We start from the raw sequence: 243,793 nt of genomic DNA on the forward strand, positions 1-243,793 counted from the left end.
ATAAGCTGACCCCCTGCCTCCGCTCTGGCTTGTTACGTTGTTTCAGTAGAACATTACGTGGGATAATGTTCATGGGATAATGTTTTTGTTTTTTTTTGTGATTTTTTTGTCTGGCCTATGGTAACGCAGGGCTCTCAAGTCTCACACACTGAGCGTGAGACATGCGTTTCAGTCCGTTCACATGCCCCCACACCACACCTTGTATTTCTCACGCAGAGAAATTTCCAGGGTAACGCCCACAAAGTTGTGCTGTATTTTTTTTTAACAGAGCAGGTAGAAAATCCCTCCCCTAAAGTTCAGAAGGCCCTCCCTACCCCACACCAGCTAATCAAATAAAATATAGCTACTGAACAGCCAATCAGAAAATACTATTGCTGTATCTGCCCAAGACTGCCCAAAAAATCATCAGCACCCCTCTCACATCCCTGGATCATATCTACTCCGCCTGGTTGGAAAACAGAGCTGAAAAACCAGGTCTGACTGGATATACCCTATACTTGAGAGCCCTGGACAAAGGCAATGTGAGTCCCAAGCCATTATGATGTGATGTGATTTGATTAACATTAGTTCATAAGCTGACAAGAGTTGGTCATTTCTGCTAATAGGTGATCATTTTTCTGCTGTTTGGTGGCCAGAAACAACACATTATCTTATTTTCAAATTGAACATTATTCATAAAAGTTGGTCTTGTAGCATGGCTGCTCTGTTGAAAACCATGCACTTGCTATTATATCTGTGTTTCACTATCATAATAAGCATACAAGATTGTGACAGTGAGGAAATATGTGCTGCAGGAACCATCTTGATTAAGACCAGACTTGCTGATGTCCAAAAATGTATTAGAATAACAGAGTTGGATCTGAAAGAGTTTTTAATACCAGGTAAGAAATTGACATCAAAATCAAGCACTGCACTGGAAGCTTTCAGGTGCAAATGGTAACTGTAATAGTAACTTTTACAAATATTACCTGCTTTAACCACATTGAGTAACATTTGAGCACATTTCATTGTGCAGAAATGTTCCATGACAATTAAGAAATCTTAAACCTTTCTTAAAAAGTAGTAATACTCTGAGTAGTTTTATTTCACTCATTAATTAATTGACATTTGTTCAAAAGAAAGGTTCCAAATTCATTGTATATTTGTGAGTACGAGACCAACATGAACTCAGTCTGAAGTCTGATTTACACAAGCATTTGTCTTTACCCTGTTGCATTTGAAAAGTTTAGTGTGCCATGAAGCAGGCATAGCACTACTTCATTTAAGTCAGCACTGTTCTATTGTGCAGCTATCATTGTATGATGCCTAGCTTGCAGTTTGGAAGTTGACTAAAGCCTGTTTCAGACTGCACCAAAATGCGGACCACTAAGCAACCCGAGTGTTTATGGGCTCGCCTCGGCTCTGCTCAGCTCACCTGCAGTGTGAAAAAGGCAACCTGTGTTGTCCCAGGTTTCCCGCGATATGACCTGTTGATGTAGATCTACCTTCCTGTCGCATTCTGATTTTGCCACTGTGCCGCCTGTCAGGCTGTCATTGTGGAAGCTCCGGAAAAGAAAGAGCTGCTCACTCATCTCTCAATAAAGTTTTGGCCTCTGCCATAAGATCAGTCTTCTTGTTCATGTCCCCAAGACTCTATTTCACTCATTTTTTTCAAACCATTTACATTTGTATGATCTCACGTTAATTAATCTACGTCATGCTTGGGAACTCCCACCAATCGGGAAACGTAACGTGAACTGCGCAAGTGCAACCTTGTTTATAAACAACTTGTATAGCGATCTTGCACTTCTTTTTTATCGATCATGGCAGCGCACTAGCAAGATCGTGAAGTCCGCGAGCTGCTCGCCATCCGCAGTGAAGAGGAGATCTGGCAGCAGATTTCTGGAACCATATGGGACACAGTGATTTATGGGAACATCACCAGCATTTTGCTTTGCTGCATTAGCACTCTGACATTTTCCAATCTGCGCCTAGTTCGTATGCTTTGCAAAAGAGACAACATTGCAATGCATGCAACGACAACACTAACGTTCGACTTGGCAACAACCATGTTGTCGTTTGTTTACATGTCAGTGTTCCTGTGCATGTTTATGTGAAATGATAACAGGCATGCAGCCCTCATAGCAGGAGTTCAGACCCAGGTCCTCTGGAAGCTTGAATGCGCCCTAATGCCAAGCAAACGTGGGTCCAAAAAACCTGCGTTGACACGCATTTGTCAGTGTGAAAAGGGTACTAGTTTTACAGACTGTGTTTTTGAGAATTTCTGATATTCTTGGAGAATTTCTTTATTTAGCTTTTGATACCATTGACCACCATAGCCTTCTACGGAGACTGGAACATGTCATTGTCATTAAAGGAACTGCACTAAACTGGTTTAGGCCATATTCATTAGGTCAATCTCAGTTTGTATTCACCAATGATAATCCCTCTGGAACCACTACAGTCAATTATGGTGTTCCACAAGTGTCTGTGCTTGGACCAGTCCTCTTCATCCTATACCTGTTTCCTCTAGGTCATATTATTAGGAAACACTTATTCAATTTTAACTGTTATGCAGACGATACGCAGCTGTACTTATCAATGCACCCACATGAAACAAATCAGCTGAGTAAACTGGAGGCCTGTCTAAAGGAAATAAAAACATGGATGACCCATGATTTCCTTTTATTAAACTCTGACAAAATTGAAGTTCTTGTGCTGGGCCCAAAAGACCTTAGAACACCTTATCTAATGAGATAAGTACGCTGGATAGCATCACCCCAGCACAACTGTAAGGAAACTAGGGGTTGTCCTTTATCAGGATTTGTCCTTTAACTCCTACACTAAGCAAAACTCAAGGACTGCTTTCTTTCATTTACGTAACATTGCTAAGATCAGAAACATCCTGTCTCATAGTCCCCTATTATCCAGCTAAAAGTACAGGAAAGTTCATCTACGATACAATATAGAATGGCTGGATCATAAGAAATTTTGTACAGCTCTCTTTGTTGACCTTACTAAGCCCTTCAATACAGTCGATCATTCTATTCTGAAGCAATGACTGCTTGACATAGGTTTATCTGAGCAGGCCGTTGGTTGGTTTGATGAAAAAGACTGAAACAGGGATTCTTTTTCTGTCACAGATCCTCTTTCTTTTTCTACCAGGAAAAAGCTGGTTGCTGCCACTTTCCTCCCTGTACTTGATTATGGCGACCTCTTATTTATGTATGCCCCTGCAAATTGTCTGCGTTCTCTGGACGCCATGTATCATGGTGCCTTCAGGTTTGTCACTGGATATAAAGACCTCATTAACCACTGCACTTTATAGGCTCGAGTTGAGTGGCCATCTCTGGCAGCACGCCACCTTATACATTGGCATATTTTTATTTATAAAGCTATCCTGGTGCTGCTCCCCCACTATTTATGTAATTATTTCTCTAAATCCCAAAGCAATTACCGCTTACATTCTATTGATTTTTATGTATTAAACATGCCCGAAGTTAATTCTGAATTTGGTAAGCACTGCTTTAAGTATGTTGCGCCTGCTGCTTGGAATGCACTGCAGAAAACTCTAAAGTTAAAGGAGCTCATCAACCTTTGATCTTTGAAAACTCATGTGAGAGAAGTTCGAGCAGCTTCATACCGCATTTGTTCTTGTTTTAAAGTGAACCCGGAGCCTTAGTCCTGTTGCTTCTATTTTGTAATGTATTTTATCTCTGTTGCTGTGTGATTTCTGTGTGTTTTGTAATTGTTGCAACTTTTCTACGCTGCTGTCTTGGCCATGCTTCCCTTGAAAAAGAGATCATTGTGTCTCAACGGGACTGACCTGGTTAAATAAAGGCAATAATAGTTGGGTCTGACTTAGGCTAACCCTTAGGTATGCTGCTACATGCTCAGACTGCCAGGGGATATCCCTTGGTGCACTGGGTTTCTCTCTCCTCCTCTATTTCCTCTCTGTCCTCCTGTATGTTGTATACATAAATCATGCTCATATGTGTTACGAACTCATCTTCTTCTCTGGAGTCTTTGGGCTCCCCTCATCCCAGATGTGGAGGAGGCGACAGACCTGAAGAGGCTCAAGCTGCCACCCCTAGCGCCACCTGCTCATGCCCCTGTCTGTCCATCAGTCTGTTCCTTTTCTCTCCTTCTTGATCCCCATCCCTCTCTTTCCTTCTGCATATCTGTCTTCCTCCATTATCTGTCTTTGTCTCTGCCCCACTCTCCTGCTCTCTTTCCCCCCAACTGGCCAAAGCAAAAGGCTGTCCCCATTGAGCCTGGATCTGCTTGATGTTCCTGCCTGTTAAAAGGAAGGTTTTCGTTGCTGCTGTTGCAGGACGTGCTTGCTCATGGAGAATTGTTGGGTGTAAATTCACTGAAAGAGTGTGGAACTAGACCTGCTCCACTTGTATAGTGTCATGATATATCTTTTGTTGAGATTTGGTGCTGAACAAATAAAATTGACTTGACCTGACTTGTACTCAAGTAAAACCACCAGGGCCTTAAGAGCAAGACTTCTAGAGCATATGAGGGCAATTAGAAGATCTAATAGGATGTCATCTGTTGCCCTACATTTTCAGTCCACAGGGCACTCTGTAACTGACCTGAGATTTCTGTGTGTGGAAAGAGTCTTGCCTAAAAGGAGAGGTGGGGACTTTAATAAAACACCGCTTCAGAGAGAATGTTTCTGGATCTCTGGACTTGGAAGCCTTTGTCCAAAAGGGATGAATGAAGACTTTAATCAATGATATTTTCTGTAAAGATTTATGTTATCTATTTTAGAAAATCAATGTCTATAAAATTTTGTAAAAATCAATTGTATTTCTACTTGTTGTCTGGGTCTGGCCTAAAGCCCCTCCAATCACACCTTTCTCTTGATTGCTCTGAACCCACTGGGTCCTTGTTAATTTCTTGTCTGTAGTTGATTCACTGCAAGCACTGAGGATAGCTGGACAGCTGAAACATCTGCTCTTGCTCTTGAAATTAAAAAGCACCTCCTTTTTTGAAGACCTTGTTTAAGTCATTTTTTTCAGTGTGAAAACACTCCTCTCCCTCTCTAACTTCTGGTTCAAACTAGGGATGGTAATTGATAAGGAATTATCGATGTCGATGCCATTATCGATTCTATACATACATACCATGTATGTATGTATGTATGTATATATATATATACACACACACACACACACACACACACACACACAGAAAAAAACAAACACTGATAATTCTTGGTTTATAAAAATGCTCCCATTTATTGCACATCTGCTGCTTCCCTAACATCCAGCAAAACTGGGATCCAGACATTAGAACAATCTTATTTTCTCCCCCATGCTGTCCTTTACTACAGCCGACATCCTGTTGTACCATGTAAGGGGTGATCAACAGTTCTTTTTCTGGAAAAAAAATACATAAATACATAATAAAAAAAATCAGGCGATCCATTCCAGACATTAGAACAGTCTTATTTTCTCCCCTATGCTGTCTGTCACTACAGCTGACATCCTGTCACACCACGTAAGGGGTGTTCAACAGTTCTTTTTGTAGAAAAATTAACATGTCTGCTTTCTCTGGATCGCGTCTGCTCCTCTCCTCACTAATGGTATCACCAGCGGTCGAAAAGACACGTTCACTTGGTGTGGAACTGGCTTGGACACAGAGATATGTTTCGGCAAGATCAGACAGAACGGGCAGAGTGTCTTTCTTTGCATACCACCACATGGCAGTGTTGGTTTGCATGTTGGCGCGAGGAAGACCTTTGTAGATCTGGATTTCCTGGTCGACTCGCTCTGCGATGCTCCTCTGTGGCATGGGCTACTCTTCAGCTTGTTCTTCCTCGGGAAACAGGTTGTCCAAGCAGGCAGTCCTCTTCCTCCTCTTCACAGCTGCTGCACTCTGAAATTCAATGGTCCAGTGTGTGAGATCATTATGAGCCAAGTGCAATATCAGATTTCAAGTGTAATTAATGATTAGTGTTCCTCCATGATCTGATGTATCAAGAGCTGAACTCACCTCCTCTACTTTATCCTCCTCCAGGACGATCTCCCGCTGTGTCTCTTTCAGTGGCTGCTTGGGAAAAAAAGTTATTTTAGGCTGAAATAGTCCTACAGTAAAAGTGAACACAAGTCTCACAATAAAATATTGCAATATTTTATAGTCAATAAATCGTTTCAAACAATACCGCTGCTACTCCTTCCACTGTGTTTGCTGCCACAGCTCTTCTCCTCAGCCTATCCCAGATGAGGTCCTCGTCAAGTCTGTAACGAAACCTTCTTGGGTCCATCAGCGTAGACTCCTCAAGAAAGACCGCACATCTCTGTCCTGGAAGAAAATGACACACCATAGAGAGGGAAGATCAGCTGAAGACTAGTGTCTATCATTAAGTCTAATTTATGAAATGATTTATGGTAGGCATTAAACAGACTGTACCTGGTAGCGTTTGGAGAGATCGCCCCATATGGCCTGCTTGACAGCCATTACAAAGGCTGAGTCCCCCTGGCTGACAGTAAAGTGCGCCTCCAACTTCTGTAGAATAGGAATGATCTGGCCACAGATTGGGTATTTGTCACAGACACAGAGGGTGGATGTGTAGCGCACCTCCATCAGTGCTAGAAACTCCTCTGCCTTCTTGAAATCCGCATTGTCAAAGTTGTTGACCCTGCAAAGAAGATAATTATCATTATTTATTCCAGATGGATGTTGTTATTATTATCATCATCATCATCATCATCATTATTATTATACTGCAGACTACCCAAGGGGGGCCCGAGAGAGAAAAAGTTTTGGAACCTATGTTATAGTATGAAAAGTTAAATACCGGCCTTTCTCTGCCTGCTTCCTGATCTGTTTGTCCATCAGAGCAGCCTGGATGGCAGGGAACTGTTCGAAAAATCGCTCAACCATGAGATAAAGCGAATTCCATCTTGTCCTTACATCCAGGATCAGCCTATGGCAGGGAAGACCTGGAAAATATAAGCACAGATATCAATCCAAGGGCCAGTACTGTTCAAATCAACGACGTATTCCTAAAAATTAGTCACCCATTTACACAATTTTCTAGCATACTAATGAGTAACAAATTATAAAGCATGCTTTAAAGAATATTAAATTAACATTACACATATCATTCACATTAAACTTATGAAATGTGTCCTTACTGAGCAGCTGCTGCTTGTCCTTTAAGACAACTTTGGCCATGTTACACCTCTTCATCCACACCACGACTGCACGAATCCTCGCCGCCCAGTTGGAGACGATGAGGAGGGTATAGATCTTCTGTGCTGCCACATTTAGGGTGTGGACGAAGCACCCGAACATGAGCAGCTGGAGCTTCTTCGCGGTGACAGTCATATTTGCTGCGTTGTCGACTGTGGCGGCTACAACTTTTGACTGTATTTGGAACTCCTCCAGGATCTCATTAATCTCCTCAGCCATAGCGTTCCCTGTCTGTGCATATATATACAGCCCTGGCCTTGAGTACTCTTTCCATTAACTTGCCCTCACACAGGAAGTTATCAGTAACGGTCAGGTAGTGATCCTGTGTGACAGCGGTCCAGCCGTCAGGTGTGATGGCTACCTTGCTAGCCTGCTCTAGTTGAGAGATGAAATTGGCCTTTTCTACCTCATACCAGGCAGGGATCAGCATGTCAGACAGTTTGTGTCTGTCAAAGGGCTTGTACTTCGGGATCAACGCCTCTAGAGCCTCCCTACAGCACACTGTAGTAGGAAAGAAGCAGAACTATGAAGATACACACTGACTGTGATGATACAAGGTCTACACACACCATTTAACCAAAATAACCTTAAGTTCACACACCCTGACAATGCCCATTTTAGTGGTCCCTTGCACCAAGCATCAGGGTGGCACGTTTGCTTTTGCTATGCTTTACGTTTTGCCCAGTACATGTCAGCAAAATACAATGTAACCTACTTGTACTCCTTGAAGTTTACCAAGTTGAGGGGAGGAGACTTTTCACCATCATCCTTGTCAGCTTGCGAGTTATATTGTTGCTCTCCTTCTCACTCAATCTGCTGCGCTCTGCGTTTAACTTCGCAATTGTAAAGGGAGTAACGACAGAGGCAGAGCTAGTAGTACCACTGCCCTTGTCAATGCTGCTGGCACTGCACGCCTTGCTCACCCTGTTGTCATCATCATCTGAAACAGTATACCAAAGTTCTTAATTCATAAAACACTAATGTTAGCCAATTTAGCTAGCCAAGGCATCACTAACGTTAGCCAGTTGAACTAACGTTAGTCGTTTAATTGCTAACGTTACCTGTTCACTTGCTTAGCTAATGTCTCCGTAGCTAGCTAACGTTATGTCAACCAGGACTGCTGAGCTAGCTAGCTAGCGAGTTAAAGCATTGCTAACGTTAGCTTGTTGAACTAAACTAACGTAACGTTATGATAGTTTAGTTCAACTAATGTTAGTGATGCTTCATAACTAACGTTAGTTCAGATAGCTAGCTCAGCAGTCATGCTGGCTGACATAGCTAGCTAGCTAAGGTTACGTTAGCTATTAAACATTATAGAAAATTAATCACAAACTTTGGCTAGGTGGACTAACTAAACACAAACCTGAGATGCAGTCTGATCCTACACTCCTACTTGCGGCATTACTGCTAGAAGTGGACGCCACAGAGAAGGGCAGAGACTCCGTGTCTCTTGTCTCGGTCCAGCTAGCACTAGCACTCTGCTTCCATGGTTCGAACAAACTGCATGCACTTCTCACTTTGAGGTTGTGGATTGCTTCTGTATGTTTGAGCATGTTGGAAGTGTTGCCCCCCTTGCAACTCAGCTCCATGTCACAATAATTACACACGGCTATATCATTACTTTTCTTTGAAAAGTGGAGCCACGCTTTGGACCTCTTCTTCCTCTCCATTTTAGCCATGTTACCAGAGATTTGAATAAACGAACACGTGATCAAGAGATTTGAATAATGAACCGAATCTTAGCGTTATTGGCATCTTTAAGGGGAACCGCTTCTCAAAAAGGGATTTGATGTCGATGGATTGATTCATTTCTTATCGATGGACCTGGTTCTTTCGGTTCCTATTACCAAGCCTAGTTCAAACGCACTTGGCCAAATGCTGTCATTTGAGCACAACAAGAGTCCTCTGCATCCTTTACTAGTGTGGACAGATAACCGGAACCTGGAGTACCTTTGCTCTTCCAAGCAACATAGGAAGAATTAGGGGAAGTATCTTTGGGTAGCTTTGGGTTGTTGAGTGACAGGCCTGAAGGCAGCAAATATCTTGTAAACCCCAGTCATTCACCCTGTTCTTCGCCAGATCGTGAGTTATCTCATTTGTCTTGCACTCCTAAAACCTGCATTTCAGAGTCCTGCCTGACCTGCCAGTCCTGCTCTGCCAAACTCCCTGCCTGCTTGCTCCCTCCCCGCCTGCAGGCCTGCCCTGTCTGCCTTCATCCTGGCCCCGCGTGATCCCTTTCCCATCAGCCTGGTGTTCCTACCCCTATGTCTTTCAATTTCTTGGTACCAACCTACAACTGAACCTTGGCCACATTTCCCTCTGCCCCCTGTGTTTGGGTCCTTCTTCACAGTTCTCATCCTGGGCATTGCCATTGTTTCATATAAGACACCAATGAGACAATAATGAAAAAAACTATTAATTGAAAGTAAAAGCAAACAGATTGGGCTTGGTTATTCTGTTAACTGTTGAATAAAAATGCTGTTACATGTGCTCTTATTCTGAAGGAGACAACAGGAAATGGATGTTTGCGGTGTTCGTTCAGGTACGCTAATAGGGTAGTCTCAATTCTGTTCAGTCAAGACCAAGTGTGTATATTTTCCTCCGATATAAAACTTATCATCCGGAATTCCAATCCTTTATAATGACAATGCCAACATATTGGCATTTGTTTTTGAGAATATCCATCCATCGTCATCTTCCGCTTATTCCTTTCTATTAAGGGTCGCGGGGGGGCTGGAGCCTATCCCAGCATCTACGGGCGAGAGGCGGGGTTCACCCTGGACAGGTCGCCAGTCCATCGCAGGGCCAACATACAGAGGCAAACAACCATTCACACTCACATTCATACCTACGGTCAATTTAGAGAATCCAATCAGCCTAGTCCCCAAATTGCATGTCTTTGGACGGTGAGGGGAAGCCGGAGTACCCAGAGAGAACCCACACTGGCACAGGGAGAACATGCAAACTCCACACAGAAAGATCCCACGCCCGAGCCGGGGACTCAAACCCACAATCTTCTTGCTGTGAGGCCACAGCGCTAAGCACTGCACCACTGTGCAGCCCTTTTTGAGAATATGCAACAGCAAAATCACTGAACATGTTGCTGCAGCTGTGACTGAACTTCAGTCACAGCTGCCCCAATGTGCCACATTATTTACATTCTAAACTGCAGATGATCAGAATTTATTTTTTAATTTTTGTTTTTTTTTTCATTTTATTTCATTACCATTACTTAAATACTAAAGAAATAAAATGACAAAAACATATAAAATATTAAATGCTTGCACTCTCGAACATGGATTTCCTCCACAGCGCCTGCTTATTCGAAATTAAAAATTCATCCTCCTTTCTTTCTCAAGAAGACTTCAATGGTTCTGTTGTAAAGTTTTTCTTTGTGTTGCATTTGCATCAATAAGTCGTTTTCTATGGGTATGGAGGCTAATGCTGAAATCCAGCATGGGGTTTGCCTACATCTTTTCACAAATCCAACTTTTCATGAAAGGTCCGTCTTGAAAATGGCATGGCAAGTATATTTGCAAATACATCCCTCTTCCTCCAGCCATAATTGTTTAAAAATACAGTGATGGCTATTGGTAGCTAGTTCAGATATTTTGCAAAGTGCCACCTTTCAGGCTCTCACCAATGCTTATCCAATCACAGGATGCATACATGTCAAGTTCAGCATAAGACTCTTTAGCTGGCCTTGGTATCACAGACTCAAGCTCTTATTTGCTATCGCAACTGACTGTATCCATTCACTTACAGTGCACAGGAGCCTGCTCTGTTGACTCTGAAGGCCTCAGGCAGATTTCACAGAACCTGACAACACAAGCCAGCTGATATTTGATCAGATAAAAACTCTACCTTAATACACAACACTGCAAGCAGCGCAACCAAGGGATCTATTCTGACATGACAGACTATGGAGAAAAAATTTATTTACAAAACAAATTTACAAAAAAAAAAAAACTTTTCTGAGTATGTTTAGCCCAGCAGAGAAGACCTTGCTGGCCCTGATGGCCCATCAATAAAAAGAAATAGTCTCCCTCTCACCCTATCGGGGTGGTTCTCTGTCATCCTGTAGCTTTTGTCCTCTACCTGAGGCTTGGGAGCTTGAGTGTTCTAATCAGTATCTTGGCTATTCCTAGGACTGCACTCTTCTGAGTTTTCAGGTGTTGTACCTGGAATCTGCTGGAGCCACTCTCCCAGTTTGGGGGACACCGCGCCGAGTACTCTGACTACCACAGGGACCACGTCAGCCTTTCCCTTCCATGTCTTGTGACAGTTTTCGGGGACTGGGTTGTTCTGGGGTGCCAGCCAGGCATAAAGCCTGACAATAAATGATACATGATAATTTGTCTTAGTCTTTTTTTTTTTTTTTCAGGCTGCACGGTGGTGCAGTGGTTAGCACTGTTGCCTCACAGTCCCGGCTTGCCTTCGGGTCCCGGCTTGGGCACGGGATCTTTATGTGTGGAGTTTGCATGTTCTCCCGGTGCCTGTGTGGGTTCTCTCCGGGTACTCCGGCTTCTTCCCACGGTCCAAAGACATGCAATTGGGGACTAGGCTGATTGATACTCTAAATTGACCGTAGGTATGAATGTGAGTGTGAATGGTTGTTTGTCTCTGTATGTTGGCCCTGTGATGGACTGCAAACTGTCCAGGGTGAACCCTACCTCTCCCCTGTTGACGCTGGGATAGGCTCCAGCCCCCCGCGACCCTTAAGGTATCAGTAAGTGGAAGACAATGGATGGATAGTCTCTTTTTCTGTCACGTTTTAGTACCCCTCACACACGCACACAAGGGAGCATCAACGATAAACTTTGATGACCACAAAATAAAATCAACCCTGAATGTAAGCAGCAAATAATGAAAACTTCCCCTCACCAATTTGCAAGTACCCCCACCCACAACAACAGAAATAGTCAAACAACAACTCAGATCCGTTTTCAACACAATTATATTTCTCTTTTTTTTCCCAGTTTAGCTCAGGGTCAGTTCAGGAGTTCATTTGACAGTTTGAATTAACACAAAAGAGAAGAAGGGGGGGGGGAGGATTCTAAAAAAAATCTCAGTCAATATTAATCATCCCCCCCCCCCCCAAAAAAAAGGTATTCAATCTAATCCAACAACAAAAAAAGAAGGTAATCCAGAGGGAGGAGAAAAAATTAGTTCAGTTCACTCAAGGAAAAAGTTAATCTAGTCCAAAAAACCCACACACTCTCATTCAAAAAAAAACTGAGGAGGGAGAGTGAGAGATCATCAAGTAGCCAACACAACAATATCACAAGCGCTCACCTGGCAGAGACGCGTTAAGTGTCTGTTGGTTTATGGCAGCAACCAGTTCGCTTTTAGCCTACCGGGGAAAACGATGAGTTAGCGTGGCAGGCGATCGGAGATCGTCGTCGATTATCCAACCGGCGGCGGTCGCTTGGTGACAACAATGGACGAAGCCGATCCCAATCCAACGGCGATCCAACGAGGGACTCAGTACACTGATTTAGCGAACCTAGCCGCGGGATGCAACGCTAACGCGTCCAGTACGGTGCACACCACCCAGCTGATCGGGGCACCGTGTTTAAAACAGCGCCCACTCATGGGAACGGGGCATGGATTGGCCATCCTGCCAGCAAATCAGGGGGCTCGTTATACCCGCCAGCCAATCCGGGGTGACGTTACAATCTGTTCTGTCAAACCCTTCTTCTCAACCTTCTCGTGTTCCTTCTTCCTGATGTTGTCGTCAGCTGGTATCGCCACATCTATCACCGTGTAGCTGCCCCTTGGGTGCGTTTATTGTTGGTGGTAGATTTTTCCAGTTTCGCAGCTAGCTCTGCTTCTGCATCTGCTTGTTAGCTGGTGGTGCTGTTTAAGCTGGACTGACTGCTCAAGCTCTCTGATGACTTTGATGAGGATACAGTTTTGCTTTCTGTTTGACCAAAGATGGAACGATATTTGTGTTTGTTTAACACAACTCTGACCCTTTCTTTCTCAAGCTTGTTATCCATCCATCTATCCATCCATCCATCCATTCTTTTCCCCCGCTTATTCTGGTTAAGGGTCACGGGGGGGGGGGGGGTGCTGGAGCCTATTCCAGCGGCTATGGGCGAGAGGCGAGGTACACCCTGGACAGGTCCCCAGTCCATCGCATGGCCGACGTATAAAGACATATACCCACGCAGGCACGGGGAGAACATGCAAACTCCACTTAGATTGTCCTATGCTTGATTCTACAGTTATAAACTATAGTTATCTATCATGACAGAGTAACATTTATGTCAAGCTTTAACAGATTATGGACGCTCAAAGGAATCTTAAAACAGTCACCATAAATGTCATAAATGAGCACTGTATACTCATACAGCTTTTGAATTTATTCTAATCAACTACACTCCACTCAGGAAAACAGTGGTTTCCAGATGTTTATCTGATCAGGCTGTAGCTAGATTTAAGGAAGCGATTCCAGTGGCGCTTAATTCAGTGTCGTGTCCCATTGTTACTGAGGAAAATGCTGTCAACCTTAGTCCCTCCCAAACTGATCATTTTATCGATAGTGCAACAGGCACCTGAAGAACAACTTTGGACTCATTTGCCCCACTTAAAACTAAATCTATAAATCCAAGGAAACAAGCAACTTGGTACAATTCAGAAACCAGACTGCTTAAACAAAAAACCCAGAAGTTAGAGAGAATATGGCGCGCCTCCAAACTGGAGGAGTCTCCTAATAAGGCAAGACAGCCTTAAAAGTTATAAGAAAGCCCTTCGTATAGCGAGAGCAGCCTACTACTCAGCACTAATAGAGGAACACAAAAACAACCCCAGGTTCCTCTTCAGTACTGTAGCCAGACTGACAGAGAGCCACAGCTCTACTGAACCAAGCATTCCTGTTTCCCTGGGCAGCAAAGATTTCATGGACTTCCTTAATGACAAAATTGTCATATAAATTGTCATTAGAGAGAAAATTCCCCTCCTCCTGCCATCAGCTGACAACATGGCACCTATAGCCTCAGAAGCCTTAGAGGCTGCTGGAGGACCAGACGTACACTTTGACAGTTTTTCTACCGTTAGCCTTGATGAGCTCAGTTCAATAATTTCCTCCTCTAAACCATCCACCGTCTTCTAGACCCCATCCCAACCAAGCTACTTAAGGACTCTCTACCCCTCGTTAGCACCTCCCTCTTAGATATGATCAATGTGTCGCTGTTATCTGGTTAAGTCCCACAGTCCTTTAAAGTGGGAGTAATTAGACCCCTTCTCAAAAAAAAACCCAACCTGGATCCAGAAGTTTTGCCAACTACAGACCAATATCAAATATATCTTCCTTTTCTCTCCAAAATTCTGGAGAAAGCAGTTGCTAAACAGCCCTGTGACTTTCTCCACAGCAACAGCTTATTAGAGGATTTCCAGTCAGGGTTCAGGATTCATCATAGCACAGAAACAGCACTAGTCAAAGTTACCAATGACCTCCTACTAGCATCAGATGAGGGACTGGTCTCTGTGCTGGTCTTATTAGATCTTAGTGCAGCTTTTGATACCATTGATCACCATATCCTTCTACGGAGACTGGGACATGTCATTGGCATTAAAGGAACTGCACTAAACTGGTTCAGGTCATATTTACTAGGTCGATCTCAGTTCGTACTAACTAATGATAAACCCTCGGAAACCACTGTAGTCACGTATGGTGTTCCACAAGGCTCTGTGCTTGGACCAATCCTCTTCACCCTTTATCTGCTTCCTCTCGGTCACATTATTAGGAAACACTCAATTAATTTTCACTGTTATGCTGATGACACACAGCTGTACTTATCAATGCATCCACATGAAATAAATCAGCTGACTAAACTAGAGGCCTGTCTAAAGGAGATAAAAACTTGGATGACAATTAATTTCCTTTTATTAAACTCCAATAAAACTGAAGTCATTGTCCTGGGCCCAAAACATCTTAGAGATACCCTATCTAATGAGATAGGTACCCTGGAAGGAATTACCTTGGCCCCCAGCACGACCGTGAGGAACCTAGGAGTTCTCTTTGATCAGGATTTGTCCTTTCATGCCCACATTAAGCAAATTTCTAGGACTGCTTTCTTTCATTTACGAAACATTGCTAGGATCAGACACATCCTGTCTCAAAAGGATGCAGAAAAACTAGTCAATGCCTTTGTCACTTCCAGGCTGGATTACTGCAATTCCCTCCTATCTGGCAGCACCAGTAGGTCCCTAAAGACTCTCCAGCTGGTCCAAAATGCTGCTGCCCGCGTGTTGACGAGAACTAGTAGAAGAGACCATGTCTCTCCAGTACTGGCCTCTCTGCATTGGCTCCCTGTCAAATTTAGAATAGAATTCAAAATTCTCCTTCTAACATACAAAGTCCTCAACCATCAGGCACCTTCATATTTGACAGAGCTCATAGTCCCCTATTATCCAGCTAGAACCCTTCGCTCCCAGGATGCAGGGTTACTGGTGGTTCCTAGAGTTTCTAAAAGTAGACTGGGAGCCAGAGCCTTCAGCTATCACGCTCCGCTCCTGTGGAACCGTCTCCCAGTTTCGGTCCGGGATGCAGGCACCCTCTTGACCTTTAAGGGTAGACTTAAGACCTTCCTTTTTGATCAGGCTTATAGTTGGGCTGCTTAGGCTGGCCCTTAGATATGCTGCTATAGGCTTGGGCTGCTGGGGGATCTCCCATGGTGCACTGGGCTTCTCTCGATTCCTCTCTGTCCTCCTATATTTGTCATACATAAATCATACTCATACATATAACACATCTTCTTCTCTGTAGCCTTCAGGCTCCCCTCATCCCAGATCCCGGGTACTGCTGGAGGAGGCTGCAGACCTGAAGAGGCTCAAGCTGCCACCCGTAGCTCCACCTGCTCACGTCCCCGTCTGTCCATCAGTCTCTTCCTTTTCTCTCTCTCTTTATCTCTGTCCCACTCTTTCCGTCTGCATATCTGTCTTCCTTCATTATCTGTCTTTGTCTCTGCCCCACTCTCTTGCTCTCTTTCCCCCCAACTGGTCAAAACAGAAGGCCGTACCTATTGAGCCTGGATCTGCTCGACGTTCCTGCCTTTTAAAAGGAAGGTTTTCGTTGCCGCTGTTGCAGGATGTGTTTGCTCATGGAGAATTGTTGGGTGTAAATTCATTGAAGGAGCGTGGTACTAGACCTGCTCACCTGTAAAGTGTCATGAGATAACTTCTGTTGTGATTTGGCGCTATACAAATAAAATTGACTTTACTTGACTTGACTAAAGTGTTTCACTCTTTAAACCGTTTCTGAGACAGATATCAATTATCATAATGTGCAAGTGATTTTAAATGTTCAACAATTTCCAATCGTTAAGCATTCTGTCCATTTTAATCTTGCCTGGTTACAGGAGATAATGCGAGTGTAGTCGCTGGCTGTTAGCAGGTAGGTAGCTGCACGTTGGATGTGATGATATCAGCTTCTTTGTGGGAATGGTAGGACCGTTTCAGTGACAAGTTTTCACTATAGCTGTCCCTTGGGTTATATACGCCAGACGATGAGTTTCTTTACAGGTGCGTTTATTGTTGGTGGATCTGTGAGTGCACCGTGAAAACTACAAATAAACAAACAAAATATGTGAACATTTACTGTAAATTCACAACTAGGTCATCAAATATAAATCACATGAATTTGACAAAATAAATAAAATCAATTTTAACTGTCACACATACAAAGTCAATTACAAGCACTTCCTTTACATTCATTTATGTACGGCATTTACACCCGTACAAACACACACATGTACCTTGTATTGCCTTCCAAGGCCGCTAACTTAAATGCGAGGTGTCTTCATTAACCTCCTTCTTGACCAACATCCTTTTGCTTCTACACTCTGAACATTACTGACATATGGCCGAACCTATAGCCGTGCACGTGGCCACACCTCGCGGTGAAAGGAACTTTGTGATTAAAACATATGAAGAAGAAAAGTCCTTTCAAATAAAAGTCATATTACTATACACAGTGGCAGGATCATGCTGTTTTAAAATAAAAGCACAGCTAAAAATGAATCTGAATGAACAAATAGAAGCACCTCAGAAACACAAATAAACATAATTTGTCTGCCATTTATACACTGCTGCCCCCTTTCTGCTGTTTGTCCACCACTATTATGTCTGTCTGGTTGGTTCACCAGTTGCTGTTTGTTAGTCTGGAAGCTGCAATCCAATAGCACCTTAGCCCTGCTGTTCACGGCCACTTTTATTGGTATGTCCCTTTGGGATTTGGTACTTCTAGTCCATACTGGGTACGCATGTTTCTGTACACTATCCCCACCATTTGGTTGTGCCTCTCAATGTACGCTTTTGCAGCGACCATCTTACACCCACAACTATGTGTTTGACTGTCTCAGGGCAATCCTTACACAGCCCTCACATTGGGTCTGATCTGGTGTGGTAGACCTTGGCCTCTATGACTCGTGCTTAGGGCCTGCTCTTGTGCTGCCATGATGAGTTCCTCTGTGCCGTCTTTCAGTCCAGCATGTTCCAGCCATTGATAGGTTTTCTTGACATCAGCCACTTCCTCAATCTTGCAGTTGAACATGGCATGTAGTGGCTTGTCCGTCACTTAATTTGTGAGAATTTGACAGCTGGATCATTTATTTTTATTCGCGTCATTCATGCAAACTCCTTCCCCCGTGAGGAGAATTTATTTCCACCATTTCTTTCCATCATCTACCATGGCTGACGTTATAGCCGTTGCTGGCTTGTTCCTGTTGTGGAAGTCCCAGATACAGTGGAAAACCAAACTCGGTCGTACCTGGATCCATGGCATAATCTGGAGGAGCACACAGCTGGGTGAATTTCACCGCTCTCTCCAGGAAATGTGCCTGGACAACGGCCATTTCCAGCGGTACTTCAGGCTGACGAGGGCCCAGTTCAATGACATGTTGGCGAGGATCGGAGCCAGGATATCACGGATGGACGAAACTACAGGTGCCAGGACCATTGACGTCAGTGACGTCACTGACACCAGGGGAATCTCAACACTGGTAGGTTCTCTCAACACAACACAGCGAATATTTTCAACTTGCATGTTGACGCGAATATGCAAAATTTGTGTCGCAAAATTTGCGCCATTTGCATTGCGTTATTCGCATCATTCGCTCCACCCAGCAAGTATACACACAATTTGTGTTTATCCACCTCTCTACATAGACTTCACACGTCATCTTAACGCGCAAAAAACATTTGCGTTGAGGTTGGTGAGTACACGTCTTGTGGCATTCACTGAGCAGCTCATCCTGACAGGCCATCTTCTTGATGTCCTCTTGGCTTTTTGATATTTCATCCTGGACAGTGGCTCTGATGCTCACTCGTCCTCGTCCTCCCTCTTTCCAATTAGTGTACAGCCTCAGGATGCTGGAGTTAGGGTGAAACCCTCCGTGCATGGTAAGGAGCTTTCTGGTCTTGATGTCTGTGGCTTCTATCTTCTCCTTTGGCCATTTTATGATCCCAGCAGGTTATCTGATAACCGGCAGTGTGTACATGTTTATGGCTTGGACCTTTTTCTTACCGTTTAGCTGACTTCTCAGTACTTGTCTTACTCTGTAGGGGTATTTGGTAATGGTTGACTTCCTTGCTGCTGTTATAAAAATTCTTTTCAAATGCCACTATGGGGGTTTTTGGTTTGTCCTGCAGTTTACATAGATATCAACAACAGTTAAGATTAACAGCATTGCATAGGTTAATGGGGGTCATAAAGGGTCAAGAGATGGGTCTGGAAGATCTTGAGCTGGCCATTATTGTTCTTTAACAAGGTGGAAAAGTTGACGATAATCATAGGGACTCTTACATCTGTCCAGAACTGCTGGATTATGGTTATCTTCAGAATATTTTCCTTACGGATATTTTTTTCTCCATACATTTTATTATATACAATAATTCTCTTTTCACAATCATTTAACGTCCATTCTTTTCAACCACAAACAGGGTTATCTCTCATGATACTAAGGCAGTCACTGACTAGCTGTTTCTTTTTAACACTATATATTTTCCTTTTTGCCAAAATCTACTCCTGTATATAGGTTTGTGGTCTGCAAGGTCACAACAAGCACACTTCCTCAACTCTGCATTTAATTGATATGCACATATCCCTGGGTATGGACATGTAGAGATAAAAAAAACAAAACAAAACATGGAAATTATATTACTGTTGTCCGTGTTCTTTATCAAGATTTCTACCAGGAGCACCTCTATTCATTTCACTGATATGCATTTGGTTGAGTGTGTGTATTGACTATTACATTGGGGAGTACAAGGTTAGTGTTAATGTCAAATTTCTCAATATTTTATACAGCATTTTCAAGAAATGTGTCTTGTTAACATAGAAAAGCACAAACAAACAAAAAACAGCTGGCACATTACAAGACCCCAGTCTTTATTTTTATTACACCATTCTGCATTGCTTTACTTTTCTATGTTTGCTTTACTCCTACCCTTCTTGGTTTGCATGACATAGTGTGAGTGGTTGGTTAGCCAAGTTCGTTGCATTGTTCAGGGAGGTGGAAGGTCATTTTGCACTGACCCCTCTCTATTTTCATGATTGTAATGTATTAAATTCTTTTTGACAGTCTGTTAAGACTGAACATATTTACAACAGCTATACTGTTATCCTGCATTGCACTGAGTATCATGATGCAGTTGATTCCAAATCAAAAATTTGAAATGGATCACCATTCAGGGACAGTAAAGAGAATATTTTGTCTTAACTTTCATCCAACAGATACATCAACATCACATGTCCTGATAACAGGATTTTTTCCCCCTAACCACCTGACCACCTGAATGCTTCTGTTAATTTTTTGTTGATTTCACTAGGTTTTAAATCACTCAACTCTGCACTATGATCAACCTTTCTGCCCCTGCACACACATTCCATTCAAACAATCATCCTTTGATCCTATTCCTTAATACTACATTCTCTAATCCTAGCTTTTAGTCACACTCAAGCCTGGTCCCAAATCTAATTTTACCCTGGCCTTTTTTAAGGGGCCACATCTGTTGAACCTGACTTCGGTTTCACAAGTAATCTCTGTTGTATTGACTTGATGGGGTCTGCCTCTGTACTAGAGGTAATTTAGGGCTGTGAAGAATTATATCCTTAATTGGGGCCTTCCAATGTTAATGTAACATTTTAACAGCAATTTGGAGAATTGTTCACCTATTCTTCAATCCTGGAACTCTGTTGTCACCTCCTCCCAAAACCCCTGGAGTAGCACTCAAACATTCCTGCGGGACCACAGATTTACAAGATTCTCTTCCTGTGTATGTATGTGTGAGCATCGAGTGGTTTATGTATTGCTGAGAGGTGTTGGGTTTTGTTCATCAGGGAGGATTTACGCTGCAATAAAGCTTTGGCTCTTTATAAGTCTCTCTCTCTCTCTCTCTGTCTATCTCTATATCTCTTTCTCTTGCTCTGTTTCTCTTTTCAGTAGGGACAGGGAAGTAATTTACTGCTTCTTAAATGCCCTTGATGGATTTTGCTTTCAGAAAAGAAAGGTGAAAGGGGCAGTTTGATGAAAGAAATATTCATCCTTTAAAGCTCAGTACTTATATTCATTAAGTATAATTTTGTCCTGGCATGTTTTTTAGGACAACTCAGGAAAAATCCCTAATTTGTGATGTAACATTATTCACATGCACAAGAAGCTGCGAATGCATTATGATAACTTCTTTGCTATCATACAGTACCTGCTACTGTTGCTTACATGACAATTTTAACTCCCTCTGATTTCCCACAACATTCTGCCTTCTTAAACAGACATATATTAACAAACATACATATGTACATGCTATGCTGATTATATTTTACACTGTATAACTTCTGACTTCCTACAATCTGACCTCAAAAAAATTCCTTATGTTAATGACTCGCTATATGTATGTATCAACTTCCTGTTGGAAGTAAATTAAGTCTTAATTATTGTCTGCCACATTTTTACAAGCACCTTTCCCTCCACCAATCAAACACTGGTCCCCTGATGGAAATAGCAATACTTTCTGCCAATTGGCTGAGCCAGGAAATTTTCTGTTGGTGGAATAGTTAAGCAATCATTTTGGGGTGGCAATGTCTCACTGGAAAATATAGGGGTATTTAGGGCACCTAAACTATACATCACCACAATATTTGGAATGCAGGTAATGGTGGAAAAGATCAAATCATATTCAGTGTATCTAACTTTTCCTTATTCCTGCAAGTAAAGTAACAAAGATGCTTACGCTATACAAATGTAGCACAATATACAGACAACTGTACCGCTTACCGTGTTGAGAGGACTCGGGTCGGGAGATGTTCAGCTCAACTGGTAGTGATCACTATGAGCTCATTCTCTTCACAGTTGATTTTATTATAGTTTTATATTAGTTTTATATCATTAGGATGACTTCAATGCATAAAGAAGTTAGACAACGCTTATACTTCTTGCTATCTTTTCTTGTTAGCGAGCTTGTTTGCGTCGAAACACAAATCTCTCCGCTGATAGCCATCCCACATCTCCGCCATTGTTTCTGCCAAGATGCTTCAGGTTCCTCTCTAGTACCCATGTTTAAACAAGTGTCAGGTGTGTCAGGGCTGCCAGATCACATGTCCTGCATCCTTCACCATCAAACCAGACAGTGGACATGGTGCTGCTGGCAGAGAGAACACAGTCCACCCAGATAGCATCCATTTCCCTTCTTGGGCTTGTCCACTATTCCAGAGACAAGCAGGAGGCTAATGTATATATTAATACATTAATGCATATATTCCCTACTCACTCCTATCACTTTGCATATTGAAGACAATCTACAGGGAACCAATACACACAGAGACACACGCATGCACAAATACATACTCACACACACACTCACACACACACACACAGGTTTGTGCCACTATCCTTATTAGAATTTGAAATAGCTGACCCCGCGCCGTATACAGGCTTTTTGAATTTTTAGATGGCCCAGGAGACTGCCCACAAAGTTGTCTAGCTTGATATGAGAAAATAAAACTAAGGAGCATGTCTGCCATTGTGTGCAGCATCTTGCAGGGCCTTTCAGTTTAAGTCCTCAATCAGATGACTGAATGATTATGTATTGATGGTACATTATATTACACACCTGTGTTCAGTTGAAAATCGATGGGACTCTCAAGTTCTCCTCAGTCACCTTCCCCTGGCACAACAGCAGCAGGTCAAACAGCTTCTAAGGGAGGAATATGGCGCTTTTGCAAAGGATGAACATGACATTGGCACCATTCCCTCACGACAGCTCAAGATTCGCCTCAGTGTCCCCACATCTGTAAAGCAGTCATACATATCAGTACCTAAGCCACATCACAAAGAGGTTAAAAAAAGTACTTGGAGGACTAGTTAAACAGATGTGATGAACAGTGTAACTCAGGCTGTGACTTTCAATTCGCAAGATTGCCCCCTGGCATTGTCCCATGACCATTTCTACTGCTTTAGCTGAGGATAACAGTGAGGGTTGTAAACCTCATTAGAGACCACTTTTACTGGCTGCACATGCAAAAGGATATTGAGCATTATATCACATCTGAAAAACAAGTGTCCGAACAAACCATCCGGGGCTCCACTAACAAACATCATCACCACACATCCTTTCAAGCTGTTTTCCACAGATTTCTTGCAACTGGAAAATTTTAAGGGGGGATATGAATATATTCTGGCTGCAGCCACAAACAGAATATTCAGAGATTTTGTGCTAAGGTTTGGTTTTCCAATAAGACTGCATAATGACCAGGGTAAGGAATTTGAAAAGAAGCAATTTGTTAATCTAGAGGAAAACAGTGGAGTTACAGGGTCCAGGACTACAGTTTACCACCCACAGGGGAATGGCCAGGTGGAAAGATTTAACAGGAACCTTTTGGCTATGCTCAGAAACCTGAAGAATGCAAAAGGCAGATTGGAAAAGCCTCAAGAACAAAAATGGTCCATGTTTATAACTATAAACTGTCTTCTTAGAGGCTTACTTAGAGGATGGTTGAATAAGGGAAGTTACGCCTGGTTGAAAGTATGTTAATGTACAAGGAGAAATGATGGGGGAGAATTAATTGAAGGAGTGAAGTGCAAGACCCACTCTACTTGTAAAATGTCGCAAGATAATTTGGTTGTGGAGGTGCTACACCCATAAAAAAGTAATATTACATTTCTAATGATTTAACAGGTTCCATTCTTGTTTATTTGGATTCATAGATTTTACCTTTAACATCTATGGATGTGAACCTGTTATAAGCACTTCATGTTTGCTTGTTTCAGAGCCTGTAAACCTGTTAATCTGGTGGATGCTGTTTTATCGACTCATCTAGCTGTATGATTGTGTAGTGCAGTTATGGACATGAAACTGCTTCTGCTTGCAAATTATTAAAGGTTACTTAGTCTGATGGACACTGTTTCATTATGGGCATATATATACACACACACAGTCCCTGACAAAAGTTTTCACATCCATTTTGAAGGTACAAAAGCTTATAATCTGACTTTTAATGAATCCATTGGTTTTAAAAATGGCTCATATGAAAGCGAAAACCCTCCCAAATGATGTTTAATATACAAAAATAACTTTGCTTCACTGAAGAAAGATTGATCATTTAATGAACACTGAAAGGTCAGATTTTGGCAAGACAAAAGTTTTGTCACCTAGAGAGTCATGTGAAAATTGAAAAAATAATTTACTTCAAATACAAAAATATGTTGAATAACATCAGTGAATTTAAGTAGTGGTGCTGTGAGATCCATATTTCATATGTTGTTTGACTTCCATGTGTTTGAAGGACTTCATCCATGCGGTTCGACAATGATTCATACAATTTATTGATGAAGTCATCAGGAATAGCAAAGAAAGCAGTCTTACATGCCTTCCAGAGTTCTTCAAGATTCTTTGGTTTCATGCTTCCTCTTTCATTCTACCCCAGACATGCTCAATGATGTTCATGTCTGATGACTGGTCGTAGAGATGGAAGTATGTGATGGAGCACCATCCTGCTGCAAAATTTGACCCCTTTTATGGTTGGGAATGTAAGAGGTAGCTAATACTTCTTGATATTTTAGGCTATTGATATTCCCTTCCACCCTGTAAATCTCTCACACACACCCATACTGGATGTAACCCCAGACCATGATTTTTCTGCCACCAAACTTAACTGTTTTCTGGATCTTGGATCCATGCAGGCTCCAGTAGGTCTCCTGCAATATTTGCGTCGGCTGTGATGTAATTCAAGACTCATCTGAGAAATCCACCTTCTGACACTTTTCCAGCATCCATCCTTTTAGCAGGCTGCGGGCCTTGGCAAATGCAACACGTTTTTTTTTAATTGCCTTTTGTTAAGTGCTGGTTTCTGGGCACTGATTCGACCATGGAGGCCATGTCGAGACAGAATTCTACAAACTGTCCTGGTTGACATGGGGACTTGAGGTAACCAGGGGCCTCTTATATCAACACTGTTTACGCAAGAAAAACTTGTGTCCGCCAGGATCCGTGCTCACGTTCAGATGTATCAACGTGAAAAGTTCATCGATGCTTGAGCAGTTTCACGCAAACTCAGGAGGTGCCATAGAAATTGGCGGAAAGCCGATTCTTGTGTTGACTGCACTTTGGTCCGTTGGCGATACCCTGTGGCGGTGTTTGGTAACTGACATTATTTGACAACCGCACATGCATCAGGCACAAAAAAGCCATCAACACAAACACAAACACCTGTTGGCATTACTTAAGCAGCTATAACAGAGCCTTCACAATTGTGCTGAATGTGCAACCTTCAACAATGGCAGCACTTGCGTTGTAGGAGAACGTGGCAAACGTTAAAAAAAGTGCAATAAGAGGAGTGACATATCAGGGAGCGGGAAGACTTGCTCCACAATTCTGACAAGTGGCTGATGAGCCGGTTCCGGCTACCACGGGCAATCCTCCTGCAAATTTGTGAGGAGCTACGACCGGCGCTCCAGCGCAGAACCGCCAAGAGCCGAGCTGTGCCAGTGCCGACAATGGTGCTGAGCACGCTTGGCTTCTTGGCCACTGGCTCCTTCCAGCGGGAGATGGCGGACCGTTCCGGGGTGAGCCAGTCGACCCTCAGCCGGGCCATGCCCTGGTGGTGGACCTGATCATCCGCCTCTACCACAGGAACATTAAATTCCCTTACAGCGCGGTTGAACAGGCCAATATTAAAGCACAATTTGCAGCAATAGCCGGATTCTCTATGTAATCGGAGCCACTGACTCATGTTGCCATAAGAGCACCGTCCCATGAGGAACACGCTTACGTTCATCGTAAGGGTTTCCACTCCATCAATGTGCAGATCATCGATGCGCAGAGGCCGGAGGGATGGACGCTGATCCCGGCGCGGCCGTCCTCCCACGCCAGAATTTTATTTCCACAATGTGAAAGGGTAAGAAGCGACTACACGATTCATGAAGCCAGATTAATTTATTTTGCCCACGAAACGTTCCAGAACATTTATCAGGCGGTCGAACCGCTCATTGATCCCCGTTATGTCCTCCTGCGACTGTAGGACCGCCTGTGTGAGGACGGGCTGGCCCGAATGCCGCTGGTCCTGGCGGATGACTGGACGGACTGGCTCGGGAGCCGGCGGGGGTGCTGCACGTCGGCGGCATGGTTGACGGATCAATTTCTATTAAACGTATTGGTTTATTTAAATGTCTGATTCTGTGTATTTGTTGCCTTTACATCTGTGACAAAGCAGGTGGAAATGTTGCTTAAGAAATGGAGTTGCCACTTACCCTCCAGGCTCTTGGAGTCAGCATGGGTGGTGGCGACAATCCCCCCCTACGGAGGTGCTGCTCATGACTGCCGCCACCCGCTGCTTAAATTCCATCAGTGCCCCTCTCCCTGACCCACAACTGTCTGGCCCGCACTCCTCCTTTGGTTGGCTTCGGCCTGATTATTGGTTTAGGTTGCTCCATCCAACACTTTACACTTACTATTTTCCACTCATTCATCTACAGACACACTGATACTGATTTACACACCTCATACCTTAAGATAGTTATGTTGCAATTTCTTTATTAAATAAATTGATATCCTATTTTTGATCCACTACTGTATATCGCCATCGTTTGTCATGGCTTATGAGCCGGGTCTTGACACCTCCATCACTTCTTTGTGACTTCAGAAGATGATGGATGCAATTATTGATCATGGATGATAGTCGTCAACACTGAGCCCTGCCTCATTGTAACATCATGATGTTAAAGTTGTCCTTATTTGAGGAATTGTGTTCTCTCAGAGTTGCCACAAGGCAGGAGTTTGTTCTGCTTTTGACTTGTGAGAGGAGGAAACAGAAGTTCCAGCTACTGGTCATTGCGTTAACATGTCTGGAACCCACACTGCTTGGTCACATCAGCAGCTATCTCTCTTTGCTAGGGGTTGCTGTTATTGTGCATCTCTTACAAAAGTAAGCTTTGGTAAGAGATGGGGCTACCTGTTTTAAGTTTGAAAAAACTTAAGTTTCCAAAATGTTTACGGTCACAATTATCAGTTTAAACCCAGAAATGGAATGTATGACTGACATTGATCTGGCAGGGATGTGAGTATCTTAATTTGCTTGAAAATTTTCTGGCTTGAAACAGTTGCAAGTTGCTGTCAGAGCAGGTGAGAAGTGGAAGAGACTACAGTGGTGAGCTAATGATACCATGTCTCACTACAACAGAGATCCCTTATTCTGAGTGTAGCCATTTTGAGATTGATCACATCGATAATACTGCAGGTTCACTACGAAAAAATCGACACACTATTGCACCTTTTTAAAAAAGATAATTTAACAATAGCGAACAGCTCTGAATATGGCGCTTCACTGAGCACAATGAATCACGTTTAGCTTGGCAGAACTGTCTTGAAATGTAGGTCCTCAGTAATGCCAGAGCCGCATTCATCCCTAATAGAGGAAAATAAAAACAGTCCCAGGTTTCTTTTCAGCACCCTTGCTAAACTGACAGTCATAACTCTGTAGACCCCTGTATTCCTTCAGCTCTCAGTGGTGACCAGTTTTTTGAATGACAAAATATTAACTATTAGGGGTAAAATTAATCAGCTCCTTCCCTCAATAGAATCTAATTTACCTGTAAACCCAGTACACAGTTGGCACAGTGGTGCAGTGGTTATCACTGTCATCTCACAGCAAGGAGGTTCTGGGTTTGAGCCTCGTCTCGGGTACAGGCGTTTTCTGTGTGGAGTTTGCATGTTCTCCCCGTGCCTGCATCTCCGGGTACTCTGGCTTCCTCCCACAGTCCACAGACATGCAAATGGGGACTAGGCAAATTGAATGTTCTAAATTGACTGTAGGCATGGTTATGAGTGTGATTGTTGTCTGTCTATATGTGTTGGCCCTGTGATGGACTGGTGACCCATCCAGGGTGAACCCCGCCTCACACTCAAAGGCTATAGGCTATACTATAGGCTATAGTGCCAATATACTATATAGGCTATATATATATATAGGCAATATAATATATAGGCTATATACAATATAGCCTATATACTATAGGCTATAGGCTATACTCAAAGGGATAGGCTCCAGGCCCCCACGACCCTTAACAGGATAAGCGGTAGAAAATGGATGGATGGATGGATGGACTCAGTACTAGCACAGAAACTGCTGTTAAACCACATATTTATTTAGACCACTTTTATCAAATTAACATTACAGAACTTAATACAATGATTACCTCATCAAAACTTTCAACCTGTCTCTTAGATTCAATTCTACTAGGGTTCTTAAGGAAGTCTTTCCCTCAGCTCACACCTCTAGTCTTTAGAAACAGATTATGTAACAAAGTCCTTAAAGTTTGTTGGAATTCAACCACTGCTTAAAAAGCCGACTGTAGACCCTGCGGTTTTGTTTTTTTTGCCAACCATAGACCATATCCAACCTCCCCTTTCTCTTTAAAATCTTGGAGAAAGCAGTTGCTAATCAGCTGTGTGACTTCCTTCATAACAATAGTTTATTTGAGGATTTTCATTCTGGTTTTAGAGCCCATCACAGAGACAGCACTGGTAAAAATAACTCACAACCTTTTAATTTCAGCAGATAATAGCTTTGTGTCTGTACTTGTCCTGTCCTTAGTGCTGCCTTTGACACAATTGACCATATAATCCTTCTGCAGAGATTTGAGCATTCAATTGGCATTAAGGGATTGGCACTAAACTGGTTTAAATAGTATTTATTTGGTCGATTTCAGTTTGTACATGTTAATGATAAATCTTCTTTGCAAACAAAGTTAAACATGGTGTTCCCCAAGGTTCAGAGCTTGGGCCGATAATATTCTCTTTTATATATGCTTCCTTTAGGTCATATTATTCTGAAACACTCCATAAATTTCAGTTGTTACGCAGAAGATACTCAATTTTATTTATCAATAAAGGTAGATGAAGGCCAACAGTTGTCTAAACTACAAGCATGCTTTAAGGACATAAAGGCCTAGATGACTTATAATTTTTTTCTGTTAAACACTGATAACACAGAAGTTATTGTGCCATGGTCCCAAACACCTTAGAGACACTTTATCAAGTGATATTACTGCTCTGGATGGCATTTCTATGGTTTCCAGCAGCACTGTTAAGAACCTCAGAGTTATATTTGATCTGGATTTGTCCTTCAATTCCTACATTTAACAAAGTTCAAGAACTGCATTTTTTTCCATCCACGAACTATCTCAAAAATGAGAAACATTCTGTGTCAAGGTGATGCAGAAAATCTAGTCCATGCATTTGTTACTTCTAGGCTGGACTACTGCAATTCTTTATCATCAGGCTGCACTAACAATTTATTAAAGATTCAGCAGCTTCTCCAGAATGCAGCTGCCTGCGTATTGACAGGAACTAGGAAGAGAGACTGTATCCTGTCTTAGCTTCGCTGCACTGGCTTCCAGTAAAATCCAGAATAGAGTTGAAAGTCCTTTTTCCTCACTTTTAAAGCTCTTAATGATCAGGCTCTTAAAGAGTTCCTCATGAACCGACCAGAGCTCTAAACTCCCTGCATGCAGATCTGCTTGTGGTTCCGAGTGTCTCTGTAGGTAGAATGGGAGGCAGAGCCTTCATTTATCAGGCTCCACTACTGTGGAATCATCTTCCAGTTTCTGTCTGGGGGCAGATACCCTGTCTACATTTAAGAGTAGGTCTAAAACCTTCCTTTTTGATTTAGCTTATAGTTAGGGCCAGTTATGCTTATCCTGGGCCAGCTCCTAGTTTATGCTGCTATAGACTTAGACTACTGGGGGACTCCCATGATGCACTGATTTTTCTCCTCTTTGTTTCTGTCCATCTTTATCCATAACATTCACATGTATCATTGCATCCATTAACCTAAACTTCTTCCCTGGAGTTGTCTGTGCTCTCTCGCCCTGCAGGTCACTTGCTGTACACATTGGGTTCATTGCTTCAAATTTACCTCCTCAACTGGTAATCTCAAATAAATGTTCTCAAAATAGAGGCAATAACGCTTTCTTAGAGCATATTTATTGATCTGGTGTGGTGTAAAAGCCTTGGTAAAGCTTTTAAACTATGTTGAGAGGTGTGTGTGTGTGTGTGTGTGTGTGTGTGTGTGTGCGCGTGTGTGTGTGTGCGTGTGTTTGTGTGTGTGTGTGTGTGTGTGTGTATGAGTGTTGAAAGGCGGGCCACAGATCCAGCCTGCCTTCAATTGCTCCCCTTATCCTTTCCCAGAGTGATGCTGAAAAACTGGTGCATGCATTTATCACTTCTCGGCTGGACTACTGCAACTCTCTCCTGTCAGGATGTCCTAAATACTCTCTAAAGAGTCTCCAGCTGGTCCAGAACGCTGCAGCGAGGGTTTTGACGGGAGTTAAGAAGAGAGAACACATCTCTCCCACTTTAGCTTCTCTCCACTGGCTTCCTGTAGGATCTAGAATCGACTTCAAAGTCCTTCTGCTAACTTATAAGGCTCTCAATGATAAAGCTCCATCCTATTTGAAAGAGCTCATTAGTCCCTACTGTCCGACCAGAGCACTCCGCTCCCAGAATGCAGGTCTTTTAGTGATTCCCAGTATCAATAAAAACAGACTGGGAGGTAGAGCCTTTAGTTACCGGGCTCCTTTACTGTGGAACCAGCTCTCTCCATGTGTCAGAGAGGCAGACACTTTAACTACGTTTAAGTCCAGGCTTAAGACCTTCCTCTATGACAGAGCCTTCAGTTAGGACTGGTTCAGGTAGCTCTGAACCATTGATAGCTATGCTGCTACAGGCTTAGACTGCTGGGGGACACATCAGGTTACATGGAGCCCTTCTCTCCTCTCCCCCTCTCTCCTCCTCTCCTCCCTGCACATTTTTGGAACTGTCATTACCATTACTTGTTGCACTTTGTAGTTTGGCCTTGGTGTCTCGCAGTCTCTCTGTGTTTCCACAGATCCACCAGAGCCCCAACCGCCGCCTGCATCGCCCCCCCCCCCCCCTCTTATTCCCTACTGTTACACCGGCCTGCGCTCCCCTTCCATGAACCAGTCTGCCATCTAGTCCCCCATCAAGCTGGCTTGCTCTCCCTGCCTCCCCTACCAGAAGCTTCCTTCTTCAGCTGTTATTAACATTTCCGTGTTTCCCACATTTTGTATTGTAAACTGTTTTCTTGTCTGTAACAACATCTACTGCACGTCTGTCCGTCCTGGGTGAGGGATCCCTCCTCTGTTGCTCACCCTGAGGTTTCTCAGATTTTTCCCTGTTAAAAGGGTTTTCTATGGAGTTTTTCCTCAGTCGATGTGAGGGTCTAAGGGCAGAGGATGTTGTTATGATGCCATGTGAAGCCCTTTGAGACAAACTGTTTGTGAAAACGGGCTATACAAATAAAATTGCCTTGCCTTGCCTTGCCTTGCCTAAAGTAAAGCTGATGATTTTGGAGGCACCAACAACAACCAGCTTGGAATTTCTTCAGTACATGCTGAGTGTATGGCAGATCTAGAGTTGCTGCACGCACTGCCCAGAGCTGGTGGGTATATTTGTCATCAGTGTGGACTATAAACTCATTGAAAAGCCAACGTGTAAACAACAGGCATCACTGAACACAGCACAGCACTGCAGGGTCACCTTTGGGTGCAGAATATGACTCATGTTGGAAACCTGGGTTGTATGAAAGGCAATGTATAGAGTGTGTGTTATGAGTGTACTGTGTGCTTTGTTGTATTTTCAATGTACAATATATACTGTTTTCATTTTTTAGTGTCAAAGTGCTTTATCAGCAAAGTGTAACTATTTAATACTCGAGGTGAAAATAGCATGTTGAAATTCAGATTGTGACAATGTTAAACAATGCTAAAAGTGAATGCTAAAACATTAAAATGTTCTTATACACAGGCACACTCTAAAATATGTATTTTTCTAATGAAAACCACAAATAAAATCAGTTGCACTCATTGATAATAATCATGTTGAATGCTATCTTTCTCAGTGGTTGTCAAAGTAAGCAATCATTTTTCCCTCGGAAGTTCTTCAAGAGTGTATCGTGTCCATAATTCTGCAGTTCAAGTTTGTGTGCCCAAGTTAGACATTATCCTTACAAAAACAGTGTCCTTAATTGTCAGATTAAAATAGAGCAGTTTTAAGACCTGCCTTTTTGGTAAAGCTTTTAGTTAGGTCTGGCTTAGGCTAGCCCTTAGATATGCTTAGATGGTTGGGGATGTACCATGGTGCACTGGGTTTCTCTCTCCTCCTGTCTTTCCCCTCTGTCCTCCTGTATGTGTTATACATATATCATGCTCATGTGCTACTAACTTATCTCCTTCTCTGGAGTCTTAGCTACAAACCTGAAGAGGCTCAAATTACCACCCATAGCTCCACGTCCCCATCTGTCCATCAGTCTCTTCCCTTTCTCTCACTCTTTATCTCTGTCCCTCTCTTTCCTCCTGCATATCTGTCTTTCTCCATTATCTGTCTTTGTCTCTGCCCCGCCCTCCTGCTCTCTTTCCCTCCAACCGGTCAAAGCAGATGGCTGTTCCCATTGAGCCTGGATCTGCTTGACATTCCTGCCTGTTAAAAGGAAAGTTTTCATCGCCACTGTTGCAGGATGTGCTTGCTGATGGAGAATCATTGGGTGTAAATTCATTGAAGGAGTGTGGTACTATACCTCTCTACTTGTAAAGTGTCATGAGATAACTTTTGTTGTGATTTGGGGCTATACAAATAAAATTGACTTGACTTGACTTGGGGCATGTCTCTATCAAATGAGTTCAGTCAGTGTGCACTTGGCAACAAGTTGCACACTATCATTATAGTTAGGTTTTGGGTGTAACATATCCTCAGCACATTGTTGTTTGGAAGAATTTAAAAATGAAGAATTCATTGAATTAAGGTAAACCCCATTAATGTCAGCAGAAAACACAGTGTCATTGGCCTAAGACCTGTTTTTCCTTTGCACTACATCAAGATAAAACCAGACAATCAGACCACTCCCCTCTTTACACCAGTGCACCCATGATAGTCAGATGGGTTCTATCATCCATCCATTTTCTTCTGCTTATCCTGATTAATGGTTGCGAGGGGGCTGGATCCTATCTCAGTGGCTTTCGGGCGAGAGGCGGGGTACACCCTGGACGGGTCGCCAGTCCATTGCAGGGCCAACATATATAGACAGACAACGATTCCCACACACAGTCATACCGATGGTCAACTTAGAGTATCCAATCAGCCTTGTCTCCATTTGCATGTCTTTGGACTGTGGGAGGAAGCCCGAGTACCCGAAGAGAACCCACACAGGCACAGGGAGAACATGGAGACTCCACACAGAAAGATCCAGTGTCCGAGACGGGACTCAAACCCGGAACCTTCTTGCTGTGAGGCGACAGTGCTAACTACACTTCGTGCCATATTTTGCATCACTTTGAGTCAGAAACAAGGGCCCACCAAGTTGAAACAGTAATGCTAACCAGAAGGGTTATGTAATTTATTTTGAGCGTGCACATTTCATTTTTATTCCATGCTACTTAAAATTGCACCTTGTCAAGTTATTTTGGGTTTAATATCAGTTCCTGCCTAAACTTGAACAAATGGCTTGAGGGCGGACACAGAGGACGCTTCGGGCAGCTCAGCTTTTCTTGGTTTTATTTCGTAAGGGTTCTCAGTGACAGATTAGTTCTCTAGTAGGAGAATAACAATTGTAGTGTGATGTAGTAGTAGTAGTACTGCAGTACCAGTGCAGCAGGTTGATAAACCAATTGCGTCTCAAAGGCGTCTCAGAGCATACACACATATACATCAATACATATACTGTACACATACAAGCAGAGGCAGACACGCACAAAAAAGTCAGTATGTGCCTTATGTAAACAATGCACTTAATATACAGTGCCCCCCCTCCACACACACACAAACAAGTCAAAGCAGCCATACACTTTCAAGGTTCTTGCCATAATTCACTTTGCTAAACTCTTCTTTGCCCACCTTCAGGTACATTACAGGAATTGTTTAAGGAGCAAACGGGTGTCAATCTGTTTGGACAGCAGCATGAGGATGGACTGGACATTGTTTTCCTCCCTCTCTTCCTCACTGACACAATTAGCTATGTCGTCAATTAATTTTCTCATCTCTAATTTGCATCAACCATAATTACCTGCTCCTTAACTGTTCCATTTTTCTTTAATTCTATTGGCAAGCTCTATCTCTCAGTCCCATTGTTTACCTCTGTCTGATTTAATTTGTTTCCCTTGTCTCTCGACTTGCTTGTCTGCATTCCGTGGGTATCAAACCCTCTCTGCTGAGTGTACGTGTGTGTGTGTGTGTGTGGGGGGGGGGGGGGGCTGGGGGCTGGGGGCTTGAAGATAAAGAAATTAAATTGTCTGCAACTGAGTAATTCCCGCTGACATCCACTACAGCCAGGCTAGTTTCAACTGTCCAATCTTGGAGGACATGGAGATAAAGTGGGTGAGGAATAAGCCAAGGCACAGGGCTGAATATAGTGTATATGTGTGTGTCTACGCAAGGGAAAGTGTATATGTAGGGGGCAGTTGGCTGGAGGCAGTTTTTTGACTCTGTGTGCCTCTTGCCCTGGATAAAGCAGAAGCTCAGACCTCATCTCAAAATGAATTCCTAACACACACACACACACACAGCTATACTTCCTATTAATAGTCATTCTGGATCAGCTAACTAAGAAGCACTCCTGCATCCTTCTCTTGCAGTAAAATTATACAAAGCCTTCTGAATAACAATGCTAAACAGCAAGTGCTAGTAAATTCAGCAGATGACTTTTTTAAAAAAAATTCTAATTCTTAATATGTCAGTATTTACTAATGCAGTCAGTAGCTTACATTTGCAGATGGTTATTTGTGACTATAAACTTTATATGATATTTCCAGTTTGCATATGTCGCCTTCTTATAATAATCGCCTAAGTAATTTTTTTCTGTTGTTTTCAGAAAACACAAAAAACTGGAGACAAAACATCATAAGGAGTTCCATCCATCCATCCATCCACTTTCTATACCACTTATCCATGAAGGCTCACCAATCCATCACTGGGCCATCAGGAACAATTAGGGGTATCTTGCTCAAAGATACTTCAACATGATCACCAGGGAAGTGAGGATTGAACCAGCAACCCTTCGGTTGCTAGACGACCACTATATCCCTGAGCCATGTCACCCCCTTCATAAGGAGTTGATTTTGCCAAAAAACATTTTTTTTCAAAAAAATGGCTGTGGCAGTTTTTTAAGATATCCTAAAAAGAAAGCGTAACTGTTATCTATTAAGTCATATATTTGCTGCTCTTTCTTCATCATTGATACTGAGCAAAGAGAAAAAGAAAATCAGCTGACATATTTTTGAAAAATAATTACATGTTATCTGCAGATAATTATAGTGTGCCAATATTATCGTCCATCCCTCATAAATACAAATACTTTTGGACATACACTAAGCAACCCACCAGTCTGGTCATTATTGATGGTTCACTGTGAGCAAATGACATCATTATCAGGGGGTATTGATTGTCCTGTGCTGGCTGGGTGACAGCAGGTCCATTTATAGATGGTTATTATTTCTACATTTATAGACTTCAGAGAGCTTTAGACTAATATGACAGCATTTCAGTGTGGATGAACAGGAGACTTTATGTTTGATAATTCCATGGAAACTTTGTTTAGAACCATCTCTGCACACCTTACTGTGCTTATTACAAGTCTCTATTCCTGCAATTATCATATCCAGTCATCCATTCAGGTCTACAAACACATGGACATGTAAATCCTCACACAGAGGCCAACATGGCCAACTTGACCATAAAACACATTGCACTTATCATCTGACATCTCTGGCACTTTCAATTACAGGCATCTCACAAAGAAGATCCGTATGTCTCTCTTCCTATCCAGGTTGCTAATTTGAAAAGTATTCCTATATGTCACCCTAGATCAACTATAGCAATTGTGAAAGGATCAAAGTGTGTCTGCATTTGAAAACTAGTGTCAACTATATAGACCTACAAAAACAGCTCTTAAACGAAGGCCTGTGAGACTATAAGGCTAAACTGTTGTATTTTGTCATGTTCACATGTTACCTCAGTTATTTGAGAATGTATATTTCATTGTTCCAAGTTAGACCAATAAGTACTGTACACACGCTGACTGAGACAGTGAAGTTATTGAAATAAATCTAAAACTCTAAAACTAAAATTGAGTTTATTATTTATTAAATTAACCTGGCTATGGGGGGGGGAGGGTGGGGGTTAGGCATTTTTTTAAAAAATGTTTGCTACCTCAGCATCCAACAGTATTTTTTTTTGGGGGGGGGGTAATGTATGCACAAAGCTGTTTACGATAAGAGAGAGAGCAGGCTCTAAGCTTGAGGTCTATTTTTGTAGAAACATGTCAATAAAATACACCCTATAAATACAGCTCCTAGCATGTTGATCATAATTCATCAGATACTGTTAAATTGTGTGTGTGTGTGTGTGTGTGTGTGTGTGTGTGTGTGACAAGATTGCTCTGAGAGACTCACACATGTCTGTAGCTACTACAGTGAAGTGGCTCTTTCACACTGTGCAGGGTCATCAGAGGGTCAGTACTCAGCAAGAGAACAAAAAAAGATTTCTTTTTTCAGTTAGCCATCCCCAACTCCATTTTAGGGGTTTTCCTAGGCCCACGCTTCGTCCTTCCAACAAGTTTGGTGAAAATCAGCTACATCGTTGTTAATGTAATCCTGCTGGTAGATAACACCAAAAATATTTCCTCCTGGGCGGAGGTAATGAATATTATGCCATTAAAGGCTTATTAGACATTACATAATGCAGCACTGGGATGAACGGGAAGACGTGATGCTTTACTTGCTGTATAAGGATTTATAATGCTGTGCACAGATACTCTATGTTAATTAAATTTGCAGTCCAATGAATAAAAGACGGCGGCACGGTGGTGCAGTGGTCAGCACTGTCGCCTCACAGCAAGAAGGTTTGGGGTTCGAGTCCCAGCTCGGGCACAGGATCTTTCTGTGTGGAGTTTGCATGTTCTCCCCGTGACTGCAAGGGTTCTCTCCGGGTACTCCGGCTTCCTCCCACCATCCAAAAACATGCAACTTGGGACTAGGCTGATTGAATTCTCTAAACTGACCGTAGGTATGAATGTGAGCGTGAATGGTTGTTTGTCTCCATATGTTGGCCCTGCGATGGACTGGTGACCTGTCCAGGGTGTATCCCGCCTCTCGCCCGTAGCCGCTGGGATAGGCTCCAGCACCCCGTGACCCTTAACAGGAATAAGTGGAAGACAATGGATGGATGGATGGATGATTAAAAGAGTTTGGTTGATGTGAGGCATTCAAGTGTGCTTGGTTTTAAGGCTTTCCCAGTTGTACTCATAACCAGGAGGTTGGAATGCACAGATTTATTGGCCATATATTAGTTGGTCGAGGTTCACATTTTGGCAGCCGTGGTGTTTGTGATTTGTTGATTTGAAAGAAGGCTATCTGGTAGATTTTATGAGGAAGACAGTTTTTTTTATATGAAAGATTTTGTCAAGATCCTTGTCTCGTGTTCCTGGTTTATTTTGTAGTTAGTGTCCTGTCTTCCTGTGCTCCCTTCCGTGATTACCTTATGTGTTTCACCTTTGATTATTGCACCACCTGTGTCTTTTTTCCCCTGTGTATTTAACCTCTGTGTTTCCAATGTCTCTTTTCAGTTCATTGGTTTTGTCATCATCTTTGTCCTGCTATCACGTCATGTTCCCAGCTCTTCAATGTTTCTTGTTAGTTTCGTTTCCAGTTTTTCAATTGGTTTTGTTGTACTTTTTTACCTGTCCAGGACTTAGGCCTTTTTGATACTTTGTTTTCTTATATTGAAATTTGTATGCCTTGTCTGGTTACTTTGTCTTTTGATGATTTAATACCTTTTGTTGCATTGTGTGTGTTTGGGTCCTGTTTCCCCTCTAACCCTGACAGAATGAACTGACCAAAGGTCCTGGTGGGCGTCACTCCTGTTCCAGCACTGAGGGTTCTGGTGGGAATTACTCCGGTCCTGGCTGGTGCAACTCCTGTTATGGTGCCGAGGTTCCTGGCAGGTGTTGCTTCTGTCCTGGTGGCTGCCAATCCTAAACCACCACAGGGGGTCCTGGCTAGCAGCCCCCCTGCCCAGCTGCAGCCACCTTCGGATGCCACTCTTGTTCAGCCATCAAGGCTATTGGTGGGCTCAACTCCTGTTCCGGCACCGAGGGTCCTGATTCCAGCATCCAGCTTGTGGACCTCTGTTCCGGAAATCCAGTCCCGTGAATGGCAGGGACCCTCAGACACTCCGTGCATCCCCGCCTGGCCTCTGGGCTGTCCCACAGACTCTCCATGCTCTTCAGCCAGGCCCTGGCCCTGTACGCGGTCACAGGCCACCCTAGTTTTGGTGCTGGCAATGACAATCAGCACAGCTGTTCCAGATCATTAACTTCACCTGCTGGGTATAAGGAGAGGCTTAGAGGGGGTGTCCATTGCTAATTCCAGCGTCTCCCTGCTCCATCCACATTTTCCAAGCCCCTTGTCCTCTGCACCCACCTACCCTCAACCCTCACCTCTTGTGAGATACCCTCTACCCTCAGCCGGTCCCAACCCCACATAACATTGTTCTAATAAAGTTGAGAACTTTGAAGCTCTGTGTCTTTGTCACTGGGGTGCCTAGCACATTTGGCTACTGTAACTTTTGAGCATAAGCTCATGACAATGCTGTGGCTTGAAACTGATACGACAGTTTAAGTCACATCAAGTAGAGAGGAATTTGACTGTGAAAAAACATTAATGACTGTAGTATGAGAGCCAGCCCCCCCCCCCCCCCCCCCCTGCCCCACACACTCAAACATTTAGGTTTTGGTAAATAACAAGCCTGCTTCTCTAAAAATTAACTTCAATTGGCCATTTTTTTTCCTCCCAACAGTTTTGCTGCTAAAACATTTTCTCTTAATCCCAAAAGCTCAACCTAGTTAAAATTTCAGAAAATGAGCGAGAGTGGAGGGGAGGAGATTAAAGCATGTTAATCCAGCCTTTAAGTGCGGTGTGTCTGAAAAAAGGAGTGCAAGAAATCAGGGTTTAGGAGCAAATAAAAAATCGTTTTTCTTCTTGAACCTCCACCTTTCTCTTGTTCTCCTGTGTCTATAACCTGCCAAGATCTGCCCATGTCAATGTCTTTAATGTGTTCTGACAACACACAAATCACTAGAATGGTTTCCCAGCAACAGGGGGGGGGTTGAGACGTTGGACCCCGAGGGAGCCAAAAACATCTTCTAGCAGAGAAAATTGATTTGGTGTGATTTAAAAAAATCTCTGATCCAGTCAGTAATAACCATCACATAAAAGCAGTGTATAGGGAGGAGGGGATGTGTGATTGTGGAGCATTGATTAGCTTTGTTTTCTGCTGTCCAACATGCATATGCAATAAAATCAAGACCCAAAGGAACAGCCTGACAGTTGGACGAAACTCTGTGAATTGGGCTGGTGGTTCGGTCAGATTGTCCCCTCTCATATCTCCTGTTATTCTTGCCCTTAGTAAGGAACCATGTTTTCTTCTCTCAACAGCTCCCTCTTCCTGATATTCTCTTCTCTCCGCTGCCTCCCTGTGGCAGATAATGTTCACAGCAAAGCTCTTGAGAGTAAACTGGGTCTAATTGGTACACATGAACTGCATTTGAAATGATTAAAAAAGTTTCCTGCATTATGTAAAACAAAAATGCAAATTAAAATGTATAAATACAGGTGTATCTGTTAATGATAGATTAATGATAATATAATGTATAAATAATGATTTGTTGGGTTGCCTGACTTATGTGGCAAATAACATCATGCTCTCGATGTATAATGACTACTGAAGCAACTTTATATTCTGCAAATCATCAGCAAAGTATTTAATTTACTTTTAGATATCTTTGACAATTTAATAATCTGTCATCCCTTTACTATCCTTTTTGTCAAACTATGGTCCTGTAAATGTATTATTGATAACATTATAGGTCTACATTTAAAAATGTAGCTTCATAAGGCCATTGGTTTAAGGAATATTAACTTTTCTTCAAGTAAATCAGTTTATTTATCTATTTGCTAATGTTTTCCTTATTGCTTTGGTGAAGGCTGTGAGGCCAGTGACAAAGAACTTAAAAAAAAAAAAACAACAACAATGTTTCAATGAACATTTATTTTGGTCCCTTGTGTGAATGTCTGAACCGCTGGACTATTAATTGTCACAACTAAAGAAGTTGAGGGCACATGGGATAAAGTGGGAAAACCAAAAGCGAAACGTGTACATGTACACTATAGACTGACAAAGATCCATCCATTTTCTACCACTTATCCTGTTAAGGGTCATGGTGGGGCTGGAGTCTATCACAGCTACCTTCAGGCGAGAGGAGGGGCAAACCCTGGAAAGGTCACCAGTCCGTCACATGTAGACAGACAACCATTCACACACACAACCACATCTAATGGCAATTGAGAGTACCCAATTTACCTAGTCCCCTGTTGCTTGTCTTTGGATTGTGGGAGGAAACCAGAGTACTCAAAGAGAACCCATGCAGGCACAGGGAGAACATGCGAACTCCACACAGAAAGACTCCATGCTCGAGCCGGGGCTTGAACAAGGAACCTTCTTGCTGTGAGGTGACAGTGCTAACCACTGCGCTAACTCCTCTTCTTCTCTGGAGCCTTTGTGCTTCCCCACTTCCAAGATCCCTGACTGATGCTTCTGCTGGAGGAGGCTACAGACCTGAAGAGGCTCAAGCTGCCACCCTTAGCATCACCAGTTCATGTCCCTGTCTGTCCCTTATTCTCTTCCTGATAACAGAGGACTCTGGCTCCCATTCTACTTTTAGAGACAGAAAGAACCACAAGGGAAACTGGGAGTATAGGATGAGGGCTGGATAACAGGGAACTATAATCCCTGTCAGATAAGATATTTTAGAAGAAGAATTGTGAATCATATTTTGAATTTGATAGGGAGCCAGTGCAGGAGAGATATTATCTCTTCTCTTTGTCAGTATAACAGTGGCGATTTGGACCAGTTGGATTGTTTTAAACACTTACTCATGTTTGGTGTTTACAAAGATATTTAATTCTGCCAAACAAAAATATAGTAAGCTAGTGTTAACCACTGACATATTTTCATGCATTTCCTCAAAACCCTGTACAGACTTAGCGACAAGCAATGCTAACTTACTTGCATGTTCAAAAGGTGCTTGTGCCACTCTACTGTATTCCAAATTTCAACCATACATTTGGGCAAAAAATTATTTAGTCAGCCACCAATTGTGAAAGTTCTCTCATTTAAAAAGATGAGAAAGGCCTGTAATTTTCAACATAGGGACCAAAGTAACAAAGGCTACCATCAGTAACACACTACGCCGCCAGGGACTCAAATCCTGCAGTGCCAGACGTGTCCCCCTGCTTAAGCCAGTACATGTCCAGGCCCATCTGAAGTTTGCTAGTGAGCATTTGGATGATCCAGAAGAGGACTGGGAGAATGTCATATGGTCAGATGAAACAAAAATAGAACTTTTTGGTAAAAACTCAACTTGTCGTGTTTAGAGGAGAAAGAATTTCGAGTTGCATACAAAGAACACCATACCTATTGTGAAGCATGGGGATGGAAACATCATGCTTTGGGGCTTTTTTTCTGCAAAGAGACCAGGACGACTGATCTGTGAAAAGGTAAGAATGAACGGGGCCATGTATCGTGAGATTTTGAGTGAAAATCTCCTTCCATCAGCAAGGGCATTGAAGATGAAATATGGCTGGGTCTTTCAGCATGACAATAACCCCAAACACACCGCCTGGGCAACGAAGGAGTGGCTTCATAAGAAGCATTTCAAGGTCCTGGAGTGGCCTAGCCAGTCTCCAGATCTCAACCCCATATAAAATCTTTGGAGGGAGTTTAAAGTACGTGTTGCCCAGCAACAGGCCCAAAACATACTGCCCTAGAGGAGATCTGCATGGAGGAATAGGTCAAAATGCCAGCAACAGTGTGAGAAAACCTTGTGAAACTTACAAAAAACATTTGACCTCTGTCATTGCCAACAAAGGGTATGTAACAAAGTATTGAGATGAAATTTTGTTTTGACCAAATACTTATTTTCCATTATAATTTGCAAATAAATTCTTTAAAAATCAGACAATATGATTTTCTGGATTTGTTTTCTCTCATAGTTGAGGTATACCTATGATGAAAATTACAGGCCTCTCATCTTTTTAAGTGGGAGAACTTGCACAATTGGTCGCTGACTAAATACTTTTTTGCCCCACTATATAATTTTTGAGGTGCCTCTTGAGTTATTAATGAATACCAAAACGACTGACCTTTTTAAAATCAATCTTTTATTTTCCAGGAGGCAGTTGCATTTACACAGTAGTTATGAGCAAAGTTATCATTCATTTAGAGTTGTGTTTCTGTCTGGGAACAGATGTCTAATATTCAATCTGTTCACTCAATTTCTACTCTCCAACCACTTCTGAGGGAGATGACCTCCTCTGCTCAATGCTACAGTATCTCCATCAGCCTATCCCAGACAGGATGCTGCAACATGGCCAGAGGAGGTTCTGCTACCACTTCACAATTCTGGGTTGCACCAGTAATGGTTTCACTTTATAAAAGAAAGGTGTTTGTGCATCCAAACACATAGTAAGTGTAGAAAATGAAAATCCTGACATGGACTTCCGGTTGCTTCTCCTGGAACTGTCACCTTATCGTGGTGGAGGAGTTTGAGTGCCCTAGTGACCCAAGCAGCTATGCTGTCGGGGGCATTTTGCCCCTGGTAGGGTCACCCAAGGCAGAATGGTCCTAGGTGAAGGGCCAGACAAAGAATGGTTCAACAGACCCCTCATGGAGAAAAGAAAAAGACCAAAGAGTTTGTGTACCCAGCCCGGAGGGGCACCGGGTCCCTGCCCTGGAGCCAGGCCCAGGGTAGGGGCTCGATGGCGAGCGCCTGGTGGCCGGGCCTTGCCCGTAAAGGACAAATGAACTTGTCCTCCCTTGGATCCACCACCCATAGGAGGAACTGGAAGGGTCTGCTGCATTATGGCTTGAGTGGCAGTCCAAGGAAGGGGCCTCAGCTGTCTGACCCCCAGGCATGGAAGCTGGCTTTTGGGACATGGAACGTTACCTCTCTGGCGGGGAAGGAGCCGGAGCTGGTGGAAGAGGTTGAGCATTACCGGCTAGATATAGTTGGCCTCACCTCGACACATAGCTCCGGGTCCGGGACCCAAATCCTTGAGAGGAGTTGGACTCTCTCTTTCGCTGGAGTTGCTCCGGGTGAGAGGCAGAGAGCTGGGGTGGGCTTTTTGGTCGCCCCTAGACTCTCTGCCTGTACGTTGGGATTTGCCTAGGTGGACAAAAGAGTTGCTTCCTTGCGCCTTCAGGTCTGGAAACGGGTCCTGACGGTGGTCTGTGCTTATGCGCCGAACACCACCTCAGAGTACCCACCCTTTTTGGAGTCCTTGGGAAGGGTACTGGATGGTTCCCCGACTGGGGACTCCATTGTCCTACTGGGAGACTTCAATGCTCATGTGGGCAATGACAGCGTGACCTGGAAGCGCGTGATTGGGAGGAATGCCAGGCTCGACCTGAACCCAAGTGGTGTGCAGTTATTGGACTACTGTGCAAGCCGCAGTTTGTCCATGACTAACACCATGTTCGTACATAAGGATGCCCACCAGAGCATGTGGCACCAGGACATCCTAGGTTGCAGGTCTATGATGGATTTTATAGTCATATCATTTGACCTGCGACCCCATGTTCTGGACACTCGGGTGAAGAGAGGAGCTGAGCTGTCAACTGATCACCATCTGGTGGTGAGTTGAATCAGGTGGCAGGGGAAGACGCCGCGCAGACCCAGCAGGCCCAAATTAGTAGTGAGGGTTTGGTGGGAACGCCTGGCGGAAGAACCAATCAGAATGATCTTCAAAAAAAGTTTCTGGCAAACTGTCGGTCGCCTCGGGGGGGGGCGCGGCAACTTGATCACACTGTTTACAGTGGGGACGGGAGGCTGCTGACATCAACTGGGGAGATAATTGGGCGGTGGAAGGAATACTTTGAGGATCTCCTCAATCCCACCAACATGTACTCCATGGAGGAGACAGAGTTTGGGGCATGCTTGTGGGGGGGGGGGGGGGGTAGTCCAATCTCCGAGGCAGAAGTCTCTGAGGCAGTTTAACAACTCTGCGGTGGCAGAGCTCCAGGGGTGGATGACATCCGCCCTGGGTATCTCGAGGCTCTGGATGTTTTGGGGCTGTCTTGGTTGACACGTCTCTGCAACATTGCGTGGACATCGTGGGTGGTGCCTTTGGAATGGCAGACTGGGGTGGTGGTCCCCATCTTTAAGAAGCCTCCCTGGTAAGGTCTACGCCAGGGTACTGGAGAAGAGGGTCAGGGTTATAGTCGAACCTCAGATTGAGGAGGAGCAGTGTGGTTTTCGTGCCGGCCGTGGAACCATGGATCAGCTCGTCACCCTCGCGAGGGTGCTGGAGGGGGAATGGAAGTTTGCCCAACCTGTCCACATGTGTTTTGTGGATCTTGAGAAGGCTTATGACCGTGTTCCCAGGAGCACCCTGTGGGGGGCACTCCGGGAGTATGGGGTGGATGGCCCCTTACAAAGGGCCATTTGGTCTTTCTAGGGTGAGAAGCTCAGTCATTCGGGAGGGGCTCAGAGTAGAGCCACTGCTCCTCCATGTCGAGAGGAGGTGTTTCGGGCATCTGGTGAGGATGCTTCCTGGACGCCTCCCTCGGGAGATGTTCCAGGCATGCCCAACTGGGACGAGGCCTCGAGGCAGACCAAGGACACGCTGGAGGGATTATATCTCTCGGCTGGCCTGGGAACGCTTCGGTATTCCCCCAGAAGAGCTGGTGGAAGTGGCTGGGGAGAGGACAACCGCAACCTGGACCCACAGGATAAAGCAGAGGACGACGACGATGACGATGATGACGGACTTCCGGTTGGCCATGAGAGAGTGAAGACGCGTGTGTCAGCGGCTCCTACAGCTAATTTGTTAAAATTAGATATTTATCAAAGTGAGACACTCTTCCCTCAAAGCAATCATAATTAGGCTACGATAGGTTGTCTGGAGCATGGTGTTGGTCTAAAATGCACCAAAAAAGGCGAATGTAACGTATATCGATGGAGCCTCGGGGGAAAATGATGATGCTAATCTCCATGGTAGCATGAGTCCTGCTACCGAGGGGTCCACTCAGGGCAACCAATGAGTGCTGACCGCGATTGCTTCTTTGGACGCCAAACTAACCCAGATGAAGGCGGACATCTGTGACACTTTGCAAGGTGAAATTGCTGCTTGAGGGCCGAAAACGATGTGGCACTCTCCGCACTGAAAAGGGAGATAGAAAGTCACAATGACCAACTTAAAGACATAGCAGATTCAGCCACTAGCACATCAAATTCCGTGGTGAAGTTAAAGAAAAAAGTTGCACAACTTTTGGGCCAGGTGGAAAAACTAACTGAAAAATATATAAACTTGGAAGGACGCTTGAAGAGGAAGAACATAAGGATAGTTGGGATGCCAGAAGGTAAAGAAAATGGACAGCGTGTCAATGATTTTGTGGCACAACTGTTAAAAGATGCATTGGACCTGGATGAAGCACCGCTGCTGGACCGAGCCCACAGAGCCCTGCGAATGCACCCGGGAGATGACGCCCTTCCACGACACCTGATTGCGAGGATTCACTCCTGTCACACCATGGAGGAAATACTACAAAATGTTTTGAACAAAAAGAACTTAAAACTTGGTGATGACCGCATCCAGATTTTTCGGGATTTTACCCCAGCTAGGAACCTGTTGTGAGATCAACCCAGAGTTAAATTTGAACTTCTGCATCCTGCTAAACTTAGGGTAACACACAAGGGCACGGATCTAATGTTCACAGACCCCCACGAAGCCCACCGCTATGCACAAGAACAATTTGGTCTTAAAATGGGACAGATCTACAGCAGATATTTGTCGATGGACACCTAGACTTGAGTTTGGGACATTTTTGTTCAATACAGACTGCTCAGACCTGGCTAAGGTATAGTAAACACAAACATAAACATTCTGGGCTGAATGTTTTGTCTTGTCTTTATTTATGTTGAGATCTGTCCATTGTTTCTGGACCAGCGAGTCTTACTTTGATGTAAACGGTGATAATTAGCTATGGAACTACATTTGAATAAAGGAAGTTCGAGATAAAGTATTTAGGTAACCTTAGGTTATATGCTGGTGTGGCAGTGGTGAGGATTGTTGTAACAAAGCCACCTGGGGGCTGCTAGGCCCCAGGATATTCCTAATGGTTCAAGGTCACACAGTGTCGAACAAAGCCCACAGGACAAGAGACATGTAAAATTAATCAATTTTTTTATTAACCATATATTTAAAAATAGATTTAAAAATAGCACTGGCCAGAAAGGCAAAAAAAGGTAGGGAGAACAGGGCTGGTGCTCACCGGATGGCAGAGGGGCAAACCAACAAAAGGGGATGGTCCAAACGATATCACCCGTGGCACCGCACTCACACCGCTAAGAAAACGTGGAAAGAAGAACCACCACCAGGGAAGAAACTGCCACTGAAACCTCCAGCACCTGTACAAAATAAACAAATGTTAACAACAACCCACAATATCAGAACAGTATAATTGAAAGAACTAAAGAAAACACATAATCGAGGTTCTGGAAATACGTTTACCCAAACAATAAAGAAACTGATTGTTGAACATAACCCAGAAAAGGATAAATGTTCGGGATAACTCAACATAATTACCAAAAAAATAAGTGCCAACAAGGAATTAACAAAAGAAATAACTACAGAAAAATGTAAAATAATAGAAAGAATATCTAAGAAAATAACCACCAAGACAACTAAGAAAAGTAACTAGCGAAAGATATAGAAATTAACCAAGAAAAGAAACAATCAAAATGACTGGCCGTGTAAACTGTTGGGAGACCCCGGATTACAACAGCAGCTATAGTGGCAGGCTGCACGCTGGGCTTTATCGAGTACGCCGAGGATGCATGGCGTTGACGCAGCGGGAGCAGTGCAGGCACAGATGAGCCAACAAACCAACAAGCAAAAAAACAAACAAAACCAAAGCACCAAAGCAGCAGTGTTCTGCTGGATCCACGGTGGCGGCACTTTTCTATGGACAAAAGAAAGATAATCAAATCAAGGAATAAATTGCTTGCACAAAAATACAGAAATATAAACCTTTACGCACGGCTTTACAGGTCCACAGGTCCACAGTTTGAGTCGGGGGTGGGGGTGGGGGGGTGTCCCGTCAGCCTCTAGCCCCCTCAACACCCAAGCTGTTCCAACATACAGACCGGGTAAGCATGGAGGAGAGGGGAACACGGCTGTTGCAAGGCACACGCCAGGACTCATCTGGAAGAGGAGACAAGCAGACACCCCAGAAACACCAGACAGCGCACAAAGCCACCCCAGCAGCCTGCTGTGCTGGGTAGCGAAAAACCCACTGGACCAGCGGACACAACACCAACGTTGAGGGGTGAGCTCCGACGCGATCCAAGCTGCCTGCAATCCCACAACACGTGGAGGCATCACACCACAAATGACAACCCCAGACTCTCAAAGTCAGCAGCGCGTTACCTCAGGGAGAAATCGAAGGCCCAACCAGCCACGCCAGGCCGAGCACCGCCACCATGGACAGCGTGGGGGGGTTAAGAATACAGAGAGTACGAGAACTATACTGCCATAAATTAGGTCAATGCAAGACAATGCAAATGTGAATGAGAAGAAGGTAGATCTGACCTTTTGTACATGGAATGTTAAAGGTGTAAATGAGCCTGTCAAAGAGGTAAGGTACTATCGCATATAAAATCACTCAAAGCGGACGTCATCTTTTTACAAGAGACCCACTTGAAAAATGATGCTCATAATAAACTTAGATGTAGATGAGTTAATCAAGTATACCACTCAACATTTTCTGCTAAAGCCAGAGGGGCGGCTATACTTATTAAAAAGGTGTGCCCTTCAGACAAACATCCACTATAGCTGATGAAAATGGGAGACACATTCTAGTTACTGGGGAGATGCATTCCACTCCAGTTACCTTGTTGAATATTTATGGGCCTAATTACGACGATTCAGAATTCTTTAGAAAGATTTTTAGCTTGATTCCTGACACAACTAATGCCAAATTAATAACCGGAGGCGACTTCAACTTAGTGTTGGACCCATACTTAGACAAGTCACTCAGTCAGAAAATTACACTGTTTAAGGGTAGCAGCTTTATTAAAACATATATGGAAAATACGAACCTCTGTGATGTGTGGCGAACCCTAGACCCATCAGGAAGATTACTCTTTTCATTCTTCTGTGCATAATGTTCACTCTAGGATCGATTATTTTTTGGTAGATGGAAGAATGCTGCCTTATGTACGTAATGCTACTTACCATAACATCATCATCTCCGACCACTGTCCTGTCACCTGCTCCTTCACACTGTGCAACCTTGCCAGCACACAAAGGAGTTGGAGGTTTGACCCACAGTTACTGAATAATCTAAAATTTCAACCTAAATTTTTACCGCTCAGACCTCATTATTCGTTGACACAATGACAACACTGAAACTACATCTGCTTTATTGTGGGAAACATACAAAGCCTATATCAGGGGGCGCACAATATCATTTCAGGTCTCACAGAATAAAAAAATAAAGCAGAGCAGATAAAATTAGAAAAGCAGATACATGATCTGGAGGCTGACAATGCAAGGTCTTTACATAAATACAGTACAATATGTGCATTAAAAAAAACAAGCTCAATCAGATATTATCCAGCAACATCAATAGAGCATTCACCTACAGTATGTAAGACAAAGAACCTACTACAAGACTGTGTGTAGGAGCTTCAGGTTCAGTATACCAGAAATGGTGGTGTAAGCTGTGAGGAGTTCAGCTCAGAGTCGTTCAGGAAGAAAAAGGGTAAGATTTATTGGATTATAATGTTTGTTGGTAAATGTAACTTGTCATGGTTGCCTTGGGACTTGTGTTCTGGCTCTGTTTTGCTTTGTGTTTGAGGTTGGCTGGGACATGGGTGGAGCTGGATTTGCATCGTCCAGATCATTCCACACCAGCAGTCTATCAGCTCATCAGGCCATCTTCACTCACTGCCTATATAACCTTGGTTCAGGTCTCCTGTCTCTGCCAGATTGTCTTGTTGTCTTCGTCAGATATCCAACATTACTTCTTGTTTGAACTCCTGTGTATCGACCACCCAGTATTACTCAGACTTTTGAGATTAACCTTGTGGTTTTTTGTATCTTTGCCCTGGGTTACTGATTCCCTTGCCTAGCGGTTTTTGTACCTCTGCCCTGTGAATTGGATTTCCCGGTTTTTGGACCTTGGACTTTACTAAACAACTACGAACTGCTCATCCCTGTCTGTGTCCCATTGAGCTACCTACACCTCAGTGCCTCCCCATGACAGTGACGATTATTCAAGTCTTGTCTTTATACACAGTGCATTGTGTAGTACTGATTATCTTCATTGATTTGCTTTCCAGCTGCTGGAAGTGAGAGGGAGTGTGTTAGCAGATGATGAGGTGGAGCTTTGGAAGTGTGTGACAGTGGACTTCATGTCAGATGAGTAAGATGGCATTGTTGGTAGTGTGCCAGGATGGATTGTGCAACCTCCATCTTCTCGGAGCAAGGAACTATCCCACCTCTGTTCAAAGCTGCAGTCCTGATTGGAAGCGAACCCGAAATACAAAGCAACGCACTGCAGATGACTGAATGGAGACATTTGAGGCTGCAAGCAAATGGTTTACAATTGTAGGTTTCTCCTGCAGAAGTTTGTGTGGGTTTCTTTGTAAATAGTTACATGTTAGTAAATAGTAGTGATGGGCATTCAGACTCTTCTCAGAGATTCGGCTCCTTTGGCTCGGCTCTCTTACAAGAGCCGGCTCTTACGGCTCCCAAATGGCTCTTCAGTTTTCATTCCATATCACAAGCAATTTTTGATTCAGTGTTTTCATAAACACTTTATTTTTATGTATGAAACTTTTAAAACTGAACACAACCACAGCAATCAAACAAATCAAACATACAAATCAAATGAACAAAGTGTGAACAAAGTATGAACAGAGTGTCTAGTGGAGATTGGCATTCGGGAAAGCCAGATGCCTCAGTTTGGATGGGCTGATCCGATTTCTCCTCTCTGTTACAATTTGTCCTGTCTTTGAGAAGACTCTCTCTGAGGTACAGTGGCCCTGAAGTGCAAAACACAACAGCAAATAGAATAACACAATAACAAATAGAAAAACACAATAGCAAATTGAAAAACACAATAGCAAAGAGAAAAACACAATAGCAAAATGAAAAACACAACAGCAAATAGAAAAACACAACAGCAAATTGAAAAACACAATAGCAAATTGAAAAACACAACAGCAAATTGAAAAACACAATAGCAAATTCCAAACGGAAAGGGTAGGTACTCTCGGGCGACAGGAGTCATTGCTGATTGGACGGCTGCTCCGTCCTTTGAATCGGAAGAACAACACCGGCAGAAACACAGAACGAAGCAGTCTAAACCAACGCCGCGATGTACTGCCAAAACTGTGGAAAAGGGTTCGCGGAAAAACCAAACTTCTGCAGCAATTGTGGGAAAAGGTTGCAAGAAGACGCGCGACCTTCAAGTAAGTTTAGGGATTTAATGTTGATATAATACAGTGTACCCTCGCTATAGCGCGGCTCATCTTTCGTGGCTTTTTGCCCAGGAGAAAAAAAGCGCCATCTTGTGTCTCTAACTATCATAGTTATTTGTAAGAAAACGGTTATATTTTTCATTTCTTAAACAAATGCCTGGGCCTGAAAACAGGTTTTGATCTTTGGTTTCATTCTACAGTACAGTATTTTATTGTATAATAATTGCTAACTACTTCACGGATTTTGCCTATCGCTGGTTCTTTTTGAACATAACCCCGCGATAAACGAGGGTTACTTGTACTTTGGATGGTGTAACTTTACCTTACCAGAGCAAGTTAACTAGGTTACGTCAGTTTACAGACTTAATCGTCAATTTCTTTATGAAAGGTACAGGATACATACAAATAAAAATTTAATACATTTACATATTGGTCAACTTGTTCAAAGAACGATCTGTGTGCATGCCTGTAAATTAAAGATATGATAAGACGCACTTGTTATCGTCTACGGATGAGGGGGCAACATGTTTCATGAATGTTACTGTATGGAGTGAAAGATGTGTTGATGTTACTTCTCGCCAGTGTATTTTTTGGTGGTAAGTAAAGATAGTGTGCACTTTATATGCAGTGAAACTGAACACAGGCATCTTCAGGCTTTAGTTTATAAATTTGCAGTTGTTTTTAGATTTAACTTTCATGCTTCAGTTTGTATATCCAAAACTGCACCCCTGTTTTGCAAAAGACAGTGTTGTTGTAATTTATTTATTGTATGATATAAAACATTGGGCCACATCTGTTTTAATCCATCTTAATATTTTTTGCTTCCCTGTAGCTTCACAGACTGTTCAAACCCCTACACTAGGGCCCTTTCTTGAGTACAGAAAGAGAAAGGCAGAGGAGAGGCAACATTTTTCTTGTGGGAAAACGGAGGTAAAAAAAAGACTAAAGCCCAGGTAAGTTGGTTATGGCTCACAGTGAAAATGAACAACTGTTAACTAGCTTCTGACATTCTTCCATAATCTCAGTCCTAAAAAATTATGCCTGATGGTGGGGTTAGTGTTATGGTGACTAACATATTTTTTGCCTTAAGTAATGGGCTTCTGTGCCATGACCATATTAGTCAGATAATGACACTGTCCTGTTTTCACATTGGTACATATTTGCTAGTTTCTGACGCGACTGTGACACGATAAATAAAATTTATTATATCAAAAAGTACTCTTTACAACTGTTTTTTACTGGGTTTAAGACAGGGTCCAAACTGTTCTGCAAAGGGCCAGTGTGGTTCCAGGTTTTCATTCCAATCAAGCAGGAACTAGCCCATGCTAGTGACGTCACGCTCCACAATTGCAGCTGACTCCTAGTCTGGCAAGGTGCCCTATTTAGTGGATTCGGATCTCCCGAAAATTCGGGAACTCCACCCTATTTTAGTGAGCCAATCAACGTTGGGTAGAGGCGCGTTCAAGTAAGTGACACAGTGGAACAGCGACCGGAACTCCAGGATTGTAAACGGAATCGCTGCATTCATTGCTAATTGCTATTATTGAGCAGCGGAAAGCGATTAACACAGTAGTAGATGCTGTTAAAAGATTTAAACCAGACATTTACATTAAAAACAGAACAGAGAGCAGCCCTGGAGGCATTCATAGAAAGGAAAGATGTCTTTGCCTTGCTCCCGACCGGCTTTGGTCAGAGTTTAATCTGCTATTTAGCCCCGCTGGTATCACATACGTCAGAGGAAAGTGCGCTGTGATTGGTTGAAGCCTATTCTGACTTCAACCAATAGCAGACTGAGGAATTTGAGGGAGGCAGTCAACCAAGTTTGAAGGATGCGCTTTGAGAAATGCATCCTCTTAATGTCCTGGCCAGATCCAATGTGAGTATCAACATTGGAATGTCGTGACAACCAGGCTAAGCAGGAACACCTGATCCAACAAATCAGCTGTGTGAAGACAATTCAGCGGATTGATTTAGTCTAATCGGGTGTGTTTCTGCTTGGTTGGAATAAAAACCTGCAGTCACACTGGCCCTTTATTACACTGCTGGTTTAAGACATGCATGATTGGCACTTAAGGTAAGATTTGCCCATCGAGGCATTGTGCTCAGTTGCAGCATCTTAGGACTAATCTTCCATTCTAATCTCATTGTACAATTTATTGTATAATGACAATAAAGAGTACTTGAAATTATAACTTAAAAGTTTGGGTCACTCTGCTTTGAGTGATAATTTTGATGTAATAATTGTCCATTTACTATCCAACTGTTGCATGTAACATAGCATTAATGATAATTTTAAGTGAACATTGATCTGTAAACATTACTTATTAACAGTCCACTTTTCTTTCTTTCTTTTCAGAAAAGACCTGGCTGCAGACCTCCACTATGAGGCAGGTCTTCCTGCAGGCAGCACTGTCAGGCACCTCCACTGTCAGTACAGGAAAAGCATGGGATACATTTCAAAATAAAATTGCGAAATCCGATGGAATTGCTTTTCTCACTAATGCATTCATTAGTACACTACAGTATACCATGAAATTTAAATTACTCGTCCATAGTATATATCTTTTATTACTACACTTAAAATATAATTTTTTCCAGTGAAAACTGCTAGTTGTAAGAACAGGCAAGAGTGAAACACGAACATACATTGGAAAAATGACCAATTGCCCCCCACTTTGGTAACATTACAAGTCCATCTTTATAGCCCAGCTATTTCCTTCAGAGTAATGTATAGTTCTGAGGCCGTCTTCCAGTCCTGTGGCTGTTGTAGTCCGTTTTGTTCCACTGCCTGCTGTAGGTATTCCTCCATGTCTGGATCACCGCATAAATTAGTCACTTGCCTTGCTTCAGGAAACGCATCTAGTTCCCTGTCTTCCACAGCGAATCCACAGTCCCTTGAACCAAATCTTCTAATGTAGATGATACAGTTATATTAAGGACAAGGATTGAAGTAGTCATTGTTAGATTTGTTTGCTTGTTGATATACAGAAATTTATAAACAATGGTACAGACAGATAGCTTCTAAATTCGAGAATGGATTATACCAAAATGTACAATTATGTCCAAATATATCACAGTTTAGGCTATACCACAACACCTTGCTTTTTTTATATAAATATATAAATATGATCATTGTTACCTGTGAGGTAAGAGATATAGTTCATTTGGAATCCCTCCTGGACATGATGCAAGTCTGCTTGGTCGAATCCGGTGCTTGTTCCATAGATCGATGCATTCATTCAGGTCTTGCTGCAGAAGATTAATGAAGCTGAATCTCAGTAAGCACTGGTGTTCATGGCTGCCATTGAATAGTCCAGAGTCTCTAAGGTCTCCAAACAAGTCCATCCAAAATTGAGACCTATGGATATATTACATGCAAAGTGGCTTATTTCACGAGAAGAAAAATATAAAAACGTACAAGTTACGTTTCCCAATACATCTTAACAAAAGCAGCTTCATTTTTTACTAAATTGATTTATTAGCTTTTAATAATTTTGATACACCGCGGAGACCCTGTGAAGTGTTCTGCTTTATAGTTAAACAGTTAAGATAACAATAATAATTAAAGCTGCAAGCAGCGTTGTTAGGGCCTGAGCCCCCACCGGCCCGAATCCAACGGTGTAATCGGCAAATCCCTAGGCCTTGTAGTTTAGGAGATACGAGCCTCAGTTCGCTGCACAGTGTGACTGCAGAGCTGAGAGCCGGCCCTTTAAGAGCCCCCCCCTTCTCTGCTCTCTCTCTGCCATCTCTGTCAGAGCTGAGAGCAGAGCTGAGAGCCGGCCATTTAAGAGCCCCTCCCTTCTCTGCTCGCTCTCTGCCATCTGTGTCAGAGTGGAGAGCAGAGGAGGATTTGACAGTTTTACTGTGAAAACCAGTCATAACTCAGCATATGTGGGTCAAAAGTGGAATGTAAAGACATCAGTGCGTAGAGTTTTTTTGTCAGGAATTCAATGGTGTGCTTATCGAAGGTGTGAGTGTTTTAGTTTAGAAGCTACAAGTGTTTGTTTGAGAGTATGTACATGAGGGCAGAGACCCTCCAATTGTGGTTTCCATGACTACAGTAAACAAATCTCTGCTATCTGTGCCTGAGTGGAGAGCAGCTAAAAAGTGTACATTTTTAGTGTGTGAAAAGTAAATAACTCTGCATTTGTTGCTTGGAAGTGGAATATAATTCCATATTTTTGTAGAGATTTTTCTGAGGAATCCAGTGGTGTGTTTTGTTAAGCTGTGAGAGTTTCAGTGTAGACGTGACAAGCATTTGTTCGAGAGTATGTACAATGAGAGGACACGCTCTCCCCATAGACTTCCATTATAACGTGAATTTTTGTCGTAACTTTGACGGCTTATAAAATCCAAACCGAGCGCGTAGTATATTATTCTGACTGAACTTTTAATCAGCACAGTCGGGAGAGTAATGTGTGAAAGTTTGGAAGCGATACCATTTACGGTTTAGGAGGAGATAGATTTTGTTCGGAGGGTGCGATGGTGAAAAATTGGACGTTTGTGTCCAAATTGTGGACATCCTGTTGAAGTTAGGTCAGGGGTCAGAGTGTACGAATTTTTCGTCTTGATGAGACGAATCCACCGGTGTTGGTCCCATGTCTGTGGGACATTCCTCGGGGAAGTTATTGACGTAAACGTGTTTTTGGCTTGCTAGGTGGCGCTGTTGAGTTTTGCGTGTAAATTTTTTTTAGAATATCAAATTTTTCGCCGGACCGGACGTGTCTGCAAAAATTCAGCGAATTTCATGCATGTTCAGGGGGTCAAATTAAGCGTTAAAGAGTTCGCGGAATAAAGAAAGAATAATAAAACGGAGCAATTTCAGATATAATTTTGCCACCATTGGTTTCAATGGGGGACCTCACCCCCCTGTCCCCCCCCCCGGACCCCTCTGTGATGTTTTTAGAGGCCTGTGATGCTCCTAAGTGTGTGTTTTTACTGCTTTTAGCGCTGACTTCGTGTCTCTCTGACTTCGAAACATAATAGGGTCTTCGCCCAGAAGTACCTTCTGGCTCAGGCCCTAATAATAATCGCAATGACAAACAAAGAGGGGGGTTTACTTATTAGCATTGATTAGATTAACAGACAGGTGTGATCACTATACAACTTCCACTGTACTTTTCATCCATCAAACACAGATATGCACACTATACATATTATTATTATTTACATATTACATACATATTATTGTACAGTTTTATTTATTTATTCTCATTTCATATTTTATTTTTAGTCACAACATTCACTGCGGACAGCAAAATAAGAATTTCACTGTTCAGGGAAATACGTTTCCAGACTGTTCATGTGACAATAAACACTTTAAATCTTTGAATCTTGAATCTTTGAATATGCTTACCTTCCTCTTCTGTAGAAAGACCACCATGACTCGATGCGTTGATTTCCTGTTGATGAGCCGTAACTGTGGCTAGAAGTGCCAGCGTAGTAGTCCGTATGACCATGGCGGAGGGTACATTGTATTGCTGCCATAGTCCCATTTTCTGTTCCAAGGTCAGTTCTTAACCTCATTGGAATGACTCCAACACTCTTGGCACAGTAGATATAATTGTGAGCGATGACAGATGGATTATTGTTTGTTGGTCCACAAACAAGCCACATCATTCTTCTTGAAAAGCCGTCTATACATCCTGAGATGGCCAGCCCAAATGGTTTTAGTTTATCATACCCATCGACATGCCATATGTAGTTTGGGCCCATGGAGTGATATGTATGTTTGGTAAACCTCCTGCGTGTTCTCAAAGCTGTCCCTCGTGGATTAAGTCGCTTCAGTAACCTCATTACTACATCATGTCTAACACGTATCCCGTGTTTTTGTTGGAGGGCTAGCCACATTGTCCGATAACCGAAGAGTTGCCCTGGTCCTTCCAGCTCAATCAGCATTGCACACCTCACTTCTGCGAGTGGGGAATAGTTCGATCTTCTGGTCAGCCCGGCTTCTTTTAAACGTGTCTTCAGCGTACGCATGCTCATATTTATGTTATGAACTGTCGACAGCAAATCACGTATCACGTCATATGTATGCCCTGCATCAAAATATTCCTTAATAGCAGCACGTACGTCGTCACTAATAGCGCTCATTTTTCGAAATACATGGAAATCGCGGTGTGTTTCTGCCGGTGTTGTTCTTCCGGTTCAAAGGACGGAGCAGCCGTCCAATCAGCAACGACTCCTGTCGCCTGATAGTACCTACCCTTTCCGTTTGGAATTTGCTATTGTGTTTTTGTGTTTGCTGTTATGTTTTTCTATTTGCTGTTGTGTTTTTCTATTTGCTATTGTGTTTTTCTATTTGCTATTGTGTTTTTCAATTTGCTATTGTGTTTTTCAATTTGCTATTGTGTTATTCTATTTGCTGTTGTGTTTTGCACTTCAGGGCCACCGTACTGAGGGGACCGATGTTGCAACAATGCAGTGTCTTCCTACCATTACCTTAACCAGGCGTGGATAGCATGAAGCCTTGGCCTCCCACCATTTCAGTGGGTCTTCAGCTCTCTGGATGAGGGGCTCCTGAAGGTACGACCTCACCTCCAGTACAGCATCAGCTGTGGAATTTCTCTCTGCCGTGTGTGTACCTGGCCTGTACCACTACATTCACGGTCTTTGGAGCGTCTGTCCCCCTTCCTTCTTTCACATAATGGTATGATCCTGGTCTGTCCTCGCATGTGATTAGCCGCATGATGTGCCCATCAAAATAAACTCCCGCCCCCGCCTGCATGGATTCTCCGCGGAACGTTGCCATGAACAGACCGCTGCTAAGCAGGCGGCTGAAGATTCGGCTCCCTCCGACGGGCATCGGCTCTTCTCGTTCACTACAAAGCATCGGCTCTTAGAGCCGGCTCGCGAACGACACATCACTAGTAAATAGTTGTGTGTTTGTAAACAGATGTGAGCATTTGTGCCAATAAACCTCTTTCTTTGCATAAACATGTCCTTGTTCATTGTTCCTTTTCCTCAATAAACTCCTTTGTGGTAATATTGTATTCCTTAGGATATCAATTCATCCATATACAACATAATAGCATATCAAGAATAAGAATGAATATTATTATTAATATTTTATTACTGCGGGAGGGGGGGGGGGGTTTACATTTGTAATGACTACAGGGTTGCCAATAGGGACAGATCTCTCAACCAATCATGGGTGGCTTTTCTTTTTTAAAATTAGTGGTTTCACCCAATTGTGAGTGAGGAAATTCAAGTCAGTCTTGACATCATTCTCTGGCTAGCAGTGTTTTTATTCATATGCATATGCAAATTAGACCCCCACGAGCTCTCATGGTTTGTTTCCGACAAACACAACACACAGCAAACACAACGTTTGTAACCTGTTAATTGCCATAAACTGCCAGAAAATTGCGGGATCCGCGGGCATATACAGGGAAGCAAATCCCACTTTTCATTTAGTGTATTATACCAACAGAAAAAGCTCTTTAAGATGTTAAACTTCCTGTAATTTTTCTAAATTCCTTTTTAGTGTTGCAAGAATTTTCCAAATGTGGCTTTCACCACAGGTCAGGCTCCACCCAAACAATCTTCTTCTGCTCCTCCCAGATGATGGTGCGCATGCTGGTAAGCAGTGAGGCTTGATCACACCAGGAGTCTGGCGCAACTCTGTGATACAGACATGGCAGCTTGTCAAGCAGCGGCTCCTCACTCGTCGAACACACTAGAAGCTGTTCCTCAAACTGGCTGTGCCGGTGCAGCTTCGACCTGGATGAGAGAATTGAACAACTCAAATAAGATTTTTCTATCTTTGTTTGTTTGTTGCTTTTTTGTCTTGTGGTATGTGGCCTTCCATCATAAATGTGTCATTTTACAATATATTCTACTGCTACAATTGAGTATGGCAACACAGCACAATGGAGCATTGACCAGCAGGTTTAAAAACACAGAAAACTTCCCTCTTGTTGTGGTTAAACCCTTAGAAGCCAACACATTTATTTTATTTACTTGATCGTCATTTAAAGAGATAAAATTAATTGAGAAGAATTCTCATTTACAATAATGGCATGGCCAAGAAGTGTCAGCACGGATGCAATATGATATGACCTTGATGTGCAGACGGCAAAAGGATAGATAAACAGTAAGTACAACATACAAGGGATAATTGAATATTATTTTGAAATGATATAACAGCGCCATGGTGATGCAGTGGTTTGCACTGTCGCCTCACAGCAAGATGGTTCCGGGTTCGAGCCCCAGCTCGGGCACAGGGTCTTTCAGTGTGGAGTCTGCATGTTCTCCCTGTGCCTGAATGGGTTCTCTCTGGGTACTCTGGCTTCCTCCCACAATCCAAAGACTGGCGACATGCCCAGGGTGTACCCTGCTTCATGCCCTTAGGCTATTGGGATAGGCTCCAGGAGACAACAGGTCTCTCCTCCTATAGCTGGAAAAAGCAACCTTACCTTTCTATCTATGGCTTCAATCTCCCAGTAAAATAAGAGCATCTAGATAATATTAATTATTAATATTGTGACATTGGCTGAGGAGGTATTGTGTGGTGATACGTGCTTTCGAAAGAGCATATTATCACAGCAGGTATCCCATCTCATCGCTGCAAACTTGCATCCTGATGCATAGAACCATTCAGCAACAGGGTCAAACTTGCATTCACGTGGTAAATTATAGCCACCAATTCCGCTTGTTTCAGTATTTCAGCTTGTAGGGTCCAGCAGCTGTACTGTAAATCTAAACAAAAACAAATGTGTAAAATGTGAGTGAGCTACTCTTCATCTTCCATGCTGCATTGTCCTCGAGAAAAAAGGATCCCTGGTTGAGAATGTATGAACTTTAATAGGAATTCAGAGTACCTGCCCATACAAGACACTCTGAGAAGCCAAGCGAACACAGCCATGAAGTGGCAGCATTTCATTGGTCAAACTATATCAGGCTCTATTGATCAGTGGATTATAACAGGGTTGTTTTCCTAACCATCCAAGAGTGCAGGAAAAATTCCAAGAGAAGCCTCACGAGTGATCTGAAGTGCGAGGGCAAGATTTGAAGTGTGAGCACAAGAAATAGGTTCACACAACAATATAGTTGAGTGGCAGGCTTAGAGTTTGAAGATAAACAGAACAAATCTAAGTGCAAGCATAGGTTATTTTAGTGTAAGGGCAGGGTTTTGAGGGACACTATTGCAAAATCTGAAATGAAATATATAAATCATGCTCCTATACTGCTATACCATACTCTTGAATAAGAGAGAAAGCTCCATTCTCCTAAAAGTATCCATTCACTTCATGTCCAAGCATTCACCTGGACAACAACTTCAGCTGGAAGGTCCATTTTGAGGTCTTTGTTCTCATTTACAACAGACTAAATTTTTAAACAGACCTTTTGAGTGTATGGTGTGGACCAGAGGACCATATTTATATATTATCAGGCAGAATTAGAGGGCTTACTCAGATAGGGGATGTCAGCATGGTACAACAACCTCGCTGTACAACTAAAAGGTTTGCTTTTTGTCTGTTAAACACTGTCAAGAAGGTAACGAGTAAGGAAGAAATAATGACCAACCCATCACATATCATTTGCAGAGAACACTGGCTGTCGTTGACTGGTAGACAGTACAGTGTTCCCAGTGTAAACCCAACTATTTAAAAAAAAAAAATTCCTACCTCAATCAAGCTGGATTATGTAATGATTTCCATTGTGTTTTACCACTGGGTGAGTGCAATATATGTCATGAGCAACATGTATTATGTGCATTTTATACACATATACATATTTGTTCTTATACATTATAGGATTTTTTCAGTCCTGAATTAAATCTTAAAGGCAGGAAGTGAAGCCTGATGGCTATCTGTAACTTCTTGCTCCTGACTGGAGCAAAAGCCTAGGTGACTGATAGTTACAAGAGGTACACAAAAACTGTCAGGAGCAAGGAATTACAAATTGGACATAAGAGAGACTGCACAATAATTACACTTTAATAACTGATATATTTTATTTATCGATAAATAAAAATGGATTTACAAACTGAATTTCAGCCCCATGTTCATTTCTAATGATAAAAAAACCTATAAAGACATAATGATGGCAAAGCTGCTGTTTTGGATGGTAGCTGCTGAGTTCTTGTTGCTTTTTTTTTGCTCAAGTCAGGTGCAACACATGTATATGCAATTTTAATCATCAACTCGCCCAAATATGTACAATTGCAACATGAAAAAAAGTTTAAAATCTTAACTTAGACTGTATTTGAGCAATATCAATGTTCTATCTACCCATTGTTTCTCAAACTTTTCTTTTTTTTATCAAAGTACTGCCTAAGAAATAAGTCAAACTTTAGAACTGCCTCCACTATGACCAAAGTTAAAAATACGGAAGTGTTGCCAATTCGTTTCAGCTACAACAGAAGTGGGAAACATTTTTTTTCTCAGAGGGCCACACTGGCTTAAGTTAAATGAAGGACAACATATTTGACAATCAGAAGGAAACATGAAACACATAGTGCTGGAATATGTTCAGAAATTTGAACTTGTTTTCAACGATACTCTAGAATCTGTTACAATGAAAAGATCCTTTTTTTTTTTTTTACAAGTGTTGATATAAATTGACACATTAATTAGTGATTTATATTATAAATATGTGAATATATAAAAATAACTAACTTAGCAGTTTCTTCTATATCAGGGCTCTCATCCATCTTAATAGTGAAATATGTGAAACCAGAAGGCCAGTAGACAGCTGAAACCTCTGTTGGAATCAGATTAATAGTAGTACCCACTCAGAACATGCCTCTATACAAAGGGCAAAGTGGATGCTGCAATTACTGCAGGGTCCAGCATGGTGCTGACCAACCACTGCTGAAACACACACCATTGCTATGCAACTGATATGCGCAACAGAAAGTTTAAGAATATGCATTAGAGCATCAGAACATATCTTACCATTAATCAGTGGACAGCCCAGGGTCTTATCCTCTGTGGAGTTGAGCAGCAAAAGTAATGCATGTGTTTGTCCATCTACAGGACAACACAGGAATTGAGTTTTGGCTCATCTGGGGGCTACGGTTTGTGACCATAGTTTCTAGGATTATTTCACATTGAACACTGCCAGGATAAGCATTTCCACGATCACCTGCTATTTGGATACTGGAAGAGAAAAAAATCCAGTGTTTGTTTTACAGCCTTGGGTGCTTAGTTACAAGGTGCTGTCTGAGGTGTGCTGGTGTCATGGATTCCTTCCTGAGAACTTCATAACATGCCATGTTAGTAAGTATGGTTAGCACTGTCGCCTCACAGCAAGAAGCCTCCGGGTTTGAGTCCAAACTCGGTTGCGGGATCTTTCTGTGTTGCGTTTGCATGTTCTCCCTGTGCCTGCGTGGGTTTTCTCCTGGTACTCCAGGTTCCTCCCACAGTCCAAAGAAAAAGAAAAAAGATAAAGATTTAAGAGTGTTTACCTCAGTTTTCTTGCACTACGAGCAGTTTGACTAATGAAGATGATGATGGGGAATATCTTGGCCCTGTGCAGACGTCGAATGCAGTCCAGCCCCAGAGGCAGCACACAATGGATACCCTAAAAGATCATGAGAGAAAACATAAGCTACTTTGTTATGGCTCCTATGCTAAAGGAGCTAACATAGGAACCATAAGATACTTCACTGTGCAGTTTGGAGAATTAGAACAGTTCTTATTATAGCAGCCACAGAAATACATTTGGGTCATGACAATAATTTGAGATTCTTCCAGTGTAACATAATTATTCAAAGGCACCCCATGACTCCAGAAGCATCAGCTTCAGACCACCACATGCCAAGAAACAGTTTCTACACATACAGTAAAGTAACTCCCATGTAGTCTCACTATTTTAAGATTTAGATACAATGAATAGATGATAGAGAAATCAGTTTTTTCTCTCAATGAAACCAACTTGAATGCATGTTTTGAGTGCGGTCAATGGAATATTAGCCATTAGATTTTACTGTTTTAGTCTTTTCTACGCTCAGAATGTATTCTTTTAGTCCCTAATGATCAAGATGTCTTAATGCAAGGTTTGAGGGTTGTTGTATTTTTTTTCACCTGCCCTGACCTTTTTCATGATTTTCTCCACATTCTGCAGGGTGTAGCAGCAGTTGCTTCCCTGCTCACACTCTTCCAGGATCTCAGACTTCTGTAGCTGTGCTGCATGGTCACTGGGGCTCAGGGTCTCTGGAGGATGGTGAGGGATGGGAATGGAGCAGGCAGTGATACAAAGAACAGATTGTATGCGATAATGATATCACAGATGAGAGGAATAATGTAACCTGTCATTACTTTTAAATCCTTCATGATTTAAGTAAGAAGTTAACTAAAGCAGCTAAACATACTTCCATTATAACATGAAAGTGTAAATATAGGAGTACTGTTTCAAGAGTGTTCCAAGAGGGAAACTTTGACTTCAGTGGTGTACGTTTGGTTGGAGACAGATATGGAGCTTTTCTTACCAGGCTCACAGAGTTGAAAGCCCTGCCAGCTTGCCAGCTTCTTGTCCAGCATGCGTCCGAGGAGAGTCGGCAGCAGCAGGATGGGCCTGCAGATGGGTGGGAAGTGGGGGGTGACCAGAGAGTAAGGCATGAGAGTCACACAACTTCTGGCTGCTGATGTATCACCTGAATAAAGAGTAAAGAACACAGTTTACAAAAGAAAAAAATATACTTTGCCTGTCAAATATATCCAAGCAATAAACTTAAGTATGACCTGACTCCATGGTCATGGTATTTTCATCCTCCACGCTGACCCACAGTGGGTTTCTGCCCTGGCGCCCCATGCTGACAATGCGCACTACTTCCTGTTTGCTCTGGGTCACAACACCCCCAGCCTGGTGAAGGACAGGAATATTACCCAGTGTGATTTAGCATGGTAAGTGTTTGTGTAGAGTCACTGGGTGGCAATAATCACATTTTTCTTACCTTCTGGGACATCTTTGTTTGAAAATTAATATCTTCAATTGCTCTAATCAGAAGCCGCTGTGCCCTGCAACATCAGCAAATGAAAAAGAGTGGCAATGTCATTTCAGCAAGTATTCTGTCACCTCCCTACCTACACTGACTGGCAAAAAAAATGCCTACCGGTAGTAGTTGGGAACAGTTCCACTCTGAAGGTCCACAAGCTGGCAGGGGTGAACTTCGCTGGCATACCATAGGTCCTTTCCTCCATTTGGTTGTGTGTTGGTCACATGCAGAATGTCATTGCAGGACACAGCCAGCGTTCCATTGGTGCCAGCAGGATGGGACATGTTGACACGCACATAGAAAGAATCTCCTGATGACGTCACACTCTTCTGAAATTGCTTGAGTAGTGCCTCATAGTCTGAGCAGCAGGCAGAGAATACTTCAATAAGAGGAACTGTATTCATGGCTTGTACATGACTTGCATATAATGACATCCATAATCTAGTAGGAATAGTTGCAAATTTGGATTCTGCACCAGAGATGTTTCTGTTTTGGAAAAAAATTAAAAACATGCAAGAAATATTTCACTATTATTCTGTGGTACATACCATCTTGCCTAGGCCGGAGGGAAAGGTGGCAGATGCCTGTGACCTGGCCAAGGGCCCACATAGCTTCTTCTAAAGTAGAATCCTCCAACACCATCCGTAGCGCTTTCTGGTTCTGTTGGTACTTCACCTGCAGAAGACTAGTGTTTTCAGAAACACCTTCACAGAAGTTAAATAGAAGTATCTGATCGACAAACATACTTATATTTACCTCCACTATTTGGCCTCCAGGGCTGATGCCAACAGAATGGGCAGCACTCCCCTCTGTCACCTGATGCACAAACACTCCACTCTTATTGCCTCCCACCACTTTCAGCTGGCTAAGCAGTGCCTCCCCCTGAAAGGAAATGGAAAGTACGCGGCCATTGATCCTCATGGCTTTGGGACGAGAGCGCACAAGAAAGGGAGGGACTGAAGTTCTAGTCATCCTGGTGACAGATGAGATGAGATAGAGAGGACATATTGGACATACTGTATCAAGCACAGTCATCATCAAAATGATACTAGTTCATGGTTTGAAAAGAAAAAATGAAGGCTAAGTTTTAAAATAGGGGTTGTATTACTAGCTGCTTGCTTGTTTGTTTCCCCTTCTTTACTAAATTTCAACTTAAGGGCCCCAAGGATATTTTGGGATGTATATAATTGCTGTCCTTGAATCAGACTCATCCGGCCTTGGAAGGATGGCAAATAAGTTTATGTCTCAAAAAATTGTCATGTTAAAATAATCCTATGAACAGGCATCAATTAACATTTCACTACAAAAACTCAATATTTTTTTATGCAGTTACAATCTTTTTGTGATATCAATGTCAAAATAAGGCAGCAAAAATGTAACTAATTATTATTAAACTCCAGTATTACTAATTCTCTCTATTACATGTATGAATCACTGGAGGTGTGTGTAGCTTCCAATTTACAGGTTATTGCACATCTCACCTGTCATCAATACTGGTGCCAGGGGCGGAAAGTTTCAGTGTCTGTTTGTCTTCAGTGCCAACTGAACAAAAGAGAGGTTCTTTAATGATTAAGCATCAAGGTCGTATCCCTGGAAATAATGTGCTAGAGTGCTAATGTGTTACTTTACAGTAGTGATACATTGTATAAAAGCTGATGAAGTCTTTGCTAAACAACAGCAAATTTCCCAACCCTCCCCAAGCACACATACACTTTAACAAAGGGAGCTCAGATGTTATCTATACGCACCACTGGGGAGGAACACAAAGTCATCCAAGAAAGAATCTGTATCCACTTTTTCCAGGCTACAAGAGAGACAAGACAACACCAACATGAGCGTCTGTTTATGATTTCTCAGTCCCTCATTTCTCCAAATAAACACTGTTCATGCTGGGCTAAGAACTTACTATCTATTCAATCTAACAATTAGACTATTCAACTATCTGCCATGCTGTGACTCAGACTGGCTGAATCTTTTGTCAACAAAATCCCAGATTATAAAATGTAGGGTGAGTAGGTATAAGATAACACAAGTAATGGAGGGTGTTCTTTTTTTTTACTCTTGAAAATACACAGTCAGATTTTCTTGGAATGATTGTCCCAGATTAAACAAAGTTAATCTTGTAAATTAGTAATCCACCTGAAAGTTCGATGCTGTACTGTTACAACAACAGAAAGGAATGCTGTCCTTCTAGGTGTGGTGCATGCTCTATGTAAAACTCAGCCAAGAGTCTTTAAACTATTTGTATATTTTCAAGTAAAAGCATGAACACACACCCAGTGACGGATAATACATATCAATGCAGTAACACAAACGCACCTGTCATCTGCATATAGAGCGTCATCTCTTCTGCGGAGAGACTCTGGACTTGGGGGCTCTACATTTCGGGATCGGACACTACTTGCCAATGTATCTTCACACTTAATACATAGATACAGATACATATTATATTAACTGTATCATTAATAACATTTGAAAGCAAAACTTTTTAATGCTGGTAATATGAATGATTATAACACATTACACTCATATAAAGTCCAGGGCTGAAATCCCACCCAATCTATATTTTTCAGAGGCTTTCTTACAATACCTTTGTTATGAAGTTTGTAATCGAGATTTGATAAATTAATGTGCCTGATCCCACTCCTACATACCTCTGAAATGGAGGAACTCAGTGACATGGGATTAATTGCATCACTGCGACACAGTCTGCGTCTATTTGGGATTGAAGATCCTTCACAGCTGGATCTTGGGATCTCCCAACCAACCTGTTCCTCCTTTAATACAAACACAAAGCATCAAATGACATGTTTGTGTCTTTACAGTAAGTCTGTGTACTTATTTGTTCTAGAGTAACAAAGTACGGTACATGAGAGCTCTGTAGTTCTTTTCTTGGGTTGCCTTTGACTTGCAGACTGAAGACCTTATTCTGGAGCTCCACTAGCTGACACCTCAGTGTGTCCTTCTCAGCCAAGGAGCAGGCAATCAGGGACTGAGCCTCATCTCTCGAGAGGTATGCCTAGAATAGAAGGAGCTACTAAATCCAGTTTAGTTCTCAAAACAGTTAAAGTCATTATTGTAGTTTATTTCAATATTCATGTGGATGTTGATAATGACAGTCTGGGGACTGCATTTATTTCTCTTTTTGACTGTGTATTATTGTTGTCTGGGTCAGATTCCGGGTCAAAGACATATATATCGCTGAAGTCTTTCATTTTGTTTTGTTTCATTTTGTTTTCTGTCATTTCGTTGACCCCTGCTTATCCAGGTCCGAGTCGCGGGGGAGCAGCCTCAACAAGGAAACCCAGACTCTCCCCAGCCACTTCCACCAGCTCTTCTTGGAGAATCCCAAGGTGTTTCCAGGCCATCTGAGAGACATAATCCCTCCAGAGTATCCTGGGTTGGCCCCTAAGCCTCCTCCTGGTTGGACATGACTAGAAAACCTCCTGAGGGAGGCATCCAGGAGGCATCCTCACCAGATGCCCGAATCACCTAAACTGACTCTGGCGCCATCCAGCACCCTTCCTAGGGACTCCAAAAAGGCTGGGTAATCTGAACTGCTGTCAGAATAGAGGAGTACACAGATTACAATATGCGATAATTATGAAAGTTTCTTCACTGATCGAATCTTTCAATAGTGCCCCGCTGGGGCCCAACACCATATTATAAGCCCCTAAAATAATCATAATAGGGTTTCTTTAATATGGTTAAAGAATGCCTTTTTTTTAACAGAGTTTGGCTGTGGTCTTGTTGGTTGAGGTATGTGCTCTTCAATTACCCTCTGGATATTCATGAAAGGTCTTGAACTATTCTAACCTACTCTCCATGTTTCTCAATCATTGGTCATTTGAATGAGAAAGTACTATTTATCACGTTTGGTGCCCTCTCTTCAAGAGCAGGGAAGAGGAGAGGAAAAAAAAGAGAAGAGGTCTTAATCGTGACATGTGAAATGTGTCCTTTACACCAACCCCAAATCTTCGACCACCACCTTGGTCAAGAGTACTGACAGAATTAATTAACCTAACAAATATATTTATATTTCATGTATCTCTAATTGTATCATGACAGTAATGATTATGAATGCTACTTAACTTTTAGTTGACTAAGAAGAACAATTGTCTTCTGCAACATTGAGCAATTCCCTAGCTTCATTTATTGACAGAGGTTTAACACCAAAGTCGTGAGCACATTTCTGTTTGTGAATATCTACCACACCTCATACAGCAGGCATGAATCAAGCATATATACACCCTAATTGCACTGCTCAAAAAAATTAAAGGAACACTTTGAAAGCACGTCCTCTCAATGGGGAAAAAACATGCTGGATACTGTTATAGATAATGTGTTAGGAACGAAAAGATGACACATCATTTTAAAGAAATGAATATTATAAACCAACAGAGGCCTAAATTCAAAGACACCCCAAAAGTCAAAGGACAAAAATGATGCCACAGGCTAGTCTATTTTGCCAAAATTTCATTGCAGCAACTCAAAATGGTACTCAGTAGTTTGTATTGCTGCCATGTGCATTTATGCCTAACAATGTTGGGGTATGCTCCTCATGAGACGACGGATGGTGTTCTGGGCATTCTGGTGTCCTCCCAGATCTAGACTGGTGGATGACTGAGCTTCTAGACATTCTGAGGTACAACCTGGTGAGCAAGGGGCCAGTCACATTACAGGCAGCATAATGTTGTTAACTCCATTGTTTCACCAGACCCTTTCACATCTGTCACATGTGCTCAGTGAGAACCTGGTTTCATCTGTAAAAAGCACAGGACACCAGTGGTGGACATGCAAATTCTTGTGTTCTATGGCAAATGCCAATTGAGTTCCACAGTGCCGGGCAGTGAGTACAAGGCCCACTAGAGGATGCTGGGCCTGATTGTTTAGTCAGAGACATTCCCACGAGTGGCCTGCTTGAGGTCATTTTGTAGGGCTCTGGCATTGCTCATCCTGTTCCTCCTTGCACAAAGGAGTAGAAAACAGTCCTGCTGATGGGTTAAGGACCTTCAGCTCACCTATAGTAACTGCCTGTCTTCTGGAATCTCCTCCATGCTCTTGAGACAGTGCTGGGAGACACAGCAAACCTTCTGGCAATGGCATGTATTGATGTGCCATCCTAGAGGAGTTGGACAGCCTGTGCAACCTCTGTAGGATTTGGGTATCATCTCATGCTACCACTACTGACACTTACCCTTGCCAAAAGCAAAACTAGAGAATAGAGAAAACAGTCAGAAAAGATGAGGGAAAACAAATGTCAGTGGCCTCCACCTATAAAACCATTCCTGTTTTGGGGGTTGTCTCATTGCTGCCCCTCTAGTGCACCTGTTGTTGATTTCAATAACACCAAGTTGAAACTGATTAACAACCCCCTCTTCTACTTAACTGACCAGATCAATATCCCAGATATTTAATTGACTTGATGCTATACTCTGATTAAAAAGTGTTCCTTTAATTTTTTTGAGCTGTGTATTCTCAATAACAACATCATGTGATGGGATATCAGCCATAAACTACGGCATGAGAAAGAGTGAGCATCAGAATTGTTACAAAATCCTTACTTGGTCCCTTTCAGCCTGCAGTGCTCTAATCTGGTTATGGATCACAGTGCTCTTCTGCTGGTGCATGTTACAATCCAAGGTCAGCTGCTGCACCTGTAGGCTCAGGCACTCCTTCTGATCCAAGAGCTACATGAAAATTAAATATTATGCATGTTATGATGTACAACACACAGGACTGAATACATCACCCGCGGATGGTTGACTTTAGAGACAACTATTCACGCCTGAAAAGGAAAAATGACCAGTGGAGACGTACGGTATGTAAGGCCCTGAAATGCCCACAACACTTCCATGCTGCCATATGCCAGGGAGATCACGTCCATAATCCAATTGCTGCTTAGATAGGGCCTTGCCCCTTTCTGCAAAGTAGACATACAACTCGTCACATAACCTCACACTGAGTACAACCCTTGTAAGCACACAGCACATGCACAAGGCATAGGTAGTGCAACCTCCTTTGCTCCTTAGATGCAAAAGGAGGAGGTCAAATGCTAAAGAGCTCAAATGTCATAGAACTATAAACTTCAGGGATAACCTTAGGCACATACACTCCATTCAGACAAGGACACACACATTAAGCATTAAGGTCACTCACGCACTTTACAGAAGTAAAAGCAAGAAGAAGTGCAGTCTTGTATGAAAAAAAAATACATCCACAGATTGAATGGGCTCAAAAAGGGGACCATAAAGAACCTCAAGCACTAAAACTAAATGAGATGAGAGAATGCTAAATTTAAGCATGGGACTCAACAAGCGGACTCCCTTCAAGAAGCCCACAGCTAGAGGGTTCGCACCTTGCATCACAACCAAAAAAAAAAAAAAAAGTGGATACAGTTTCCAAATAAACCTTTATAGTGGAGAAAGAAAAAGCCCTTTAACCAACAGCTCTTGAAGGAACATAAAAATGTTCACAATGGAGCAGTGAAAGAGGAGTACATTCTTGTCTTCCTTTTTACCTGCCATTTGTAGCCATACAGGCCTCTGGTGGACAATGCCCTGTGGCTTGTCCGCACAAGAACAGAATCAGAGACTAACCCCTGATTGGTGAACCGTCTCCAAAAACAGGCAATATCAACTCCACTGGAGGAAATGCACAGTGTTCGGCCATGCTGATCTGCCACAGAAAAGCACAAGTGGTGGTCACCCTGAATGCAAAGAGGTCCACTTCTGCCCTGCTAAAATAGTCACATATATGAGCCTTCACTGATGATTTAAACCTCCATTCTTCACAGGAGGTCCTCCCTTAAGAAGAGGTCCACGCCAAGGTTCAAACAACAAGGGGGGTGAGAGACAGGAAATGTACACTGCACCGCAGGAACAGAGAGCGAAACAGTTCCAGCAGAGCCAGTGAGCAGGTCCCACGCTGCTTGTTTATATAAGAACCACTGTTGTGTTGGCTAGCGCTCCCTGAGAGCTCTAGTCTAAATTCTGCCAACCCATTATGAAAGCCATTTGGTCAGCCCAGCTACCAGCTGGGATGTCGGCACAAGGCTCCCTTGACGAAGCCTGGTCCCTCAGCTTGGAAAGTAGCTGGTCGTGCTGTCCAGCATTAACTTGTCCAAGCACTTGCTCAACAAACACAACTTGCCCTTCCAGGGTCATATGGCAAAGATGGCTACAAAACACACTGGCTCCAGGCTCAGTCAATAAGTCCCAAAATAAGAGCTGCACAGGCAGCTACACTCTCCAGCGGGGTACTGGTAGCTAACACCAACTGGATAACTTTAGCTAAGTTTGAGCAGACAGCAGCCTGAGATTAAAACTAAATAGAGCTAACTAACAGAAGCCTATCAGCTTTAGGGGTGTTCCCAGAGAAGTGATGAGCATAAGAACTGAGGAATGTCCATGTTGACATATGCTTTTATGTGTGGGCAGGGCCTCACATATGTCTCCACAGGTCATTTGCATTTATGGAAAAACAGTTCAAAAATGGTGATGCAATATTATGCAGTTAGTAAATCTGTTTTATACATTCCACATGTTCTAAATAGGCTAGATTTATACAGTGCTTTACTAGTCTATAGACCATTCAGTACAAGTAAAATATATTCAAACTGACATTCACACACTGATGTCGATGGCATCAGGAACAGTTAGGGGTTCAGTGTCCTGGCTGAACGAAGGACCTTCTATTAGCTACAGTGGTACTTAACACCATACACAATATCTTCCTCTTTCTTACTATAAATGCAAAAAAAAATTAAAAATCTGTATGTACATTACTGGTGCTTTAAAAAACAAAAACAAAAACAAAAACCCAAACCTCTTGTTTGTCCCGCAGCAGTTGTTCATTCTCTGCTCTGTAACACCTGAGCTGCTCTGCAAGCTCCACTTGGCTGTGTATGGCCTCCGCCAGGTCATGGGCCAGAATATCCTTGTGGGCCTGACAAAGACCCAAGCATGAAAGCAGATGAGGCACACATATGTAGAATGAAGGGGCTTCTGACTCTTCCATTGTAACAAATGATTATTCTCACTGGGTCCAGTTTTTCAGCCTTCACCAGCTGGCAACGTAGGCTCCTGACTTCTTCCTGCAGCTGTGGTGCTGGTGAGACACACCTGAGGGAGCGCCTCTTCTGGAACTCATTCTCCATTTGGGCCTTCTGTAGCTCGGTTTGCAGCTGGTACACCTGCCACCATACAGCACCAACAATGCAACTGATGATTATCTTAACTTACTGTATCACGAATAGTTCAAAACCTCCAAAGGTGTTCAATTTACGAATGTGTAAAAAAAAAAAAATTACTTGATTCATTTGATTATAACTACATGTTAGTGAGGATAACTGACCTGCAGGTTGAGGTCATGCAAGTGCATATTAACAACTGACTTCTCCTCTATGGCTGCTGTGTAACGCATATACAAGTCACACTTCTCGTCCTTCAGCTTAGTGACTTCATGCTGGAGAGAACAAAAAAGTCTGCGTATGCGCTCATTTTCGGACAGAAGGCACCTGGACTTCTCCTCCTGCTCCATGACCTGCGTGATCTCAGACTCCAAAGAGGCACACCGAGTGGTCATTCTGTTAGCCTCACAACGTGCCTCCTGTAGCTCTTTCTGCATCCCAGTTACTGCTCTGATGAGATACTCCGTCAGCTCGGAATATTTTATCAGGCCTGTCAGAAGAGTCAGACAAATGGCAGGTCCAATATCTTAAAATTGTTTTTTACAATGCACAGATGACTTCTTGTTACAAACCGCTGAATCTTGAGGGCTCAGTGCTGGGCTTGTGTCCGGTAACTTGGGTGTAGAGGGTCGGGTAGTGAATCATAAAGCTTTCCAGCAAGGCCATTGCACCATTCCTGCCCTGAGTCCTGAGAAGATCCAGCATGTGGCCTAGAAGCAGTGGAGATTAACCTTTAAATCAATACATTTCCTGTAAAAAATATTTATTCTTACTGTTATCTGTATGTGACATTAGAATTTCCATTTTTCTTGGTAACGCTTTCAAAACCCGTAAATAAATCTGGCATCTACATCATAAAGCAGTCTTTACCAGTTCTGTAACTTTCTTCAAACCTCAAAAAGATATGAGTCTCACTTGTTCTCATTGAGCGGTTGGTGAGGTTGTGGCAGGAGAGGATCTCATCTTCATCCACCTCTGTGAGAACCCTTGCCTGCCTCAGATATGGGATCAAGACACCAGGCCGCACCCCCAAAGAGATCCGATGGCGGTTGTCATTAATCAATTCCCATAGTTCCTCCTCACCCATCTCCTTCAAGTCCCGACCCTCAGGAACACACTCCCCTGCCATGCTGTGTGTTTGTGTCTGTGAAAGCCGCTGCTTAAACAAAGGTCACAGCTGGAACAAACACACACTCTTAGCTGCAAAGACACTCGTTGCTGACGTGACTGGAAACTTACCAGACCTGCAGTTGGACTGGAAGAGGCAGAAAAGCAGTTTGAAGCAGCTAGAGCTTTTCCACGCCCTGTAGGTGTTTGTCTCAAAGCATTTGTGAATATATGTGTGTGTGTGTGTGTGTGTGTGTGGAGGAGGGGGGTGGAGGGTGGGGGGACCTGTCAGACAAGATGCAGCTCTGTGATGCAGCACAATGAGGGACTAGCCCTGTTACTGTTGACAACAAACAGCAGGTGGGCTGAGCTTAAACACAGACTAACTAAGACACACAGTCCAGATACATGTTGATGACACTTCTGACAACCTCACACCTACTCACATTGATTTTCTTGAGACCCTACACCTAAACACCACTACTTGCCTAAAATGTATCATTTGAATTAAGGGGACTTCATTTAAAAATAGTGTGTTATTCAAGAGAGCCAAAAATAGGTTTGTTTAACCATTGACACCCTTGGTGATTTTGTAACATTTGTTTGCTTTTCTTTGTTCAATATCTATGCGCATGAAACGTAATTTGTTTGTGGAACGAAGTCAAATCATAGTAATTGGACAGCTGTAAAAGAACCCTGAGAGATTAGATGATTTGACAATTTGCTTTAATAATTCCTAATCATAGTAACACACATATAGCAACAGACTGCTTTCAGAGGCAAACATTGTGGGAAGTACAAAGTCCTGTTTTAGAGAAGGAAAGGTCAGCAGCTGTATAAGCTGTCAGACAGCATGAGGAAACTGGGTCTCTCATTCTGTTAGCTAACTTGCGTGTGAACTTTACTGTATGTTTAGCGTACTATAAAGGGATTATGCACTCAATTGGTGGTTTACAAGACATCATACTGTAAACTTCACACAGACATCAGTGTACTTGCCAATAACAATAAATCTGAAAAAGTTACAAATAATGTGGCTTACGTTCAAAGAGGAAATTGCTCCCTCTGGTGCATGGTACTAGGCAGTTCTTGAGACTTACCTACCTACGTATGTGGTTCAACTCACAATCCTCTTAAATCAGAATCTTTCATGTTGTTACATTCATCTGTCCTGGGATGCACTCACTCCATCAGTTTATGCCAGGCAGCTCCCACAAAATCACTGATGGTTGAGGCCTTGCAGCTCTGTGTATGCTGCCAGAGCTAGGGACAGTCTGTGCAGTGTCCCCTGGTGATGGGGGAACTCCTCAAGGACGCGGTGTATGATGGTATGGATAGCATACACTCGCTCCATCTTTCTCTGCAGGGCAGCACCAACAGACTCACTGGTGGACGAAGCCTTGTAGCTGCCATCGCAAACATCCTGCAGCTTCTTGTTTCGGCTCTGAAGGGCCAATAGGTGATCTAGATTCTAGAAAGCAGGGGAACAAAGGTTGTGAAATGTGTCTGTGTATTTGGGTTTTGTGTCAGTCACTTTTTTTGAAAATGTATCAGTGACTACAGCAGGTGAAAAACTATCAGAATTATTTTTGAAATTCTCTGTTTGTGGGTAGAAAAAAAGATGAACCAGAAAGTTGAGTTCCCTTGACCCAGGAACCTGATCTAATAACCATTTGGACCACACCTCAATGACAGCTAACTGAGGATGCATATTTCAGTTCTTACTTAGACTTGCCGTTATACTGAGAATGAATTTCCTTCAATAAATTAACAAGAGAACAGACATTGAACAAGATTTCTTGACAATGAACAGCACCACCTTTCTTTCACAGTACATCATATCACATTTTACTCATCTCCAATTAGCTCTATTTTGGTACTGGGACTGAAATAACCCCTAAGTGTGGCAGGGGGAATCTATAGTGGTGTAATTTTCAAGCAGGTCAGTAGCAGTAAAGCCAGATTTGGGGTTTTCGTGACGTTATGTGGCTGTTTGTCATAAAAGGGACAGCATGGTTTTGCAGGTTACTATTTAACTGACTTATCCAGAGGTAAAACAATATCAAAGCAAGTTAAAGCACTTATAGTAGTTTGGCTGTTTCATGTGTTGATTATGTAACATTTAGGATGAACTAAGCTCATTTGGCATCTTGATGGGGTGGTACAAAATATTAACAGGTATCTAGCCAAAGCAGTGATGAAATGTCTATAGATAATAAAGCAAATGGAAAACACTGATATAATACACACAGTATTAAATGGCTCAGTTGTCCACACGTTTGAATTGTAAAACATACTTTCAATGTAGGAAATATTATGTTGCAGTGCGCTCTGTACCTTGACTTTGATATCCTTGAGATTTAATATATCAGTGTCAAGGGTATGGCTGGTGCTGTGCAGTTCATTCAGCTGCTGTTTCTGCTGCTCAATCCTGTCCCTAACACCCTCCTGGCTCTCTTCCAGCTCCTTGACCTCTTTCTCACACTCTGCTAGATGCTGAAAACATACATCACATACTGTATGTAAGATGACTGCACAACATCCCTAAAACACAGTCACTGAAAATCCACATCTTCCACCTTGTGGGTTTGCTGGATCTTGCGCTGTACACCCTGGATGATGCGATTAAGTTCGCCTTTGGTTGTGTGCCTGTGAGAGTTGTGGACTGTGGCCTCCCAGCGTTGGGCAATGTGCTCCCTCCTTTCCACTGCTGCCTCACTCTTCCTCAGCAGCCACTCCTGCTCCTTCATCAGTTGGCTGAACCGCACCTGCACAGATATACACACATAGATTTGAGTCCACAAACCTGGACAAAGAGCAAAATATTAAATAAAAACAAGCAAATCATTAGCAGGTGATCAAACATATCTGTCTTTCTGTTGATAGATATTATGAATATGATGGTCAAAGTAAAGAAAGATACAGACAGGGCATTACATGCCTGTGAGCTGTACAACACATGTTTGAGAAGGATTGGTGTTACGTGACCTATGAGTATAGAATATCCATGCAGTATTGTAATAATGACCACTGAGCAGTCATGTCATTATGTGGCACAAACTGCTTAGTTCTAATGGGTCAGGATGGCTGCTGCTTTGCATTAAAGAGCCTCTTGTACCCTAGATGAGGCTGACATCATTACCTGGAAAATATCTATTTCATAAACAACTCAAAAGTTCAAAATGCAGATCACAGTACTGCTTTCAGGGGATTTGCCACCTTAGAGTAAATTTGTACATCTTCACAAACAGACAACCAGATAATAATTAATCGTTACTATTAATCAGTTCTTCATAGTGTCTTGACAAATTTTACACTTCCTTTTGTATTCACCTCCATACGGTGTATCTCAGCTTTCATCATCTGGATATCTCCCACTTTTGAGTCCACAACTGAACGAGTCTCTTTTGCCATCTTGATCTTCTTGTCCCACAGCATGATCTGACGCCTGTTGGTCATCCATGAAAATGTTAAAAATATACCAAGTACATAAGGTATAAGCAGTTATTGTACAGGGGGGGAAAGGAAACCAGTCCGATATAAAGGATTTTTTTCAAACTGATGTGAATAAGACAAAAGTGATTTAAAAATGAGGTATTAACTAACAACATTACATAATTTTTTGGCATTACTCAAGCACTAATACACAAGACAATTTTTGTTAAATGTCTTTAATTTGGTGGATGGAGTAAAAGTGTATCAGAGTGAAAGTGAACACAGAAATCAATCACCAAATTCCATATTTGCATGAACAAGAACAGCAGCAGTGTCTACCTTTTGCATTAATATCAAATTACTAAAAGTTGTGCACAAAGCACACAAAACATGAAAAACTTATTAAATGTAAAACTTTGGCACTATGTGACCATGACAGGTAACTACACTTAGTGAACAATGAAGATGGGCACACAAATAGAAAACAAAAAACACTTTGTCATTTAACACTTCTACAGATTTCAGACTAAGCAGAAGACTTATATGTTCTTATTCATCACTGTTGGGAAGGTTTTGTGTTGGTCAGTGTCTCTGGAAGATTGTTGCTGCTAACCTTGGTTGATGTTAGAATGTCCAACTGACCAACTGATTACTGGGATTTCAAAGCATGGTAATCAAAATGTGTTTTACAGACATGGAAATATGAGATCAAAATGGAGAAGGAACTTACTCAGCCTCAATCAAACTGTTGAGGAGACTCTCTTTGTCATCCCGTGCCTTCTCATGTTTCAGCTGCATCTCAACAGACTCCCGCTCTGCTTCCTAAAACAGAAAGATATATCAATAATGAGCAACACCATGGTCAGAAAAGACAAAACTATTAGTGAATTAAACAGCTGTGCCATGCCTTAAGTCTATGGAGGAAGTCTGTTTCCATCAATGTGTTCTCCTGCTTCAAGGCCTGGCTGAGCTGTCCGTTCATACTCAGCAGGGTGTTCAGCTTCAGCAGGTCTCCTTGAAGAATCTTTGTGTTCTTCTCTAGTTCAGCAGCCTCACGATGCTCTAATTCAACCTCACCTGGTAGGGTGGGAGTTCAAATTGACTGTTGTTGTTGTCTCTTTTATACATCACTAGAGCAGTGCCTGTTCAAAACTTGTCTATTCAAAACAGGATTACTGCTTGACCTCTAGCAACTACTTCATCACACAGACAAACTAGAAAGGACCCAGTGCATACCTCCTCCAAGGCAAAATTTCATCCCTTAGCACTTTGGCTCAGGTCTTAATTAAAGCTATGCACATCAATAGTGGGAGTATGTTGCAGTGTGTGGCTGTTGAACCTGATAATATTTTGATTTTACATGAGAGAGACTTACATGTGGACTGTGGTGCAATTAACATTTCCTGTGTTCACTAAGTGACAATGCATGCTTACTACATTAAGTTGCGGTACAGCAGGTGAAGACAACACAGTGTAGTTGTGATGTAAATTGATGGTATTTGTTACTTCCCATAACCACAAGGTGTTACTATGACTTTGATTTAAATTCAGCTTGTAGATGTCTTCAGGCCAGGACTCCATTTAACACCTGTAATGTGGAAAAATTCTGACCATGAGGAGTCTAGTTACTACAGTTTCCTCTTCGAAGCTAAAATATCAAAATTGGCTGCTTTGCCACAGTAATACTGTTTAAACAAAAACTCACAGTCAAAACCCATTACCAAGCTCAAGAGTGTTTTCTGAACAAATGTGAAATGATGCGTCAACCCTCAAGGAGAGGAACATTAAAATGTAAAAAAGCCATGTCATTTCCTGTTGCAACTAGGTCTTCACTGTCTCCTTAACAAGATGAAGTCCTTTGGCAGAGCTCTGACACTCTCTTAGCACAAGTTTATTCAAAGTCAAATTCAACACAGAACTTTTTGGGGTCCCCTGCAATGAACACACTAAGTTTGACATTGGTTGAATCAATGACTGTTGAGATAATTGAGGAGGAGACCTATTTGCAGCATATACAGTGTATAGATACAATACAGACGTACTCTCTAGGCGAATGTTCTTCTGTTGTCTGAGAGTGAACTCTGCCTGCAGCTTGTGCATGTCTTTGCTGTTTGCCTGTAGGCTCTGGGTCAGTCCCTCAAGTGCCCCCTGCCATTTCACCCAGAGTTGCTGGTCACTCCTGATTTTCCACACCATCTCCTCAAGCTGAGCAGTTAGCGCCTCTGCCTTGATATGGAGAGGACTGAGGTCTTCATGCTAAGAAAGCAGGCACACACATCACATTTTTTACATTTCCTAATAAAGATAAGTTTAAATAATGTGTTAATATGCATCCAGATAAACATCGGTCAACGAAGGATCATGGGTTCTCCAGAATCTCTCACCCCTGTGCTGGCTGCGATTTGATGGATTTTGTTGTTGTAGTTGGTGATGGTGGTCTGTTTTTGCCTGATGAGTGTAACAAAAGAAGCAATCTTAGCCTCATTGGATGTGACCAACTTGTTGTTCCTTTTGATGTCCTCATGGAGGGCCTTCTGTGTGAGGGCAAGGCTGTCCAGATTCTGTCTTTTCACACTGCCCTCCAACCCTGCAGCTGCTACCTCACTCTCCAGCTTCCACAGTTGAGCCACCTAATGGCAGAAAATATACAGACATTGCATCTTTCTCTTTAGTCTAAAACACAGTACATGCATTGAACATATGCTGCACAAACAACAGACACAAACATAAATAATGTGTTGCTCTGCCGAGCAAACATAATGAAGTACCTTCAGGCTCAGGCTCTAATTAATAACTCTTGTCTCAACTACTGCAATTCATTATTTACATGCACAAATAATGCAGCAGCAGTCCCTCTATTGTTGATAATGAAGGAAACATAATTAGCAAACAACACTAGAGACTGGGTCCACTGTACCAGTACTGACTTAACTTATTCCACACTGAGACCTGTATCACTGATTCAAAGGATTCTAAAAGTTGCCAGGTTAAGACATAAAACAAAGGGCGATCGTGCTTTTACTGTTCTAATGGAAAAAACTCCCTGTCTGTATCAAATCATTTGAGTTAGTGTCTCCATTAAAAAAAGGTTTCAAAACCACAACTGGTACTTTTTTCATAGTGATGTTTTTATCAATGAAAAATGGCCATCAACAACCTTTTTTTTAACCCACGACTGACATGGTGGACAACTTGACACCATGATTTCATGTCCAAAACCTCAGCCTTGAGTATCTTCCAACAGTGATGCCAGTTAATCTAGACTTGGACTTTTACTTGCACACCTCATCTCCCCCGAACTGTGCAAAGTTCTCTGTTTTTGTTGTTGTTGTTTCCCTTGTTTCTCTTTTTTTCTTTCTCTTGTCTTATTTTATTTGATTATTATTTTTGTATGCTTATTTACTTACAATTTACTTAAAATGTAAAAATTGGATGGCTGAGAAAGATGGTACTGTTTTAGCTTTGTGACATGTACTGCCATACCTAAATAAAGAATTTTTAAAAATAATCTAGTCTTTTCCTTCTCTAACACAATCAAGCAAGTAATAATACTTTGAAATTGTTGCAGCTGCTTCACCTGATATTTCATAAAACAATGTCAGTGTAAAATAAGTATTACACTCTATTACTCCCTTCTATGCTGTAAAGGTAAAAATACATGCAACCTAGCTTAGTTATGCAATACTTAACACATTCTGTAGGTGATCTAGGTCAGTGTCAGGGGAATATTGATGTGCATCGGGATATCACATACATAATTTCAAATGAGACACTGTTGAGAGGAAAAAATATAAATAAAGTTTTGTTTTCTTTGTTGGGGAGACAAGACTAAAATGTTGATGTGTGCTAAGTGAAATTCCAGTTGCATGATATTTTCCTTAGTGTGTATTTTGTATGTTAAAATGAGTTGTTATAAGAACTCACATTTCTGTACCAAGTCAATGAAAAAAAACAAAACCGAAAACACGTAATTACATCTTTTTCTGTAGCACCAAAAATACAGACATATGTATGTAATTTTTAATAAACATTACAAATACAGTGCATCCTTCTCATATGAAGATGCTAGTTGATTACTCAAACAGTTATAAATAAAAAAATAACAGTGGCGGTCCAGTTTGCCTGTGCTTAATAGATGAAGTTAATTTCCAGGGTTTTGTTACAAAATGAACTAACAATCCCCTTCTTTGGAACTTACCTTTATCATCAGATTGTAATTTCAACAATTTATCTTTAATACTAAAGTAATTTTAGGTCCATTGACAGCCTAATAAGGCTTTAAGATGACTATCAAATGTGACTATAAATATTTTCATCTTAAATGTTCAACTGAGAAAAAATCCAGAATAGCTGCAAAAAAAACCCTACATCTTTTCAAATGTGGTTCTTTTATATTATATTGTAACCCTATGTTTGACCATTCCTTGAAATCTCTGCTGTCTGTATGATCTTAGTTTACGTGTTTTGCTTTCATTCTTCATGTTTGCGATCTTTTAGCTGTTCTGTTCTTAACTTTACAACTGTAGTTTTGAAACAGACATTCATTGTTTTTTACTGTGGTGTTATCATTTCATTATACTTATTGCATCCTGTCTTCATCCAATCCTCCATTTACTATACCCCATGCTGCATTATACAATCACACTTTAATTCTTCTCAAAATAGTGATTTCTAAATATAAGCAGAGTAATGATAGTGCTGTCAGATGGGACTGAACCTGTGAACATGCTTCTTGCTTTTCATCATTAAAATTTCAGAGATACTTGTTGAAAGCCTCTGGTTACCTTCTCCTTCTTGAGGGAGGCTATCTTGTTGGTAAGCTGCTCAGAGTACTTAGCAGCCTTGTTGTGGGTGAGCTTTTGCTGTATGTGGTTCATGATCCTGTCCTCCAATTCAAGGTGTACATCCCTTTCTTTCTCCAGCTCCTGCCTTTGATCCTTCAGCTCAGCCTCGTGAGCGCTGGTCTCCTACAGCGATGGAGGAAAAGAGAGATACAAAAAAGAATGCAAGGTCAGGCTGTGAAGTAATCACATGGCAAAGATAAGACAATACTGCAGCCAAAGGTCAGTTGAGCTAGTATCTCTCAGGTGTCCACCTACTTTAATGAGTCTGGCGAGGGTGCATTCTGTCTCCTGCAGAGTACGAAGGCAGGTGTTGTAGTTGGTCTGCAGAGCTTCTTGCTGGGTCTGCTTCTGACCAAGCAATTTTTTGGATGTAATAATGTCCATCTGGGACCAGTTTAGCTGCATGGTCAGTATTTCATTTCCCTCCTGCTCCTCCATGATGGATTTTTTGTATCCTTCAATCTCTCTGTCCAGTAAGATCACCTGGTGTTCGGCCATGCTATGGAAAGCAAGGAATGGTTTCATTTTAACATGAATTACCTGACCTGCTTAATCCCAGGTCACTGTTGCATGTCCCATTAACGTGTTGCATTCTCAAAATAAATTCTGCACAAATCTTTGTATGTTAAAACATGAGAAAACCTCAGTCAAAATGCTGGAGAGACCTCAGTTTATTTTTATTTTTCAGAGTAAAAATTGTCTGATGTCTGTTTGGAATACATTGATGCATTTAGAATTGATCAATAACTTGTTCATCCATTTCTCATCCTCACCGTTCAGCTTCCTGCATTGTACTGAAGGCCTCATCTCTTTTCCTCACATCAGCGAGGCTGCTGTTCCAGTGCTGCAGCAGTTGTTTGTGAACCATTATTAGAGACTCCATTTCCATTTCAGCCTGCACACATACATACACACACACAAACACACACACACACACACACACACACACACGCATGCACAGGTGAGGGGGTAGGAGACACAGGTCAAGTCAAATCAAGTCCATTTTATTTGTAAAGTGCCAACTCACAGCAAAAGTTATCTCACGACACTTCACAAGTAGAGCAAGTCTAGCACCACACTCCTTCAATGAATTTACACCCCACAATTCTCCATGAGCAAGCACATCCTGCAACAGCGGCAACGAAAACCTTCCTTTTAACAGGCAGGAACGTTGAGCAGATCAGGGCTCAATGGGGACGGCCTTCTGCTTTGACCGGTTGGGGGGAAAGAGAGCAGAAGAGCAGGGCAGAGACAAAGACAGAGAATGTAGGAAGACAGAAATACAGAATGAAAGCGAGGGGCAGAAATAAAGAGGGAGAGAAAGGGAAAGGGACTAGAGAGGACAGAGAGAAGGAGAGAGAAGCCCAGTGCACCATGGTATATCCCCCCAGCAGTCTACGCCTATAGTAGCATATCTAAGGGCTAGCCCAGGGGTGGGCAATCATGTGCCATCGAGGGCCGTGTGTATGCAGGTTTTCCTTCCAACCAAACACTTTAACAGGTGATTCCACTGATTAACACAGCTTCAGCCACAGAAGAGTGTTAATCAGTGGAATGTATGTTAGAAGAAGAATTTTTAATTCTATTCCTAATTTAACAGGGAGCCAATGCAAAGAAGCCAGTATAGGAGAGATACAGTCTCTTCTACCAGTTCTAGTCAATATGCAGGCAGCACCATTTTGGACATGCTGGAGAGTCTTTGGGACTTATTAGTACAGCCAGATACGAGGGAAGTGCAGTAATCCAGCCTGGAAGTGAAAAAAGAATAGACTAGCTTTTCTGCATCTTTTTGAGACAGGATGTGTCTGATCTTAGCAATGTTACGTAGCTGAAAGAGAGAAAGAGAGCAGACCTGGACATTTGCTTTATGTGAGATTTAAAGGACAGACCCTGATCAAATATAACTCCCTGGTTGCTTACGGTAGTGCTGGGGGCCAGGATAATACCATCCAGGGTACCTATCTCATTAGATAGGGTGTTCCCAAGTTGTTTTCAGCCTAGCACAATAACCTCAGTTGTGTCAGAGTTTAATAAAAGGAAATTGCGGGTCATCCATGTTTTTATTTCCTTTAAACAGGCTTCTAGTTTAGTCAGCTGATTTGTTTCATGTAGCTGCATTAGTACAGCTGCCTGTCATCTGCATAACTGTATAACAGTGAAATTGAATTGAGTGTTCCACACAGGGCCCTGGTGTCCAGGGCAAAGGGTGGATCAAAGTCCAAGAAACCAAAATTGATTTTATTTTATTCATCATTATTTTATCTCCTTGATACTATCTATTTCCTGCTTGTTTTTTTTATCCCCACAGGCCTAATGAAAAAATGTTATGAATTTTTTATGTTTGAAAATTACTGCAACTTCTTTTCCTGTAACACTCCAACAGTGTTTTGTAGAAAAAAAATTCTGCATATAACCCAGGTTCTCTGAAGGAGAGGAACACGATGCAACACATATAGTATCTCGCCCTCACTTGGCAGACTGAAGAGTCCTCCATTCACACCTTAATAGGCAAATGACATTTTGAGATGTATGTGAGGTCCCGCCTGCTTATATAAACATACATTACCAGATCAATCCTCAGCTTGATAACAGCTGCTCACCAAATCCAGTTGTGAGGCAGGGCAACCTAGTTTTGTATTTATACCATGCAGGAAAGGCACTGAACTAGGGACAAAAACCTTCCACACTCCAGTGCATCATAGATCCTGCAGAAGGGGCACAATGATGCACTGAAGGGGTCGTCACTTCCAAATGATAAAACCGAAAAAAGTGAGTTGAAAACCAACTAGCTGCAGAATAGATTATGCTCAGTGTTACCTTTTACACCAAGCCCACAAAGCTGCCATGCCTTTGGTTAAATTTGCCCTCACCTCACATGGTAAAGGTGATGAGGTGGAAAAGAGGTAGAGTGGAGTCATGGGGAATAGGTGCAGTTGCTACAAATCTCACATTGAGTGTATTGGGAAGTTCTCAATACTCCTGAAAAGCCACATATAGTGCAGTAACAGTACATGGTGCATGTTCGAGAATTCTTCAGGTCCTGCATGTCCACACTGCTGCTGCTTAAACCCAGCATAGGGTGTGCAGCCACATACTGTATGGTGTGTTTATGTGTACCAAAGTCAAGGCCATTGAGGGACTCTCTCCCCCACCTCCTGACAGCCACATACATGTGTGCTCATATACAGCACAAACTATATAATCATTTGTTTAAACATTTAATAGTTGTTGTATACATTTAATTAAGTTTTGATGATCTTGCATAGTTGTAATCATTATGTTTGATGATCTTCATGAACATTTAAAAAGAAAAAAACATTATCAACAGGCCTGTATTTACCGGAGGCAGATGATGTCAGTGGGGTCTTTGGGAAAACAACTAGCACACCTGCAAAAGTGCTAACTCTGGTAGATTCGGACTAGTCCAGATGGAGTGAAAAGAGGAGGAGACTCCCCAAAGTATCAAGGAATCTATGAAGAGTATAAAAGATTACGTTTTGAGAGTGTTGGGCAGTTTGTTCCCAGGAATAGCTTGGGTTTCTTTGTATCATTGCTTTTGTAGATGCAAAATAAAACTCTCTGTAATCAATATGAGCTGCTGCCCAAGAGCACTGGGAGAGGGGCGCTACCGCTGGCGCCATGACCAAGTGCTATGGGTCATTGCAGAGGCCATCAGCACAGGGATTTCCACCAGCAAACACCTACAACCAACAAGGCAGGCCATCGCCTTTGTTAGGGCTGGGGAGAAGCCACAGCAGCTCAGGAGTCAAGCTGGGGGACAACTGCCAGTCCTGGGCTGGCAACAGCCCAGGACTGGCAGCTGAAAGTCGACCTAGGGAAACAGCTCAAGTTCCTGGAGAACATCGCAGTGACCACACTCAGGCCAGACATGGTCCTGGTGTCGGAATCAACAAGAAAAGTGGTCCTGCTGGAGTTGACTGTTCCCTGGGAAGACAGGATGGAGGAGGCTTTTGAGAGGAAGAGAGCCAAGTATGAGGAGCTGGGAGTGAAGGGACTATAAAACAGGAGAGCCATCAAGAACATCAGCGACGCAGCAGAAAAGGCGTCCAGATGGCTGTGGATCAAGCGGGGCGATCCATGGACACAGGCTCTTAAGACACAAGCTGGGACTTGATCACCCCGGCTGGGTCCCCTGGGCGAGGGTGTCTGTTGTGAGACCCAAAACACCCAGTGAACCCAGGTGTCAACACTGATGATGTGTCTCAAGTTGCACCAAAAGTGTATTTTAGAACCAGTTGCCTCCAGTGACCATCATTGAAGTTGATTTTTCTGTACCCATCAGACCTGCACAAAGTTTTTTATTATTGAGACAACAACTGAAATCAGTCAGATCAAGCCCCGGAAGAAGTAAGACATGACAAATTGAGACCTTTACAACCATATGTCAGGGAGATCGCCTCCACAATCCAGTGGGAAAGCTGCTGCTTAAACAGATCTTTTCCCCCCAGACAGATAAGCAAAGCAGATGAACTGCAGTTTGCATAACCTCATACCCTGAGTGCAATCCATGTAAGCAAGCAGTAACAATCTCCTTTGTCCCTCAGATTCAACGGAAGTGGGGCTGAGGGGCAGAGAAGCTCAAAGGTAATAGAGCCATAAGCTGCAGGGAAAACCTGGCAAATATGCCTCATTCGGGCCTAAGGTGACCTTGGAACCATCTGAAGAGAACTGGGTACAAGAGGGATGCACAGATAAAGCATGTAGGTTACGTCACTTTGCAGAGGTCTAAGTAGAAGAGGTGCAGTCTTGACTAAAAGAAATATTATATACACAGATTCAAAAGGCTTAAACAGGGGACCACAAAAAGCCTCAAGCACAAAAACTACAACAGTTTTAACCCTTGGGCTCTGACGTCTTGACTCCCTTCTAGAAGTACACGGCTAGAGGGTGAGCACCGGGTGTCACATCCCAAAAGCCAACATGACAGGTAGATATAGCAGTCAAATAAACCTTTAGTGTGGACAAGGAAAGTCCCTTATTCAACAGCTCCTGAGAGAAAATCAAAAGGTCCTTCATTGAGTGCTGAAACCGCAATAAATTCCGACCCTAACACTGCCACTCAGACCTCTGTTGAATGATCCCCTGGCACTTTGGATTGTAGGTACAACAATATTGGTGCAGACCTTCAGCCATCCAACTGGACCTCTCAACAAGTAAGCATGCAGCAGCCAAAGTTAAGGGCACAGATAAATATATTCCCTCCTGCTTGAGAAAGGATATCCCCGATGAGAGAAAGCTGCCATAGCCCTGTTTGGCCTTGGGTGTGCTAGTGAATTGTTTCCCAGAAGTGTGTCCAGATCCATTAGGGAAAAGAACAAGGGGCAGTGGGTGGTTGCCCTGGAGGTGCAGAAGTCCATTTCCACCCTGCTGAAACTACACCAACTGATAAGACCTCCATTCCTCCAGGACCTCCCCTGGAGTGGAGATCTACCTGTGAATTGGATGGCCCTGACAGACAAGAAATGTGCACTGCACCACAGCAACAGAGAGTGAGACAGTTCCAGCAGGAGAAGTGAGACGGTCCTCCCTGTTTGTTTATATATGAAACCACCATTGTGTTTTCATTCCTGATCAGAACATAATGGCCTGTCAGGACCAGAAACCTTCAGAGTAAAATGCTGCCAGAAGTTTCAATTGGTTGACCTCCAGGGATTACATAGTGTGCACAGACAGCAAGACTGTGCCCAGCTTTTGAGTTTGAGTCTGCAGCAGTTTGAGTGGCACAACTGTAAGCATAGACGCCAAATTATTCGATAGGTGTAAAACTGGCAGGAGGATGTCGTCTCTGCTTTTTGTGGATGATGTTGTCCTCTTAGCTCCATCAGCAATTCCCCTGGAAGAGCTGGTGGAAGTGGCTGGGGAGAGGACAGTCTGGGCTTCCTTGCTGAGACTGCTGCCCCCGCGACCCAGACCAACCAGATAAGTGGAGGAGGACGACGACGACTGTTTCTCTGCTGCACGATGGCAAAGCAAGAGGAAAGACACATCGTCCTGGTTAGCTGATGCAGCAGTTGCTGCATACAGACCTTCCAACAATATGTCTTGTTGATCCTACGGCAAACCATGTACATCCAAACTCATGAGGTGCGTCATTCTCTATCATGGTGAGTGGCTAGCTCAAGACCTTGCCAGCATACCCATTCCAGGTTTAGCCAACCCATCAATGAGTGGTCTATGTGGTCAGTCCAGCCACCTCTCAGGACGTCAACCAGAAGCTTCCCAGAGTCAACCTCAGATGAAGCAGGACAAAAGAGACAAAGTTACAAGTCATGCTGTGCAGCAGTAGATTGTCCAAGCACTCACTCTTTGAGGAGGCAAATTCAAAGTTGGTGCTTCACGAGAAGCTATGCTATGCCACAGAGGTATTGTTAACTAACGCCAACTAAGGTAGTTGAGTAGGCACCAGCCTGACATGAAAACTAAACAGAGCTAACTGGCAGCAGCCAGCTAGCCTGTTCGTTGAGCACAAGAACTGAGGAAATACATATGCTTATATAAGTGGGTGGGGCTTCACATATGTCTCCTCAGGTCATTTGCCTTTTAAGGCATGAATAGAGGTGTCTTAAATCAGCAACACAAGGCCTTGATATACCATACTATGTCTTGCATCAAGTGAACTGAACTTCCATCAGCATGAGGGTGACAACATAATGACTAAATTTTCATTTCTTGGGTGAAATACTCCTTTAATGACATAAGCTCTAAACTGAAACCAAAATGGACGCATATGAAACCTTTTCCTCAGCATGTGTGAGTTACATTTTTACCTGATTGCATTAGTATGACTGCATAATCATTACTATTTTGGTAAACAGAAATTTCAGACAAAAGTAGTCCTTTTTCTTCACTGGCATAGTTTTTCTCTCCCCCTCCTGCAATCTCCTCTTTTCTGTGTAACCAAGCATGCCTGCGTCACCTTGCGGCTGTGAAACAATCATTTTCATCCTCCGCACAGCTGCAAATTCCAGCTATGTTCACTTGCTCAGATTCTGCTAGTCAATGTCCCTTGATTTAGCTGTTTGCATGTGTGCCCTTTCTGTCAATTTTTACAATCAGGAGTTGGCACATGGTGTATTACAGTTTTTCTCCATTGTTTACGCACAAATACTGGTACTTGAGACACAATGACCACAACATGTAACTCATGCACCAACCCACTGAAACAATTCTGCTAAACTACAAGCATAATTCCTGCTTTACAATAAAATTGCAGTCCTATAACACCTTTTTTTCAAAACTCTACACGCAATTCTCTGCATTTGGCACAATTTTCATAAAGAAAATCTCGTTTTCACAAGGAACACACTGTAATTCAAAATTCTAAAGTTAACTGCCTTACTATGCACACAACTCATCACATGTGCAAACACCCGTCACACAGTTTTACAATTAGCAATCAGAGCTTTAGCATTAAACGGCAACAGGTGAGCTCTTCTGTTTTGGAGAATGGATGCCAACATTGGAAACAGAAGCAGAGTAAGAGGACGGGGAGGATGAGGAAGGCCAAAGACTGTAATCTTTGATGAGACCTAAACCACTTTGGTTGACCATGTGGTCAATCTCAATCCTACCAAGGAATTTTTTTCTGTCTGGAAATAGAAAGTGTATGACTGAAATCCACAAATGCATATACCCCTTGTCCAAACTATGGAGATGTAGCAGTTGATGCTTTTCATGGCTGGATTAGCTACTAGTTACCAGGCAATATTCCCCCCACTGCTTGGCCAGGGAAAACTTGCTTGTGATGTGTGTGGATGAGGTGTTTTACACACACACACACACACACACACACACACACACACACACACACACACACACACACACACACACACACACACACACACACACACAAACAGTGGGGTATTTTGTCAGCCACCAATTGTGCAAGTTCTCCCACTTAAAAAGATGAGAGAGGCCTGTAATTTTCATCATAGGTAGACTTTAATTCCTCTGTAAAATAAGTATTTGGTCACCTACAAACAAGCAAGGTTTCTGGCTTTCACAGACCTGTAACTTCTTCTTTAAGAGGCTCCTCTGTCCTCCATTTGTTACCTGTATTAATGGCATCTGTTTGAACTCATTATCAGTACAGAAGACACCTGTCCACAACCTCAAAAAGTCACACTCCAAACTCCACTATGGTCAAGACCAAAGAGCTGTCAAAAGACATCAGAAACAAAATTGTAGACCTGCACCAGGCTGGGAAGACTGACTCTGCAATAGGTAAGCAGCTTGGTGTGAAGAAATCAACTGTGGGAGCAATTATTAGAAAATGGAAGACATACAAAACCACTGATAATCTCCCTCTATCTGTGGCTCAACACAAGATCTCACCCCGTGGGGTCAAAATGATCACAAGAACGGTGAGCAAAAATCCCAGAACCACACAGGGGGACCTAGAGAATGACCTGCAGAGAGCTGGGACCAAAGTAACAAAGGCTACCATCAGTAACACACTACGCCGCCAGGGACTCAAATCCTGCAGTGCCAGACGTGTCCCCCTGCTTAAGCCAGTACATGTCCAGGCCCATCTGAAGTTTGCGAGAGAGCATTTGGATGATCCAGAGGAGGACTGGGAGAATGTCATATGATCAGATAAAACAAAAATAGAACTTTTTGGTAAAACTCAATTTGTCGTGTTTAGAGGAGAAAGAATGCTGAGTTGCATACAAAGAACACCATACCTATTGTGAAGCATGGGGGTGGAAACATCATGCTTTGGGGCTGTTTTTCTGTAAAGCGACCAGAATGACTGATCTGTGAAAAGGAGAGAATGAATTGGGCCATGTATCAGGAGATTTTGAGTGAAAACCTCCTTCCATCAGCAAGGGCACTGAAGATGGAATGCGGCTGGGTCTTCCAGCATGACAATGATCCCAAACACACCGCCTGGGCAACGAAGGAGTGGCTTCATAAGAAGCATTTCAAGGTCCTGTGCTGCGTCTCAATTGCCAAGTGGCAACCTACGTCCTACGACTATGACCTACTGCTACAGCCTACTCCTACAACCTAAACACGGCGGCACCATTCAGACACCCTAGAAAATTGGCGGTGAAGCACGACCTCTGCTGGCAGAGCACAGACACCGCAAATAGATAGACAGCACCAACGAAAGCCCCCACCTGCTGGCCTGGCTGTCGTACTGCACTCCACTCTGAACGCACCTTTCACTCATTCTCTATTATTAAGCACATTAACGCATCTGTAAAGGTGTGTTCACACCAAATGCGACACGAATTTGTGAACACACCTTTAGTCATCAACAATGACTATAAATGTTAGTGTTGCATAAGAATGGGAGACTGTTGGCGGCGCAAACTTGGCCTGTGCATCCACAAGTTTTTAGGGGACGAAGAAGAAGTCCACCGTGCATTGTGGGCCATAGGTAGCTCCACAGGATGCACCTGAACCGACCTGCAATGTGGGCATGTGTAGGCTGGAATTTAGGTTGCGAAGTAGGTTGCTTCTCGCGCCAGTTGAGGTTTCGGACAGCCTATGACATCCTCTGCGACCTACGATCCAACCTATTTGGCAAATTGGACACAGCACTGGAGTGGCCTTGCCAGTCTCCAGATCTCAACCCCACAGAAACTCTTTGGAGGGAGTTGAAAGTGTGTGTTGCCCAGCAACAGGCCCAAAACATCACCGCTCTAGAGATCTGCATGGAGGAATGAGCCAAAATACCAGCAACAGTGTGTGAAAACTTTGTGAAGACTTACAGAAAACGTTTGACCTCTGTCATTGCCAAAAAGGGTAAATAACAAAGTATTTAGATGAAATTTTGTTCTGACCAAATACTTATTTTCCATTATAATTTGCAAATAAATTCTTTAAAAATCAGACAATGTGATTTGCTGGATTATATTTCTCTTTGTTTCTCATAGTTGAGGTATACCTATAATGAAAATTATAGGCCTCATCTTTTTAAAGTGGCAGAACTTGCACAATTGGTCGCTGACTAAATACTTTTTTGCCCAACAGTGTGTGTATATATATATACAAATATATATATATATATATATATATATATATATATGTATATATATATATACAAATATATATATATATATATACAAATATATATATATATATATTTGTATATATATTTGTATATATATATATATATACAAATATATATATATAAAAATATATATATACACAAATATATATACAAATATATAAATTTTTTACTGTAACTTTATACTGTAAATTCTTTTTTTATTTAGATCACTGTTTGTGCAATCTTGTGTTGGTTGGGACCTATACTGTGTACCGGTACATTGTTTTTGTGCGAAAAATAAAATGTATTACCGTGTATGTGTCTTCTGAGTATAAAAACAATATTCTAAAATATTTCATATTTTACAACACTGTGCTGTACTGTCTGAAGTAAGTTTCACACTGAACAAAAAGGCCTAAGTCACCACGATGAATGGAGAAGTGTTTTCCATTCATCATAATGTTTTACATTGAGCACATCAATACCCTTTTGAGAAGAAATAACATTGTTTTGAATATAAAGTTTAATCTTGCAGGAGAATTGAGGGGGGTTTGCCCATTGTGTGTATGTTTTTTGATTTGTGTGTAAGAGTTCTGAGAGTATGAGGCATGCTTTCAGAAAATAAGTGTAAAAAAAATAAAGAAAAACTGTATTTAGAAAATTGACCACATATACACCTGAAACAAACCAAAAGCCAAAAAAGCAGATACATAATACTGTCAGCCACCAAACTGATAGTTCACTGCTTGTGGAAACGGCACACAGGTGAGTTGAGACAGTGAAGCATTTCCCAGTGAAGGAGCTAGAGCTTTTTCTCCACCATTCATGAGACCAAAACATTATATGCTTGTAATTATTTGTGCCTGTCACAGCAATCTTGAACAGCCAAAATCTTTTTGGTTAATTCTTGAGTGCCAGTGGATGTTTATGGCAAATAAGGGAAATTCCCTAAATGGGTTTCTGAGATATTATGTGAACAAGAAGGGGATGGGCAGACATTTCAAAAACATGATACCTCTGGCCGTTGTACTGTGGTGCAGTGGTTAGCACTGTTGCCTCACAACAAGAAGGTTCTGGGTTTGAGCCCCAGCTCGGGCACAGGCTCTTTCTGTGTGGAATTTGCATGTTCTCCCTGTGCCTGCGTGGGTTCTCTCCACGTACTCCAGCTTCCTCCCACAGACCAAAGACATTCAAACGGGGACTAGACTGATTGAATACTCTAAAACTGACCATGGGCATTGCTGTGAGTTTGAATGGTTGTCTGTCTATATGTGTTGGCCCTGCGATGGACTGGCAACCCATCCAGGGTGTACCCCGCCTCACACCTGAAGGCTTCTGGGATAGGCTCCAGCCGCCCCGCGACCCTTAACAGGATAAGCAATAGAAAATGGATGGGATGGATGGATGGATACCTCTGGCCTACAGCTATCACCTGTGTGGAAACGGCGCTAAAATTAAAGGTAATAGTGGACAAAATTTGTTCATGTGGCCAGAAACCTTGTTAAAAATAAATGCTAGCTCTCTGTCTGCTGGATATATAAACTGGCAAGTTGACACCAGCATGTATAAACTAGCCAATGTATAGCATTTCTGTGAGTTAAAGGAAGTTATGCAGCTTTAACCTTTCACAAGTCCCTGCAAAGTAAGTACAATCACACATTAGTAGTAACATGTTGTGTTAAGAGCAAACATGTTTACTACTCGTTGGTGATTACATCAAACATTTGTCTCCCACCAACTATCCTTACCTCGGTGAGGGCCTCTGTAGCTGTCTGTGTCTCCTCTGCCTGGGCAGGAATTTGGGCATCATACATGGCCACCTGTTGTGTCAGTCTTTCCAGGTCCTTTGTTAGACGCTCCACATACATGTCCTAGGGACACAGGTGTATTTCAGTCAGTAAAATTATCAATCTTCATATCTGATGGAAACAACAGATATTTGTGCTTCGAGAATTATTTCACCAAATAGTAACTTCCTCTGGACTATGACTTGATAAAAAGGATGCAGATTAAACTGAAGGATGCATTTGAGAGTTTGTAAATAGACATTTTGAGTAGTTTTGCCATTGTTAATCTGTATCTATAAATAAGATGCTAGTGTTTGCTAAATTCTGGATTCAACAAGTCAAGCAAATGGAAAAAAAAAACTTAATTAATTCAAAACATCTAACAGTGAGCGCTTGAGTGGCTTACAACATTTTTTGGGGGAAGTAACCTTTTAAGTATGACTACCTGCTGGAGTTTCTGTTCCTCAGCCAGAGTCTTCTCCGCCCCCGCTTTATGTGTGGTGTTCTTCATGGCTTTAACATCAGAGCGCAAATCTTCACTGGCTCCTTGTGTCAACCTGACATACACCATCAGATTGTCTAGCTCCGCTTGTAACTGGGATACTACAGGTAGGAAACACAAAGCCTGCATTAAAAGAAGAAGAAGAAAGAAATACAGCCAATACATAGGGACAATCCATAGCTTTCTACCTGGCATTAAAACAGAAAAAGGAACTTGAAGATGCTGCACTTGCATTAGAAAGCTAAACATGGCCTTACATACACTAGAACTTTTTAGTGGCTTCAGATGAAGCCAACACAACTGTAGGTTCCATTACTTGGTTCAGAAGGGAGGGATAACGTCTATTCTTCTATCACAAATGCAGTTGATTCATCAATACAAAAGCTTAATAATATTTTTATGACTCTGTTGTTGCATCCGGCATCATCTATGCAGTAGCCTGCTTGGGGGGGGGGGGGGGGGGGGGCGTGGATGCACAGACAGAGACAGGAACAGGATTGACAAACTGGTACGGAGGTCTAGCTCTGTGCTGGGATGTCCCCTTGTGTCTGTGGTTGTGGTGAGTGAGAGGAGGATGTTAGCAAAGCTGATATCCATCATGGACAACCCCCATCACCCTCTGCGTGAGACCGTGGGTGCCTTGAGCAGCTCCTTCACTCAGAGACTGAAACATCCACCCTGCAGGAAGGAGTGCTTTCGCAGGTCATTCATCCCAACAACAGTGAGACTCTACAAGCTCCATGACGCTGAGAGTCACTCGGACACTTTTACCTCCTCCGTCACCTCCCCCCACTGTAGTCACTTTACGCACACATATTTATTATTTATTTACTTATTTATTTATCTAAATACCTCCAACCCTCCACCCATAATTGCAAACTGGGTATATCTGGTGTCTTTTATATAGTGTTTTGTACATACGTAACTCTGTATATAATGTTCTTCTCCTCTTGTAATTGAGCTGTGGTAACACACAAATTTCCCCATTGTGGGACCAATAAAGTTCTATCAATCAATCAGTCAATCAGTCAATCAATCAATCAATCTATCTATCTATCTATCCATCTATCTATCTATCTATCTATCTATCTATCTATCTATCTATCTATCTATCTATCTATCTATCTATCTATCTATCTATCTATCTATCTATCTATCTATCTAATACCTCAAATAGGGAGTTATTATATTTATTTAGTGATATATTTCAAACAGGCAGTTAAAGTTAGCGGTAAAATGAGTGTTGAAAAATCAGTAATAAACTTGTGCTGAATGTTGTGGTTGTGTATGATTGTTGTTTGTGTGCTGGACCCCTGGAAAAATAGCCATGCTTTGAGCAAGTGCTAATGGGGATCCACATTAAAATAAAGTATCACAACAAACTTTATAAGTCACCTGAAAGGCTATTATTAAAACAAAGGTGTATAGAAGAGGTTGATTTATTTTACAACAAAAATACAGAAAGACGCCTCTGGAACCGTCCTTGTTTTGATGTTGGTTAAGCTGGTTTCAGTGGGTGTTAAATCAGCTACCTTTGCTCACGGCACCATTGGATGGGTGTATACTACACGCTATATTATGAACACGTGAAATACAAAGGATTAGGTCTAGAGATTCAAAATTCTCCTTCTAACATGCAATGCCCTCTACAATCACCTTAATGACAGCGCTCATAGTCCCCTGTTATCCTGCTCTAACCCTTCACTCCCAGGACACAGGGTTACTTGTGGTCCCTCAAGCATGTAAAAGTAGAAGTGGAGCCAGAGCCTTCAGCTATTAAGCTCCTCTCCTGTGGAACCGTCTCCCAGTTTTGGTCTGGGATACAGGCACCCTCTCTATGTTTAAGAGTAGACTTCAGACCTTCCTTTTTGATAAAGCTTATGGTTAGGGCTGCTTAGGCTAGCCCCTAGCTATGCTGCTATAGGATTAGACTGCCAGGGGATCTCCCACGATGAACTGGGCTTCTCGCTCCTCATTTCTGTCCTCCTGTACCCGTACTTGTCACTAACTTGACCTCTTCTCCGGGGCCTCTGTGCTTCCCCAATTCCCAGATCCCTGACTGATGCTGCAGCTGGAGGAGACCTGAGGAGGTTCAAGCTCCCACCCTTCGTATCAGTATTAGTATTAGTTCTAGTAGTATTCACATTAGTCTTCTCAATACTGTACTGGCATTTACATCAGCATTGAGTTTGTATTGTATTTGCTAGCACATAAATGCACATACTACGCTGAAATTGATTGCTTGAGTAACCTGTAGATGTTATTATTAGCAGCTATTTGTTACTAGTTTGCCCCCCCGTTTTTCTCTCTGCTCGTCTTTGTCCTTCAGGCTTGTTCACATCCCCACCTGTCTGTCATTCCCTCCCTTCTGTTTCTCTCTCTTTATCTGTCCCTCTCTTTCTTTTTCAATGTCTGTCTTTTTCCACTATCTGTCTTTCTCTCTGTCCTGCTTTCCTGCTCTCTTTCCCCTAACCAGTAAAAGCAGATGTCTGTTCCTATTGAGCCTAGATCTGTTCAACCTTCCTGTTTGTTAAAATGCTCATGGAGAACTGTTGGGTGTAAATTAATTGAAGGAATGTAAAGTGCCATGGAATAACTTTTGTTGTGATTTTGCACTACACAATTAAAATTTAAATGACTTGACTAGGTCTACAGCTTCACAATTTGGTGGAAAAGGCATATAGTGATAAAATTAATAAAAATTTACTACTTGCTTTGTTATAAATACATATGCACACATATGACTGATAATTTGGAAATGTGTATTTCTCGACTCAAAACCTAGCATAAATTAAACATTAAAATTTTTTTAAATATATAGTAATTATGAGATGGCAATTGAGTGTGCAACACTAGACTGAATCAAATTATGAAACAAATAAGGAAGCAGGAAAGTCACCATTGGCTCTGGCTTTGCTCTTAATACTGGTAGCACTGGAATGTTGGAACCTTGCTGCCTCCAGTTGATCCTGAGCTTGCTGATGTCTGGCTTCAGCCTGGAGCTTTGTCAGGTGTCGTGCCTCTAGCCTGGCGTGGTGTGTGGCCAGGCGCTCCTGAACCTTGAATACCTCGACACCCATCTCCTGGAGGTAGCTGGTGTCTGCCTTCTCAAGGTCAAGCTGAAGAGGGATCTCATAAATAACTGATTATAATGGTCCTTTATACGTTTTTGTTTTACACACATTCTTTACTTTGTTGATTTGATCAATATTTTTGTTATTGTTTTATGCTATGCAGGTCAACAGCACCATCCTGTGAACAAACTGAAATTAATATAGAGAAGCTAATGTGTGTGTAAACTGCATGCTGTCTGCTTTCGCATGTGTGAGCACTAATACAGAAAAGATGCAAAAAATAGGAAAGCCGCTAACCTTTTCCTTGAGTTGGAGGTTGAGCCTCTCCAGCCACTTGCTGAGCTTGCTCTTAAGGGCGACTTGGTGCCTTTTGATCAGCGGCTGCAACAGATCAAATTTGGCATCACTAAGAAGGAGTTTTAAGGTTTATGCTGCTGCATGAGAACAGCATATATAATAGTATATAACATATTACATAGGAGACACTGATTAGGAGGTTTGGGATTGCTTGCATAAATACTGAAGGAGAAGGTACAGACATGGTCAGCATCAAGAACAAGGAACTCGTCCTTGTCATTCTCCCTCAGTGTCTCTTCGTCCTCCTCATCCTCTAGTGGTTTCAGGGTTGAGAGGTGGAGTGCCAACGGAAGCTGGGGAGCAATTTCCTGTTCTCCAATACAGAAAATCAAAGATGCTGTCAAAGCAAACCATAGCATGATATGCAATATTTATTTATTATAAATAGACACCTTGTTCTTGATTGACTGTGTTGTGCTACACTATGTACATAGTGAATAGTCTTGCGGACAATAAAGCCTTACAGCAGTTGCAAGCTCCCTTTGTTTAATCCAATTAAAGGTGGTAACAGACATTTGAATTAGGGGAACCAACAGAAATTAGTTGTGCTCAACTCCAGGTCCATGCAGTTAACACTAATTTTCTGGAGGCGAATTTATTTCTCCTCAGTATGATAAAATACCCAGTATGGGCTCCTGCTATTTTGTGTTGTTTTGTACTGAACTGTAATCACCTGTAAAATTCATGTGTGACAGGCCTAAATGTCTGACTTCAGGGGAATATTCATCAACACTGCTTTGGTTAAGATGAGTCTGTGGGGCTGGGTCACCAGGCTCTGATCCTGACAGATCCTTCCAGCACAGAGAGAAAGAATAGATTATGATTTTGACATATAACAGAGGCATTAAATGTGCAAATTTAAGCATTTTAGAGTAGCTGACAATTGGTGTCTCATGGGACTAACACAGGTAAAAGGCTCAAACTCTTTCATGTGTTACTGTATGCAAGTTTAAAATTACTGGTATACATGACATAGTGTGTGAATTCTATGATAAATGCTGCAAATGCAATATCACAGCACCAGTGCAAACGATGAGGAGTTGATGAATGACTAAAAGAACTGACCACATGGCATGTACCAAATACTTTTTATGAGAAACCCCCATCTGTATGTCATGTCAACTGAATGAAAGTAATGTTGGATGTAACAAAAAACTGAATGACATCTTTCTATTTGCTCACAAGCGTATAATTTTAAACAGTCAAAGAATTATAGTTTAGATTTAGCCATAGATACTACCCCACAAAAGCAAACATCTATAATTTCTTCCTTCTTAAAACAGTTAATAAATGTACTTTTTGTGGTTGTGAGTGGAAATCTGTGGTTGTTTTTATGTCAGGTTTTTGGTTTTATTTGCAATAATACATGTCAAACATTTTTAAGAAGACATTATATTCAGTAAAATCGATATATCCCCTGGTGGAACATATGTTAATGATTTAGTTAAAAACCAATAAAACTTTAAATAAAAAAAACTTTAACAAGCAGAAATAAAGTTAATAAACCAAAATTACTAGATTATTTAAACATTTCAATTTCATTATATAGCAGATCCAAATTATGATTTCCTTCCCTTTTCTCTCCCTCTTTATCTTTGCACCCCTTTCCTTCTGTATTTCTGTCTTTCTTCATTACCTGTCTTTGTCTCAGCCCTGCTCTCCTGCTCTCTTTCCCCCCAACTGGTCAGGGCAGAAGGCCGTTCCCATTTAGCCTGGATCTGCTCAATGTTCCTGCCTATTAAAAGGAAGGCTTTTGTCGCCGCTGTTGCAGGATGTGCTTGCTCATGGAGAATTGTTGGGTTTAAATTCCTTGAAGGACTGTGGCACTAGACTTGCTCTACTTGTAAAGTGTCATGAGATAACTTTTGTTGTGAATTGGCGCTATACAAAATAAAATTGACTTGTGTCTCCTACCCCCTCAGACATTTTGTCTTCTGTTTTATTTATTTTCTGACATTAAACTACGCTCTAATGTCATTTTACATTAACATGAATTGTTATTTTCTTCATTGGTTTTTGTGAACATTTTTATTGTTCACTGGTTCAGCCTAAAGTTTCTAAGATTTCAGATGTCACATTACCTCTCGAGCAGGGACACCCTTCTGCACACGGTTCTCCCCTGTTGCGTCACTTTCGTCCAGCTGACTGCCTTCTGTCTCCACCTGACTGTTGAGGATCGCTCCCCTCTCCTCCTGACCGCATCCTTCACCTCCAGCGCGCTGCATTGGGTCTGCAGAGCAATAGTTTCGTTTGCCTGAGTGTTTCCTGACGACATGTTTCTCAACTTTAAATTATTGGTATTTCAAATCGATAGAATATAACTAATTACAATGTACTTCCATTGAATTGCGGATTTTTTATTTAACTGAATCGATAAGTAAAGTAGCTTGTCACATAAATATCATATAAATCACTTGTATCTATCAAAGTTAACGTTGGCACCAGCACTAGCTAACGTTAGCTGTAGCAGGATTACTGAAATCGTGTGCAGTTAGCTCGTTCATTGACGGACTTGAACTACAATCATGTACAGCTCGTTATAACGATTGAACCAATATCAATACAGCGTATAAATGACTACTTTCCACTTTTTGTCAGCTACACTTATTTTCTTACCAACGGAGCAATGTCACAGACAAGATTCTTCGGCTCGTATTCAACCTAACACAGTGGCGTTGCTTGGCAACCATAAACTTCCTATTTCTAGACAGATATACAGAAGAAAAGAGAGGGACAGAGATAAAGAGGGACAGAAAAGGGAGGGAAATCAAAATTTGGGTCGGCTAGATAATGAATGTATGTATATATATATATATATATATATATATATATATATATATATATATATATATACACACACACAAACACACACATATATGTGTGTGTACATGAAATATGTATGCAGATATACACACATACTTATTACGTATATATATATACATATATTTATATATATATGTATATATGTATGTATATATCTATGCATAAACAATATGTATTTAATGTTTTGGATTTACTTTTCATCACTATTTCCACTATATTCTCACTGAAGGCATCAACACTCTGAACACATGGAATTGTGTAGTAAATTTTTTTAACCATTTCTTGCAGAAAAATTGAGTATTTTTTGTGATTGTTGCAGGCAAAACCTCTTGATTATAGAGCACATTTTCTTAAAAATGCGATGAATATGCAGAATATTTATACAATCTTATGTGTATTTTGCAAAAATTGTGGGAACTTGCAAAATGCAGTTTAATGAATAAGAAAAAAAAGTGATTCCCCAAGTCTTTTTTCTCACTAGGCTACTTCATGTAAAGAGTAATTTCTCATGATGTCCTTTGATAAGACAGCACACTATGTCACAGAAAGTGCTTGGAAAAATTAAGTTCTCTATTTGTTTTATTTCAGACCTAAATAAACACATGGCTCACACTTACAAAACGTTGACTAGTCAAAAAAGTTCCAAGCTTATTTTTGTTGGCAAAAGAGACTGATATGTGGGCTTCATCGTGTCTTCCTCACAGTGTTGTCGGCTTTCCAATGACGTCACTTCACAACGTCCCCAATAACAATGGGCATTCAGACTCTTCTCAGAGATTCGGCTTCTTTGGCTCGGCTCTCTTAGAAGAGCCGGCTCTTACGGCTCCCAAATGGCTCTTCAGTTTTCATTCTGTATCACAAGCAATTTTTGATTCAGTGTTTTCATAAACGCTTTATTTTTATGTATGTAACTTTTAAAACTAAACACAACCACAGCAATCAAACAAATCAAACATACAAATCAAATGAACAAAGTGTGGACAAAGTATGAACAGAGTGTCTAGTGGAAATTGGCATTCAGGAAAGCCAGATGCCTCAGTTTGGATGGGCTGATCCGATTTCTCCTCTCTGTTACAATTTGTCCTGTCTTTGAGAAGACTCTCTCTGAGGGGACCGATGTTGCAACAATGCAGAGTCTTCCTACCATTACCTTAACCAGGCGTGGGTAGCATGAAGCCTTGGCCTCCCACCATTTCAGTGGGTCTTCAGCTCTCTGGATGAGGGGCTCCTGAAGGTAGGACCTCACCTCCAGTAGAGCATCAGCTGTGGAATTCTCTCTGCCGTGTGTGTACCTGGCCTGTACCACTACATTCACGGTCTTTGGAGCGTCTGTCCCCCTTCCTTCTTTCACATAATGGTATGATCCTGGTCTGTCCTCGCATGTGATTGGCCGCATGATGTGCCCATCAAAATAAACTCTCGCTACCGCCTGCATGGATTCTCCACGGAACGGAGCCTAGAACAGACCGCTGCGGAGCAGGCGGCTGACGAACGACACATCACTAGTTCCCAAGGCAACAGGAGGAAAATGGCTGCTCTTGTGTAGAGTAAACGCAACATTTTTCAACTTTCTGCCAAGATATATATGACTTTTTCACCCGTAAACTGTTGCAAGATATCTGTAGATTTAGCTTGGATAACATCCTTTGTAACTCTGAGCTTATTTTACGAGATACACTTTTTGGCTTTGTAAAGTATGACACTTCAGTTGAAAAACAATATTATTTAATGAATCTCATTATCATTCTTGCAAAGTTTAATATTCACAACTGTAAATGTGCTAAAGTAAAACCTATTTTCTGTGTCTTTATGAAAGAACTGGAAATGTATTTTAAGTCAATATCTGGTACTAAAAATAGGACAGCTGTCAAAACTAGACTGTGCTCTCACTTCGATGTGTTTGATTTAATTTAATTTCTACTCATGACTTGGCATATTTTTCATTTTTTTCTTTTTGTTTTATTTGTCTTTTTTATTTGTTATTGTTATGTTTATCCTTTTGCTGTATATTTTTGCACTGTTCTCATGTATGACACTTATTGTTAAATAAAGATTGATTGAAAAAAAAGCATGTCTTTTTGCAACGTAAATACGGGGATTATGTAATCATGCAAGCCCCACATAGTTTGCGCATTTTGTGTGGGAATCAGCGATTTATTCAGTGGAAGTGCAGCGTCTTTGGAAAAAATGTGGCACCAGCATAAATGCTGGATTATACAGTCACATAATTGTGTTTTTCTGGAGGAACTGAATCACTAAATATGTTTTATATTTTAGATTACTCAATGTAGCCACCCTTTGCTTTGTTGACAGCACTGCAAATCCTTGGCCTTCTCAATGAGCTTCATGATGTAGTCACCTGAAATGATTTTCACCTCACAGGTGTGCCTTGTCAGTGTTCATTTGTGGAATTTCTTGCTGCCTTCTTTGGGTTGAGACCATCAGTTGTGTTGTGCTGAAGTCAGGTTGGTACACAGCTGACAGCCCTATTTGACAAATTCATATTTTGGCAAGAACCAATCAGCTAATTAAAGAGAAACAACAGTCCATCATTACCTTAAGAGCCAACCAAAATTACCCCAAGAGTGTGGCGATGACTCTCCCAAGAGGTGACAAAAGACCCCACAACAACATTCAAAGAATTACAGGCTTCATTTGACTCAGTTAAGGTCAGTGTTCATGACTCCATCATAAGAAGGAGACTCGGCAAAAATGAGATGCACGGCAGAGTTCCAAGATGAAAACCATTGCTGAGCAAAAAGAACATTAAGTCTCATCTCATTTTTGCCAGAAAACATCTTGATGATCCCCAAGACTTTTGGGAAAATACTCTGTGGACTAAAGAGACAAAAGTTGAACTTTTTGGAAGGTGTGTGTCCCATTACATCTGGTGTAAAAGTAACACCTCATATCAGAAAAAGAACATCATACCTATAGCAAAATATGGACGAATAGTATCTGCACCAATAGTAAAATATGGTGGTGGTAGTGTGATGGTCTGGGGCTATTTTACTGCTTCAGGACCTTGAGGACTTGCTGTGATAAATGGAACCATGAATTCTGCTGTCTCCCAAAAAAAAATCCAGAAGGCGATAGTCCAGCCATCTGTTTGTGACCTCAAGCTGAATTGAACTTGGGTTCTGCAGCAGGACAATGATCCGAAACACACCAGCAAGTCCACTTCTGAATGGCTGAAGAAAAACAAAATGGAGACTTTGGTGCGGCCTAGTTGAGGTCCTGACCTGAATTCTATTGAGATGCCATGGTTTGACCTTCAAAAGGGCGGTTCATGCTTGAAAACCCTCCAATGTAGCTGAATTATAACAATTCTGCAAAGAAGAGTGGGCCAAAATTCCTCCATAGCACTGTAAAAGACTCATTGCAAGTTATCACAAACACTTGATTGCAGTTGTTGCTGGTAAGGGTGGCCCAACCAGTTATTGGGTTTAGGGGACAATCATTTTTTCCACAAAGGGCCATGTAGCTTTGGAATTTTTTTCTCGCTTAATAATAAAAACCTTCATATAAAACTGCATTTTTTTTGTTTACTTGTGTTGTCTTTGACAAATTTTTCAATTTGTTTGATCTGAAACATTAAAGTGTGACAAACACTCACAAAAATAAGAAATCAGGAAGGGGGCAAACACTTTCACACCACTGTATATGTCCTTCTGGTAGGTTGATCCCTTCAGTTCTGTTCTTCTTGCCTTTCCTTGATACCTATTCTGATAAAAGGCCCTCAGTTTAGTTTCTGATGAAGGCTCTCAGTTTACTGTTGATATTCAGATTCCGATTCAGATTTAGAAAACTTTATTAATCTCTGTGGGGGGCAATTAAGGGAGCAGAGAACAGTAGTTACACAACAACAACAACACAAGTCTATACCTCCCTGGGTTAGCAGCAATTGCCTTGTAAAGTATATGATAAAAGTAGAAATGCAGTACAGGTAGTAGTGCTGAAGAAGTAGTAGTACACAATAAATAGGTAGTATAATTACATTAATGAATGAGAAGTACTTTGTAAACATTGCGGTATGTACAGGATGAATTCGTTGCAGCATATACAGGAAGTAGAGGGGTACACTAGGTGTATGATAAGTGGCAAGTGGCAATCTTGTGGCTGGTACTAGGGGTCAGGGTGCAGGGAGTTCAAAGAGTTCAGGAGGAGGAGAGCCTGGGGGACAAAAGATGGATCTCCTTCGCTGGGTCCTGCAGGCCAGACACTGTAGCCTGCAACCAGATGGCAGCCTCTCGAGTGCAGGGAAGAGAGTGTGGGAGGAGTCCTTCAGGATCTGGGCATCCATGGCGCAGACCTGCTGCTCATACACAGCTGTGACGGAGCAAATGGGAAGTCCAATCATCTTGGAACACACTTTCACAATGCTATGTAGGCAGCTCTTCTCCTGCGGGTTGATGGAGTGGAACCAGCAGACCATTGAGAACAATAAGAAGGTTCGAAGGATCTTGCGGCAGTCGTCTCCCTCTGTCTTCTGGAGAAGGTAACCACCATCTCCTTGGTCTTGCTGACGTGAAGCTCCAGCCGAGATGTGTTGCACCACACAACAAACTGTTGCAGGGCAGGTCCATGGTGCTGGGTGGAACCGGACAGGAGGGACTGTGTCGTCAGCAAACTTCAACAGATGACAATCGGGTTGTGAAGTCCTGCACTCAGAGGATGAAGAACAGTGGTGAGAGCATACAGCCTTGTGGGGAGCCTGGAGGGGTGGTAAGGAGGTCAGACAGGTTGTTGTTGATCCAGATTCTCTGTGTTCTGTGGGTGAGGAAGTCCAGGATCCAGAGAATGAGCTGAACATCCAGGTTGAAGTTAAGGTGGAGCCTCTCTGCCGTGATGTGTGGCTGCAGGGTGTTAAAAGCAGAGAAGTCTGCAAACAGAAGCCTGGCGAAGGAGTTGGGAAGCTCCAAGTGTTTGTGGATGGTGAAGGCTTTCGCGTCGCTGATGATGGCAGTTTGAGCCTCTTCAGGTCTTTAGCCTCCTCTATTAGCAGCATCAGTCAGGGATCTGGGAAGTGGGGAAGCACAAAGACTCTGGAGGAGAAGCCAAGTTAGTAACACATATGAGTATAGGAGGGCAGAGAGGAAAGAGAGGAGGAGATAGAAGCCCAAGTACACCATGGGAGATCCTCCAGCAGTCTATGCCTATAGCAGCATATGTAAGGGCTACCCTATGTCAGCCCTAACTGTAACCTATAGTTACTGGTTCTTGTTCTGGGAGATTTCTGTGGTCATTTCTCAGACCACAGACCATCACCCTTCCTCCTAAATGTTTGACAGTTGATGTCACACATTGTAGAACCAGCCTTTCATTTTCTCAACAGCATACAAAGATCCTGCCTGATGAACCGAAGACTTCAAATTTTGATTCATTAGTCCAAAAAAACCTTCTTCCAGTCTTCAGTAGTCCAATGGTGGTGTTTCATGGCCCAGGCAAGCCTCTTTGTCTTATTCTGATGTCTTAGAAATGTTTTTCTAGCTGCAACTCATCCTGTCGAACCTTCAGCTCTAAAAGAAAGTTCATTGGAAGGAAAAAGTGTGAAAGAAAAAGGTGCACAAGCAGCAGGGACGACAGCAGCCTGGAGAGGATTATCAGGAAAAGGCCATTCAAAATTGTGGGGGAGCTTAGCAAGAAGTGGTCTGAGTGCATCAAGAGCTACCACATGCAGATGGACTCTGGACATGGCTTCAAATGTCATATTGCTCTTGTCAAGCTGCTCCTGAACAACAAACATCAGAAGTGTCTTACCTGTGTTCATTTGGGGAGCCATGTTATCTGCTAGTGTTGGTCTACTGTGTTTTCTGAAGTCCAAAGTCAACATAGTCGGTTTCCAGGACATTTTAGAGCACTTCATGTTTCCTTCAGCAGACAAGCTTTATGGAGATGTTGACTTCATTTTCCAGCAGGAATTGGCACCTGTTCACACTGCCAAAAGTACCAAAACCTGGTTCAGTGACCATGGGATTACTGTGCTTGATTGGCCAGCAAACTCATCAGACCTGAACCCCATACAGAATAAATGGGGCATTGCCAAAAGAAAGGTGAAAAACATGAGACCGAAAAATGTTGAAGAGATGAAGGCCACTATTGAAATATCCTGGTCTTCCATAACACCTCAGCAGTGCCACAAATTGATAGCACCCTATTTTATATGCACTAGGTACAATCACCACTGCTAGAGCCAGTGACACATTTTCTCAAGTAATTTGGTTTTTCATTTTTTGTTAGTGATTGTCACCAAACTTCATTGGAAGCATTTAAAAGACTTTTACACGTTGGGCAATACTTCACAAAAAAAGATATAGAAAATCCAGGATTATAATTAAATGTGTTGCATTGCTTTAAAGCATTTTAACCAACACAAAACTAGTTGTAAACCCAAAGTATATGATGTAACTGACAGGTGCAACGCTACCATATATTTAGGATTTGCATACTTGACTTTTTTTTTTTTTTACAACTACTTCAATTTACGTACATTTAAGTAAGATTCTTAGTGCAAGACTTGTTGTATAGTTACTTCACCCTAGTGTGCTACCTTTAACCAACTATATATCTCCTACTGCTATAATGGGTCTACATTATTACTGTACGTAACCTTTCTATGAATTACATGAACACATTGCAAGAATGTCTGCATTCTGAAAAGAATTGCTTGCAAAATACATATATTAAAAGATTTTTTTTTTATTGACAGATTTATTTGCTCCATAAATAAGGCAGATACACATGATCACTGAATGGGCATTCTATTTTAAAAAGCTCCTAATAATTCACAGGTACAAATCATGACAATAGCTTCATATGTCCTGAAAAATCTTCATTCTATTCATTCCAAAGTAGTAGACAAAAAAAACCAAATAAACAAAAACACAACCCACCTCATGTAAAAACGGACGCATAATAAAATGCAACTAAGACATAATGGGAATCGCAATCAGAGTTACAGCACTTTAGTATCTTTACAGAGCAACAAACGAAAACAAGTTATTAATTACTGTAAACAATTTTAACACAGTTATTGTAGCACAATTTTAAATATTGCCTCAGAATGCTGTGTCAAACAGGGTGTGTACATTTCAGTAGAGATTTGGCCCTGGAAGCCCAATCAAAGGACTTTGGGAAATGTCAGAAATATGTCACAACTAAAAATATACCCACAGTGGGCTAAGCTGTGAGGAAAGCTATACATTCTTGGCAAGAGATGGTCTGCTATGAAGTGTGTACCTTAACTTCATCCAAGTGAGGTCAAACTAAAACTGTCTTCATACAGTTTGGTGGCTAGAATCTTTAAAAGCACTGCCACATAATAAAGTTAGTCACTTAAATTCCCTTCATACACCAATATCATTCATGTCAATATGAACACCATTAAGTATGAAGGATGTAGAGAAGATAAACACTCCAAATAATGATTGAATGACACATTTATGGTGGGAAAACAAGAGTTGCAAGATGAGATAGTGTTCATGACAGGAAAACAACAGGAAAACTCCCTAACATTTGTGCAATAATTTCCATACCCCAATCAAAATTTGACCAGGTTCATAACCACTCAAACATCAGGAGCCAAAATAATCCACACATTCAGTAGATATATTAGAGACCTTCTAAGCAGCCTTTATCATTGCACTTGATCATTGTTTACATTTTAAGTATGGAATGACACATTTCCTGAACAATGCATTATCTTTGCTCTTAAGCATCACTGCCTCACAGACATTAATAAGGGCATCCTTGGTATAAAAAGTAGGGTTCAGGGTGTGTTCATAGGACAAAGGAATACTGTCAGTTAACACCGGAATAACAAAATGCTGACTTAAAGGTCTAATGTGATAATAGACATAACATCAACAATCTGAGCTGTTCCAATACACCTTTGATTTTTACTTGCTAACGTTAAAGTCATTCGCTTTCACACAGGAAACTCTTTGTTATAAAGCATCTCTATTTGAACAGTCTATCATACGCCAACTCTTCGCCGAAGCAGAAACAGGTCTCCTGCAGGCCATAAGGTATCTAGTGAATGCTTCCATATTAATAGGAGTCTCCATATCAAAATTAACATAAACCACTCCCACCCTTGAGCCAATATTCAGTAGGTTCCTACAGCTAGACAGGTCCTTCAAAGAGATAAGGTATCACTGAACCGAGCACCATGCAACTCACTAGTGTCTCACTGATGAACTACAATTGTTCCTTTCAAATTCATATTTGGAGGGGGGCTGACCAGCCCTCTCACTGTGGGAATGTGTTTCTCTCTGTACTTTGGCAGCAACTCCCATTTTGAGGCTCCCTAACATGTAAGAAATACTGTAAACATTCTTCACGGGTAGCTAGTGCCATCCCACTCTGGCTGAAAAGGTTCTGGGTCCTCCATGGGCACAGCAAAAGGTCCAATGGATGTGCGCTGGTCCACAGCAGAGTGCATGATAGTCAGCCACACGTCATCCATGTTTGGCATGACAAAGATTTTCTGACAGAGGAGACAAAGACCGATGGGACAGAGAGTGGTCAGTGAGTATTCCTAAGTCTTCTTGGTATCATGTAATAAATTGTAATCTGAATGCTATTTAACATCCCTAGATGGGCTTATACACATTTTCACCAAAAACGTTCCAGGAACATCGGCATGAAAAAAATCATGCTGCTTAGTTTAATACAACACCGTAAAGCATTACCGTAAACGTCGGAATATAAATTGCACTGGTATATAAATTGCAGTCTATTTTTGAAGGTTTCAAACTGGGAAAACAAAGTTTTCTATTTCTATTTGTTAATAAAATCGTTACACAAGTTATTCCAACAATTTCCATTTATTTTCATTTGACAAATTCAAAACATAACCAGTTCAGCAGCTTTAATTACCTTTCAGATTGCAATTTTTTCAAATCTATGAACTTAAGGAAATAAAATAATAACATCTGAGCCATGAGTTAATTTTTTTTTTTTTAAACACAAGACAGCTTTACCTTATTACAGTGCATACTTAGTGCTGTCGCTATAAATGCTTACTACAATCCAAAAAACTCTTCCTCAGAGTTATCACTGTGCGCATCGGTGAAATGGGATTTCTCTTGTCCCGACGTCTTGATCTGCACTGTTTTTTTCTCCTCGGTTATTGACTGTGCTGTCAAGCCGCATATCAAAACACATGGGAACCTAATCCATGTTTCAAATTTTTCCAAATTCATAGGAATTATTATGAATCACTGGAATGTCATCAATTTCCTCCTTATAGTCCCTTGGCAACTTTTGTGAAATGTGAGTTCTTCGGGGAAGTGACAGTGCCTTTCTCTTCAGGAACCTGTCGCACCAGCTAATGCTGCCACTGAAATTGGCCTCACCAAACTCTGTCGCCACCTCAATTGCTTTAATCCGAAATCATGTTTTTTGACATGGGGACTAGTTTACATCTTTGCTTAGCGCTCCATTCAGAAACAGCATCCTCCTCCTGTGGCCACAGACATTTTCTCCCCCTATTGGCTCTCTGCGTTTTCGCCATGAAGTTCAGCCTTGTTTCTCCGCCAGCCATGAGCCAATTTCTCAACAATATTAAACTGTCTTCCCACATGGCAATTTCCATTGTGTTCAGCAAAGTGAAGTTTCTGTGCTGCAGTGTAGCTCTTTCTTGTTATTTTCACAAACATATTTGGAGTCTATTCTATAACACTGACTTGTGTCGGAGCATGTCTCTGTGATAATGTGGTGGCTTGTGTACACTGACTGGCTCTGATGGCACATGTCCTTCACAAATTTTTAGCTACGTAGTGCCATCTTGTGGGTCAAATTAACTATGTCAACATTCACTTTGGTCTATGGGTCACACTGTTGTATAACCCGCACCCAACTTTTTAAATGGGAAAAAAGTGCAACTTACACGCTGAATTTTACGGTACTTGCACTTCCTATTTTCACATATTCAAGTGCTGGTGAACCAAATTTCCACAATTATCTCACAATCAGGCTGTGAAATAATTGGATTTAACAATTCAGACATTTTTATGGCCTGGTATGAGTCCCTTAAAATGCTGAAAGGTGAGTGAAATGTTGTGTCAATCAGTACCTGAAACTCCTGGTCCAGTTTTTTCTCTATCCAGTCTGTAACATGAACCAGAGTGACTTCTCGTTCTCCCAGTTTAGGTCTCGCCTTTAGCTCCAAGTGAGGCGGTTTCCTAAAACCATACCTGTAAAATAAAATATCAACATAATCATCAATATATCCACAAATACTGATCACAGCTGAGTGCCAACACAGAGCAGTATTACTATTGCAGGCAGCAATTTATTTGAGACTTCTTCTACTTCAGCTACACCTGGTAAAGGTTGACTGTACAACTCACAGCAGTTGATTGGTACACAGATAAATGTACTCTATATGTTCCACACTAATAAAAATAAAAACTTTCACAATAGAGGAAGAGGATGGAACACTTGTTATTCTGACAGCCCAGAAACATCACATTTCCAAAGCACATGGAATAGGAGGGGTGCATGTACCATATCCTGTCAGTGGGTGGAGGTGGTATGTTGACTGCCAATGTTCCTTTGAGTTCCTGTAACTCCACTGTGAGCAGCAGAGGTGTGTTAGACACCTCCTCCATCTTCTTTTTGATAAACTCCGTCTCTGTGGCTTTCTGGAAGTATTTGGACTTGGCAATCTTGTCAACAAATCGCATGATCTTGCTGGGTTTGTGGCCCCCAACCAAACTGCATCAATTAAAAAGAGTGGTGAGGTAACAGTCATTTTAAATTGACAGATTAATTATGTTGTGCTGGTCAACAGATCCATTTCAACTCCTCACCATGTATTACCACTACATATGTTATTATCCACCTGAACTCAAAGATATTCCTAGAACACGAAGTGTTTCCAGAGTTAGCTCAAATTATAATCTAATCTATCCAGATGAGCGAGATTAAAACCAAGAAACATTCAACATCTGGATATCCATTCCTCACCCTTCTGTGCCAGCAGACTCGTTTGACAGTTCTGACGAGTCTTCCTCATCTGATGAGCCTGCACTGGAGGACTCTTCATCACTGTCGGCCAGGCAGTAAGTCCTTGGTCTGTATCTGCAAACACAGAAAAGGGATCATTGCAAACTCACACATATAAATTTAACACATACACATCATTCTATGATAGTATTGTTTAATCAGTCCCTCCAGAAAAATGCAATTATGTGATCGCATAATTCAATGCATAATCAGCCAAAAGACGCCTCACTTTCGCCACATAAATTCCACGCAAAATGTGCAAAATATGCGGGGCTTGCATGATTTAATAATCCCTGAATTTATGTTGAAGAAAGTTAAACATATCTTTGCAGAAAGCTGAAAAAAAAGTGTTTATATCACACAAGAATAGCCATTTTCCTCCTGTTGCCTTGGGAATGTTGTTAAGTGATGTCATTGGAAAGCTGCAAACCCTGCTAAGAAGACATGCTGAAGTCTGCAAATCAGGCTCATTTTCCAACAAAAATAAGCTTGAAACTTGTTAGACTCATCAATGTTTTGTAAGTTTGAGCCATGTGTTTATTTAGGTCTGAAATAAAACAAGATGAGTATTGAATTATTTCCAGCACTTGCTGTGCTGCTGTATGCTTGCTTATCATAGGAAGTCATTATAAATTACTCTTTACATTAAGGTAGTAGCCTAGTGAGAATAGAAAGTTGGGGTAATCCATCCATCCATCCATCCATTGTCTTCCGCTTATCCTGTTAAGGGTCGCCGGGGGGCTAGAGCCTATCTCAGTGGCTTTCGGGTGGGAGGTGGGGTTCACCCTGGACAGGTCACCAGTCCAACATATAGACAGACAACCAGTCACACTCATAACCACGCCTACGGGCAATTTAGAGTATCAATCAGCCTAGTCCCCATTTGCATGTCTTTGGACGGTGGGATGAAGCCGGAGTACCCAGGGAGAACCCACACAGGCACAGGGAGAACATGCACACAGAAAGATCCCGTGCTGAAGCAAGGGCTTGAACCCGGAATTTTCTTGCTGTGAGGCAACAGTGCTAACCACTGCACCATCATGCCGCCCTGTTGGGGTAATCACTTTTTTTAATTCGTCAAACTGCAGTTTTGCAAATTTCTGCAATTTTTGGAAATTCCCACAGTTTTATCGCATAGATTTACATGAATATTTCGCATATTCCATTACATTTTTTAAGAGAACATGCTGCATAATCAAGGACCTTTGCCCCCAACAATTACAAAAACGCCGCCTTTTTTTTTGGAAGGAGTGTTTAATACTGTTGAAGACTATCTGCAGAGGAGTGATCACCCATATGTGAAAATCCATGGCACCCACAAAAAGTCTATAAAATAATTTCAGTGATGCCATTACAGTTGTACATTAACCTGAAATTCATCACAGCTTGCTTCCTTAGGAGGACTAGCAACAATGGACTGAACTATCATTTAATGGCAAAGGTGTTTCTAAACACTCTTTTTAGACTATGAACAAAGATATCAAATTGGCCAATATACTGGCAAAGAAAATGAACCTATTAAGAAATTAATGATTATTATTATTAGGACACTAAATTGTATAACAATGAGATGTTACAATCCAAAGACACATATGCAAAGATGGAGAGGAATACAGTCACAGAGGACTTACCAGAGTGAATCCAGTTAACAGAGAGGGAATAACAGTCAGGAAAGCAATGGGAAAAAAGGAGAAGAGTGAGTTGAAGTGGTGAAAAGCGACACTCCTGACAGAGGGATTTTTAGGGGAATGCATAACCAAGAAATGTCGCAGGGCTTTTCTAAAATGTGATAGTTTGGCTGTCTTACCCATCTTTGCCAAACTCCCCTAACCGGAGGCTTTCTCCCTCCTTTCCCAGGCGAATCAGGTTCATCTTGGTTTCTAGGGTCATCAGGAAGGAGCCACTGTAGGAGACATCCAGGTCAAACCACAGACCTGCAGACACAAAGAAAGTCATTAGAATGATGAGAAAAAGAAAAGCAGAGGCTTACGATTAAGGAAGAGGGGCAGTAAGTGACATGTGTAAAGGCTGACAGATCCCTGATGTCTCAAACATATCTCTATAGTTGATACTTGGCTATGGATTTTAGCCTCCTCAACAGGATACATTTATTTGACAAATAAAAACACTTTAAACATTAATTTAGTTAAGGACAGTCATCATATGCATCCTGTCTCTAAAACCAAATGTCTCATTTAATTGCCCTTCCTGCAAAACATGTTTTTCCCGATAATGCATGGTTTAATTTCTAAATCCTTCCATTTAGAAAAAGACCCACTAAAGGAAGGGGATTCTGACTCAATATATAGTATAGTATAGTATCACCAAGGAGACTCTCCTTTTCTTGCTCTGATCATTCAAACACTGTCAAGCCTACTGTAATCTGGATTTATAAACCTCTCTACTAAAAACCTGGCTTTCTGTTCCTTCCCCCTTCAACCATGAACCTTGGTGGGGTTTTGTTGTCCACCATTAGTGGGAGTTAGGTCAACAGATGTTGCTGAAAGAGGACTAAAGACCTTATTTGAAGTATGGTGCAAGCTGGTGCTCGGTGAAGCACATATGCCATTTTTTGTTTCAAACCGTGCATATGTTTTTACTACATGCCCCCTCACACTTTACCTAGCAAATAAACTTACACTCAATCTGCACTAACAGAGGCTTAAATATGTTAATGAGGTGTGGTCTGGCATCAACTATGTCTCAAAGCTATTTTGGACCACCAGAAAACTTTCGTGCTATGGACCAAGAAGAGTGGTCTTTGGTGTGAAATTATGTGTCAGGTGCTTTTAAGGGGTACATGAATCTTATGAGCAGTTTCGGCACTGTAATGTGGTTCTACTGATGCACTACAATGAGGAAACACTCACCGCTACCTCCTTCCAGGCCTGCTTCACCCCCAACAGCTTCTGTGGATGTTGGCTGTTACTGTATCTAAACACAAGACTTGCTCAGGCAACTTCATTTGACAAACAAGCTACAAGTCTGTTTCCCCAGAGGAAAAGTGCTTTCTTCTCCTGAGTTAAAATGCGTGCGCCACTGAAATAGCAATATGCCAAATCCTGGTGCAACCTGGGCTTCAAAGGGAATGACACAAGGTACTCTGACTGGTTTGAGTGATGTCACGCCTATGAATAATTAGGTGTCCAATAACTGCCTCGGTCCATTGTAGGCTGTTGTTTGCAGTCTAAATACATTTCTTAAAATACCACAGTGAGGTTGAACACACAATCCTCCATCCACCAGGCACCAGCAATCCCTTAAATAGGGCCCGAAGTAAGCAATGGGGAAAGGACTGTTATTTATCTATATCAAAAGAATCTAGACCAAACATACTTGGATATTTGTCCCAATAACTGGATTGAGACAAATTTCCTGATGGCATACCAAAGACTAGTTCAGACAGGAAGGGAGGAGGAAGAAAATTAGAGAGAAAGAGAAGGTGAGGAATAAATTAAAACTTGAGGCATGATTCAAAACATTTTTAAAAAAGTTTTAGAAAGTAAGTGAGGGCTTTCGAAAGCACTTATTTCAGGTCTGCTGAGTTCAGTGGACATGGCTTCATCCAGTCCAGGGAGGTGGTTGCTATGATGGATAATAACTGTCTGGCTGGACTTGGTTCCTGCAGGTATGGGGAAGGGGGAGAAGCACCTCAGTGCAGCCAATTGAATCATGAGTATTCACACATGCAAGGCTTCTGCCTCTGTGCATTTTCAAAAGGATATTTCAGAAACTCATGGGCAGAACAACAAAGATGAAGCTGCATGGAACCAAAGAAATAGACAGACACTCATTTGCTTATGGAGATGTGCACACACAGGTGAAGAGGTCCATTGATCCACAGCACTTTCAACATGCTTGGTCCAGGAAAGAGCAGGGTAAGGTATGGCATACGGTGTCTCAAGGTCAAGAGGACATTACGACTGTTACATCTATGGATATTTCCTGTTAAAATTAGCTAACAATTTGTAGATTACTCATGATCACCAATTATGAAAACACACAACAGAAGAGTGAGCTGAAAAAAGTGTATAATCTGTAAAAATAAAAACAGTCAGGGGGAATTAGTGAAGTTAAATACCCTGTTATTTTTAACTAAGATGATAATACAGTGTGGGCAGCACGGTGGTGCAGTGGTTAGCACTGTCGCCTCACAGCAAGAAGGTTCTGGGTTCAAGCCTCAGCTCCAGCACGGGATCTTTCTGTGTGGAGTTCTCCCTGTGCCTGTGTGGGTTCTCTCCGGGTACTCCGGCTTACTCCCACAGTCCAAAGACATCAAGAGGGGACTAAGCTTACTGGATACTCTAAATTGACTGTAGGCGTGGCTGTGAGTGTGAATGGTTGTCTGTCTCTATGTGTTGGCCCTGCGATGGACTGGTGACCTGTCCAGGGTGTAAAGTGTATGTAGTGCCTATAACTGCTCCAAGACACACTGTCTTCATCTCAGTGGAAGATCAATCATTTTCTGTCCTCATTACAGGGTTATGGGAGTGCTGCATTTATAAAAATGAGGCAGTGACTCAGCACAGGAGGGAGAAAAAGCGATAGTGTGACAAAGCACACAGAGTAAGGTGATGAAATGAAATGAAACATGAAGGGAAAAGTGTGACGGTATGTATGAAGACATGTCTGAGAAAAATCTGTCAGCATGAAAGGGAGAAGGAGAAAAAGAAATTAGCGTATGAAGGTATGAAAGTGTGACTGCTGATATTAATGATTCAAGGTACAAAGAGATATCCCAGCTACTGAAGACAACAGTAATACAACTGCAGCAGGCAAACCTACAGTCCCTAACAAAGCCTCCACTTATCCAACCCACAGATAAGATGTGCTTAAGTGCTTAGTGTAGACTGTGTTGTACTCAGCTCAGAGCTCACTAGCCAATCAAATCAGGCTTGTGTAAGCAAACTTAAACCTTGCTTAAAGTATTCACCAGGATCTGAACTGTGAAATACTGAACAGTGAAAATGTCTTTCATTGTCTACACAAGCATATATTTTTATTCCTAGTTTCTGTGAAATAAATGATAAAACACTCCTGAGCTCCCAAATCTCCAGAGGAAGCTGCAGGAGGGAAGGTAACCAAAAAAGAGTCTACAGTCATTTCTAACCTCACAGGTAGAATTGCCCTACACTCTTTGTGGGGAGGAGGACGTATTACTCACAATGATATACAGTTTTGCCTTTGCTCAGCCCATGTGACTGTTACAGAATTATTGGTCAGGTAGCAGGGTTGCGTCTGCTGCTACATTTGATTGTTTCAGCAATTTTAATTTATTTCAAAAGTACCAGTTTTTAGCCTTTTGATTAAACACCATTTAGAGCATTTTAGTCTGGACATTTTTTTCCCATTAACTTCTTGAATGGCAGCTTTCATAAGGGTATTGAGCATTTTTTAACTGAATGTATGTTTTTTAATTTCACGATTAAATGTGCTTTGGCCTTTTTTGCAGCAGCCATTTAGATGCCACATACTGTAGCAGTTTACATACAGGTGTAAATTACTGACTCAATAATGATCCTCTTAAATTTACTGTCACAGTCATTCCATGACTCAGTGTGCACCATATGGCCTACATCAAAATGTTTACCTTGCAATGAAATGTCAAAATGTCTGCTGTCATCATGGGCTATTGGATTTCAGCCAGAAAAAATGTCAGAGCAAGTGACAGAAAGATATAACATGGCTAACAGATCACAAGGAGCTGCTTGAACATTTTAGCACGTCTTTAGCAGTTGACATTAAAAACATGGATACACATTTAAAGTTGCCATTACAAATATGTTCTGTATATCAGCGACCATCTTTCCAAAAGGCAGTGGCAAAGTCAGATGAAATTTTGCTCCTAATCCATAAAAGCAATACCTGTCACCATATACATTTGATACATTGGTTTTCACTCTGGAAATTGTTAGCATTTACACACGTGTACAAATTTCATCCAGTTTTAACAAGCTAGTGCATTATATTTTAGTCTCCAATCCAGTTTTAACTTGGCTAAAAAACATTCTGACAACCTTTTTCTTTCCATGACCAAGTAAAGACAAACTAAAATAGATCCTTGATAACAATAAAACAACATAAAATTAAAATGAGAAACTCAAACTCAGCACAACATAAGACCCAAGACCCCACCTATTATTACCATTTGTTATCTCTGACGTAGATGTAGCTAAATGACTTGAGGGCCATCAATGTGTTGTGTGCGGTGCTTTCAAATATAAACCAAAAAAAAAAGTCTTGATTGCTAAAATGCCGGAACTCCTGTGCAGAGCTCAATGTGCAACTCAGCTGTTCAGTTGTTGGGTATTTCAGTTTCTATTGACAGAACCCACAAGACTATGGAGTGTGCGTGTGAGAGAGATAGAGAGAGAGAGAGAGACATTGCTGTCTCTCACTTGCCTTTGTAGTCAATGGAAGGATTGGATGCTTTGAGGATTCTAGGAGTGGCTGAGCCCATGTCCAGTTCTGTCAGGGTTAGTTCATTCATGAAGTAAGGCAACTGAGAATGACAAAAGCATTCAGAATCAAAATGTTTTGGGATTGAAAGTAACAGGTAAAAAACACATTCAATATCCACAAATAGAAGCTGTAATAGAAGCTCTATGTATCACTTGTTCTTGGACTTCAATCCCCACTGTTCAAATGCTGCAATTGTGCAATGTCCTACTAATCAGAATAACTAGTTTCTGACTGGGAAAATTCTCAGAAACAGTCCCACGCATCAGAAGAAAAAACTTGACAAGTCAGAGATAATTTTGTAACACGACTTGCAATCATATTTGCAGAAACATAGATAAAAGTCATGAACTGTTGATAATTTTTTTTGTATCGATAAGTAAAAGGAAAGGATGTAAAGAAGCCCCACCCGAATCTTGCTGAGCTTCATTTGAATTTTCTTGGAGACCAGCTCAGCCCAGCGGGGCTCACGCAGAAAATCCCAGAAGACCCGACCAACAGCTGCATTCACCCAGGCCACATGATCCTCCTCTTCCTCCTGTGGCTGCTCCTGAGCTGAGTTGGTATTATGAAGCTAGGGGCAAAGCAGGCATGTTACTTTCATGAAGAAAGGTATAAGATTTTAATACATACATTTCCCTCACACAATCTTATTCCAACACTCTCACTAAATCTTGATGTTCATAAATGTGTTGATGGAAGGTGAGTACATGTCACCTTCTTGTCTGCGCCAGGACTGCTCTGTGGACTGTGGGGGGAGGGACTGACATCTACAGGGCTGACTGCCACCTGTTTAGGCAGTAAAGAGGCCATATAGACATTGTAGTCCAACAGCAGCTTGGTTTTGACACTGCCTACTGTTGGGGAGACTGAAGTATCCTTTGATTTGGGCTGAGGTGCCACTATGTCATCCAGACTGGTGGGGCTGCTGCTGCGACTGTGAGAGCTCTGACCTGTGAGAAAAAAACAAGTCAGAATTGGGGTTTTTTTTTGAAAAAAATTAATGTAGTGCCCAGTTATGCTGTTTCTGGGTGGCCAAATATTTACCGATTAAAACATCAGTTTTGCTCACCCCATTTAGTCCCAGCAGCACTAGAAGATTTCTTCAAATCCACCTTGGGCTGAGAAGCTTGAAGAAACCTCTGGAACCACTCCTCCTTCTCCCTTCCAGTCCTCCCAAACAGATATAGGGTAAGATCCCGACTGGAGGAGGACAACGCTCGCTCCTGAGCTCCTACTGCTCCTGCTCTGTCCCCCTCCCACTTAGTACCTTCAGCCTTTGACATGAAGTCATCCTGTTTGCCAAGTTCAATGCAGATGGGGTATTTTTTGTTCCATATGCGCTTCCTGGCCAAGTTCTGAGGCACAAGATAAACCTGTAGGAAGATTCAGGGTGAAAGATGCAACCTTTGTATCATAGTAGTATTATTCATGTTCAAATTCTCATTGAATAGCCCATTAATCTAATCAAATAGCCTTGGACTACATGCTATCTTGATGGTAGATTGTAGTTTGCAATAATACATTTCTCTTACATTTCCACCATTTTAAGGATTTTAATAATACCTACAGGGAAAAAGGAATGCAATCACATACTTTGCTGTCGGTCAAGTCATAGATCTTCTGACTGATGTAGGTGACATCAGGTTTTGGTTCATTGTGTGTGGCACGGCGGGCAATGTTATGATTTGGTTTTGACAGCCGGATGATGGAACCCTCCAAGCGGACATACATCGAATGTGTCAGTGTGGCATGGTAGGTTTCTGGGTCATAATTGGAGATCTCATTCATCCAGCCCTAAAAGGAAGGCATAACCAGTTGGCATTATGTAGGTTTCAGTCACAAACTCAACATCCATCCATCCATTGCACAGCCAACACATATAGACAGACAACCATTCACACTCACAGTCATACCAATGGTCAATTTAGAGTATTCAATCAGCCTCGTCCCCATTTGCATGTCTTTGGACTGTGGGAGGAAGCTGGAGTCCCTGGAGAGAACCCACGCAGGCACAGGGAAAACATGCAGACTCCACACAGAAAGATTCCGTGCCTTAACCTCTTCTCCAGGGCTTCCCCACTTCCCACATCCCTGACTGATGAAGCTGCAGGAGGAGGCTACAGATCTGAAGAGGCTCAATATGCCAACCTTGGTATAAGTATTAGTATTAGTTCTAGAATTCATATTAGTATTCTCAATACTGTACTAGCATTAACATCGGCGGTGTTTTTATATTGTATTTGCTAGCACATAATTGCTCACATTATGATAAAATTGATTGCTTGAGTGACTTGTAGATGTTATTACTTATTAGTAATTATTAGTTATTATTGGTAGCTAGTTGTTTTTACTGTTTGCTTTGCCCCCACATCCCTCTGTCTTTCTCTTTTTCTGGCCTATTTATGTCCCTGTCTTTTTGCCTTTCTCTCTTTCTTAATCTCTGTCCTCTCTTTCCTTCTCTATATCTGCCTTTTTCCATAATCTGTCTCCTGCTCTCTTACCTCCCAACCAGTCAAAGCAGATGTCCATTCCCATTGAACCTGGGTCTGCTTGACATTCCTGCCTGTTAAAAGGAAGGTTTTCGTTGCCACTGTTGCAAGATACGCTGGTGCGCATCATGAGATAACTTTAGTTGTGATTTGATACTATACAAATAAAATGGACTTGACAATTTTAAGAATATTTTGCACACTGGCCTGTTCTTGTGAGTGTCTGTTGTGGGTGAACATGAAACACACCATGATATAATGTGTAATGCTCTTATACTATATTCTTGTTTTAACCCAGGATTGTTACATCAGCACTGTAAGAAGTTCATTCTGAGTTTGAAACTAAATAATTAAAATCAAAAATTCACTGACCTTAAAGATTTCTGGTTTTTTAATGTCCAACTTGGTCCGATTACACATCTTCCTGTGGTGTCTGAAATGTCTAAAGCCACTGCTTGAAGGTTTTGGTCCGGTCAGCCACACAACACCAATGGCCAAAAAGAATCCCAGTGCAATTCCAAGCAACATTCCTCCAATGTAGTTGGGCAAAGGCAATATGAAGCACATATACACCACTACAGTGAGGATGAGGAGAGTATAATGTGGAACACTCGGTGCAGGCAAAATACTTTCAGATTCATCCTCACTGCTGGGTTCAGTACTTAGTGGCACTTTGGTCTGACTACCAGTTCCAGTTTCATTAGTTCTATCACCACCATCAATTTCTGTCTCAAAGTCTTCGTTGTTAAGAATGCAGAAGTCCTCACTCTCCTGTTTAGCAAGAGCAGACATGGAGCACTTGTCCAGTGACATTGAAAGTGATTTGTCACGGCTCTTAGGATCAAAAGAAGCAACGTGTGATTCTGCTGGACCAGAGGCCCCACTATTGGGGCTCCCAAGCTCCCTGTCACCTCCTTCTTCCTCTTTAATGCAGTAATTGTTGTTGCTCTCCATCTGACCATTTAAAGCAGCAATGGAGAGTTCTGAGGCACTGGCAGATAAGGCCTTTGGTCTATAAATGCTGCTGCTGCTGCTGCAAGCAATGCTGCTACTTTTTTCATCCATAATCTTACTAAGCAGTTGCAAAGGTTCATAGATGACCTCAGAGAACCGACGCTTAGTGTCTTCAATTCGAGCCTCCACTTCGGAGGCCTTGAAGAAGCTGCGGTTATCTGGGGAGGTTAAAGGAGAAGAAGGGGCAGTTTTTGAATCACAAGCTGACAACATGGCAGCAGACTGCATCCGGGACTGTGTGAACTGTTTGAAAACTTGCAGGTTAAGACGGGATTCTGGAAAACGGTGGGGTGTGGAGGACGAGGAGGGGGAGGAGGAGGAGTCCTGAGATGTGTCTGAAGATAAGGATTTAACCAGGGACTTCATCAGATGCCTATGCCTTACTGTAGAGGCAGAAGCAGAATGGATCCCCTCACGAGACTCGACGTCAGAAGAGAGAGATTTCATCAAGCTGAGGAAGGGTATATCACTGGAGGGAAAGCTCAAAGATTTAGTAGGAGAGGAAGTGGAACTTGAGCCTTTTGGCTCAGTAGTATGTGATAATGAAGTGCGTGTAAGAGAACTGGTAACATTATGAATTGAAACTGGTAAATGTTGGGTTGATTCAGGAATGACCTTGGCTGCGGAGTCCAACTGCACCTCTTCAAACATCTCTTCACTTGCCTCTAAGCCTGTCACAATATTTGATTCATCCTGAGTGGTAGAGGAGACAGTTGCTGTGTAGAGCTCCTCTTCATCTTCCTCTTCCTCCTTACCAAGAGCTGAGAAGTGGATGGTGATGTTCTCCTTAGACAATGATCGCTGGACATGAACTTTGGGGGCCACAAGAGGTGGCTGTTGGTCTGTGGAGTGTGCACTGTCTGCATGGTGAGGGTAGCGGCTGGTCATCGCAGTTTCCCACTTAGTTGCTGTCTGCTGTGGAGAGTAAGAGACAAAATTACATTGAGTGTATTCAGAAACAATACTGGTGATGTTAATTGAACACCAAAACACATCACCCAGTATAACCCAAGTCTTCTTTATCCAGCGAGTTTCTCGGTATTCCACACTTTGATTTGCGGTTAAAATATACTATATTTTGGCCTTGGGGTTTGACATGAGTATGAGGGAGGCTGACCTGGTGACAAATTCAGCTGAATTCCTAGAAATGCATTATTAAGTTTATTTGTAGCTCAAATCAAAATGCTGGTGGATTACTGAGCAAACAGCTAGATAAAGAAGATGTAGATTATACCAGACCTTACCCTCATTATCAAGCAAATCTATGACTGGAAATGTGTGCTCATTGGGCATACAAAATTTCCTACACACATCTCAGCATTTATCAATATGGATGTAAGCGGAGACTATGATCAAAACTCACATCAGGTCTTATGTTGTGTATGCACATTTTTCAACTCAGATTGACCTGGACAAGCAGAGTGCTGTAGCAGAATAGACCTGGCAGAGTCATAGGATTGTTATGAGACCATTCTGATTACACAGAACCACATATCAAATATAAAGTATATAATAAATAAAAATAAATATATATTTTATGGTGATAGCCTGGACACAGAGGAGGGTGGAGGGTCCTTGTTGAGCGACTACACCGCGTCACATTCATTTAATATATATATAATACATGATAAACTCTGCAAGAGAGTAGGAGTGAAGACTCAAAGATGTGCTGACACACACACACACACACACACACACACACACACACACACACACACAAACACACTCACATACACGTGTCCATCTGCAGCAGGACAGATGGCTGTCTAGATCAGCAGAGGAGCTGGCAGCGGAAAGTTTGTGACATGTCATTGGGGTTCTGCACGATATTTCATTGATCACAATGTTATTGGATGATCTGATGTGCACATTGGTGCTTTTGTGCCTCCTCCAACACTTTTGTAGCCATGCTTCTCTCTGACTGTTTAACAGTCATCTTTCAGTTACAACTGTAATTAATACAATAAAATATTAAACATCCACTGGCATTTAATTTATATCAACCCTGTAGCCCACACAACAGTGATTTAAAACCAAACTGCATGTTCTGACATTCTTTAATTTCACTTTTCACTCATTTTACATAAAAACAGTTGGATCATTAGATCATAAGTTTCCTCCTCATGGACACAGGACAACCCTTAAAAATCAAGGGTTGAGGCTTCCTAAACCAGAATATAGTAGGGCGTGATATTTAAATGAAAACTGTTTTCCACTGATGCATTTATCAAGGTTTTATTTTTAATTTTTAATTTTTTATTATTAATTTTGTTATTATTAAAAAATTATTAAAATATAATAATAATAATAATAATAATAATAATAATAATAATAATTATTATTATTATTATTATTATTATTATTATTAATTTTTTTAAATAATTTTTAATTTTATTATATTTGCAAACCAATATTGGTAAAGTATAACCAGTAAATCACATATGGGTCCTGGTTGTATGCGGATCCCTATGCTCAGATACTGGTTTCCATGGTCGATTGATAAATGAGGGTAAATGTGTTTTAGAATTTGTGAATGGACATTGAGGACAGTTTTGCTATTGTTAGTTGTCAGTTCACTCACTTAAAGACAGAATAGTGTGTTTATTATAGATAGGGGCGTAAACGTTACCTATTGTACCTTGACACTCCAAATCAAACTAGGTATGTGAGAATTTGAAAACAAAGTCCACACAATGTTCCTTTTCTGTCCTTGACGTATATGATTCATATGGCCTCTATTTGCATTGATTGTCTTGTTGAGGATACTCGGAAAATGCATTCTTCTGCATTGTTTAGACAACAGGCCAGGCATGAGGTCACACTGGCTCAATCAAATGCAGACTCATCTTGGACACTCATAGTCACATGGGTCACGGGTGAGCTTGTTACACATCTTGGCAGAGAGCCAGCCACCTCTGTCCCCGGCTCGGCAGTTCTTGGTTTAGAGCCACACAATGAGGCCATTCTAGTGGCTGGCCAGTTGGGCATGAAGTTCATTTTTATACAAGTCTGATGAAGAGCCTGCCATTTGCTTGCACAGTGATGAAGGAATGTTGTGGTCTGTGGGACCAGGTTTCCCAATCAAACACCAGGGAAATAGAACATGTCCATCCAAGTGTGAGTATATGAACACAGTGAGAATGTGATCCCTTAAGCCTTTCTCTGGTTGAGAAAACATTCTTACAGAGGGAAAGCACAGAATGATATCTTGCCATTGATACTGATGAAGCAAACTGGAGAGGCACTCAAGCCTCGCAAAACCCTCCTGTTTAACTCTCATTAGGGACATGGTCACAACTCCTTTTTATCGAATAGCACTCTCACCAGTAATGAAGTTATGATGCGCACAGAGCAGTCAGACGGATTGAAGATTTCCATAAACAGGAGCTAAATAACTCTACATGGTTTTAAAGGTTTTTTTTTTGTTGATGGATTTGAACTGGAAGATGACTCGCTGGTGAGGAGTTGGTGTATTTGAAATCTAATCTATTTTGACAGCAAAACCAAAGCAGATTCCTTTAGTGTAAGTGTGAACTTAATTTTACCATGCATTTATGAATCAAATGTTTGTGGTATTTTCATGAAATGAAAGAAGACACAGCAAGTGGTAACATTAATTTGCAAAACATCTACAGAATGAAGAATTATGTTTTCTTTCATTGTGAGCATGAAATGTCACACTCAGCATCATTTGCACATACTGCTCAATCTGAGTGGGAACAACCAAAATTTATGCATTTCAGACCATTAAAAATATTCATGTAATATAATCAGTGGGAATGTTTATGGTGTGGGATTTCATTTGACAAAGACCATAATCCAAGCATCAACTCCATCATTACACCATCAATACTGCAAATGGAATGAGTGGACATTGGCAACAGAGAAAATGAAACTAAGACATATGTAGCATCTCAATGAGTACGACTACACTGTAAATAAAAAGGGTAAAGCTGGAAATGTACAGTGCAGACTACAGATAATGAGGTTAAATCCATTACTGTTGGGGCCAGGATCTGATGACATAGCCCTATTTGGCGAAACTGACCTCATTTAACTGACCCCCGTTTCTCTCAGTATTGCCTCCTGAGAACGTACAAAAATGAGGCAAAAATGGTCTGCAATTGTCAGACAAGAGAGTTGAAGAAACAGAGAAATTCACAAAACAACAAAGTTAAACCATCATCTTACACAACATGTAAATGTGGTTTGAGTGGTAGAGAAGGTAACCAGTCCACCACGGCCATGACTCAGTTGTGATGCCATTAACATTTTGGAATGTGCATTTTAAGCTGTCATATCTAATGAAATTTTTTAAAAAAAATTGGTACTGCCTCATGCATGATCTCAATTGCAACACCAAATCACACTTTTTAGCTTCTCGGTAACAAGAATATGATTGCAAGGAAGGAAAGGAACCCTTACCAGTACCATGCTGCATCATTCAGACATTTCACCTCTTCCTTACAAAACTGGAAATGACAGCAGCCTGGTGATACACTGAATCATGCTGGTAAGAGAACCCTGAATGTTTTGCATATAACAATAGCAAATATTAACTGCTGGTATATCAGACAAGTTCCTGAGACCTACTGTCCCTTATAAATTATAATACTGGGAAACTTAAAAGAATGAAAACCACACTCAGTGAGGGCTAGTCAATATGGAAAAAAAAAATCAAAATATTCAGAAGTCCCTCCATCGAAATTTGCTATGGAAAGGAAAATCAAATATCTGATGATAAAAATTGATATCAATCAAATTAGTCTGCATTTTAAGTAACACTTATTTTTACAGAGCTTGTCAAACATTCAAAAATCTGAAAAGATATCAAACTCTCTCTCTATACTCAAGACACCAACCAAGCCAAACCATATGTAATGATGAAGTGCCCAATTTACCAGTGATGAGGCATTAGTCTTAGAAGTTTTAGCCTGAATGGCACTTAAAGGCTCTATTAACACAAGTGATGCTATGTGACGAAGGGAAAAAGCCATCTGAGAAACACAGACTTTCTAATTAACCACCAAAAAAGTAAAAGCTACATTTTTGAAAAATCTTGTTATGTCATGATTTATTAGAAATTGGTTTACAAAGAAAACTAATTGAAGCATCTGTTGACAAGTTAACATTGTCACATTATTGCCCATTCTCCTAGATGCATGGAGGCCTAAAAATATATAGAGACCTGTGACAGTTTTTTTTATATATATATATATATATATATATATATATATATATATATATATATATATATATATATATATATATATATATATATATAAAAAAACCTGTCACCTGTATATATGTATATATATATATGTGTATATATATATGTGTATATATATGTATATATGTGTATATATGTGTATATATATGTGTATATATATATATGTGTGTATATATATATATATATATGTGTGTATATATATATATACATACACACATATATATACATATATATATATACATATATATATACATATATATATATATATATATATATATATATATATATATATATATATATATATATATATATAGTAACCACAATGTACTTTCTGCAAGTCATCCTGCTGTGTTCTGCTGATATGTCACATGCCAGCTACACAGGGAGCATCTTAAATATCATACACAGCTGCTTGAGAAGATATCAGTATTGCAGCATTAAAAGATGCATTTTATGAGACAGATTAAAATCCAGGACACGAAGCCACGACCAAAGATGCCTCACACATTCCTCAGCAGAAGGTTTACTGAAATCTCAGATGACTCAACATTTTTCAAGTTGCCTGGTAAGGGATTAGAAGTCCCATATTGAATGTTAGATGTTTATTTGTAGCAGCAATGACTTTCCATGCAACAGTGACAGCTGAAATAATGAGACACTGAGTCACAGATCTCACATTCATGTACAGTGGTGAGGCATTAGTAGAGCCATGGACATCTGTTTGGTGTTGTTATTCTTAGCTAAATCTGAGGTAGAAGACATGAATGGTCAATATGCATGGATATTTTTCTGTGGAATGACTATTTTGTGGTTTGTTTGTTTTTTGGGCAATTTCACTTTTAATGCCACAATTTTGCTTTATCTGGTTTAGAATTATAGGACACCCTTTTGCAGTATTCTAGTGCTCAATGCGGCTGAACTGATTTAGCAGAGTGTGTTAGTGTGAGTAAGCTGGGTATGTTTTAGCAACTAGGTGAACAAGAGACTGTTCTAAATGCATTCCTTCAGATCAGGTTCTCTAATCATCAACAAAAGCTCAACAGAACCCAAACTAAAGAATGCAGAAAAACCGGCAAGAGGGGTAGGGATGTAAAATCAACAACAGCACACTTAGCCACTGAAAGAAGATAATGTAGTGTATTGAGAAAAATACAACATGTGTTATTGCCTGCTGAAGGTCATAGAGCCACTTTTGATTCTTCATTGCGTTGATGAACAGATAACTCATACTGTACTCCTCTCAAGGCTCACTCATTATTACGATTATTAGTGTCTCTAATTTGATTATTTGTTTGGTTAATCTGAGCTAAAATTTTACAGTTTCAAATATTTGAGTGTTAGTGTCATGATACTTGAGTTAATTAAACTAGGGCTGCAGCTATAGATTCTTTTAGTTCTTGAGTAATCTATTGATTATACTGGCAATTAATTGTGTAATAGAATAATAAGTGTTGTGCATTCTGCAATTTTCTCAATTACGTTACTTTTGCTTTCTTTAATAGCAATGGTACTACACAATAAGAGAAAGTAAGACAAATCTCTTAAATGGACAAGTATGAAATGCTAATGTCAAAGTACTACGTAAAGTAACTTTACTTTGATTGTACTTTTACTTTTAAATGTTTTTAACTTTACTTTTTACATTAGTACAAACAGGGTCTAACAGGGGATTGGTTCACCGACATGCCACATTTTTCTCCTCTAATGAGGTTGCGTGTCTGTATTTAGTAAACAAAAAACACAAATAAGAGAGCCATTAAAGTACAGCAAAAGCAATTAAAATGTTGATAAAAAAAGAAAATAATTACATTCAAGATTTTTAATTGTAATGAGGTATTTTTACATTGCGGTATTAATGTTTTTACTTCATAAAAGGGTAGGAGTTCTTTTTCCATCACAACAGGTCAGTGATCAGTGTTTCAGTGAGTCTCAGTGGCTCAGTAAATAGTGTTTTCTTTATTGCGGCCTTCCACATTAAAACACCAGCACCACGACATGATTTTGAACTTTTGGAGATGTGCACCTTTCTCAGTCTGTCTAGAACAGGGCTGGCAATTAATTTCTACAAGGGGCCTCACGAATAGTCCGAACTGTGTTGAGGGGCCGAACCAACAAAAACTTGAACTTATTCTACTCAATATTAACTTTCTCCCATTGTAAAAAAAACAAAAAACAAAAAAAAACAACAACAGTAAATGATATATTTTGATCAGCTGCTAATGGTAATCAGAAATATAGGAAAATTCTTTTAATATTTATGCAAAGTTATAAATTGTGGTGTAGGTCAAAGAGGAAAGTAATCCTGTAAAAACAAAAAAAACAAAACAGTTTTAACCAAAAACAATCATTACATCACTGTTTCATTTTTAACTAGTTAATCTTCATAAATATTGAAAAAGATGATTTGCAGTATGTTAAAGACAAGCAAATGATCAACTTCATACAAAAAGCAATACATGATTTTGATGTTTTCAGTTCAGTTTATGTGTTCATTGAGAAGAATCCAGTCTGTAGTAGTGGCGATTCAGATTCTAATCATTAAACAGTGATGCGTGGACCGCAAACTAAGAGCACGGCTTTACCTTTGACCTCTGTAAAGACATATTTAGCAGTTCATGTCTTGTTGAAAACGGGGCATTCGGAATCAACTTTTCTTTTTGTAACGTGAGCCAACATTTTTAGGGGACCAGGGGTAGCTAGCTTAGCATCACCAGTAACTGTGCAGGCAGACAGACGCAGATACAAAGTGAAAGTTATTATATAGTCTGGAATGTTATAATCATGCACTCATTGTCAGTGTTAGACTGACTGATGAGTATCATGGAGTCAAAACAGTGCAAACTACCAATGCCACCACACCAAAAGCAGAGGCAGCATGAAGCTAGTTAGCGTTGAAGTCATGTGTTCATAGCTAGTTCATACATAGAAATACAAAGCTATTGCTAAAAATGGCATTTATGATTCAAAAATCAGAAAAATGTTGTTCATGTATGGAGATCATCTCGCTGCAAGTCTCACAAACTTTAGTTTGCCACTGAGCTTCTTGTCAGCAATGATCTAAAATGATGCAATGCAACAATCTCATTGGCTTTTGATGAAGGGAACCCAATGTTAGCATTGCCATAATGCTAACATTCTGGTTTGCTTACAAAAATGCACCATTCCTGCAGTATAATTGCTCAAGTCTCACATTACTACTTTTAAGAGACATTTGAGGACTCAATTGTTCAGGGAACACCTAGGCACTTAAATCTGAGCCTTCTCCTCTTTGTCCTCAGGGGTAGAAAGAGACAGAAGGTTTACGATCCAGCTCTTTGTGAATACTTAGCACTGACAATGTTGATTATAGAATGTTTTGAATGCTGAAAGATATTTTTTGATGTTGAATTATTGGTTGTGCTTAGTTGTGGGTAAATTATATTAAGAAAAAAACTGACACTTCTGCCACTAGATGGCAACCCTACCACCAATCAAACTTGAAGCACTTTGTCGTACTTACGATGGCTTTCCCTGCAATAAATTCTGGCTTGTGTTGTACATCGTTTTGGAGAAAAAGCATCTGTCAACATACACCAGAGTAAGCACCAGAAACAGGCTTGTCATCACTGCTGGATGGCAGGCTGACATATTCCCCTGGTGTCTAGTTAGTAATGGTCATTATTTCAGCTGTGTGACACTGAAGGGGTGATTGAGCAGTACTGTACCTGTCCCCAACCACATTTCTTCTAGCACATGCAAGAATGAACAGGGGGCTTTGCTACAAAACACAAGCATTAATAATGTCTTAACCACTGAGTGGCTGTTAATACTGGTTAATACTTTGCCAAGAGAATGTGACAAATTAGTCAAATAAGCAGCAAGCATCCAGGAGCAAGGCCCTGCCATTGCTTATTAATTGAACAAAAAAGCCACATAGTTTGAAGAGAGAACATTACCTAGAGGTATTTTTTATTGTCTAAATAGGGTTCAAGTCAAGTGCCTAAGCCATATGTCAAATAAGGTCAGCATAAAACTGACTTAACTAGGCTTACTTACTATCTTGTCAAACTGGATGAGAGATTTTTTTTTAAAAAAGCAATAATGAAAATAATATACAATCCTAAACAGCTTTAGGCAGATAATCTGACATCATGAGGTGAAAAGAAATTAAAATGCAACATGTCCCTGTGTACTTAAATGTAAGCAAGGGTGTGGATGTACTAAGGGCAGTTATCAAGTTAATTCCAGGGTATATGTCTGGCAATAAGATGCTTAGCAATAAATTTAAGGGGAATGAATCTACATGTCAGATGCTCAGGCTATGACTGGAAATTGACAACAAAAATAACAACACTTCCATTGTGTTACAAAGACTAGACACTGGGAGAACTTGGAAGGCCACAAAGTGAGTCAAAGCTGTTAACAGGTGTTCAGTCAACTGAGGTGTGGGACAAATGGCCGTGCAGAGATGATAAGAAGCATGAAGTACTTTTCTCAGGATGTAGAATGAAGAGGATAAACTGCATTTGCTAAAAAGTATTGTTTCTACCTATTCTACTGTATTGCAAAAAGCCAAGCTGAAGCTGTTTGCCTTTTAAAGCAACAACCATGTTCTTCCACTGATGGCTCCAGTATTTAAATGAAATGAAGCCCTAATACACTCCAAATTGGTTTGATATGTCACCGGCTGTGCTACCTTGAGGCACCAAACTCTGACGTCTCCCATCACATAACCTGCTGCCCAAACATCCTCGTCTCACAGATTTTCCTCGGTCAATCTGTCTAAGTGAGCCTCTCTGACAAAGCAGGTGAACACACACAAATAGCAGATGGGGGTTTTGTCTCATCTGTAGCAGATGTCTAGGAAACTTAGAGGATCATAAACATATCAAATCATAAATTATCTCACACAGGACTACAAATTCATCAAACCCCGTGACCCCATCTGTCAGTCAGTGGAGGGCAGCAATATGTATGTGCTGTGTCTCATCTGCCAGAAATCAAAAATGAAGAAAAAGACCTCATATATTACAAACTAGATTTGTAAACAATGATGGAAGCAGTGCAAAGAAAATGCAGGAATTTGTTACTGACTGTATAATTGTGGCTCAAGATCCTCTATAGGTCATATTTGTGTCATATTTTAAGTATTATGGTAATCATTGCCTATGAACAGTGAAATTTTTTCTGATCACTTGAAAATTAAAAAGATTGAGCTCTAAAGTGAATCTATTCATTAATTTCCTCAAATCACAGTGTTATTATCACAGTGTGCATTACATTGGGGGAGAAGGGCACCCCAATGCACCCCCCCCCCCCAACAGTCAAGTTCATTGTATTTGGTTTGATTTTATAAATAGTGGCATATCACAACAGAAGTCATATAAGGTCACTTTTCCAATAGAACAGGTATAGACCTTGTTCTTTTACGAAACAAACTAATTATGTGTATATTACTGATCTAATAAATAGTCAATGTATTTAGGTACACACAAAAACAATTCCTATCAGTATCACAACAACCGTGCAAGACATACCCCCTTCACTGGAATTACCATCTTAAATTTGTATTGAATGAGAGAGGTCTTGATTTATTTAAATGGTTATTTTTGGAGACTGTTATTTGTGGTGCTGCAGAATCAGAGGTGTTTATAAGATTATGTCCAGGCACTTTATATGAATAAAATTGCACAACACATTGAAAAGACCTCTCAGTACAGCAGCAGGACAAATTACAGCTTAAAAAATGACATGTTAATCCTTCAAAAGAAAGGATTTATCACATGGCTGTCTCATTATACTGCATTCCTTTTATCTGGATGTGGCCAATGTATCAGAATGTCTGTGTATGTTAACAACATTGACATTTTCAAAAATATTTGGGTTTAGGACTGCTGGCCAGTGGACATAGACTTGAACTGTTGAAATCCCCATTTTTACCATTTCCTGAAGACAAAACCATGAAAGGGGAAGCAAGAGGGGAGAGAAATTTGGAAATAAAGTTGCAACAGAAAACACGGTCTGGGCCATTGTTTGTTGGTGTGGTGCTGTTGAGCTTTCATACATACTTAATGATTAAGTAGTAACTAGTAGCTGAGTTGACTTTACAGACACCATACCTGTTAACTGACCCAAGCTCTTTGCCCAATATATACATTATCAGAATCCACCTGACACACACAAACACATAGAGTAATAGGAGCAGTGTACTAGTGGTTCAGGTCTTTATGCATAGCAACTTTGTTTAATAAGTGACTTAACAGCTTAAATATACCTTGAGGTCACTGTGTGCAAAGGAACCTGTAAAGCACCTTCCTATTATTGACTTTAACCCTCCACACTTAAGGGCTGAATTATCAATGTGGGGCCCACTTTTCAGAGTGGAAGCCTTCATAGGCTCTTTCTACACCACTGGTCATCCTTGAGCCTTGAGGTCTGTGGTTTTCCTGACAGTTAATCATCTGGAGGCCCGGTGAGTAAGGAGGTAATGGGCCTATTATATTTTCAAATGTTTTAGTGCCAACATTACTGCAAGCATCTGGCAAACATGGAAAACCAGTTCTTTAGAGTTATTTGCTAATGACGAGACAAACTCCATATTTTGTAGTCTTCCACGTTTCAAGAGGAAATGAAGGATTTATTCTTTCTCTCCAAGAAGGCACAAATTCCTACTCTAGTCTTCTACATTATATCAGTCCTCTCTCAAGCTCTTGTTAGACTTTTCCCTCTCACAGGGCATTTATAGCTCAGGAAACGGATCAATAATGAGTTCAGATTTACTGGCATAGTGCTTACCTTGTATCCTCAGTGCCATTCAATCCATTCTGGGACTTCTATCTGCTCACAGCCGAATCAAGTTTCATATGCCCATGGCGCTCCTCAGGGTGCGTCTGGTGAACAATATCACCAACAACATAGCAAAAGTCAATCTAGCAAGGGAAAACACCAACATTTTCTGGATTTGTGCCCCTTTTTGTGTACTGAAACGGAACCGTGTGTCTAACAATACAACCCTGTTCCATTAGTAAGTAAGGGATGATAAACTACAGGCTAATATTCAGTAACTTACTGTAATGATGAGTTTTCCCTCACATCGCCTTGGATAGTGTGGCAGGTAAAAGGCTAAAAACTGCTATATAAACCCACTGACAGTGGTTAGATTTACTCTCAAAAATGAATTCATACTTATCTACGCAGGGACATACACGATCAGAAAGTAGCATTAGCTATTTTGCAACAACTTCAATCGTTGAGTTTTAAAGTCCGTTCGAGCTGGCCGAGATTATCCAACCAAAGTCACACTTTCATAAAAAAATCATATGTGGCTCACCGTGTCCAGAGGATTTCATTTTTGTCTTTGTATGCCAAAAAAAAACTGGGCTAAAGATTAAAAACCTTTTATTTCCGACACTGTAAAGTATAGAAACATTTGTATTATCGCCTCCACGTCTAACTTGTCCTACCGCTCGTTGTCTCGCTAAACCTGTTGACAACTGACAAACTGGGCTGAGTTCCTTAAAGAAAAAGTACTGGATTCTTCCAAGGCCAAAGTAATCACTCCTGAGTTCACGATTCGATGTCTGGCAGCGCGGTGGTTGGCTGATGAACGACGAATCTACATCACAGTTTAGAGTGTCTGGAGAAAATGAGGCAAATGCCATAAAATAAATATCGTAAACTGTGAATAAATTGCTCACTGGTTTCTTTGTCATGCAGATGATAAGAGCAGCAGGCTACATGATAAGTAATTCACCCAAATAATATGAGCTCAAAATAAAGCTTTTTGTAGAAGCCTTTATAAATAACGCTAAACAAACATGTTTTGGGGTTTTATCAATTTGCCTCGTTGAGGGTAAATCTATTCGGTGCCAAATTAAAAGAAAATAATTTATCAGTGTGAAGCATGAAATATTTTTTGATGGTATTATCTATAACTGAATTGTTCTTGTCATGTGATTTTAAATTATATTACAAATGAGTGTGTTGCCATCTAGTGTAGATGTATGGTAACTGTTTCAAGTAAGGTCAGGTTGACTACTACGTGCACCCATTTCAACATCGACTTTACCAAAACTTGAAGAGGTCAAAAAATTTCAGCAACATTTGTAGTTATTGAACAACCTCATTCAACTGAGAGCTTGTGGCCTTTTTGACTTTGAGAAGATAAGTATTTCCAAAAATAATAAGATTTGGGATATTATTTTTCAGTGATATGACAGAAGCAGTCTCATGATTTGTTTTCCACTTTTCAGACTGAGTTATAAAAATAGTTTTGTATGTTTTATATAAGGTATAACAAGAATTTCCAAAAGTCAGCAGTTTATAACTTCAGCTTTATCAGTGATTGATGACGAACAGTGATACAGGTTCTTCTACTGTACAAAAACCATGTAAATATGTCTATAAATGTTGCTGTGTGCTTATGAGACAGCGCACCTGACACATAATCTAGGTTAAGTGGTTGTATAATGTGTCACAGCACAAGACATCATAAAGGTCACATTGCTCACAAGTCAATAAAAACAATCTCATTTGCAAAACTCAGCAGACCACTATATGCACACACAAGTTTTACACATTTCTGTATAAAACTTAATAGGCTATGTGAATTATGTTAGTAAATCATTTGATTACACACCTTTGATTAATGGGGTGGCACGGTGGTGCAGTAGTTAGCATTGTGGCCTCACAGCAAGAAGGTTCTGGATTCGAGTCCTGGCTTGGGCACAGGGTCTTTCTGAGTAGAGTTTGCATGTTCTCCCTGTGCCTGTGTGGGTTCTCTCTGGGTGCTCCGGCTTCTTCCCACCATCCAAAGACATGCAAGGCTAATTGGATATTCTAAATTGACTGTAGGTGTGGCTGTGAGTGTGAATGGTTGTCTGTCAATATGTGTTGGCCCTGCGACGGACTGGGACCAGTACCCTGCCTCTTCCCTGAAGGTGGCTGGGATAGGCTCCTGCCCCCATGACCCTTAACAGGATAAGCGGTAGAAAATGGATGGACCTTTGATTAAAGGCAAATACATTCATTCAATTGGATAATTTTGCCAAATTGGTGAATTTCTAAATAATGCTACATCAACTCCCCACAAAGGCTGTAACTTATTGGATTAGTTCATGAACAAATCCTGTCACACAATAGTTTCACGGAGAAGGCATGGTCCACTGTGTATGCCAACAGTGTAATACTAGCAACCACTATTTCCATGATAAAAAGTTCTGAACCTTTGTGGGGAATATTTTCTCCAAGGTTTATTAGCTGCAGTAGCTTGGTAAAACAAATCACTGTGGCCATCATGTACAGCAGCATTCCAATCATGCTGAATCCTGACAAAAATTTGTCAAATGGTAGAGGACATCGGCCAGCAAAGTCTCCTAATATTACCACCAGTGTGACAAGAGACATGAGGAGACAAGCACCATAAGACATGGTGGACACGTGCAACTGCCAGTAGTGTACTCCACTAGGCAGGCTCCAGTCTGCTTCCACAACCAAGGGTATCATCTGGCAGCCTCCCCACAGCTGGAGGAGTTTAAGAAGCCCAGGCATGCTGCCCATGTAGCCTCTTTGTTCTTGAGGTTGGGTGCAAAGGATATAGGACTCTGAGATATAGGCCAGGCATGTGACACAGGAGGCCACAGCAGTCGCCACAGGGTGTGGCCATGTCATGTGATGATCCATTACAATAAGGGAAAAAAACACAGACGCACTGAGTCCCATCAGTGCCCCCAAGACTGCCACTGTCAAAGTTAGGTTCTTCCAGGATATTGGGATGAGACTGTGAAACTGAATGAGGCTTAGAATGTGGATAAGAAGGGTCAGTGCGAAGAAGACGCACCAGGTAAACATACAGAAGATCCTAAAAGTGTTGGGATACGGAAAGTAAAACGTGTTCTTGCTTGACTCTGAATACGCCAGTGAGGCCATCAAACTGAAGGTAGTACAACTGGTAAAGACTTCACACGTCCGCACCAAAAAAAGGGGACTGGCAAAGTCTCTGGCTTCTCGTACAATCACGGACATTGTTACAAAGTTAAATCTTACTCATCTGAGAGACACGATTTCCTTATGTATCAAATGTGACACTTCCCGTTGAGACTCAAAAATGATGTTGAATATCCATTTAACGATGAGCTCTGAAGATTAGTCCAGTAGAGTGCGTCGTAAGAATATCACCAAAAACAAATTGAATAAACAGAAAATCATTAAAACATCACATTTCTTTAACACCCCAAAAAATGTCTTCACCCCTGCTGCATCATTTTGCATAAAACCTCAAACTTGCACCTTTCAGAATATATTTTGTAGCAGTCTATCTGAATTGGCCTTGCCTACTTCCTTTTTGTGGTTGCAGCAGTGCTGCAGCTATCAATCTCACTGGAGAAGGTGCAAACAACCACATTAAAATGTGTATGCAAACAGTGTTACCTTCCTCCTACTCTTGGTTCTCATGAAATGTTGTTCCTTTTTGTCTGAATTACCAGTAAAATAAACCGCTGTGGTTACATGTCCTATATTTTTTGCCACCCTGCCTCATGAACCATGAAATATGGTTCCAAGGAAGTTCCTTGGATGTTGTTTACATGGGATTTGAAGTTGTCCATGGAGCAGTTTTAGAAGGATAACATATTGAGTGCATTGGATTACTGAGTGAAATGCTGCTAGTTGTGGAGCTACTCTAATACCAGGGAGACTGTCAGTGGGATTTGTTAATATCATTCACTTTTAGTTTGAGTCACATGACTGCTTATGTGGATGCCAGCAGCAAACTAATATTCCGTAGTTGACTTTATGTGAATTTTGGAACATTTGTTGATGATTAGGGAAATAAATACATATGCCTCTATTCTAAAAAACAGGAAAAATTAAAGCTGCAAGCAGCGTTGTTAGGGCCTGAGCCCCCGCGCGGCCGTAGCCGGCCTGAATCCAACGGTGTAAATGCAAATCCCTAGGCCTTGTAGTTTAGGAGATTCGAGCCTCAGTGCGCTGCACAGTGTGACTGCAGAGCTGAGAGCAGAGCTGCCAGCTGGCCCTTTAAGAACCCCTCCCCCGCTGCACTGTCTCTGATCTGTGCTAGAGTGGAGAGAGTGGAGGATTAAGAGAAATGTAGTGTGTAAAAGCTGAATAACTCGGTATACGTTGGCCAAAAGTCACACATAATACCATATTTTTGTAGGGATTTTTGTCAGGAATCCAGTGGTGTGTTTGTAAAAGCTGTGGGTTGTATGGTGTAGATGTGAGAAGCATTTGTTTGAGAGTATGTACCCTGAGAGGACACGCTCTCCCCATAGATTTCCATTGTAAGGCGAAAAAGTGTCACCCCCACTTTGACGGCTTATAAAATCCAAAACGAGCGCGTAGTAGATTAACCTTTAACAGTTTTTAATCAGCACAGTTGGGAGAGTAATGTGTGAAAGTTTGGAAGCCCTGGCATTTACGGTTTAGGAGGAGATAGATTTTGTTCGGGGCGCAAAATTGTCCAAAATTAGACATTCGTGTCCAAATTGTGGACATCCTGTTAGAGTTAGGTCAGGGGTGTGAGTGTATGATTTATCCGTCTTGATGAGACGAGTTCAATGGTGTTGGTCCCATGTCTGTAGGACATTCCTACAGGCTGTGGCGTGGTTTTTTGTGTATGTAGGTGGCGCTATTGAGTAGAGTGCCTCTTTTTTGTTTAATTATTGAATTTTTCGCCGCACCCGATGTACGTACCAAATTTGGTGAGTTTTCATGCATGTTTAGGGGGTCAAATTAACTTTTGAAGTGGCGAGTGTGCCTTCGAAACATAATAGGGTCTTCGCCAGGGACTGGCTCAGGCCCTAAAAATCAGGATGCGGATGGGTGCGTCCTTGGGTTCCAATGAACTTTGCAGTGTGTGTGTGTGTGTGTGTCTGTGTCTGTGAGTCTGTGTCTGTGTGTCTGTGTCTGTGTGTGTCTGTGTCTGTGTGCATGTGTATGTGTGTGTCTGTGTGTGTTTACAAATGAAGAGTTCTTTGAAAATCCCAGCCAACACTCTATATCTATGTATGGGCACACCTGCGCCCTGCATTATGAGTAGATGGTGGATGCTGCACATTCTTTCTGTCAGCCCACACAGCTAAAGTTCAGTAACCTCTGTTGCTACAGAAGGGAGAAGACACCCTCCACATTGACAGATCATTGCTGGTTAAGTACTGTATTGCTAAGCTTTCTTAGCAGAATTGTGGCTACACCACATTGAAGGTTTGAATTTATTTGTCAACTGCTGAATAAGAATCAAATTGTAACCACATCTCTTTGTTGTTAAGGCTCGCATAGAACTGTAGTTCAAAACCTTGAAAAAACAGCAGGTTTATGCTGCAGGCTGTGTTGTCTTCTGCATGAAGAAGTGCACCTACTGGGATGAATATGAACTCCAACTTTTCAGGGGCCCAATAATGTTGGAATTCCATAGTGCTGGCTGAACATTAGCAAAGTGAGAACTCCATCTGTCTGTCTGTCTAGAGAGCAATTAAACATTAATCAATGCTTTTGGTCTTGAAGTTCTCTCTTTGATCATGGAGCTCTGACTGAACAATAATCAATGACTTTGATCTCTGATATACTGCTGACATAACATGAATCCATGTGAAACCAATCAGTTAGCTAAACTTGAGACCTGTTTAAAGAACATAAAAACATTGATGACCCACAATTTCTGAATTATATAATATTACTGAAAAAAACTGAAGTTATTTTGATGGGCCCAAACCGACTCAGAAACGCCTTATCTGTTATCTGTGTTCAGCATCAGTCCTTGTACTGCCGCATAAAGGAAATCTCCAGGACTGCCCTCTTTCATATACAGTACATACTATTGCTGATATCAGAGACATCCAATCTTTAAAAAAGTTGCAGAAAATCTAGTCCATGCTTTTGTCACTTCCAAACTAGATTAGTGCATTTACCTTCTATCAGGCTGCACCAGTAAGTCCCTAAGAACTCCAGAGTTGGTCTAAAACACTGCTGCCCATATATTGACAAGAAATAATATGAGATCATCATCACCCGTACTGGCTTCTCTGCACTTGCTCCCTGTCAAATCCAGAGTTCAATATTCCTTTTCTAACATACAGGGCCTTCATCAAACAGACATCTTCTTATCTGACAGTGCTCATAGTTCCCTGTTGTCAAGCTAGAGTCCTATGCTCTCCAAAAGTCGAAAGCGAGACAGAGCCTTCAGTAATCAGGTTTCTTTCCTGTGGGACCACCTCCCTGTTTCAGTCCAAGATGCAGATACCCTCTCTATGTTTAAGAGTAGACTTAAGACTTTTCTAACTGACAAACTTACAGTTTCAGCTGGCTTTGGTTAGCCCTGAGTTAAGCTGCAATAGCCCTGTACTGCTGGGGGATCCCCCATGATGCAATAAGCACCTCTCTCCTCTTCACTGCCCTTCTGTACTTGCATTCATACATGCATGTTACAAACTTGTTGTCTTCCCTGGATTCTTTGTGCTTTCCCTCCTCCAAGATCCTTGATTGATGCTGCTGCTGGAGGTGGGTGAGTTCTGAAGAGGCTCAGGCTTCCACCCTTAGTCGTACAATAGTTGTATTCATATTAGTATTCTCAGTACTGTACTGACATTAACATCAGTATTTTGTTTGTGTTAGTAGCAGTCCTACCACTCAAATGACTGTATTATACAGAAGTTGATTGTTTTAAGTTGCTGTTGAATGCAATTATTGGTAGCCACTTTGGTATTCTTTCTCCTGTTGTTGTTATTGTTTATTGTGTCTCTTCACTCTCCCTGACCCTTGTCCCTCCGTCTTTCTCTCTGCTTGACTTTCTACTTTTATCTTGTTCACTGCACCACTGTGCCGCCCAGTCTAGATTCTTGCAAGAGCAACTCATTCAGAAATTAAAGGCCCTACTTTAAACATGGTGAAAACTTGCCCTCAGTCAAGTGCAAGCGTCATTTAAATTTTCAAGCAGGCACATACGACGTTTTCATGACAAGCACCACACTGAGCTCTTTCTAACAAATGAATTGCACACCCCCTGCTCCAGCAGGCCCTTAAGTATGTTAATAAGGTGTGGTCTGGTGCAGTCATGGTACATTGCTATCTTGGAGCACCAGAAAATGTTTGCACCAGAGAATAAGAAGAGGCTGGTCTTGGGCCAGTGGAGCAGTGTTGTTTTTGGCAGGCATTTTAGATTTAGTTTTAGTCTTAGTGTTTTGGACTAAATGCTTCTTAGTTTAAGTCACATTTTAGTCATTTCTATCCTTGATAGTTTAAGTCAAATATCAAAGATACCTATAAATAAAAGATAAATGTGCATGTACTTCATAGGCCAATGCAGTTATTAGAATGAAGCACACTGAAACTGATCTAACTTTCAAAGGTGAGTTTTTTCCCCTCTTTTTCTTTCTCTACCTTTTACTTTTATTATTTTGTTGCAGATGCAGACAACTCACTGGCACACAATATGAGTATTGTATCACAATAAAATATGATTAAACAAAAAATAAAAGCACACTTGACTTCCATATGAACGACCATATGTCCTACGTATTGGCTTTAGCTGCTGTTATTGGTTAAACCATCCACGTGTGTTGCTTAGATAGGGAACAGCAGCAGGTCTGAGGACTACCGTGTTTCCCAGTCCCACAAACATGGGTCAAAGCATTTCACTTGCCACCCGTCCACAAATGGACAGGGGTTTTATTCATAACATGCTAAATTAATAGAAGGGCTGGTTTAAACGAGTCAACATTAGCGGTGCCCCTGGCAGCCCCATTCATTCTAGCTTTAGCATGTAGCACTAGGAACACTCTCTGCACCACGGGGGAGGTGTAACCACCACAAAACTTTAGGCTTAATACCAAAAAGAAAATGCATCACAGGGCGAGCCTCACATTCTAAAGCTATGCTTTAATCATCCCTGCTGCTGTCCTGGTGTATGTCTCGTCCGCTGCAGACAGGCCCAGACTGTCTCTGTGTGTGCATGTGTGTGCGCGCGCAAGAGGCTTTTAGTGCGTATGTACTGATGACGAGGGCGTGACCATTAGGACCAACAGCCACAGCTGGCTCCATTCTGATGTTTGAGCTCTTGATTGACATTGCACGCATGTTATACTTGGTGGAAAAAACTTCGATCGTCCACCCACTAACAATTTAGTCTCGTCTCATTCTTGTCAGACGAAAATGTATTCAATTTCATCACATTTTAGTCTTTACAGGGCTATGGTGACGTTCGTCTTAGTCTCATTTTCGTCATGGAAAAAAGGGGTCTGACATCGTCATTTTCGTTTTCGTCCAGCGTGACGAAAACAACACTGGCCTAAAACATACCAATGGGTAAGTGTCTAACGCCTGCTTCTTTGCAGTGTGAGCTAGGGTTTTATGCTCTGATTAAAAGCCCTCTGAATAGATAAATGAAGCTGAACATGACCCAAACGCATGGGTCACACGCACGCATGGGTCCACCGATCACTTAAATAAGGGTCCCAAGTCCAGTAGACAAGACTCAAAAATACTATATATATATATATATATATATATATATATATATATATATATATATATATATATATATATATATATATATATATATAAATATATTTATTTATTTATATATAAACACTAACTTTCTGTTTAAATTGCCTTTACAGTATGATGTACACAACTGATTTTCTGATGTGAGATTTTTAGAATTTCAGTTCTGATTTGAGTAAAGCACCAACAAGTGAAAACCTTAGTCTCCTGTGTTACCTATTGTAAAGCGATTGGTGTGGTCTTTAATGCTTTGAAGAAACATAAGGCTTCCTTTTTCAAGTAAAATCATTTTAACACCCCATGAACTTTGAAATGTGTCAGATAAACAAAACCCCAAATGTGTGACATTTTGGTTTGCAAAATTGCTTGCTTGCAGCATTAACAGAAGCGCTCCATCATCTCACACAGGAAGTTTTGCATTCATCTTGAATTGACAGTCACTGGAAGGCATGGCTACTGTTCTAAGTGTAATACTTTTTAAACATTCAGCACTTTGATTCCAAAATAACTACCATGCACATTTCCAAGATAATTTTATTTTCAGTTTTATGGATAATAAATGCAATATCCAACCACGATGTCACATATTTTGCAAGGCAAGGCAAGGCAATTTTATTTGTATAGCCTGTTTTTACAAACATTTCCTCTCAAAGGGCTTCACATGGCATCATAACAACATCCTCTGCCCTTAGACCCTCACATCGACTGAGGAAAAACTCCATAGAAAATCCTTTTAACAGGGAAAAATCTGAGAAACCTAAGGGTGAGTAACAGAGGAGGGATCCCTCACCAAGGACAGACAGACATGCAGTAGATGTTGTTACAGAGAAGAAAACAGTTTATAATACAAAATGTGGGAAACATGGTAATGTTAATAACAGCTGAAGAAGGAAGCTTCTGGTAGGGGAGGCAGGGAGAGTGGGCCAGCTTAATGGGAAAACTGGATGACAGACTGGTTCATGGGAGGGGAGGGCAGGCTGGTTTAACAGCAGGAGGTAGGGGGGCAATGCAGGCGGCAGTTGGTGCAGAGAGATGGAGCTCCGGTGGATCTGTGGAAACAGAAAGAGTGCGAGACACCAAGGACAAACTACAAAGTGCAACAGAGAAACCATCCATCCATCCATCTTCTTCTGCTTATCCTGTTAAGGAAGCCAGAGTACCCACACAGGCACAGGGAGAACATACAAACTCCACACAGAAAGAGCCTGTGCCCGAGCTGGGACTCGAACCCAGAACCTTCTTGCTGTGAGGCGACAGTGCTAACCACTGCAACACTGTACAGATAATGATAATGGCAGTTCAAAATGTGTGGAGAGGAGAGGAGAGGGCTTCATCACCAGATGTGTCCCCCAGCAGTCTAAGCCTATAGCAGCATAGCTATAAAATGGTTCAGAGCTACCTGAACCAGCCCTAACCAAAAGCTCTGTCATAAAGGAAGGTCTTAAACCTAGACTTAAATGTAGTTTGAGTGTATGCCTCTCTGACCCATGGAGGGAGCTGGTTCCACAGTAAAGGAGCCAAGTAACTGAAGGCTCTACCTCCCAGTCTGTTTTTAGAGAGACTGAGAGTCACTAACAGACCTGCATTCTGGGAGCGGAGTGCTGTGGTAGGACAGTAGGGGCTAATGAGTTCTTTCAGATAGGATGGAGCTTTATCATTGAGAGCCTTATAAGTCAACAGAAGGATTTTGAAGTCTATTCTAAATCCTACAGGAAGCCAGTGGAGAGAAGCTAAAGTGGGAGAGATGTGTTCTCTCCTCTTAACTACCCTAAAACCCTCGCTGCAGCGTTCTGGACTAGTTGGAGACTCTTTAGGACATCCTGACAGCAGAGAGTTGCAGTAGTCCAGCCTAGAAGTGATAAACGCATGCACCAGTTTCTCAGCATCACTCTGGGAAAGGATATTCCTAATCTTAGTGATACTGCGCAGGTGGAAGAAGGCGGTCCTAGTCACATGTTTTATGTGGGAGCTGAAGGAAAGGTCCTGGTCAAAAATGACTCCAAGGTTCCTTGCACTTGTACTTGGTGTCGCGAACGGGGTTTGTGGGAACGATGAGACCCAAGTGCAGACCGTAGGGATTGTGTAAAAGAGGTTTATTAGGAACTGGAGGTGGAGGCTTGAGGCGGGGAGTGAGGCCGAAGGCTTGAGACGTGGCGAGAGGCCGACGGCTTGAGACGTGGCGAGAGACCGAAGGCTTGAGACGTGGCGTGAGGCAGGAGGCTTGACGTGAGGCTGGAGGCTTGACGAGACGAGACGAGACAAAACTGTGACTGTGGCGTGTGGCCGAAGGCTTGACCGGTGACTGACGAACTTGACAGTACACAAGACAGAACAATCAGCGACAATGACCCAACAAGGAACTAAGGAGACACACAGGTTAAATACAAAAGGGGAAACGAGACACAGGTGGTGCAATCACCCAGGTGAGACACATGAGGTAATCACAGGAGGGAGGTCAGGAAGACAGGACATGACTACAAAATAAAGCAGGAAGCACGAGACAGGGATCGTGACAGAACCCCCCCCTAAGGGCTGGCTCCCAGACAGCCCAAAAAACAAACAACCCCAGGGTGGGTGGAGGGTGGCCAGGAGGCGGGAAGGGACAAAAACACAACAAAGAAGCAAAAAAAAGAACAAAACCACTCAGTCACCAAACCCGTGGAGAGAACAACTATACAGTGTCAGAGAGAGGGGCGGCCAGGGAGCCGCGCAGACCACGGAGAGTCAGGGTGGCGGCCCGGAGGATCCTTGGCGCCGGAACAGGGGTGACGTCCGCCAGGACCCTCAGCGGAGCAGGAGTTGAGCCAGCCAGGATCCTCGGCGCCGGAACAGGGGTGACGCCCGCCAGGACCCTCGGCGGAGCAGGGGTTAAGCCAACCCGGATCCTCGGCGTCGGAACAGGGGTGACGCCCGCCAGGACCCTCGGTGGCGGAACAGGAGTAGAGCCAGCCAGGATCCTCGGCGCCGGAACAGGGGTGACACCCGCCAGGACCCGTGGCGGCAGAGAAGGCGTAGCAGCTGCTGCGACGGGGATGGAGCCCGCCAGAACCCTCGGCGCAGTGACAGGAGTGGCGCCCGCCAGGACCCTCGGCGGGGGAGATGGCGCAGCAGCCGCTGCGACGGGGATGGAGCCCGCCAGAACCCTCAGCGCCGTGATAGGAGTGGCGCCCGCCAGGACCTTCGGCGGAGCAGGGGTTAAGCCAACCCGGATCCTCGGCGCCAGAACAGGAGTGACGCCCGCCAGGACCCGTGGTGGCGGAGAAGGTGCAGCAGCCGCTGCAATGGGGATGGAGCCTGCCAGAACCCTTGGCGCCGTGACAGGAGTGGCGCCCGCCAGGACCCTCAGCGCAGCAGGAGTTGAGCCAGCCAGGATCCTCGGCGTCGGAACAGGGGTGACGCCCGCCAGGACCCGTGGCGGCGGTGAAGGTGTAGCAGCTGCTGGGTTTGGGATGAGGGCTGGACCTGGCTTCCTCGGAACACAAGGGCGGCCAGCCTTTTCATCTCCGTGGGGCCGGGAGCTCCTGGGCCTCCCGGATGGCGGCCGAGTCGGCTTGCGGGCTCGCTGCACCGAGCGAGGACCCCGAAGGCCAGCCGGGTGCCCCTGAAGTCCTCCTCTTTATTAAGACGAGGAGGAGAGTTAGTCCGCTGGGTCTCTTTAGGAGGTTGGGTCATTCTGTCGCGAACCACGACCACTCGGGGTCAGGGTGATGCTGTCTAGAGTAGTGATCCGATTAGAGAGCGTGTCACTGAGGTGTTTACGTCCAAACACGATGACCTCAGTTTTATCTGAATTCAGTAGCAAGAAGTTAGAGGACATCCAGTATATAATGTTTTTCAGGCTGTCTTGCAGATTGGTGAGCCGTTTGTGTCATCTGACTCCATCGACAAGTAGAGGTGTGTATCATCCGCATAACAGTGAAAATTGATTGAGTGGTTCCAGAATATGTCCCCTAATGGGAGCATGTAAAGAATGAAGAGAATTGGTCCTAAAACTGAACCCTGTGGTACACCATATGTAACTCTGCTATACCCCGAATGGTCGTTATTAACATTAACAAATTGAAACCTGTCAGATAAGTATGAATTACACCATTTAAGGGCAGGTCCTTTAATCCCAATTTCATGGTCTAGTCTCTGTAGCAGGATGCTGTAGTCGATGGTGTCAAATGCAGCACTGACGTCCAAAAGTGCAAGTACAGAGACAAGACCTCTGTCTGAAGCTATAAGAAGATCATTAGAGACTTTGACCAGTGGTGTTCCCTGAATCCAGACTGGAAGGCTTCAAAGAGATCGTTGCCGTGCAGATGTTCATGTAACTGTTCCAGGACAACCTTCTCAAGGATCTTGGAGATGTAGGGGAGGTTGGATATAGGCCTATAGTATAGTTAGCTAACACATCTGGGTCAAGAGAAGGTTTTTTTAAGTAAAGGGTCAATGACAGCCACCTTAAAGGCCTGTGGCATGTAATCTGTGACTAGGGTTACATGTTGGTTCAACATATAAGTGTTGACTAAGGGGAAGGCATCCTTCAGTAGTCTTGTCGGGATGGGATCCAGCAGACAAGTGGCTGACTTGGAGGAAGTAATTGCAGAAGTTAAGTCTGACAGGTCGATGGGGGAGAAGCTGTCCAAGTGAGCACCAAGTCTGGGAGGTGCTTCTATGGGAACTGTAGTCTGTCCTCCATTACTGGCAATCTTTGTTCGAATATTCACAATCTTTTTGGTAAAGAAAGTTAGGAAGTTGTTACTGCTGAGAGTTGGGGGGATGCACGGCATGCATGGAAGAAGTCTGTTGAGTAAAAAGTTTTTCACATTAGTTTACTAATTTCAGTCTGGCAAATCTCGGCCACAAAAAAATGTTTTTACCAAAAGAAACAAAGTGGTAATTAATTGATAATTATGCTGAGAGTTCTTTTTTTTTTTACCGGTAATTTCTTACCTTTTTTATACTGTGGTGTTGCTGCAGCATGCTGCTGTCTGCCTCTGGTTCTGTTACAGTCAAAGCGTGGTAGTTAAATCTAGCAGTGGAGAAGAGAAGGAGGTTAGATTAAAGTGTGAACAGCGTAATAAACACTCACTGACTGTTTCCGAGAAGCAACCATGGAGCAAAGAGTGCTCACCCCTACCCATTTATATTTACAAAGCCTTCAAATTTACTTTTAACATACTGAAAAGCTTTTTAAGGCTAACGTGCACTAACATTAGCAAGCTAACCAGGGTTTCCCATAGAAATTTTGTTAGTTAAGGCAGTGGGGAGTGATGGGGGGTGATGTTGTGTGATATAGACAACAGACTCTGCACTACACTGAAAAATTATGAAATAAACATTAAATATTAAAACAATTTTACATTAAATAGAAGAAGAAGAAGAAGGGTCAAACTTCCAGAAGAACGTCTTCCCAAAAATTTTTTTTTTCCTTTTTTCTCGGATGTTGGCAAAAGATGTCAGATAGCGACATAAGGCAATGACGTTCAACCAGCAAATGCCGCTTTTCGGATGCATCCCATGATTCGCATCCTCCATTCCATACCGCATAGACCTGCTGTATTTAAATATTTTAAACACAAATTCTTTTCTGATTCATGAAACGTTTTTTAATGCATTCTGCTGAGTAGTGACATTGCTGTTGGTCACAGTTTGGAATGAAAGGAAGAAAGCAGGACAGAATAACACGGCCAATATCTTTTTAAAAAAACAAAATTTTAAGATGTTAGTTTAGGCGGCATGCAGTTGTTGCTTTGGCGGCCGCCGATCCTGGAAAGTGCTGCGGGACACCCTGCTAACATTACAACATTGCAATATTAAGGTTTTCAACAGCCTTGTTATAACACTGTTCTAAAAGGCAATTATTAGACAATTCAACTGGAGAAAATCTCAATTATCTTTTCATTTATTTCCTTGACAGGGATAATGCTATGCCATGGCCTAACATGTTGGTGTTTAAAATCAGAATAAAAATGGTTACTTACTCATTGGATGGTTGTCTTATCTCAGTGCAGCTCTGGACACAAGAGGCTGAGCAGAAGTAGTGGTGCAGGGTCTGTGGCTGAGGCTAACAGATGTGCTCCAAAGTTGAAATTGAAGTTGAAATAAAATGCAAGTTGCATGAACAAACTTTTGCCAGAAAATAAAAGAAATCCTTAGCTGTGTTCCCCTTGTCTTTTCTCCCGCACTATTTTCACCTTCCCATTTGCAGGCATTCTCTTAAAGTACAGTAATCAGGTTTTTTTCCCCAGAATGTATTGCAATTTACAGTATGATACTGTATAACACTAATATCGTAAAATACTGTTAAGATTTTACAGTAAATTTACATCAAAGTTTTACAGTGATACTGTATGCATAATGGGTTTCCTTATACACTTGTTTGAAAATGTTCCCCACATGGGGAGTGGGAGATCTGATGGAGCCCAATCTCTCAGACTATAAGGGTGTAAGGGAAGCGAAACATTCTCACATTCTTACAGTAGGTAGTATAAGACATGCAGATGATTGAATATAAAATAAGAGAATCTCATAAACAGTCAAGACTCCACCTCTGTGACGTCCAAACTTTACAGTTATATAAGTCAGATATGGTAAGCTACTGACCCAAGACTGCTTTTAAGAATCACAGCAAGCTAAGACCCTCAAATTTGCCTCTATCCAAAGCCACTTTTAAGGTGAGTACTCTTTTACATCTTTTTCTTTCCCATACGTTAGCTTAATGCCATTATATATGTATTTGCCACTGTACATACACTTCCTGTGCCGTCATGACCGGCAGCCCCCAGCAGCTGCTCCTCCGTGTTCATTGATATATCAATCTACATTAAATTATGCATTGTTAACATGAATATTTTCTCATCTTTCATTATTGTTTAACTTTCATACAGATGGCAAGGCTGTGGCAACTTCTGCTCATTTGCTGTGCACAGGGTCCACTCTGCCTTCCATCCACAATTGGCTTCACTGGTACACAGCAAGAGTGTCAGACAGCACACTTTGTACCCGGTTACAATCTTGGCGGAGAAGGCTTTCACATTGTCACAATGGAGCGTAAAGGTGCCTACATCATTGACACAGACACATGGAAGCTTAAGAATGGCAGTTGCAGGCTATACCATAACAGTTACATGAATGAAGAGAAACAAAAGGTCCCAGTTGCTGTAGTGGACTGGAGAAGCCTCCCCAAATGCAGTATAATGATCTCCAGCATAGCTTATGATTCTGTCGAATCTGTTTTCAATGGTTCCACATCAGCTGTGTCCAATGATTGGAAAGTTGGCCTTGAACTCAACAAAATGTCTGTTGGCTTAGGAGGTTCCCATTCAAGAGAATCTATCTTTTCTATTCAAAAGTTCAAACAAGACCGTTATGGCAATGACCCCCCCCCCCCCAACTCCTGAGTTCCTATCAGCTATCAATTCCCTTCCATCCTATTCACGTAAAACAGAGGCTTCATATTGCGGTCTAATTGATACATATGGTACGCATTACATTTCACAAGTTTCTCTGGGAGGTGAAATAAAATCAGTCACTTCTGTCAAAACCTGCCAAGCAACCATGAATGGAGTGTCAGAGACAGAGATCAAAGACTGTTTATTGGTTGAGGCCTTGGCAAGCTTTGGAGTTCATGCCAAAGTTCAGGCCATGTACCAACACTGTCAGCAAAAAAAGAAGGAGTTAGCCTCTGCCCAAAGTTTCAGCATCATGTTTAATGAGCATTACACAGAGGTTATTGGCGGAACCATTAACGAAGCTGATTTCCTTTTTGAAGGGCAATCAAACCCTTCCATTCATAACAGCTGGCTTTCCTCTCTGAAAACCAACCCTGATGTGGTTCGATACAGCATAAAACCTCTGCGCACCATATTGCCATGAGATCATGCTGCCCGTGAAAGACTGAAAGAGGAGGTGCAGAAAAACATCTTAAATAATGCAGTGTTGAAAAAATGTTCAGAGACCTGTCAGATTGGGCACAGATCTAATAAACGGGATCCTTGTGCTTGTGTATGCATCGGTAACAACAATGTGAAGTCTAACTGTTGTCCAGGCGGTAGAGGTCTTGCAACTTTACAGGTCTATAATCTCTATGCTCAGGATCTCTACGGTGATGTGTGGACACAAACAGATGGTTCAGTGATGGTGACATATAGTGATCAGAGAAAAAACACAGACATCATCCCTAACAATGACAACCCTGCATGGTCGGAGAATTTTGAATTTGGACCCATTGTCATTAACATGATAAACAAGCTGACGTTCAGCGTTTATGATGAAGATACACGCTGGGACAGTGATCTGCTTGGTGAATGCTCAATAAACCTGCGTAAAGGGGAAGTGAGAGAGGCCTGCATGTTAAATCATGGTGCCCTTTTCTTCACCTATATGGTAAAGTGTGCACCAAGTCTTGGTGGCAACCAATGTCAAGAGTATATACCCTCCCCCATGAGTCCGTCTCTGGCAAAGGTCTTCCATTCTAGAAATGGGGTACTTCTCAGAAACACTGAGTGATAGTACGCTGGGTCCCTTCAGCAGTCATGTTGAGGTGTGCTGGCGCTATGACATGGTAATGACAAACGATACTATGCCCAAAAAGTGTTATTGATTGTGCTCATAAATATGTGTTTTCAGCTCACAAAGATGTTTTCTTCAGATGGTGGTTGCACAGTTGCACAAATTGTGACGACTTGGCGCATATGAGTTGCAAACCCAATCAAATGGGCTGATTCACAGGGCTAAACTGGTACTGCATTTAATTTTTTTTAGCATGGAGAGTTTGTAAATCAACATTTTTATTCAGTCTTGTTTAGCTGTTTCTGCTTTCTGAAGTAACAAACATGTAATACAGGATGGAAAAATGTCTTTGTGAGCTGAACATACTTATTTGAAAAAATTTGAAAGGCAACCGTTCGTTTTTTGGGCGAAGCATCACTTTAAGATCTAATTCTATTTTAACACATTAGCATCTGTAATACTATGCTTTTTCCAAGCTTTATAGGTCTGACATCTATGGACAAAACATGTAACTGCTTCAGGTTTAATCTGAAAATATTTTTGAGAACTTACTGTATCTGGATAAACCACTTTTTGCTTCTTTTGTGTCCAAAATTCAGCAAGTAACAGCAAGTAAGGCAAGTAAAATCAAGTAAAGCATCAACAAAGACAACATGGTGTCTGTCTCATTTTATTGTTATTTATTAAAATTAAAGCATGTTTTGCAATCTGGGGGTTTACACTGAAACATTTACAAACACCATAATAATACTAATGACCTGGATGACCTCATGAGAAAACCATGATGTACAGCTCAAGACATTCAAAAAGAAAATGTTTTGGAGCATTCACTTTACAGACCAGATCAGTCTTGCTGTGAAAGATACAATGTTCATACTTATAATTATTCATGCATGTAATATCAAAACTGTAGACAGTGTGGATAACTATGACAAGTATATGAATCCGTTCTCAGACAATCTTTCTAATTTGTATTTGTGTACTTCTCAGATAAGCCTACAAACAAATGGGATTTGTTGTGGTTTGAGTGGATGGGGATTTGCTGAGGGAACACAGATTTGAGTGCAAATAAAGCCCCTTCCATCCTCCTTCGTTGCATTCGCGCTCGAACATTTTCCAATCTGCGCCGAGTTTGTATACATTGCAAAAGAGACAACATTGCAATGCACACAACCACAACGCTAACTCGACGACGTCCATGTCGTTGTTTGTTTACCTTTCAGTGTTCCAGCGCACGTTTATGTGTAATGATGACGTCAGCGCAATGACGTATGAGAGAGAAAAACACAGGCATGCAGCCGTCACAGCAGGAGTTCAGACCCAGGTCTTCTGGAAGGTTGAATGCACCCTAATGCCCAGCAAACACGGGTCCAAAAACCTGCGTTTTTCAGTGTGAAAAGGGTATAAGTATTCAAGGTTACCTGGCTGAAAGCTCTTGTATTACGACAACTGAAAGTGAATGTTTGGGGGACAAAATCAGTATCAGCAATGTATACTTTCCAACACCCTCCTCACCACAATATGAAGAATAAGGGATGCATGTATTTCTTCCTTTTTGCCAGCAGTCATAATTAAAGAAGATGGCACAATGAGCACATTTTAATGGTGATGCTTTATCTAAAGGAAATACAGATGAAAAACAGGGGAGTCATACAATGTGTTAGAGTGAAAAGAATTAAAACCTCAGATAAGATGAATAAACACAATAAAATATGGGAGAAGGGAGGTGACATATGCACAAAAACAAGACTATATGATTGAAATGTTAATTTTAACCAAAACCTCCTCTCGAAACGTGTTAGTCTATTTCCTCATACCACTTTCACTGAAATCATAGATGTAGAAAAGAATTAACCATTGGCTAACTTTTTACATACTGCATGTGAGTGCTTATATTAATGTTTTTGTGGAATCCTATGTGCTCAGCCATCACTTCAAATATTTTTTAGAACAAGAGAAGTCAGAAGTTACACATCAAACAGGCAGGCTTGCTATCCCAAAACACTGATGAGCTCCGCCTTCCAAAATCTGGGGACCAGGGTTACGTTCAGCTTGGACAATATGAAGTAAGATATTTTCTTAAAGTATAAACAGAGGTGCACTGAACACACTGGAGGAGTTTTCTAGGATTTCTGCAGCTGGGCCATCCTATATCCTCATTACTGGTAGGACAGTGTTTACTGGTGCAAAATTGCTGCATGTCACTTAAGTGAACTGGTTCTGCCATGCAGCATTCTCTTATTGTTCCCACCCACCTCTAACAAAAAACCCTGAAGAATGTCCTTAGATGAGTCTCTTGAAGCAATAAATTAAGATACTGACCCCTAAGTCTATTTAGCAGGTCTATAAAAAAAGCAAGATCAGCAGGCCACGAAAGGGAGAATTTGTTACTCTGTGCAAGTGCACCATCTGCTGGATGAACAGGGACCCACTAAATTATGAATTAAATGATGATTCTTTTGCCCATGAGCTTATGTGCGAGTGTGGGTGTGTGCTGTGATGCTACAGGCTATGGGTTCTGATGTTCTTTGTGATGACAAAAAGTTGAATCCCCAACTTGAAATGGCTGTTTGAAAGTATAGACTTGGTTCTCTGGCTGATCAAATACTAACAAGTACTGAAACTGATTGCACTGAACCGAGTATTGAACTGATCAAGTACTGAAACTGAAATTTAGAAGCTTCCATGACTTCAACTTGCTCACGTCAGTTAATTCAACCAAACCTTCCCCCAATGTCTGTGCTGATAACCTATTTTTCACATGGCATTGTTGAAAAGAATCCATTTTATGACCAAGAAATGCAACACATTATTTTCTGCTACTTGGGGAACTTGCTTTTTTACTTTAACATGTGAAATTTTCATGTTTTGTTTGAAGTGTGTGCTTTAACTTTGACTTTGACGTGGTAGCTTAACCAGGTTTACACAAGCTTGATATGAGATTGGAGGTGAGTTACTATAGTTCAATATTTTGTAATAATATAAAAGAAATATAGCTAATTATATGAAATAACACAATGCAACATCAGTAAATAGTTTGCTTTGTTCTCTTGAATGTTATTATACTATTTCTGTTCTTGATTGGGATCCAGTAAAATGTATTTTGCGTAGGGTTGATTTTGTCAATACTGACTGCCTACCTACTGTTAGCAGAAGTTGTTCACTTACAGTGTTAATTGGTTTCTAGATGCTTTAGCTGCTTTAGCCAAGTCAAAAGTGGTGTCAGTGACTTAGTTAAGTTCTTGCATCATTCATCAAAAACAAACAATTCAAGCATTATGACTTATGTTGAAGCGAAAGCTATGAACATTCCTTAACCTTATTTAAGTGCTTGCCAAATTACTTCATACAATGCTCATTAAGCCCATCGCAGTCAGGTAGCTTTCTCTGCATTTCAAACTGTATTGAATTCAACATTCTCATGTTGCTGGGAGGATACATATACATACTGTGCATGTTCAATCATCAGAGCATGCACACCAGAGACATAAACTGGCAGAGACAGCTATTTCAATTGAAAACTCTACTAACTTAAATGTGGATTCTTTTCGAGAAACAACTTGTTTTGCTTTGCATATGTGTTGCTCAATACAATTTATCCACTTTTTTTCATGTCAAAATAGTAAAAATGGATTGGCGTGTGACAACAGTTGTAGTATCTGTGTCTGCCAGAAGAGACACAAAAATCCCCCGCTGTAGCTCTGTTTATTGCAGAGTCCAGTGTTCAATAGTCCCGTCCAACCTTCCTCTGCAAATTTACTTCCTGACTTTATTTACAGTTGCTGTACAGGCTTGCACCAACCAGGTCCAACTGCCATCAATGAATCTTCGTGTTCATCCAGTAGCAGATTGAGCAGTTGGCCAAGTCTGTCAGTCATCTCTGTCAATGTGTGTTCTCTTTTTTTTCTCCCTCAACTTGTTTACATGCCAGAGGATTTTAATAGTTTACTAGAAGGGATGGGATTCTGTTGTTCATTCACAGGGAACAGAGCTATGGCATATACAATAAGTGATAACATAAAGTGATGATTACAAATAATTAGGGTTTGATGTTCACATTAAAGATGGTGACTGTTGAACGATTTACCTAATGAAATTTGTCCTTTGAGGTTGCAACATTGTATTTTCAATGTAAATGACTACAATCAAATGCTTCTTCTTTTGAGTTAATAACAATGAGTTTATGTTGTTTGACTCCCATTGACAGCATCTTTTTTGCCTCCTTGTGAATGCCCACGTTAACCTTACAGGTAGGGAAAATAGTATGGAACTAGATAGATCTCTGCAAAGCCGTTTAAATTTTCCCTGAAGCTACATGTGGAGCATTTGTATTAGGAAAAGCTCTGTTGAGTGCCATAGATCATTTGAGTGAAATGCTGCTAAGAGCATGTAGTTGTGGGATGTGTGCACTCTAATCTCAGAGGGATTGTAGAATCTGATAAATGAAGAGCATTGTGTGCTCCCTCTCAGCTGACAGTTTGAAATGCGCTTGAATTGTCTTTGTGAAAAATGATTGTGGGGACACCAGAAGTAAATTTTTTATTGTCTGAATGTATGTGGATTCATGTTAGGTGAGTTTCATGTGTATAGGATCAATGTACTCTATGTGTGTATGCATGTTTTTCACAGGGCAGTCCCCCCCATATATGTGTGTGTGTGTGTGTGTGTGTGTGTGTGTGTGTGTGTGTGTGTGTGTGTGTATGTGTGTGTGTGTGTGTGTGTATATGTGTGTGTGTGTGTGTGTGTGTGTGTGTGTGTGTGTGTGTGTTCATACCACCACAAAGAGTCCTCTGAAGATCTCAGCTCTATGGGCACACCTGCTCTCTGTGTTATAAATAGACGGTGGATACATCAATTCCCTCCTGTCACACAGCTCAAGCTTAGAAACTTCTGCTTTGATAGAAGGGAGGAGACACACTCCAAAAGGATCGCTGATAAACAATGCTAATCTGCTATTACATTGTCATGGCAGGGATGTGGGTATTGTGCATCTATATAAGATCCAAATGCCTTGAGGATTACGCATCTTAACTGGAGGTTTTGCTCATTTTTTAAACTTAAACTAAATTCATATTCCAAATAATTATGTCGAGATTACACCTAAATTACTTCTATGTAGAAATATGAAATGCAACAAACAAAAATTGAGAAGTTGTTTGGTTTCTAACTAAAATTATTTCCCTTTGTATTCCTGTGAATTAAAATAGGCATTCCTGTGAATTAAAATATAGATTTTTAAAGAAAAAAATACTTAAGGTTTCAGATGGAGAGGAACACATAGTTTGCATCAGCTCTAAATGAGTTAAGGATTTTTTTTAAACCAAAATCTCTAGATGCAAAAGTCCAAAGATTTGTTTGGCACAGTAAAAGTCTGATTAACAGAATAGAATGTATGGTATGTAGTATTTGAACAAAACTACTGCCCCTCTGTGCTAACAAAATGAAGTACAGTCTTGCCTGCACATGGTAAGCTTAACCTGGGTATTAAAAAATAAAGAATCACGTTACATACATTCATATTTACAATATATGCATATTTTCACTATATGTAAAAAGTGAAAATCATATAAACTTTTTCCTTTTAAATTATGTTCCAAGAAGATCGGGGGGGGGGGGGGGGGGCTGCTACAAGAGGAAGATGGAGGATCAGCTGCAGCAGAACAACACCAGGGGAGTCTGGAAAGGCCTCAGGACCATTTCTGGCCATGGCAAACCCAGCTCCCAGACTGGTGGGGGTCAACGATGTGAACCTATACTTCAATAGGTTTGATCAGACACCTATTCCTCCCCCTGACCAGTCCTCACTGCTACAACCCCCCTCGTCGACACCTCCAGGAGGCTATCACACCCTTAACCCTCCACCCACCTTCACACCTCTGCCTACAGCACTCAGCCCCCAGCCACCCCCCACTGCTCTCTTCATCCACTCACCATCACCACTCCTGAACACAGAGCCCCCTTCTCCAACCTGTCCCTCACAACACTTCAGGTGAGAAACCAGCTCAGGAGGATGAAGCTGAAGAAGGCGCCAGGTCCTGATGGATTCAGCTCTAGGCTCTTGAAGTCCTGCGCAGACCAGCTGTGTGGGATAGCTGAACATGTTCAACCTGAACCTGAAGCTGGGGAGAGAGCCACAGCTGTGGAAAACATCCTGCGTGGTCCCTGTGCCCAAGACACCGCACCCCAAGGACCACAGCAGCTTCAGACCAGTGGCTCTTACATCCCATCTAATGAAGACCCTGAAGAGGCTGGTCGTCGGACATCTCTGCCTCCTGGTGGGGTCATCTACGGATCCACTGCAGTTCGCCTACCAGGGGCATTGGGGTGGATGATGCCGTGATCTTCCTCTCCATCAAGCCCTCTCTCACCTGGAGAAGCCTGGGAGTACTGTGAGAATCATGTTTTTTGACTTCTCCAGTGCATTCAATACCATTCAGCCGGTGCTCCTGAGGGACAAGCTGGAGCATACAGGAGTGGACCATCACCTCACATCCTGGATACTGGACTACTTCACAAACTGCCCGCAGTATGTGAGGTCCAGAGTGTGTGTTTTGGACACGGTTGTCTGCAGCATGGGGGGCCCCACAGGGAATGGTCCTGGCCCTGTTGTTCTTCACCCTTTACACTGCAGACTTCTCCCACCACACACCCACCTGTCACCTGCAGAAGTTCTCTGATGACTCTGCAATTGTCGACCTTTTCATAGATGAGGAAACAGGGAGTACAGAGAACTGACCCAGGACTTCGTAGACTGGTTCCTGAACCACCTTCAGATCAACACAAAGAAAACCAAGGAGCTGGTGGTGGACTTCTGCAGGTGGACGCAGTCCCACCCAGGGACGAAAGTGGCTTAAAAGTCTTGCTGGAACTGTGTGCACACATTAAAAAATAAAAGCGCCACCGCCGACAAAGTTTTATTGGTTTTGGGTGATTTTTATTACAGTTTTCGGGTGTCTGTTCCCCACACAACTGCAGCCCCCATAGCCCCACCCTTCCTGCGCGACCCCTGGAAATGCTTTGAAAACTGCTTTTTTTTGCCCACTACAGTGCTAACAACAGGGAACAGGCAGACATGCATACATGAAAAAAACAGATCATCAATGTCACTCAATGATTTCTTCTTCTTGTAGGTTCTCACTGGCAGACTCCACAGAGACAGTCTCTCCCTGTAACTCACTCTCATCAATGAGAGGCTCTGAGTCTCAATCTTCTGTGGGTCTAATTTTGCTAACTTTTTCTCTTGCTTCTTCAACTCTGTCACATTTTCGCTTAAACATGTCACTTATTTTACATTGCATTGTGCCAAAGCAGGTAGCCAGCAGTCTAGTTCTTTGATTTTGCACTCTGTTTTGTTTTCTTTCTCTTTTTTTTGTTCAGTGAAAGCAGAACGCGTGTGGTTTTAACCAATCAAAACTAACAACGCTGGTAACGTGACCCAAGTGTCCGTCTGTCAGCCAACCAGAAACGCCTCGCGTGCGGAGATGCGCTCATGGGCACGACTCTGTGTCAAGGCGTTTTCACACTGAATGTGCAAGACGCAGGCTGCGCGGGGGAAGTCCATTCATTGTGTATGTGGGCGCGCTATGACATCACATGAGCGCAAACCAAGCCCAGCAACTTGGTAGCACTGCGTGTGCTTGCGCCCCACCCCGCACAGCTCGCCTCATGTGCCGCATTCAGAGTGAAACCACCTTCAGTCGTCATCGCATATTTTACCGGAACTGTGTTCCGGCTCACTTTCACCCCTGGTCCCACCCAATGCCAGTGAACATCCAGGGAATGGAAATTGAGATGGTGACATCTTATAAGTACCTGGGTGTTCAATTGAACAACAAACTGGACTGGTCAGACAACACCGCTGCCATCTACAGGAAGGGTCAGAGCAGACTCTACCTGCTGAGGAGGCTGAGGTCACTCCAAAGGACCATCTATGATATGGTGGTGGCATCAGCCGTCTTTTATGGGGTGGTCTGCTGGGGCAGACAAGAAGAGACTGGACAAACTGATCAGGAAGGCCAGTTCTGTCTGGGTTCAAGTCCTGGCTTGGGCATGGGATCTTCCTGTGTGGAGTTTACCTGTTCTCTCATTATTATACTTTTTGAGAATAATAAAACATGAGTTTGTGGTGTGAAAAAAAAAAGATCTATGGTAAAATCATAACTCAATCACACACCAAAATGCACATCTTAAAGGCGACCAGTAGATGGCAACAGCCAAAGATCATGAAAAATTTATGTTCATACTCTCGCAACAGGCACTAAAAATATGAAAACAAATACATAAATAAAACTAGACCCATGTTGCTTTTATCACTCATTTAGCAGTCACTGTTACATTATCTTGTGTGTCTGTCTGTTCTGAAGACCATGGAATTTCTGGACCCATCTGAAATACTGTACGACTACACTCTATAAATGCTTACAACAGTGAAAAACACTCATTTTGATGTCTAACTGATAGATGACATTTAGCAGCAGTATCAGTGCGGCGAATTTAACACATTGACATTGTACCTATTGATTCTCAGGAACAGCAGTGACGCAATTCTGTTGGTGTGGCTCATCTTCATCTTGGTCAATGGTCTATCTGATGCTAATATATTGTATTGTCTGTAAATACATAAAGAGACTGGAAATATCAGCAAATAGAACCAATAGAACCACTGCGCAGTGGTTAGCACTGACGCCTCACACCAAGAGTTTCCGGGTTTGAGTCCTGGCTTGGGCACGGGATCTTCCTGTGTAGAGTTTGCCTGTTCTCTCCGTGCCTGCATGGGTTCTCTCCAGGTACTTCGGCTTACTCCCACAGTCTAAAGACATGCAATTGGTTTGGGGGTTTATTCAAGTTTTTTCAACTTGAATTGAAAAAAACTTGAATAAACCCCCAGATTAGATGTTGAGGGGTTGTTGAGGGGTTTAGATGTTCCTAACAAGAGGCATTGTATATCACAATTTTATAAAAGCAGCTTGTTGAAAATGTTTCCATACCTACCAGTACTTGATTCATCAACTGCTGACATGTCACAGGAGCTTTGTGGAGACCAAATGGCTTCTTGGTAAACTGAAAAAGTCATTCAGTGAGTTGTCCTGACAGTGGTCAGAAGCTTGGCAGCAAATGGAAATCCTCAAATAAGGCAGAGGATAACTATCAAACTCAGATTGTGTGTGCTTACCTATCTGAAGTCTATACAAAGCCTGGTGCTTCCATTCTTCTTAATTACCCAGGAAAATAAGGTTGCTCTATTTAGTGGTTGAATTCTCAACGACACTCAGCTCTGGAAACAGTGGTTGGCTTGTTTCCTTTGTACAGCTCTGTACTGTCTGTCTCATGTGCTTTGGAGTTCCTGCAGACTGCTTTTGGTGCCCTTCAGTCCCAGTTGTCCCAGCTCAGACTGGTGTTGAATGCCTCGAAGACCAAAGTCATGCTCTTCTCTAATAGTAAGCTGGTGCCAGATGTTCTTCCTGACATTGCATCTCATCAGGGTACACTGACTGAATGTGTATCAAACTACAAATATCTTGGCATTCTTCTTGATGACAGCCTCTCTTTTAAACTTCATATTGACAATTGCCTGAAAAAACTGAAGATGAAACTAAGTTTTTTCTTCAGAAACAAGTCATGCTTCTCAGCTGTTGCAAGGAAACATTTGGTTGCAGCTACTTTTCTGAGCAGCCAGTCAAGCAGGGATTTTTACAGAGTTTCAGATTTTACTTAGAAGTAAATTGATAGTTTTTGTACTCGCAAAGGTCTCTGTTTTATGCATTTAAATATACACAGTCTTCTCCCTAAACTATTTGAGTTAACTGCATATGCCAAAGCTGCAAATCCTTATATTTCTGTCATCTCCTAGTCTTGGCTTAAGAAATCTATAACCAACTCAGATATTTCCATTCCCGGTTACAATATCTACCGTCAGGACAGAGGCTCAAAGGGTGGGGGGGTTGCTATCTACTGTAAGGATAATTTACAGTGCTCTGCTATAATTTCCAAATCTGTTTCCAAACTGATTCTTCTACAATTTAACTTATCCAAAAACCTGTCGGCGTCACAGTGGAGCAGTGGTTAGAACTGTTACCTCACAGCAAGAAGGTTCGAGTCCCAGCTCAGGCACGGGATCTTTCTGTGTGGAGTTTGCATGTTCTCCCTGTGTCTCTGTGGGTTCTCTCCAGGTACTCCGGCTTCCTCCCTCCGTCCAAAGACATGCAAATGGGGACTAGACTGATTGATACTCTAAATTGACCGTAGGTATGACTGTGAGTGTAAATGGTTGTCTGTCTATATGTGTTGGCCCTGCGATGGACTAGCGACCTGTCCAGGGTGTACCCTGCCTCTCGCTCGTAGCCGCTGGGATAGGCTCCATTAGACCCATTCTTTTTAATACTGGAGCCCATATCCTCCATCTTTGACTTGTTAAACCTATTGCTGCAAACTGGAGTGTTCCCACTCGACTGGAAACCTGCTGCCAGGCCACACCTCTGCCACGGTGAAGGTTGTTAATGACATCATTTGTGCTTTTGACAGTAAGGCATACTGTGCAGCTGTTTTTGTTTTTTTGAGAAAAGCTTTTGACTCTGTTGACCACTGCAGCTTACTCGAAAGGCTAAGAAATATTGGTCTCTCAGAAAGTTGTGTCGCCTAGTTCAGTAGCTACTGTTCTGGTTGCACACAGTCAATAAGGACGGAGGGTCTTCTCTCGGCTCCACTACCTCTTCACTTGGTCCAACACTATTCAATATTTATATCAACAATATAACTCATGCTGTAGACAACTCCTACATCCATCTGTATGCTGATGATACAATTGTACACACATCTTGCTCCTCTCTCCACACCGCATTTTCCACTCTGCAAATTACATTTAACAACATTCAACATGCCTTCTCTGATCTCCATTTATCTCTTAACACAAGAAAAACAAAAAGCATGATATTCAATGTAAATCTTTCACAGATCTAATAACATCTTCTCCCTTAATTGCTCCATAATTGAATTTGTCAACAGCAATAAATATTTAGGTATCCGGCTTGACCCCTCACTCTTATTTGAAACCCATATCACCACTCTGCTGTCCATAGTTAAAATTGGAATTGGGTTTCTATTTTGCAATAAATCATCATTTACATACTCCACAAAACACCTTTTGGTCACAATAACAGTCCTTCTGATCATTGACTATTGTGACATACTTCACAGATCTGCTTCCAAATCCCTCCTCCATAAACTGGACACTATATACCACACTGCCATCTGTTTTGTCACTTGCCCCCCCTTTACTCCTCACCACTGCAGTCTATACTCCCTGGTTAACTGGCCCTCTCTTTACTCCTGCAGACAAACACTGGTTTCTGTTCATCTCTAAAATCCTTAAAGGTAAAACTTCATCACGTCTTCGTTCACTACTAATTACCTGTAACATCAGCTGTTCCCTTCACTCCAGCAACCTCATCAACGTCCTCATCCTGAAAGTCTGCACCGTTCTTGGCTGTTGTTCATTTCAGGTTTCTGCAGCTCACAGTTGGAACCAATTACAACAAACGCTAAAACTTACCTCCTTCATTCTACTCTCATCTTTTAGAAGTTTGGTGAAGGCAGCAGTTGCTGTCTGTTGCATATATTGTACTTTTAGCCTATTTTATCTTTATGACTCTTATTGTTGTGCTTTTTGTTTTTGTGTTGATTTGTATGAATGTATCTTATTTGTTTTTCTCTTCTTTATGCAGTCTCCTGGCCAGGTCATCATTGTAAATGAAAATTGATTTTCAATCGACTCACCTGGTAAAATAAAGGAAAAATAATAAATTAATTAAAGCAGTTACAAAAGTTGCATAGAGCTCACAAAAAAAAAAGGCAGACAGGCAACAAAAGCAGATTTCCAGCAGCAGACGGGAGGCTCAACCTAAGCACAAAACATTGCCTTCTCACCTGACACCAGGGATCCTACCAGTACCATTATTGTTAGGGGCCCATTAATGTTCTACCCATTCTTTAAAAAAAGGTTTCATATTTTCTGTATTCTTTTCATCCTTACATAAACAATAAAATTGCCATGGACAAAAATATAAATAAAAAATATGCACAATTAACTGAAAAATTACCAAACAAAGCCAAGACTTCACAAAACAACCCTCTTCCTTAACCCCTTTCTCTCTCTCCTGCCTGGCCCAGCCCAATCAGGTGAGAGAGAACTGCTGGAATACTGCAGAACTATGTGCACTCCACTAAAACATGGCCTCAGACAGAGCTCTAAAAGAGAGGGATTCTTAACAGTTTTTTCACAATAAAAGCACAACATAACAAAAGTGAATTTCCTTCATTTGTCTGTATTTCAATGAACATTATAGAATGTGTTTTTACCTGAGTATGGGGAATGCTTTCCAGCTCTCTCACAATGCCAATTTAATTTATGTTGAATATTGACAAAAATCTAACTGGAAAGAGATGAGTTTCATCATAGGAAAAATGAATAGAACTTTATATTTTGTTAAGTTAAAAAAAAGGAAAACACCCCTTTAACAGCGTTATTCATACTACCATTTTTCCAAAACGAGATCATCTTAGTTCTTCAACTTGACAATCTCCTGCTGGCCTGGCTTATCCATACCCTGTTCCTTTCTCCTAACCCTGCTGGTGGAAGAGAAGAGACAGAGACGAGGGGATTTGCTTCACCGTAGGTAGCTCTTTTATGCGAAGCATATGAGAAAAGAGAGAAGAAAGGGTAGAGCTTTTTTTGGTGCAGCTTGGCAAAGAGAGACAGGAGCCCACTTGAGGAGCAGTGGGTCTTAGAGCTGGATGAGTTGTTTGTAGAAGCTCGCTCTATCCAAAAGGAGGATTAGCTCTGCACAGGTTCCCATGGAACCAATATGAGGTTGAGAGGTTCTTTGGAGCTTACCACACCCCTGCATGAATACATATGCATATATATACACACACAGGCACCACAGACATCAACAGAAAATACACATAAGAGAATTTGAACCTGCCTTCAAAAGATGTTCCCATGAGCACCAAAACAACACAAGACCACTGGCTGGTTTAAATTATTGGGCAGTTTTGCTCTTGTTTTGATGCCCTAGCTGTTAACCATCTGCTATCATAGCTTGAACCTAATTGTGACTGTCTTTTTCTGCATTTTGGAGTCACAAAATATAACCTCTTCAGGTGCTCAAGACATGTATTTATGAACAAATTTTTTTGATTAAATATTAAAAAACAGTAAAACCAAAGACGCAAATACAGGCAGCCTCCTTGGCAACCTGGCTCCAGTCATGCCACACAGTCTATTGTTTGGAAATGACACTGTTTATTGCATATTATTTTTAATTTTCTGATGTGGTGCTGACAATTTAAACCAGCCAGCTGATGTGCCAAAAGATGATGAAGTTCCTTATTAGTGAAATCAGTACTGAAGAACAATTTCACAAAGTGCTCCATTACCTTTCACTGTAAAAAATTGAACTGTAAATTTACAGTAATTTACTGGCAACACAGTAGCCAGCTAATTACTGTAAATTTACAGTACTATTCTGTAAATAACATTTAATGTAAAAATCACAGAATAGTACTGTAATTTTAATTACAGCACTATTTTGTAAATAACATTTAACATAAAAATCACACAATAGTACTGTAATTTTAATTACAGTACTATTCTGTGATTTTAATTTCCATTTACAGCAATTTAATGTAAATATCTAATATTACTGTAATTTTAATTACTGTACTACTCTTGTGATTTATTTCCATTTACAGCAATGTCATGTAAATTTAATTTACAGTATTTGGCTGAGAACTCTGCCACTCCGTTCATGGCAACATTGATATTTCAATTTATAGCAATCTACTGGCAGCACTACATTTGATCTGGCTACTTAAAAACAGAGTAAATGCAATTTAGTATAAAACGTTTTATCTAAAAATAGACTGACCAAACATTCTTAGAACAACGTTCTAGCATGTTAGAACAAATGCAAAGATTTTGAAATTCAGCTGCTCAACCACATACAAAAATAAAATACTATTAATTTACTGTAGAACATATTCAAACCAACAAACATTCCTCACACTGCTGTTCCTCTTTTCCTTCTCCTCCCTCTCTTTTACTATAAAACATTGTATCAGAACATAAAAAACATTCCTCACATGGCCGTCCTCTTCCTTCTCTCCCTTTTCCTGCTCCTCCATCCCTTTTACTATAAAACATTGTATCAGAACATATTTAGATCAACAAAACATTCCTCACACCACTGTCCCTCTCTCCCCTTTCCTGCTCCTCTCTCCATCTCACCTCCACCCATTCTCTCCTCCTTCCCTGTGTGTGTGGTTTGTCTGTGTATGTGTGTGTGTGTATGTGTGTGTGTGTGGGGGGTGGCAACGTGTGGATTGACGGTGTGTGGCTTCTTTTGCACTTCTCTTCCGGTCTTCTTTGACACCACTTTGCCTTGTTTGGCCTTCGTACCCCTCTCAGGATTTATATCGATGAACCGTCTGAAATGGCAGAAAGGCATGGTGTGATTAATAAAAACACATCTTACAATTGGACAATCAGAATGAAAGAAACCACATTGGGCTGTCCATCTAGGTCAAAATGACCCAAACTGGTTTTCAGTGTTCCTTCTTTCCCCTCTTCCTCCCTTCTTCCCTCTTTCCTGCCACATTTCTTCCCTTCTTTCTTTCCTCCTTCCTCCCCTCCTTCATCCCTTCTTTCTTTCCTTCATACTTTCTCCATCTCTTCCTTCCTTCCTCCCTCCTTCCTTTCTTGACCCAAGGACAGCACAAGAGTTAATGTGTGTGTATGTAGGTGAAACTGTGTGAGCTGCTGACCTTTGAATGAACTCCAGTGTACAAGCCGCCTCATCCTGGTACTGGAGGTTAAAGTTGTATAGGATGCAAAAAGCACAGCAAGGCCAGAAACAAAAGTGGTCCCCTCACACACCACCTGGCCCTCAATGCTCAGCAACCAGTGCTGAGTATCAGCTGAAACAAATCATTTAGGATTTCAGAACGTTCTTTAAAGAACAATGAAAGATTAATGGTTATGTTATGACTGGTAGCATTTGATACAATATACTGAAAGAGCACATACCAACCACTATCAGCCAAGGACTAGCAGGTAGGCGCAAGTGCCTCCTGGACATTAGCAGCTGATGCACCTGCCTGCAGAAAACAAACCCAAATATCTGTGCTTTCTTACCTTGCTCACAACAATGACTTAGTCTAGTAGCGATGGCTTAGAATTGACACATTTTCTACTGAAAATGAAAAGTCCATTCCATTACATCAGCTTACAGATATATACAAACCAATAAACAAACCAATATCATGACACACAAGTCAAAAAATGAAGAAATCTTCCCACCCTAATTTGACAATATGTCAGTTTGATAATGTTCCAATTAAGATCAAAACAAAAACTGTGCTGCCCTAGGATTCCACAGCCATCTTACCTGGGTTAGGGTTAGGGTCTGCTGGAACAGTTGGGCAGCTGGTGAATTTGCACTCTTTGCGTGTGTCACTGCTGTGTCTGTGGTCTTGTATCGCTGCTCACACAGGACCTCTATATGTATAAATGGACTGAGGTCTAAGTATCATAATGTTCAGTCTGCAGTCAATGACTAACATCAAGGAAACGCTCCTGATGTGTGGTAAATCTCAATGTATTTTCCCCAAAACTTTGCAGGTTGTTTTTTGTGGCTTGTAACCTAATACAACCCCAGCCACTTTGTTATTTTGACATGATATTTTTGCACTGCATTTTGATGCAGCCTGGGTGAATGCGTGCGTGCGCACATGTACTCACTCAAGACACCACAGGCTCATTACATCCTGGGGAAAAAGGAACACATCCATGAATGATCTGACAAAATCTGACACCCCCCCCCCCCCCCCCCAGACAAAAGCAGTAATATTACACAGATTATACAGGGTATTGTGTTTTAAACATCATTTTGTGGAAAAGTCCATTTCTTTCCTGATTTGTATTTAATTTGACTGCTGATCATGAATATATGTTTTTATTCTGTCCTGCGATCACGTTAAAGTGTAGTTTAGACCATGCCTCCATTCAATTAGATATGGGTCTGGGCTCTCTCAGAGCATTGCAAAGACGGCTGCCGAGTGGCATGACTTGTCTCGAAGGACTTTGTTGTATGCACTTGGTGTTGCACATGCTAAACACAGAAGTCTGTTTTTGACAACACATGTGGTTCATGTCATTCCCCCAGTCCTGAGTCCAGGATGGAGACAAACTGAAGCAAATGTTCAAAGTTAAGTTCCTGGAGACGCTATTGGCTACACGGCTATCAGCAGCTGTGACGTCGTCATTCATTACAGCATTCTGCTGTAGATTCAAATATTGGCGCGTGTTGTCCACTCAAAACTCCTTAAATGCACTGTTCCATGCAACAAAATGCTGTATTTCACAGAAACAGCAATGGGCTTTAGAATTTCACCGTAAATATACAGCAATTGTTTACAGTGTTTTTTTTAAGGGTACTGTTCTTCTGGTAAAATTTTTACTTTACTCTCATAAAATGATGACATCATCCTCATAATACATTATTATCAAGAGTGTGCCTATGACAAGCTAATACTCTGCCCATGACAAACGGCAGACAGGAGAGAGAGAGAGAGCCTGGAGGCCTACAATGCAGATGTTTGGCTTTACGCACGGCAGGGATACCCCACCTTCAAGTGTGCAGCACAAGAAGAGCTGACTCTTCAAGCCTTCATTCAGGGTCTTGGGCCAGGCCAGGCATTTCATCGCATACGGATATTTTCATTTGGGGGGCTGGAGCCTATCCCAGTGGCTACAGGCGAGAGGCGGGGTCGCCAGTCAACGCCAGGGCCAACACATATAGACAAACAACCATTCACACTCACAGTCATATCTATGGTCAATTTAGAGTATCCAATTAGCCTAGTTCCCAGTTGCATGTCTTCCTGCTGTGAGGTGACAATGCTAACCACTGCACCACTGTGCAGCCGCTAATGGAAGTGCATTCCACAATTGTGGAGACATTCCTGCAAATGCCCTATTCCCTTTTATGTTATTTATGCCCTGTTATGAGCCTTGTTCTGGAGACCATGAGCAAAAGCTGATCAACAGATCTATGAGTGTGAGGAGGGTGTATAGAGTGAGAATGTCAGTTCATCATGGGGCAAGGCCATTGAGTGACTTAAAAACAAACAATAACATTTTTAAATCAATTCTAAACACAGGTGGCATGGTGGTGCAGTGGTAAGCACTGTTGTCTCAAAGCAAGAAGGTTCCGGGTTTGAACCCTGGCTTGGGCATGGGGTCTTTCTCTATGGAATATGGAAGAACTCCGTGGGTTCTCTCCAGGTACTCTGTCTTCCTCCGACAGTCCAAAGACATGCAAATGGGGACTAGGATAATTGGATATGCTTAACTGACCATAGGTGTGGCTGTGAGTGTGAATGGTTCTGTCTATATATATATGTTGATATTTCAATGTCCTTGTGAGAACACTAGCTGCAGTGTTTTAAACAAGTTGATGATGGTCTGGAAAATAAGGAGTTAACAGTAGTCAAGATGGCTGGAAACAAAAGCATGAATTGGACTTTGAGCTTTACTAAGCGAAAGAAATGACCTAATTTTGGCTATGTTCCTAATTTGACTGATAGCGGTTTTTGTGATATTGCTGAAATCTTTAGAAAAACTCAAATCAGAATCAAACATACATACACTGTAAACCCACAGAAGCTAAGTTTTGGGTCACAGAATCCCTATATGTTTTGGGACCAAACACCATCACTTCTGTCTTGGCATAATTAAACATTAAAAAGTTAATGTCCATCAAGGCCTTAATGTCTGCAAAACAGGCTATGAATATGTTAACTGAGGTGAGGAGTGAGAGATTTATAGACAGGTAGATGTGAGAATCATCTGCATAAAAATGGAAAGAGACGCTAAAGTTGCAAATGACCCTACCCAATGGTAACATGTACAGAGAAAAGAGTCAAGGGCCAAGAATTGACCCTTGAGGAACACCACATGCAATATTTGCATGATTGGAGAAGAAGGTTCTGTTACTGATGTATGACTTGAACCAGTCAAGAACAGTCTTGGTCACACCTTCCCAGTTTTCCAGTCTATCAATTAGTATGTTGTGATCGACAGTGTCAAATACAGCAGATCAGTCTAACAACAGCAGGACCGTACAAAAGCCAGCATCAGAGTTCATCCTAATTTCATTAACGCCCTTCAGAAGTGCAGTTTCAGTGCTGTGATGACAACAAAAGCCAGATTGAAATTTATCAAAAAGTGAATGTTCATTCAAGAAGGATAAAAGCTGAGAACTTACTCAGCAATCTGAGAAGTGATGTGTCCAAAACATTGACAGCTTCTCTAGTTAGAGACTACAGGCACAGGAGGATTATTAAAAAAAAGATAGCAGCATGATCAGAAAAAGGTATGTTGATAGTTTCAAGATTAGACGGACAAAATCCAAAAGTGATGATTAAATCAAGGGTGTGGGGTGGGTGGGTCAGAGACATGCTGAAAAACAGTATGGATGAGGTCGAGGAATTCAGATGCAAGTCTGTTATTCTTTCATTCTGTCTATGTGTATACAGAATTGAATTTAATTGTTCAGAATATGTTATTTTTTTAGAGATTAAGGTAAAAACTAATATGTTAGGTGAAAATGTGATGCGTGAAAGTTTTGGGGGAACTTACATGTTGTCGGTGATATCACCATCAAAAATGCTGCCATGATGACTTACCCTATCACATCAACGAGCGTTGTCAAAAATATTGATTTATCGATTAAATATCGATTTTTAAAAGTAAAAACGGTACTAAATGACTTTTCAATAATATCGATACTCTACCTGCCTCCTTGGTTTACACGTACGCCACCGCCGCTAACACACACACACACACACACACACACACACACACACAAAAAGACAGAGCGCTGCCCTGGGGAGCAAGCCATTGTGCAACAGCCCCTCCCCTCCTGCCTCGCTCACATAAACAGCGCTGGCTGTATTTTTTAGTGTCATTGCTCCTCGTGTATCAGCTGCCATGAGATGGCATCTGCAGGACCTTCGCAACCAGTTTTATTAAATCAACAAAATAGCAGAAGTGCTGTTTGGAGGTTCTTTGGATTTGAGTCGGATGAACAAGGAAAGCGAAGGAGAGCAGCAAGCCCATATGTAAGAGATGCAACAGAACAGTACAAACAAAAGGAGCGAACACGATGAATGTAGCAAGGCACCTCCAAGACAGACACCCGGGCCTGTATAGATTTAGAGGTATAGAGGTTGGTAACAGTATAACTTAAAGTATGTGTTGCCTAGAGTTATCACATCTATCAGTGTTCACTTTAATGTGTTGTCCTGTTAGCGAGCGGTAGCTAAAGCTAATCGACGGTAGGTTACATATATTAAAACTTAATTGCATACTGTTGATGTGTAAAGAATAACTTTAAAAAGTTCTCTACCTATTTTTATTTAAATAAAAAACATTTTTGCACTAAATTATGAGTGGTTGCTTTGTATCAAAAATCAAATCGATAATCAATATTTTTCAAAATATTGTATCGAAGTGTGAAATCCAGTATTGTGACAACACTACCATCAACTCATCCCATTGGTGTAGTTGTCTACAGCAACCTGGGAAGTCTTTTGTCCCCCTCATAACCCAGTACCACCACAGCAGAGGATGGAACAACTGGTCACTACTGTCACCACCTCCCTGTACATGCCATGGGCAACTCATCTTAGCCTTGTGGCAAACATAGCACAGATTAGCATACCATAAGTCCTCTTCCGAAACATTTCTGACAGCATTGCCACATGCTAAGTCAAGGGCATACACGAGAGCCAGCTGCCATGTGGATAGGATTCCTAGCGCTTCTTTCAAGGTCACTCCCACCATTCAAAGCAATGGTGCTCTGTCGTGGCTCCCGTGCTAGGTGTTAACTCAGTATCGCTGACAGTTTAGCTTGGATGTCCTGGCATGTTCTAAAGAGGGTCTTAATTGGTGCTTTATGGTCAAACATATCGTGCGTGTGTGTGTGTGTGTGTGTGTGTGTGTGTGTGTGTGTCTGTCTGTCTGTCTGTCATCCGTCACTCAACACATTGTGTGTCATGAGAAGGTCACAGAGAATACCGCTTTGCAAAATTATACTGTAGGGTACCTATTTTTTGAGGAACAAATTAGGCTGATTTATGAACACAAATGTTCAAGAACAGCTGGCCTCAAGGCTTCTGTTCCATGATAAGTCCTGAGAAGGGCCAAAATTCAAGTACAGTCAATGCTAGTTTTCATCATGAACAAACCATACAACCCCACTCATGTCTCATGCCAAACCGATGCTAACAGTTGATGTTCCAGCTGCTGGGAAGTGGGAAAGTCCCCATTTGGGAAAATCCAACTTCCAAGTTGAAAGGGTTCACATAATGTCATAATGTAACAAAATGGTTGCCATCAGTAATCTCCACAATTGTTTTAGCCATATGAACCAGGATACAACCAAAATGAAGCTCAGGAGCTAAAAATTTGAACTGATTTCTCTCCGCTATGCGTTCAGTAGCAATTGCGAAGGCTAATGCTATGTACTCTACACAAAAACAAAAATAAAAATTACACAGACGTTTAAAAGAAAAATGTGTAAAATAAAAGTATTTCTGATCACAATCACCTGCACTGAATATTTGAATCTGAATTATTTTAAATAATTTAGACAGATGGGATTCCTTCAGCTGAAGCACTGCATCCACTGACTGCTGACTGCGCTGTGCTTCTCCCAAGATTGGGCAAAGGACCTTTGTCTTTCTATATGCTTTGTTCACAAGACACAAAGGAAATGAGCTTGAGAGCAGCATAAGATAGCAATGCTGATGTAATTAAAGGGTATCTGACGAAACTAAACTGAAAAGGAGTCAGATGAAGAGGTCCTTACAGTAGTAGGAGAAATTGCTGAAATGGGGTGCACAAGCAAAGAAAGGTCTAAGAATCACTGACTTAAATCAACAAAGTAATTTCTGCTCAGTTCTACTCTGAAGTAGATTTCTTATTTTTCACCACAATCACTGCCATGATGTCAAATTTACTAATCTGAGTTCTTAACCCCCCTCCCCAACTTTCCTAAAAGAATATTTGCAGTTGGAAAGGTGCTCAGTGTACTCTTCCACCTTAAAAGCAGGAACTTCCAAAGTCCTCATGAACACACGAATGAAACCTTGGTGAAACCTAGTTTTTGGTGTGGAGAAGAGCCAAAATGTGGACAAACTACAAAAATAAGTTTGCGGTTGGGTCCTTTATGTGTATTCCTGATGTTCTTTCTTTAGTGGATCAGGCTTTTAAGAGTGCTGAAGCAGCAAAAGACACAACATATACGTATGTTAGTTTGTTTATCAGATAACGATTTAAGGCTTTTACTTTTGTCTTAGCTATGAATAAACTAATAATTGAATGCTCACAAAATTTTTGCCATCTAGGAAATCTTCATAACCCATCCATCCATTTTCTTCAGCTTATTCCTGTTAAGGGTTTTTGGGGGGCTGGAGCCTATCCCAGCAGCTACGGACAGAGGCGGGGTTCACCCTGGACAGGTCGCCAGTCTATCGCAGGGCCAACATACAGAGACAGACAAACATTCACACTCACATTCAATTCTAAGGTCAATTTAGAGAATCAATCAGCCTAGTCCCCAGTTGCATGTTTTTGGATGGTGGGAAGAAGCCAGAGTACCCGGAGAAAACCCACACGCACGGGGAGAACATGCAAACTCCACACAGAAAGATCCCATGCCCGAGCCGGGACTCGAACCCGGAACCTTCTTGCTGTGGGGCACCACTGTGCCGGCACCTTCATAACAGTTTTTTTTTTATTTTTTATTTAAATGGGTTGGCTGTATTCCTAGACGTAAAACTCATCAGCCTGCATGTATGTCCAACAGCAAAGGTTATGCTGGAAGTCAGGTTTGAATAAATGGGTTGGCTTTAGACAACATATCATGATGATTTCAGTTACTGCCAACAGGGCAGTGAATGCAACAATAAGGGCACCAAATACACAGAGCTATGTTTCAGAAAAATCGTCATCTCTCTCTTCTCTTCCTTTGTCTCTCTTTCTAGTCCTCCAAGAGTCTGTTGCCCCTCCTTCATTTTAATCCAGTGGCAGAAATTCACCTGACAAATGATCAAAGACCAGTCGCACAGTGCCAGGTTCGGTGCAGCTTCAACTGCTGACAACCACCCTGCAATTTCCCCCCTTCCTGTTCACTTCCCTGAAAACGGAGGAAAGCCAAAACAAAGCTGATGTTTGTGCTTTGAGACAGTGAACAACATGTCCTTTCCCCTCCTCCGTTATTTTTAAGCCTTTATTATTTTTTTCTTGAAGGGGAGTGTAAGAATGTGTTTTCCTCGTTATTGACTGTTGTCTGTGTCACCTAGCCCACCGTCCTCCTCAGCACACTGTGTGGTGGCCGGTTTGAGGAGTTCTCTGACAGTAAATTATGGCACTCTTGAGACAGAAGACCAGCAGGAGTTGTCAAGCAGAGGGAGCATGCACGGCAGGGATTAGGCTTTATTAAGACTCAGCTACAACGGACAGACACAACAACACAGCATGTGTATTTGTGAGTGTGAATGTGTGAAATATACAGCGCAAAGTATCTTTCTCAACCTATAGGTGGTCCTTCAGTAAGAAAAACACATCAGCTCTAATGGGTATCTCATGTCTTATAGTGTCACTGTACTTGTTTATAGAATGTCATGACACACCATACGGATGTGATATGGCCTGAGAAATATGGACTTATACAAGCCATGTCACAATCACTATCATGTCATAACAGAAATTTAACTGCTTTAAAAACTTGTACTATGCTGTATAATTACAATAAATCTATATGTTTATAAATGTAAATGTTAGTTATTTAAATGGTCAGACGCTTAAATGTCACATTTAAATTGATTCTGGTTTCATCTAACTATAAAAGCAAGAAATCTCTGTTTCTGTGTCTGCTGTTACTGAATTATTTCTAGAGCCATTCATCTGTGTCTGTGTCTGTGTGTATAGGTGAATGAGGTGACATGTAAGGTGCTATGAAGGTGGAAATGCACTGTTGAAACAGAGTTGACACCCAAACAAATTGTGTGTTGACTCAGTCCAAGTCATTCTTGAGAAATCAATGAAAAGCTTCTGGTCTGCCCCAAATGTTAAGTGTTCTTCCTCGGCCCAGTTTCATTAAAAGCAGCTTGACAGCACTTGGGAAATCCTGCTGAGGGCAAAGTAACAGGCTCAGTTGAAAACATCATACCGTTGATGGAGGTTAATAAGAATAGAAGTATATAGTAAGTATTGCTGTCTCCTTGTTTGGTATTGAGTTGTATTTCTATAATTACTGTAGAGCAAGGGGACACAAACAAAGCTCTATTACATTGTCACCACTTCTCAGTTCCAGTAAGAAGTAAAGATAATATCTACCGTATGTGCCAAACTATAGGAATTCTGTTGGAGACTTGATATTAAAACTTCAACTGATTCAGATTTGAGTTTACTCCATCTCAGTGTTCTAGGGACAGTTTTGTTCAAGATGGCTACGTTTGGTGTTGGAGTTTGAGTGACAAAGATAACTGTAATTCCATTGGTCCGATGGAATTAGAGACGACAGTTTAAAGTTACACTAAGCCTTATTGAATGGTTTCAGCGTAATTTTAGTTTTGTCTCAAATCATTGGCATCTCCCCTCGATCCGCTAGCTTCCTGCCCCCTGAATACACTATGAAAAAGTCTGGTCTCAGGAGACAACACAGCGCTCACAAACAGCAATCAAACACTGAGTGCACATAAACATAAAAAACACATTCCAGCCAATCACTGACAAGATGGTTGGCTGGGGGGGGGTTAACTCACATGCATACATTAGGGAATAAACAGAGTTGACTGAGTAGCGTAGTAGCTATGACATGTCATAAGCCATTTTTAAATGTAATTGTTTGTTATTCCTAGCTTACTCTATAGGTCCTAGCTAGCACTAGCATCCATTTCAGGAAGGACAAATTCTACAATAAGTGTCTCTTTTTCATAAGCTCATGAAATAATTTTAAATATATCAATGATAACTTATAGCTTAACAAAATAATTTAAAATATATCAGCTGTGACTCATAACTTAATATGTGCTCACTCATCCTAGCGACGTTAGCACAGCACAGGTCCATTTTCCATGCCAATGCGCTTTCATGACATTTACAGAAACATGGGGTATTTACAACGAACATCAACAGAAGTAATGTCAGGCAACAATGCTTAGTACATCTTTAAGTCCTCTCATCTTTAATTGTTTTCTCTCAACCTTTCTCTTCTTGTTTTGGGCTTTAAACACATCAGCTGTGGAGCTGTTATCTGACAACAAGCTGGCTAACTGAAATACGTAGGTTCTTGAATAATTAATCAGAGTTTAAGACAGAAAAACTGAAGTGCATGTAAAATTAAGAATATATTTAAATACAGTTCCAAATGTATTTTAATTTCTAGTGTTTTCCTCCCTCACTAAACTCTCCTGTATTGGACCTAAAAAAATACTAACTACGACCTAACCACTGTAACATTTTTCTACAAAATAAATACACACAAGAAGGATTTTGTTTGTTGTCTACCAATTTTGCAGTAAAACCCAGCATCTGTGAATTTAATATATCCTATATTTGTCTTCATTTTGAAGACAGGTTAAAGAGATATCTATGTAAGAAAAGAGAACCTGCAAACTTACCATTCATAAGTTTTACTTTTATCATGTTATTATAAGAAATGACGATTGTGATAAATGTTTATATGGCATTTTAGATGCATGTGTTTGAATGTGCCCCAGCCACTGACAGGTGGTAAAGCAAGTGAATAATGGTCGGTCTCCAGCTGTCATGTAACTGCTCCCACACCCTCTTTAACATACCCACATCAAGTACACACACACATACACACACACACACACACACACACACACACACACACACACACACACACCAAAAATCAACCAGATACACAGGGTTGAAAAAAATAGAAATGATTATTTGGCCATGCTGGTGACAGCTGTGGACCGGGCACACTGAGATCTAAGGTTTTCTGTCCATCCATCTGTCCCATTCTTCTTAATTTGATAATGCGAAAGTCTTAAAATTGGACACAAATATGCACTGACAAGATTTTGTTTGTCAAAGGTCAAAGTCATTGTGACTGGCAACCTTAGCAGTGGTATACTTGTGCAATGGGGTATTTTGAGTTTTAACCATGTGAACTGTTCAGGCATCTACAGAGACCAAAATCAAGGGACAGGAGGTCATCATTGTGTCCAAATCACATTTGATTTCAGCATCATCATTTGTTACACTCAGTGTGTTATTACAAAATACATCCAGCTCTAGCTTATGAATGGGACAAAGCAGTGCAGAGCACAGTTGTCACTTTGGATTTTCAACTTGTGTAGTTTTCATTTCTCACCTTGCACCCACATTGTGTAACAAGCAGATGCACCTACATCTGTCCTCCAATTGGTGTGCCATTAAAAAGAAAGTTTCATTCAGGCAGTTTGGTGCTGTGTTCTTTTCTCAAGGCAGTACAAAGCATTTAACCAAATGAGAAAAAAAAAACAGTCTTAAGGTCCTGGTGCTACATTTGTCCTGTTTTCCTGTTAAAATGGCTCAATGTTCTGACACTTAGGGCACGTTTCCACTGGCTCACTTTGGCACGGGTCAGGTGGGATCGGGTTGGTACGGCTCGGTACGGGTGCATTTCCACTAGCACTGGGTACCACGCCAGTGTGGGTGGACTCACCGGCCGAGAGTTCCTCGGTATACTTTGTGTGCAACACAACAACAACAACGGACAACATGGAGGCAACGTTATGCCTGTTGCTTGGTCTGTGGTTTTTGCTCTAACTAAAAGTAAGGGATGACAGGCAGGCAAGGTAAAGAGAAGACCCAAGAAAAGTATAAAAGACTTTACCAAGTGATTGACCATTATTCTGCCGAGGCCAAGATGATACAAAGTAGATGACATAAGCGGGTAAGTTATCCAATAAGTGCCCTGCTATGTGTTTATGTCACATTTTAGTCCCCGCTCAGCTTGCTTGGAACCCCAGCGGAGCAGGGACCAAAATGTTAATGGTTAGTACCATGTTGCAACCAGTGGAAACGGAGCCAAAACGACCCGACCCCACCTGACCTGAGCTGAAGTGAGCCAGTGGAAATGCATCCTTAGCTGTATCAGAACACTGGTACACTCTCATTGTCAAACATAAGTAAAACATTACAACTAAGACCTTAGAACATGACAGACTATTTTTGTGAACATGACATTTACTTCCCTCTGGAATCTTAGGGAAAATCCTGCCTTTTCTGTAGATGGTCTGCTTACCACTTTCAGGTGTGTAGAGACCTTCAGCAGCACGTATGTAGAGTGTCTCCACATTTAAGTGATACTTCAGCCAGAAAAAAAAAATCCTTTCAAGTCGTCACAAATAGGTGTCCTGATATCCCAAAGATTACTCACCACTGCATATCCTCTTTTTGATTCCAGAAGGAAGAAAGTGCCAGCTATGCATATTTGGCTTGAGGATATTGGTGCCCTATGGCCACCAACCACAAAAAACAGACAAACTTCCAAAACATGTTAACTTAAACTTTATGTCCTGTATGATCCATGGTATTCTTTTCCAGCCTTATTCCAGATATCCACAAACACTTGACTTTGACCTAAAAACACACTACCCCTCCAACGGTGAGTGTAACCTGCAGGGAAATACGTCAAGGTTTAGGGGCTCTTAGCTTTTAAATTAAGTGGGAGATGACACCATGATTGGTTACACCTTTGTTAAGTTAAAAAAATCGACTGACTGATTTATGAGACTACAGTAATGGCAACCCCTTTGTGTCTTGTTCTGGCTTTTGCACCAAAAATATTCATTTTTAAGCTTATTTGTAGGTGTTGGACATGCCCCTAAGCTACTTGCGCCCATCAAATTAATCATGAATTGAATCCTTGAGGCCAGACAAATACTAAATGAATTTTACTTCTTCATAAAAAATTGGCAAAGTGGATTTTTTAAAGATGGGCAGCACTGTCGCCTCACAGCAAGAAGGACCCGGGTTTGAGTTGGGCTCAGGCACAGGCTCTTTCTGTGTGGAGTTTGCATGTTCCCCCTGTACCTGTGTAGGTTCTCTTTGGGCACTCCGGCTTCCTCCCACAGTCCAAAGACATGAAATTGGGGACTAAGCTAATCGAATACTCTAAATTGACCATAGGAATGAGTGAGTGTGAATGGTTATCTGTCTATATGTGTTGGCTCTGTGATGGACAGGCGACCTGTCCAGGGAGTAACCCGCCTCTCGCATGAAAGCCGCTGGGTTAGGCTCCAGCGCCCCCGCGACCCTTTACAGGAAAAGTGGAAGAAAATGGATGGATGGATTTTTAAGACTTTTTTGTATGGTTCAGGCTTAGCTCGCTTACTTTCAACATGCACTGTGACATGTAGACGGTGCACTGTGACATGTAGACGGTGCACTCCCACATGAAATTACATAACTTATAAGGCTTTTGAGCCGGATCCTGCCGGAACAAGATCCAGCACCTCTGAATTTTGGTCTCCCTGTGTTCCGATACTTATTTGGGCAGATCCGGTACCTCTTGTTAAAAAAAAAAGAAAAAAAGTATAAAAGCGTTTTAAAAATGTTTAAAATAAAATCATAATGTGCATATATTAATTTACAGAACAAATCCTAAGAATTTAATGTTGTTTATTAAAATTTAAAGTCATTTGAAAGAGTCTGAGACATCTTGATGCACTGATGCCAACAAACCACGCCCCTGACACAGGAAAAACAAACAAAAACTTTTGAAATTCACTGCATCTAAGGAGAAAGCAGAGAGGAAAAAAACAGTTACTGTTTTAACATGCCAAAAAGATAGTTATATTTGCTGTCTTTTTTCAAAAAGAGGGAAGAGTTTCATGACACTTCAAAAAGGGTCAGAAAAGCCTCCACAAGCGGCGACAAGCGGCGACAAGGGCAGCTGCAGCGGTCATGCTGAGGCTAGCTGTGGAGGCTAGCCACAGCTAGCCAGGTTCACCTACAATGAGCCAATCCGGGTCTAATGTGATGTGGGGTGTTTTGGAGAACTAAATGGTGAGCATACTGTCGAAGAATAGGCCGCCGTGCCAAACTTTCAATACCGTAATAATAATGGAAGATTTGAGTGATTTATTGTGAGCTCTTTTTTGTTTGTTTACAAGTTCGACCTGTTGAGAAATTAATTGCTGACTGTAAACTGTAAGTCCCACCTGTGGTGATGCGAGCATTCGCCTGTGCTGCGCAGAGTAGCCTAAAATAATTGTAAATTACCGTCATAACATTTATACCATGGATATTATTTGAAATTGAGGCTTGTCAGTCCAACAGCATGGCAAGCAGGCATTTGTATGTTGTTTTCGGAATGTTTTCTGTGTACGGTCCGAGACCAGTGCCCCTCTCTCATCCCTGAGCTGTCATGTGTACTTTGCGTTCCAGCACCTTATGATTTACAAATTAAGCAGTGCAACACAGACATCACTTCACACCTTTATCATTTTGCCACACTTGCCTATGACTGATGCTTTCATTCACCATCTTTGCCATTATATCCTATACAAACACCAACCTGAAGCTGAATGTAAGTTAGAAAAAAAACACCAAAAATTATTTTTAAACTTAGCTTGACCCAACACCTGTGTGGATATGTGCCATAAACTGAAAGGAAGCTCGTTTTAAAATGAAAGACAACACAAGAGGACTGAAGATATTGTTGTCCTTTTGATAAATTGCATGTTTTCCCTTTGAAGAATCAGTTATGAGTAAATCTGACAGAAAATTACCTGACTAAAAGAATATAACTTCAACATGTTGAGTGACTGAAACAGTGATGATCACATTAAAGAAAATCAAACAAAAATATTCAGTCAAGTCCTTTCAAGTTGATATAAAAATTGATTGTTGTGAGCAAGAAAAAAGGGGGCCAAAGAAGTCTTTTCTGCCTGCTAAATTGGATGTGCATATGACAAATTTCAAAGGCTGTCAAAATAAAAAAAGAGGGGTAAGAAGAAGAAAGGGTTGGAAAAATACATTTACATCATAAATGCACAGGTTCCCTTTCAATAGGCCTCTTCAAAACTCTGTCAGGCTTTTAATGGTAGGCAAGTTCAAAGTGGCACTAGACTCCCACTGCTTCCACAGATAGAACAGTGTGTGTGTGTGTGTGTGTGTGTGTGTGTGTGTGTGTGTGTGTGTGTATGTGAACGCGTGTGTGTGTATGTGAGTGGGAGAGAGAGAGAGACCTGTATTTGGTCTCACACACATACACACACACAGACACACAGTTACAAGTGAACTAATACCACTTTCCCTTCGTCCCAGTTGCTCAACCCCTCTCACTATGCATGCCCATTCATGTGTTCATGTACAGTGTTAGTGTATTTGCATGTGTTTGAGTCTTTCTGATTGAAGGGTATATAAAAAGACCTGATGGCTTGACACTACTATTTGTCACTGTCATTGTTTCCCTCACTACCTCTCTTAACCCATGACCTTATCCACTTTCTCTGCAACAATTCCTATTTTCCCACCACAATTTCACTGCTTCATTTCCATTTTCACTTCCTCCTTCTTCCCAGTTTGTCCTGGTCTGTTGGCAAAGGATTGCTCGAAATGGTGTCTTGGGAAATGTTGCAAACATTCTGAAAGCACTCCGGATCCCAGTACCATCTAGTGCCAGCCAACCAGCTATGCCCCACGGTGATATCCCTGCATCAAAGCTACAAATCTTCTCCTTTTTCTTTGCCTCTCTCCCTTTCTCTGTCTCTTTTTCCACGGTGGCACTTCCAGCGGCTCCAAATGTTTAAACTTCATATATCAGCCTCATTACTGAGCCTCAAAGCCTTCCATCGATTCTAAAGGCGCTCATTTGAATTTTTAATCACACGTATATACGAGTGCTGTGCTCAGCAACTATCCAGACGCAAGCACACACACCCTCATGCTCTCATCTCTGCTCCTTCAGCTCTTTCAAAGCACTCTGCCTCTGAAGTTATGAAGTTCAAACTTCCACTTATGGAGAGTCACAGCTAATTTTGTGTTGATGAGTTTCAATGATGTGACTTGCAGGCGACAGGGTGCTTGAGTTAACAGTAGCATTTAGTTGCATAGCCAAGGTTTTACTGTTTTCTTTGATGTCAAATATGTAGTTTGGGCATAGAAATATTGTATATAATATATACTGTTGTACATCACTCAGTTCCCTCAGTGGATATACTGTAGCAATGGAGGGCCTACTCATGCTCAGTTACCATATGCATACAAAGTCCTGGCTAAGCTATAGAGACTTTGTCACTCAAGCAATAACAGGGAGAGGGAGAAAGAATCCTTTAGATCTTCCAGCAAGAAGTACACCTTTGAATCTGAATTTCCTTGCAGAAAAAGTGCTTTGAAAATCTAATGCATAAACATTATCTTCTTTCCCCCACCCTTCTACGTCTTGCTCCCTCCATTCCCTCCCTTCACCTAAGCGCACAAGCTTCTGAGCGACTTTGGAAGAACTTCCCTTTTTTAGAGTCCTCAGTAACTTAAATAAGAGGCGGTTGGGGATTTGGATATTGTTATGTCTCATCAAAGGCAGAGATCTTCAGCTATCCTCCCTTGCCTGTTCTCTCACTGTCTATCAACGCCCAGTCTTCAAGAAAGATGCCTCTCCTTAAGACTGATGTACTTTAATTTGATATATCCCCCGCTCCATCTCCCTTTTTCTGGGGTGTTTGAAAAATCTTTGTCAAGGCACAAGCTAGCTCAAGGGAGTGCAGGCAAAAGCTGGTTCAGTTTGTTTGTCATCCTATTTTTGTAGCATAATAAAACAAGAAAACCAATGAAAAGGCTTGCCCTTGGTTACTTTAGCCTACTCACACAGAAATGCAAAAAATATGAGTGCAACATCTCTATTTTTGTTGCAATTTTCAACTTGTATAATTTCTCAAGGATCTTATTTCTTTCACATTTTGCCAGCAGATCTGTCTCTAGCATTTCTTCTTCACCGATATGACCCATTTCATGCACACTTGCAGAATACTAAGATGCTGATTAAAGGTCATGGTAACAGGTGCTCTTGAAGACAGGACTGATAAAAGTTTACAAATATCAGATGTTTTACATCACAAGACCACAGACGCCATAACTAGATAAGACACACAAATCAACAGTCAAGTCGAGTCAGTTTTATTTGTATAGTGCCAAATCATGACAAAAGTTGATATCATGACACTTTACAAGTAGAGCAGGTCGAGCACCACATTCCTTCAATGAATTTACACCCAAAAATTCTCCATGAGCAAGCAAATCCTGCACATGGGGACAAAAACCTTCCTTTTAACAGGCAGGAACATTGAGCAGATCCAGGCTCAATGGGGACTGCCTTCTGCTTTGACTGGTTTGGGGTATAGAGAGCAGGAGGGCGGGGCAGAGACAAAGACAGATAATGGAGGAAGACAGATATACAGAAGGAAAGTGAGGGACAGAGATAAAGAGAAAGAGAGAAAGGGAAGAGACTGATGGACAGACGGGGACGTGAGCAGGTGGAGCTACAGGTGACCGCATGAGCCTCTTCAGGTCTGTATCCTCCTCCAGCAGCACCCACGATCTTGGATGTGGGGAGCCTGAAGGCTCTGGAGAAGATGATGTATTTGTAACACATATGAGTATGATTTATGTACAACACATACAGGAGGACAGAGAGGAAAAAGAGGAGAGAGAAGCCCAGTGCACCATGGGAGATCCCCCAGCAGTCTGCTCTTAAAGGTAGAGCGGGTGTCTGCCTCCCTGACCGAAACTGGGAGACGGTTCCACAGGAGGGGAACCTGTTAGCTGAAGGCTCTGGCTCTCATTCTACTGTTAGAAACTCTAGGAACCACAAGTAACAATGCTTCCTGGGAGCAAAGGGTTCTTGCAGGATAATAGGGGACTAAGAGCTCAGTCAAATATGAAGGAGCCTGATTGTTGAGGATTTTGTATGTTAGAAGGAGAATTTAAAATTCTATTCTAAATTTGACAGGGAGTCAATGCAGAGAAGCCAGTACAGGACAGACATGGTCTCTTCTACCAGTTCTAGTCAACACACGGGCAGCAGCATTTTGGACCAGCTTGAGTGTCTTTCGGGACTTATTGGTGCAGCCTGATAGGAGGGAAGTGCAGTAATCCAGCCTTGAAGTGACAAAAGCATAGACTAGTTTTTCTGCATCTTTTTGAGACAGTATGTGTCTGATCTTAGCAATGTTACCTAAATGAATGAAAGCAGTCCTAGAGATTTGCTGAATTTGGGACAGATCCTTGTCAAAGAGAACTCCTAGGTTCCTAACAGTAGTGCTGGGGGCCAGGGTGGTGACATCCAGGGTACCTATCTCATTAGATAGGGTGTTTCAAAGTTGTTTTGGGCCCAGCACAACAACTTCAGTTTTGTCGGGGTTTAATAAAAGGAAATTATGGGTCATCCATGTTTTTATGTCCTTTAGACAGGCCTCTAGTTTAGTCAGCTGATTTGTTTCATGTGGATGCATTGATAAGTACAGCTGTGTATTGTCTGCATAACAGTGGAAATTTATCAAATGTTTCTTTATAATGTGACCTAGAGGAAGCAAATATAGGGTGAAGAGGATTGGTCCAAGCACAGACCCTTGTGGAACACCATAACTGACTGTAGTGGTTCCAAAGGGGTTATCATGAGTGAGTACGAACTGAGATTGACCTAATGAATATGACCTAAATCAGTTTAGTGCAGTTCCTTTAATGCCAATGACATGTTCCAGTCTCTGTAGAAGGATATGGTGGTCAATGGTATCAAAAGCTGCACTAAGATCTAATAAGACCAGCTCAGAGACGAGGCCCTCATCTGATGCTAGTAGGAGGTCATTGGTAACTCTGACTAGTGCTGTTTCTGTGCTATGATGAACCCTGAACCCTGACTGGAAATCCTCTAATAAGCTGCCGCTGTGGAGAAAGTCACAGAACTGCTTAGCAACTGCTTTCTCCAGAATTTTGGACAGAAAAGGAAGATTTGATATTGGTCTGTAGTTGGCAAAACTTCTGGATCCAGGGTTGTTTTTTTTGAGAAGGGGTTTAATTACTGCTGCTTTAAAGGACTGTGGAATGTAACTAGATAACAGTGACACGTTGATCATATCTAAGAGAGAGGGGCTAACGAGGGGTAGAGAGTCTTTAAGCAGCTTAGTTGGGATGGGGTCTAGAAGACAAGTGGATGGTTTAGAGGAGGAAATTATTGTACTAAGCACATGAAGGATAATGTGGGAAAAACTATCAAAGCATATGTCTAGTCCTACAGCTGTTTCTGAGGTTTCTGGGGTTATAGGTGCTGGGTTGTCAGCTGAAGGTAGGAGGGGAAGAATTTTCTCTCTAATAAGTAGAATTTTGTCATTGAAGAAGTCCATGAAATCTTTGCTACCCAGAGAAACAGGAATACTTCGTTCAATTGAGCTGTGGCTCTCTGTCAGTCTGGCTACAGTACTGAAGAGGAACCTGGGGTTGTTCTTGTGTTCCTCGATTAGTGCAGAGTAGTCGGCTGCTCTTGTTCTACAAAGGGCTTTCCTATATATTTTAAGGGTATCTTGCCAGATTATACGAGACTCCTCCAGTTTGGAGGAGCGCCGTATTCTCTCCAGTTTCTGAGTTTTGTGTTTAAGCTGTCTGATTGCGGAATTATACCAAGGTGCTTGTTTCCTTTGATTTACAGTTTTGGGCAATCAAGTCCAAAGTTGTTTGTAAGAGGCCTGCTGCACTATTGATAAAATGATACATTTTGGAGGGAGTAAGGCTGACAACAGCGTCCTTTGTTACAATGGGACATGAGACTGAATTTAGTGCCAATGGAATCGCTTCCGACCGCCTGATCAGACAAACGTCTGGAGACTACAGTTTTCCTCAGTGGAGTGTAGTTGATTTGTACAAATTAAAAGTTACAATTACAAAGAGATTAATTGATGTTCTGATAAAAGTGCGTTCTGTGGAAATACAACTAGATTTTCTGCTTCAATTCCATATGTTCGGACGAGGTCAAGGGTGTGGTTGTGACAGTGAGTGGGTTCATGTACAGCCTGACCTGTAATACACTTGACTGTGGTCGCTTCATGTTGCTAATTTCACATTTCTTAGAATGGAACTTCCAATTACAGGACAACTAGGGTCCATTCCAGAAAGCAGGCTCAACAAACTCTGCGTTTAATCCTGAGCTCTGAGTTGGTTGAGCCCAAGATGGGAAACTACTGAGTTTTCGGTTCCAGAACATCTGCGTTAGTTCAATCAACTCTGAGTATGTTCAGCTTGAGCTAAGCGCGCGCGTGATGACAATAAAAAGGCATTATCAAGGGAGCACCAATACTGCAAGTCATGGTAACCGAAGGAAAAAAGTCATCATATTTCACCCCACCTGAGTTGGACATACTAGTGCATGCATATGGCGAATATGAGCACATATTTCAGAGTAAATGCAACACAACTGCTGCGACCAAGGAGAGACAACACTGTAAGCATGGGAGACAACTGCTGCCTGAGTCAACGTGTAAGTTAATGCAGTATTCATGTAACATTTAACCAAACTGTCTTTTTATACTACAGGTGAAAACAATGATGTTCAGGTACTGAATGAACTTTATTGTCTTGTTTAGGTGCAATCTCACAGGCGTAAAATAAACATGGCAGCAACTGAAAATTAACATAAGAACATCACTCAAACAGGTGAGGCATAATTAGCCCATAGGCTCTTTACTGTAACTCACGTCGGTTGAAATAACATTTGACATATTGAACAATTACATGCGCATCATTCAGTGGCCATTGTGTTGTAACTGTACATGTGTAGTCGTTGAATCCAGTTTAGTAAATAAACGGGTGAGTTCTACTCTGCCAACAGAAAGAAGGCAGAGGCCTGCAAAACAGGTGGCGGGCCACTACCACCACCACCACCTTTCACTGCTTCTGAAGAGCTGGCCCTGAGCCACAACACCAGGAGACCAGTGAAAGGCCACTCTGGAGGGAGTTCATCTGAGGTACTCACCCCCTAGGTCACAAGTGCCTACATAATGTGTGTGTCATAAAAGCCATCATATCTGTTTCAGGTGTTTCATTTGTCCCAACAGTTAGTGATGGTGATATCCGCCTCGGCGGCATGGTGGTGCAGTGGTTAGCATTGTTGCCTCAACAACAAGAAGGTTCCGGGTTTGAGTCCTGGCTCAGGTACGGGATCTTTCTGTGTGGAGTTAGCATGTTCTCCCCTTGCCTGTGTGGGTTCTCTCTGGGTACTCCGGCTTCCTCCCACAGACATGCAAATGGGAACTAGGTGAATTGATACTCTAAATTGACCGTAGGTGTGACTGTGAGTGTGAATGGCTGTCTGTCTATATGTGTTTGCCCTGCGATAGACTGGCAACCCGTCCAGGGTGTACACCATCTCTCGCCTGAAAGCTGCTGAGATAGGATCCAGCCCCTCCGCGATGGATGGATGGATGGATGATATCCGCCTAATTGAACCTCTTCCTTCAATGGAGTACTTATTTACAACTACAGTTGTAAGTACTCAGTACTTCACAGATGTTGCCACATATAGGTGAAACAGAATGCTTGTCTGCTTTATCATGATGATGAAGACACTGTCTGCTGCCACGGAGAGGGATTCACAGAGGTAGACTCTTTACTACATATTATATATGGTAGCCAATGAATGTTCTCTTCCTTTTCATATGTTTATACATTCTTGTGTGGAAGTTGGAGTGTGACAGGTACACTGAAGTGATGTGAACACATCTTGAAGGAATGAACAACCTGCACATAATCGAGCGTCAGTGTTAGTTCTGTCAGGCTGTGGTAGTCAAGCGCTATTGGCTTTCCCATCCATCAATCAAACTGATCAATCAGCCGATCTACAGCTGCTCCGCATCAGCTGATCAAATCCCTCGCTTCTGATTGGCCCCTCTCAACTTAAATGTCACCCGGCCTCAACTACCACTCTGCTAGCTTCTGGCTATGCTGCTCTGCCCGCTGTTATCTGCTGCTGCTATTTGCTGTACAGTTGCTGTACAGTTGCTCCTGCTCGCAACTTGCAAAAATATAGCTCATGCTCATGGCAGAAAGGTGTTTTTCTTTTTACCTGTCTGTTGGCCATGGCTTTCACCGACAACAATTCCTGGCAAGCTGAGGTCTCCAACGACTCCCAGCCGCAGCAGGGCTCACCTAACCCAACCTGACTGGCCCCTGTCCAAGATCTTGGAAGCCATGTTCAAAAACAGCATCCAACCTCCTCGGTGTTGTTTGCCATCCTCTGCGACTCCATGGTTCTTCCTTCCGTAGACACTGCACCGGTTCCTCCACCTCAGCCGTCCGGGAGGAAACACAGTCAAAAGCGTAAACATCACGAGCCGGTCAGCGCTACATCAAAACGGCCTGCCGCGGATGCTCCTCTACTTCCCAACCCAATGTTGGATGCCCTGGTCGGAATCCAATCTGCCCTAGACAACATGAACTCAAGGATCGCGACGCTGGAAAGGAAGTCCCAGGCGTCTCTGGTCGTCCCTCCGGTCTCCATACCCTCAGTCTCTTCTGCTCCTGTCCACGCTCAACACCTCGCAGCCCCCAAAATCATCCCAAAAAGAAACCTGGCTACAGCCATCCCCGTGGTCACCGGGCCGCAATTCTTCACCCCAGCTGCAGCTATCTCCCAGCACCTGAGGAGCCAGATCATAGCAGGTAATGACGTTAATTTAGTTAAAATCCTGCTCGGCTCTGAACTGAGTGACAAACGTGTGGTTGACTGTGGCAACATATCTGTTGCACTAAAGGATGCAGATCCAAGACTGTCAAAAACTTTAACCTTTCCTGAGTTTTGTGTTGCTTTCGGGGTTTATAGAGATGTCTTATGTGAAGTCTTTCCGGATCGACGAGCTGAGCTCGATAATTATTTAGCAATTATCGCAGATCTAGCCGTGTCATATGGCGGCACCTTATTTTACGAATATCACAAATCATTCTCAGCAAAAGCCGCCATGTTCATTCAGCGATTTAACCAGAAGCTAGACTGGTCCGTGGTCGATCTCTCTCTGATAAGTAGACACTTTACCGGCCATCAAGTCCTGTCCTGCTCCATCTGCAGCTCTAAATCCCACTCCAACGCCTTGTGCAGCAGAGCTAGCACTAGCCAGGCACCTGCTCCGCAGGTAAAAGCCCCCCTCAACACCATTGTGCTACAACTTCAACGAAAATGTCTGCCGAATGTATAATTGTAAATATCTCCACATCTGTAGCTATTGCAGGGATGCCCACCCCAAGTCTGTGTGCTCAAGGAGGAGCAAATTCACCAAAATGGAGTGGAAAAATAAAGCCATCCACACCTATCAATGTTCCCAGGCTGGGACAGGCACTAAAAAAGCACCCACATCGCTGTCTTGTGAATTATTTGTTAACTGGTCTCATTCAGGGTTTCCTGGCTGGACTCCTTCATTCACCTGCTGTGTCTTTCTCCTGCCCAAACGTATTATCTGCAAAAAAAAGAACCTGAAATAGTGGATGCTTTGCTCGAAAAGGAGGTTAAAAATGGCTTTATGATAGGCCCATTTGAAAAGCCCCCTCTTTTCCGTTTTTCGGATAAATCCAATAGGCATAGCCACCAGAAAATACTCAGGCAAAAAAATGCTTAATCATCGACCATTCCACTCCCCACAACAACCGGCCGATAGCATCAACAGCCTCATTCCACTGCCTCCATTTTCGCTGTATTACAGCACTGTGGATGACGCCATTAAATTCATTAAAAAAGAAGGACAAGGAGCCTGGCTCGCAAAAGCTGACATTTCAAATGCATTTAAAGTATTGCCGCTGTATCCATCTCAATGGCCTTGGTTCTGTGTTCAGTGGAAAGGAAAAATGTATTTCTCTGTCCGACTTACTTTTGGGTGCAGGAGTAGTCCAAAAATATTTGACACATTAGCCGATGCCTTGTGCTGGATTCTTTTAAACAATGCTAAATTATCATTTGTCCTCCACCTTTTTAGATGATTTTCTCCTGGTAGATTTTCCCTCTGCGATACCAGGATTTGCCATTGATGCACTCAAAAATACTTTTGCGATGTTCAGCGTTCCGCTTTCAGAGGAAAAAACTGTAGGTCCAGTTAAGGTTATTGAGTTTTTGGGCATCTCACTCTACACTAACCGCATGCAGGCCTCTCTGCCCACTGAGAAATTAGCCCGCATTAGAGAAGTTATGCAATCTGCTCAAGAGTCTCAGTCTTTCTCCAAACGGGACTTGCTTTCTCTTTTAGGCCACCTTAATTTCGCCATGAGAATAATTCCCCAACGCAGATCATTCGTTTCCACTCCTTGATCTTGCAAAAACCGCAAAAAAATCTAAGGGACATCATCATCCTAGACTCAGGATGCAGGTCAGAACTTAAATTTTGGTCTCAGCTCCTCACACACTGGAACAGCATTTCCTTTTTTCACAATGATTTTCTCGAATCTCCTCCAGCTCTTAATCTGTATACAGATGCAGCACCCTCTGTAGGATTCGGAGGAGTTTTCAAGAACGAATGGTTTGCAAGCATTTGGCCATCAGAATTACTTGCCCTTCAACCTGGCGAGCCTTCAACAGTCCTTTTAGAACTATATCCATTAGTGATCGCCTGCCTTCTCTGGGGTAAATACCGGGCAAGAAAACAAATTATCATAATCTACAACGAAGCAACCATAAACATTATCAACAAAGGCCGCTCCAACGTCCCACCAATTAATAAATTCATGAGGCGTGTCACCTGGTCATCCATCATGGGTAATTATCAAATCCGCACCGCTCACGTCCCCGGTCTGGACAATCAAGCAGCTGATTCTCTGTCTCGCTTTAACTTCCAGAAATTCCACCGCATGCGTCCAGGGGCAGCTCCATCAAGCCTGAGATGTCCTCCCTTCAACCAAACCATCTTAGACTAAAGTCACTCCAGCCCTATCTACACGCCGCAGCGCAATATATGCGTGGGGGCCGAGCTAAATCAACATTAAAAATGTATGATTTAGCATGGTCTCAATATTCTTTATTTTGTATCACTTTTTCTGTAGCAGCCGTTCCAATTGACATAAATTGTATAAGCGCTTTTATAGTCCACTGCTTCGAGTCCAGGAAAATGCAGCCATCCTCGATAAAAGGTATGGTCGCCGGCATCCAATTCCACATGCGCTGCCAAGATCCATCCACTGCTGCCATCCTGGAAAATCCATCCATTCGCCTCCTGCTAAACGGCCTTAAAAAGGAGTCACCTCAAGGCAATGATAAACGTCTTCCCTTCACTCTACCTCTGGTCAAAAAAACTCGTGTCACTATTAAGGGCGGGGTGTTTTGGGTCCTACACCGATATATTGTTAGAAACTGTCATTCTCACAGCATTTTTTGGTTTTCTAAGAGGTGGTGAATTTTCTTCACGCACAAGCTCCTTTGACCCAGATCATGATCTCACTATTTCCGACATTTCATTCCATGAGCACTATTTCACTTTAATTCTCAAACACTCAAAAACTGCAAAAAATGGTCAGAGCACAGTCGTCTATATATCAGGATCCAATTCCATGTTTTGTCCTTTATCTTCCATGTGGACCTAATGCTTTTTGCCACGCAGGAGGCGAAGCCTGTGTCCAAAAGCTGGTTTGCTGTCCACCTGCACCTCCTCTGCCAGCTCTGCGGGTTACCTCCAGGCCGCTACACGCCTCATTCCCTCTGCATCGGAGCCGCTACCACTGCAGCTGCTTCCACCTCTACTCCAATCTTGAAAGCTATGGGACGCTGGTCCTCAGCTGCTTACGAACGATACATCAAACCAGACATCCGCGCCATTCTAGATGCTCAGAAAGCTATGTGCTCCACCCTACCCGACTCTGCAGACCAGTAGCTTCAAGATACCACTTTGTATCATTTAAAATAATAAATTTGCTCAGCTGACTTCTTACAACCATCGCTATTAGTTGTCCTGCCATTAGCGGCTTCGGCATTATACAGTTAATTATATTATCTCACCAATTAATTTATGATACCAGCCTACTGTCTACTTCCAAGCACAGTTCCGCCCATATCATTGGCTTCTATAACAACTTAGTAACAACATCTACTGCACTTCTGTCCGTCCTGGGTGAGGGATCCTCCTCTGTTGCTCACCCTGAGGTTTCTCAGATTTTTCCCTGTTAAAAGGGTTTTCTATGGAGTTTTTCCTCAGACGATGTGAGGGTCTAAGGGCAGAGGATGTTGTTATGATGCCATGTGAAGCCCTTTGAGACAAACAGTTTGTGAAAACGGGCTCTACAAATAAAATTGCCTTGCCTTAGCTCAGTACCGGCTTCATTATTATATTCAAGGATTATTACAATTTATGGCTCACTACTACATTGGTACTGTATTATTCCCTCTAAATTTTAATTCGCTTGGTAAAGCACTTAAATTTCGTTGGTTTGGGGGGTAAATTATTATGCTCAGCATCCTCTCATCAATTCAATCGAGGGAATTGCCAGGTATGGTCTGTTTGGGTGGTATGTTTGCTCTTCCAGTCTTAAACTGGGAGAACCTTCCCTCATGCTGCTGGTCCCCTGTTTCATGGTGCTCATGAAAAATTATCAGGGGACTCCTCTGAACAGAGCCATACCGCCAATTTGTACTATAATAAACAAATCAAGCTCATTATCATCTCTTGTGTTTCTTGACGTGAACGGACCTGACAGAAATCCTTTTGTGTCGGGCATTACCAGGAAGAGGGGCCATCAACCTATGCAGCACAGATTAACACAGTGAGATGTTCAGTAAATATACCAGGTTCATGCTGCCTGTAGAATTTAGTGTCATCCTTTTGTTTACAGTTACCAGTGCAAGACTTGTACTAGATACATCAAACAAAAAAGATGAGGGAAAAACAGATCTGGAAATGGTGTACTTAGAGCGTCAGATCACTAAGGCAGATCTGGAAATAGAAATATTGAAACATAGATTACAAGTGGGTGCAAGGTCATAGGTGAAATATGTTGGTTTTATGGAACAATATGGACCTACGAATACTGACAGTTGTATTTTTATTTGTAGGAAATAAGTAAAATATGAATTATTTGACTGGTCAACAAAGGGTGTTGCACAGTATGTCCCATCCGTGTGTCATGCACAGAGCTGGGCCATTTGGTCTCAACATTGGTGATGAGGGATGCTGCATCACATACAATCTTGACAGTGCAGATAATTATGTTAATTGCAGTATATTGTGATATATAGTATCTGTTATTGTAAGACAGTAGTCAATGTACCTGGACATTAATGCTGTGGAAAGACTATTTAGAAAATTTCCATTATGTGATAGGAATGTGTTCCATCAATGCACCCAATATCATTAGGAAGCCCTACAAAATAAAACCAAATCACTGATCCAAGTCAGAGGTTACAGCAGAATGTCATTAACAGAATATAATATAAAATGTAGCCATTAACCTTAACAGTGATTGCAACATCAGTCACCTGCAATCCTGTCGAATTCCTCCTTGATTGTCCATATATGCTTGTACCCAGGGAACACTTCAAACACATGGAGCAAGCGTTTGAGTGTGAGTGATAGTCTCCTCACTGCTCTACACATCGTTGCTTTGCCCAAAAGCTCTGTGTCGCCACTATTATAACGAAAACTCCCATTCGCAAAAAAAACCCCCAAAAAACAGAGCAGTGCAGAGAATTTGCTCAGATATCAGCGCGCATCTGTGGTGTGTGGTATGGCCGGAGAATGTTATTGAGATAGATGATGGAGTGAGTTGAAAACTAAAAAAATCGTTCAACTAAAAAAATCATCTAGCAGAGAGATGTTAATCGATGGTTGAAATAATTCTCTCCCAACGTAAGGCTAAGTGGATTAATTCGACTTCAATAACTATCAGATTTCTCAGAAACGGACACCCCATGTCTAACAACTTAGTAGATTCTGATACAGGAACTTTATTTATCGCCGTGGGGACAATTAAGGACTAGCAGTAAGGAGGAGACAATGCATAATAAAAAAACTCAGAGTTTCTTTGATAAAACCTGCCAATGAGCAGGTTAGGTTCACAGAGTAAGTTACTGCAGCAACAGACTCAGAGTTTAAGTTATCTCGCTTTGGAACTGAAAACTCAGTTTCCTTCATCTCAGGCTTAACAAACTCAGTTTCCACAAATCCCGCTTTTTGGAAACGACCCTTGGTACCTTGACTGGCTTCAAACTGTTCCAGATGGAGTAACAGAAGATACCTGAAGACTCGAAAATGTGCTGTTTTTCGTTATCTCGCGTTGTTTACAGCAGATATCATAATTTAATGGGTCTGGGTACAACTCTTTATCCTTGTTTACATTAGTTTCCCTTTCTATACAGCCTTCGCTTGACTCTTGGATAACAGAAGGCTTGTGTGATTTTTGTTTAAGGAAAAAAAAAAAACACCTCGAAGTTAACATATTTTATTTTTCGCTCTTTAGGGTGCCTTGTGCGAAACTATGTTCTACATACAGCAGAGCCTGTTTCTTTGGAGCTAGTAAGTCCTCACATAAGCACTTAAATGTGTGGATGTTTTTGCAAGGGGTTTGGGGGCCACCTGGTTCTGACAGGTGCAGGTTGGGGACTTGCTGTGCCTGGACTTTTGATCGAACTCTTCTTTTTCTCTTTCTTTTTTTGGTTTATTGTTCACATGTATTTGTCTTTCTCAGGTCCTTTCAATATTCTAGAAAATGTAAATGCAGGCAGATGCCATGCAGGATTGATCTCTGACTGATCTGGATATGGCTACGATGTCCATAGACTTCTCAAACAGATCAGCTAATTTCGATGTTACCTTTGAAAGTTGGAATACTAAATCCTTGAATCACCCTATTAAACGAAAGAATGTTCTGACTCATTTGAGTAAATTAAAGGTGGGAATTGCCTTTCCTCAGGAGACGCACCTCAGCAACGTTTGACCATTTTTGACTCGGGGGGGGATGGATTGGACAGTCATATCATTCTAATTTCCATTCAAAATCTAGAGGTGTAGCCATCCTTGTTAATAAATGCATTCCATTTGTTATGTAAAAAGTTGAAGTGGACTCCTCAGGCCGTTACGTAATTGTAGTGGGCAGGCCGTACAGTACACCGGTTGTCCTGGTCAACGTATATGCTGGGACAATTTAGAGCCTGAGCCTGAAGGTACTTCAGGTGAAGACCCTATTATGTTTGCTCGGCAGAGCAACAAATCAGCAGCACTAAAAACACACACTAAACAGTGTCCCAGCCCCCCTAACACCCATGAGGCAGCTCAGCCAGATGGCCTGGAGCCGGTTTTCACATACACATCCATTCAAAACCTGGTACTAGACTGTTCTTACTGTCAATGAGAGCGCGCAATATGCGCATAGTGCGCATAAAGCGCATAATCTAATTTCACCCCCTGAACATGCATGAAATTTGCTGAAATTCGGCACACTTGTCTGGTCTGGCTAAACATTCACTTATCAAAAAGAAAAACACCACAAAAGTCTATAGCGCCACCTAGGGAGCCACACAACTAAAAGATAATTTTTTATAATTTGGAGCGCTATAACTCCTCCCACAAATGTCCCACAAACATGGGACCAACACCGTTGGACGCACAATTCATACACTCTGACCCCTCACCTATCTACAACAGAATGTCCACAAATTGGACAAAACTGTCAAAATGAGGACTTTTTTTACTCCCCGAACAAAATCTATCTCCTCCTAGGCCATTAATGCTATCGCTTCCAAACTTTCACACAGCACTCTCCCAACTGTGCTGATTAAAAGTTGGTAAAGGTTTTTATATGAATTGCTCGGTTTCGATTTTACAAGCCGTCAAAGTAGGGGAGACACATATCACGCTTACAATGGAAGTCTATGGGGAGACCGTGTCCTCTCAGGGTACATACTGTCAAACAAACACTTCTCATGTCTACACCATACATCCCACAGCTTTAAAAAACACACCACTGCATTCCTGACAAAAATCCCAACAAAAATATGGTATTATGAGTCACTCTTGACCAACGTATGCCGACTTATTCAGCTTTTACACAGTAAAATTCTGTTGATCCTCCTCTGCTCTCCACTCTAGCACAGATCAAAGACAGTGCAGTGAGGGAGGGGTTCTTAAAGGGCCAGCTCTCAGCTCTGCTCTCACTCTCTGATGAGACTCAGGCTTCTAACTCCCTAAACTACAAGGCCTACAGACTTGGCCAATACACTGTTGGATTGGGGCCGGTGTCAAGGACGCGGCCGCAGGCCCTAACAACGCTGCTTGTTTATGAATTTCTTTGCTCATTTTCCCAACATGGATACACACCATTTTATCCTCAGTGAAGACATGAACTGCACATTATCACCTACCCTAGACTGTAGCTTGTCTAGGACTGTGTCCAAATCCAGTTCGGCTGCTCAACTGCAGCTTTTTCTTAATACAAATGGCATGGCTGATGCATGGCGGTTTAAAAATCCTACAGCTAGAAGTTTCTCCTCTCCGGTCCATGGAACGTACTCTCACATAGACTATTTCTTTTTGGATAAAAGTCTTCTCTCACTAATAAGGAAGTGTGAATATCAAGCTATAGTTATTTCGGATCACACCCCCTTGTTTATGACTTTGTGTCTACCTGTATCCCAAGCCAACTACCACCCCTGGCGTCTTAATTCATTGCTCCTTTCAGATAAAGCCTTCATCAAGTTTATTTCCTCTGAAATTACTTCCTTCCTCAAATACAACCAGACCCCAGGGATGTCCCATTTAACAGTGTGGGAATTTATGAAGGCGTACTTGAGGGGACAAATAACTCTTTTTAAGTCTAGGCTTAAGACCTTCCTCTATGACCGAGCTTTCAGTTAGGGCTGGTTCAGGTAGCTCTGAAACAATTTATAGCTATGCTGCTATAGGCTTAGACTGCTGGGGGACACATCAGGTTACATGAAGCCCTCTCCTCTCCTCTCTTCTCCTCTCCTCTCCTTTCCTCTCCTCTCCTCTCCTCTCCTCTCCTCTCCTCTCCTCTCCTCTCCTCTCCTCTACTCTCTCTCTCCCCTCCTCCCCGCACATTTTGGAACTGTCATTACCATTACTTGTTGCACTTTGTAGTTTGGCCTTGGTGTCTCGCAGTCTCTCTGTGTTTCCACAGATCCACCAGAGCTCCATCTGTCTGCACAAACCGCCACCTGCATTGCCCCCCTACCCCCCCCCCCCTTTTTCCCTGCTGTTACACCAGCCTGCGCTCCCCTCCCATGAACCAGTCTGCCATCCATTCCCCCATCAAGCCTGGCCTGCCTCCCCTACCAGAAGATTCCTTCTTCAGCTGTTATTAATGTTTCCATGTTTCCCACATTTTGTACTGTAAACTGTTTTCTTCTCTGTAACAACATCTACTGCATGTCTGTCCGTCCTGGGTGAGGGTCCCTCCTCTGTTGCTCACCCTGAGGTTTCTCAGATGGAGTTTTTCCTCAGTCGATGTGAGGGTCTAAGGGAAGAGGATGTTGTTATGATGCCATGTAAATCCCTTTGAGACAAACTGTTGGTGAAAACGGGCTCTACAAATAAAATTGCCTTGCCTTAAATAATATCATCTAGTGCGCAACAGAGAAAATGTCACAATATGAGACTTGAGCAGCTGACGAATGATATTCTCAGATTAGCTACTACCCTTACTGTCACCCCGTCTAATGATTTATTCACACTGTGCTTAACTCGTCAAACAGAGTTCAATTTGCTATCAACAGGGTATATTGAAAATCTCATTAATAAATCACAGAGTAAGACATATGAATGCGGTGAAAAGGAGGAAAGATCGTTGCCCATCAACTCCGTCAAACGACGGCAGATAGGACTATAGCTGAAATAGAAGATGAATCAGTTATCAAACACATAGACCATTCTGAGATCAATTCATGCTTCCACAAATTTTACTCCAATTTGTATGATAGTGATTCCCTTGGCGACCACGCTTTATTTGATTCTTTTTTCAGGAAAATAGAGGTCCCCACAATTGATGAGAGAATTGCATCCGAACTAGACAAACCCCTCTCTGTCAAGGAACTTATCGATGCAATTAAGTCCATGCAAACTGTAAAGTCCCTTGGATCTGAGGGGTTCCCTAGTGAATTTTTAAAAAAAATTTGTAGACCAGCTTTCTCCCATCCTGCTCTCTGTTTTTGGGGAGTCGCTTGCCACCGGTTCCTTTCCTCTGACTGTGCGACAAGCCCGAGCCGGGTTAAATATCACCAATACTGGTATTTTGTGGGACTGATCCTGTGCCATGTGTACTTTAAAATTCATAAGGACCATTCTTGATTGACGATATTGTTTTGTTTTGTTTTAGTTATTAGGGCCTGAGCCTGAAGGTACTTCAAGCGAAGACCCTATTAGGTTTGCTCGGCAGAGCAACGCATCAGCAGCACTAAAAACACTAAAAACACGCACTAAACAGTGTCCCAGCCCCCCCCCCCCCCCCCAACACCCATGAGGCAGCTCGGCCAGACGGCCCGGAGCCGGTTTTCACATACACACCCATTCAAAACAAGCTTCTAACTCCTAAACTACAAGGCCTACAGACTTGGCAAATACACCGTTGGATTGGGGCCGGTGTGAAGGACGCGGCCATAGGCCGCAACAACGCTGCTTGCAGCTTTAATTATTATTGCATTCATTGACTTTATTTTCCTATTTTCTTTTTTAGGGCCTGAGCCTGAAGGTACTTCAGGCGAAGACCATATTATGTTTGCTCGTTTTCATTCTTTTTTCCTATATTATTTCTACCATGTATTTATGTTGATGATGCAGTGGCATTGTTGTGGGGATGGGGCTCCGTTGGAGTGAAGGGGTTATGTTGTTTGTATTTATGGCATTTTCACCTCCACATTGACATTTTTGTGCTTTGTACACTGTCTTCCTCTGTGTAAAAATCAATAAAAAAAAAACTTGGAGTTAAATTTGTTAATACAAATCATTTGTGTCCATTTTGTAGAGTCCGTCTGTCAAGGTGGCTTATTACAGGCCACCTCCCCCTAAAATAAATACGGTTGCTGCTTCTATACGGCTGCTTCTTGTTGTTACAGCCATTGCTTCACTGCTGCATCTTAGTTGTCCTGATGACTGAGCTGCATGGTGACTCCCGTGTACAGCTGCTCAGTCTAATCCTTTTTAAGTACGTTGTTGCTTATTTTTTGTGTATTCTGTTTTCCTGACACAATTATTCCCCTTATTTGGGGTTCATGTAACTGCTGGGGCGGCACGGTGGTGCAGTGGTTGGCATTGACACCTCACAGCAAGAAGGTTCTGGGTTTGAGTCCTGGCTTGGGCACAAGATTTTTCGTGTGGAGTCTGCCTGTTCTCCCTGTGCCTGCATTGGTTCTCTCTGGTACTCCGGCTTCCTCCCACGGTCCAAAGACATGCAAATGGGAGCTAGGCTAACTGGATACTCTAAATTGACTGTAGGTGTGACTGTGAGTGTGAATGGTTGACTGTCTATATGTGTTGGCCCTGTGATGGACTGGTGACCCGTCCAGAGTGTACCCCGCCTCTTGCCCGAAAGCTGCTGGGATAGGTTCCAGCAGCCTTAATCATGATTAGCGGAAGAAAATGGATGGATGGATGGATGGTAATTGTGTTGGATAGTTCTATCATCACCACGGTTTTGTACTGTTGTTTGCTGTGTATTAATTTTCAGGTGCTGGGGAGCCAGGCATCAGTCCACTCCCCCGGTGGTGGGTTTCCTTCGCACTCACTATTTTGTCTGCCGATTTGCTGTGTCACAGATGGTTTTCTTTTGTTGTGAATCCTTTTTGTCTTGGTTTGATGCCTGCTTTCTTGGTAAGCCCCAGCCCTGTCTTCAACCCCTTACTTTTCGTTGGTTCAACTTTTTGTACCATTGGTTCTTGGTTTACTTTTTGTGGTTGACCTTTTTAGCTAATTACCTATTTTTTGTGTCTTTCCTCATATTTTGTTAAATAAATTATTTTTTAAGCAAACACGTCCTCTCTCCAAGTGGAATTTATTATTGAACCTGTGTCTTGCTTATTGCTTGGAGCTCAGTATCAATTTAATAATTTCCAGGGGAATTTGGTGTTTTCAAAGCCACTTATGGCACCACTCTGCCACACTATGAATAATTGTGCCATAGTTTTGTCTCTAAATACATGTCCTCTAAATACTAAAATGAAGCTGGACACGCCCTGAATGCACAGGGTACACATATCGCTGTCCATCTGGTACCATAGATTGCTGAAATATTACCCTCTAAGTTCAACAGATCATGATGCAAAACCTCATGGGCGCACAAAATTCAGCGATTTCAGATACTGGAACCCATGCAGGGGCGGCATCTGACTGCCTTTTATGCACTTAGTTTGATTCAGTGAATGCTACCCATGTGTTCCTACACAACTCCCCCACTCACATGATCCTTTTCTCCATTCCACAAAACCGCTTGTGACCCCCCCTCCACAGCCGCCTCCACAGCCTCTCCCTTGCACCTGCTGCTGTGATCAGCAGGATCTCAGCCAATGTTTCTGTTCATCCCTCAATTCTTTACCCTGCTCTCACCATTCCATCTCTTTCTTTCATGTGTGCTCTGCTGTCAAGCCCAGCTGGATCTGGCCTGCCAGTCTAGTCACACACTGTCTTTGTTGGTGTGGAGATGAGCAGCACTAAACCAGTGACAGTAAACCAGCAAAATGTCTGTCTTTTCTGAAGCCTTTCATGTCCCAGTAAGACTTAACAGTGAAATGAAATGTTCTCTCTGATCACTGATTTTTTTTTTCCTCTTGTGCTTTACTAACAGTGATGTTGATTGGCTGGTGAATATGGTTTGATGCAGCCTTTATGAATGTTACAATATTATGCTTTTTTTTATTGCCCTAAGCAATATAACATATCCTAGCAGAAAACAGGTGTTAAAACATAGTCATTAGATTATTGCAGAGGAATGTAGTGAAGTCATCATTTTTGGGTTTGCTCCTATTGGTGTAGTGATCATGAGCCGATTATGATTTGGACACAATCCCTATTGCCAGGTAACCGACTGAGCTCTGACAGTTCAGTGCTGTTGTTTCTTCTCTGTACCTATTTTCCACCAGTTCTTTAGATCTGTTGGTCTTCTGGATCTTAAATCTATCAATTCAGACTAAATTCCTGCTGAGTGATAGCTATATGGCCTCCTATAACCTCATCATTGGGTTTAGCTTGGCATTTTTATTGTTACATAGGGCCTGATTGGTGTAAACTGGTGAGCTGCTTCAGCCACCACAAACCTCACATTGCTCCAAATCCTGGTGCAGGCCAAACATGCAATACTTCAATGTATACTCATGTTCCAAACATGTGCAGCAGCTCTGTGTTGAGTGACAAACAATTGTTGTTTTAAACATGTTTGCAAACAGTTTCTCCTGCATCCACACTCATGGCAGTCAATGGTGATTCACAGAACACTTAACAAAAACCAAGGCCTTGTTATCCACTGTGATAAAATCTTATGGTATTTGAACAGTTCAAATAGAAATCACAAATAAATATTTCTTCTTGTACACATGTACATTTGGTGACCTCATCTAAATAATGGATGAGGAGAGACTTCTTGAAAATGAATAACGTGGCAAGCTATATACAGTAATCCACCTTCCCATCATTGTGACACACAATCCCCCGTTATAATGACATGTCATGTCCTCCTCCATTTGATGCTTGATCTGATTCTTCTTTTGCCTAATTTTACTTTAAAAATTACCTGTAAAACTTTGCTGATAACATAACAATTCCTACTGTGGCATTATTTACATTCAACTCTGTTTTACTTAAAATGCCACTTGGGATATTGCCTTGTAAACAGAAGCAGCAGCTGCACCTACAACCAGTGATATGTTTCAGTCTGTTCTTTTAATACTCTGCTGACAGATGTGAAAAGCAACTTGGAGCTATCATAGAGAAGTGAATGAGTGTTCCAAGAGTATGGATTTATTCGATTTTTTTGCTTAATTTACAAATAATGTTTGATTATTCAAATTCTTTTGTACTGTTTTTTTGTTGACATTAATTTGGCCACCATGTCATACGATTCTGAAAAAAAACTTGAAGTGAAGTTTTCCTTGATTCAGGTTGAGGATTTCTGTCCTCACTGACCTATTATGACCTTACAATGGCAGTGTGGCCCTTTATACATCTGTAATCCAAGCTAAATGAGCCAGCTGCTTGACGAAAAGCTTGCCCCTGCAATAGGAGCAGATTCTTCTTCAAACTTCATCATGACTACTTGCAAACCATTGCTATTTTCTAGATGTTTCATTTACATGCGCTGGAAAAAAGAGAAAAACATCAAAGATGAACACTTCAACAATCAACCATCACTCAATTAGTGCTTGGCGATTTCTCTCTCATATGCTCAAGACAGAAACAGTGTGGGTTGTTGAACAGCCTTTGAAAAATTATACTTTTTTCATTTATCACTTCATCTCATAGCAAAACAATTTCTTCCTATTATCCTCTTGGCAGGGGGTCCACTGTCCTATAAAGGTGTACTGTAATGCTTTGTAGGCAGAGAGGAGAAGACTCTTTTATTTTTTGCACCCTGTACCCCAGCAACATTAAACAGAATCAAAGACGCCATTTACATACCATTTGTGTTTAATGTTTGAGGAGTTGAGACAGAAACAGCACTCGCCCTGTGTGAAAGTAGGGATGTTTTGGCTCCCTGAACTCTTTCAGAAAGAGAGACAGGCGGGAGGGATGATTGAAGGATGGAAATGGAAGGAGGGAGATGAGAAGAAAATTAATCTCAAAGTCTTTCAATGCAATTTCCTTTTGTCATCTTGTCACTGCGTCTCCTCTTTCTTATCTAACTTTACAGTTTATGTGTCAGAAATTAGTGACAAAAGCCTTCGGATGAGATTTCCTCATTTTGATATCTGTATTTCAACATTGCTTCATGTCATGGTAGCTGAGAGAGCTACGAAACACATTAGCAGTTTGCTTGTTTGATAGATGAGACAATATAAATGAGATCACCACGTAGAGTTGATAAATTTTTGTAGTCAGCCATCATCTTTATTACACAACCTCTGTTCCTCCTTGAATTAGATGTATGCATGTAATGTGTCAGCATGTTCATTGTCATGACTCCCTCATATTGGTAACCTTATAACGGGGTTTGGCAGCTCATGAAGCACTTTCTACGATTCCATATAATGAAACACAGCTGCAAACTCGGCGCAGCTGGAGACTTGTGTGTCTTCTCATAGATTTGTTTCTGCATACATACTATGGCCTCTTGTGATATGATTCCACTCTGTCCTGTGTCTCCCAACAGCCTCAGTGTTACTCTACAGCCAGTCATTTATGAGCTGGTGCTCTGCACTCTCTATACTTTGCAAAGAACTGTGTGACATGCCTCCAGCTGTTTGTGGATAGACATCAGCTGGTTGCATAGGAGTTTCATTCAGTCCAGCATGTTACTCCTTCTTCTTCTTACAGCATTTGAACAGGAGGTGCCCTGATGTTTGTCTTTTAAAAGTTCACTCGACAGATGAGGTGATGGGATTAAGTCCCCTTGTCGTGTGTGTGGTTTAATCAGACAGGCAAATATTGGACATACATGCAGTTACAGTAGACAAGCAAAACATAATTCACTGGAGCTGGATTTGAGGTGTAATATTCAACTCTACACCTGTGATTGGCAACTTGCGTCTCATGGGCCAAAACTGGCCTCCAAGCAATGACATATGGCCTGCCAGATTATTTTGATAGTTCGACTTTTGAAATTAATTGGTTTATTTCTTTAATTATCTGCAGAAACACACAAAAAATAAGCTGAATTAATTTATTCTCAAAAGTGATGAATAAAATTAAAAACATTTTGTAGGTTGGAATGGCCCACATGACTACCTGGTTTGGAAAAAAAAAAAACATTAGGATGAAATTGTCTTTCCATTCTCACTTGTTTACTATATCACTGTCAACTTTCCTCTTCAGATTTTTTCATTATGATATTTTTCTCTTGTGAAACATCAGTGTTTAACATATTTACAACAAGACACTCCCAATGATATTTCATCACATTTTCAGTTTCACATTTTAGCCTATGATTTAGCCTATTTTGATAATCTGATGTCCTATCCCACCATCTAACACAGGGGTATTCAATTGAAATTCAGAGGTCCAACCTTTCTGAGCACAGTTGACTTGCCAAAATTAAATCAAGACCAAATAATGGCTCTGGAGTCACCTATTTCAATCAAGAAACTTCAAGAGGCCCTTAAACATATGCCAAACAAGAAAGCCCCGGGACCAGATGGCTTACCTGCAGAATTCTACAAAGAGTTCTGGTCTGAGTTTGCACCAATATTCTACAAAATGTTCACTGAAATACAGGAAACCTCGACCCTTCCACCCAACATGAACTGTGCGAATATTAGCCTTCTCCTTAAACCGGACAAAGACCCACCACTTCCATCAAGCTATCGTCCAATATCACTTATAAATGCAGATATTAAAGTTATTTGCAAGGCGCTAGCTAGAAGGCTTGAAAAAGTAACACCTCACATAATACATCCTGACCAGACCAGGTTTATTAAAGGATGACACTCTACCAACAACACACGTAGACTTATCAACCTGATAGACTACTGTAACAGTCAGAGCAAGGATGCCATAATTGTCTCCCTAGATGCAGAAAAAGCATTCGACAGGGTTAATTGGAATTTTCTCCTCACCGCATCACAAAAGTTTGGATTTGGAGATAACTTTGTAAACTGGATCAAAGCATTTTACCGCTCTCCCAGTGCTTATGTTAGAACAAATGATCAAACTTCTCCAAGCGTCTCTCTCCAAAGAGGAACCTGGCAGGGTTGTCCACTTTCCCCTTCCCTTTTTTCTATATTTATAGAGCCACTCGCAGCTGCAGTCCGGCAGAACAAAAACACAAATGTGAACCATAAGATAAGCCTTTATGCTGATGATGTATTACTTTTCCTACAAAATGTACAAACATCTATCCGTGATACGATAGCACTCATTGATAAGTTCTCAACTATCTCTGACTACTCTATGAATTGGAGCAAGTCAACTGTCCTACCCATTAACTCAGGTTTTCAGAGTACGCTTGCCGCACCACTATGGCCAGGAAACATGAAATACTTGTGTATCAACATCTCTGCCAAACTTTCCGACCTAACACGGCTAAATCACACCGCCCTAATTAAAGAAATGGAGGACGACCTCATCCGGTGGAGGACACTACCCATGTCAGTTATGGGAAGAATAGTAACAGTGAAAATGATGATCTTGCCAAAAATTAACTATGTTTTCTCGATGGTTCCGACCCAACCTCCCCGGACTTGGTTCAAAACACTTGACTCAAACATCTCCGAATTTCTCTGGAAAGCTAAACCACCATGTATAAGCTAAAAGACTTTACAAAAGAGTAAAGACCATAGTGGCTTGGAACTACCAAATTTTATTACTACTTGGCCAATAGATTACAATACATACTAAAATGGTTAAAGCCAAACTCAATAGACCAAGCATGGCTCTCGAACACCCCTTGCAGGCTCACACCAATCTGGAACAATCCTGACATTCTGCAAAATAAAAAATCAATACATTTTGCTGCATGGGCCAATAAAGGGATAAAATATCGAGTGCATATTCAAGACAACAAATTCATACATCCATCGTCATCATCTTCTACTTATTCCTACACATTAAGGGTCACGGGGGGGGCTGGAGCCTATCCCAGCGTCAACGGGCGAGAGGCGGGGTACACCCTGGACAGGTCGCCAGTCCATCGCAGGGCCAACATAGAGAGACAAACAACCATTCACACTCACACCTACGGTCAATTTAGAGTATTCAATCAGCCTAGTCCCCAATTGCATGTTTTTGGACTGTGGGAGGAAGCTGGAGTACCCAGAGAGAACCCACGCAGACATGGGGAGAACATGCAAACTCCACACAGAAAGATCCCGTGCCCAAGCCAGGACTCGAACCCGGAACCTTCTTGCTTTGAGGCCACAGTGCTAACCACTGCACCACCGTGCAGCCTCAAATTTCTGGAATATCTTCAGCTCAAATCCATAATACAGGCACGGTTTGACCTTACCCAGTTGGACTTAGAGCTTCCACCCAGAAAAAGAGATTTTTTACAGCTTTCACCCCCTAAGCTACTGTCTAAAATTAACTCCATAGTATCTACAACAGGTCTTACAATCTCTATTCCTTTCTCCAAATGGGAGAAAGATCCGTCGATCAACCCAGACCCTAACTTTTGGATACAAATCTGCTCCAACACATTTAGAATGATTCGAAATGGTAACCTACAATTAATAAATTACAAGGTTCTCCACAGAACAAACTATACAGGACAAAGGTGGAGCTACAGGTGGTAGCTTGAGCCTCTTCAGGTCTGCAGCCTCCTCCAGCAGCACCCGGGATCTGGGAATCGGGGAGCCCGAAGGCTCTGGAGAAGTTAGTAATATGTATGAGTATGATTTATGTATGATATGACACATATAGGAGGACAGAGAGGGAAGAGAGGAGGAGAGAGAAGCCCAGTGCACCATGGGAGATCCCCCAGCAGCCTAAGCCTATAGCAGCATATCTAAGGGCTAGCCTAAGCAGCCCTAACTATAAGCCTGATCAAAAAGGTCTTTAGTCTGCTCGTAAAGGTCAAGAGGGTGTCTGCATCCCGGACCGTAACTGGGAGACGGTTCCACAGGAGGGGAGCCTGATAGCTGAAGGCTCTGGCTCCCATTCTACTTCTACAAATTCTTGGAACCATAAGTAACCCTGCATCGTGAGAGCAAAGGGTTCTGCCTGGGTAATAGGGGACTATGAGCTCTGTCAGGTATGAAGGAGCCTGACTGTTGAGGACTTTGTATGTTAGAAGAGAATTTTGAATTATATTCTAAATTTGACAGGGAGCCAATGCAGAGAAGGCAGTACAGGAGAGACATTAGACCACATTTCCATGGAGAGAATGTCTGCTTGTGAGTAAAGTCGATCGTCAAGTTCAAACGAATCTGGTCCCCGATAATGAAATCCATCACGTAGTTTCGAGGGGGGGAGCTGGGCTTCGTGGCCCTGGCCCCGGGAAGGGTGGCTATGGGCGCTGGCTTCCTTGGGTGTCCAGCGGCTCGCAGTGCCAGCAGTGCCCCTTGGCGCTCCGGTTTGGCCCCTGAACCAGGTAGGCTAGACTCCCTGTCGGCTGGTTGTGGCGGTGACAGGGTTGGCCAGCGGGGCTGGTCTGGAAGCTGGCCCCCTGCGGGTGTGGCCCATGCTTCGCCCCCTCTTATCGCCTCTCTGTCCCATCACACCACATCTCATGTTACACTAGGCCTTGAGGGGCTGGACCCCCCAATTTTAATCACATACTACATACATACATCGAGGGCTTGGGGTAGCGCATGGAGATGTACTGGGAGACTCTGCTGTCTGCAACCGGCGGGGCTCCCATGCCAGGGTGCCTCCCCCAATTTTAACTACATTCTAGTCATCCACATCATCACATCTACACTCCCACGCACAACACACCCTGCACCCATGTTGGGATGGGGGGGGGGGGCAGCTGGGGCGGGGAGTGGGTCCATTGCTGCCCCTTTTGCTAACTGTACCAACGTGGGCCTGGGGGCCTGACTGGTGTTCTCAGGATGACTGGTCTGCCTCCCAGTATGGTGGTTGGGCTGGGGTTGGTCACAGGCCTTGCCGTTGTGCGATGAATACCTTGCTGGAGGTTTTACTTGGTCTGAGGTGCCCTGGACTACGTCCGCATCTATGGAGAGCTTGGCCCCTGTATGGGCAGAGGAAGATGAGGATATGATTTATTTATTTATTTTGTCTGGGGGTGGCATGGGCCTCTCGGGAGAGTGGGGGGGGGGGGGTCCCTTACCCTTTTTTTGGGGGGGAGGTTGCTGGCTGGTGGTGCCTTATGGCCTGAAGCTCAGCCTGCTTTGGGGGGAGGAGGAAAACAGGGAATGGGGGTGGAGGTTTTGGGGGGTGCTCTGTCCGGGGGCAGGGGGCCTGGTCGTTGTAGTGGGCTGTGGTTTACCCCGTCTGGGCGTGGGGTGTGGCCAGTGGCGGGCCCCTTATGGGGCTCTGGCCGGATCTCAGAACAGAGGGGCTCCATGCCCCTGGGCTCAGCTCGTGCTGTGGGGGGGTGCCCGGTGGGCCTGGGGTCCTCTGTCTCCCCTGTCTCTCTGTGGGCTGCCACCGGGTGGGGGTTGCTGCTCCTATGCTTTCCTGTGGGTCCTGGCATGGGTTGGGCCTGTGGCTGTTTCCAAAAGGGGCACTTAACCTTTGCACTGTTTATTATGGGACTGAATTGACTGAGATTGCAATAGTATTAAAAAAACACATCTACATTTGGGTAAATACTCTTATTTGCTTCCCTCAGTTGGGACAAGCAAGAGGATAAAAAAAGGCTATTTTTACGGTAATAAACATTAAATATTTGTAGTAGTTTTCTGTTTTTTTAAATTACAGGCAAAACACTATAGAATCAAACATAATTTCAGTCAAATAAAAACAAAACCATAATTTTATGTATTATGTAAAGAATGACAAATTCAATTATTTTCTCATATTTTTACAGGAAAATTACTGCATTATTTTTACAGGAATTTCCTGTTTTCTCAAATAATGTACTAAGTTACATAAAATTACATTATTTAACTGTAATTTAAAATGCAGAACATTAAATAAAGGTTTATGTCCATAATAACAATTAAATGTTGGTTTCTGTTATTTTAGAGTAAATATTATTAAATTTATGGTCGTGCGTTCTTATACATCAAATCTCCGTCTTAACAAATTCTTGATCAAACAAACTGACAAAAAGCTGAAACTTTTTTGCACACAAACTCCCAACAAAGCACCTATCCACTTTGAGAGACAAACCTTATATGTTATGTTATGTTATGTGATCAGAAAGTGAAAGGTTTGTGAACAGAACTCATATGGTTATATCAGGATGAAGACTTGATAAAAATGAATCACAGTAAGCCATGTTGCTACCCGATCCGTCCCAGAAACCTGATTTGTACAGCGCATGTAGGTAGCTGGCATCACTTCCTCTCCTCACATTTCAATGCATTTTACAGCAGTCTGTCATTAGCGTTGCTACCTACCCGATCTGTACTTCACACGTGCAAATTTATGCCACCTTAAAAAAACTTTTTTACACCACCGATGGATTTCAGATACCAGTTATTTGACTGGCTAGCAAGCAGCAGGCTCCAGGGCTAATGCATGGTGACATTTTTTGTGCCTTGGAGAGCACCACCACCCGGTCAAAATCGTGGTTCTCTGATATATTCTAGATGTGTGTGGCTGCCCATGGTCAATTGTCCCCCCTTGAATACTGAGCGTCAGAGAACGTCATGATTTTTAACCAGGTAGTGGCACTCTCTAAGGCCTGGGGAAGGTGGCCACACACCTACCACGCATCCCCCTTTGATACTTTGAAAAGTCAGGTGGTGGCACTCTCTGTGGCCCAAAGGTCACGCCGTGCTGGCCAGGAGCTCTAGCAAGTGCCCCGGCATTAGCTCTGGAGCAACAAACATGGCGTTAACAAAATAATATGATTATAATAACAAGAGATTAATAAGAGATTAATAATATGAGTCATAGATGAGACAGCACAGAACAATGTGTCTCCATATATACTTCTATGGCTGAAGCTATCACGTATATGTCAATGGCGCTGTCAGCAAATTTGCGAGGAGAGGAAGTGACGCAATTTTGCACTTGCATCACACAAATAGGGTTTCTGGGACAAATCTGGTAGTGACAAGTACAGGCAAAGAGAGAGATTCAGCCTATGGAAATCACAGTCCCTTGAAAAATCACAAGGACTTGGAATGAGCCGACTGGAAATTGAAACCAGGTCCTTCTTGCTGCATGATGACTGTGCTAAGTACAAGCACAGGCATTGGCATACTAGTTACATTTCCAATATGAAAGATAATACATGTATTAGCAAACAACGTGACAACTGAATTGGTCTTAAGGGTGAAAAGCCAACCACAGTGATTGGTGAAACATTTAGTGCTCCTTTAGGTCCAATGAATACAAATATTGGCTTTGCTTCAATTAGTAATTAAAAAAAAAACAACCTCGAAATACTGCCACTGGCGGTGAGATGTAGAGCAATTACAATTTGCATTGTTTCTTTCAGTAATGCCTAATGGCCCCACCATTGACCTTGCTAAACTGATCATGCATGTCACGATCCCTGTCTCGTGTTTCCTGTTTTATTTTGTAGTCATGTCCTGTCTTCCTGACCTCCCTCCTGTGATTACCTTATGTGTCTCACCTGGGTGATTGCACCACCTGTGTCTTGTTTTGCCTCATGTATTTAACTTCTGTGTTTCCCTTGTTCAGTGTTGGTCCATTGATGTGCGTTTTTAGTCCGCGTGTTGTCGTGCATGTTGTGTTTGCAAGTTTATGTTCATGAGTCTCTAGTTGCTAGTTCTCCAGTCACGTCGGCAGTCTCCCGCCTCACGTCAAGTTCTCAAGTTTCCCGGTCTCCATAAAACCTTTTGTGCACCATCCTAACTGGCTGTACTTGGGTCTACTTCCCCCCCTCACCCACAACTCACAACAGAATGGACCAACCAAAACGGACCCAGCGGACAGTTTCCCCCCCACACGATGATTCTCTTTGAATACTTTGCCTATAAGGCAAAGCTCACAGAGGAGAGACAGTCATGGCGAGAAGAGGACTATTCGGGCACCCGGCTGGCCTTGGGAGGCCCTCACTCTGTGCAGTGAGCCCTCGGGTCAGCTCAGCCCCCATCTGGGAGACCAAAGAGCTCCCAGTCTAAGGGCCAAAGCAAGGCTGGCCACCCTCATGCTCCTTGGCGGTCAGGTCCAGCCCTCACGCAATCAGCACAGCTGCCACCCACGGACACCTTCACCACCGCCAAGGGTCCTGGCGGGTGTCACTCCTGTCCTGGCACTGAGGGATCTGGCGGGCACCATCCCAATCCCAATGGCTGCTACACCTTCCCCACCGCCAAGGGTCCTAGCAGGCGTCACTCCTGTCTCGGTGCCGGGGGTCCTGGCTGGCACTACCCCTGCTCCACCGCCAAGGGTTCTGGCGGGCACCACCCAAGTCCTAGCACTTCTCATCACGGCTCAGAGGGTCCAGGCGGATGCCTCTCTCGCTCCCGTGGCTATTCACGGCACCTTGGGCCTCCCCCCGGGTGCTCTGTGCCTCCTGCTGCGGCCCCCTGGCCACCCCCCCCACCCCGACTCTGTGTTATGGTTCAGCCCACAGATGTGGTGAGTTTTTTTTTTTCGTTTCATTCACTGGGTTTTTGTCACTCATTTCTTCTCATTCTTTTTTTTAACACCATATTTTCCTGATGGAACACGGTTCCGTACTGAAACACTTGCTATTGGCTGTCTCACCTTTTCGCCCTGAGCATAATTGGTTGCCCTGAGTGTCAATTCGGTAAATCAGCCCTCTAATTTGAAATTATGATGTCTGATTGGGTGTGTACTGCTGCTTTGCGGCCATCAGATTGATCGGGCTCTTGTAGCTCAGGATGTGGTTCACCTTTAATCCACAGAGGAAATAAAAGATACTTTGAATATCATTTTCCTGCCCTGGACATCAGTTGGACAAACTATTTCCTGCAGCAACATACGTGACTTCGGGTAAGTTACTTTTCTGTAGTATCATGCAACTGTTTTTTGCTCAGGTCAGAAAGATTAACGTTGTGCAACATTTAGGTTAAAGCAGGTAACGTTTGCTGTTAGTATGTATCATGTCTGTCAATTTATTTTGGTTACCTACAAATAAAAAAGATTGTTCCATTTGCAGAAATTTGACGAGGCATTAATGTAGAACAATGTCACATTACGTTGCGCTCGTTAAGTTCTTATTAACTAGTGCTTGCCTCTGTAACCAGCATTTGTGACTTTTTTGTCGTTAGCTTTGGTGGGTGACATTGTGAATGTGCCTTCGTGTTTTCTGCCCACTGCCAGCGAGCACGGTTCCGACTGCCAGGAAAAGAGCTGCTTGGATGGTTTCTTCCCTCCTGGTCCGTCAAGCTAACGCCATCAAGTTTCGCAGGTTTGCCGGCTGATTCTGCAGAGTTCAGCCCTAAATTCTCCACCGTTTGATTAATTCTAAGTGACCAAACGCCCAGGTCAGCTGCTTAAAGATGAAGGGTTTGTTTTACTTCTAATTCCAGAGGCACGTGTATCAAAGCAAGGTGACTGTTAAGGAAAAGGGTAGGTAAAATAAACAGCTTACATGTTGCTCAAAATGTCATACACAATAAAATGTGTTCTAGATGTTAATTTCTATCAAACTCCTGATCCCTGCAGCAGACAATGCTATTATCATAGCTGCTATAGTCGACTCTCACCTGCTATTTCGTCACTCAGGTAGCTGTAAAGTCGAACTAAGGATTTTGATGGACATTTCCTGTTGTTTCTGCCCCATCAGATGGTCTTTGATAAATGGAGTCTCACCCACTGACCAGAGAGCTGCTGGGATGCATTTTGTGGTTGAAATATTTGCCAGAGTGAAGCTGTTGAAACTTGCAGTCTTCCAGGTAACATCCCTTTAGTCTCACACATGCATGCAAACGCACATGACACATGATACAAACATACATGTGTCTGTGTGTTTGGGAGGTGGCAGATAAAATACTGTAGTTGCCACCACTAGCAGATGTTTGGTGGTGTGGTTAATTAATACTCTGCATCTGTAAAATGATTGTAGCAAAACAGGAAACAAACGTGTCAATAATTTGATGGTGTGCAGTTTATGGTATTAGTTAATGAGAAGTTCGAAGCGAAGTAAAATCTGGTCAACTGGACGTAAGTTTATCTTGAAGACATTTCACCTCTCATCTGAGAGGCTTCTTCAGTTCTAGTGAAGTGTGGAAACTCCAGCTTATAAAACCTATGTGGGAGTGGTCAGTGCTATTGTGGTGGAAACGACCCTCCTGAGACTCACCTGGCCTCCCCAAACGACAGTCGTTGTGCGGTGTCAGGGAGTTTCAGGGGTGGTTGTTAGGGAGTTTCACCGACCACTCAGATGCTAATGGGCTGTGCTGGCAGCAGCCGTTGCACATGGGTCTTTCAGCTGAACTCTTTGGGGAAGCTTTGAAAGGACTTGGTTGTAAATAGGTGAAAGGAAATGTCGCAGTCCACCTCTGTTCAAAGATGGTTTCTCTATCTTGACGTGGACGACCATGTCCAAATCCTCGACAGGGGACAGATGGTTTGAAAGAGGAGTTAAAGAAGCCATCCATGTCAAGAGAGAGAAAAAAAATACAGGAATTTTTGCGGGGGGCGTGGCCGGCTCCTTGTGCGGGGGGCGTGGCCGGCTCCTTGTGCGGGGGGCGTGGCCGGCTCCTTGTGCGGGGGGCGTGGCCGGCTCCTTGTGTGGGGGGCGTGGCCGGCTCCTTCTAACTACTAAATATCATGTTGAGTTAATTTGCTGCTTGTGTTGCTGGATCTGCAATTTGACCATTGTGCACTCATATGCAGTGGCAATGCTAAGAAGGTATATTGTGCAGCTCTATATTTTACTGCCCTGGACTTCATGTACAAGTCTCAAATAAGCTGGAAAGCCCTGCAGATACCCAGGTCAGATCAGTTCTGATGTGAATACTTCACTTGGACCTTTTTAGCGGACGATCTTGAATGTTCACGTCTGTCAATAAGCCGAGACCTTACATTGTTCAGGGGGCACCAACTTTTTGACCCTGAGAGCTACTTCCTGAGTCTGACAAGACTAGTTTGATTCACTTTTCTGATATAACAAATTTGCTTTGACCTCTGAACTAGCGTAGGTCAGTTTACCTAAATTCACCAAACTTTAAATTGTTTAACTTTTTTTGTGGTGTCATTTTCAAATCTATTTAAATGCAAATGTGATTTAAATTTTTTTTTAAACAGGCCTGTGGGCACCTCATGTTAACCTTGGGGGCTACCTGGTGCCTGCAGGCCCCATGTTGGTGACCCCTGCTCTGGACATTTTGGAGAGTGAAAATTCTCCAAGCACAAGCTCTTCAGAGGTAGTGAGTATTCATGTCGCCCTGACATCAAGACAATGGCGAGATATTGTGCACCTTGGTGGCCACATTATGGTCAAATTAGCTGTGTAGTAATTGGATTTATTTGACAAAAATGAAATCCCATTTTTTATGAACTTTAAAATGAATGTTAAGTCTTTGTTTGTTTTTTTTCCTCTCCAGATGCAAGAATGATTCAACTGATGAAGAAACTTGAGGATGATCCTTTGTCCCATCAGATTTTTGTGCTACCAATTCTGACCACAACTCATTCAATTTAAGTGGTATGTTTCTTTTGTATGTATTAATACTGTGTAAAAGTGAAGAAATGTGAAACATAAAACTGAATTTGAAATGAGTTCCCCTTTAATTGAAACTGAGGAAATTCACAATTATACCTAAAAATGTTCAGTGTTCATGGTAACTGTAGTGCTTACAGACTATGAGAATGTGAAAGTTTAGTGTACTTCATTTGTATATATTTGTACTCTATATTTACATATAAAATTGTATATAGATTACACTTACAGTTGTAAACTACCAATTTTTTATTTTAATCTCTTTTCACTGTAGTTTTCTGTCTTGAATAAAATTAAATTTTTAATCTGGTGCTTGTTAATGTTTATTGAAGGTGTATCTGATAGTATTGAAAGTCTGCATCAGCCTCACTCTTTTGAAATCCAGGCATTAACACTTGTTTTCATGGTTTTGTAATTTCAATATTTAGAGAAAATATCAGTGAAAACTTTATTTCTCTGCTGACCTTGCCTCATTATCAACATTTTTAACCATTAATGTACCCCAAAATCTATAAAATAACTGTCTTCTGCTGACTTTACAGCATTAATGCAACAGTGACTTTTTTCTTACAAATTGGGGAATCTGGGGAAATTGGTGTTTTCTTTTTCATTTGCTGCATTATCACTCAAATTAAATTTTTTTTTTACCATTTAAAAAAAAAGACAGTTCTGTAAAATAATTCACTTTCTCTGCTCAATTCAAAGCAATATCACTTAATTGAATGTTTGGCTTCAAAATTAAGGAAAAATCTCTAACATGAAAATTTTCCCCTGTTCATTTACTGAATTATCACTCAAATGTTTACTACAAAAAATAAGCAAAATTCATAAAATTGCAGTCTTTCTCTGCTAAATTGCATGTTTTTTGTTATCAAAATTGAAGGAAAATCTGTAAAGGGTTTTTCTGTTTGATTTGCTGGATTTTCAGTTAATTGAACATTCTTTTACCAAAAAATAGGGCGAATTTGTAAAATAGTTTTTTTGCAGCTGAACTTCGTGTGTTCACTCAATTGAAAGTTTTTTAGCCTAAAAACATAGGGGAAAAAGCTGTGAGAACTCTTTATCTTCAAAAACTGCAGCGCTGTCGCCTATTTGTAAAGTGTTTTAATGTAGAAAGTTTTTGCTTGGCGGCTGCTGCTGCCAGTCATTAGACCATTTGTTACGTTTTTTGTTTTTTTTAGTGTAGATACCCTTCCCTTTGTGCTGTGTTGGGGAGATGAGATCCACTGAGACCTGCTGACCACTAGTTATCTTAGCAAGTGGCAGCTAAACTGTTTCTACAAGAAAGAGATTATTTATATTAAACAGAAACAGATAATGATATTTGTGCCAAAATTCCTTTAAAGAGGTGGAATCAAATTTAGTAACAAAAGAATAGATAGGGGATGGGGGCCATTGGGCAGCCAAATCATATGTGGATAGTTGTGATATGAACTCCCCTGTTTTGTCACATTCAAAGTGTGGTTAATGTAACCACAAATGCTCTAAAAAGGTTAATTTGTGTCTTGGAAGTGATAAATGTTAGTAGAATGCCTGTGTATTGACTGCAACTATTCCTCAGTCAGTCTTAAATTGAAAGTTCAGCTCACTTACTTAACTTACTTAGGTTCCACAAGCCTTCACCCAGAGATGCTAAAAAGTCTGTTCAATTCCAAGTCCAGTCTGAAGTCTTTGAGTTCAGGTCCTGGTCAAATCTCAACTCTTTGACCTCAAGATCCAAGTCAAATCTCAAAACTTTTACGATGTTAATGAGTGATCCTCCTCTGCTCTCGGTCTGCTTAGAATACAGAATGGCAATATCTAAAGACTTCAAGACATTTGCTGTTTTATCATCCCTCCATCAAGTATAGCAACATTGATGCAATATGAAAAAACAAACAAAATATTTCCTTGAAAGTTAACTTGTTTTATTTTTTCCTTGGAACGACATACAGTTGCACTATGGTGGAAGCCAAGCCAGCATTCTTTTTATGTGGGAAAGTGGGGAAACAGCACTCATTTTTCAAAACATACCAAAAGTATTAAGTTTGCCCTCCCTCCTTAGCTATAAAGCTAGTTATTTACTACCTTTAGACAACTACCTTTTACTATGGTGTTATTAAGCCAAAATTAAACATGTTTATTAACCTCAAGTGACTGATTACTCCGGATGCATTTTAAGATGTCATAAACTCAGAGGTCCCTGCATCCTTTATTTTCACGCTGCAGACTTTTCATTTTGACGTGTATTTGTTTAGAGAGTAAGTAAAGTTGTCATACTCAAAGGATATGACAAATGGCACACGGCTCTAGAAGATGTGCTCACAATGATGCACTACAGCGCGCAGTTTGTTTACAGTCAGATGTATGGGAGCAGGTTGCACAAGGATACTGACACATGCACATAAAGAAGGAAATGAGATTCCGCTCTTCAGACTGCCTTTTTACCACACAAAAAAAATAAGGTTGATGTGTCCCAAAGCACGAGTCCGACTTGTGCATTGGGATGAAAGCCTGAGGTCTTTTGAGGTCAAATCACAAGTCACTATGTGTTTGACTCAAGTGAGACTCAAGTCCATGTTCCAAGTGCAGGTCCCATACCCTTGCCTATGCCCTCTTATGACTCCTACTAATATTAGATCCCTCTACGACTACCTCCATCCCTCAATCACCCACAAAGGTTTAATGTTGTCCTGTTTCATCTTAATGCATTTAGGCCCTATCACTACCCCTCTCTGACACAGGTGTGTACTATGACAGAGAGCAATTGTTCTCTGGATCCTCTGCTAAAGCCTACCTGGCACATGCATTCACCTGCAACTAACAATGATACCTTTATTCATCTTTCGCACACAAACACTCACACAAAGAGGACGTGCATAGGAAGGAGCTCATGGGCAACAACTCCAGTTTTGTTATCTCCTGGCGTGGAATGAAGAAAAAAGGTGAGGAAGGGAAGAAGGAGTCAGGATTGGGGAAGGGGCACAAATAACATGACCAAGTTGTTGTTTGCAAAAATGAGTACCATATTCACTTTCATCGGACGGATAATCATCTGGGTTAGTGCAGAGAGGAGGTGGGAGGGAGGAATGCTTGCATATACAGTACCACAAGCTACAGTTAATATTTTTTCATATCTGTGAAGGGTCAGAACTGTTTGCATTCCCTTGCTCATTTTGGTTTCACTTGCTCTCAGGCAATACTTATCAAAAATCAAAGCTCACCAAAGGCAAACAGGGATTTCCAATATACTGTACCTGATGCAGTTTAAGTTCATGGAAATGGCTAATCCTTCTTTTTCTGTGATTGCCACTGAAATCTGAAGTCTCTACGTACAAAAGACAAAACATGACCACTGGAGCAGAAGGGGAAGAGAAGAAAGAAAGCAGGGGAAGGAAGGTAAAGAGGAAAAAACAGAAGATGAAGGTAAATGACAGGTAACTGAAGTAGGGAAAGGAGAGTAAGGGAGGGGCCTAGTCACTGAGATTTGACATTGGCATCACCTGTTAATGTGCCTACAGGCATGAAGGGTTTATGAGTCTCAAATGTCAGTGTATTTGTATTTGTGTGTGTGTGTGTGGGGGGGCAGTCAGTTTTTTGATATGATAGGGTTTCATATTGCAAGAGGACTCCACTTAGGCACCAATCCCTTCTCATCACTCGGGTTAGATGGTGAGTGTATCTTTCACGTTATGCCACAATTGAAGATAAAGAACATAAAGAGCACATCCTGTCACATGCAGAATTGTTGCAATGCAGTGTATGCCAAAGTATGAACACAGACCTCAGGAGTGACTTGGGCTAAATTAGGGGATCTGTTCTAACCAAATGTTCACAGCCTCCACTTTCCAGTTCTTTGCCTGTACTCTAGATTGTGACGGTAGGACTGTAATGTTGTTAAGTATTTTGAGCATAATCTAAGTGGGTTATGTGCCTCTCTAGCATTTGAACATAGGGGGAAAGGGGTGGGATATGAGTGAAAAGGAGGGTATAGGTGGCAGGGCGGTGGTATAGGAGGCCTTTTGTAATTTTACATGTGACAGGAGTGAAACGAGGGATGGAAATAGAACAATGGAAGAAATGCTGAGCTTCTGAGGAGGCCCTCAAAGACTTCCAACTCAGAAGCTGATAAAAGCCCCTCCACTTCATATCCCAGCACCCCTCTTCTGTCTCTCAGACACACGCATACACATACACGTAGCTCTCTGAAGAGAATATCTTCAAGCTTTGTGCGTGTGCAGTTGAACGACAGATCGCCAGGATGTGACAATGATGATGGTTTCAAGCTGAGGAGACGCCTTGAAACAGAGTCACAGCAATGTCACATCCTGATCGCAGTGTGATGAAAGTAGAGTAAACATGGTAAACATGCCAGAAAATTTGGTCAAAACTCTAAAAGTAAAGCAAGACAATAGGTGCCTGCGAGTGTCTAAAAGTGAAACAGTCTATCCTCAGTTGGGTAGAAAGTGGACTTACTGCACTTTTCGAAGGTACAGTGTTATGGTAAGTGTGAGTGTGACTGCTCTGGAATGTAACGTACATTGAAACTAAATGTCACTTAAAGCAATAACGTTGATAATAAGCAATAATCCATCCACCCATTTTCTACTGCTTATCCTGTACACCCTGAATGGGTCACCAGTCCATCGCAGGGCCAACACATATAGACAGACAACCATTCACACTCACAGTCACACCTACGATCAGTTTAGAGTATCCAGTTAACCTAGTCTCCTCTTGCTTGTCTTTGGACTGTGAGAAGAAGCCAGAGTACGTGGAGAAACCCACACAGACACAGGGAGAACATGCAACCTCCACACAGAAAGACCCTGTGCTCGAGCTGGTGCTTGAACTGGGACCCTTCTTGCTGTGAGGCAACAGTGCTAACTGCTGCACCACCGTGCTGCCCAATAAGCAATAAAGCATCATCAAATAAAACAGGAGTAAAATGAACTGTGCTTGCACAATAATAGCCATGATATCTTACTCAACATGGACTGAAGGCCTGTGAGAAGAAATGGGTCTTCAATAGCGATCTTAAGATGTTCTGATATTAAGAAGTGCTTGGTCATCATACAACAGTGCAGCAGACACATCTTGACAGCAAACACAGAACAATACAACAGCAAACACTAATCCAAACAGACTTGACATACAGCTAGCCACACACACTAGTGCCATCTTTCAAAGAAAGAAGAGGGAAACTGGAGCACACAGAGGACACCCTTACAGACATGGGGGAGAATATGCAAATTCTGCTAGTGTCCATGAGATCAAAGACAAGATATTTACAGAACATGTGTTTTCTGCTACAATTTGAATGTTTGATTAAGGAATTTATTTCTTGATAATGTATCTGGTACCTATGTTGTTGCTCAAGAACTTTCTCTCTTATTTTTCAGTTTTGTTCTTCTGAATCATGATGAGAGAGGGAAGCTAATTAAGAGTTGTGCAGCCTTGGAAGCTGAGAGGTAGGGGGCATAGCTGGCAGATTTATGGTGGCTCAATGTGACATGAGTGATTTGGACTGTCACAGTGCTCAGCTGGGTGTGATTGTATGGTGACAAATAAAGGATTACATCGTCCCCCCCCCCCCCCCCCCACACACACACACACACACACCATCACCACCAATGCTGCCACCATTGTTCATCCCACATCAAAGCACGGAAGAGGTGCATTTGCATTTTTAATCAGAGGCGAGACAGGGCACTATGCAGGCACCGAGTGCTGGATTTTTCTTCAATCTCTGGGCACCCTGAGTATTTTCCTTCAAATGTTCTCACCCAAAGCACCATCGCCTCTATTTGGATAAACACACAGAGAAATGGCCATGCTAGGTTTTACAGTGTGACCCGATGGTGGAAAATTCCAAAACACAGTCAGACTTGAGAGTTTGCCCTCATTTAACTGATAAGGTCAGGTACTCCTAACCTTTTTCTTTTTTTGTTAGGCTAGGATACCATTGTCCTCCAAAGCCATGTTTGTAGCCCCCCCCCCCCCCCACACACACACACACACACACCACCACCACCACCACCCTTGCTCCCTAGGACATGCAGATAGATAATTAGGGCCATATTCCTAGTGAGAGGACAAGGTTGATGCTAATTCCATTCAAGGGGTCTTCTGCTAATTACATATTGAGTTGCTCTTTCTAGCGAGTGCACAATTGCACAGATGAGTGGTTAAGGTTAAAGAGAGCCACATTCATGCTTAGAATCAAATGAGATTTTCTGATTGGTGTGTCCCTTGTCCCATCTTAGCAGTAATTGCTGAAGTACTTGAACTACACTTTTTTATTTTGTGTTCTGATGACAGTCTAAAAATTATGTAAGATCGATTTTATTCAGGCATGGTGGTGCAGTGGTAAGCTGTAGCACGTGCTCTTTCTGTGTGGAGTTTGCATGTTCTCCCTGTGTGGGTTCTGTCTGGTACTCCAGCTTCCTCCCACAGTCCAAAGACATGTAAGTGGGGACGAGGCTAATCGGCGACTCTAAATTGACCGTAGGCATGGCTGTGAGTGTGAATGGTTGTCTGTCTGTATGTGTTGGCCCTGCGATGGACTTGCGACCCATCCAGGGTGAACCCCGCCCCTTAACAGGATAAGCGGTAGAAAATGGATGGATGGATGGATGGATTTTATTCAAATTAAGAAGTAAGGTAACTGATGTGATTTTTTTTTAATTTGGAGCAAATTAAAGCCTCTCTTTTGTCAGCTTTTGTCCAAAATAAGGACTGACTCTTTTCTCTCCCTCTCTCTCTCTTCTCTGTAAATTCCTCAGTTTTATTCCCCACCTTCTGATAAATGAAACATTTGTGATATACTTGAAAATTTACCTGTGGTTTTAGTTAGCATGGATTTTCAAGAACCTTGTACCATGTATTGACTGGAACTAGTGGAAGAGACCATAACTTTCCTGTACTGGCTTCTCTGCATTGGCTCCCTGTTAATTCAGAATAGAATTAAAAATTCTTCTTCTAACATACAAAGCTCTCAACAATCAGGCACCTTCAAATCTGACAAAGTTCATAGTCTCCTGTCATTCAGCTAGAATCAGTGAGTCTGCAAAGGAGAATGGGAGCCACAACCTTTAGTTGTCAGGCTCTCCTCCTGTGGCACTGTCTCCTAGTTTCAGTCTGGGATGCAGACACCTTCTCTACATTTAAGAGCAGACTTAAAACCTTCCTTTTTGATAAAGCTTACAGTTAAGCTTTATCAAGGCAAGCCCTTAGATATGCTGCTGTAGGCTTAGACCAGCAGGGATCTTCCATGGTGCATTGGACTTCCCTCTCCTCCTCCTCTCTGTCCTCTCTGTCCTCCTATACTAGGATTTTCTAACTTGTCTTCTTCTCTGAAGTGTTTGTGCTTCCCCAGTTCCCAGAGCCCTGATTGATACTGCTGCTAGAGGAGGCTACAGACCTGAAGAGGCTCAAACTGCCACCCTTTGAATCCCCTGGTCACATCCCTGTCTGTCTATCATTAGCTTCCCCTTCCTCTCTCTCTCACTCTATCTCTGCCCCTCTCTTTCCTTCTGTATATGTCTTTCTCCATTATCTGTCTTTGTCTCTGCCGGACACTCCTGCTCTCTTTTCCCCCAAGTCTGTCATAGCAAATGGCCGTTCCCATTGAGCCTGGATCTGCTTGATGTTCCTGCCTGTTAAAAGGAAGGTTTTTGTTGCCGCTGTTGCAGGATGTGCTTGCTGATGGAGAATTGTTGAGTGTAAATTCATTGAAGGAGTGTGGTACGAGACCTCCTTGTAAAGTGTCATGAGATAACTTTTGTTGTGATTTGGTGCGATACAAATAAAATTACCTTGACTTGACTTGAGATGTGTGTGCATTGTTTTCAGTTGTAGTTCCAAAAAAATACTGTATTCCTGGTCGTTCCCGTTCGATACATATCCGATGATGGCCATATCATCCGAGAACTTATGTACGTGGCATTGGTCTAAGTTATACCTGCAGTCTGAAGTGTACAGACTGAACAGAAAAGGGTGACAGGACTGTGCCTTGCGGCGCCCCGTGCTGCAGACTACCACATCAGACACACAGTTCTGGAGCCTCACGTACTGTGTGTGGTCTGTTGGTGAGGTAGTCAATGGATATATATATAAAATCCAACATATCCAAAATTCTACACAAACAAAGTCCAAGATTAAAGCTTAATACCGTTCAGGTAAAATTGGGACACTGATTTTGCAGTGCCTAAAACCCAACATGTTAAGTGTGGCTTGGTACTCAGAAATGATGGGCCAAACCATTCTTTAATAAAGTGTTTAGTTAGATAATACACCGACTCTTGTTGATTTTGATTGAACCCCTTCAGAAAGATTATGTCAATTTTATTAGAATAGTATAGATTCATAAAAGTAATTTTTGATTTTTTTTATGGGCCTGTTATAAATCTGAATAGGTTGGCATGGAAGTATTAAGATTGAGGGGCCTTAATCTCATAATTTCATAGGTATATATGAAATGAATAAAAAAGTGACCACAACCACATAAATGGTGCTGGCACAAAACTATAGCTATGGAAACAACAACCAAAACTCAATTAGGATTTTTCTCACAGTGAAACCATGAACCATTGTGTGCTGCACATTACAAAATCTGCCTGTGTGTAATTTTTATCATGCTTGTGAGCATCTCTGTCAACTGTCTGTCTAGTGACTGAACTGATCTCTGGGATTAAAAAAAAAATTGTCTGAACTTAACTGAACTGAAATTCAACAGCACAATGCAAAATATGCCTGTTAATATTACTTTATACTTTAGAAAACTTGACTTTATGGTTATTCAGTTATTTTAAACAATGTTCACTGTTGGGAAATAATGTTTATCTCAATATGGTTAAAATCAAGTTATATTTAGGAACCAAAGCTTGGTTAGGTGTGTGTTAAAATTGCTGCTACAAGTGAAACTCAAATAGGACTAGGACCTATCTCCCATCACTCAGTCTGGTCTTTGTCCCATCTAACTACACCCCAAGGTGTCCCCTGACAGATATCATCTTGTGTAATAACAATGGTGTTAGTGCAGTATGTAACAATGTTTAAATAGGGGGTTTGTTTGTCCACTTTCAAATTATCTAATAATATGCGCTTTGTTTCTGTGTTGCCACCCCTTACTTTTAATGCCCCCACCAAAGTATAGTGCAAAGGATCATGGTCCATCCAGCCATCCATTTTCTACTGCTTATCCTGTTAAGGGTTGCAGGGGGGCTGGAGCCTATTCCAACTGTCTTTGGGCAAGAGTTGGGGTACATCCTGGACAGGTTGCCAGTCCATCGCAGGGCTAATACATATAGACAGACAACCTACAGCCACACCTACAGTCAATTTAGAATATCTGATTAATCTCCTCCCCTCTTTGGACTGTGGGAGGAAGCCAGAGAATATGCTCTCCAACCTCTGCACAGAAAGACCCCGTGCTTGAGCCGGGGCTCGAACCTGGAACCTTCTTGCTGTAAGGGGACAGTGCTAACCACTGCACCACTGAGCCAACTCATTCTTGAAACAATTTTGAAAAATCCCTATCAGGGTGATGGCTGCAATGTGTTTTAAAAAGCTTCCTCACTGTTCAGGTTAGAGTTGATCTGTTTTGGCATTTGACAGCAGCAGAAATAAGCAAAATATGTTGGGTTTTTTTTTTTTTTACCGTAAAACTTCATGAATTTTCCTAATATGCACAAAAAATGAAAATATCTAAATATTTTAAACTTATGGATATTTTTTGTCCATTGTAGTTGTTGTGTATCAGAGAGATTCCTCAATTGAGTCATCTAAAATTGTGGTTTTAGGGAATCTTAAAATGTGCCATCTCTGTGTATATTTTCAATGGGACAGTATTATAATGACATAGCTTATGGCATGTACCTTGCTCTCTTCCCATACTTACTGCAGGCAGATCACCTGTGACATTAAAAAATAACTTTCAAAATTCACAGAACAGAAATTCTTAGACTTGGTCAAAACATACTTAAAGCATAGAAAATACTAATGGTATGTAAGGGTTACTAAAAACAAAATCACAAGTGCTAAATTACCCATTTGAAAATTTCACCAAGTCCTTTGAGTGTAGTGATGCATTGGTAACCGATAAACTACTGAATCAACCTTCATTTGTGAATATATTCTTGATAAATCACCTCTTTTTCCTCACCACAACACTTGCAAAAGAGGCAAAAATGTAGATCCCCCCCCCAAAAAAAAAACATAAATAAATAAAAGGGAAGGAGTTTTGCAGGGCATCTGGAAGAAACTGGCCTAATCTGCATGATCATCACTACAGCATGCACTAGTGATCAAATGCAAGGGGGCTAAATAATAGATCACAATGAGGCTGTCATTGCCTTTTGTTTTGATGTGTGCATTGTGATGAGGCAGAGAATGTGCCTTGCAGTTTAACTTGCTGTTCATCTACAAGAGTGTGGCACATTTGCCCTGTCACCCAGTGCACATGACTTGATTTGGGGAGAGAAAAGCGTGGGATAAGAAAGAGCTGTCGCACTGAGACACGACATGATCGCTGCTAAAATTAGATCATGATAACATTTTCTGGAAAGACAGACATAATGAAAGTGAGCAGTGAACTGAGGCAAAGGTTGTTTCACCCCGTTGCTACTGGTAAGACAACTTTGAAATGGTGGCTGTGATGTTCATCTAAAAGAAAGATATAAAATATGGGCGGGAGCAAACGGGCACTGATTATCGTGATGAGGAAGAAAGTGTAAGAAGGAAGCAGAGAAAACAAACTTAAGTCATCATCACTAATCTTGTTATCACACTTTGATGTGTCAGTGGCATACACAATATACTTCTATCATTTATGACTTCTAGTGAACACATGATGGCAAAGGATTACATTTGTCATGGGGGGGCTTTGAAAGCGATATGCAAATTTAGCAAAGGAGCAAAAGAACAACATCAAATATGTAGCAGTGAATAGCCAAGGGACTTTCAAGTTTTAATATCCCTCTGAAGTACTTTATCTTCACGCCACAACCTACATTTAGAGCACAAACAGGAAAAGAGCAAGTTGTCGCTTCAAAGCTTGGCTGGTCCATGAGTTAATTCTAGATCAGGCATCATAAAGGTTATCAGCCTGACCACTAATGAAACAAAGGCAAGTGCACGTATGCAAACATTGTTAGTATATTTCACTTTGCCCCCTCTTTTCTCTTCTCTTCTCTTCCTCTTCTTTTTCTTTTATAGATGTTTGATTTTTTTTTTTTTAATGCCAGTGTTTTAAGTTCTGCATCAAAGTGACTGGAAACAATATGCGACCCGTCTGACTCTGACTCTCTTCTCACTCTCCCATAGTAACTGTTTGGAATCATAGCAGGGTGGTGCTTGTTTGATAGCTTGATAGTCATTTGTTTTGATCTGCGACTCCTTTGTCTCTTTTTGGGTTTGAAACAATAAGAGATTAAAACCCTAGACTGAGGGTGAAAGCGTACACAAAGAACAAATGCTTTCTTTGTTGTTATCCTTTCAAGTTGGCTTCTTTTTTCGCCACAAATCATGCAATCTTTTTTTTTGCCTCCGAGTGACTTGCTGTGCTCTTAAAGCTCCCCCAAAAAGCCTCTCTCAGAGGGTTATTATAAGCTCAGGCAATAATGGAGCTGTTGCATACGCCAAAGGTTTCCTCGCTAACTGTCAAGCACACACTGACAACAGGTAAAATTGGATCCTGCCGCTCAGTGACGGTATCCCAATTATGAAACGGTGAAGACGGCGAAAGGTTATGTGTGATGTGAGCATTGTGAGGAGAGTGGTAATCGAATGGGGACCATATTAAAGATTCTTTTCTTCATCTTAACCATGAAACATCAATGCAAGAGACAAAGATGAACATGAGGAGAGAGAGTGCAGCGTACCAGTGGAGGTCTTGACTGAAGATGAAAGCTTTCCAGGAATCAAAGAAGCTCCATCACTCATTATATCTTGGTGGGATGCCTCAATCCCCATTTGCCACAATCATAGCTCAGGGTGCCACACTGGAGGTGGACAAAGGATTCAAGGTGAAGGTCAAAACTTAGCATGCCCCCCTTCTTGGCATGACAACAGTCAAACACCAAAAATAGAAATAAAATGTTCAGTAGAAAATAACTGCTGGGTACACAGAAGCTGTTTCACCTTCCCCTTGTATGAAACACTCAGAAATCTGTGTCTTAAACCGAAACTCTGAACATAAAACTGAAGATAAGAGTGACAGCAACTTTTTTGGGAGGTTACCTGAGATTTTAATAAGCATGACAAACAAACTGATAAGGATGTAGCTCTGCATTGACACACATTGTATCTGTGGGTACGTGAGGTACATCCTGGACAGTCACCTATACACTAATTTCCTCCCATCTTGCCCCAGCCCCACCTCCCATCACTCCCCCTTTTGTTTCGTTTTATCTCTGTGAAAAATAATGAAAGCAAACACTTGCAACCTTGTCTCCATTGATGTTCGAATACACAACCAGCAGATTCAAAAACACATTCTGGGATCAAAGTAAAAGGGGAGAGAAAGGGTAGTAGGGTGTGTGTCTGTGTGTGTGTGTGTGTGTGTGGGGGGGGGGGGGCTCTTCTTCTTTCCAATGAAATTATGAGTGCAGAGAAGTCTGGGGTACAGAGCTCATTTGCTAAGACTGTGAGGCAAATAGTTGTTAAAGAATGGACTATAAGTAGGCATTAAATGGAAATGCCTGAGATTCCAGTGGATTAGCATAAGAACCTTTTCTTGCCAGGCCAGCTAATAATATTCATTTAATATAAATACATGGGAAACGAATCTGTTTGAAAAGCAGGGCAATTGCACATATTTACTGAAGGGGCCGTTGAAATGAAAGAATAGAGAATCACAGACTGCTTGGAGGGATGTGGACTTGTGAATCGTCAGTTCTTTGAAGTTGCGGGGACTGGAAAATTAAAGTCTTTACAAAAAATTAGGGAAGGAGAAAGGTTTTATGATTTAGTGAGCTTGCAAGGAAATACAAGGCCGAGGATGTCAAGCACTGACAGCAATATAAAAAAAAATGCATTAATATTGTTTGTCATAATCAGTCACACGATAGATGATACTAACCTTTAATCTTTCACTTTTAGTAACCTCTCAAATTTAACTCTACTCCTGGGAGTTTTTTGGTCACTGATCCAAAATGAAATGCTTTAAAAAAGAGGTGAAAGTTTTGTTTTGTTAGTAAAGTCTTAAATCTGGGACATGAAAAGTTCTCAGTAGTCCAAACACATCAGGTCTCTGTTGCTCATAGGTTGTGGGTTCAGAGGCCAAACCAATTAAAATGACCCCCCTACCCCCCTTAAAACAAACACACATGAACATACAGACTTCCACAGGACCTTGTTTATCCACTCTGTGTCAGCAAATGTGTCAATGTGTGTCCTGTGTGTGCTGGCTTCTAATGATGCTAGCCCGTCACGATGGCCCAGTCAGACACTGACAGCCAAGCGCTAAAGTGGAGGAACTCCAACCGTTTCTATAGCTACTGTGGAGTTCAAAGGCGGTCATCATTTTCTGAGCATAACAAGAGAAGAAAGAGGCCATCACAGAGCAACAGACCAAAGACGACCTCCAGGGTTACACGTCAAACCTTGCCCCCTTGCCCCGCACCCCCTTCCCCCATGCAGGGAGGGTCTTGTCCCAGGATGTGCAGCTTGACTGTCAGAAGCCTCTGATGAGGTCAATGGAGCCAGGTAAAGATTTTCCTTTCGGTATTATATTAGCGCACTTTCTTAAAGTCAAGGCTTTGAAGTGACACCAAAGTCTGTTGCAAGTATCTCTCATCTTATGTCCTTTTTTCTAAAACACTGCTGTGTCGACATTTCAAGCATCTTTTAGCGTTTAATGTTGGGCCTTTGATTTTTTTAAGACACTAATTTTAACATCTTCAAGGGAACGCTGAAGTCTCTGCATTTGGGTTCCTTTGTCTGCTGTCTTCTGCCCTTTCTCTCTCTCTCTTTATGATGTGAGAAGATCTTCAAAAGGAGTACTTGTTAGAAGGGCGAATCTCCATCAAAAAGTAATGCAGAATGTGCTTTTGGTGACATCTTTGCAACATGGCCATTTCAACATGATGTCTGTCATCCTGGGGCTACTTCTACTGGTCTCACAAAGATATTTTACAAAGCACACAGACAAAAATTTGCTTTTCAGGAGGCAAACAAACTTAGATTAGGAAACCTTTGTTTTATTATCATACAAAGATGAACAAAAACCAATGCAGACAAAAGCCAAAAAACAAAGTTAGGTTGTGACATTCAGCATCCACCACACGTCTGTGAAAGGAATCATACCCGAAGGGTGGAGACATGAATTTACGAGTGAAACTGGAGAGTCCTGAGTGTCAAAAGAGGAAAAGTTGGGTCAAATCAATTTTGTTTGTTTAGTGCCAATTCACAACAAAAGATATGTCATGACACTTTACAAGCAGAGCTCACCTACCACCGTGCTCCATTTAATTTATACCTAATTCTCCATGAGCAAGCACATCTTGTGACAGCTGTGATGAAAACCTTCCTTTTAACAAGCAGGAACAGACCCTGTCTCACGGGAAGGGCCATTTGCTTTGACAAGTTGGGGGAAAGAGAGCAAGAAAAAGGGGGCAGAGACAAAGACAGATAAGGGAAAGTGACAGAGACAAAAGAAAAGAGAGGGCTGGAGAGAAAGAGAGAGAAAGAAGGGAGAGAGAATGACAGACAAATATGATGTGAATGGAAGACAAAGGATGAGTGGAGAGAAAGACTGATCAATGGGGGGACAGTGAGAGTTCAGATACTCAACAAATAATAACAACAGCAACAGTAAACTAGCTACCAAAAATAATATCTACCAGTTACTTAAGCAATCAACTTCAGCATAATATAAGCACTTAAGTATTAGCACATACAATATGAACACAATACTTGTGTTACTGTACTGTTAGTATAGGATTGGGAATACAAGTATGAATACTAAGACTAAAGCTAAGGGTGGCAATCTGAGCCTCTTAAAGTCTGCAGCCTCCTACTCCAGAAGGGTCAGTCAGGGATCTTGGATGTGTGAAAGCACTAAGACTCTGGGGAAGAAGTCAAGTTTCTAACATGCGTGTATGAATGAGTACAGGAGGACCAAGAAGAGGACAAAGGTGCTCAGTGCATCATGGGAGATCTTTCGGCAGTCTCAGCCAATAGCAGCATAAAGAATAGCCTTATCTGTAAGCTTTCTCAAAAAGGAAGGTCTTAAGTCTACTCTTAAAGAGTATTTGCGTTCCGCACCGAAACTGGGAGACAGTTGCACAGGACAGGAGCCTGATAACTGAAGGCTCTGGCTCCTGTTCTACTCTAAGAACCACAAGCAGCCCTGAATCCTGGGAGCACAGGGTTCTACCTTTAAATATGAGCTCTGTCAGATAGGAAGTGCCCAAATGTTATGAACCTAGTATGTTACAAGAGGAATTTTGAATTGTGTTCTAAAATTGACAGTGAGCCAATTCACAGAACCCAGTAATGGAGAGATATGGTCTCTTCTACGAGTTTGTGTTAATGTACTGGCAGCAGTGTTTTGGATCAGCTGGTGAGTTTTTAGAAACTTTGCAAAATACTTGAGACTCACAATAGGATTACCCAATACTGAGGCCCTTTTCAGCACTCGTATTAATATACTGTTTGTCTGTGGTGAATACGATGATCACACTTAGGGGACATTGAGTGCACTTACAGAGACAATATTATTCTGACACAAAAGTAATTATTCACCAAAAAACTAAACTTTACCATTCAAGTTGTCATAAAGATGCCTTGAACTCCCAAAGACGATTGTAGTACTTCTTTGTGACTCCAGAATGCAGCCAAATTATTTTAGTGTTTGGATTAACATATGTCCTTTCTGTGTCTAGCTGGAATATGATTCTGTAACTGTACAGACATACCACCTCCTTTTCCATTTTTGTCTTTCCAAAAAATACTTCGTCCTAAAATCTGAACAACTTCTACTAATATATCGTACAGTGTTTCTAGGATAGTCATTACATGCATATTATTGTTGAGAAATTTTGAAAGATACGAAATTTTGCTCACAGCCTTTATAGGAGGAGTTCAAACATAGTTATTTAGATGAAGAGAAAGAAAAATTAAATACAAATTTTTAAAAAATTATAGTTAGCCTACTGTAATCTATTGAAAGCAATCAGTTAGCTGTCCTGCAAAAATCCAGATCATCAAGTTCTCTCATCATGATTCAACAAGAGATGTATTTCATCAAGCACGCTGAGAGAAAATCCAGTTTATCTGGCCCTGTCTGGATTTGAGTTCTGTTCCAGCAATGTGGCTGAGATTACCCCCTCATCTGTAACCCTGGAAACCCAAAAACCACTGGGTTGTGGCTACGCCTGGTAAATCCATATAATGCTTTAGTTTGATGGAGCAAAAATTTTAGCCACATCTCCATTCCATCAAGGTGGTTATAAGAATCTACCCCTGACCAAGTGACTTAAGCTGCTGGGTTATGTTGCCCTGTAGCAAGTTTAAAGGTATGGACTGGCTCATTCTACGATCAAAGATTATCAAATACACAGGAACAGACAGACAAGATGGTTATGCTGGTGCATTTATACACATCAGTCATGTCATGGTGAAATGAAAGTAAAACACAATACACAAAAAATTATTTTGTTGTTCATAAATAAAACCAAAAACATAACAAAACAATAAAATGAAACTGCTTTTAAAACTAAAGTTTGGACATGCACACCAAACCACATGAAAATGTAATTGCTCACCCTGTACAGTCCCCTCCAGCTCTCCCTCAGATTGGCTGACAAAACCAGAATCATTTGAGGCCGAGGCCCTAAGCAGTGCCTCTGAGAGAGGGAGGGAGACACAGACTGATATACAGGAGCTAGGAGCTCACACAGGGTAATGAACTCATAAATGCTTGACTCAGTACTGTGTTCACATTTTAAACAACATTGACAAACTGCTTAAAAGGCAGGCAGTGGTATCCAAAAACACAAAGCAGGACGAGTAGTCAAAAGGCAAGGTATGGTCAATACACATATCGGAAAACTGTGTAGGAAATAAAGACTGAATTGGCACAGGACAAAGGGAATGGCAAGAATATACACACTGGCATGGGTGAGACAACTCGACACAGGTGTGGCTCATGGGGAGGTGGGGACTGAGGAGACCTTAGGGCCCATAGCTTGACATGATAGTACACCCCCACCCCCCAAGGCCGAGTCCTGATTGCCCCAGCTCCTCAGGATGACACTGATGAAACTCCTGCATTAAACTCCTTAATGTGGATCCAAAATGTTACTTGCCTGAGAATCATGACCTCTCTTCTTGACCGTATCCCTCCCAGTTCAACAGATATTGATGTCCTCCCCTTTTCTTTCTTACTGCCAGCAGTCTCGTCACTATGTACACAGGTCCACCATCAATGAGGTGAGGAGGTGGTTACAGTGGACTTGGCGGCAGCAGAGGATTCTCCTGAACTGGTTTTATCTGGAGTCAAAGTCTCACAGCAACATGATTAATGACATTGGACACAGGGAAAGGACTTTTGAACCTGACCGTCATGGAGTTGTAATTCTACACAGACTCCTCAGACTTCTATACAGACAGTTTGAAGGACAGCCGACTCAACACAGTCTAGCACCCTGTTTGTAAAAAAAAAAAAAAAAAAAACGACGTTTCAGGCAACTCCCCCTGACATCAACGGGCGACACGGAGGGACGTAGAGGGTTTCATCCAGGGTTTCCCCTCATGTCACATGGTTGTCTCCACTACATTCATTTATCCATTTCTACTAGCATTGCTGGACTCTGTCTTACAACTTCCTCTTCCGTCCTACTTACTTATTAAGCAACTATTCTCTGTCTATGGTTAGGTTTAGGGTTAGGGTAGGGTTGGGGTTGGGGTTGGGGTTTGGAAGTGGTTATCGCCGCAGCACCGTCTTGTTTGCATGGAAACACCCCTTTTGTCAACATCCCATGACAAGCGGCGGACCCAGCTGCGCATCCTCCGGCCCACACGGATCCAGAGGGAGGGTCCTCACACAGGCGGTCCTGCAGTCGCAGGAGTACATTATTAGGGGAATAACGGGGATCAATGAGCGGCTCGACAGCCTGATAAATGTTCTGGAACGTTTCGTGGACAAAATAAATTAATCTGGCTTCATGAATCATGTAGTTGTGTGTTCTTACCCATTCACATTGAGGAAATGAAAATCTGGCGTGCGAGGACGGCTGCCTGGCCGAGATCGGCGTCCATCCCTCCAGCCTCTGCGCATCGCAGATGATCTGCACATTGATGGAGTGGAAACGCTTACGATGAACGTAAGCGTGTTCCTCAAGGGACGGCGCTTTTATGGCAACATGAGTGCAGTCATTAGAAAATCTAATGACTGCACTAGTCATTACAGTAGAGAATCCGGCGATTGCTGCAAATTAATATTGGCCTGTTCAATGATCAGGTCCACCACCAAGGGCATGGCCCGGACGAGGGTCGACTGACTCACCCCGGAACGGTCCGCCATCTCCCGCTCCCGCTGGACGGCTTTTTGGACCCGATGTATGTGCGGTTATCAAATGTCAGTTACCATACTTCGCCACAGGGTGTCGCCAACTGACCAAAGTGCAGTTTACGCGAGAATCGGCTTTCCGCCAACTTCTACGGCAACTCCAGAGTTGGCGTGAAACAACGCAAGAATCGACAAACTTTTCGCGTTGATGCATCTGAACGTGAGCGTCGATCCTTGCGTACGCAAGTTTTTCTTGCGTAAACCTCGTTGATACATGAGGCCCCAGGAGAGAAGTTTGTAGCAGTAGGAAGTGGAGTGCCCCTAGAGGGCCCTCGTGACAGTAGGAGGAAGGATTTTGAGTGGTTCTTCCCCCAGCTTTCTCTGGCTCTAAGGCCCAGTCTATGTGCAGGTTGTGTTTCACAAACCAAGGGAACCATAGCACGAGGGGTGATTCAGATAAATTGGAAACTCAGAGTCTCTAAATGATTATGTTGGAATGACATGGGAACTAGGGTGATGGGTTGGGTTATTTGCCATCCAATACAGAAGCATCTAAGGGTTCCAGTAAGGGAATAGAGTGCAGGCTCCTTGACAAGGGATCGGCATTGGCATCCACACCCAAGTCCATCAACACCACCTGTGAGATGGGAGGTGAGACAGACAAAGTGCAAGCTGCATCCGCTCCTCCAATGATGTCACCATACCTCGGACTGAGCTGCAGCAGGTGAGGATCTATCCCTTGGGGCTGAGGAAGATCTGAATTCCCCAGCAGCTAGGAGGAACACCCCTGGCATGCCTTCATTCATTTTCCTGTTCCCAAAGTCTTGAATCTATTTTCATTGACCCAGTGATCAGCCCATCGAGGTCCTCTGGGGGGGTCCAGTGGAGCCAACTGGTCTTTCAATGTTACACAAAGACCATGCAGGAAAGCATCAAGCAGCGATCAGCAACCAAGGACCAAGCCAAGACAAGAACTCTATGGCGTAGTGAGCCACACCCAGTCGACCCTGCCAAACTCCACCCTATGTGCTGGAAAGCTTGAGTGAAAGCATAGGAAAAGAAAGCAAGGAGCTGTTTTGGCTTGATCGATGGGACCGGCAGAAGTATGATATATATATATATATATATATATATATATATATATATATATATATATGTATATATGTATATGGCCTTCCAAACAACATATATCAATTAAAAATTATTATAAACGTTAAAGAATCGATTAAATCGATACTGTAAAAATGTACAAAGGAGTGTCACAGGAAAAGATTTGTATACATCTTTTATATACTTTTTAAAAAAAAATTCTGGTTCTCAAGTATCCTCAGTGGAAAAATTAGGTGCCTGGGGGCAGGATTTGAATGAAGAAATAACAAAGGAGGATTGGAAATAAGCTTGGGAAGATGCACATAAGCTATCTTTGCATACTTGTCTAATCATATTGTAATTCAAGGGGTTTATAAATAAATATATGACAACAATAAAATTACACAAATTTGACAATAACATTCCAGACATATGCAAGTGCAAGGGCTCGTTGGTTCAGTACATTTGGGAAAGTAGCAAAATATGCAACTTTTAGAAAGAAGTAAAACATACAATAAATAAAATCCCCTCCAAAGAGCTTCCTCTTGTTCCCAAAATATGTGCTCTCAGTCTCTGCCCTTCAAATTTAAACTTAGGAAAGAAAGAATACACTCATAGAGACATGCAAGCATGCTGAAAGTGGGGGTGCTGCAGCCCCCCAGGTGGCAAGAGGCAATGCAAAAAAAAAAAATCAAAAATTTTTTTTTTAAACTTACACTTTCTATCCATCAATCCATTCTCCTCCGCTTATTCTGTTAAGGGTCACAGGGGGGCTGGAGCCTATCCCAGCAGCTTTGGGCGAGAGGCAGGGTACACTCTGGACGGGTCGCCAGTCCATCATAGCCGGAGTACCTGGATAGAGCCCATGCAGGCACAGGGAGAACATGCAAACTCCACACAGAAAGATCCCATGCCCAAGCCAGGACTCAAACCCAGAACCTTCTTGCTGTGAGGCGACAGTGCTAAACACTGCACCACCGTGCCACCTAATTTACACTATAACTATTAATATTATTTAATTTACAGAATTCTACCAACATATTTTACTGTTAAACGTCATAATGATTTATTTGATTCACATCATCATGTACCACAAACACAGCATGATGCAGCTTTCTACTGTGACTGGATGTCAACAACTAGGCTAATGCAGCACTAGAATTTGAGTGAGCAGCATATAATTTGAGGCAGAAAAGAATTTCGGATTTTTTAAAAGATCCTGGGTCATGACACTTAACAGCAGAAGAAAAATGCGGAATGTGTCAGTACTCAAGAGTCTTTGCGTGCGTGTCACGGTGTGTGTGTGTGTGTGTGTGTGTGTGTGTGTGTGTGTGTGTGTGTGTGTGTGTGTGGAGACAGCGAGAGAGAGATAGGCTTTAGATGAGGCTTTGGAGTTTGGAGCGAGGAGTTTGTCTTTTTAACATTTGGTAGAAACTCTCGAAACCCTTTGTAACTGTCTCTTAATTTTCCTTGAAAGTGCAAACATCAGAAATACACTATTAAGATCTTATTTTCCAACATAATATTATATGTTATCACCCTAGGCAGGAATGGTATTGGTAGTACTACCAGATATCTATCATGAAATTTGCATAGTTTATTACAATCTGTTTTTGTCCTTGTTCTTTGTAGTTATTTTGTTGGTACTGGTGTGTTGTTTTTTTTTGTGTGTTTTTATGTCACAAGGATTTTTTTGTCACATTACATTCATGTATTTTTTTTTACTTGTTGGAAACATTTTGGGGTGGGGGGAAGATCTCTGTTTCTTCTTGCATCTTAAATGGTTTAACAAAAGAAGTAATAATAATTATAATAAAAAATAATAAAAAACTAAGCAGTTTTCTGCATCTTTAGCAAGACACATTCAACATACCACAGTCAGAGACATAACATTTTCAGGTCATATTCTGAAATGAAACTGACATAGAGCAAAGTAATGTCATGTGGGTGGGGGTCCGTCCTGGTCTTAAGGAATAGGACCTAATATTGCTCTATTTAGAATAAAGTTGGTAGTCAAATTACTGCATACTATGTAAAAATGGTCATTAAGATCTGCTACAGGTGGAGCAATGTCATAAAATTATACAATATCTGAAAGCCAGACAAAACAGACCATTTGTCAATCTGTACTCCAGGTTTACAACTCTGCTTATAGTTAATTTAGAGCAAATGAAGACTCACAGATCGTAGAAACTGTTTGATTATATTGTTTACCTGCTGTGTCTCTGCGTAATACACATTCTATTATGAATTGATACTTGAAGTACAAGGTAAAACCCGTTTCAGTTTACAATATCAATATGTATTTTTTGGGGTCTCTGGACCCTAGAGAGGCCATAGAGAGAAAGTATATATCAAAATCATGTGTTTGCAGGCTGCACGGTGGTGCAGTGGTTAGCACTGTGGTCTCACAGCAAGCAACCACGAGTCCCGGCTCCAGCACGGGATCTTTCTGTGTGGAGTTTGCATGTTCTCCCTGTGCCTGCGTGGGTTCTCTCCAGGTACTCCGGCTTCCTCCCACCATCCAAAGACATGCAAAAGGGGACGAGGCTGACTGGATTCTCTAAATTGACTGGAGGTATGCCTGTGAGTGTGAATGGTTGTTTGTCTCCATATGTTGGCCCTGCAATGGACTGGCGACCTGTCCAGGGTGAACCCCACCTCTCGCCCGTAGCTGCTGGGATAGGCTCCAGCCCCCCCGCGACCCTTAATAGGAATAAGCAGAAGACAATGGATGGATGGATGGATGGATGTGTTTGCAATAATGACATTTTGGAGACTGTCTGGGTTAGTGGGGGAGACAGGACGCAAGCACAGACTGCAGGTAATCGGAGTTCACACAAAAGTATTTAATATTAAAAAAAGGCTAAGTAAAAACATAGGGGCTTCAAAGGTCAACAGAAGGAAAAAATCACAGTAGCAATAGAAGGGGTGAACAGGCTTAAGTCCTGGTTGGAAAAAAATACAAACAAAACCAAGTATAAAACACGACTGAAAACTGAACCGAGGAACACGACAAGAAGGAACAGCGACAAAAACAGGACCAGCGACAAAAACAGAAACAGAACCAATAAGGAGACATGACACAATGCGAAACACAGAGGTTTAATACAGAGGGAAACAAGACACAATCATTATCATCACAGGTGAGACACATGAGAATGAGAATCACAGAAGGGAGCACACAGGAAGACAGGATACTAACTACAAAATAAAACAGGAACTCAAGACAAGGATCATGACAGACACAAACACCAAACATTACTATAATAAATATCAACTTTGAGTAGAAGAAATATCTGTTTCCATTGAAGTTTTTGAGCCATCCTGCATTATTTATATTAAAATTCAGGTATATCGAGGAGGAATATTTACTGTGACCCCAAATAATTTTTTTTTAAACATACATGTTATGTAAAGAGTATTGTGATAAAGAAATGGGAACTATAATTGTCTTTCCCTTCCTCTCAAAAGCATACTGGTCTAGATGTGCTGGGGCTACTGAATAATGTCAAGCTTGTCCCTTCTCCATCTTCCATTCCCCTCTCTGCCTTGTTTTACTCTTTTCCAGCAAAGGAAACTAGATTGTATCTATGTATGGAATCATCAAACAAAAGTGAGCTTCACATCACATCAGGCAAAGAAAGCATGCCCGGGCACTTCTAAGAGCTTCCCAAAGATGCCTGTTTCAAGTCCTTACAAGAAGGCTGCCTCCTATTGAAGTTCAAATGGATAGCTGTTGGGCAAAAGCTTTCCAGGGGGGAAGGAGAAGAGTTCGCCAACCTCTCTACCACACATCCTACACACACCCTAACAGGGAGCTACGGGGTGGGGGTGGGGGGGGGGGTGCTGATTTCTTCTTTTCTGTCTCTCAATAGCACCTGCACAATCTTTTATCAGCTGGCCACCCTATGCTGCCCCCATCCCTTAGAGCTGCTACTGCAATGTCAACAAAAATACGGCAGGGAATGTGGCTATCTAATGAGAATAAGCCTGCTCACTGGAATCCTAATAAGAAAAGAATCAGTGGCTGAACAAATATTTCCATATCTATCATCATGTGTGCTATCTATTATGAAAATGAACTAATCATATAGTTATTGATGCCTTGTCATGTTCCCCCAGAATGGTCTTTTTGTCATGAGGACTAGAAACTACAATGAGCTTGATTACAACTCTGTAACTTCGATGAGGAAACAATCATACAACCAAAAACAATTCTCAGGACTTCCTGAGGGTTAATTTTTTTTAAGCTGTATCAAATGAAGTCAGAAGGGAAAGTAAATTTAATAGCTTAAAACTTTTCATCCTAGACTAAATATCTTTTCCCATAAGCCTTTTCCTGCTGCAGCCTTTCACCCTTCCTGCAGTGAAGTCAAATTTTTCTGTTTTCACTAAGAAAATTTCACAGCTCATGAGATCAAAAGCTTGCATAAGCCCTGCATTTGTTTACATCAGGCAACACTGAGGAAAATAAAGCAATGTTCAGATACATCCGCCATCGTGAATGACCTGCCGCCTCTTCTCACAGCAATTTTATCCTTCCATCACTCCCAGGTGGATGACAGTATCAAGAATTACGATTCTATTTCCTTCATAACACAGTTCATATTCATGAACAGATTAAGAAGAATTTGCAGCTAAAGATACGCACAAAGATATTCCAAAACTACTGAATCCATCTGTGAGAGCAGGAACTGACAACTTCTTGGTGTATTTTGGCTCCATCCAAATGAGGTCCTTTGACATTTGAAATGGAAGAGTGACAAGAAGGACAAAAACAACCATTAAATCAACACATGAATAAATAATCTGTTTTCCTTTTCAGTGTCCCATTTTGACAAACCACAGGCTATACTTACTAAAAGATGTCTGGACTCATTTAGTGTTGAACTGTTTGGACTGAACATGTCTCTTTGATCTTTCACCAAGTTCTGGCATGCCTTTAAAGTTCTATTGTTTTAATTTCACCCTGATTGAAGTCCCTCAAACAACAGAAATCAAATGTCATGCAGGCAAACATTTTTTTACAGAACATTTGCAGTAATGACTGTGTTAATGCTCTTTAAGTCTCATTGCCAAAGTTTGGTGTTGTCAAAACCGGCAATAATCTAGAGCTCGGTAATGAAAGTAATGACTGACAAAAAAATAAATAAATGAATCTACATTTAAAAACCCTTTTCAGAAGTTATCTCCATCCCAAATAGTACAACTGAGAATGAATGTCACATGACCAGTCACATACACTGCACATATAGCATCAACTAGCTTCCAGTAATAACATTTACAGGTTAGTCAAGCAATCAATTTTGGCATAGTGAGCAATTATGTGCCAGCAAATACAAGGCCACAGCACAATGCTGGTGTTAATGCTAGTACAGTATTTAGAATATTAATATGAATACTACTTGTATTTATACTTAGGGTGGCAGCTTGAGCCTCCATGGGTCTGCAGCCTCCTCCATCATCAGCAGCATTAGTCAGGGATCTGGGAAGTTGGGAAGCACAAAGGCTGCAGAGAAGAAGTCAAGTTAGAAACAGGAATGACTGAAGGAGGACAGAGAGGAGAAGAGAGAAGCCCAGTGTGTCATGGGAGATGCCCTGGCATTCAAGGTCTATAGCAGCATATTTAAGGGCTAGCCAAGGCCAGCCCTAGATATAAACTTTATGAAAAAAAGGAAAATATTAAGTCTACTCTTACACATAGAGAGGATCTCTGAATCCTGGAGTGACAAAAGCGTGGACACATTTTTTTAGATTAGATGTGTCTGATTTTAGCGATATAATATAAATGAAAGCAAGCAGTTTTGGATTTGGATGGAAGTAACTACTTCCTCAGCCAGAGCTTCAAGGAATAATAATAGAGGATGACACAGAACCACCAAACAAAGGGTAAAAGGGAGACTTTATATATACATATATATATATATATATATATATATATATATATATATGTATATTTATATATATATTTATATATATTTATATTTATATATAAAAGTCTCCCTCTTACCCTTTGTTTGGTGGTTCTGTGTCATCCTCTAGCTCAGGTCTTCTACCAGGGGCCTGGGAGCTTGAGGGCTCTATGCAGTATCTTAGTTGTTCCTAGGACTGCGCTCTTATGGACTGAGGTTTCAGGTGTTGTTCCTGGAGTCTGCTGGAGCCATTCTCCCAGTTTGGGGGTCACTGCCCCAAGCACTCCTACTTCCACAGGGACCATGTCAGCCTTGACCTTCCACATCCATTCAAGCTGTTCATTTTAACCCCTGATACTTCTCAACCTTCTTGTGTTTTTTTCTTCCTGATATTGGCATTAGCTGGTCTTGCCACATCTATCACCACTGTCCTCTTCTGCTGTTTGTCCATCACTACAATGTCCTGTTGGTTTGCCAGTAGCTGTTTGTCAGTCTGGAAAGTGAAGTCCCACAAAACCTTAGCCCTGCTGTTCTCAACCACTTTTGGTGGTATTTCCCATTGGGATTTGGGTACTTCTCAACCATATTGGGTACAGATGTTTCTGTACACTATCCCCACCACTTTGTTGTGCCTCTGCATGTACGATTTTGCGGCTAGCATCTGAGACCTGCTGCTTTGGACTGTCTCAGGAACATTCTATCTTGCATGGTCCGTGCATCCTGTGCATGGGAAGAAGCTTTCTGGTCCTGATGTCTGTTGCTTCTTTCTGTTCCTTTGGCCACCTGATGATCCCAGCGGTGTATCTGATGACCGGCAGTGCATACATGTTAACAGATCTTGTTCTTACCATTCAGCTGACTGCTCAGTACTTGCCTTATTCTCTGGAGGTATTTGGTAGTGGCTGACTTCCTTGCTGCCTCCTCATGGTTTCCATTAGCTTGTGAAATCCCAGCATACTTGTAGTTGCCCTGGATCTCATCTATATTTCCTTCTGGTAGGGCGACCCCTTCAGGTCTGATCATCTTGCCTCTCCTTGATACCATCCGGCCACATTTGTCCAATCTGAATGACATCCAAGTGCTGTTGCTGTTGATCCTGGTGGTGTGGATCAGTGAGTCAATTTCTCGCTCATTCCTGGCATACAACTTGTAGAGCAGGTGACTGATTGTTGCCCCGCTTCGATATCCGGAACCACTTTATGAGATGATCTGACTGAGGCCTATGCATCCATACCACCAATAAAATGGAAGGTATTGTTTCTTCTTGTACATGGAGTATAAAAAACCTACCTGTCTGAGCTAGGCCTGCAAAGCATTAGGGGTCTTGCCCCTTACTAGATGTTGCCCTTGTGTGTGTGTGTGTGTGTGTGTGTGTGTGTGTGTGTGTGTGTGTGTGTGTGTGTGCGCGCGCGCTGGCGGGGGCAGTCAGAAGTCGTTCCTCTGCCTAAAAACTGATGTTTAAGTTTCAGAAACATTTAGAACAAGATCTGTGCTGCTTTTGACATAAGAAAACTGTTTATGGCGTCTAACTCCTTACTCTCTCCTCTTGGCCCTCTACCAAACTGACTCTGGTCATGTTTGTCTCCTTCTTCATTGAGAAGGAAGCCATCATCAGCAACCAATTCTCTGATTCTGACCAGCTCAGTCTGTTTCAACCAGCTACTGCTGCCTCACTCTGCTTTTTGACTCCTCTGAGTGAGGATGAGGTCTCCAGACTTCTCCTGAACTCAAAATCTACAACCTGTCCTCTCGATCCAATACCTACCAACAACCTGCAGACCATTTTGCCCACAATCACACCTGCAGTCACACACATTGTCAGTTCCTCCTTGATAACTGGTGTTTTCCCCACTGCTTTTCAGCAAGCTCAGGTCACCTCGTTCCTCAGGAAGCCCAATCTCAACACAGCCCAGGTTGAAAATTACAGGCCGACCTCACCGGTCTGCCATTCCTGTCCAAAATACTTGAGAATGCAGTCTTCAACCAAGTTTCTGAGCATCTGCAGAAGAACAACTTGATTGACTCCTATTAATCTGGCTTTAGGTGTGACCACTCCATTGAAACTGCACTCCTGTCAGTCACAGAAACAGTAAGCCTGGCTAGAGCTGCTGGTCAATCCTCTGTCCTCCTGCTGCTGGACCTGTCTGTTGCCTTTGACACTGTGAAACATCAAATTCTCCTCTCCACACTCTCCAAACTCAACATCTCAGGATCTGTCCTGTTGTGGTTCAAGTCCTACCTCACAAGTAGATCCATCTGAGTGTCATGGTGGGGAGAAGTGTCTGAATCACATGACTTATTGACAGGGGTACCCCAGGGGTCAGTGCTTGGTGCCCTCCTCTTCTCCTTATACACCATCTCACTCTGTGTTGTGATCTGCACACATGGTTTCTCCTACCACCGCTATGCTGATGACACTCAGCTTTTCCTGTCTTTTCCACTTGAAGACACAACTGTCTTAGCTCGGATATCAACGTGTTTGGCTGATATCTGCACATGGATGAAGGAACACCACCTTCTACTAAATCTGTCCAAAACTGAGCTTATGGTCTTCCAGTGTGTTCCTCCATTCAACCCCAAATCAGTGTTCTGCTTGATTCTAATCAACTCGTACCCACAAACTCTGCCAGAAATCTTGGTTTCATGATTGATGACCAGCTGACATTATAGGTACGTGTGGCCTTGCTTGCTCAGTCTTGTTGATATGCCCTCTTTATTAATATCAGGAGAATCATACCCTACCTAACACAATGAGCCACACAGTTTCTGGTACAGGCCCTTGTGATTTCATGCATCGACTACTGGAACTCTCCCCTAGCAGGCCTCCCTCCATGTTCATGTAAACCTCTGCAGATGATCCAGAATGCACCAGCACATCTGGTCTTTAACTTGCCCAAAACTGCAGATGTCATGCTCAGTGTCTCTTCACTGGCTTCCAGTAGCAGCTCGAAGCAAAGCTATTCTTCTGGCTTACAAAACAGTGACAAGAACAGCTCCTGCCTACTGTACCTGGAATCCCTCATCTAGGTCTACTTGCCCTCTTACCCACTACGTTCTGCCTGTGAAAGATGGCTGGTGCTCCCTGCTCTCTGTTGTTCCCAAATTGTGGTATGAACTACCTGACTCAATATGATCCACAGAGTCCTCTTCTACTTTTAAGAGATGTTTGAAGACTCAACTGTTCAGGGAACACCGAAGGGTAGAATGAGTCAGAAGGTTTAAGATCCAACGCTTAGTGAATACTTAGCACTGATAATGTTGAATATTCAATGTGTTGAATGATGAAAGATATTGTTGATGTTGGATTACTGGTTGTGATCAGTTGTGGTGAAATTATATTAAGAAAACAAATGGCACTTCTTCTGACACTAGATGGCAGCACCTGCGACCAATCAAACATGAAGAACTTCGTCATACTTATTGAGGCTTTCCATCCTGTCCAAATTCTTGCTTGTGTTGTACATCACTTTGGACAAAAGCATCTGCCAAATGAAATTGTAGCTTGTAGATTTAATAATTAATAGTGACCGAAAAGGACAGATGGGGAGTTTTCTACCCTTCAGTCATTTAACTTTAGTTTTTTTTTAATGCATTTAACAGTGTTTCAGTTTTCTAGCAGGCTCTTCTTTTGAAGTTTCATGCAGACTCTTTATTTGAAAGTCTGTATTCTGAGCTTCAACTGGAAAGTGGACAATGCAGACACAGTTCATTCCAGCAGAGGCATTGCTTGTATGCATTATATCTTATATAATATAACATAACATAACATAACATAACATAACATAACATAACATAACATAACATAACATAACATAACATAACATAACATAATATAATATAATATAATATAATATAATATAGGGCTGCACGGTGGTGCAGTGGATAGCACTGTGGCCTCACAGCAAGAAGGTTCCAGGTTCGAGTCCCGGCTCGGGCACGGGATCTTTCTGTGTGGAGTTTGCATGTTCTCTCCGTGCCTGCGCGGGTTCTCTCCGGGTACTCCAGCTTCCTCCCACCATCCAAAGACATGCAATTTGGGGACTAGGCTGATTGGATTCTCTAAATTGACCGTAGGTATGAATGTGAGTGTGAACGGTTGTATATGTGTCTATATGTGTTGGCCCTGCAATGGACTGGCGACCCCTCCAAGGTGTACCCTGCCACTCAGTAAAGACAGGCAGCTGAGATAGGCTCCAGCCTCCCATGACCCTTTACAGGACAAGGGGTAGAAAATGGATGGATGGATATTTTAGAATTACCAGTTGGGTATTTCCTTTTTTCCCTAGTTTTGCTTTCTCTCACTCTTTTAATATTTCATTTGTAAGGATTCAGTACAATGTGAAGAATGAAATAAATCTGCAAACAATAATTCAGACATTCTTCATTTACTCACTGTCTAGTTGAAATTATTACACCGCATGGGGGACAGTACAATGCCAACTACCTTTTGGTGTATTTAGGGACCAGCTACTGACAAAAATTATGCTAGGTTCATCCCTTCAAGTGTTTAAAAAAAGTGGACTGCTATGTAATCTGCATCTTTGCAATTTATATTTTATTATTTTAACTGCTACTGCAGAGCAAAATAAAACCTGGATTTACAAATTGATGATATTTTATCATGCTAAGGGTGGAGTTCTTACAATATGTTAAGACACAAACAATATGGATGCAATTAAAAGGACTGGGATGCAATTAAAAGGACTGAAGATGATAATACTTTCCACATTGTATGTAAAGCCCGGTCCTGAGCAGATTAAAAGTCAAAGCCAAAGGTGTGCAAAGGAGAATGGAATGCCCCCCAACACACATGCACACACACACACACACACACACACACACACACACACACACACACACACACACACACACACACACACACACACACACACACACACACACACACACACTCACTTTCACCCCTACAAGGCAACTGGACAATCGCTGATGTATGTGGGTTGAGTTGGCGCTCTTCATAGACAGGTTGGTTCTGGTTCTAGTGAAGGCTTCATGATGATGAGACCAATGCCAGCAGTTGGGATGCCCAAGGCACAGCAGAGGAGTATACAACAGAGAGCTAACCAGAAGAAAGAATGAGGAATGTAAAAGCAGAGGTACTTTTTTTTTTTTTTACAAAGCTTCAATCAAACCAATCACAAAAAAATGACTTCTACTTCAGATGATGAAAATTTTAAATTTCATACCTCAAATGAAATAAAGCTGTTCTTACTTGTGATTATTTGTGTTAAAGGAAAGGAGGGCTATTTTCTTGCTTTTAAGTATTTACATAAATATCTAATTTAAAGTAAAAAGTCTCATAATTGCCTGTGGAGTCATATTCTAAGATGATTATGAGGATGTAATTCCCTCTGTTAATCACAGGAAACATTATTTATATATAGATGTGGCAAGACTCATATGCATTATGAGTCTGTATTTATCTATTCAAACAAGAACCGTATGCCTGTCTTTCTGGCCTATCATTCCCTTCTACCACCCTCTCTTCTATAAGAAATATGTAAATACAAAGACTTGGAAACACATGGGGTTAGTCATTAAGCTGCAAATGTATCCTCCCTCATCACTTTTTTCTCCCTCTCTGTTCCATCCACTAGCCTTAACCTCCTCACCTGAAAACAATCCCACAAGAAAGAGGTGAAAAGCTACGGAATAAGAAAAAAAAGCAAAATAACAATACAAGAACAAAAGATATTGGAGGGCATCACAGCACTGATAAATGGACTTAATTGCTTATGTATATGACCAGAAGAAGAGATGAGGGACAAGCTGGTGACAAGTGGGATGGCAGCATAAAGAACAGACAAAGCTACTGTGGGCCCAAAGCTTCATAATGGCAGCCTCTTGTTGTGCTGGGGGGTTGGGGGGAGGGCATACGCAAATAAGCACTGTAACTCTACAGTCCTTGTTTGCGTTGTCTATGGTCTCTACCTTCTCATCTACCTTCTCATCTAGCTCTGTCCCTTGCCCTCATCAGAGCTGATTATTTTAATGGTTTCTGTTTCAGTGGGAGGTACCTTCATTGATGCTGGATGAAAATGGCTTGCAGCTGTTGTGTACAGCTCCATCTCTGACAGGTGCTAGGCTCTGTGAGGAGAAAGTAAACAATGGTGGCTTTGCTCCAAGCTTTGCCAGGCATGGCGTCAACGATGAAAATCAGTTAGGCTTGAGCACTCAGACAGCCACAAACCAGCTAGTTTTCAAAGTCTCATTTAAGCATGTATAAACTGTTGGTGTGGTTGTTTTGAATGTTGAAAGGAGATGATTT

The 243,793-nt window shown here is 41.9% G+C and overlaps 8 protein-coding genes and 3 pseudogenes across 19 annotated transcripts; 4 read left to right on the top strand and 7 right to left on the bottom strand.

Moving 5' to 3' along the window:
- Positions 1–5,188: 5,188 nt before the first annotated feature.
- Positions 5,189–8,288, bottom strand: LOC147257016 (zinc finger BED domain-containing protein 4-like). 3 transcript variants are annotated; one of them, XM_086210078.1, is made up of 7 exons: positions 7,904–8,288; positions 7,131–7,689; positions 6,791–6,935; positions 6,403–6,631; positions 6,155–6,294; positions 5,986–6,039; positions 5,189–5,868 (listed from the first exon to the last, which is right to left on the bottom strand). In XM_086210078.1, the coding sequence occupies exons 2-5, from the start codon at positions 7,405–7,407 to the stop codon at positions 6,256–6,258; spliced, it is 690 nt and encodes a 229-aa protein (XP_086066204.1). In that variant the 5' UTR covers positions 7,408–7,689; positions 7,904–8,288; the 3' UTR covers positions 5,189–5,868; positions 5,986–6,039; positions 6,155–6,255. The 3 variants fall into 3 exon arrangements, with proteins under 3 accessions (XP_086066204.1, XP_086066203.1, XP_086066205.1); XM_086210077.1 differs by having other exon boundaries at positions 7,131–8,288; XM_086210079.1 differs by having other exon boundaries at positions 5,986–6,042; positions 7,131–8,288.
- A 9,116-nt stretch (positions 8,289–17,404) lies between these two features.
- On the bottom strand, positions 17,405–238,581 carry LOC147257017 (uncharacterized; annotated as a pseudogene).
- LOC147257018 (uncharacterized) lies at positions 49,679–56,442 on the bottom strand. The gene is made up of 3 exons (XM_086210081.1): positions 55,656–56,442; positions 53,439–53,657; positions 49,679–53,208 (listed from the first exon to the last, which is right to left on the bottom strand). Exons 1-3 carry the CDS (start codon positions 56,393–56,395, stop codon positions 52,998–53,000), a joined length of 1,170 nt encoding a protein of 389 aa, XP_086066207.1. The 5' UTR covers positions 56,396–56,442; the 3' UTR covers positions 49,679–52,997.
- Positions 50,149–53,127, top strand: LOC147257019 (uncharacterized). Its single transcript, XM_086210082.1, has 3 exons — positions 50,149–50,290; positions 51,132–51,252; positions 52,656–53,127. The coding sequence occupies exons 1-3, from the start codon at positions 50,197–50,199 to the stop codon at positions 52,762–52,764; spliced, it is 324 nt and encodes a 107-aa protein (XP_086066208.1). The 5' UTR covers positions 50,149–50,196; the 3' UTR covers positions 52,765–53,127.
- card14 (caspase recruitment domain family, member 14) lies at positions 57,395–72,809 on the bottom strand. 3 transcript variants are annotated; one of them, XM_086210749.1, is made up of 21 exons: positions 72,676–72,809; positions 72,352–72,592; positions 72,009–72,146; positions 71,601–71,926; positions 71,287–71,439; positions 71,073–71,192; positions 68,810–68,935; positions 66,115–66,264; positions 65,900–66,022; positions 65,565–65,665; positions 64,994–65,049; positions 64,727–64,787; positions 64,002–64,218; positions 63,794–63,920; positions 63,363–63,603; positions 63,204–63,267; positions 62,992–63,112; positions 62,739–62,903; positions 62,345–62,463; positions 61,716–61,831; positions 57,395–58,024 (listed from the first exon to the last, which is right to left on the bottom strand). In XM_086210749.1, exons 2-21 carry the CDS (start codon positions 72,563–72,565, stop codon positions 57,817–57,819), a joined length of 2,946 nt encoding a protein of 981 aa, XP_086066875.1. In that variant the 5' UTR covers positions 72,566–72,592; positions 72,676–72,809; the 3' UTR covers positions 57,395–57,816. The 3 variants fall into 3 exon arrangements, 2 of the variants coding, with proteins under 2 accessions (XP_086066875.1, XP_086066874.1); XM_086210748.1 differs by having other exon boundaries at positions 72,352–72,711; XR_015117547.1 differs by lacking the exon at positions 57,395–58,024 and having other exon boundaries at positions 61,796–61,831; positions 62,739–62,824; positions 72,352–72,711.
- ccdc40 (coiled-coil domain 40 molecular ruler complex subunit) lies at positions 73,322–100,022 on the bottom strand. 2 transcript variants are annotated; one of them, XM_086210746.1, is made up of 20 exons: positions 100,004–100,022; positions 99,180–99,266; positions 98,645–98,793; positions 97,237–97,354; positions 96,746–96,876; positions 96,504–96,587; positions 96,032–96,251; positions 93,076–93,233; positions 92,592–92,714; positions 81,596–81,717; positions 81,078–81,321; positions 80,763–80,945; positions 78,363–78,608; positions 78,021–78,234; positions 76,886–77,055; positions 76,709–76,800; positions 75,877–75,991; positions 75,123–75,311; positions 74,881–75,039; positions 73,322–74,014 (listed from the first exon to the last, which is right to left on the bottom strand). In XM_086210746.1, the coding sequence occupies exons 3-20, from the start codon at positions 98,786–98,788 to the stop codon at positions 73,763–73,765; spliced, it is 2,964 nt and encodes a 987-aa protein (XP_086066872.1). In that variant the 5' UTR covers positions 98,789–98,793; positions 99,180–99,266; positions 100,004–100,022; the 3' UTR covers positions 73,322–73,762. The 2 variants fall into 2 exon arrangements, with proteins under 2 accessions (XP_086066872.1, XP_086066873.1); XM_086210747.1 differs by lacking the exons at positions 98,645–98,793; positions 99,180–99,266; positions 100,004–100,022 and having other exon boundaries at positions 73,323–74,014; positions 96,746–96,871.
- Positions 88,958–90,517, top strand: LOC147257022 (uncharacterized; annotated as a pseudogene).
- Positions 106,068–133,078, bottom strand: LOC147257023 (testis-expressed protein 2-like). Of its 4 annotated transcripts, none has more exons than XM_086210751.1 (13): positions 132,904–133,076; positions 132,369–132,463; positions 119,723–121,279; positions 118,455–118,655; positions 117,931–118,234; positions 117,576–117,811; positions 117,268–117,432; positions 116,802–116,901; positions 112,207–112,333; positions 110,361–110,468; positions 109,899–110,108; positions 109,465–109,585; positions 106,068–107,874 (listed from the first exon to the last, which is right to left on the bottom strand). In XM_086210751.1, the coding sequence occupies exons 3-13, from the start codon at positions 121,250–121,252 to the stop codon at positions 107,725–107,727; spliced, it is 3,252 nt and encodes a 1,083-aa protein (XP_086066877.1). In that variant the 5' UTR covers positions 121,253–121,279; positions 132,369–132,463; positions 132,904–133,076; the 3' UTR covers positions 106,068–107,724. The 4 variants fall into 4 exon arrangements, 2 of the variants coding, with proteins under 2 accessions (XP_086066877.1, XP_086066876.1); XM_086210750.1 differs by having other exon boundaries at positions 110,361–110,474; positions 132,904–133,075; XR_015117549.1 differs by lacking the exons at positions 106,068–107,874; positions 109,465–109,585; positions 109,899–110,108; positions 110,361–110,468 and adding exons at positions 113,270–113,333; positions 113,736–114,021 and having other exon boundaries at positions 112,221–112,333; positions 132,904–133,078.
- LOC147257024 (myeloid-associated differentiation marker-like) lies at positions 133,562–136,115 on the bottom strand. Its single transcript, XM_086210083.1, has one exon. The coding sequence runs from the start codon at positions 135,594–135,596 to the stop codon at positions 134,688–134,690; it is 909 nt and encodes a 302-aa protein (XP_086066209.1). The 5' UTR covers positions 135,597–136,115; the 3' UTR covers positions 133,562–134,687.
- LOC147257025 (perforin-1 pseudogene) lies at positions 147,965–149,585 on the top strand (annotated as a pseudogene).
- Positions 208,071–212,123, top strand: LOC147257026 (uncharacterized). 4 transcript variants are annotated; one of them, XM_086210084.1, is made up of 7 exons: positions 208,071–208,958; positions 209,249–209,336; positions 209,615–209,754; positions 209,876–209,915; positions 210,133–210,241; positions 211,596–211,717; positions 211,895–212,123. In XM_086210084.1, coding segments are annotated over exons 1-2 (435 nt in total). In that variant the 5' UTR covers positions 208,071–208,524; the 3' UTR covers positions 209,250–209,336; positions 209,615–209,754; positions 209,876–209,915; positions 210,133–210,241; positions 211,596–211,717; positions 211,895–212,123. The 4 variants fall into 4 exon arrangements, with proteins under 4 accessions (XP_086066210.1, XP_086066212.1, XP_086066211.1 ...); XM_086210086.1 differs by having other exon boundaries at positions 211,596–211,714; XM_086210085.1 differs by having other exon boundaries at positions 209,667–209,754.
- Positions 238,582–243,793: the final 5,212 nt, after the last annotated feature.

The sequence above is a fragment of the Aulostomus chinensis genome, chromosome 8, assembly GCF_037954235.1.
Source record: "Aulostomus chinensis isolate RoL2024-O1b breed Wild chromosome 8, RoL_Achi_v1.0, whole genome shotgun sequence".
Taxonomy (NCBI): domain Eukaryota; kingdom Metazoa; phylum Chordata; class Actinopteri; order Syngnathiformes; family Aulostomidae; genus Aulostomus; species Aulostomus chinensis.

Bases quoted from the DNA above. Each gene is read 5' to 3' on its own strand.
- LOC147257016 (XM_086210078.1), bottom strand. From the start codon at position 7,407: ATGGCTGAGGAGATTAATGAGATCCTGGAGGAGTTCCAAATACAGTCA. The intron at 6,632-6,790 runs GTATTTAACTTT...TCTTCTTTGCAG, and splicing joins AAGCAGGCAGAGAAAGGCCG to GGTCAACAACTTTGACAATG. The intron at 6,295-6,402 runs GTACAGTCTGTT...ATTTTCTTCCAG, and splicing joins ATCTCTCCAAACGCTACCAG to GACAGAGATGTGCGGTCTTT.
- LOC147257019 (XM_086210082.1), top strand. From the start codon at position 50,197: ATGTACTGCCAAAACTGTGGAAAAGGGTTCGCGGAAAAACCAAACTTC. The intron at 50,291-51,131 runs GTAAGTTTAGGG...GCTTCCCTGTAG, and splicing joins AGAAGACGCGCGACCTTCAA to CTTCACAGACTGTTCAAACC. The intron at 51,253-52,655 runs GTAAGTTGGTTA...CTTTCTTTTCAG, and splicing joins AAAAAAAGACTAAAGCCCAG to AAAAGACCTGGCTGCAGACC.
- LOC147257018 (XM_086210081.1), bottom strand. From the start codon at position 56,395: ATGAGCGCTATTAGTGACGACGTACGTGCTGCTATTAAGGAATATTTT. The intron at 53,658-55,655 runs GTAAGCATATTC...ATATATCCATAG, and splicing joins TCTTTCTACAGAAGAGGAAG to GTCTCAATTTTGGATGGACT. The intron at 53,209-53,438 runs GTAACAATGATC...CATCTACATTAG, and splicing joins CTATATCTCTTACCTCACAG to AAGATTTGGTTCAAGGGACT.
- card14 (XM_086210749.1), bottom strand. From the start codon at position 72,565: ATGGCAGGGGAGTGTGTTCCTGAGGGTCGGGACTTGAAGGAGATGGGT. The intron at 71,193-71,286 runs GTGAGAATAATC...GGTCTTTGTCAG, and splicing joins AGGCTGAAAAACTGGACCCA to GCCCACAAGGATATTCTGGC. The intron at 64,788-64,993 runs GTGCGTATAGAT...TCTTTTGTTCAG, and splicing joins CTTTGTGTTCCTCCCCAGTG to TTGGCACTGAAGACAAACAG.
- ccdc40 (XM_086210746.1), bottom strand. From the start codon at position 98,788: ATGCAGCGCGCTGGAGGTGAAGGATGCGGTCAGGAGGAGAGGGGAGCG. The intron at 97,355-98,644 runs GTAATGTGACAT...CTGTGCTGGAAG, and splicing joins AGGGTGTCCCTGCTCGAGAG to GATCTGTCAGGATCAGAGCC. The intron at 93,234-96,031 runs GTGACTTTCCTG...TCCTACCTGTAG, and splicing joins GAGCAAAGCCAGAGCCAATG to TATCCCAGTTACAAGCGGAG.
- LOC147257023 (XM_086210750.1), bottom strand. From the start codon at position 121,252: ATGACCAGCCGCTACCCTCACCATGCAGACAGTGCACACTCCACAGAC. The intron at 118,656-119,722 runs GTCAGTGAATTT...CCTTCCTTTTAG, and splicing joins AAAAACCAGAAATCTTTAAG to GGCTGGATGAATGAGATCTC. The intron at 110,475-112,206 runs GTAAGACAGCCA...CTGTGTTTGCAG, and splicing joins GGGGAGTTTGGCAAAGATGG to ATACAGACCAAGGACTTACT.
- LOC147257024 (XM_086210083.1), bottom strand. From the start codon at position 135,596: ATGTCCGTGATTGTACGAGAAGCCAGAGACTTTGCCAGTCCCCTTTTT.
- LOC147257026 (XM_086210084.1), top strand. From the start codon at position 208,525: ATGCTCCTTGGCGGTCAGGTCCAGCCCTCACGCAATCAGCACAGCTGC.